The sequence below is a fragment of the Phodopus roborovskii genome, unplaced genomic scaffold (genome assembly GCF_943737965.1).
Source record: "Phodopus roborovskii unplaced genomic scaffold, PHOROB, whole genome shotgun sequence".
Taxonomy (NCBI): Eukaryota; Metazoa; Chordata; class Mammalia; order Rodentia; family Cricetidae; genus Phodopus; species Phodopus roborovskii.
In genome coordinates, this window is record NW_026126602.1 from 2,775,724 (window position 1) to 3,064,081 (window position 288,358).

The 288,358-nt window shown below is 40.8% G+C and overlaps 1 protein-coding gene and 1 non-coding gene across 12 annotated transcripts; one reads left to right on the plus strand and one right to left on the minus strand.

The window, feature by feature from the left end:
- Positions 1-52,460: 52,460 nt before the first annotated feature.
- Positions 52,461-202,402, minus strand: Zeb1 (zinc finger E-box binding homeobox 1). 11 transcript variants are annotated; one of them, XM_051205656.1, is made up of 11 exons: positions 199,916-200,331; positions 173,741-173,947; positions 159,891-160,046; positions 150,969-151,105; positions 102,149-102,349; positions 72,785-72,946; positions 68,479-68,681; positions 66,400-66,505; positions 58,850-60,657; positions 56,420-56,600; positions 52,461-54,904 (listed from the first exon to the last, which is right to left on the minus strand). In XM_051205656.1, exons 5-11 carry the CDS (start codon positions 102,237-102,239, stop codon positions 54,318-54,320), a joined length of 3,138 nt encoding a protein of 1,045 aa, XP_051061613.1. In that variant the 5' UTR covers positions 102,240-102,349; positions 150,969-151,105; positions 159,891-160,046; positions 173,741-173,947; positions 199,916-200,331; the 3' UTR covers positions 52,461-54,317. The 11 variants fall into 11 exon arrangements, with proteins under 11 accessions (XP_051061613.1, XP_051061614.1, XP_051061611.1 ...); XM_051205657.1 differs by lacking the exons at positions 173,741-173,947; positions 199,916-200,331 and adding an exon at positions 201,898-201,979; XM_051205654.1 differs by lacking the exon at positions 173,741-173,947.
- LOC127237468 (U6 spliceosomal RNA) lies at positions 65,554-65,657 on the plus strand. The gene has a single exon (XR_007835852.1). It is a non-coding gene; the product is annotated as a U6 spliceosomal RNA (small nuclear RNA).
- Positions 202,403-288,358: the final 85,956 nt, after the last annotated feature.

Below are 288,358 nucleotides of genomic sequence, written 5' to 3' on the forward strand. Positions count from 1 at the left end.
AGTTTTGGTGAGCAGTGATGGATGGCTGAGGATACAGTGAGGCAGGTCTACATCACCCACGCCTCTCCCTGGCTCCAAAAGTGACCGGTGAGGCCAGCCTGGCTTGGATCATTTGTCTCCAAGTACCAGGGGATTTTCAAACAGCTGCAGAGCCAACTGTTTCCAAACGCCGCATAGTTCTGGCCTGTGGGAAGGCTAGCACACACACATGTGCTCCACAGCCCAGGCCCAAGTTCCTGACGCCGCGGGTGTGATGGCCTTTCCTGCCTGGGTCTGCTGTGTCACTGTCACTGCCTGGGTCTCTTTCCCCACTTCCACCCAAATGGCGACACCATTCAAACCAGCGTGAGACCCGAACTGCAGACACACTTGGGTGCACGACATTTCCCTGCTGTTATGGCTTGAGAAATGTCCCCCACAGGTTTCCGTTTTGAAGGCACAGTCACTGGTTGGGGGTTATTAGCCTGTAGGAGGCCGGCCTGGTTTGTGAAGTGTTAGTTGCAGGGCCTTTGATGCTCCTACTCCCCTCTCTGTGTTTCCAGGTTCCCTGGACAGGAAGAGCCACCTCCTCAGGCTCACGACAGAGACACCAGTCCTTGGAAATGTGAGCTCAAACAAACATGTCCTTCCATAACTTGTTCTTTCAGATGGTGTGGTTTCGACTACACAGAAGAAATGAACACACTTCTCTCTAGCACCGGCAGGGGCTAGGCTACAGGTACTTCAGAACCAGCACCTTTCTCCTTCTGCCCTCCCTCGTCTCACTGTCTCTTCCTTCCCTGTCTTGAGTCTTTCTCTCTCCTGTTCTCCACCAGACAGTCTTTCTCCAGGGAAGGAAGGACTCGGCCTGGAGTACTTAAACCCAGCCCTGGGTAAAGTCCGTGCAGAAAACCCACAGGATTTAGGGGCCAGCCAACACTGCCTGCTCCTTTTCTGCGGCCCAGCGTGGATCTGCTTTGTGTGTTCTGGAATCTGCTGGAAGCCTAGCAGAGCCTGGGGGCTTTGGCATGGTGGGCAGAGTGGGAGACCCTGGGGCAGGCAGCCTTGGGGACAGGAGAGACCTTGAGTAGTCTGGAACTTGGGACACAGCTCTAAGTTGGCCTTGGCTGGGCCTGGGTTCCTAGAGGATATGGTGAGAGTGAGAAAGGCCAAGGGTGGTTGCCCAGAGCACGGTGAGAAAAGAGACAGACTCTCAGGGCTGGAGAGATGGTCAGAGGTTAAAGGCACTGTCTGCCCCTCCAGAGGAGCAGGTACAACCCCAGAATCCACACGGAGGCTCACGGCTGTCTGTAACTCTAGTCCTAGGGGATCCAATGCCCTTTTCTGGTCCCTGCAGACACCAGACATACATGCGGTGCCCAGACACACATGCAGGCAAACACATCCAAACATACATTGAAAGAAAAAAAAGAAAGGAAGGAAAGAAGGAAGGAAGGGGAAGGGAAGGGGATGAAAGGGAAGGAAAGGAGAGGGAAAGGGAGGGAAGGGGATGGAGGGGAAGGGAAGGGGATGGAGGGGAAGGGAAGGGGATGGAGGGGAAGGGAAGGGGATGGAGGGGAAGGGAAGGGGATGGAGGGGAAGGGAAGGGAAGGAAAGAAAAGGAAAGGAGTTGCATGAAAAACAAAAGACCCAGAGACTGCTACTGGGACTCAAGCTTCAAGCTGAAGATCAGAAAGGCGAAGCAGCTGGTCACTAGCTCTCACTCTACCTCAGAAAGAAAGGAGATCCTGGCTCCATGAAACCTCAGACTATTACCTCTCCTCGGTGTGGCTGGAGAACCCTGAGACTTCAATGACTTCCTATCGTCAATGTGGCTGGAGAATGAATCCCTGATACTGACTATTGAAGACCCTGCTCCTATCTTTATACCCCTCTAGTGCCGAGATTAAAGGTGTGATCTCAGGTGCTGAGATCATCTTTGTGTGAGCTGTTCCTCTTTAGGACTGGATCAGTCTTGTGTACGTCTAGGTGACCTTGTACTCACAAAGACCTGTCTACCAAGAAATCCTGAGTCCTAGCATATGCATCATCACCTCCTAGCTTCTGGCTGCTGGGATTAAAGGTTTGTATCACCCTTGATTGACCTCTATGGCATGTGGCTGACTTTGCTTTCTGAATCTTCAGGCAAGCTGTAATAAATCATAAATAATATATCACCACAGGAGGGAAGGGAGGGAGGGATGAAGATGCTTGAGAGGAGAGATTAACTATGAGAACAGAGCATCAGAGGTTGGTACTCCACAGGAGAGCAGCCAAGTGTGGAATATGAGCAGGGAACAAGCATGGGACCAGGCTGGGAGCCACAGAGATGCAGAGGGACAGGAGTGTGGAGGTTGTGAAAGCAGAGTGCTCTCCAGGGCCTCGCTGCCCCACGTGGCCCCAAACTACCTCCAGGTACAAGACAGGCTGGGCTCTGAGCAGGGGCCTAGATACCAGAGCTCCTTTCCCCCTTCCTACCTGCCAAATCAATCTGGAGCAGAGGGAGAAAGGTTTGGCTCACCCAGCTGGCCTCAAAACCACAGGGCTGCCAAAGAGAAGATGCCTCAGAGAGCTTCCTCAGACCCCTGGGCCTCTAGACAGGTGTTCAAGTGAGCAGGGAAGTTCTAGAGCCCAGGGTGGGGGTTCAGCCAACAGGTCAGTATGTTTGTAGTCTGCCTCTCTCAGAAAAGTCCCTTCCTTTGTTGATACCACGGGAACCTGGGGAAATCAGTTCTTCCTTTTGAGAGGTTAGGGTGAGCATCATGAACCCTCATCTGTGTCATCTCAATACTGTAAGAGAATTCCAGCCTGGAGGATGTCAGTCAGTCCCCAAGGATGGCACAAAAGCCAACTTTTGGAAGTGCAGAGCCTTTTGCTGTGACTCCCATCACCTACTCTACTGAGTGCCAGCTTTGCTAACCTGACTCACCCACCGGTGCCCAGCAGTGCAAGGAGGGGACCCAGAGCTTTCGTCTTAATATACATTTGCATGCACGCACACACACACACACACACACACACACACACACACACACACACACACTATAGGAACAGTCACTATGAGAGTGATGACTTCATTATGAACCCTGAGAAGAGGTGAGCCTTTCTTGTGCATGCCCTCAGTAGGCAAGCTCTCCTTCAACACAATTGTTGTTTCAACTTCCAAGAAGTCTCCTCACTTAACCTTATCTTCTGAGAATTTTAGATGAGGTTGTGCAGTTTTCATGTCATGGCATGAATAGTTCTATCTTGTTTGGGGGCATTTAGCTGACTTCTGGGGATTTGTTCCTCTGTATAGTTTTGTAAAGTAGACTTTACCTCTACAAATTTGTCTCTGAGAAAAGAAACTACAAGCATCACAGTTCCTTATTGTGAGGCCACCATAGATGAGCGTCTATGTACATCCCAAGCCACTGGAATGCAAAGGAGAGAGGGCCAGGGTGGGCAGGGTGTTGTGTCCCCCTAACACCATCACTAGGTTAGCAGGGACCTTCCTGGTAAAGGCTGGCTGTCCAATGAAACTGCCTCTGCTGGGGCTGCTGAGGTGGCTTCTGGGGGGTGTGGCAGTTCTAACATCTGTCAGATCCTTCTTTGAGTGGGCCATTTGCTTCCTTCCCTACTGTGTCAGCAGGAAGCAGAGTGACCACGACAAAGATGCAGCCTCCCTTTTGTTCGGTGGGGAGTGGTATTATTCTTTGTCTGCATAGTCCTATGGGATCCCTGGGATATGGCCAGGTTGCTCTCACTGTAATTGAGTCAAAACCAACAAAGAAAAGCAACTCCCAGAAAGCTTTGTAAATGGGGAAAATTTGAAAGGACCCAACAGTCTACCAACCTCAAACACTGTGTTCTAGTGTGCTTTTCCGTTGCTGTGATAAACATTGGCCAAAAACAACTTGGTGGTGGGGGAGGGTTGTTTCTGCTTACAGATTACAGCCCATTGCTGAGGGAAATCAGAGGAGGAGGGAACTCAAGCAGGGCAGAGCTCAGAGCAGAAACTCTGGAACACTGCTTACTGGCTCGCTCTGTTTCTGCTCAGGTAGCATCATTATAGGACACAGTACCACCTATCTGCTCTGAGATGGCAATGGCCCTCAGTGGGCCTGACTGCCCATCGGTTACCAGTCAAAGATACCCAGAGACAAATCCACAGGCCAATCTTACAGAAGCAGTTCCTCACCTGAGGGTTCCTTTTCCTAGTGGCCTCAAGTTGACAACTAAGATTAGCCATCACACAGTTAATTAAAATTATAAGCATGGAAATATTTTGATAGAAAAGAAATGGTATTTGGAATACACACTTGTGGGGAAAGTATGATCTCATTTTTTAAAACTGTTTTGTTTTTCTTGGAAGGCAAAGCCTTGCTCTGTCATCCAGCTTGGACTTGAACTCAAATGATCCTTCTGCCTCAACTTCCCAAGTATTAGGGACTATAGGTGTATGTCACCATATCTGTCTACATGTTTCGATTTTTAAACTGAGAAGAACAGAGAGTATACTTTTATTGTTATTTTTATTGAAAATAGATTTTCTCACACAGCACATCTCAACCAGTTTCTCTTCCCTCCACTCTTCCCAGCTCCCCTGCACCCCCCCCCCATGGCCCTATGGTTCCCCTACTCCCTCTCCATTTCCCTTCAAAAAGGAGCATGCCTCCTAGAGTCAACCCCAACACGACAAAACAAGGTACAATATGACAAGGGCTTTTACAACCCCAACAGGACAAAACAAGACACACTAAGAGAAGGTGAAAGCCCTCAGACTGAGGCTGGACAAGACAGAGGAAAAGAGGGTCAGGTGCAGGCTGAGGCAGGAGCTCACCCACTCCCACAGTGGAGTATAACGGGATCCTAGCCAAAAGGCCAGGAGTGATGACTCCTTTTTAAAATGAAAAATATCACATACACATTTGTAGTGCCTGTAAAACCAAAGAGAAAGATCTACTTGTTAAGAGTTATTTCTGGTTAGTGAATTATGGGCTAGCTTTATTTTCCCCTCAACTATATCTCCCACTTTACACACACATTGCATCATGAAAAAAAAAAGTTCTTCATGGTATAGTAATACCTGCTCTTTCCATCCCATTTCTCCTTGCCAAGTGCACAGGAATGGCCTTTCTTTGGTCATCTCAGCACACAGGCTGAGGACAGCAGTGCCCATGCCCCTTTTCTAGAGCTGGGAAGGCAGCTCAGGAGGTTGTCTTGTCTGCCTGGACCACTTACTGCAGCTAGAGGAGCTGGAGCTAAGCCTGGACTCAGATGTCAGCTTTGGGGCTTTTCCTGGCCGTAGGATTCCTCTGGTGAGACTCTCACAGTCTCAGTCCCCAGGAGCATCCTGGGAATAGCTGCATCTAACTTGAGACAGCAGTTCCCAAGCATCTCCAGTACTGGAAAGTATTAGCCAGCTTTCCATGGCCATGACAAAATACCCGAGATGAATTATTTATAAGGAGGGAAGGTTTGTTTTGGTTCATAGTTTCAAGAGCATTCAGTCTATGGTCAGCTGGCCTTGTTGCTTTTGAGCCTTTGGGAGGCAGAGCATCAAAGTGGGAGTTTGGCAGAGAAGACTGTTAATCTCAGGTAGCTGGGAGGCAAGAAGAGAGACTAGGAGCCAGAATCCTAAAATACCCTTCAAGAGCATGCCCCCTATAACCTGACTTTCATTAGATCCCACATTCTAAAGGGTCCAGAACCTCCCACTAGTGTCACAGGTCAGAGCCCAGGCCTTGAACACATGGCTCTTTGTCGGGGAAGAGTCATCCACATCACATCACCGAGGACTGGATCCACATCACTGCACTGCCTAGAGAATTAGAAGCTTCTGGCCATCCTAGGAAGGGGTGGCCTTCATCTTGAGCATTCCAAGATGGATCTCCTTTGGACATGGGGAATATCCTGAGCATTGTGGCATTTTAGTGGCATCTCTGCTTCTTCATGCTGGATGCTGTTAGATGGAGGCATCTCCAGAAACAGAATTGTTCTTTAATCAACTGCGCCCCGCAGAAGTGGAACTGTGTGCACATGGTGGGGGTGCCTGGGCTTTTATAGGATGGAAAGGGGGGGTCTTTGGGAGTAGACAATTCCTTCTGCAGGTCAGTTCCCCTGTAGCCTGAGTGGACGATGCTACAGAGGTAGGTATGCTAATGGACTTATCAGAATCCCACAGCTGGTATCTGTGAAATCAGCTTTCCAGAGCTTCTGGACCACCTTTTACATCACTAATCCTTCAGCTGCTACTAGCACCCTCCTTCCTTCTATCCCCCCTCCCAGCTGGGTAGCATAGACTAGACTGTTGGGAACCTACTGGGGCCCTGGGCTCTCCACTTTGGCCTTTGGTTATCTCCACCCCTAAGCGGTCACCTCCCACATATCCCAGCATTTTCCTCCTTCGCCTTCATTCTCTTCATGGTGTCTTCTCAGGGCGGGTAAATCTCCCTGACCCCTCGACCCAAGTGCTAAGTCGGAAAGCACCCAGCTTCTTGTGGGTCTCCTCAATAGAGGGTGGACTCGTGAGTTCGGGGACTGTGTGGTTTAAGTCGTTGAGCCCTTTCATGGACTGAGGTGGCAATTAAAAAAAAAAAAAAAAAAAAAGGAAAGAGATGGAAGGGCAAAGGTTCAAAATTTGAGTTTCTCAGACAGACTTAGAACGCATATAGGAGAAAAAAGTCACCAATGTGAATGTGCAGGTGACGAGAGTTCAGGAAATTAAGAAACAATCCAGGTGGTTGCAAACTCGAAGCTCTGATCACAATGGGAGGGGAGTGGGGGCAGTAGGCAATTCAGTTTTCTGGGGTTGATGAACAGGTTCAGAGGGCTGTATCCTGAAGCAAAGCGGGGTGGGGATGGGCGGTGGAAGGTGGGCAGACGACCCTGGGGCTACTCTGCAAAAGGGCAGGGAAGGACTAGCTGGCAACTGGGACCCTTCTGGTGAACCCTCTTTCTTCAGGTAAGTCTTGGGAAGTCACTTTCTGAGCCCCAGCAGAGGGCAGGAGAGAAGGAAAGAGGGAAGGGAGGAGAGGCGTGAACAGAAAATCTGCGCCTTGGTTTAGCAATTCAAGGACCTTGTTAAGGTCTGGCGCTCTGGGTTTGTTTCGGTATTGCCTTGCCACGTCTTTCCTTCTGAACTGAAGAGCCCTGTGAGAGGGGCCACAGCCAAGCTAGTCTTCTGCAACCCAGGGAAACGAAACCCGGGATCATTATGCGCACGCAGCTGCAGCCAAGCAGGGGCAGGAAGCCAGACCTCTACTCTCCAGGCTCCGCCTCTGCGAGCCCAGGTTTCCTAACCTGAAATGTGCACTCTCCCAAGGCTCACCTGGGTGCGGTCTGTGTGATGAACTCAGAACCAATCTGAAGCTCATCAAGCACGGCCCCTGAGCACAGAAAGCGGTTCAGCCCATATTAATTAAAGTCAAAATCTGGTCTCTGGCATTTGTGGGGTCCTGCCCAGCTGCGGAAGAACAGGCAGAGGAAGATATCCCGGTACCCCAAGAAAAGCCTTTTGCTCAGCAGATTTGTCTTGTTACAGCCCTGGCTGGCTAGGTGCCACCTTCAGTCCAGGTTTTCTGGACAGTCCCTACCTTGTCCTTCACTGGTCAATTCTCTGGTTTACCACGGTTCTGCCTCCATCTTGTACTGGGGTGGTTTCTAGTTGACTGAGGCCAGCAGCTACCTCCATGTTGAATTCCACTGCTCTGCAGAACTGATTCTGGCTTCTGTTCTCAGGAAGTGGCAGTAAGGAGAGTGGCCATAAAGGTTAAAGCCCTTTCTGTGCTCTGGGTATCAGCAGTGACCCCTTAGGGCTCCTGGCTCCTGAAGATGCTGCTGCTGTCGGTGCTGGATGGCAGTGTCCAGCTTAGTGTGCAAACATGTCAACAGGAAATATGTTGAATGGAATATTGCAGGGTGTTGCCAGCCAAAAAACAAAACAAAACAAAACAAACAAACAAACAAAAAAAAACCAACCAACCAAAGAAACCACACTTCCAGCATCAGAAAAAAGCCCACCTCCTCTCAACTAAGACTTTAAAAAAAAAAAAAAAAAAAAAAACCCAGCATTTTTATTAATCGAGAGAATTTCATCCCCACTCCTTTCCCTAACTCCTCCCAGATTCACCTCCCCTCCCAACTTCATATCCTGTGTTTTTTGTTGTTGTCATTTTGTTTTTAAATAATCACTGGGTTCAGTTTGTTCAGCCCTTATATACTCATGGCTACAAAGGCACCTACAGGAGTATGGTTTTCATACCAAGGGCTGCACGCTAAAGAAAGGTGACCTTCACTATGAACAGCCCCACCCACCCTTACTGTAACTTTGATTAACTTGACCTTGTGTAGGTCTTGTTCAGGTAACCACAGCTGCTGTGAATTCATGAGGGAGGCCATATTGTTCATGTCCAAAGACATTGTTTTACTTGGGTCCTCCCTGATCTGTCAATAACCTGCTCTTCAAGGATGTTCCTTTAACCTTAAACCAAGGCTTCTTAAACATTTTCTCACCCATGACCCATTTTCACCCAAGAAATTTTTATTTGACACTGACATCCAGGTGCAAAAATAGATATACAAGACAAACATGTATCCATCACCAGTCAAAGAAATGCATGCATTTATTACATTTCCCTCCTCCACGTGTGTGTGCACACCTGAGTGCATTCATGAACACAAGCACTCAAGTATGTTTGTCCACAAGTGCATACAAGCATATGTGCACGAGCACATGTTCATGCATCAGTGCACATTCCATAACATGCATATGGAAGTCAGAGGAAAGTGTGCTGCAATCCATTCTCTCCTTCCGCCATTTTGGTCTTTGGGATCAGTGTCATCAGGCTCAACCTTTACCTGATGAACCATCTTGTTAGCCTAAGAAATTTATTTTAAGACAATCCGTTGGTATACATACTTTTGTTTTTTACCACTTAAAGATGAAAGCATTTTTTTCATACCAATGGGATGGCTATGCTTGTTTATTTTTCCCATGGATAATTAAATTATGGCTGAATATTTCATGTTGCAGGATGTGCATCATTTTCAACATTTTTCAGAGTTGATCAATATTTTGATTTATAATCATCAATGTTGTGAACACTATTTTTTTGTTGTTGTTGTTAATACATAGTATAAAATGTCAAAAGCATGCTTGGGGCCTTGCACAAATAGTTGAAAATTCGATCCTAATCTGAAGCCAAGATTCATTGATGATTTTTTTAAAAAACTCAAGTCACCATCTCAAAAAGCAATTTTAAAAATCAAACTTTTTTTTTTTAACACAAAACAATCCCAAGATTCACAACTGTACACTTATATGCTGAGGAACAACAGTTGAAAAAATACTAAAAGGTTTTGTTCTCTATAAGTAAATCATTATGTTTCTTAAAAAGCAGAGTGAGGACAGTGAGGTCCTGGTGATTGGCAGACAATCATCTGGGCTCTGTTTGTGTTTGTGGGTCATTGATTGTGTGTGGTGTGAGCCAACCCTTCAGTGAGGTGGAACAATGCCACACAGAGACTTGTCACTAGTGACACCCTTGGTCTATACTTACCTGGTCTTGAAATAATTTTTGTGATTTACACACTCAGAAGCCTTTCATGGCTGCCTAAGTGTTTGCAATCCCCAATTCAGTTGAGGTCCCTTATGGAGACCTAGGCTTGTAGTAGACATGACTGTTGCAACTATTTCCCTTACTATTTGGGCTACTTGGTAGTTTAGAGTCTAAACTCTGTCCCTCCTGACTGTGCCATGTGCCATGTATTTATGCAGGGCCATTTCACCATTAGTCAAATGTATAGTTCTCTCCAGTCCTCCAGTACACTTTGTTCTTGTGAGTGAAACTGGCCTGTATGACTGGGAGTCGCTTCTTGTTAATCAACAGGGTAGACAGTGAGTATCTCTCTCCTGTTGTCTTCATGGCATGGCCACAGGCCCCAGGAACCCCAGTGTCACAGACAGGACTGCTCTGTGTGCTCCCTGAGTTCATTAAACCAAGCCTGAAGTTTCTCTTTTCCCTTAGCCCCAAGTGAGTTGGCCTGGTTTTCATAGCTCTTTGTGGGACTCAACACCTGGTGGCAAAAAGGGGCAAAAAGAGCTGTGTCACGCACATGTTAAGACAGATGTTTTCAAAAGTCTTCCCTTCTTCCCTTCTTCTTTCTCCCCTTCTTCCTTTCCTCCTTCTTTCCTTTATCCCTCTTCTTCAGTTCATCCTTTCCTTCCCCCTCTTCTCTCTCTCCTTTCCTCCTCCCTCTTTTCTTCTCTTCCTCGGTATCCCCTCTTCTTTCTTCCCTTTCCCTCCCTTCCTCCCCCCTCTTCCTCTCCCGCCCTCCTTTTTCTCTTTCTCCCTCCCTCCTTTCTCTCCTTCCCTCCTCCCTTGGGTCCCCTCCTCTTCGTGTGTGTGTGTGTGTGTGTGTGTGTGTGTGTGTGTGTGTGTGTGTGACTTAAACAAGTTGTTTAGCTTATGTGAGACTTAGGGTTCTGTTTTATTTTTGTAACTTTTTTTTTTTTTGCCACAAAGAGAAATTTAAAAAGCACCTCCTCAGTTGGGTTGACTTAAATCATTCATAAAAGCACTTAGTATATTGCCTGGCATAGCTGAAGTGCAAAAACAGTTAGCCCTTATTCATTCATCACACATCTGTAACATACTCCAACATTTCAGAGAAAAATTCCCTGTTTAAAAGCAGGCACCGCAGTAATTGAGAACAGAGAAGTACTGGGCTCGCACTGATGACACACAGTGGTTAAGATCCTGGGTAAGGCTAGGGACTGCACTGGGAGCCTGGGGAGGTTCTCTCTCCGCCTGTTTTGTGTTGTTATCTTCCCTTGGCCTCTGAGACCCTCTTTGTCTGGGTTAGGGTTTCCTGCAGGCTATGCTCAGTGTGGTCACTCCTCAGGCCGGAAGTGCATAATCCATTTGTATGTGAGCTACTGCATTGTCCACAGGTCACTATGCAAACTACCTTAAAAGATGGATCTTGGAGTTACATTCCGCCTACTCTTTGTAATGGTGGCCAACTTACTTCTGGTTTCTCTTTCTGCTTCTGTTAACTTGCTGTCCCTTGAGTTGTCAGGGCCTCTAACTCTCCCCAGGCAGGGATTAATCTGTGGCTAGTTTCCTTCCATTCCCCCAAAGTACACGCAGTGCCCATTTGTCAAGATGCCCAAGAACTTGATGAAGCCGACATGCAGCCAGGGCCTTACTGGGGTCTGCTGTGTGCAGTGTAATTACTCTGGATTCTGACTGCCTGAGGTTCCTTGGCTTCCAGGAGCCCGGTCAGCCAGCCTGGCTTTTCTGTAAATGCCTCTCCTTCCCACTGTGTCCTTCTCTGGATTTGAATCCCAGATCAGCATCGACCAAAGTCTTACACTGACTAGAGAACAACTGTTGCTTCAAAGAAGCAGACAGATGACAGACTCAAGCTGCAGCCTGTGGGAGGAGGGTGTGGGCCATTAGGAAGAAGCTTATAGGAGCCACAAACCAAGTCTGCAGAGGAGGATGGGGACTTCCTACGGAAGCAGGAAGGAAGGAAGAAAGACCACCTATCTCAGAGAGATGCTTTCAGGGAACTGAATGTCCCTTTCTGATCAACTGCAATCATGGAGATCTCTCAGAGGTGCACAGGACGACTTCTGCAATGCTTTGCCACCATCTCTCTCTCCGCGTCAATCTTGGCATGCCTTCCCTCAGCACGAAGCCCACCATAATTATCCATTTATTCACTCACTTCAAAGACCTGTGGCTCAGAACACAAAATCACCAGCTCTTCACTGTCCTGCACCTCCTGTGACCGTGCATCCTGGTAAAGTAGTATCCCAGCAACATGGAGGGTGAAAAAGCGATAGGCTGTATTGGCAAGTTTATAAAAAAAAAAAAATCAGCAAGCATCATCACTTGCTTTAGGAATCATCCTGAAATGGTGGCTTTGCATTCAAAGGACATTATCTCATCTAACCAATGGCTGTCAAGAATTTGTTTTACAAGTTATGCTCATTTATTTAGTGTGTATGTGCATAGGTGTGTATGTCACAGTGTGAACATGGAGGTCAGAGGACTGTAGCAGGAATAATAAAAACCCAGGGATAGATATTGGGGTTCAAGTTGAAGATAAGAAAAGCAAAGCAGTCAGCCAATTACCTCTACCAATGTTCAGACCAAAGGGGTGATCCTGTTCTCTGATTGCATCTCAAAACTGCATTGCTCCTTAGTTTGCCTTCTGCCTAGACCACAATGAGTTCTTGTCTCCTCCCACCTCACATTCCTCTCTCTATCCAGCCATATCATCCCTGTCTCCACCTCTCTAGTTCTGGGATTAAAGGTGTGAGCTATGCTTCTTAGACTGATTCCCTCTCATGTAGCCCAGGGTGGTCTTGAACTCACAGAGATCTATTGATCTCTGTCTCCTGAGTGCTAGGGTTAAAGATGTGTACCACCACTCCCTGGCCTCTATGGCTGTGGCTAGCTTTGCACTCTGATCTTCAAGCAAGTTTTATTAGATCATAAACAAAATATCACCACAGAGGACAACCTGTGACAATTGGCTCTCTCCTTCTACCATGTGTCCTGGGAATTGGACTCAGGTCATCTGACTTGGCAATAGGCATCTTTACCAGTTCAGCCATCTCACCTACATGGTTGACAACAATTTTCACAGAAAAAGAAGCACAAAAATTACAGCAGCAACTACAGACCCCTGTGTCAACATGAACTATGTCATCAGGAAATCTGAAACCCAGACTTGAGAACATATGTGACCTCAGAATCATTTTTCTGCTGAGACCCAGGACACTTGGAGTAGTCAGTGTTATAAACCCCAAGAATATCAAGCCAGCAAATTCCAGCTGCCTCACTTGGAATTCAAGTCTTCCAAAATATGGCCACAGCTTTACCTTTTTTAAACAAACAAAATACCATTTGTTTTTATGAGTATTTTTCCTACATGTATGTTGTGTCCCATGTGTGTGTCTGTGAAGGTCAGAAGAGGGTGTTGGGTCTCCTGGGACTAGAGTTACAGACAGCTGTGAACCACTATATGGTCGCTGGGATCTGAACCTGGGTCCTCTGCAAGGGCAGCCAGAGCACCACTGAGCCATCTCTCCAGATTTCCAACATTACATTTTACCAAGAGGGCTACATTAGATACTCTGAGTGCCTAAGCACCTGTGCAATGATGTGTCTCCATTGAACACTGTAACATAAGGATCGTGAAATCTAACTCTTCTAATTTTTCCATAATGCCTTTAAGCAAAACATTTTGGTACCTGTGCCATGCTGATACATTGTAGTGAGATATCCACCCAGCCCGTACCTGTTGCACTGACCATGCCCATTGGGGCATGGGAACAGGTGCTGGCATTATCATGGGGGATTAGGTCTCGGTTCCTGAACCCCAGATCTCTCTCTTGCTTCCTGATTGGCGACAGAGAGCATCCGGAGGCATCCTTGGGATGGGAATCTGTGGGTGGTCATCTGTATCTGGTGTAAGTGACTTCTCCCTGAACAAACATCCATCAGCCTATCATTTTCCAGAGTCGTATTTATCCCCACAATAACACATCACCGCATCACTAAGTGACTGAATGCACAGCATCTCCCTCTGTGCCTCTGAAAACTGGCCCAGGTGCTCATAGGCCCTTAGGCTTCCTTTGTGCCTAGAACCAGTTAATCAATTGCCCTCTAGACTCAATCTCAATCCTCCTACTCTCTGGTTTATAACTCTCTGTTTTCAGTTACAGACTCATACAGCTATCTCTCCCTCCCTAAGAAAGACCCTTCCCAAGTAAGAAAAAAATCAGTGACTATTCTTAGAGTGAGATCTCTGCTCTCCAGCAGATAGTGTTATTCTTGTTACTTAAAAAACACACCATGGTGATACATCAGCTGTTTGTATTTTTCCATATACGTGTGTGTCTCTTGTCTATGTGTACAAGTGTGTATGCTTGTGTATTTGTGTGCCCATGTTTTCCAGGGTTACCTTGTATATTGAGGCAGAATCTCTCAGTTTCACTCAGAGCTCAGATCTGTGCATCATGGCACATATTCAGCTGTACTCACACACACACACACACACACACACACACACACACACACACACCATACACAAGCTCAAAAATGTGCTAAAATACAGTAAAAACAGGGAACTTGAATATTTCATAAAACAGATACCCAACTTACCCCTGTCCCAGTTACTTTTAATTGCCAACTTGATACACCTGGAGTCATCTAAGAGGAACATGTAGCCTGAAGAACTGCCTGGATCAGATTGGCCTATGAGCACATTTATGGGTGATTGTCTCGATCATTAATTGATGCAGGAAGTCCCAGGCCACTGTGAGTAGAACCATTTCCTAGACAGGTGGCCTGGCTTGTATAAGAAAGCTAGCTACTCATGAACCAGTGATGGAGCCAGCTTCAAGTTCCTGTCTTAAGTTCCCTTAGTGATGGAATATGTCCTACATCGGATAAACCCTTCCGCCCCTAAATTGCTTTTGGACAGAGTGTTTTATCACAGCAGAAGAAGGGAAAAACAAATCCGGACACTCTCCCTGATTTCCTTGCTCTTCCCTGTCCCTTCCCACTGCAACCCAGGTCTAAGAGACATCGAGCTAAGTCTTTAAAAACTGTTATTAAAATATTGAAAAACTCACCCGTCAACACCTTAGTTCAGTGGCCTCACTAGGGTGGTCAGCTATGCAGAGCAAGTGGTGAGCTGCCACCGGCCCCAGCTGCAGTTCTATGGGATGAGAAGCCAGCTGGGAAGGCCTGGAGCTTTGGGTCCTGTAAGTGTCTGGTGCAGTGTCGGGTCTGCAGCTGTAGCCTCTTTGGATTGGGGGAAGGACAAGGAAGAAAGCCATCAAGGGAAGTGGGAACTTCCAGAATGAAGGAAGCACCTGCAACAGCAGGTGCTCCATGTAAGCCTCAGGCTCTGGGAAGAGAGAGACCATAGGCAGTGTGACTTAGCAGGCAGACATTATTGTCATAATACATGGCAGTAGAAGTCATTGCAGGTTTCAGAAGTCAATTGAAATCCAAGTGTAGGGCGGCAAGATTGCTTAGCAGGTAAGAGATGTTTAGCCAAGCCTGAGAACCCCAGTTTGATCCCTGGGACCCACTTTGTAGAAGGAGCAAATTGCCTCTTGCATGTTGTCCTTTGACCTCCACACAATGCTGTGGTGTGTGTGTCTACCCATATACATACACACGCACACAAAATGAATAAATGAAAATGTAGTGAAAAAATCAATGTTTTAAAAAAGAACATGGGCCAAGCATTCAAATGCACGAGCCTATGGGGTTGTTCCTATTAAAACCAACACACCTCCAAGGCTCCTGCATTAAAGCTTGACTTCCAGCTGATGGGCTGTTGGGAAGTGATTGAGTCCTGAGATGTCAGACCTAATCAAATGGTTTAGTCCCCTAATAAGAGTCATAATATGCCACAGTATTGGGAGGTGGGGCTTAGTGGGAGGATGTAGGTCACTTGGGGTGGAGTAGTGTCCTGGAAAGATATACCTTGCCCCTTTTTTAACTTTCTCAGTTTCCTGGCTACATAGGAGTGAGTAACCTTGCTCCACCAGGCCCTCAGTCTATGATGCTCTTCCTTCCTATAGGTCCAAAAACACAGAGCCATGTTCCTGTGACTCCAAGCCTCTAAAACTATGAGCCAGAGCAAATCTTTTGTCATCGAAGTTACTGCTCTCAGATATTTTTGTCTCAGTGACAGAGGGTCCACAGGGGCGATTTTCATCAGTGGTAGTTTAGAGGTTCTGTCTCAAAGGCTTATGGGCTTTGGAGGGGGTGCTCATTTTGTTTCCTGCCTTTGGTAAAGTTCAGGCCTCTACCAATCATGAAGAGTAGCCAGGGTTTAGAAGGTTTAGAACTGTATCTTTTGAGATGAGAGGGCAACAGGGTGAGTGAGCAGCTCTGAGAACCAGCCGAGGGCAGAATGCACAACCCTCTTAGCTGGCATTATTGGTGGCAATGTTGGCTAGGATTCAGTACCCTGGGCACAGTAGCAGTCATAGTGAGAGTTGGGCTAAGGTGAAGTTGGAGAATGGGAACAGAGGTGTTCTGAGTGCAAGGGTAAAGGGGCAGAGGTAAAGGAAGGCAGAACTGAGGCAGCCATCCAGGTAGGCCTCCAGGGCTGTGTCTCAGCCATGTCTCCTCAGATGCCAGAGACAAGCCCTGAGGTAGTGTGCTGGCTAGTGTTTTCCCAGTGTGATGCAGCTGGGGTGGAGACTGCTTGTTCCCAGACTGGATTCCCTGAGGTGTTCTGATATAACCAGGGTGCCCTGAGCCAGGAAATCCCAGAAACTGCTCAGAATTTCTAGCCACCCACTTCAGATTTTCTTGGCATAAAAAAAGCTAAGGATCACGGGAGGGGGGGTCATCTTGGCACCCTCCACAGGGCAGCCAATGATGTCTCTTATGAGGTGATGTTCAGTAAGGGACTCATAGGAATGGCTCTCCAGGACAAGCTATAGTTGCCCTGCTTCAGAATCACCCAGCTGGTGGCCTTGATCTTGGTGTGCAGAACCTCAACAATAGCCACAGTAGATGGCGAGGAGGAGAGGAAGGCTGGCGGGAGCTGGGGTAGAATTTTTTTTCCTGCCCCCAGCTGGTGATCAGCTTATACCCTAAAGCAGAAGGATTAATAACTAGGGTAATTTTACCTCAGTCAGAATGTAACTACAGATGTGGGCTTATTGGGTGAAACAGCTAATCCCTTCTGCACTTGGCTCACTTAGGAAATATGATGCCTAGGCTTGTCAAGGCACTATTTCCAAATGGGCCGCTGTAGTACACAGCCCTCCTCTCCAGGGTTAGTGGGCAGCTGTCTGGGATTGTCTGGGACCTTTCCTATGGGGCATGAGGGGGGTGAATTCTCGGAGGATTGAGGATGGAGCAGGAGGAAAGGAGCCTCTGTGTGGTGGTGGTGTGGGGACCCTGAGCTAAGAGGGAGGGCACAGTTGAAGGAAAATGGCAGGTGTTGCAGTGGGTGGCTGCACAGAAAAGCAAGATGGAAAGAGGCTTTGGTATGTCTAAGGTTCGCTGCAGTCTAAGACCCAAAGTCCTTCAGGGACTGGGGTGCAGCAGCAGGAGGGAAGGGGGCAGAGAAAGGGGTGTACCTGGGCATACCAGCAAGCACCCAAGGATTTTCAGTGCTATACTGTGGGAGGCGCCAAAGCCAGGGGACTGCTTTAGCCTCAGCACGACTGCTGTGGGAGCAAAGATGAAAGGCTTTCCAGTCCACACAGGGCTCTGCCAGTAGTTCCCTGGGCAGCCACCCTGGGGCAAGTAACTGGAGCAGCCCAGCTCCTCCAGGCTGAGATCTGGGCAGCAGGAGGGAGCTGCAGGGAGCAGACGAGGGGTGGGGCCTGCTCCGGGAGGGAGAGAGCGGGCGTGGCCTCCTGCAGGCTCTCTTGTCCTTTGTAGCCCTCAGTGTGAGCGACCTGGGATTGGGTGTGGCTGGACATGCAGCTCGACCCTGGGTGGGCCTGTGGGGACGCCAGAGCTTGTTGAAACCCGGTATCCAGCCAGGGCGGGCCGCAGTCGGGGGATACAGAATTCTGTCTGCCTGAGCCCAGAGCTCCCCTACTCCTCCTTGCATAGCAGTCCCCGGCTGGAAAAAGCGGGACTGAGTAAAGCCTAATTCCAGAAACTTCCAGAAATGCCCAGGGTTCTTGGAATACTTTAGAAAAGCGGTGTGGCTGGCACCCCAAGCGCTCCCTAATGGGACTCAGCACCTGATGGGGTGGGGGATGGGGTGCACCATAGTGGATTGGAGCTCATGGTGACTGTGAACTTTAATAAAAGCCCTCTACCCATTTTCTGCCTGCCCTGTACCTCTAACCGTGTGTCCTCATGTACCGACCCCACCGACCCCACCCCTCCCAACCCAGTATCTGGAGTCTAGGAGTCCTCTCTTGCAGGACAAGGTGGTCCACGGTGACAGGGCTTCTAGGCAGGGAAGAATTTGGCTTTCTGGGTCCAGAGGCTCCATTGCCATGGCAACAAGTTCTTCCCGTGGGAATAGGGAAGTCCCGAAAGTGGAGCAAATTGGAAAGGGGCCGCCTGAGTGCCAGCTGGGGCTCTCTGCCCGGCAGGCGGGAGCAGGAGGGAGGTGAGGTCCACCGGGTGGGGGCAGGGGCTGCTGAGTCTGATCACAGCCCTAAGCTGGATGGGGCAGCGTTTTTTAGAGTCAGGTGGAGCTACACATGCTAGGCATGTGACATGAGGCGCTCTCCTTTGGGCCAGTGAGCATATGTGTTTGCTTAGAACAGCGATTGGCAAGCACTGTCCTGGGCTTGGAGGCCTTGCTTCAGTGAGATCCAGCCTCCAGCAGGTGGTGAGGTAGGAGACTAATAGTCCTAGCCCGTTGAGTGATGGTTAAAGTATGGAATTAAGCTCTGTGAGGTTAAGGCCACTGAGTTCTATCGCAAAGCTTTTTAAGTTTTGAAATCATATATTACAGTTTAAAAAAACGATTTGGGAAAATACAAAAAGGTGAAAAAGACCTACAACCACCCATTGATAACTATAATTATGTAGCCCAGGCTGGCCCTCAGTCTCCCAACCCCCTACTTCTGTCTCCTGAGTGCTGGGGCTATAGCATGCATCCCCAGGCAAGCTTTAATCTTTCTGGATTCTGTGTAGAAGAAGATCATGCCGTCCATGTTTGTGACATGAATTTTCTCTCAGCTCGAGAAAGGCATGAGAAGATGAAGACAATCTCTACCATATTCTCTAGTGACATAAGACACACTGCAGTCTATTAACAAAAGATATTGCTGGAAATGTAATTTGCTTCAGAGAGTTTACTTTCCTACTTGGTGATCCTTACCTGCATACATACATTTTTGAGTGCTCAGTCTGTTAGATTTAAGATAAACTTCTAGAAGGAGAATCAGTAGGCTAAAGGACAGAGGCATTTAAACATTTTGATGCACTCTTCTATATTTGGAGCCTGTGGAATTTTTTTTTTTTTTTCAGGCCAGCAGAGTTTAATTGTTCCCACCCATATTGGGAATGTCAGGGAAAGGCCCATTATGCACGGTGTCTTTTTATGGGTAATTCCTCACTTCTAATGCAGCTCAGAAAGCACTCTGAGTAATGAACAGGCCCCTGCTGGGAGCACCTGGGGCTCAGCCCTGCAGGAGGCCCTCAGAGGGGCAGGAGAAGGAGAGCCCCTCACAGTGTCTCACCAGTGACTGCAAGCAACATGCAACAGTCTCCCCACTGTTGGTTGGAAAGTGTGGCAGGTACATTCTCAAGTAGGTCAAGGGGATGTGGCCAGAGCACCTCAGCTGCAAATGAGTTATGACTCTTTCCCCGAACCCATGCCAAGGGGTGAGGTTAACCCAGGACAAAATTGCATAATGGGTTAAGATTTCATTTGGCCCTTCACCTTCCCTCTCTGCTCCCTAACCCTTCTCGGGGTGCCAATTCCATCTGCTAGGATCCCAAACGATTTAACCCTTCAGGGCGTGGTGAGAATGTAGGCCATCCCAGCAGTTAAGATGGTTGGAAATAAGTTGTGCAGCTCTCCCCGGGCCAGCTAAAGGCCTTGTTGACTGGGGGGGGGGGGCGCACATGTGCCTGAGGCCATCCTGCAAGGGGATTATGTCCTCTCTTGGCAGGCAGGTAAAGGATGATAGGATGAAGGTGGAGCAGAGTGGGAAGGAAGAGACCGGTGCCCTTATTCTTAAGCCCCCCCCCAACACAGCCCCAGCCCAGAAAGTGAGGTTGGGAGAAGAAATGAGGCTGAATTTATTGCTGGAGGGAATGGAAAAGGAGTGAGGTGCTCAGCAGAGAGGGAAACATGGGTTGGTAAGTGAGGGGGAACAGGAAGGACATGGGGTGGGCTAAGGGAGACACTGGCCTACAGATTCCTGGTCACAGCTAACATCGGCCCACCCAACCCAGAAGTTGGTGGAGGGTGGAATAGTGGAAGGACTCCTGGGAAAGGTATTCATTTCCTTCAGCCTGTGTACCCTCTGGTTATGCTCACACTGCAAACGAATGTCTCTAGTGAAGTTGTGGGCCGCTTGACAACAACAGCTTCCACCTCCCTGATTACCACATGCAGGGCCTGCCCATCAGATGGACCAAGTTTCTCCACTAATACAGTGATCTTGGAGGCACGAAGAGGGTAAGGCCTCCCTTCTCACAGACAGCTTTATTTCGTGTCTGCATAGCCCCCTCCAGTCAGCCAGTGTTGCCAGTAGCCATCTCCTGGCCAGACCCAACTCTCACTATCTCCCTTGGCATGTCTGTTTTCAGGCCCACCATTTTGAAACTTAATCTTCTCGTGGCCTCCACAGACCCCGTCCTCTGGTGGGTCTGTCCTGTGTGCTGTTCCCTTTCATCTCCTAATCACAGTCCTCCTCCAGCACCCTGCCTTCAAAGCCACATGAGGCAGTGGAAAGAATGCAAGTTCTGGAGCCAGAGCAACTGTGTTTGACTCTGGGCTGCATCACTTATTAGTTGGGTAACCTCTCTGAGCCCCAATTTTCTCCACTGTAAAACGCAGCCCATCATGAGGTAGGGGGCAGACACGAGGTAAATGGAGGCTATGTGGCAGTCCTAGGTATGCGTGGGTGACCCTGCTGCATATTACATAATGGCCCATTTCCTCTCTGCTCACCTCTGGGTGGAATAGAGCCAGCTCCACTCTGACTTCTCTCAACATCTGGTCCTTGTCTCCACATATCTGCTAAGCATTTCTGCTTTTGATGTCTTGCCACGACCCAGCAATGGCCTGCACAAACCAACCTTGTCACCCTTCCCTCTCCAAAGCTCCCTGCCAGGATTTCCATGTTGCAATTTCCCAGATGTTCTGGCTTGAAAAGATTTTCTGGAGTCTTGAATGCAGACATCTTTGTCCTCTGGAGGTGATAATGGCTGCTGATAGAGTGATATCACATGCACTAGAATGATGTCATGTGCATATCTGAGTTAACCCCAGTGGACTTTGAAGTATATGGTCCTACAGATGAAGTCTACAAAGAGAAAGCAGCCAGGCTGAGGAGAGAGTGTGGGCACATCAAGGTGCAGTTCCTGAGCTGATTGTGTTTCTTGGAGATACCTTACATGGAGTTATAGGCTGGTACTACATCCAAGTCAAGGCTGGAGTCCCTCATTCTTCCAAAGCAGCTGGCCAGCCTTTCCCAGTGTTTCCCTTAGTGCCTGGCCTTCCCTCACCTCCCTGCCACCAAGGGGACATGGACCCCCCCCCAACTTGATGCAACCTCTTCTGGCAGTTCCTAGTCATTGTAATTTTGGCTTTCATCCCAGTCCTGGAATAGCTCTCGCCAAGGCCAATAGATGACTCTTCTCAGGCTGGTTTCTTTACTCTTCCACAGTTCTGGGCCCTCTCCACACACAAGCCTCATTTAGTTTCTCTTCTGAATGTCTGTCTCCCTCTTCTGCCTGGGCTATCTGTTCTGTCCTCTCTTGAATATTCATAAGCCTCCAGTTTTGTGACTTTTTTTTCAAGCTTCATATCCTCCTTGGTGACTTCATTCACTCCTGGGGCTTGGAATCTGTTCCAGTATCATACTATATTGGTGATTCCCAAATGTCTGCCTCTTGCCTGCATTCCCAGATAGTATTCATTAAAAATATCTATATCCTCCTGCCCAGAGTTCCCAGCCTATATTCACCACTATTTGTCACTGTCTCTTGTAGTTGGAGTAGCCAGACGTTTGTTGAGACATTATTCTGGGTATGTTTGTTTCTGGGTGGATCTGACACCCACTAATGACAGTGGAGTGAACATTGTCACTCAGCTGTCAAAGGGCCCACTCCAGACTGTCCCACAATTGCTCTTGATGCCAACCATCTCTTAAGTGTTTCTTGAAGCCAGGGGTGGGATGCCGAGGACTTACTGAACCTCTTAGGGCGAAAGAGAGGTGGGATGGGACAGGAAGGGCTCTGCAGGGTGGTGGCCTCAGCTGAAGACATGGCTAGATCCCTGGGAGCTCAAGAGCACCACAGAACCAGTCCTACTCGGAAGCCTTTTTTAGGTTCTCTGTGCCAGAGGTTGTGGGGTGTGACCGCCCCTGTGAGGCAGCGCCCTAAGAACAGATGATTTCAGCAAATAGCACATGAACACTCCAGTTGCCCAAATTAGAAACCCAGGCACCATTTCCATTATCTCCCTTTTCTTTAGCCTTCATTCCATCCAATCTAGTCACTCTCCAGAATTCAAGTGCAATCTCCTAATTATGCTGTTTCCTCTTTTATGCTTTGAAAATTACATTATTTAGTGGGGTGGTGGTGGTTAGGGAACAACCTGCAAGAGTGGGTGCTCTCCTTCCACCACGTAGGTCCTGGGGATTGAACTCAGGTCATCTGGCTTGGCAGCAGGTACCTTTACCTACAGAGAGCCATCTTGCTAGCTCACATTTAATCTTTTCTGTTCTTGTGGTCATTATCTAAGTTGGCATCTCTGCCTTCTACTTTCTATATTACTACAACAGCTCTTGTGTAACTGACTGTCTAGTTTACTATCTGTAGATAATAGATTATAGTCAGGCAAATTTGTCTTTTTATGTCCCTTCCTTTATTAACTCTACCATGACTTCCACGAGGTTTTAGACTTTGTTTGAGATGGGGACTCATGAGCCTGGGCTGATTTTGAATTCCCTAGATGAGGGTCACCTTGGACTTCTGATCTTCGGGCTTCTACCTCCTAAGTAATAGGATTACAGTTCCTCACCAGGCCCAGGGCTTTGTGCATACTAGTCAAGCGCTTTGCCAACAGAGCTACACCCTCAGTGCTGCCTGGTGTTTAAATGACCAAAACAACCATGCACGACCTTGGTTCCACTCATCAGTCCTGGCTCACCTCTCTCTTCTCATCAAGCTACAAGGACCACTTTCAGTTTCTTCCTTGATTCTGTCAACACATACATTCCTCCCCCTCCTGCCCCTTTACCCCTCTCACCATTTGCCTTGCTTTACCTTCATCCTTAAGTACCTTTTAAGCTCTCATGTGCCCTTTAGACACCTGCCTTTCTCCTTGCTCTAGACTCCCATAATTCCTTGCGCCTCCCCATCTTCTCGTTCATCACAAGGCATTAGAAGCATTGCTTTGGTGCCTGTATCCCTCACAACAGTGCTACATTTCCATCATCTATCTATACATTTTTTCCCTCTTCCCTCTCACCATTTCCTGTGTTTTAAAAGATAATTTTTCTTCCGATTCCTCTTTTTTAGTCAGGAGTTCGTTCAATAGCTACTCTTTAAAAGCTAGGGATTAATTAACTGCTGGTCTACCTGAATCACAAGCCTGATGGCTTCAGGAATGGTGCTTGCATTTCTTATCACTATATTACCAGGTCCCGGTGCATGGGTAGAGATGAGTGGAGGTTTCTTTATCTGAGCTAATACATGAATAATAACACCCTAGCTTTTCTACCCTGTTCTGAGTGCTCGTACCTGTGCTTTCCTTATAGTAAGTACTTACTAACATGTATGTTTATACAGATATGTGATGTGGTGTGTATGTATGTGTGTGCATGTGTGTGTGTGTGTGTGTGTGTGTGTGTGTGTATATAGGGCTGGGAATCAAACCCAAAGCCTTACACATGCCAGGCAAGCCTCCAGCCTCAGCCAATAATGAACTTTAGTATCTTTTAGTTTTCTTGTGTCTATCTTCACAACACCTTCTCTGTCAGATTGGGGTCCTCAGCAGTTATCCAGAGTCTTGTAGCAGAGTGTGACTTTAGTGAGTGACAGTCCCCAGAAAGGCTTCCTAGGCTTTCACTTTAATGAACCCAAGGCTCAGAGCAAGCCTAGAGCACAAAGCCGCCCTGCAAGGCTGGGAAGCTTTGGATGGGTGTGGTCCTCTGTTTTATTTGTGGAGGTGCTTCTTGTCTTGTGTTTGTTTCACCTCCTGGCAGTTTAGGAAATTTCTGTTAGAATGTCTGAACACAAAGGATATACATTTCCATACAAAAGGTCACACACAGCCTTTGCAAAACATGCTTGAAAAGTTTCAGAAACACGGGTATAACTACGGCTTTCAATGGGAGGTTACTTCTTGAGTATTATGTTATCATAATCAAATGCTCATTTTGTCACTAACTCACAAGACATATGAAGAGGCAGCAACAAATGCTTTACTCAAACACTGGCTGAGAGAACCTGTGTGCCCTTTCCCAAAGTCAGCTGGGACATGCACCAGATAAAGGCCTTAAAACAGCTGTTACTAATGTGGTTAAAGAGCTAACTGAAAACCTGGACAAAAAACTAAGTCAAGAGAAGAAGAAAATTAACAGTGAGGTGGAAGATTATGAAAAAGGACCAAACAAGTTCTGGAGATGAAGAATACAATTACTAAAATGGAATTTTTTAACAGCAGCAGATCTGAGCAGATGGAGAGAGGAGACATAAGAAATAACAGGACACCACTCTGTGGATCAGCTTAGAGCAGTATGGATTACAGAGGGCAGAGTGAAAGAGTTCAAGAAAAAACACATCTGGACACTGCTCAAGCTTAGGAAGCTACAGCAGTGAAAGGCAGAGAGTAACTATGGACTGTACAGAAAACTCCATATAAAAACATAAGATGAAGATTTGGCATCTAGCAAAACTTATCCCTAAAGAAATACACACCAATCCTGTCTGCACAGCCATACTAATCGTCCTGAAGCTATGCTTTGGTAACAACCTACTTACAATATCCAACAGTCCTTTACTACCTACAAGGTAAAATGTAAATGCTTTGCAATTTATCGTCTGATTTCAGTGACCCTTTCAGCACCACCTCCTACTGCAGCCAGATAACTCTAGGAGACCTCAGTGCTGCTCTCTCTTCTGCTTGGCTGCCTCAGCATTCACACAGCCTCATTGGGCTATCCCAAGCTCTATGCCTTTGAGGATGTTTTCTCTAATGTCCTACTGCTGATAAGTTCTTCCCTTGAACAATACAATTGCTAGTTGCGTCACTTTGGTTAGGTCAGTGCTTCATGGAGTCCAGTTACTCACTCTCACAATCCTGAGCTAGGCTTGGGGAAGGAACCTCTGAAGGCCTTTTTAGCCGATGCTTTGCTCCAGAATCCGATCTAGCAATTTCTCCTTACTGGGCTCTGCCTCTTTTTCCTAAAATGATCCCATCTCCAATGTTACAGAAGTACTTTTGTAGATACTGCTCAAAAACTCATCTAAAGGCAGGATGCCAGAGAAGCCTTAAGGTAGTTGCCATGATGTCTTCCTCCCGGTTTCTATGACCCTGTATGCTCCCTTTCCTTTGGCCATGACTTCCTATAGCTTGAGACTCACTGCTGTCTGCATCGTGAAGGTTCTGGGATGTAACTGGCTTGAATCTGAACTGTTATGTTGATATTTGGGGGGGGATTGTATGTGGCGCTTTTAGAAGGTAAGGCTGGTCTGGCAGAAGCAGGTAATAAGGGGTGGGTCTTTGAAGGGTATACTTACCCCTGGTTCCAGTCCCATGTTCCTACTTGACTGCAGTGTGAGCAGCTGCTGCCCCAGGCTCCCACTACTACAGGTAGAGCGGTGGCCATGCCTTCCCCACCGTGATGGACTGAAGTCAGTGTGAGCCCAACTCCTTCCCTTTCCATTTCAGTCAGGCATTTTGGTTGTGGTGATGCAGAGGTGTCTAATACGATTCCAGGAGGCTATCTCTTCATAGTCCAGTCCTTGAGACTCTCAGAGCTTAGTGGACCCCACAGCATGTTGGAAAGGCTACATGTCACAGAAATGTAAGCATCTGTGGGTCACAAAGGTAGTCCCTAGCCAACATCCAGCAGATAGCTAAGGTTGTCAGTTTTACAGTTACAAAGAAATAAAATCTGTCAACAATCTCCCTCACCTGGAGGAGGTTCTTCTTCAGCTGGCCCTTCAAATGACAAGGCTCAGCTGATACAGTGCTTGCAACCTTGGGATTCTGAAGAGGAGACTTAGGCTCCACAGGCACTGTGAAGTCATAGATACATGCTACTCCACATCCTCAGTTACCCACAGAGGAAACTGAAGCAGATGAGCTCAGGGGGCAGACAGTGGCTGAGGTGGAATGTCCTTAGGAGAGGCTGGATGTGTTAGCCAGCCTTGACCTTGGAACCCAGAGCCTTGAGCAGTTGCTGTAATGGGTTTTGTTCTTTGCTTTCTCATCATGAACTGACCTACTTGAAATCCAAGTGTGGGAACACAAAGACAAGTAAACTGGCTGGTGGGCAAGGCCACAGTGTAGTTGTCTGCAGAATAGGACTTTGGGAAAGTCCAGACCTGGTACCCCCTCTTCATTCCACAAACACACTTGGGCCTAAGTTACAGCCTAAGACCCTTACCCTGCTTTAGCTAGGAGAGAGCAAGAGAAGAAAAGAGGCCAGGCTTACATTAGTGACAAAAGCAAATGACAAGACTTCAAAATAAGTTATTTCTTAACCCTTAGAGTCGATTAAAAGTTCCAAAGGCTAATGAATTATTGTTAGAATTGCTGTTATTAGATGGGTTTACTTTGTGATCCGTATAATTTACATAAAAATATTCTTATCGTGTGTGTGTGTGTGTGTGTGTGTGTGTGTGTGTGTGTATGTGTGTGTGTAGAGGCAGTGTACCAGCACAATGGTGCTTGTATATGGAAATCAGGGAACAACTTTTCAGGAGTCTGTTCTTCCCTTCCACCATCAATTCAGTAACAGAACTCAGGTCTTACCCAAAGGGGTTTGCAACTAGCACAGTAATTACTGATATTCTTGTGGTAGCGTAAACATTTTTTATCCTTTTCCTTCTGTTTGTGGTGATGGAGAGTAATTCAGGGTCTCGTGCATGCTAAGTAAGAGCTCTACCACTGAGCTACATCCAATTTTAGATTTTTTAAAATATAGACTAAACATTAAATTCATCTTCATTATATACTTAGCCAATGTTTTAAACTAGGACACAGGCATGATGTAATTGTAAACAGAACAGCTTCTATCTAAACAATCACAAACAAGTTATATACAAATTACAGAACTTTTATTCTGTGTTCCAAGGGCCTGGACCCTATCTTGCTGTCCAGACACCCTCAATGAACATTTGCTGGTGGTACCAGAAGAGGGAGGAGAGTGAGACTCCATCTTTCCATCCAGTTACCCATCAGCTTTCCTGAGGGGTCAGCTTTGCTTTATCCCTCAGAAGAGGAGTCCTAGAGAGCCCACATGTGGAGATGTCAGCATCATGGCTTGTGGCCTTGCATTCTGAGGCAGAGTGACTATGCACTCTAGGCCTCTGTTTTTCTGCCTCCTGATAATGTCCCTGCTACTGTTACCCCAGAAACGAGAGACCATTCCCGGACCCTCAAATGGTTGCTCTTGAGAAGGAGGCAACTTTTCCATCCCATATTCAAGTCAGTGAGTCTCTCTGAGAGAGGGTCCTGACCCTTGTTTTAACAGAGCTCAACAGCAGCCTGCTAGTTCAAACAGGAGCCCACAGAGCTCTGGCCAGAAAATACAGACCACCTTTTCTTACAGAAAGGCTAAGGCATGGGTTTCTGTGAAGGACTTTCAGCTCTGGCTCAGGGGAGGAAGAGGAAGAATCAGAGAGAAGACACAGACCTAGAAGGGCACTCAGGTCTGGATAGACCCAGTGTGATCAGGGAGAGATGCTCCTTACATGGGTCTTTCCTTGGCCCCACATTCCTGAGGCTCCCATTCCTCCCCTGCAGCAAGACCCAGCTGGGTCTGAAAGCAGCAGGACTCATGAGATGCTGTGCATGCCAGGACCTGGGGTCCCGCATCAGGGCAAGGCTGGTCATACTCCTAGTTAGGTGGCTCTTCCCTTTCCCTTCCTCACCTTCCTCTTCCCTGCCTATTCTTCCCTCTTTCATTCTTAGGGAATATGCCCTATCTCCTGCCTGCAGTTCAAGTTCCCAGATCTCTTCCCATCTACCCCCTGGGTCTAGACCTGCAGCAGAATCTCTAATGATGAAGGAGGAGGCCCATTTTGCTGTTTTTCACATTAAGTGAGATTTATTTGATTTCATGAATAGAGGTCCCAATGACACAGTTCAAACAAGAGCAACATTCCTTTCCTTCTGTGAAAGTCTGGGGCAAGGCACTTTGGGTGAAAGATATCTCTGTACTATCTTTTGATAGGGCTTTCTAGGCCACTTGCTCAGCTGTCTTAACAGACACAGTTCTGAGTCTCATTCAAGGTGAGTATCAGCTGTTAGTTTTGGTGTCTTAAGAACAAGGGGAAGAAGGCAGAGAGGCGATGGGGCCGTGGCCCATATCCTTTTGGTCAGTGAGGTGGTTTGAATAAGAATGGTTCCCTTAGGCCCATATGTGTGACTACTTAGAAATTAGAGAGTGGCACTATTTGGGAAGGATTTGGGGGTGTGGCCTTGTTGGAGGAAATGTGTCACTAGGTGTGGGCTCTGGGGTTTCAAAAGCTCAACCAAGCCAGGCTCAGTGGCTCTCTGTAGATCCACCTCTCAGCTACTTCTCCAACACCATATCTGCTTGCATGCTTCCTTGCTAAATCTCTGAAACAGAAAGCAAGCCCCAATTAAATGCCTTCTTTTGTAAGAGGTTCTATGGTCATGGTGTCTCTTCACAGCGATAGAACACTAAGACAGTCATTCCTTGGCCACAGAGCAGTTGGAAGAATGTGGGAATGGTCTGTCAGATGAGAAGGGTCAGCAAGCAGCTCTGGCCACCCTTTTTCTTCACTTTGTTTGGTTTTTAAGCTTTAAAAAGCTTACAACTCATCAACTAATGCAAAGATATAGCAGGAAAAATACTACATGCTTTGGAGGAAATAAATGTTAATAATTCAGTGTACATTCTTTCACATCTTCCTTGAGCCATTAAAAATGCACATCTACTTCTCTGCCCACTTTGAGTTGTACCCTTAAAGAACGAACTGGGCTGCACACAATATTTTTTCTTTGCAGAACATGATGGACTGTGTATATGTGATCCAGTGCCTCCTATTTTTTCATTTTAATAACTTAATAAAGTACAATTTTTGACACAGGGTTTTAGTCCTCCTGTGTTCTGAGATTATAGGCATGTGCCATCACACCCAAACTATTGGTTTCATGATATCTCCTAATGCAGATTTTATCTTATGGACACACTGTATTTTTTTTCCTACTGTCCCCTAACTAAACAGTTGAATATATCTGCATAGGTTATTTACATTTTGTTTGTCACTTAAACACTGTTGCCTGAGGTGCTTCTGTAAGGTACTAAATTAAGAAGCATGAACAATTTAAATTGCAGTGGAATTTACATGGTAACATGATGAAGGCAAAAGACCTACATCGGTTGCAAATGGCTTTGGAGTTGGCCTACCTCTTTGCTGTTAGAACAGGAGAGAGGTGAGGATGTATGTCCGGGGGCTGCAAAGTTTCCAAGAACACTTTGCCTGGGTCAGTGGAAGGAGCTTCTATCTCCTCCTCTCTGCTCACAGAGATGGAAACCTTGAGGTCACCTCCCCTGGCTGCCTAGAAGCAGATGACATCATGGTGCCTCCAGGCAGGCAGCTATGCCCTGGGGAATGGAGATTAATGTTGGGAGGAGCTTGCACCTTGTGGAGGGACTAGAACTCTCTGCTCCTGTGTGGGAGGGCTGGGGTGGAGACAGCTGTTGCCCCTGCCAGCCAGTAGACAGAACACAGCTGTAGTTTCTATTTCCCTGTCTTGAATGCCTCATGTCCAGCTCTGAGTAGCCTAGACAAAGAACTGAGGCGTAGGCCCTCCCAGCCCCACCCACAGTCAGTGGTGAAGACGGAGGCAGTGTCTAGGGGTAGGGACTTCATTCTCTGTCCCACTGTTGGCTTGGATTGCCCTTTGCTTCTTTCAGGTGGGAGCCTGCTGAAAAACAGGTGGCCACACAGGCTGGCTGCTCATGGCTATGGGAAGAGGCACAGATACCTCTGAGACCAGGGGCAGAGGCCAGGGCTGGCCCACTTCTCCTTTTCCTTGATTCTACTACTCTGGTTGATCCATGCATCTGCATCTGACAGAGGCCCGCAGGACAGGCTTTGGAGACATATGGCCTTTCCACAGCTGGTGGAGGCAGAGTGGGAGCTGGCATGTCCTGAGTAGCTGGGTTTCCTCCTTTCTTCCCAGTGTAGCCCTGCTTACATTGGGATGGAGGCTGAGCTTCCTGCTAGGCAGGGCCCAGTGTGCAACCTCCCCACAGGATTCTCAGCAGGAAAGGGTGTCTTATTGCTGTGATCAAACACGATGACCAAGAGCAACTAGGGGAGGGAAGGGTTTATTTCATCTCAAAACTTATACAGTCCATCATCCAGGGCAGTCAGGGCAGAGATTCAAGCAGGGGGCGGAAACCAGGAGGCAGGGCTGATGCAGAGGCCATGGAGCAATGCTCCTTACTGGTTTGCTCTTCCTGGCTTGCTCAGCCTGCTTTCTTATAGAACCCATGTCCACCATCCCAGGGCTGACACTGTCCACAGTGTGCCCTCCCACATCAATCATCCATCATGAAAATGCACCACAAGCTTGCTCATAGGATAATCAACTGAGGTTTTCCCTTGTAAAATGACTCTAGTTTGTGTCAAATTGACATAAAACTAGCCAGTATATGGTGTAGCCTTAGAGAAGGCAGGACTTAAAGTTTTGATGTCAAAACACTCAGCCTGGGGGTGAGGAACCTGGCATACAAATTTAGATGGCTCAGACAACCATGACCCCTTTGGAATTCATTTCCTGTATCCTGGATTTCTGAGATTCTTCTCCCAAGGCTACCACATGGAAGGATGCCACCACCCCCTCCGATCAGATTGTGTCTGGGACCTACATCAGTAAGTTGAGCACTGTCCAAGCCAGCAAAGGAAAACAAGAGAATGGGGAAAGGAGAGCAGCTTTTCCCATCTCCAGGGTACTGTGCATCTCCTGTCCTGGGTACATAGCTGTGGCCAGGAGCTGAGGATCGGCCCTCATGGAAGGCGCCAGCTTTTCCCTGCTACCCAGCAGAGCCAGGCTGAAGGAATGTCCCCACTCCACCACTCATGTCTTACCTTCTCAGGAATGAGGGCCTCTCCCTTTGCAGAGACACTTCATTCCCATCAACTAAGTTTTGCTACTTATTGTTTTCCCACCCTTGGGGAAGTACTAACTAGCAACCTCTAACCCCCACCCCCATCCCCCATCCTCCAGGTGTATCTAAGATAATTGGTTCAGCCACTCAGAGAAATGTGGCATCCCGAGATACTACTGAATCTCAGAAAGCAGGGCAAGCAATGCATCAGGGTAGCCAGGAGTGTTCCAGGGCAGGAGCAGCCACGGGCTTCTCTCCTTGAGACTGTGGGCTCCACGGAGCAGAAACTGTCTGAGTTCACTTGGAATCCATAGCACCTCTGCAGAGAACGGCTCCTGAGAATTTTCCTAGATAAACATGACTGTACAAATGTAGAGACACCATGGGCCCATAGGCAGGCTGCAGCCAGGAATGACTGTTCTCACAAACACAGTACTTTCAGTTTTTATTTATTGAAGTACCAAAAATAGAACTGCAGGCTCTCTACCACTGAGCTACACCACTGGTCCCTTCCTGTACGGTGCCCCTTGTGTCAAGTCACCCAGGGGTGGCAGGTACCACCAAGGCACAGTGCAGGCAGCAGGGCACTAGGGCATAGTTCAGTGCTCACCCACTGGCTTCCTAGGGCTGAACCATGTCTGATGGGGAAGCTAGGGTTGTACCAAGTGACAGGAAGCCAGCAAGAGCCTTGTGTGCTCTGAGGCTGTGGGCTGGGAGCCCTGAACCCTGGATGCTCTCTGGGTCTCTTTCATTCTTTCATTTCAGCTCTGCTTTAGTGATTTACACCCACAGGCCCTAGCAACAGTTGCCAAGACAAGCAAACAGTAGTGGAAGCCAGAAAGTGTGGGGGAAGGTCCTTAGGGAGACAGGTTAGCCCCAACAGGTTGGCCACCTGGGTGGGTAGAGGGCCTCTGTGGATTTGGATTGCTGCACAGCAGGGACCTCAGCAAGGCCCTTTGTTATGTGTAATTAAATTGAGCTAATTTCATTCTGTGACACAGAGCCAGTGTCTGGGGAAAAAAAGATCTTATCCCATGTTGTGCAAATGTCATCATGGTGCCCCTACGGGGGAAGAATGGACATTTTTGATCTTTCCCTGGTCCCCTAAATGGATTGGAGTCTGATCCCCCAGCCTTACCGCCAATCTGATGCCCAGGCCACTAGGAGCCAACCCACATGAAATGTTACATTTATATAATCAGCCCACAGACAGACAGGAGGTGCTTTTTCTGGATAAATGTAAGAACTAAGGCGGGAGGCTGACCAATCAGAGCTGCGTAGCCTCTGGTGCCCTGGGGCGGCTGCTGAGCCCAACCCAGCTGCAGCCATTCATCTTTCCAGGTCTGCCCCATGGGGAAACGACAGAGATGCAGAGAAAAACTCCAGGCAGCCAAGTTCCCCTTTTAGTCACTGTCCTAGAGTGGTTCTGAGAAAGCAGCAGCCCAATGGGACCTGGGGGTGGGGGCAGAAAACAGAAAAGGATGACCTCGAAATGCTTCTCAAGATAAAGATTTGAGACAAACCAAACACTGGCCTCTGAGAGTTCAAAATCTGGACAAGCTCAGCCAAGTCTTCAGAAGGGTTATGAGGAAAGACTCATGACAAGAGCAAGAGGGAGAGTTTCCTTAGGGAACTAAGAATTTTCTGGGCCTTGCTACCCTCCAAGTCCTTGGCAAGGTTCAGCTTACCTCCTTCCCATGCTTGATGCTGTCCTCAGCGTTGACCCTTCTCAGAACTCTCTCCACCTGAAACAACTTGCTGTTCTGAGTGAGGAAACAGCCACTGAGGACAGGGAGGTCTCCTGCCAGGGCCAGCAATGTTTGCCTGAAGAACATTCTGGTTGGATGGTGGGGGCAGGGCTGATGGTGGGAACTTAGGCCTTCCCCAACAGCCTGGCCACTGCAATGGCCTCCTCACTGCCTCAATGTCTTGGTTTCTCTGCCCTCCAGCTCTATAGCCATGATTCCATTTCCGTTTACTCAGGGCTGGGACTCTGGAAGGGCTCCTTCTTGAGAGCTGATTTCACAGGGCCCCTAGGTCCTTTGCAGCAATGGCTTAGTCACAGCATGCAGGTTTCTGGGCTTGCTACGATCTCTACAAAGATCTACCATAGATTCAGACCTTAGTCAGGACAAAACCCAACTTCCCAAGGTGGTGTCCGGATACAAAGAACACACACACCACTGTTGAGGCATATATTTCAACTAGACAAAGATGTGTTACACTTGTTTATGCTGTGGGATATTACTTTAACTGTGTAAAGGCGTGTTGCATTTGTTTCTGCTGTGTTTGTTAACAATATAAGGATGTGTTACATTTGTTCATGCCGCATTTGTTTAACTCTGAAAAGATGCATTGCATTTGTTTCACCTTGCCTGTCTAAGGCACCTGATTGGTCTAATAAAGAGCTGAATGACCAATAGCAAGGCAGAGAAAGGATAGGCAGGGCTGACAGGCAGAGAGAATAAACAGGAGAAACCTAGAATGAGAGAATGAGAAAGAAACGAGAGGAAGAAGAGACTGAGGAGAAAGAGGAGGACGTGCCTAGGGCAAGAAGCCAGGCAGCTGCCAGCCAGCCAGACACAAGGAGCAGTGAAAGTAAGGTAGACAGGAGGAAAGAAAAGTAAAAAGCCCCTAGGCAAAATGTAGATAAAGAGAAACAGGTTCATTTGAGTTAAAAGAGCTAGCCAGGAAGGAGCCTAAGCTAGACTGAGCATTCATAGCATTCATAACTAATAAGTCTCCATGTCATGATTTGCGAGCTGGTTGGAGGCCCAAAAGAAAAAGGCCGGTACACATATCTTTGGGATGTGCTTGAACTTCTCTGTGCTGTGCAGGCCACATGACCACATAGGCCCCCTCCTTAGCCTTATGCTTGTGTCGCTGGAAAGATGACTCATTCCCAGCTCTTTCCTCTCCAATGCTGCATCAGCCCAGGCCCAACCCACTTACTCTCTGCCAAGTACCACGTCCTATGTCATCCCTCTGAGCCTCGAGTCCACCCAAACACACACTGCTATTGGTCTGGACCAGCAAGGAGAGGAGTTACTTTGTATTGTCTTGCTTTGTGATCACCTCATATACATTTCCTCATTAAGATTGTCATCTACCCACCTGAGTGGTGGTGGTGCATGCCTTTAATCCCAGCACTTGGGAGGCAGACAAAAAGATTGTCACCTACCCTCCTGATACCAGGGACCTGGACACCAAGGTCTGGAATGCTCAAGACACACATTTAAGGTCACAGTGAGTCTTCTTTTTCAGGGATCAAAACCCAGAGGCCCCCTTTCATCCTTTCTGTCCCTGGATTAGCACCAGTTTCTCACACTTGGAAAGTTTCAGGGACCAGGCTCCACCTCAGCCAGCTTTGGCCTTGGCCATCCTTAGATGGGGCTGTAGCAGGTCCAGTACACCTGGAAGCTCCCTGTCCTCAGCAATAGTGCAGGAGGTCCTTCAGAGTATGTCTGGCTAGAGAAGAGGCCTTTGTACAAAGTCCGCTCATTGTAGAGTGGGCTCAACCTTAGATAGACGCTCTAAATTCTTCCTTTGTCATAGGTCACCCATGGCGAGCTGGGGATGTACTGCAGAACTGAGGCCCTGTGGCTCATGACTCAGTAGTGACCTCATTTAAAATCCTGCCAGCTCTTTATGCCAGTATCTGATGGCCCAGATGCCCAGAGCTTCCTGAAAGCCTCACACAGACTCCAGAGGTGAGGTCTGCACCAGGGGCTTCCCCACCAAAGGTTTTATGAACATGAGGTAAAGTGCTCCGGATCATGCTGCCACTCTGAAGAAGTTTCTGGAGGTGTGGGGGTGTCTCTATTGTAGCTACTCTCAAGCTCAAGATGAAAGGAAGTTGCTTCGCCTTCAAGTGAGATCGTGATGGTTGCCACTCCCCGTGACTTGGTGTGTGTTTAGTTCAGTCTGAAGGGGTCATCACACATGCAGTCACTGCTGCCAGGGGGGAGTCTGACCTACTTGTAAAGACTGGTTCATCTGTGGGCATAGATGAAAGACTGGATTTATGCTGCTGAGTTCTGACCCTGATGGGAACTGGCAGTTGGAAGGTGTGTGGCCTTTCCTGAATGGGCATCAGAGTAGGGGCTGGTGGCAGAGAAGAAGTGGATAATGGAGGAGGAGGGAGCCAGGTTTGAGGAAGTGAGGGCATTTCAGCAAAGGAAAGGGCAAGCCAGACAGGACTTGCTGGCTGCAGGCTGCAGAGCTTATGGTGGGAGAAACATGAAGCTAGAAGGAGCTTCTGCCATGCCCTGAGGAGCTATGCTGAAAATGAAGGCCTCCTGGGACCCCTGAGCAGTCCAGCCAGGCAGTGACATGCAAGCCATCTCTTGCTCATTAATGTCCAGTCACTGACACACAGGGCAATGCTGATGGATCCCCAGCACATCTTGCTGAGTAATGTACATTGAATCTAGGAAAGAAAATTTGCTGTCTCTGTCCTAGAGCTGAGGTTCCAGCACAGGGGCACACCACCCAGGACAAGTTGGCATATTGTTCTCCTTCTGGCTAGATGCTGTGGTCTAGAAGACTGGCATTTTCCTGGGAGGTTACTCAGTAATGAGGACTCTAAAACATACTCAGCTCATGTTAGTGTCTTACTATAGCAGGGCTGGGCCCCAGGCTTTTAGGAGTAGACTTGTGCCTGCAGTTTCATGTGCTAGATCTCAGGGGAGGATGTCTTCACTCTCTGGAGGCTTTGCCTCATACAAGAAGAATTTATATGAGGGAACTGGTGGGGGCAGCAGAGAAAGGAGCATGAGACCCCCTCCCATCTCAGCGTGTATGGGCTGGCTGTGTTCAGCTTTCCAGAGTCTCCTGGAGTCAGCAGAGTGGGTGGGGATGGGGATGCTATCTGGGCCCTCTGTAACCTGCTTTGCTGCTTGTCCAGTGTGTTAATTATACTGATTAGTGTTTGCTAACTTGACACAACTAGAGACACCTTCTGTGGAATAATCCTTTTGTACACTGTGAAGATTTGTCGCTGTGATTGGTTTAATAAAGAAGCTAACTGGCCAATAGCTGAACAGGATAAAGTTAGGCTAGAAAGCCAAATTGAGAATGCTGGGAAGGAGAAGGGCGGAGTCTGGAGTCACCAGCCAGATGCAGAGGGAGCAGATGAACCTGCTACATTGATAAAGGTAAACAAGGACTATGGGTTAACTCAAAATGTAAGAGCAAGCTAGTAATATGCCTGAGCTACTGGCCAGGCATTTGTAATTAATATTAAGCCTCAGTAATTATTTGAGAGTGGCTGCGGGACAGGAAAACTTCGCTTACAAAGAGGGAATCTCAATTGCGAAGTTACCTCTATCAGACTGGCCCCTGGGCTTGTCTGTAGGCATTTTCTTGATGGATGATTGATATGGAAAGGTCCAGCTAACAGTGGTGGTGCCTCGGAGTGAGTGGTCCTGGGTTGTATAAGGCAGGCCAGGAAGCCATAAAGAGCAAGCCACTAAGCAGTGTCCCCATGGTCTCTGCTTCAGTAGACTGTAAGCTGTAAGGGCCCCAAGCTGCTTTTGGTCATGGTATTTGTCACAACAATAGAAGGTAAACTAGAACTGAAAGAGGTAGCAGGGTCCTGGGGGGACAGATCTGACCATGTTGTTTTGGGAAGGAGTTTGGGAAATTTGGGGTAGAAAAGCCACTGATTGAGTGTTGAGAGCTTACAGAGCTGTTGTGGGAACTTGGAAGATAAGGAAGTGAGTAGTGTAGATGATGGAGGCCTGGCTGGTGAAGCTTCACAGGGGGATTTTAGAATGTTCTAAAGATTCTATAGGGGCCGTGTGCACGATGTAGCTGGAATTAAGAACCCGTGGTTTCTAGTGAGCTGGAGCTAAGGAATCAGCCGTGATGAACAAGAAACCAGAACAAGAACCAGAAACACCAGAGTGAAGCCTTTGCTTTCCTGGGTTATAATGCTGCTCAGCTGGAGCTGAGAAGTCAGCTGTGATTAAGAAGAGACCAGCACCACCGAGTTGAATCTTCTGGGAAGTGTTTCCTCAGGGTCAGCAGACAGCAGCTAAGGTCCAAAGGGCAGCAAGGCTTCATCTTATGCTACTGGCCAAAGCTGATGATATGTAAGCATCTCCTCCTTGGTTCTGGTTTTGGCTTCACAGAAGCTGCAAAACTGAAGGAGTCATGGAGAAAAAAAAGTTGAGGCTTGGTGCTATGTGGTGCCAAGAGTTGGAGTCTCTGAAGAGACTGGGAAAGGCCATGGCGAAGGTACAGCCCCTCGAGATAGTCGAGGATAGTGGAGATGCCAGTGCCATAGGGTGACCACCAAGAGAGGAACAGAGTGGTGTGGACTAGTAGGTCTCACTCAAATCTGCGATTGCTCTGGTTCTTTACCCTCCCTTTCATTTACGCCGTTTTTCTTGTTGATGACCTCTCTTATCTGCAGCTGAACCTTAATGTCTCTCTTCCACCATGGATGCTGGTTGGGCTGTTTCCAGTTTGGAATAGATGTGCTGGAAATATTTGCAGACCGGGTTTTGAGTAAAAAGATGTTCACTTCTCTTGGGCAGATGCTTATGTGTGAGACTATGAGATTCGGAGGCAAGCATATGTTTAACTCTTTAAGGCACCGCCACCATTTTCTGAGGGCAGGTTATGCAGTCTATGGAGGGGTAAAAGTGGCTGGCTGCACCCTGCTCAGTCAGTCCCTGTCCCCTCCATTCTAACAAGTCCTCAATGGTGTTTATCTGGCTCTGGTTTAACTTGCCATTGTCTTCTTGATTGATGATTCTGAGGGTGTTTTATTTGGTCCATTTGTATCTGTTTTCTTTCTTTGGTGAAACATCTTTGTAAATATATTTCCATTCTTAAAATTGAGTGTTTTGTTTTGTGAATTTTGAGTTTTGAAATATATTCTGTGCACAAGTTTTTTATTAGATATGTTATTTGCAAATATTTTCTTGTGATGTTTAAAAAACTAATGTCTTTTAAAAACTTCTGTGTGTGTGTGCTCCTGTGAGTGTGTGTGTGTGTGTTCCCCTGTAAATATGTATATTTAGAGACCAGGAGTTGATGTTGGGCATCTTCCTCTATGTTCTCCATCTTACCTTTTGAGACAGGGTTGCTCATGTACATGAAGCTCACTGATTGGCAGCCTGACTGGCCAGTGAGCTCTAGGGATCCACTTGTCTCCACCCCTTAGTGCTGGGGTTCTAAGTGTACACCACCACATTTGGCTTTTACATAGGTGCTGGGGATCAAACTCAGGTCCTCACACTGGCACACCAGTAAATTTACCCACTGAGCCATCTCCTCAACCCCTTCATGTTATCTTTTGCAGATCAAATTTTCACATTTTTGATGAAAATCAATTTATAGCCTTCTCCTTTAGCATCATACCTACGAATGTTTGGTGCATGCCATGGTCTCAAAATATTTTGGCTATGTTTTTAAATTTTTTTCTATAAAGTTCATAGTTTTCAGTTTACATGAGGCCTTAGTGATTTTTAAGGTGAGAAATGGTTCACAGTTGTGACTGATTTAAGAACCGGTAGATAAGAGTTCCTCCAGTCTGTTGGTGTCTCTCAGTGACAAGGTTAGTCTCCATTCAGCAAACCTCAAAAGACAAGGCTGTGGTCAGGCAGCAAGCAGAGTGGAGGCTATAAAGCCAGGTGACATGGCTTTATGTTCGAACAGAATGGAGCCTATAAAGCCAGGTAGTATACAGAGCAAACAGCTTGTTAAGATGCCATTAAAAAATGTGACACAATGTTGGTGTGCTGCCTTATACTTGTAATCTCAACACTCAGGAGCCCCAGGCAGGAGGGTTACAGGTTCAAGGCCAGCCCAGGGTTGCAAGGTGAGAAAACATTCTGTAATATTCTTATCGGCACTTTGATGTTCAGCATAGTACTGAGAGGAATGCATTTTCGAAGGCAATGTTTTCTTATAACCTCTGGCGCTGTTAATTTTGTCTATGGTTTCTACTGAATAAGTGTGTGCTTTTAGACACTGTAATATTATCTTTGTTTTCAGATTTCTAATGCCATTTTATGTGCATCTATATTATGTACATTTCTGATTTTATTTCTTCCCAATACTGCTTCTTTTGGTTTTTCCAGACAGGGTTTCTCTGTAACAGTCTTGGCTGTCCTGGAACTCACTTTGTAGACCAGGCTGGCCTCCAGCTCACAGAGATCTGCCTGCCTCTGCCTCCCTCCCCTGTGCTGGGATTAAAGGTGTGCACGACCACACCTGGCTTCAACACTGTTGCTAAGACCTCTTTTCAGTTAATGCTGATCTGTTTTGTAGTCTCTAATGCCGCAGAGTTCAGGAGTATGCATTCCATGCAGCTGGTTTATTCTTATAGTAACAAACACTTGGGTTTCTTTCTGTTCCCCACACTGCAAACAGTGCTGTCAGCAGAAGGGATGTCTGGGAGCTGTGTACCTGTGGGTAGGGCTGCAGGACCAGAAAGAAGGGAACTCCTCATTCCCTACACACTGGCAGCTCCTTGGAGTTTACAATCCCCTTTGTAGTGCTTTTTCTTACATTCTTATCACCCAATTGTATCTAATACTCATATGAGCTTATTTGGTTGAGTTTATCTCTCAATCCCCATTCTCCCTTCCTTTCCCTTTTCCACTGATTGCTCATTGATCAATTTGCAATTTACTCAGGCTGGCTTTGAATTTACTGACTTACTGAGTATCTGAGATTACACATGTGTATTGTGGTACCAAAATTCTTCATTTGTATCGTGTTCATTTTTTTTTTTTTGGAAGCACCTGATCACACCCTTTTCTAAACTCATCTATAGGGCTCCCCAATTCTGTTTCTTTTCTTGCATATTCACTTTCTTGTTTCTGTTTTGTGGTTCAGGAGATTGAACCTAGGACCTTACTCATGCTAGATTAGTATATTTTCCACTGACCTGCACCCTCAGCCCTGAAGCTTCGTTAAGATCTGTTCTGACTCTAACGTCTTTTTGTGATAGCGTCATCTTTCATTCCATGGTGCTAAATACATCATTTTTACCTGATGTTTTATTCTCTCAGGTGCTAGTTAAGATAGCTTTTCCTGCACCTGGGTCACAAAGACTCCCTCCCACGCTTTCTTCCATTGGCCATAATGTTTTTTTCCTACCCAGCTCATTGACTTTCATTTTTTTCACAGCTTCCTGATATGCAGAGGCTGCCTCACCTGCATCCTCATATTTTCCATACCTTATCACCTTTACAAATGCCGGAGGTACTCAGGACAGCTAAGAAAGAGTCAACATCCTCCAATTTTCCACAGTGTGGCTGTATGGTTGCTGTCTTGCACTTTCTTCACAACACACTATCCAAACCCTCAGCTGTAAACCCCCCCCCCCCCCCGTTTTCCCATGGTCGCCCCTTGTAGTACTCTGTTACTTGGATTATTTCCAGGACAGCCTCCCATACAGATAGGCAAGTCTCCCTCTTTCCTCAACACTGGGTTGACTAACTGAGCTGACACACAGGCTTATCTAACCTGTGTATCCCTTGAAGGTGCCCACAGCTACCCGGCTCAGGAACACTCAGTAGCATTCCAGCTGTGCTTGCAGGCTGTCGAGAAGACAGAATCACCGAAACCAGCAGAAAACATGAAGCCAAATAATTGAGAAAATGATGCTTATTTTATATCAATGGTGTTGAAAGCTTGCCAGTGGTCTGGATCATCTTGAGCTGACCAGCCCTGGCTGGGGAGTTACTATTTATTCTGAGCAAGTCTAGGAAAGGCTGCTAACACCTGCAACTATTGATTTTGGTGTAACATTTTAGCAGCAGGTGAATTCATAAGTACAGAATTCACAAGTCAAGAAGGTGACTAAGGGTTTTGGTCCCTTCTGCACCTTTTGCCTGCTTGTGTGTTCCAGTTTTGTGTTCTGCTGGCTTTGATGAAGGTTGCTACACAACAGTATCATCTCTTCCAACACCCCCTACCCATCTTTTTAAACTAGACTTCCCTACTTTGTAGACTTACTTTTCCAAAAATTATTTTGCGGTTTTGAACCTCTGAAAGATGGAGTTCTGTTAGGCATCACATCAAGCTACAGATGAAGAAGGAAGTAGCTGACTTCTTCCAAGTTCTTCATCTATGAATATGGTGTGACTCATCATTTCAGGGGTTTCATTTTATATCAGTTAAAAACATGACATTTTTCTTCTATATTAATGGTTAGGTAAATTTCTAGGAACTTTATAGTTTTTAAAATTATAATTGTCATAAACTGTATCTCGTTTTCTATTGTATTTCTTGGTTGGCTTTTGTAGGCAAAGAACAATACTATCAAATTTTGTGAATTGATAGTTCATCTTGCAATGTTGGTGAACTCTTCTTAGTCACAAATGATTCATGTTTTGTGACTCTTTGTAGCAGTTTTTGGTTTTGCTGTGAGGCCAGGGTGAGCTTCTGGGGTGCTGGCTGAGTGGGGTGGCCTTCCCACTGTGAAACCCCAGGGAACCTTGTACAGTGGCATCATCCCTATTTGGGAAAGAGGTAGGGAGAGTGTGGGAAGAGAGAAACCATCTCTTCTTAGCCTTCTGGCATAGGATTTACTCAGTTCTTCTGTCCATTCAGGTGTCTCAGGAACACTCCAGGTTTGGATTCCTCCCTGGTGCTATTGTCTATGGGGCACTGAGGCCCGGGGCCAATCTGTGTTGCCAGTTTATTCAATTGCTATTATTGTTTTGAGTAAACTAACATTGGTTAAATTAATTAAGAATAAAAGAATGAGTTTAAAATGTTTACACTGACTTTATTCTTTCAACAATTTGTGAATTATATTAGTCTCAAACTTCTGAGCTATATTCATTTTGTCACACACAAAAAAAGAACTCAACTTTCTGTTTTGCAAGGCAAGCTATTTGGCAGCGAACTTCCTCAGTTCTCAAATTTTATTTGTGATACAGATTCTTAGCTGCCTCCCCCTCAGAACTTTAATTATTTTATTCCACCCTTCTCTTTTCATTGGTTTGCTTGGTTCTGAGGAGAGACCAACAATTTCTTTCTTTTCTTGTCCTGGAGGTTGGCTGTCTGCTCCTCAGCTCCTTCCTTCTTTGTCTTTACTATTTTGTGGTTTGAAAATATGTGTACCTGTAGGGATTTTGGTTTTTTATCCTGTTTGGTGTTCTCTGCACTTCCTGGATCTGTGTTTGGATATCTGACATTAATTTGTGGGAAATTCTTAGCTGTTATTGTTTCAAATATTTCCTTCTGCTGTTCACATTTCCACATACACATCTTATGCCTGTTGGTTTTGATCTGGGGCCCCTTTTTAATGGTTCTTTCTAAGGGTTCTAGCTTTCTGCTTACACTAATCTATTCTTTCATACTGAGGTTTTTGTTCATTGAACACCTTTGCATGTACAGGGATTTTAAATCCCCACTCTCGTTAACACTCTTCATTCTGCCTGGTTCTAGGATTTGCCTGTCTCCTCAAACTGACAGTTGCTTCTCTTTCTTATGGGTTTATTGGGTAAAGAGAAGTTATGTAACCTTAGTGCCTATGGTAAAAGTAGATGGGGGAGGGTCTTCATAGTAATAGTATATGTATATGTATTTATGTATATATAGACACACACACACACACACACACACACACCCTACAGTGTAAGCATAGGCTACAAACCCAAGAGGGGAAAAAGTCAAGAAAATAAATGGTGTGATTTGCTGCTTTAGACAGGTTGTTCTGATGTGTGTGTCTTTACAGATCTTACAAAGATGCTTCCCATCACTCTTAGTGTAGAGTAGATGTTAAATGAGCTGTCTCAGATAGAAAACTCAAGATTGGCTGAGCAGTGGTGGCACTCGGGAGGCAGAGACAGAGGCAGGAGGATCTCTGTGAGTTCAAGACCAGCCTGGCCTACAAGAGCTAGTTCCAGTACAACCTCCAAAGACACCGAGAAACCCTGTTCCTGTTTTGAAAAACAAAAACAAAAACAAAACAAACAAACAAACAAAAAGGTTGCTTCACTTGGTTTCAGCACATGGGCTTCTCCTTGCTGAACGTCTGCACGTGAGGGCGCCTTTATAATTGAAACCAATCCCTCTGCCACCATTATGCCATCTTTCCCTAGGTTGGAAACCTGGTGCCACAGGATACTGTGCCTCAAGCAGGGTATAGAACGCAGCCCTTCCTTCCTGGTCTTTCTATCACTTAGAACCACATGGCAACCTTGTAGATCAACAATCTATGGGCTTTCTGCCAGTGTTGTACCTTTCTACCTCTGTCACTCATGACATACTACCTGTCCCCACCCTCGGCAATTCTCCAAGATGTGACAAGATGAGATAAACCATGCTTCTGAAAGCTCTACTGGGCTGGCAAATTTATTTTAACCCAAAGTCCCTGCAAACACCATCCCATGGAGCTAGAGAGAGAACTCAGTGCTTAAGAGCATATACTGTTCTTGTAGAAGACTTGAGTTTGGTTCCTAGCAACCACATCAGGGGATTCACACTGCTTGTAAGTCTAGATCTTGGGGGAATCACCTGGGTACCACACACCTCTGGCATCCTCATGTGCACATACCACAGAGAAACCCATATGCTTAGATATATACATACAACAAAACACACCTGTCCTAAGATTCTAAATGACTGTTTTTTGAAGAGCCATAAATCAGAACAGCCTGGGGCACTGGGAAACTTACTGGAAACTATCTGCAGATTTTTGCTTAGTCCAGCAGTTCCTCACTGAGCTATCTCACCACCAGTTTCCCCTTGATTACACCCACTAACTCTTCAGGGGAAAGTTTTGGAAGCATCTTTCCCTCTACACTGATCTCCCTCTTCCTCATCTTTTTTATTCATCTGTTTACTTCCTAAATAACTGTTGGCCACCTACAAGATGTGTAAAAAAAAAAAAAAAACCAAAACAAACAAACAAAAAACCCTCCAACTTCATCGCTTGAGCTTTGAGATACACTTAAAAGCTAGCTGTGGAACTTGACAGTAACAGAATCCATTATACTTCCTCCCAATGCATCATCAGGGAGGTATCCATGTGGCACAAGAGGGCTCAGGGGAGGGAAGGGATATGTAGATGGGATGACTCAGAAGCAGAGCACAAACTGAGTATGCAAGGGTTCAGTTAGGTGCTAGCTCTGGAGAGGTCCATGGAGCCATCCCGCCACCATGCAAACTTAACTTCAACCGAGGGCAGAAAAGGGCCAGTGACAGAATGGGTCACCAAGAGCTGAAGATGATTCTTAAAGCTGTTGGGAGTCATTGAGGCAAAGCCGGTGTCAGAGCTGTCCCCAGCCTCCTGGGAGCAGCCTGTGGAGAGTGTAGTCTCAGGGTTCATCATGCAAGGCAGTCCCTCCAGGACTGGTGGAGGCCAATTGGGTGGTGGTTGCTGTGAGTTCATTCTGTGGTTCCCTGCCCTGGTGACCATAACTTTGTGGTTTCCCACTGCCAAAGCTTAGGTTTGATAAGTGGCAAGAATAATTCTAGAATGGAAGGAAACACTGTAGGTCTGACTCATCTATTAGAAAGGACACAATTGAGGACCAGGCAAGCCAAAGAGGTCTGCGAAGAGCTTTGCACCTTCTCCTGCACAGACCCTCCAGCATGTGACGTCCTAAAAGACACTCAAACTGTATCTATACATAGTAGTCCCCGTAAGTCTCCAAACACATGTGCACAACACACATGTACCCACACACATGCACACGCAGGCACACATGCATACACACGTGCACATACCTCCAGGACCTGTCTCCTTTCCAATTGCCTAGCATGGTGCCACAGATTCTGTCATGTTTCTCTCAGAGGTTGACTGGATTAAGGGATTTTGTCCTCATTTGTCAGTGAAAGGTAATCACTGACCACAAACTACACTAATTTGCAAGAGCACGGGCAACATCATTTGTTTTCATTGGTAAAATGCTCATTAGAGGTAATAATTCACACAGGATTCTATTTCTAATGATTCTAATTTCTAATAATTTTCTATTGATGACCCTAAATACTTCCTAGTTATTCATTTTAAGGAGCTGGAAAATAGTAGTTTCATTGGGTTGAATAGGACTTCACACTATTGTCACTAAAATGGACTAGTTCTTGAGGGAAGCATTTTGTAACTACCCTGAGTCTAAAATCTTGTCTTTTAGTGCATGGCCATCTCAGTCGCAGAGAAAGTAGGCTGCTCATACCAGGGCAGCCTTGGAACAGCCCTAACGCAGGATTAGAAGCTTAGAATTTAGAGCTGTTCACTCTAGAAGATGGTTGTACTGGCTGGTTTTGTGTCAACTTAACACAAGCCAGTCATCAGAGAAAGGAGCCTCAGCTGAGGAAATGCCTCCTTGAGGTCCAGCTGTAAAGGCATTTTCTCAATTAGTGATCTGTGGGGGAGGGCCCATCCCATTGGTGATGGTGCCATGCCTGGGATGGTGGTCCTGGGTTCTATAAAAAAGCAACAAAGCAGTATTAGCAAGCCATGAAGAGCAGTCCAGTGAGCAGCACTTAGCCATGGCCTCTGCATCAGCTTCTGCCTCCAGGTCCCTGCCCTGTTTGAGTTCCTGTCCTGACCTCCTTCAATGATGAACAGTGCTGTGGAAGTGTAAGCTAAATAAACCCTTTCCTCCCCAGCTTGTTTTTTTGGCTGTGGTGTTTCACCACAGCAGTAGAAACCCTAGCTAAGACAATGGTTCTAGAATTTGGCTGGGCTGGGTTGGGCTGACTGCAGGAGCTGAGCATGAGTCATCTGTCCATGCTGCTCTTTCGTGAGTCTAACAGTCCAGGATCTCTGCATCATCTATGGAGTGGAGACATGACCGAGTTGCCTGCCCACTGTGCAGACTGGAGCTTTGGACTGGGTTTCAGCAACAGGCCAGCATTTTCTGTATACCCAGATGAAAACAAATGTAGTCAGTCTAGAAGACACCTAAATTGGAGATACTGCTTTCTTTTCCTACCTTCTACATCTGAAAGAGAAATCCTACTAGTCTCATGGCAGAAACAGTGTTACCGACCAAAAGCAACCCCAACTCCACCAGCCCCTAGTGCTTCAAGGCCCTGGCCTACCCTGTTCAGATACAAAGTCTGCTTTGGGTCTGTTCCTAATTAACTGAGGGAATGAGGGTTATGCAACACTGGCATTCCCCAAACACAATCTATCTTCCAGTGATTCTGATAGACTGCACTCATTCCTGCAGGTAAAATACTAAGTATTGGTCTTTAGTTACCTTAGCTTAAAACCATCTAATGGCAGGTGGAGAGCTTATTTAAGTCAAAATCAAGCCTCACTGAATTACACCCATAAAGCTTTCAGCAAAGATGTATTTCAAAGGGAAACTGAAATGTGCCATGGCTAAATGAGATAATCATTATGTAAGCCAGTATGAAGTAGAGAATGTTTTTTGCTAAGGATTAATTTTAGTGTAATTGATTTCTTTCCTTTCAGCCCACTGAGAACAGACTGTTTGGAGTGGAACATGCAATGTTGGCTTGCATCCAGGAGTGGCTATGTCTTTTATATGGAGGTGGGGTTTCCCTTGTGTCCGTAGTCTCCCACCTACTTCAGTATTTGCTTTACTGAGCTATTATAATTTGCATATGCTAAAACTCACTCAGTTCAAACTTAAATTTTTCGGGGTTGGGGCAATGTACCACCCTTGTGTAGTTCCTGCATCTTGTTCCGCCAAACCCTCTGCTTCTCATCTTCATCCACACTGTACATTTTACCATGTGGAGTCCATTGCATGGACAGACCTGTCTATTCCATTGCTGGCAGTGGACATTTAGGCCAACTGTGGAAGGCTATCCTGACTGCTATGAGCACTGTAATATAATTCTTCAGGAGGACCTGTGTTTTCCTCTATCTTGGCTGGATGTCAAGGAGTGGGGTTGAACTTGACTAGATGGGTAATTTTCCAGAGGGGTCATGGCATTTTAAATTCCCATCGGCCTCGGGCAAATGGTTTGGCTGCTTTAGACCCTGGCCAACATTTGGTGTTACCAAGTCTTCAAAGGTTTAAACATTTTGTTGGGTTTATAGTGGCAGCATATTGTGGTTAGTCTAACTTTACTTAATTGTTTAAAATATAGTGTACACAATGGAGTACTACTTATCAGAAAAAAAAAAAACCAAACCAAAATGAAACAACAACAACAAAATGGAATCTTGAAATTGGAAGGCAAATGGATGGAACTAGAAGAAACCATCCTGAGTGAGGTAAATCAGTCACAAAAAGACAAACATGGTATGTACTCACATATGGATTTTAGACAAAGAGCAAAGGATCACCAGCCTACAATCCACACCTCCAGAAAAGCCAGGAAACAAGGAGGACCCTAAGAGAGGCCTACATGGTCCCCCAGAGAAGGGGAAAGGGACAAGATCTCCTGAGCAAATTGGGAACAGGGAGAAGGGGAGAGGGAGTCAGGAGAAAGAGAAGGGGAGAAAAGGAGGGAAGAGGAAGACATAAGGGAGCAGGAAGACTGAGTCAGAGAAAGAATAGAGGAGAGCAAGAAAAGATATACCGTAATACAGGGAGCCAGTATAGGTTTAAAGAGAAATATTGCACCAGGGAAATGTTCACAGATCTATAAGGATGATCCCAACTAACAATCTAAGCAATAATGGAGAGTCTACCTTAAATGCCCTTCCCTGATAATGAGACTGATAACTAACTTATATGCCATCCTAGAGCCTTCATCTAGTAGCTGATGGAAACAGAAATAGACACCTACAGCTAAACCCTGAGATGAACTCTTGGAATCCAGTTGCAGAGAGGGAGGAGTGATGAGCAAAGGGGTCAAGAACAGGCTGGAGAAACCCACAGAGACAGCTGACCTGAACAAGGGGGAACTCCTGCCCCCCAGTCTGATAGGACCCACAGACCCCTGAATGTGAGTGAGAATAGGCAGTCTATGGGGGCTCTGGTAATGGATCAGTATTTATCCCTAGTATATGGATGAACTTTGGGAGCCCATCCCACATAGAGGGATACTCTCAGCCTAGACACATAGGGGAGGTCCTAGGCCCTGCCCCAAATGATATGACAGACTTTGAAGATCTCCCATGGAAGGCATTACCCTCCCTGGGGAGCAGAAAGGGGATAAGATAGGGGCTGGGGGTGGGACAAGGGAGGGTGAAGGAACTGGGATTGACAAGTAAAACAAGCTTGTTTAAAATTTAAATGCAAAATATCTTTAAAAAAAAGAAAAAAATGGAATCAACCTGTCTTAAAAAAAAAAAAAAAAGATAGTGTTAGTCTCCCCTGTACTGAGCACACGTACACACACATTTTAGCAGCTTTATTGATACATGCAGCGTAGTGACCCATCTGGAATGTAGTTATATGGGTTAGTACAGAGTTGCCCAAATAGCACCACCGTCTAGAACATTTGTTATTCCACAAGGAAACTTTTACCCACAGGAATTAATCACCGTCTTTCCCTGCTTCCAGTCTGAGGCAGCCAAAGACTCTTCTGTGTATAGATTTCCTTACTTTAGGACAAGGTGTCAGAGTGTGCAGTCTTCTGTGAGTGATGTCATTTAGCACAGGTTCATTCATTTTCAAGGTTCATCCAGCCCATCGTGTGTTACAATCTCATCACTTTTCATGGTCCAATATTTTATTGTATGTAAATAACATAGTTTGTTAACTAGCTGACTCAGTTTTACCCCCAGTTTTTTATTTTTATTTTTAGCTACAGTTCTGTTAACATCCATGTATATGTTATTGTGTAGACATGCTGTGATTTCTTACAAGTATATAGTATATACAAGTATGTTCTGCAAATATTTTATTCCAGTCTTACTTTTCTTAATATCACTTAACGAAAAAAGCTTTAAGTTTTGATAAAGTCCTATCAATGTCTTTATTCTGCTTTTTTTTTTCTTATCTAGGATTAGCTTAATAATTCAAGGTTACCCAGGAATTTTCATTCTTTCACAGGTTTAACCCTTACAATGAGGCATATAACCAGTTTTCATCAGTTTCTGGATGGGCTATGAGGAACATATTCATTTCCTGAGGACTTATTGCCAGTTGTTTTTTTTTTTTTTTTTTTTTTTTTTTTTTTGCCTTTATAATAGCTAGCTATGTAGCCCAAGCTGGCCTCAAAATCATGTTTTTCCTCCTTCAGCCTCCCGGTATTACAGGGATAGACCACACATCTGCAGCCCCAGCATCACATTTTGAACAATATTTCACCACTGCATTGTCCTGGCACCTTTGACAGAATCAGTTCACTGGCTACCAATTCCATTTTCTTCATCTGTGGCTATTTTCATTCTAAGCCCTCCAAATAAGTTCTTTTCTTAGTTCTTTGCTCTTCCACAAAATTCTTCAATATGTAGCTGCTATTTTGATTATAACAGCATCCTGTCAATAGTTAAGTTGGGTAAAACTTTTTCCTCAATACTCTTTCATCTTCCAACTTACGAATGTGGGATTTCATTTTCTTTGTGTTTTTAATTTATTCCATCAGTATTTTGGAAGCTTTGCTTATATTTTCTATTTTAGTTGTTACAGTAATTGTGTCTAGGTATAAATTCCCACACCTAGGACTATTTAGTAGAACGTGACTGAATTTCTCATGGCTTCTTGCCTTGCCTTTCCAAATTCCTTGTTTCCTATGTAAGAGAACTAGGCTGCCTGCAGGCAACAAGCCACTGCGGTCTGTATGTAAGGGACACAACTCTGCTTGAGGGTCAATAAGCATGAGTTTTTGCTCCTTGTAAGAGGAAGGTGTGCATATTTCAGTGAGTGTTTCACTTGTGAAGGTTTTGAAGATGCCAGTTATTACAGAGATCACCTCCTGTTTCTAGACTTCTGGTAATTTCTGACTTGGTGTTAAGTTTTTTTTTTTTCCTGATGTTTTTCCTACCCCTAAGATAATCACACACAGTCCCCAACACTGTGAATGGGAGCGACACTACTTGGCTTGTGGATGCTTTATGAATCTTGAATTTCTAGGGCAAATCCCACCTAATCACAATACATTTCCTTCTGATAAAAGTGTTCAAAGTAACTTTCTAATATTCAGTTAGGTCTTTGCTTTGTCTCTTTTGAAACTAAAGTCTGTAGCTCTTGATTTGAACTCCACTGTTGATGGATCTAAGTTTCACAGACAACTGAGGAAGGAGATGACTTGTGTAGAATTGTTACTGACTTCTTAAATGTATGAAAGAATTCACCAGTGGCACCACCTAGGCTGAATTTCCTTTGTAGGGAGACCTTTATCGATCAGTTTAATTTTTAATATCATTTAGGTGATTTATGAGTGAATTTTGGTAATTAGGGCCTTCTAAGAAATGTTTCTTTCACCTAAGCTGTCAGATATAGAGACACAGAGTTATTACTTCCTTACCTTTCTCTGTAGGGTCTGTAGACTGCTTCATTTCTTTCTCAAGATTGGCAATTTATGTCTCTTCTGTCTTCCTTGGTTTGTATGGCTAGAAATCTATCTTTTCAAAGACTGACTTGATTTACATGACTTTTTATGTCATTGTTTTCTCTTTTTTTTTATTATTGGCTCTGTCCTCCTTCATTCGTGTTTTTTTACTTTTATGGTTTGAGGTGGAAGTCTGGATGAGTGAGCCATTTATTCTTTCCTATTGTCAGTATTTAACACTGCACTTTCTTGCATATTATCACTTTACTTTACGCTACAAATTTTGACATAAGATACCATCATTTGAGAATCATCTTTCCCATTAGGAACAACTTGATATGGCATTGTAATAGTTTGGGAGACCTTGAAATAAATCTATTACTGGCTTATAATTTAAACATTTACAGTGTGTGTGTGTGTGTGTGTGTGTGTGTGTGTGTGTGTATACAGCATACATGTAGTGGTCAGAGGACAACATTAAGAGTTATTTTTTTTCTTCCACTGTGGGTTTTGGGGATGGAACTCAGTTCATCAAGCAAGTGCTTTTTACCCACTGAGTAGTTAGGGGAACCCTCTGTCCCAGTCCTCTCAAACAGAGTTCTGTGATGCTCTATGTTTTTTTTTTTCCTTCTATAAATGGCCCAGGATTTGTTGGGGTAATGTGTTCTAGCTGAGTTTTTCTTTTCTGAGCAGAGGTGCTTCTGTAGGTCTGTTGTTCTGGCAGAGCTAGATTTAATACATGGTCATTCTAATACAGCTTCTCATTGATCTTGGCTGAAATCCATTAGATTTCTCTGACTATTTTCATAGTACTTTCCTATAAGACTGTCTTTTAAGTTTGCATTAAGATTGAGAAATTCCTATGTCTCTACCTTCCACTCTGTACTGCTCTTCAGGGTATTTTCTATTCCTCCTGTTTAGGGTGGGCCCAAGTTTGTGTGTGGCCAGGAGAATCAATCCCAACATGAAATGTGAGGTGGGCCAGGCAGAGGCATGAACCTTGGAGTCAGACAGGCCTGTGTGCAGAGCCTCACTCTACTTACTGTGCATGTGGTCATGGGCATATGGCTTTTCTGTGTATTTTTAAGGCTCAGTGAAAAAGTAGTAATCTTGATGAAGGCAGCAAGCAGATGCATCTGAGGTCATGGCTGCTGCTTTTTCAGGGTGTGACAAAGCAGTGGGAAGAACCACTCCTTGATGATGCCTCATCACAATTTGTTCATTGGCTCTTTGACCACATGGGTGAGGCACTGTCCTCTTTGAGCTTTACCATCATGACTAGTGGACACCCCCTAAGAGTTGCAACTTAGTATTTCATAACCTTTTATAGTGTGTTTGTTTATGTGGTAGGGGTAGAGGAAATCAGGCAGCCTGATGACACAGGACATAGGGGAAGTAGTGCCCTGGCTTAGGAATGTTGGGAGCTCATAGGAATGTACAGTCCTGACACAGGAAATTATTGTCAGAACTGGGTCTATCAAGTTTGAAGTAGTCCCACCCTCAGTTTCCAATACCTGTACCTTGTACCGAGAAACTGAATACCAGAAAGACACCTAGAAATAAGCTCTCTACGCAGCACAACAACAGAGCAGCTGAAAGGGCAGGGATTGTTACATCTCCTATGCTGAATGCCTAACAACTCAAATGAGACCACTGGAAAATTATAAGAATCATTTACCATATGGATTCCCAGACTAGAAGGAAGGCAGCGAGTGCAGTCAGATGCGGCTTCTGTGCTCATTCAATGAATGTCTGTTGTAGCAACTAGTGAGAGGAGATCTGCCTGGCAGTGGGCACTTGAGTGACTGACAGAGGGAAGGGATGTCAGTGACAGTACGGGAGCTGATGAAAAGGGTACAAAGAGTGCAAGCAAAAGGCATCTAAACTCCCCGAAGTACCCTAAGGGTAAGTAAGGGCCCCTGGGCTGTGGGTGGAGGGTTCCGGAAGAAGGGTGACCTCTGTAGAGGGTTTCCCCACAGGAAAAGACAAACTTCACGATAAATGTCTAAAACATTTAGTGTCAACAAACTCAGTTCAAAATGAATGAAGCTCTGGGTTGTAATGACTATCTCATAGACAGCTTTCCAACGAAAATCTTGACAATGATCCAAAGAATGACAGCGGGTCAGGCTTGTTGATGCATTTTATTGTGAGCTGGGGAGTCTGGTAAAAAACTAGAAAATGACCATGGTGTAACAAGGAACTTAAAAGGAAGAGTCGGATCGGTAGCTTACATACATGGATACAGGAACAAATTGGCACAACATGTTAAACATTGTTCCCAACACTGTTTACAGAAGGCAATTCTAATTTGGCTTGCTAAGGGAATGGGTTATGGCTGGGCCAGCTCTTAACAGAAGAACTGCAGAGCATCATGCTATGGGTCACACAGTGAGTCTCAAAGTGAAGAGTTTCTTATTAAAAACTGGGTAAAGGGAGAATGACTTGATTGTAGTTGTAAAACTAATACATTCCCATTTAAACTCTGCTCTACAGCCCAAGGCGAGTATAAATGTTAACAGAACACTGTTAAATCAAATCTCAATGCACGAGAACCAATTGCATCTCTACTTTAAATCTTATCAACTTTCCAAAATTTCATACTAAAATATATTATTGTATTAATACAAACTACAGTATTATACACTACACTGTGTAATAAATAAAGAAATATAAAAATAAGACACATAAATATAAAAGTTTTCTAAAACTAAAAGTACGTGTCAGTAAGAAGGGTATTAATACTGCCAGGCTTGAAGACGTACAGTACAAAAATGTTGCACAGATCTATAAACTAAAAGAAATAAAATAATACTGATAGGTAAAAATCAGCTAATGTTGTTCATCAACTGGGTCCGTAATAACTAACATTTGGAAACGGTTGTAAGCCAAATACCAATGGCTTATCCATGTCTGACACGCAAGTACATGGATTAAGTAGTTTAGAGAATTTCCCTTTTGTTTCTGTAGAGATTTCTGAAAGTCAATCAACATAAAATGAATACTGAGGAACCAAGGTATGAGATGTCCCAGTGCGTCAGTTTCTCTGACAGAGTCAGTGGTTTTGAGTTTTATTTGGGAATTTTGAAACATCAAACAAATCAACAAATGCTAGTTATTGTAGGCCACACACTGAATGAAGGCAGTTAGAGCCTTGAAATACTGAGGACGGCACTTACAGCACACAGGTCTTGCTTAAGGCCAAAGGAGACACAACGCTTCCTATAGATCCTTCATAGTTGCTACCACGTACGCAAACACAATCACGAACACTGATTCTGCCGACTCTGTCGTCCTCGCCACATCAACACTGTTCGTCCCTGCAGTCAGAACTCAACGACAACCTTTGAACTCCATTTAAAATCACATGAGTAAGAAACTTCAGTTCTTCTCTCGGCTGCTTCCTTAAGGCTAGCAATACATGTTAAATGACAACATGGCGTCTAACGTAGAGGTTCTACCTCCTGACTGACTTGGTAACAGGTAGTCAGCACGGTTGGAACTGCTTTCTACTGCTCTGTGAAGGGAATTCTGTAGTGCAGAAGTTCTCACATTTAAAAAAAACATAATAAAATACTGAAGCGGATTTAGCATATGTTTACCAATAAAAAATTATAAAATTTCTCCCATTGTACAGCTTAAGAATGAACCAACGTAAGAGTGATAATACTGATAACCATGCCAGATGCCCATCCAGCTCCCTGTGACCTGCTAGAAACCTGTTTCTCAGTCATTGAAGTTTTCTATTCTGCTTCATGTTACATACATGTTCCTAACTCTGAAAACTGCATGAAAAATTACTAGGTCTGAGGTTCAGGCACACCCGGATATTTTTTTTTTTTTTTTTGTATTTTTTTTCTTTCAGTTCTGACATTACACAGTAGTGAGCAGGAACCACAGCACAGGGCTGTGTTTCCATGAAAAGCGTGGGTAATATAGAGCAAATTTCATTACCAAGTAGAATTTACTTCTAGAAGAACTCCTAGGCTTCATTTGTCTTCTCTTCCGACAGTTGCTCGCTGCTCTCACTTGCCTTCTGCTCCAAGCTGCCTGCCTGCTGGGCAGCCCCATCCTCCACCGCACCATCAGTCTTAGCTGCTGCCTCCTGCTTGGCTTTGTCCATCTCCTCCTCCTCTTCCTCCTCTTCCTCTTCCTCCTCCCCCTGTGCATTTTCACATTCCTTTTCTTCCTGCAATTCTTCCATCTCTTTATCTTCCTCCTCCTCTTCCTCCTTTTCACTGTCTTCATCCTCCTCCCTTGTCAAACTTTCTCTCTCATCCGAGTCAGCCTGTGAGGGAGATGCCCGTGCACCCACATGCTCATTCATCAGGACTTCCAGCCCCGCCTCTTCCTGCTCCTGCTCTGTGCCATCTCTTTCTTCTGCTTCTCTCTTGCAGTAGGAGTAGCGGTGATTCATGTGCTGAGAGTAAGATCCCGAGTGTGAGAAGCGCTTGCCACACTTGTCACATTGATAGGGCTTTTCTCCAGAGTGTAATCGCATGTGTTCAATCAAATGATGTTTGTGTTTAAATGCCTTTTTACAGATTCCACACTCATGAGGTCTTTTACCTGCAAGGTAAGAACACAGGTATGAAACAAAACAGTGGCATTAGGGGACATTCAGGGGATGGTTACAGTTTCATGCTTAGGAAACTAGCAAGTCCTCAACTCTACTTGTATTGCTATGGTTTATCTTTTATATGCAAATATTCAAGGTGACACTCAAGTATTATGAGGCAGTCACCCCTTAAAAATACACAGATTACTTTTGCTAATTCTTTTATCAGCTAGGATGTAATTTTAATTTTGGTATTTGCTAGTATTTAACTCTTTCTAAAGAATAAGGAGATTTTCTAATTCAGTGAAAACAACTAGAGGGTATGGCCCAAGGCCTTGTTAGAGAGACCCAGCTTTTCCTACTACATGCTGCCTTTTAACTCCCACAACTGACAAAGTGTCACCCTGCAATGTGTAGATCAAAAAAGAAAGAACACGTCTCTGTATTTCTTCCCATCAGAGTGAATGAGCTAACACAGCTGATAAGAACATGGAGGCTAAAACAGCTGAGGAGGGCCAGACAAAACAGGCTGTGGATTTTAAGATTAAACATTCCTTCATCTAGCAATCTCTTTGGAGAGAAACGGGTGGCTGTGTAGTTCCTATCAGTTAGGAGTCTGGTACTAGACAATCAGAATTCTGTGAGAAGTCTGAAAGCAGTTCAAGCTTGAAGTCAGTCATGGAGACAGTTCTCAGGCCATGGAGTCTGCATATACTTCCTAACTGGATTTCCCAGGCTGCAGAGACACACGGGCTGAAAGTAACCAATGTGGCTCTAGAGAGGGAATTGAAAATGCCAGGTTGGCAAGAGTCTTCTGTAAAAGCCCTTTAGTGAAGCATCCTGGGACTGGCTGGCCTTTGTACATGCTGTATCCACTCAAACGAATCATTGGCCAGAGCAGAAAAGCAGCCTTGGGCAACAAGCAAATAAGGGTGCAACGGAGAGGAATTAAACATCAGCTAGGATGCCGGATTTTAATTTTTATCTTTTCTCTTTTTCAATCACTGAAAATGAAAAGTCTATTCTTGGCTCATGGGCATTAGAGAGATGAGTGAAGCCCTGTTTGGTATGCCAGACATTATTTGCCAGTCTCTAGGTCAGCCCAAGGCTTTTTTGTATTTTGTAGAGAATTATAGACACTCAGATCTAAAGGGATCTTAAAATCAAGTTCAGTCTTGATTTTAAAAGTTTTTTCTAAGAAAAGCAAAGGCCTTGAATTTTCAGGAGTCAAGCCTTGAGCCAGGTGGCTGGTGCTTCCTGAAGCTGGGTCTTCTTCTCGTCCCTTCAGCCCACTGTCCCCACACTGTTAATACAGCAGAAGCTGAACTAAAGGTAATGAGCATGTGTCAGCATAGGAATGAAGTCATTAGAGGCAAAACATGAGCTCAGGCAGAAGAAGTCGCTTAGACACTACTTCCTGTAGGAAGACTGGACATTGTGAGGACTTCAGATGTTGCTTCAGGGTTCTGGCTGTGCACCAGGCCACGGGCACTTTTAGAACCTTGTGCTTGTGTCTACTGACATACCTGTGTGTTCATATTTGTGTCTCAACAGTGAGCTGCTCTTCTGAAATATCTTGTCACACAGGTCACAGGCATACATTCCATTCTCTGTCTTCCGAGTTTTCTTTTTGGGTGGCGTAGAGTCAGAGTCGTTCTGGTCCTCCACGGTGGAGACCCCTTCCGAGCTAGTGTCTTGCCTTTCATCCTAAGGGGAAAAAGGAAGATTAAACTTCAAGATTAAAAGACACACATGAGATAGGGTCAGTGAGATGGTTCAGCACGTAAAGGCACTTGCCGCCAAGGCTGAAGACCTGATGGGACCCACACAGTGGAAGGAGAACCGGCTCCCACAAGTTGTCCTCTGACTCCATGTGTGAGTGATGGCACATGAAGCCTCCTGCTCCCACTGTCCATAAATAAACAAATGTAGGAAAATCAGACAGCACCGGAGATAAACTTCATGCTGGAAGGTTGCTTCCCTCACTTTGACCACAAGAAGTACACACTACAATGCCACTACACATGGGCTCCCAGGTGCACTAGCTCATGCTACAAACAGAGGCCACCAGAAGGAGAGTTGGAGCGATAGCAGCTACATTTACTTGGTTGTGGCAAATTATGATTTTATAGCAATTTTGCAGAAAGGTTTAATCACTGAGCTTGCTAATTCATCATTCATTTACAACTTCATTTACAACTTCATCATTAACTATATATACTTTTCATAAAAAATTCTGGATTCCACACAGTAAATATTAAGACAGCGTTTAGAAACTATCTTGAAACAGTGTCCTCCCTTCTGGAGGTCTTCACACCAGCTGCCTTGATCTGACAAAGACAGGTTAGCTTTAGTCCATACTTTCTCTGGAATGAGGAGGAGCAGTATGAGAGGGTCTGTGATTTTTAAATAGGAGTAGCTGCCTGTCATAAAGAACTCATCTACAATTCTCATAGAATGAACAAAACATGACACAGAACCTCAGATCGTTTCAGGGAAGTCATTTTAGGAGGAAGGTGCTCTACTCAACAGAATAATCCTGCAGAGGGCCTGTTGCAAATTTAGGTCAGCTAAGATCTTTGGTTTGCCTCTAACCCCACTGATCTCCTGAAAACAGCCATGTGCCTGTCACCGTGGCTGCCAGTGCAGAAGTGACTCCACTTTACACCTCTTTTGACATATAGTCAAACAGTCATTTGAAATTCAAACATGCCAAAAGGGCTGGAAGATGGCTAAGTGGGGAAGATGCTTGCTATGCAAGCGTTAAGGATCTGAGTTCAGATCCCTAGCACACATGTAAAAGCCAGGCATGTGTGACACTCATCTGTAATCCCACCACTGGAGTATATGTGAGTGTGTGTAGACAAGTAGATAGTAGGGACTCACTACCAGCCACTCTAGACAAAATGTATGCTCCAGGTTCAGTGAGAGACCGTGTCTCAAAAACACGGAGAGTGACTGAGGGAGACGGTCATTGTCAGTCTCTGGCCTCTACATGCACACTCATGGGTAGACACACATGTACATACATAAGTATTCATCACACACACACACACACACACACACACACACACACACACACGTGTTTTTATACACCAGAAATCTAATGTCATTGGTCACATGGATGTTTTCTTCAAGAGTTACTGCAGTTCTGGGGAAGCCCATGGGTAGTAGTATTGAAAGGCCACCGAAGGCAGCAGAGCACATCTGAGCAGGATACACAAGTAACTACAGCTGTACTCACAGTAAGATCAAACAGCCACCTCTGGTATTTGATTTAATTTAAAAAATTGATGAAAAAGTGGTAACATCAAGGCTGGTGAAATGGAAAAATTCTGGACAGACTTTGAGAAACATACAGCCACACAGTAGAGTTCTATCCAAAACCCAAACAAAGCAAGCAAAGCAAAAACCCATCTAAAGGTAAATGTACACCTGGACCTACAGCCATACCCCACCGGTAATTATGACTAAATATTCAATTCACAGCCCATGAATGCATGAGCTAAGTTCCCAGCATACTGTTAAACCAAAACCTCTTAACAAACATGTTGGTACACAATGTATTAACGAAGCCTCCCTGGGATTTTATGGTGGATGGTCACACAAATATTTACTAATGATCATAAGCAAACTTACCAATTTGAGATTTCAACTAGAAAACCAGAAACCTAATTAATGAGTATTACAATTTTTCTCTTATGCTCTAATGAGTATTGCAACTTCTCTCTTATGCTCTAAGCTCAAGTGTGTCTCCAGCTGAAGTCTATGTACTCTTTTTCAGAGGAGAATTCCCTTTCAACTGTAGTTGATCAGTAAGCAAAGGAAGACATCCTGCCACATAAGGAAAGCAACTGGCTAAGTTCCTCTTAAACATGACAGCTGTGTCAACCTGGCTGAATCTCCAGTGGATGGAGGGTTCTTCACTAGAAACAGTTAGCTAGTGCTTTACTAACCTGGTTTCCATTTGGCTGGATTACCTTCATCGGTGGCTCTTGCATTGCAGGGCCGACTGTGGTAGAGTATGTATAAGCCACCTGGGGAATCAGAATAGTCTGCTTGTTGGCAGCCAGTGCACGTAAGCAGGGAACACTGTTCTGGTCAGCAATGGCCACGATGGTGGGTAACTGGGCAGTGACTGTAGGAATAGCAATATTTATGGGGTTGGCACTTGGTGGGATTACATTTACAACTGGTTCTGAGTCTGTAACACAGCTGTCCTCCTGTGGCTCCTTTTTTACACAAGACAAGTTCAAGGGCTCTTCCTGGACAGAATAAACACTGTTCTGGTAAACACTGCTGATAGTCGACCTTTCCAGTAGCTCTCCCTGTTGCTTTGGTAGTGAGAGATCAAGAGGTTCTACTTGGGGTTCCTCCTGGGCACCGTCTGCCACACAAAAGTAACCCTGCAGGGTCCTGGCCGAGGAAAGGTTTAGAGGTGATGGGGATGATGTGCAACTTCTGGAACCATTCATGGCTGATCCTACTGGTAAAACTGGGGAGCTGGTGGTCATCTTGAGAGGACTCTGTCCACTTGTGCTGTGTTCCTGGGGCTCACTTACATCTGCAGGTTGAGGCTGTTCATCGCTCTTTGCAGCGATGTTTACTGTGCCTGTTTCTGGAGAAGGTGGCTCAGGAGACTGCCCTGGAATCTGTCCAGCTTGCATCTTTTCAAACCACTTTTTAACTACATCCAGAGGCAGGTTCACAGAATCAGCGATCTTTGAGAGCTCTTCTGAGTTTGGCTGCGCGTTCAGAGCATAGTAGGCTTTTAAGAGCGACAGGAGGTTCTTTACAGGTGGCTGACTGGGAGACAAATCACCATCTCTGGTTGACGAAGCAGAGGCCTCGGGCTTCTCAGCTTCTGGGGCGGGGGCTGGAGGCTGGGCAGGGTGCTCTGGGTCATAGTGCTTTAGTTCTGGAAGTGCATTGAGGTCTCCTGGGCAATCATCATACAGAAGGCAAGTGCTACCATCCACAGCCCCATCAAAGCTTTTGTCCTTCTCTGACTTAACAGTAAGGTCTTGTGGTAACTTCTCACTTTTGCAGCTGTTTGTAGGGGCTGGGTTCTCTATCTTTAAATTCTGAGGGACAACCTGAAGCTGGCTAGGCTGCTCAAGACTATAGTTGATGATGATTTTGGTTGTTCCATCTTGATCAACTAAAGGAAGACTTATGGCAGAGATAACAGAATGGCCACCCTGCTGGATGGATGAAGCACTGACTGCTTCTTGCTCTTTGGATGCAAGACTGGCTTGATTATTCTCCAAAACTTGCCGTATTACGTTACCATCTAGTGCCACTTTAAGTACATTCTGAATGTCACTTAAATTGATACTTATGGGAGATACCAAACCAACTGTTGGCAGAACAACAGCTTGCACCACACCCTGAGGAGAACTGGTTGCCTGCAATTGGCCACCACCGCTAAAAACCCCGTTTTGTAAAGGGGTCGAACAGTTGATTCCTGAAGCAACCACTATGGGTTTGAACTCATAATCCACAGGTTCAGTTTTGATTTGGTTTACAGAAAGCGGTTCTTGAAGGGGTTTATTCTCTATCTTCTGCCGTATCTGTGGGCGTGTGGGACTGCCTGGTGATGCCGAAAGAGATGGTGAGGAACACTGTGATGTCTTGAGTCCTGATCTGGGCCTCCCATTCACAGGCATCAGGCTAATACACTTCTTACTGCTTATGTGTGAGCTATAGGAACCAGAATGGGAAAAACGTTTCTTGCAGTTTGGGCATTCATATGGCTTCTCTCCTAAACAACAACAAAATAGATCCATTGAGTCATTACATTTTCACACTGCTTTACAATATGAAATAGCAATTTTAATAAAGCTAGACTTCCCTGTGTGCCCATGACACTATTTTATTTACAGCATCATTTCAAGTTTAAAAGTTACAGAAATGTTAAAAACATGTAAGTAGAACCTTCCTCTGAACGGTGTGCTAGCTAAGCAGGGATGCTTCAACAACATATGCACAGCATTTTTGCCATGCTCTGTAGCTTCCAATAATGGTCAAATATCAAAAGGAATCGGTCTACTCTTCTGAGTAACTTTTTCTTACCCTATTTCATCAATCTGTGTAATGTTAAAACTCCACTCAAGCATCTGTAGAAGAAACTGATGTTCAAGGAAAGAAAAATAAATGTAATCTCCTTTCAGACTTAACAAGCATGCATGTCCTTGATTGATAAAAATTCCCACATCCTTACAGCTCCATTGGAAAAACCTTTCCCTTATGGGGAGGAAGCCCTCAATAGAAGTATTGTAACCAGTAACTCCCCCTCTCCCCCAGAGACCAGGCTTTCTTGTGGGGACTGGGGACCAAGGCATCAGCTTAATTTCTCATGGCTAGTGGGTATGGTAAAGCTTTGTTTTTATGTTCAAACATTAAATTTGGTTAAATCCAACATTTGTGTGAATTGGCAGGAAAAACAGCATGAAGTCAGAGAAGCCCCTGCTGATGGAGGCCTCCCTTGAAATGCTGCCTAGAATCACCAGGACATAAGGCATTCTTTCTCCTTGGCTATCAGATGCGGTTTAGGAGAAAATTTTGAGAAGTACTGAGATAAAGGCAATATTATCACACAAGCCTAGTTTTAAAATTTTGGTTCCAACTTGGTCACAGCTATTAGCTGTCCAGTAAGGGGACTCTCTGGGTCTTACTAGCCATTGTCTTTTGTGTCTATCAAAGCATGGGTCACATGGCTACTCTTACACCACTAAAGACTCCTAGCTGCTTAGGAATTGTGATCACACTGATCTCTCCAGTGAGTGTCACAGCTGAGTATATTTCTTTCCTTTGAGAAGTCAGTGTAAATGCTGCTGCTGCTGTGGGAGGAAGGCCTGGAGGCTGAGGAAAGGTGAACTCACCTTCTCAGCAATGTGCTTATTTGAAGGACCAGTACTGGCATTTTAAGGGATTAAGAAGCTTCGCCTAGAACTCTTTCCATAGTGCGTATTAGCATATTTGCTTATCAGTCTCTGGTTAAACTGTTTAGCACAAGGCAGGTGACTCCTGCAGGACTCCTGGGGAAGACACCCAGGCTCTTTCTTTCCCACAGAATGGGTTCAGATTCTGGCTCCATCATATACCACTTCCTCCATCTTTCTAAACCTAAGTTCTTTGGCATGTGAGTAGACACATTCTCACTGGGTTGCTACAAAGGTCATGAGGTTATACAACAAAACCTTTATCGTGCTCCCTACAAACTGCTGGTTCTCATGCCCTAGCCTTTCCTTGTTCTCCCTTCTGATACCACACACAGCAAGGCTGATTTTTTTTTTTTTTTTTTTAAATACGTAGACCTTCTAATCCACTACATGCTATCTTCAGCTTCCATGTAGACTGAACAAATCAGGGTCCTTCTCTCAGGCCCCTTATTATCCTACCTCTGGCTGTTTTTCAGTTTATCAAGTTTGCCAGCAGGCTACCTAAAATGAGTCAATGTTCAGAATGCCATCAGATGGAAGTGTAGAGTGACCCTGAGATAAAGGCTGTGTGCCAATTAAGCTGTTTGACAAGGGGTCTGCTCAAGCTCATTGCTGTCCGCTCAAGCTCATTGCTGTCCAACTGTTAATGAGTTGATAACAGCTTTTAGGAGTCAAACCAGTATTTTCCTACTGAAGGACAGGAAGAAGATGTGTAACACTCCACTGGATGAGGCATGGCTTGGAGTTGGGATGCTGCTCAGAGTTCAGGTGTTCATGAACTACCTAAGTGATCTTGGAGAAGTTAGTTAAGTATTATGAGCCTACGTGTCTTTATCAGAAAAGGTGAGGTGTAATAGAATCTACTTTATAAGGTTAGAGACCTATAGAAGTAAGTAAATGTCAACACTTGATACTTCACTTCTGCCAGGAAGAATGTACACACAACACTTATTCTCAACCAAAGTTGCTATGTTGGAAAATTGGTTTCCAACTTCAGTGCTTTATGTTTATGCCATGACCCAGTTTACCTGGGTCATTGTTTGTAGCCAGCTTAGCCTGGAGTTCTATGAGGAAGTAGTACTGTTCAACCGACAATGGAAACTGAGGAGTTTGCAGGCTGAGGAGAGGGCCGATCACATCTTAGGTGAGAACTTGAGGCTTTAATACCGAATTCATGGAAAAATCTGCCAGTACTTTGTGGGGAAATTTGTACCCTGGACAGGTGATGGGAGATGTCATTCTGTATATGTTTCTCATACTGGTTAATGAATAAAGCACTGTTGGCCAATAGGAAAGGAAGATAGGAGGGACTAGGAGATAAGGAGGAAAGAGGAAGTGGTAAGGAGAGCCAAGATGGAGAGACTGGGGAGACCAGACGCCTGCCCCACTCCCCAGTAGGTGAAACAACGTGGAAATACATAGAAATGGGTTAATAATTAAGACAGAGCTAGCCAATAAGAAACAAGAAACAGGCCAACAGAATTATATCAAATACAGAGTCTCTGTGTGTTAATTGGGGCAGGCGCGGCAGCGGGACCAGACCAGGCGGTGCGCTGAAAAACCCTACACCTTACAGGCATGGGCACTTTTCTCTTACCCATGTGGAGAGATGGGGGCCCCCTGGCACAGCTCTGCTCCTAACAGCACATTTATACATTAGTGCACAGGGACCTGCCCGGGGTTCACAGCTAAAGCTTATGGTGAGGAGAACAGACTAACAATCCAGGTCATTTTGGGGAATGTAATTTTGGACTCTGAGCCTCAACTAAAGCTAAAGAATAAATAACTAAGAAAAAATCAGTAGAGATGTTTTATGAAGAGTGTGCAGTCTACTCACTATTAGGCACCTAAATGTAAGTGGTTTTCAAGCCACCAGAGGGAAGAACTTGAGTTTTGGGTCTTTTTTAAAGGGGTTTAAAGTTTTAAACCACTATTGTCTATAATTTTGCAAAATATATAAAGAAAATGGGTCCCCAGTGAGATGATCCAGTGGATATAAGTTCTTCCCACCAAGCCTGATGACTGGAGTTATCACTCTTGATAGAAGGAGACATTCAACTCCTGCAAGCTATGCTCTGGTCTGTACAGGTGTATTGTGGCACACACATCCACACATATGTGCCCCCCCAAGCAATTTTCTAAAAATAAAGAAAATGTCATAGCAACAGCTGGAAAGCAGTTGCTCACATGCATACTCTCAGCTAGTGTGTCACCTCTTTGAGAGCCCAGAACAGGAGGCTGGCAGTGCAGTCCAGGCCTTGGCTGACACTTGGAGAAGCCCTGCTTGAAAGTCTTCCTTTGGCATAAATCAGACTTTCAAAGAGCTGTACACTGGGCTGTATCCAAGTGGCCATTGTGGAGAAACATGTTTTCTAAATCACTCTTGGGTGAAATATCAGTAGCCTCTATTGAATCTGATTTAAAAATAGAAATTATTATCAAGTTTTCTTACAGCATTTCAAAAATAATTCTGATGATGAAATAAATCATGTTTTGTTCTTTTTAAATTTCTTTTTAAGATTTTGTGTGTGTGTGTGTTTGCGCGTGCACGCATGCGCGCGCATTGGTATTCTGCCTGCATGTATGTCTGTGTGAGGGTATAGGATCCCCTGGAACTGGGGTTACAAACAGTTTCAAGCTGCCATGATAGCTCTGGGAATTGAACCTAGGTCCTCTGGAAGAGCAGGCAGTGCTTTGGGCTTCTGAGCCATCTCTCCAGCCCTCATATTTTGTTCTTTATGTTCTTTATGATGCTCTAAGGAACAATTTCCATCAACTGAGTATCAGGAAGTTTTACTCAAACTATTTCTGAATTTTTATTACTTACTGTGTTAAATGTAAGCAAGCCTTATATTAGGGAAGTTGAAGAATAAGACAAATACATGATGAGTAGAGAGTGTCATGCAGGGAGAATTTTGTGCTTTCTGAACTGGCCCCAACTGGTATTAACTTTTAAGCACCAGCACACTGTCTGATCATCAAGTTCTTGACCATATAAACTCATTTTCTCATTTCCTGATTGTGGTAGTTTGAATATAATTAGCCCCTATAATTTCATAGGGCATGACATCATTAGGAGGTATGGCTTTGTTGGAGTGGAGATGGCCCTGTTGGAAGAAGTGTGTCACTGTGGGGGTGGACTCTGAGATTTTCTATGCTCAGAATACTTCCCAGTGTCTCAGTGAACTTCCTGTTGCCTGCGAGTTGTGGCATGTTCAGCCTCCTCTCCAGCACCATGTCTATCTGCATGCCACCCTGCTTAACTACCATGATGACAACAGAGTGAACCTCTGAAACTGTAAGGGAGCCACCCCACCCTTTGTAAGAGTTGCAATAGAAACCCTGACTAAGATACTGATTTTGATGGGGTTTTGATCACCAAGCAGGATTTCACCACTAATTTTAATGTCTTGTTTCTGTATCAGTGATTTGATCTTTGGAATAAACTATGCATCCCAACTTTGTTCCATTAAGAAAGATGATAATTGCTAATGTAAAACTACAGCATACATCTAATTCAAGTATTATCTTAGTTTTGTTTTTTAAACCTAATTTCAACACTTCTAAACCCTCATGTGTTTAGCTGACATTGCAAATCATCTCCAGTAAGAAAGTAGATTATATATTATTGGGGAGTGCTATTCAGTAGCATAGGGGCTAAGGAATAGTACACTGTACCACATTATCATACTGTGCAGGCTGTAAGAGATACCCTAGTGCTTGCTTTGGCAGCACATATACTAAAATTGGAATGATACAGAGATTAGGATGGCCCCTGCACAAGGATTACATGCAAATTCGTGAAGCGTTCCATATTTTAGTTCAGTTATGTCTGTAGTATTAAAGCACAATGATTATGTACGGCATTATAAAAAAAAAGAGATACCTTACATGTTCTAAAAACATAAGTAAATAATATGTACATTTCCTTTTAAGGATCTTGGTTTGACCATTTTCAAGGAATGACCTTGTCATATATATCACTGAAGGTTAATTCCATGATTGATACAGTAAGAGTTCCAAAAATGTAATTGAAAAAGACACAGAACTACTACCACTGACAAAGCTACCTGACAACTGCCTGGGAGATTTGTCAGTGAATTAACCATCATGAGGCTAATAATACTAAACACCATGTTCTCATATTTCTTGGTTGATGGTTGAGTCACTAAAATTACTTAAATCATAAATATATCTGAATTTAGTCAAAAGAACAGATTTTACAGTGTAATATAGGATTGCTACATTTTCTTTATAAGCTTTTGTCATTAAATCTAGAAAGCAGTTTTAAATTCTCATTTATGCTGCAACTCTCTCATGCTGCTTTAGCTCTCTGGGTCCATACCACCTCTCCATCATTTTATTAGGTTCCTTTTTTTTACTTTTCTCATGTAAATGCTATATTTATTTATTTCATATAGGAAAATGGAGTTTGCTGTATTATATACTTTAGAGGTTAGGTACTAACAAAATATCATTCAAATGGAACCTGTTATGACAGGTCTACTTATCAGCACAGATGTCATAATTATACAGGATGCAGGGAGAAAGCACGTACTCACCACTGTGGATTCGTAAGTGCTCTTTCAGGTGGTGTTTGTATTTGAAAGCTTTTCCACACTCAGTGCACTTGAATTTACGATTGCCCCCAGACTGCGTCACATGTCTCTGCAAGAAAGAATTAACGTTTTATGTCTCAATTCCAGGTGAGTTTGATGATTTCATTGCCTGTAGTTGCAGCAGTCACAAACATAGAATATTTACCAAAAATAGAGTAGTCTATGTTTTATTAGGATCTAGGGATGGTCTTGTCTACCCTCTGAAGATAAAGAGGGCAAGCTGTCTATAGAGAACAAGGACCTGACTGGAGTGTCAGGCCCATTTCAGTAGGGTAGGATGGTAATAGCTCTTGAATATTTGATGTTTCCAAAATGTGCCTTAATCCGACGCTTTTGAAAATACTTTTTTTTTTTTTTTTTTAATCAGTTGTGTGTGCTCCTTGCTGTTAGGACTTTGTCCTCTTCCTTCTTGGGTTCTTATTACCTGGAATAGGGTCTGACATAACAGAAACAGAAGCACATACCTTTGTAAGACATGGAAATGCTCATTCCTTAGACAATATGATTTCCAAAGGCCTGAAAGACTAACATTCCCAAAGTTTCAAAAACCTTGCAGCCATCCTGCCTTACACTGGCCCCCAACCCCAACCACACCTTTTAGTTCACACCCTCCAAAAAAATCCTCACAAAAGTGGTCATCATGATCACCGCAGGCTTTAAGAGAGAGCACTTCTTCAGCTTTGCTGTTTGTTTTTTGGCCAAGATGGTGGCAGTTTGAGTGGGTCTACTTCCAAAAGTCACATGGACACCTCTTTTCTTAAGCCTTGTCTACACTGTGGCTGCACCAGGCTCTAAGCCAGAGAGCAATCTATGGAGTTGTCCCTGGTAAGCCTCCTCAGCAAGACCCAGGATCAGATGGTCATCTCCCCAGGAGCTCCTTCCAGGCCAGCTCCTTCCTTTTCTTCCACTGCCTTCCACTTTTTTTTTTCCCCCGAGACAGAGTTTCTTTGTGTAGCTTTGGAGCCTATCCTGGAACTCATTCTGTAGATCAGGCTGGCCTCGAACTCACAGACATCTGCCTGCCTCTGCCTCCTGAGTGCTGTGACTAAAGGACCAACGACTGGCATCACTGCCTTCCACTTCCAGTGGTTCCTCTAAGACTTCACCCTTTGTTACTGCTGCAGACTCTGGTCCTCTTCTGCTTCAGCATCACCCTCCCTTATCGGATTTTGTGAGTAATGCTAAAGTCCTAAGCAAACAGGTTGACTGTTTCTTCTTCTCCTGTTGACTTTTGTAGAGGTTATCTATCAACTTAGCAAAGACATGAAGACTTTCTGTGGGACAAGTATATATATATAAGGCCCCTTCACAGCGTTCCCATAAATCCAGCAGGTGTATGTTCATAATCCTGTGACATAAGGAGCTGGACATGTGCTGAAACCCAGATCTATGCACAGTAGCCTGTTACACTGTTACTTGGTTTGTAATGTTAATGTCAAATGGGTTTTAGCTTGCTTGTTGGTAGCTGACAATTCCAAACCAGGTCATTGTAAAAAAAAAAAAGAACAATTACTAAAGTCCTTCGAATTTAATCTTAAATACAAAGCCAACACTTAAAATGTAATTTATAGTTAAAACATTCAGTTTATATTCCTATAAAAAGTGCATGGTGGCAGAATTAGACTAAGTCATCAGAGTTGAGTCTTCAGACTGGAAATTCTCAAATTTTATAGAGGAGCAGCTCCCTTATTACTGTAGACAACCCGTAGTGCCTTAGTCACACCTCCAGGAAAACTTTGAAGCTTCCCCTCCATCAAGTCAAGTGGTTTAGAGACCAATATTTCTTTTCCTACACATAATATGTTGATAGAATATATCCTGGAGTCTCTCAGAGTTGGAGGATATTGTTATGGTTTATGCAAAACAAGTTTGGATAGCAAGGCTCTTACCTGAAAAGAAAACTACTAACCACCCCTCTTATGTCTGTAAGACTGCACACAAGGCAGCTTCCATGCATGATCTGTAAGTGCCCAAAGCCCTCCAAGTGCAGGAAGGTGGCAGACCCCTGCTTCATTTACTTACTTGCTCTCTTCCTGACTTATGTGATGTCATGTGGCGTTCAAGCTGGGTTCTGTATGCAAAGGTATAACTGCACAGGGAGCAGCTGAAATTGTCTTCATTCTTTTCATGGCGGTACTTAATGTGCTCTTTCAAAGAGGTAAAGCGCTTGTAGCCTCTATCGCAATATGGACAGGTGAGCAATTGGGAAAATGCATCTGGTGCTCCTGTGAAGGGAAGAGACCCTGTAACTTAAAGCATCCAAGGAGTATGACCAGCTACCACTGAATCCCCAGGCCACACACAGCACTAGTGCTGCTCAATTTACATTAGCCCTCAAATGATGGACAGTCACTTCCATTTATTAAAGAAAAAAATGTGACAATAAACACAGGTTAAGTAGCTTAAAAGTTACACAGCAAGCAAATGATTAATTCAGCATTCAACCACAGCTTTCAAATCCCCTGACCTGGAACCATTAAGTCTTCCTTGTGTGTGTGTGTGTGTGTGTGTGTGTGTGTGTGTGTGTGTGTGTGTGGTTAATTGAAGAAACACAAGTAAAATTAGGATTGAGTTACACTGGTAAACACACACACACACACACACACAGTACTAGGAGCTACAGCGCAGAGTCTGCTCATGATAATTCAATTGTTTACTTAGCACTAACTCCTTTTTACTTGAAAATGACACCTAAGTTACTGCCACAAAAAGTAGTGCAGTTTCCAAGGCACCTTGTAGTCAGGTGTGGTCATATGACTGATCTCAGACCATAAAGAGTATGTGAACTCAGAGAAGTAGTGGTGGCATCATGACTGAGAATACTAGATTGGAATACTTTGCTAATTAATATTACTCTGAGTAGTTTCACACACACACACACACACACACACACACACACACACACACACACACACACACACACGAAATTAGTTCATAACAAAAATTTACTGTGAATATACTCAATACTTTAAATTCTTTCAAAATAGGGAACCTAAGGTAGATTGATAAAATTCTTCAGATGTTTCATCATACACACATATTGCTTTTACTGGAGTTCGAGTCCATGTAAACTAAATGTTTTACTTACAGACAAACCTGCAGATGAGAGACTGAAAACCTGAACTCTAAATGACTAGTCAGGTATGTTGAAATACCTACAAATATGTGAGTAAAGATCAAATAACCAGAGCTCCAAAGTTCACACTGGCATCTTTAGCTGCTAGCTAGCAAGGCCACTGGATCCAGAGTTTGCTTAGGGATATTCTAGTACACACCTCTTCTCTGGGAGCAAACCATGTTATAGTTTGCACAGGACAATGGGAAACCAGCATCTTGGGACCTCTCCCTTGCCAGGATGCCCAGTACATCTGACTGAATCTACATAGTGATAATGCCAAAAGGCAAGAGCTACTGTTCTTGGTGTTCGCTGGCATGGCAATGTCCTATGGTTCCATTGACCAAACTACTCTTCCCCCAGTGCCAGAGAGCTATGCATGCCCATTATGTGCTACAGCCTGTCTTCACGGTTACTTTGTACAATGAGTGAGTTAAGAAAATGGCAGGCTTCTCATGATAGTTGAAAAGCAAGCTATTTACATAAATTAGAATATTGGATTCTCTAAAACATGAGGTATGGATTTATTCTTTCTGGTCACTAGCAAAACCAATAAAAATTAAATGTGAATGTGTTTTAAGAATAATAGAACGAAGGAGCTAGGAGAGGTTAATCAAAACTATGGATGTATGAAAGTAAGCCTTGTGGAACCCTACAGCTTTATAAGCTAATTAATAAAAATATAATTTTTAAAAAGGAGCCTGAATGGAGGTAGCCTGCATAGCTGAACAATGCTTCCTCAGAAGATATTAAATGAACCATGGTGCTAGGTGTTGATGCATTATAGGTCAAGAGACCTCAGGACCCCTTTCCCCCCTCTATACAGGTTATTGCCAGTACTCTTGTTGCCCAAAACCCTATTCCTGAAGATACCACACACTTTGGTTTCAGGGCAGAGAAACCAATCTTAAAGTTACTGGGAATCTTACTGCTGGCTAGCTTTTAAAGTGCCTTAGGTGCTTTGTAGGGTCACTAGAGAGAGAAAGCTGTCGTCAACTTTCCCCCTGGTAGAACCTACATATTACAATTCTGAACTGTCAGGAACAATGTGCCCACTGAAGAAATAGTGGCATGACTGCTTTGGGGATAACCAATAGCTTTTTGAGGCCTGCTCCACAGGAAGGACTTCATGCCTAATACTGCTAACCTGGTAAAATTCATGTCTAATACTGCTAACCTGGTTGGGGAGGTCATGGGTACTAGGTGGGAACCCATTGCCACTATCTTGCTAAATGGCCATGCTGTCAAGCTTTCTTTTGCATATTTTCTGGTTATACCACACATTAATGCTGCTTTCAATCTTTGCTGCAGAAGCTGCTTTCTGCTGTGGGAAGCAGTTAATGCAGAGACTCACAACTGGTCAAAGTGCTGGGAAATAGTGACTGGTGCATATGGAGCCCTAAATAGAGCACTGATAGTGATCCCACCAAAGTTCAAGGAATAATGCGGAAAAGAAGGGACGAATGTAATAGGTCCAGGGTAGGAAGGAGCGCTGTGAAATGCTGACTTCTGGTATGACATAGTCATTGTTCTCATGACATCACATTGGCTATGCTTGTTTGTATACATACTCTATAATTCAAATATTTTGCTAATTCAGAGCAGTTTGCCCCTGCTCCCTTTACCAGGTTTACTGTACTGAAGGACAACAACAAGCTTCATAAGGCTGAACATAGTGGGTTGATTTATGGAACAAATTTGTATGTTTGTATTTTTCTTTCATCAAGACTTTTTGAATATATAAAAGTTTTACATACATATTTATATATGTTTAACTTTTTTCCACTTCTCTTTCATTTCTATTATAACCTCCTGCATCTTTGAGTGAAATGAAAACATATTAGAAACAAATAGCCAGGAATTGAAAGTCGAAGCAGTAGAGTCTTCCAGTAATACAATAGTGCTCCAACAGAGCACAAAGCACTAATTAGTCAACTGACTCATGGAGCCCCTTGAGTTGGCATCTACATTCTTCAAATCCACCTGCTTAGCATGCTAGAGGAGTAATCCTTGACTGTCCTACACTTACTTCCTTTATCATAGATATCATTACAGGAAATCCTGTCCATTCTGGACTGATCCATGTTTCTTCTCTTCACCCTTCCCCAAAACAGGATCTTACTAGGAAGCACAAGGTAGCTTTAAACTCATGATCCCCCAGCTCAGCTTCCCTAGTGCTAGAATTATGTGTGTCCTTTCTTAGAGTCGATTCTTGATTTAGCAAAGATACAGTTTACTATTGATTCATCAAAAGATACACAAGTCTACGCTTGCTCGACTACACTATCTTTGTTGTTTTTAGATAAGATCTCATGTGGCTCAGGTGATTGGCCTCCAGCTTACTCTGGTTAAGGATGGCCCTGAGCTTCTGGTCTCCTTGCCTCCATCTCTTAAGTGCAGCAATCCCAGGTGTGTGCCTTCATGCTAAGGATTGAACTCAAGGCTTGGTGCATGCTAGGCGAGGGCTGTACTAACTGTGCCACATCTCAGCTCCATGTTTTCCTTTTTCATGCCATCTTTTCTCAATTTCCTCAAAAAAGTTCAAAGTTTATTGTTTTAATTTTAAGCTAAATCTATCCACTCAATGGAGAACCCCAGAAAACTGAAACTGTATTTAGGAAATTAATACTCAATGAATCCTTGAAAATTTTAAGAACTTTCCTAGTTCTTAGTAGAAATATGGCATCAAATTATCTATAGAAAAACTACATGTGATTTGCATTTGATTATCATTCTTGAAAGGGGAAATTGGAGCCTATTTCTGATTAGGAGTTTTGCACACTTTTTTATTGTGTTTTTTACCCTTCTTTATTAACTGAGAATTTACACTGGAGATGATTAAAGGATACCCAGAAAAACTTTTGTGCCCAAATTTGAATGCTTTCAACCAGACCACCATATTTCACATGCTAAAAGGATACTAAAAAATAATCAAAGGATAGAATGAGTCAAATTCTTCCTCACTTCTCTCAGCAGCTGCTATCTCAATGGGAAGTGATCCAGGCACTGTAGATGTGCCTGGTGTGACAGTGCCCAATGTGTCCAAGAGCAGCCAACAGCTCAATGCTGTACTGACTCTTCTTGAGTACCCACAACATTTTGGTTCTCACATGTGTTCTCTTTAGTAGGTAGAAATATGTTCCCATAATGGAGTAAAAGAAGTAGCAACCCTTTTGACTTGAGAAAGGAAACCACCAGCTAATCTGTACTCACCATTTTCGTCTTGACCGCTGGCTTCTGGCGTGCCCTGCCGCTGGTCCTCCTCGGGCGCCTCAGGGTAAATGATGGCTGTGTCTTGTTGTTGCAGGAACTCTTCCACATTCGGATCATGGTTTTGCTCATTTTCTGCATCTGAGTCGCATTCATCATCTTTTACTGAAAGGAACACACTATCTATAAAAAGCCATTTTACCACCAGTTTTAAAGTTTTTCTAATAATTTATCTTGCTAGGACATATGGTCCTTCTTGAAACTGCAGAGCACATACCTGAAAACTAAAAATGTATTTATTTTTGCAATCTATTAAGTATTTGCTTTAGAAATTCTCAAAGTTCTCTGTAAGCTTCATCTCACTTTACTAATAGTGCACCCAACTTGGAGAAAGGGAGGTTTGAAAGAACTGTTTCCCACGTTCCCACTTAATGACACACCAAGGGAAAATATATCTTAAAGTGTCTAAGTTCATTCCTTAGTTACCTATCAGGACATTTGAAGTCATACTTTGACACTGAGTCATTCCCACACACATCAGCCTTTCAATTTAGTTGTGTGACAGTTGACTTAGTAATCATCTGTAGTGGTGGCACACTCCTTTAATCCCAGCACTTGGGAGGCAGAGGCAGGTGTATCTCTTTGAAACCCTGTCTCAAAAAACCAAACCAAACACCCAACCAACAAAACAAACAACTCAGTTCTTTTATTCTCATCAACAGTAACAGTTTTCCTTTAATTTAACCCTTAGGTGAGACCGAACAGTATTGGTTGTCTAGAATTACAGAACTGTCAACAGAGATTAGAGAGAAGATACTTAACACAAATCTAACAGGGTTATTTAGCCCTCAGGATAAAGTTTTAAAAATTTATTTTCACATATGTCTAATATATTTGTGTTCTGATCAACACACACATTTGCATATACATACATTCCCAAAACAACCTGCTGAATCTATATAACGTTACCTGAGTGTATGTTTTCAGGGCTGACCATTTTCTACTGGACAAGCATATTTCCTTATAGAGAACTATGACAGTTGATCAAAAATACTTTTAAACAGAAAACACATGTTAGCACAAAACCCTATTTGGTATACAGAGGTCAGATATGCTAGAAATTATTTACTTTTAAATATAAAATACAAAATCTGAGATGCTAATTAACATGTTTGAAATGTACACACTATAAAATTTGGATGGCACTTACTCAGGATTGCTGAGGGTTCAATGCTGTGGTATCATGCTTGTTAATTCTGTGCCTGGCACGTGGGAAGTACTGTTACTGTGAGCTAGCTATTTTTGTCAAAGCATCACTCAACAGATGAGCATCCTAACTCTCCAGCTAACACTCTTCTCATAAAAAATTAGGGAAAGTATCCCTGCTAGCACACATGACTTGATATTAGGCGTCTCTATCACGCCCTGGGCTGCTTACACTAAACTGCACCGTGTTCAGGAATTTACCATGTATGGTTTCAGACTGATATGAACAATTCATATTTTATCCATCTATTTTAAGTATTGGGAAGTGCACAGGATGAAAAGGCCAACTATGAAGCAAATCTCTTATAATTATGTATATAACCCTTAGAACAATGGGAAAAAAAAAACAGCATCCAGTGATAATTCAGTTTTCCCTTAGGTGAGACAAAGCAGCACTGGTTACCAGGGTGCAGGAGAAGTATAGGATATCAGCTCAGATGAAAGAGATCAGATATGGAGTTTTCTCCTATGCAGACAGCTTTACCTTCCATTTGTGAACTATTACCTATATAAACGCCAATGGGATGCTTGGAGGAATTCTCAGATGGCGTTTGGGGTGAGTGTCCTACTGTCTGAAGACGAGGCTTGGCCAACAACAATTCTCCTACCGCATCAACAGCTAAAGGACGTCATCTGTAGAAAAGCCCTGGCAGCATTCTGAATGGATGGCAGTGAACTCTGCACAGTGCTTCTGTCAGCAGCAACTCTCTAGTCAAGGATGTAGCAAAAGGAAGGCAAATTCTTAAGTTTCTTTTTGTTCACTGTGTAGCCCTGGCTGGCCCTGAACTGTATACATAGATCTAGCCCTGGGATTAAAGAAGCATGTCTCTAGAGCATTGCCATCCTTCCCTAAGGAGCCACATTCACTAGGACTTATTGTAAGTTTACTTGCTTCTGACTCCCTTTCACGTTCCTGGGAGACCCTGTAGACTAGGTGGAAGGAATAGTGAAGCCCACTCAGGAGCTTCTATGTTAGTGGTTCTCATCTTATGGGTCATGATGCCTTGGGGGTGGGAAGGAGAAATGACCCTATTACAGGGTTCACCTAAGACCTAAGATCAGAAAACACAGAATATTTACATTATGATTCATAACAGAAGAAAAATTACAATTATGAAGTAGCAATGTGCTAATTTTAAGGGTGGGGGTCACCATACCATGAGGAGCTGTAGTAGAGGGTCACAGCATCAGGAAGTTTGAGAACCACTGCTGTAGAGGATGTTTCATTAGGGGAAGAGGCCTGGCATTTTGGTAGCCACTGAGGCTAATACTCTGCTTTCTACACATGGTTTTACGAATGGAGGAAATCTGTGTTAATACTGCAAGTTGGAAGAATTGTTTTTTATAGTGAAGATCAAACAGTGAGATAAAACATTATGAGCCTGGAACTACATGTGTGTTGTTTGATGGTCCTATAACTGGTGATACAATATCTATAAATCATCAAAGTTATCATTAAAGACAACAAACAGCCCTCTTGTGTTCACCAGCATAACTTTTTACTCAAGACAAATACTTTAAATATTTCATATGACATTATTATTTTACTAATACTAAATGTCAAGTTTAATTATCTTATAGCATGTCAAACAAATATTTGATAACAAGCAGATCTGAATACATTATTCATGCAAGTTACACATGGCCAAGGTAAGGGACAAAAAAAAGTAGGCAGATGGCACAACTCATCATGTACTTCATTATTAATTAATTATTTGGAATTCAAAGTTTATTTTCTGTTTGAAGGAAATGATGATGATGTAGTGATACTGCTTATGGAAGAATGACACCTGTTTTGGTCACTTGTAAGCCAGAGATCATTTATAAAATGTCATCGATTGCCCTGAAGACTTTTTTTTGAGACAGGATTTCTGTGTAGCTTTGTAGTTCAGGCTGGCCTGAAAGTCACAGAGATCTGCCTCCTGAGTGCTGGGATTAAAGGCGTGTGCTGCCACCACCCAGCTTTGAAGATGCATTTTAAAGTCAACAAATACATAAAAAAGAGAAAAAACCCCCACACAATTGGAATAACATATTACGAATATCTAACCCAATGCTGAGTTTATATTTCATATACTTATATATATTTATGTATACATGTCCTTAAAGAGTTTGCTGGTGGTTTACACCCTGCCTGGCTTATAGGCCGTAGAAGAATGCTTGATTCAAACACATGCGAGAGATGATTGGAAGTTCCCTCTCTTTTGCTTCTGAGCTTTGGTCTGAATCCATTTTAGTGGGATAGTCTTACATATCAGGAATATGTACTTTTAGTCACCCAGAAGCAAGTTTCCTTGTTTACTATAAATGTATTTCATTTTGGTCATTGCAATCATAGAGTTTACAGGAAAAAAGATGATTCTTGTTTACTGTGATATGTTTACTCCACTCATCAATACTCATAATTATCATCTAGTTTACAGACCCAAGACACTGCTTATTTCATGTCTTCTGCTTTCTGTCCTGTGGATAACTTAAAGCACACTGGCACTAATGACCTGGTTCAAGGGAATCATAAGGTCTGCACTTTTCTAACTTTGGTAAAAACATCATGTTATGTTCAGAGTATCATTTAAACACTTGTAGATTATATTCATTATCTGTAGAGTGTATTCATCAAATATATAGAATGGAAAACATGCATCATTAATAACCTGTAATTTTATATTGTATTTAAATCACATTACATTAACACCCAGGTTTTTCTGTAGTGCCCCATATGCCAAAGTTACTAACCAGTTAAGGAGGGCAAGATAAAAGATGAGGAAATAAGACTAAACTCATGATTCATGAATACAAAAGCCAGTGTCACAAAAGACCTCTATCAAGGAAAGTAATGGGTCTACCTGTGCATCCTGTCCTGCCTCTCCTAACCAGATCTACACTTCTAGCTTCTGAAATAATGAAGAGGGACTGAGTTTAGATTATATTTTACTTGGAATTTTTCTTTTTAAAAATGAGTAGTGTGCTTCTGAAAATACAGCTTTATAAAAAAAAAAACCAGGCAGACTGCTTTGTCATGAAGGTATCACAAAGAAACAAAACCAGTTTTGGATCTAATTCTGGAAATATACTTGTTTTAGAGTTACAAGTTAAGTGCACTTTACCTGGATTACTTTGACCAGACACAATTAAGATGTCAGATTTTTCAATATTGATGAAAATAAATGAGATAGCTTTGGGACAGAAGTGAATCTAACTATTAAATGTGTGTTTCATATATACCTTATATACACACCCTAAGGTATTTTTATACAATATCCTTGAAGCACCACAGCTGGGCTCTGTCTGACCAGTTATGAAATCTGTCATCACACATGAAGTTACAGATTTTAGATTTCTAACATAAGGAATGTACCACATTGGCTGCTTTATTTACAAGTGGAAGAGGACTGCTCAGAAGCAGTAGAGGACCCCGCCCCCATTTCTTCTCCAAATTATACATTCCCAGGCTCCAGGCCCTGCATGAGCAGTTTCACAACTCCTCTATTAATTTCCATAGTGGCCCATTTTTATAAGTTATAAAGCAAAACAGAACTATGCTGGTGAAACCAATGACTTGCCAGACACACAGCCACTTGGGAGTAGAGGTTGGATACAGGTTGGCCTGACTGTCATACCCTGCCCTTCAAACTGGAGGTAACTGTGAGCAGGACTGAACCAAACTTTGCTGTGCCCCAAACACACACACCACACACACACACACACACACACACACACACACACACACACACACACAACTTAAGGGTTCCTTTCACTCTGTTCATTATCATATCAACTAATACATTATCACAAATAGAAATGGAGGTTTGTTGTTCTCACATACCACCTCTGCATTCATAGTGGGCTAATTATAGTATTTGATATGGAGTACATGCATAATAAAAGGTAATAGTAAATGTCTACATTGGTGCAGGAAGAAATTCTGTTTTCTATATTCAGGTACATTTTAATTATCATAATTTAGGAATGTGCTTTCACAAAAGATGAACTTTTTAAATTGGGGAAGAGTACATATTCCAATTATAATCAGAATACTCACAAAATTATATTAACTAGCACACTTATTTGTACCTAATGAAATTCCACTGAAGATGTCAATCAAAAATCCTGACTTTGATTTCTTTTAAGTTTGACTGTTGAGAAACAGAGCACTGATCACACACCTGAGCACCCGTTAGAACATCCATTCTCTAAGCCTGTGGATTACACCGCAGACCAAGACCACAGCATGCCCTCCTCCAAGTCTGGCCTCTCCTCCACACTTCTTTTGCTTTTTGGAGGAAAAGGTCTTACACTATAGCCTAAGCTGGCCTTGCTTCAGTCTCTGAGTTTTGGGATTACATTATAGGTATGTCCCCCAATGCATGGCCAGCAGACTTTATTAGCCTTTACGTTAATACTCAAGGATAATCATTATATTAAAAGCAGTTAAAATACCTCAATAATTTCAAATAAATATAGAAATGCTGACTAAAGTAGTTATGAGAAAGAATTCTTAGTTTGTACTTCCCACTGGCAAAATGACAATTAGGATTTACAGAGTTACATAAGCACCATGTCGGTTATGTATCTGCAAACCTCTAAGCATTCATCCTTCACTCCTTCTTTTATTGTCTTTATTTCATTCTTTCTTTTTAATGTATCTACTTAAAAGATAATGGTAATATGGCAACTGTGTAGTTAAAAGATGGTTATAGTTACTTATTGTGTATATCTTTCATTTTCTTCAACTGAAAAAACGAAAGAGTGACTACTTGCTAACAAAATATGAACACTGATATTAATGGTATAATTAGCTTTTGAATATTACTGGTTTTTCTATTTATAGTTATTATAGCTAATTAAAAATCAATTAGGAAATTTCTTCATTTATTCTCCTTCATTGTTCCTTGCTGTACAATGATCTTTAGATGACCAATTAAAATACTTCAGGATCTATTCCCAGAGTTTTATTATTCATGACTTTATTCTTGACACTTTATTTTTAATAGACAAAGTAGCTCATATATGTGTGTGTGGGTAGAGGCCAGAGGTTATGTTGGGTGTCTTCCTTTTACCCTCATCTTCCTCCCTCCCTCCCTTTGTTGTTTCGTGACAAAACCGTATTTTTTGGGACAGGATCTTTCACAGAACCCGAGCTCCTCATTTAGCTACACTGGCTGTCAGTGAGCAGCAGGGGTGTTCTCCTCTGCCTGCCCAGTGGTGGGATTACAGGTGCATACTGCCACAACTAACTTTTGTATTTTTTCAAACATGGATTCTGGGCATCTGAACTCAGGACCCCGGGCTTGTGGGCAAGCACTTTACTACCTAGGCCATCTACCTAACACAGTAACAGGTGACCTTATGGCACTTTCATACATGCTTACTGTGGTTGTTTCCCACCAAACCCCTTTCTCTACCCACAAACCCTTTATTTTCTCCCATCTTCCTACCCCATGTACTTCATTTTCCATTTCATCTCACATGTGTTCTATTACCTCCTCACACCCCTTCCTTGTTTCCTGACCTCTCCTCATACTCACTCCCACATAATGAACACATACAGAACTTAGGAGCTAGGGTCTGCACATGAGAGAGAACAAATGGATGCTGTGTTTCTGAATAGGGCTTACCCACCTTAATATAGTGTTTTCTACCTATTTTTCTGCAAATTCCATTGTCTTTATGGATGAAATCCCAAAGTAGTTTGAATTTGTATTTCCCTAATGAGTAAGGATAGCAAACACAAGTACGGACTGGCCTTTTGTTTATATTTCTTCTTCTGAGAACTGTCTCTTCATTAGCACTAGCACATTCATTGTGGGCTGTGTTTAATTTTTGTAGCTCTTTATATATTCTAGATATTAATCCCCTCTCACAATTATACCCAGCAAAGATTTCCTCCTGCTGACAGTTTCCTTTGCTTTAAAAGCAGAGGTCTCTACTTTTTCCCTCATTTGGGGTTGAAAACAGCTGATTTAGTGAATAGAGAAACCAGTGTGATGCTGGCTTAAAGCATGTGTGCACTTCATTCGCTGCAGAACACACAGACCCCAGCAAGAATGGCCTTCCTGTTTTTTGCAGGCCTTGCACGAGGGTGGACTCACAGAGGCAGCACTGCAAAGTGTGTGTGCCCGTCTCCTTTCTGGGGAGGGAAGACACATGACATTCTTCCCCTGGGTCTCACTTCTATTCTGGGAATACAAGGGGGAATAAAGCACTAAAATCTATTTGAATATAGAGGTTTTTTTTTTTTTTCTTTCTAGAAGACAACAATGTCCATCCCTTCTGACTGGTTACCTAAATGCAAGTTTATAAAGTGACATGATGGGCTGGAGACTTGGCTCAGACATAGGACACTTTCTTGGCAAATGTTAGGGAGAGGAGAAAAGTGGGACTAAGAGTGTTCCCGAGGCTTTCGTCCAAACTCCAAAATGATTATGTAAACAAGAGAAACTTCTTAAAGACTTCTCATTTCAAGTAATGGCAAATATAGCCTGATAAGTAAGTTTTATGATACTTCTGACCAATTAAAAGGAACAACCTACGATACATACAGTAATCAGATGAATCACTAAGAAATTATGGAAAGTGAAAAAAGCTGATCCAAAAGTTTATACTGCATGAGTTTACTTATATGTCATTCTTGAAATGATGACAAAAATGAACCCATTAATGATTGCCAGAGACTAGTGATGGTATGGAGAGGAGTAAAGGGTGGGGTGGATAGAGACTCGGGAACCTTGAAGTGGAAGCTGTAGAATTCTGTATCTTGATTAAGTGTCAATATTTTGGTTGTGATTTCAACTACAATTCTGCAGGATTGGGGGAAACATATAAAGAGCACATAGAATCTATCTGAATTTTTGTGAATCTACAACTTTGAAATTTCTACAAATATGTAATTACATAAAATTAAAGTTCAATTAAAATAGGTCAAAGAAAAAGAACAGAAACTTAAAGCCAAGCTGGGTAAGTAAAGGCCCAGATCTCTGCTTTGATGACTGACAAGGGGAGTTTCCAGGGAACCACAAGTTCTGGGGAGTTCATGACAATGGAGATGTCAGGAGAGTGAGCTCAACAGATTGTTAGTCAGCTCCTGGATTTATACCCAGACTGTTCATGTATGAATCTGACCAGACATAACACACAAACACAGGCTAGCTTACTACCTGCATTCCAGACTGACTACTGGGTCACACAGGACAGGATATATTGAAATAGCACTGTGATTGATGAGGAAACCAGAGCCTACAGAAAACAGTTCACTGCTTTCAGCCCACACAAAACTGGGTATAGTGCCTGCTTAACCCCAAGTCTCAAATAAATAAATAAATAAATAAATAAATAAATAAATAAATAAATAAATATAAGACCAAGAATCTTATACTACTCAAAAAGCTCAGGATTCAACCAATGATGATCTGGAATGTGGCAAACCAAACAAAGTGTCAACTTGCAAGGAGAAAAATAAAATCCCTAACACAAAGACACAGGCTGGGATTATCACGTAAACATTTTAAGTCACTGAATATGAAAGTGCTTTTAAGAAATAAGGGCAAACACTTTTGTAGAAGATGAACAAAGTCCAGTGTGCAGAAGATTGGAAGCCTTACTCTTTGCGGGGCCTGGGACAGGAGAAGGCTCTTTACCAGGTCCAAGCTGCTGTGCAGGCTGCTTTACCACTCAGACTATAAGATGCAGTAGACCCAATGGTACTAGGTGGAAGATGGTGATTTCCTTTGGAGCCTTTGTCAGGCCCTTATGGGTGGATCACAGAAGAAATCTTTGGGATTTTGGAACAAGGCTCTACCATCATCTATAGACAACTATTCTTTGAAAGACAGCTCCTGGCCTGCTATTGGGCCTTAGTGACAATGGGGAGCCAAGCTACTATGTAACCTGAACTGCTCATCATAGAGTTGGGTGTTATCTGGCCCACCAAGTCATAAAGATAGGAAAAACACAGCAGCAACCTATTAACAAATGGAAGGGGTACATATGTGATCAGACCCAAATAGGTCCTGAAGGCACAATGAGTTACATGAAGAAGTTGCACAAAGGCCTATGGTTTCTACTCCTGTTACAATGCTATCTGCTGCCAATCATGCAACCCATGGGTATTTTTTATGATCAATTGACCAGGAAAGAGAAGAGCCTGGCTTATTGATGGCTCTGCACATTATGTAGGTACCACCCAGAAGGTAACAGCCACAGCATTACAACCCCTTTCTGGGACAACCCTGAAAGACACCAGCAAAAAGAAATCTTCAGTAGGCAGAATTTTGAGCGGTATGCATGGTCAGACAGTTTGTTTGGAAGAATAAATGGCCAGATGTGTAATTATTCACTGCACTGATTCACGGGCTGTAGCCAATGGATTGGCTAGATGGGGTCAGAAACATGGAAAGAGCATGACTGGAAACTTGTCGAGAAAGACATCTGGGGAAGAAATACATTGACAGATCTCTCCAAAAGTATGAAGAATGTGATCTGGGGAAGAAATACATTGACAGATCTCTCCAAAAGTATGAAGAATGTGAAGATACTTTTGTCCCATGTAAATGCTCATCAAAAGGTGACCAGCTGAGGAGGTATTCAGTAATGAAGTAGATAAGATGACCTGTTCTGTGAATAGTCAGCCTCTGCCTAGCCATTTCTGTCATTGCCCAATGGGTCCATGAACAAAAAACTGGCCATGGTGGCAGAGATGGGGGTTATGCATGGGCTCAACAAAATGGACTTCCACTCACCAAGGCTAACCTGGCTACGGTTACTACTGAGTGTCAAATCTACCAACAACAGAAACCAACATTGGTTAACTACATTGAACCATGTCCTCCATAGAAAGGACAAAACTTTGTCCTTAGTGGAGTAGATACTTATTCTTGTTATGGGTTTGCCTTTCTTGCACATAATGCTTCTGCCAAGACCATCACACATGGACTTACAGAATGCCCGATCCACTGATTACCATTATTGTTTCTGACCAGGGAACTCACTTCATACGCAGAAGTGTGACAGTGGGACCATGATCATGGAATCCATTGGTCTTCCCATGCTTTCCACCATTCTGAAGTAGCTGGCCTGATAGAAAGATGGAATGGTTTACTGAAGACAATAACAGTGCCAATTAGGTGGCATCAGCCTGGAGGGCTGACGCAGGGTTCTCCACAAGACAGTGACAAAATATGCATGGTTTCTCCCACAGCCAGGATCCACAGGTCCAGGAATCAAGGGGTGGAATAGGGAATAGTTACAATTATCACCTGTAGTGACCTCGTAGGGAAATTTTTGTTTCCTATTCCTTGTGACCTTAAGTTCTGCTGGCCTAGAAATTTTGGTTCCAGAGCAGGGAGTGCTCCTGCAAGGAGACACAACAAATATTCCATCGAACTGGAAACTCAGACTTTCTCTTGGCCTCTTTGGACTTCTGATGCTCTTAAGCCAATAGGCTAAGAAAGGAATAACAGTGTTAGGAGGGACAACTGCTCCAGATTACCAGGGGAAACTGGATTGCTTCTCCACAATGGAGGTAAGAAAGGCAATGTCTGAAGTACAGGGGATCCTTTAGGGTGATTCTTGGTGCTACCATGTCCTGTGATTCAAGTCAAAGAGAAAAGTACAATAACCCAATCCAGGCAGGGTGATAATGGGCACAGATCCTTCAGGAATGAAGGTATGGGTCATTTCTCCAGGGAAAGAGGTTGAAGAAAATACAGAATGGGTAGTAGAGGAAGGTACTTATAAGTGATTCTGCCTGTACAGATATTTGCATTTTCTTCCCTTAATTTCTTTATCATGTGATGTAACATCATCAATGATTACCATATTTAAGTTTGAGATATTAAAAGAATGTCCATTAAGGGACATTGTTGCCTATTCTAAATTTATAAAGCATTTGTAATTGTATGAGGGATAGTTATATCACATCAGGTGTAATTATGACCTGGGTAAATATACAATGTATTTTTGAGTGTATGTGGGATAGTTATATCATAATTAGGTGATATTATATTCTAATTATTGTTTTCATTTGAAAATTAATTAGGTGATGAGCTACTCTTGGTTGTCAACTTGACAACTGGAATTAAGAAATGAAGGAATTTTGCTTAATTTGAAGTAGAAAGATCCACTTCTAATTTGGATCTTTGAGATAAGAAGACATGTCTTTAATCCAGACCTAAAATGGGACAGGCCTTCTGCTGGAAGTCTATATAAGGACATGAAAGAAGGAAGCTTTTGATTTTTGTATGCATGCCCTCACCTTGCTAGCAAGTCCATTCCTTTACTTGAATTAGAGCCTACTTCTTTGGGATCCCATCATTTACTGAAGAACAACATCCAGATTTGTGAACTGAGTAACTACAACCATTCACAGACTGCCATTGTTAGATTAGCTGGACCACAGCCTGTAAGTCATTCTAATAAATCCCCTTTCTGTACCTATAGACAGACTCATTTTATAAGTGACTCTATAGAACACTGACTAACTCAAGAACCAAAATGAAACTTTAGAACTAAAATCACAGTGACAGATATTGAAACAAAACAGTTACTGGTTAGGCTTATCAGCTAAATTAATATAAATGAGCAAAGATCAGTGAACTTTACAGTGAAAAACAATGAAAAATTATTCAATCTGAACAACAAGTATTAGCAGAAAAAAGGAAAAGAAACCTCCCCAAAATTAAGTAAAAGACAGAAGCAAATAGGTACAAGACATTTACTGATTTTTAGAGGTAAACTGAGAATAATTTGAGGCCAAGCCCATCATAGAAGAATGAAAATTCAAGTTTAATAATACTCATGCAAAGAGCCAGAGAAAATGACATATAAATATCGAAGGACAATGTCTTAAGACTACAGGTTTATCACTAGAAATAACATATTCAATAAGAAAGTAGAACATTTTTGAAATGCTGAAAGAAAAATAAATCTTCAGTCAACTCAAAATTCTATACCCAGTCAAAATATCCTTCAAGAATTTCCCATTAAGAATAAGTTCTAAAGGAAGGATAAAAAAATATACTTCTTGGAAGAAAACTGGTAGAAGAGGATCATCAAGTAGATGGGGAAATAACATTGTAAAAATACTTACAATGCTGGGCCTGGTGGATTATATCTATAATCCCAGTGCTTGGAAGGTGAGAGCTGGAAGTCAGTAGGTTTAATGCTTTGGCTACATTACCATTCTGAAGAAGCTAGCCTGAGCTACACTACAAATAGGGACTGGAAATAGGAATAGGGACTGGAAAGGTAGTATATAGTATAATCAGTAAAGATCCCTAGGATCCATGTAAAGGGCCAGGTCTATAATCCCAGTACCAGAGGGAGCAGGAGCAGAGACTGAGGGATCCCCGGAGCTTCTTACGTAGTTTGTTAGCAAACTGTTGCGCTCCAGATTCCCTCAAGGGTCCAGAGACCCTCAAAGGATGAAGCCTGATAGCAGACCACAGAACCTCTCCATGTGCATGCATGTCCCTTACATAAACATGCATATATCACATTCAATGATACACACCCATTGCATCAGGAAGAAAAACTGTAACATAAACATGGTGACAAGATTTCTTCTTGAAGTAGTAAAAACACTACTAAATAAAACCTAAGCAAGTTGTAAAGAGTTACATTCATCTGTTCTAAAAATCTTACACTTTATTGACTGGGTTAGCCAGAACTCAAAAAATGCATCCATTCTAACATATAAAGTTAATACTAAAATTTATATAGAGATTCAATCAAAACTAAAGTGTAGCATTACGTATACTCAGCTAATCAAAAATAAGGTATGAAAAGTAGAACAAAAAAGTGAAAGAAAATAAAAATAACGGAATGGCAAAAACCTAAGTCCAAACATCAAAATTTGCATTATAATAGATGGTGTAAACAAGCAATTAAGGAACAGACTTTCTCAGCCTAAAGTGGAAACCAACCAACCAACCAAACAGAAGTTCCACTTTATCTGTTAGCTACAAAGATTTTTTAAAATGTAATGATAAAGGCAGTTGAGAAAGTTCAAATGATGGAAAATCATATTACACAAACTCAATCAAAAGAAAGCCGGAATGATTATATTAACATCAGACAAATGTAGTGTGTGGAGGTAAGGACATTACCAAGGTAACAGAGAAACATCACACAATGAAATTCAATCCAGCTGGAGAATGTACCAATGCTGACTTCATATGAAGTAAAATGGACAGAGTGGAGACAATCCCACAGTATCAGAAGGAACTCCTCTCACACTAACAACTGACAACCATGTAGAGGGAAAACCAGAAAGGATGAAGAACTAGGCCATTGTGATGGTGACATGACAACTAGATTCACTTGGCATTTATAGAATTTCCACCCATCCACAACATTCATGAAGACACAAAATATATAAGATGATAAGGAGCTGGGGAATGGCTCCATTGGTAAGTTAACTACCATGCAAACATGAGGATCTGAGTTTGACCTCAGCAACCACACAAAAAGCTGGGCACAGTGGCATGTGACTGTGATCCCAGTATTGAGGAGGTAGATGAGGAGGATCCTGTGGCTTTCAGGTCAGCCAGACTAGCAAATCGTCAAGCTCCAAGTTCAACAAGGAAAGATACCTGATGATAGCCCCTGGGCTGCACGCACACACACACACACACACACACACACACACACACACACACACACACACACACACACACACGCACGCACACAGGAACATGCATACCAAGATGCTCAGGGTGCAAAGTAGTAAGTTTTAAAGACTGAAGTCCTACAAAGCACATCTCTGAGATCACAATGAATTAAACTAGACACCAGCACCAGGTTACTATGAAAATCTGTAGACATGGAGATAAACACACTTTTAAAGAATCCATGAGTTAAGAGTAAAAATTTTGGAATGACATTAAAATGGTGCTTAAAGGACAATTGTAGCATTAAAGGCTAATGTTATAAAATAGCTCCAAGATACCAGGCTTCGTGTTACAGAAATAGAAAAGAAGACGAGGCAGAAACAGGTAAAAGGAAACACTAAAGATTAGAAATAAATACAATTCAAAATATAAAACTGTAGGCCAATAAAACAAAAACCAATTCTTGATAAAGGTCAACACAGTGGACGGACAAGCACAACAGCTAAGGTGCATGTGTGGGCTGCTACAGTCATTCTGGAACAAGTACACACACATGAAAACTTCTGAAATTGAACTGAAACCAGAAACTATTGAAACACCCCAATGAAATCTGTCACCTGAAAATTCCTACAATTATTTTTTAAAAAGTAATTTTTAAATATAGCAAGACCCTGGGCACCACAATTAAATTTTAGAACATTCCCCCAAACAAAACTCCATGCCAAGATTATCCTACTAGCAAACTTTATCAGACATTTAAAGGACAAATACATCAAATCTATCTTTTTTATTTTTTGTAGGAAAATAGGAGTAAAAAACACTTTCTAACACATTATAGGATCTTACTGTTCCTCTGATACCAAAACCATGCAACTGGCCCAAAGGAAACTGCAGACCATTATCCATATTTAAACATAGACAAAAAGATTCCGCAAAATACTGCCAGTCAATTCAGTAACATACAAGATAACAAAGTTGGGCTTTCCAGGGAAATGGGGTTGGCTTAATAAATGAGTACTCATTAAAATATAATCTCCAATATCAATGGGGTAAAGATACAAAACATTATAATTTCAACTAACATGAAATGAACCAAGTAAAAACTTTCATTACTTATGATGCAAACTCTCAGCAAAGTAGGAATTTGGACAGTGAAGACAATTTGGGAAAGAAAGAAAGCACAGAAATGTAGTTCCCAATTTGAGTGCATCCTTTAAACTATAGCAATCAAGCTTAATGCAGTGCTGACAAAGGACACAAAGCCCAACAGAACAGAGTGCAGGAACAGGTCCACCCAAATAAAGGTGATTAAGTACTGATGAAGCCACTCCAACACAAAAAGTTAAGTCTTTCCAACAGTGTTCAAACAACCAGACATCTGTATCAAACAGAAAATGACCTGTACCTGTGACTTCGCATCTTAAAAATCTTAAATAAGCTCTTAGCTATGACACCAAAAGCATAATCTACAAAAGAAAAACCTAGTAATCTAGATTTAACAGTTAAAACTTTTGTTCTGAGAAAGACTAGACTAACAGAATGAGAAGACAAGGTGAGGACTGGGAAAACTATTTTCTAAGGGTTAAAGGTGTTGCTGAGTGGCAGGGTGCCTGTCTAGCATGTGCTCAGACCTGGGTCAGTCCACCCAGGTCAGTCCCAGCACCAGAAAGGCATGTATCTACTATACCTCTAAAGGACTCTCAAATCACTTCAACTTCACTAGCTATTAAGGAAAAGCAAATTAAACCACACTCATCATGACGGCACACCTTTAAAGATGGATAAAACGACTGCAGTGACAGAGCACAGCTAAGCATGTGCAAGACCCTGGGTTTGATCCTCAGCACCAGGAAAGAGCAGCAGCATGGACAACAAAACAAACAGGAAAATGCTTGTGGGGTTGCAGAGAAACTGGAACCCCCAGAACCACTCTGGGGAATAGTCTGGCCATTTCTTACAATATTAAGTATACTTAATATATATGCCACAACAATACTACCTCTAGACATCTCTTCTACTGAACTGAAAGTGTATTCACAACCTCCACAATTCTGTACATCAGAGTTTAGAGGCTTTATCTACATTTCTACAAAGTTGAATCAATTCACGTGCCTTCATATGGAACATGAACAGGGTGCATCTGGCACATCATACGCTGTGATATCATCCATCAACAGAGAGGATCACATATCAGTGCTCAGTGAAAGATTCCCTGATGCAGATGATTTCACACTGGATGGTTCCTTTTTTTACGGCATTTCCCCAAGGAAAGAAACTATAGAAACAAAAGTCTAGACTATGACAGCCAGCATTTGAGTGGGAGGAAGAGATAACTAGAAAAAGCCACACTTGTAAGGTTTGCTGATGAAAAGGTCTTTGTCCTGACTCTCTGTATTAAATGCATGGTACTGTATATAAATAACAAAAAGTAGATTAATTTCTTAGGTCAACATTTACAAAAACTCAGTTTTCTAGTTATAGGTTCTATATCTAATTCTATAACTGAAAATGTGGAATTATAGTGTCTAAAAAAACTATTTTGCTATCTTAGTTTCTTGACACTAACTGATAACTATATTTAGCAGTAGATTTTATTTAACTTAATAAACTAAGTCAAACTGGTTCTTGTGTCATGTGTGGGATCTCAGCACTCTGGAAGACTGAAGCAGCAAGACTGCTACCAAGCTTGAGACCAGCTTGGGATTGGAGATATGTGTGTGTGTGTGTGTGTGTGTGTGTGTGTGTGTGTGTGTGTGTGTGTGTATTTATTAATATTCAGTTCAGGGCAAGTGTGGTATGCATAGTGAGAATCTGTCTCAAAAACATGAAACAATAAACAAATGGTTAAATGAAATTGAACCCAGAAAATTTGAGGGTACATTTAGGACAAGAAATGAGGAGGCCAGAGGTGAAGAACAAAGGCCAGGAAGGAAGAGAAACACTATGTGTCTACAAGACTAGCAATATAGAATCCATATATGTGCAGGTTACTAATTTTCACCTCTAGTCATGGAAAACATTAGAAGTCTCAAGTCATCTGCATAGATCAGTTAATCCTAGTTAACATCTTGGTTCTACTGGGTGCATGAGTCACTTTGGGAAAGAGTTATCAGTTCTTATCTTTGGTTTTAATTGCCATAAAACTAGGTATCAATCACTCCATAGGATTGTCTAAAGACAGAAAGAGAACATCTATGAAGTATTCAGCCTGATGCCCAACTTACAGTCAATTCTGGGTAAGTTATGGCTGCTGTAATGGATCTTAGGAAGACACAGTAATTGTTTAGAGACAATTATTCTCACTATATGTAGGATCTGGAGATTATAGTCTGAAACCCCGTGACCTCAAATTAATTCATTTAATTCTAAGAGCAGGGTCAAGTGGATTGACAGTTTCAGGAAAGACTTAATGAAGTCATCCATTCACCTGCTCATTATTTGAGAGCTGACCATGAACCAGAAATTGTGCTAGGTGCTAGGACATGGCATTGCAAAGACTTTATCATTAACCTCAAAGAGCAACTTAGTGGAGAGATTGTTAAGTGAAAGAGACAGTTACTGTTGAGTGCTGCAACAGGGTGCCATTGGGTTGCATGAGGCAACTTAATTACTTTTCTATTCTTATTTAAGTTGTCCCAGGGGGACTTATTTAACAAGCAGTGGCATCCAATATGACAGTGATGGTAAAATCAGCTAAGTCACATACATTTCCAGACTGTCATGTTCCTTCACTACCTTTCCTTTCACTGAACTAAAAGACTTATAATAGATATCTTGCCTATATACAAACAAGTCATCATTTTTGTAACCACAGATTAGTCAAATGCCAGAAGCCTTGAACCACATGAGTGTCCCATGGCAATGCAGAGGTTAATGGAATAACCTCTAAATTCAGAGCAGCAGGCTTCAAGCCTCTGCTCACACAACAGTGATTCTAGAACAGTGCCAACTTTTGTATCCATTCCTTCATGTACAAAGCAGGAGTGTGATCTGTTTCACTGTATGAAAGTCAAACAATTTAGGACATGGGCACACAGAACACACACATACAAAGTGTACACTAACAACACATTATAATATTAACATCAGGTGGTGATGTGTGGATTGTGGTGAAATTTTTAAACTTAAGTGTGTAGTCCACACAATAATGCCTTCTTGAAGATGTTTACATTGTAATTCTACAACTCCACAAAAATGTTAAGTGTCAAAATAGATGTGCTGATGTGATTAAGGTTATAGACCTTGAGATAGGTAGACTTTCCTGGATTATGTGGAAAGTTGGTTACTCACTGTGGGCTCTTAAGAGAGGAAGAGGGAACAAAAGAGTAGGAGAGTTCAACATGAGAGGTGCTTGCCTTGTTCTGCTGGCTCTAAAGATTCAGAAAAGGGTTGTGATTGTTAATTGACAAATCAACAGAATCCAGGATCACCTGGGAGATCAACTTCTGGGCATGCTCATGGGGTATTATCTTGATTGCTTTAATTGAAGTGGCAAGAGCTGTCCACTGTGGGTGGTACCAGTCCCTGGCTGGGGTCTTGGACTATATAACTGGAGAAAGCAAGCTGAACAGCGGCTGTTTCTGATCCCTGTTTCTGATCATGGATTTGATATGTGCCTCAAGCTCCTGTTATCTCAACTTCCTAGCCTTGATGGGATGTACCTTGATCTTGGAGCCAGAATAAGCCCTTCTCCCTTAAATTGCTGTTGTCAGAGTATGTTATCACAGTACCAGGAAAAGAAATTAGACATGGTTCATAAGCCAAAGGAATGCAAATACCCTCTGGAGGCCAGAAATGGGCCTGAGCCAATAAGGGAATAATGTCCTTTCTCAACTAAAAGGATGGTACTTCTGCTAACATCTGAGGAAGAGATTGTAATGACTGTAAGAAAACCAACGTGTATAGTTTAAACCATCAAACATGTGGTCATTTGCCATGGCAGCATAGAAAACACACAACTGATGAAATACTGTTAGAGTGGCAAGAGGAATGAGCACAGTAGCTATTTTCTGTTAGCCACAGGGAAGACTTGGTCTTGTTTCCATTTTGCTGCTTTAGTTTCTCCAGACACTGAATTTGGAACCCAGTAATTAGTGGTTCTTAGCCTTATTGGAAGCCATGAAAAATACAAAGCAGAGTTTGACATGGCAACTGCTCTTAAGATATTTCTTTACAGATGGGCAATGATGGCATGATCTAACTACCTACCCATTGCTAACTCTCTGTATGAATGGTATATTTAATGTGTATGTATTTTCTGTTGGGTTTAGTAAAAAAAATGAGGATAGGATACTTTGGAACCACACAGACTTGGTTTGATTATTGGTCTTTCATTTAGTTAATGAGTTAACAGCTATCATGCAGACCTGTTGTAAGAACAAAGAGACAATGTACAGAGGAAAGCGATGGATTATTCACCTGTTCATGAACACTCATTACTTTTCAGAGAGAATATATCAGCATTGTAACTAGATGTTTATACCTGACATCCTTCACAGTCCTTCAGTGTTTTAGGTAAATGACAGGTTTCTTAAAATCTAACCGGTCCTGATAAAAAAAAAAAAAAAAGAAATCCCAAAGGAAAAAAAAAAAGCTTGATTTACACTGACCCTGACTTAAAGTTTTTGAGACCACACTGAATGTGGAGGTAATTGGGAAGAGACAGGGCCTCAGGCCTGAGAATGACTCCTCCTCCAACAGTATGTGATTACACAAGCTCAACTGTTAGGCTTCAACATTTTCCTTCTGGTCTATTAAAGGTTCATTTAAAAAGTCAAAACTACAACTTTTCTTAGAGAAACAGAACCCAATAAAAACGTTATATGCTTTATTTTGATTGGGATGTCTAAAGGTCTTTAATTTGAAACTTTTTAAACTTCTAGAGAAGTTATAATATAGGAGTTTTGTCTACTCTATAGTCAGCTCCCCTTATCAGAGCACACATTAACAAGTACTATAGAAAATGAGACATTAGCACGTGGAAAAACGTCACTGAGCAACTGAATTTCTCTAGTTCCTGTAGAAAACCCTGCTTTCCCTTTCTTTTCCCAGCAAAGCACACTGATTAACACTACAGTGAGTTCACACCATTCCCTCTTGAAGTTACGGTGACCTGAGACCCCACTGTAAAGAAATAACACTTGGACAGCAGAATAGGCGGCTCTGATCAAGGGAGAGAACCTGCTAGCCACAATGCTGCTAGCAAGCTCTGCCCAGCAGGGTGGATGCTACTCTCTGAAGAAACCTCATTTTGTGGTGTCTCAAATTCTGTTGATGTTTCAGGACCAGAGAGAATAGATCAATCATATTCAAACTGACAGACCACCATTTCAAATTTCAGTTTTAAGAATTATTTTGAAGAGCCTCCAAATCAATTCAAGGATAGAAATTATATACACCTGAAGGCTCATTACCTAAACTTTATTAGTAACCAAGTGAATGGATGACAAGATGTGCTTAGTCTTTGTGTTTAGAATCAGTGCTCCAAATCATCAGGCAGTGCTCACGGTCTGCCCTGGGTCTTTATCTCCCTGAAGCCTGAATTCTTGAAATGGCAAAGCAGGTGCTGTAAGAAGCACAGTGCTGGCACTGCCTTGGGCCAGGCTTTTAGTGGCTGACACTGACACTGATGTTTCATGTGGGGCCACACTATCTATCAAAGGAACTCGTCATTGCATTTTAGGTCTGTTCTTTTGGCTTTCAGTTGGGCAAGTTTGTCTTAAGCATGGTGGACCATACATAAATCTTTAATTTTTAAAATTAAGCGAGGTGAAGACTTAACATTCTCACTTTACATAGGTTAGAAATAGAGTTTATATATGAAAATTACATGTGTTAACTGGAGAATTTTATTTCTAGGACTTTTAAGTAATTTCCAGTGCTTGAGAAATATTATCAACAACATAATGCATGCTAACAGTGAGTAAGTAATAGCTGTTCAGGATGAATGTGCAACTCTATATATACTGTGACCTGAGTATTAAATTGGCTGTAGGATCATTGTAATATATATTTTTGGGTAGCTTATATACAATGTAAATTAAAAATTATTGATAATATCTTAGCTGGCTTTGCTCATTTCATGTATCCACAATTGTAATATGTTTGCTCAATCTTCATAGATAACTGAAGAAATTGTAGGAAGAGACATGTGACTGCACATCCCTGTCCACCACTCCTTTTCTTGAAGCCATCTTCATCGCCCCTTTATTAGTCAGGGTTCTCATATGGGGATTTAGTAGAGTGGCTTACAGGCTGTGGCCCAGCTAGTGCAGCCATAGCTATCTACTAACAAAAAGTCCAACATAGTTCAGTTCATGAAGCTGGATATCTCAGCTGGTCTTTAGTATATGCCGGAATCTCAAAGAAGTGGGCTCTAACGCCATCGAGAGCAAGGGCAAGCAGGCAAAGGGCAGAAGCTTCCTTCTTCCGTGTCCTTTATATTGGCTCTCACCAGAAAGCACTTTCTAGATTAAAAATGGATCTTCCTACCTCAAAAGTCTATTAAAAGTGGGTCTTTCCACTTCAAATTATTTAATTAAATAATCTTTCTTAGCTGTGCCCAGCTGCTTGCTGTTAGTTAGTTCCAGATGTAGTCAAGGTGACAACCCAGAATGGCCATCACAATCCCCTTCTGTTCAGGCATCTTCTGCCTTCATGTAGGGGAGGTTCTCCTGAGTTTCTCTGGACCCACAGCCCTAGGCTGACAAAGTTCAGCATTGGAGAAGTGAGCTACACCCTGCTGGCCTCCAGAGGGGTTTCTAAGAAGTGGTTGTCATTCAAGCAGGTTTCCCCTATAACCACAGTCTCCTGTGCTTGTCTCTGTCACTTTGTCCATCCTTAGTGTTCACAGGTTTGACTTTGGTGTTTTCTGGCATGCAGTTCTCCAGGCTTATTCTATTCAGGGCACAGTTTTATGTCTTTTGTCAAATATTAGAACACTGCAGATGTTCTAATATTTGAACATTTTTCCAGCCCTGTCCTCTCTTCTCTTTTGCTGCGAGCTGATATCATAATCATCAACTCCAAAAGCAGAGAACCCCCTCTCTCTTCAGGGAGCTACTGACTCCTGCTATTTTTTCTGTTGTTGTTGTTATTGTATTTTTCAGCTATAACTTCATTTAATGCTTCTATTTTCCCTGCTTTGGCTAGGTGGGGCTTTGCTTTTGGTTCCAAGCCACATTCATAATTGTTGATTTTTACTCTGCTGGCTTACATTCCTGGTCATAAAGTCTAATACCAGTGTTACTTAAGTTCTGGTGTCTGCCACTTTTTCTAGTCAAACTGAAATTTCCTCATTCTTGGTAACAAGTATTTTTTGAAAGAAACATGGATGTCTTTATGTATTGCTTAAGACAGACAGTAGCTAAGTAACCAGCAAAGAGAGAGAGGCAGAGGGAAATGCATTCCAGGATATTCTCTCAGCATCTGTTCCCTGATGGGAAAAAAAAAGGGCTTCTTGGAAGAGGCTGATGTTTACTCCTAAGGGGGATGATGGGATGACATCAGGTTTCCCCCACTAGTCCACCTATACCACCACCCTGGATGAGGAAGGCTCCATTCCTGTCTCCACAAGGCTTCTACTGAAAACCTGTTTTGAGTGAATACCTTTTGTAATCTTGACTCTCCAGGAAGTTCCTCTGCCCTGCTCAGCAAGATGATGGGATGCTTTGTTGCCAGTTGCCTAGTCTACCACCACTGTTAGGGGGATGGGATGTTTCTCTTCAGTGAGAATAGAAGACATAGCTTCCTACTGGGGAGCCTGTAGTTTCTTCTATGGTATTTGGCTACAGATAAACAGTTACTATCTGAAAGTTTTCTATCCACATGACTGTTGCTTTCCTGAATTTTGGCCAGAGAGAGCTTGAACTATTGTGTCATGTGTGTAACTGTGGAGGTTTTGGACCAGGCTTCTCCAGCACACAGTTTATATGAGAAAGAGTGAACAGAAAGTCCAAGCACTCCACTGCTATGTGACCATTTGGCTTCTTCAGGTTTCTTTTTACTTTTTAGAGACATTTTAAATGTTCATTTTGTATGAAACACACACACACACACACACACACACACGCTTAGCAGGAAGAACAGAGAAAAATGTCTATTTCATTCTTCCAGAAGCAGAGATTTCTATAGTTTTTTTTTTTTTAAAAAAAAATAGTTGATAAGCGATTGAATGATTATCTTATTTTACTAGTTTTTAAATATTTTAGATCTTGAGCTAAGAAAACTTAATATTTTTAGTGGCTGTATTCTCTGTTCATGTTTCAGGAAGATAAACACTGCAGGGGGTTTTACATAGCTCATATTTTATAAGTGTACTACAAAGGTCAGACAGAATGTCACACAATTAAAGATGAATATAGTAATTTAAACAGTGTACTGTCTAAACAGTGTCAGGTAAGAATGACACAGAACTCTAGCTCTCAAAATGAAAGGCAAAGCAAAGAAGGGAAAACCCGTTTTTCTTGAGATCAATGATGTCAAATTTAAAAGGAGAATGTCTTAAGGTACTCATTGTAGACATCTCTTCAGCATGTAGATGTACTGGGTGTCAGTGGGGAGACAGAGATCTCGCTAACTCACAGTCCCTGCCTTTCAGAAGTTGTTCAGTGGGACAGAGTGATCAATAATCCAATCACAAAGCATCTGTGGATACTGTAGGTGGTGCAGCATCCACTGTGTTAGGGAGTGCAGGTGTAAGAGGGGGTGTCAAAAAGGAAGAGGAGGGTCTGCAAGCAGAGGTGGCAAGACATGGGCAGAGTTAGAGAAAAAAAGAGTAAGGGACAAGAGTGGTAATAAGGTCCCGTTGGGGAGGGATGAGTATAAGGTGCTATCATTCACACTCAAATTCAAATGTAGCCAGGAGCTGCAGGAATGAGTGTGATCTCTTCCAGAAAGTACCAAGTTCAAGATCTGAAGACACCCAAACCCAGGCCACAAGTCTCCACACAAAGCACTTGCCCTCCTGTTCTTGGTTTCAAGCCATGCTCATAGTTAAGGCATTTTTACCATACTAGCTTAAGTTCCTGGTCAGTGTCATTTAATACTGGTGTGTTTGATCACTGAGTGACTGTGATCTTTGAGGAACAGTGAAAACTGATAGATGGGCAAATGCCATCTACTGTGTATTTCCACTTCTGGCCTTCTGCTGTAAACTTCAGATAAAAACATTTAATTTCCAACCAGAGAATTTTTTATGGGATAACTTGAAAGTAATACAAGCAAGTAAACATAGAATAAACATCAAACCACATTAAAAAACAAATCAAAAACGACCCCCCTAAAACCCTAAGCACCAGCTGCCAGATCACTTCACTAATGAATAGAAAAATAAACAAAAACTGGTCTCATATCCATTTTTGATATTATTATATATGGATGGAATGTAACTCTAGAATAACTGGGTATTTAACATGGGTTTCTATTATATTATTTTTGAAGAGAGATTAAAAACTAGTTGAGTGACTGTATTAAAAAGTTGTTGCAGGACTGGGATGGTAGCTCAGTGGTAGATCACTTGCCTCACATGTAGGATGCTGCAGGTTCAATCCCCAGCACTGCTAAACAAAACAACAGCATCGCCTAGGCAACTACTAACTTGAAATAGCTTAACAAAAAGCAGTTTAGAGAAGAAAGCTACAGCTGAGTTCCACCTGTCCTTGGTCCTGTTCAGCAAATACTCCAGAAGACACCAGGGAAGCAGACAGGAAGAATGACAGAATCAGGAAAAAACAAAACTCAAGGGTGGTTAAGACAGTTCTGAGGGCAAACACTGTGTGAGCAGGAACTGAATTCAAACCCTCAGCACCTATGTAAAAGCTGGATGCAGTGGCAGGCCTGAAACCCCAGCACTGATGGGTAAGGAGGAGAGACACAAGGATTCCGAGCTCAGTGTCAGCAGCCCCAGCAACCAGTGAGGTCTACCTTCAGTGAGACTCAAGATAAGGTGGCAAACAATAAAGGAAGACATCAGATCCCATTTCTGTCTTCCACATGTATGCTCCACACCCATATGAGCACCCGCACATATACTGACCATCATGGATGAATACGCACATGAAAAATAAAACAAAACTATGTAACTTTGATGCCAACAAGCTTGAGAGCAATGAATATAGCATTATTCATTTTCTTTCAAATTTTAATAAATAGTGGAGATGGGATCATCTTAAGCTTTTTTCTTTCTCAAAACATCCTTTGAAAACACAATCAGGATTCTATACCTTCTTGCCTTCTTTCTAGCCATTATCCTGACTCAAGCTACTGCTCTTGATCTGCATTTATGCTGCCACCTTCCTTCCTATTTCCAGACTGGTGACACAGCATCTACAGCAAGCAACAGCACTAATCTATCTGTATTCTCCCCGTACCTCCTTCTGCAAAGTACTTCTAATAATTCTAAGATCTTTAGATGTTATGGGATTTCATTACCACTCTGGCTTTATTGCCTTTAATGTCTTTCTGCTTCTTAGCCTCTGGCTGTTCCTGTCACAACAGGTGAGAGATTACAGTGATACCCTGCAGCTATAGTGTATGGCATGAAGTCAAAGAAGGATCCTTCACTATTGTGTTTTTTCCCAAACTCACACCCCTGGTCTAATTATAAGAAAAATCAGACAAACCCAAACTAAGAGATGCTCTACAAGACACCTGACCAGTTCTACTCAACACAGTTAGTCATGGGACACAAAGGATGACTGTGACCCTGTTATACAGCAGAGACGATGAAGGGATACAGCAACTACATGCAAGGTGACACATTAGAAGGAGCCCTGGAACATTAGTAAAATTGAAATAAAGTCAAGAGGTAAGTTAAAACTATTCTGTTCCGTGTTCTTTACTCACTGTGGTGTCCTTTAATATGCTACCACTCAAAGTTTACACTCTCTTCTTGTCATATACACCTAATTTTACTACATAGTTTTTACTGATATATGGAGATAACTTTAAATTCAGTTTACTACTTTGTTTTATAGTACCGGGGGATTACCACAGGTAAGTCCTTTACCACTGAGCTATATCCCCAGCAGTTTATTATTTTGTCTTCAAAAAAAAAAAAAAAAAAAAAAAAAAAAAAAAAAACAGGCAAATTACTTTACTCACTCTAATATCTACTTACCTGTAGATTTATTATGTATTTAGTATGTAACTGTAACTGTATCATTTGTAAATTATATCTTTTCCCATTCATTCACATTCCTACCTCTATTGACTTTCTAGTCTTCTACAGTGAAGAACACCTCAACAAAAGGTTGACAAAGCAATGACAATGGACATCCTTAATTTGTTTCTAGTCACAAAGATATGCTCACTATTCCCAAGGTGTTTACTTTTATGAGATCCACTAAATTTTACTAAACATTTTCCTTTTTGTTGAGACAGTATTTGATTATTCTGAAGTTTATTACAGTGACAATTAAAAACTCCCTCAAAGGTTACCCTGATATAGCATTTCACAATATGTACATGCACATATTTCTTCTCATTTTTGAAAATTTGTAAAATTATTCAAGTTTTTCATGCACATATATTGAGTAGCTAATATTTAGTCTGGGATGTTGGTATCTGTGTTTGGACTCAGTATTTTCTTTTATTTGGTTCTAGATATGACAGTCCATTTAAAGAGGTGGGTGATCAAGTTTCTGAAGAACTTAGGCCTGAGACTACAATGTTTATGTCCTTGGATGTTTAGTAGGACTCACTAATGCCATGTGCATCAATGAGACTAAAGGTTCCAGGCAGGAAACACACACTAATATACAGAACAGCTTACTGCTATTTCTTTTTGTGTTCAGGTCTATACATTTTAACCATAGGCTCATGTAAGGCCTTTTGCAATCAGTTCTATCATTGTCCTAAGTCCCCAGGGCTAGTCAACTGTTACCATACCCTCTCCCAGGTCCTCACAACCAAACATATGTTACTTATTAAAGGGTTTCCATATTAGGGTGTCAAATGCAACCATTGCAGAATGTAACCTTGGAAATGGATTTCCTTCACTCAGAATAATGCTCTGGATTTCTGTCTAACTAGATGCCCATGCCAACCTTTGTTGTATCATAATGTTCCAGGCTGCACAACAGTCTCCTTACTTTCCATCTGTGAAGGAAGGTGGGTTTTTGATATTTAATTTTAGGTGTTATGGTGATTTTCTATGGAAGGCTGGTATGTTGCTACACAGGGTGTGGTGGTTTACACAGATGGCTGATTTTCTACCTAAATGATGGAGTGTTGAAGGCATTTGTGGTTATAATATTGCTGTTTCTTCCTTCAGCTCTATTACTTGCATCAGATACATGTTAACATGTTTTCAAAAAATTTAAATACCTCATTTAGTGAGTATGCACTTGCACATATGCCTCAGTTTGTGTAGAACACAACTTCTGGAGTTGGTCTCTTTTTCCACCACATGGGTCCTGGGGATTGAATTTATGGTCAGGCCATCTCGCTGCCCCTGCTAACATTTTTTGTAAATGTACTCTATCATTAAGTGATGGCTTTCTTTGTCTGTGGTAATAATGCTTAATTTACATTCTATTATTCTCTCTGAATACCATTCTTATGGGGAATTTTTCTATTCTATCTCTTTGAGCCTGTGTCCTCAAAGCTAAAATGACTCTTTTGTGTAATTGGAATAAAAAAAATTCAGTATAATCACCTATAACTTCTGATTAGAGTTCAACTCACTCACACGGAATCACTGATAAAGAACTTTTGACAATGCTGTTTTGTTATCCACTCCTGCTGTTTTGTGGTTCCTTTGTTCTTGTTGTCTGCCTTTGTTGTTGGATGTTGTCATCCCAATCCGGTATTTTGATTTTTTTTGTTTCATGTTATCTTCTGTAAGTTTTTTTTTCTTTTTTTTCTGTATGAGTACCATATTTCTTACAGTGTGTGTTTAGGGAAATTTTTATCTCTTTGTTTCTAAATGATAGCTTTGCTGGGTATAGTATCTTGGTTGACAATGTTTCTCTTGGTTGGCATGGTAGAGTACATTATCCCACTTTTACCTTTAAAAAGAAGTTTCTGCTCAGAAGTGTTATAGCCTTGTGAAGTTCCCCTTTACTGTAGTGAGTAATTTTTCTTTTCGTGCTTTTAACCTCCTCTCTGCATGTGGCTCTCTTTTGACAATTAGGTCTCCTAGAACAGTGCTCTGCTCACTTAGCTCACTGCAGCAGGCGTCCACTGTGCATTCTCTCCCACTTCCTTGTGTGAAGTTGCACTGGCATGACTGAGCTGTGCTTCTACAATCAGACATCATGTCTGTATCAATTCTGAGACGTTCTTGGCATTTACTGCTTCAGATTACTGTTGCTGTTTATCCTCTGCTTTCCTGCAATTTACACATGCCTTAGACTTTGATGTCTGCCAACCTGTTATATGTGTGTTTGATTTTCACTTTGTGTGTAATTTTTCTCTACCTTATTTATTCTCTCTTCGATTCTCTTGACTTGCCATTAAATTCATTTTGTGTTCTTAGCACTTAATTTTTAAAATTTTAGAAATATTATTTTTTTTACCATACTTCATTTACTAAATGTGTTTTTAGATCATTTTGTACACATATGTAATACATATACACCGTTCTTTAATACTCTTTAATCACTCCTACCAGCTCCCTTCCTACCCACGAATACATCTTTCACATATCTGTCTATTCATTCTATTTTGTGGTCACTGAGATCAACTGGGCTATCTGTATGCTCATAGGGTTGGAGCTAATCATTTATTATATCTGCAGCTTTAAACAAATGGAGCATTTCATAATCAGAATAGTTCAGTTAACTTTTGCTTCCTTTGCTTTCTCATGTTCCTGTCTACTTACTAAACTATTGCGAGATCTCTGTAGCACCAGGATGAAGGTGTATGCTTAATGGTCATGGTTGTTTGCACACCTATACTTTAAATTCAAACATGGCCTAAGATATTTTATGTTACCACTCACCAATGTGAATTGGGGCTCAAAACCATGCATAAGAGTTAAGTATGGAACCACTTCTCAGATAATCCTCCACTTCCTAATGCCTAGCCTAGCCAACTTTATTTGCTAACTTTGGCAGGGCACAGACAGTCGGGGTTGTTTTCTGTTCAGGGTTCTACTAAAAACACCCCCTAACACATCTTTGCTTGAGATTTTTGCATACTGCATTATTTTATAACATTAAAATATCATTTATTATTTTATAAATCCAGTGTTAATTTGGGTATCCCAATATGAAATTAAAGGTAGATATAAGCATTTCAACAATATGTGGAAAACTTAGCCCTGGTTAAAAAAAAAATCTACTAAATTCCATATATTTTAGGTAGTGTTCAAACAGTCAAAACAATATCATTCTGATTCAAAATCTACTTTTAAAAGTAGAACACCTAATATTGGCTAGTGTGCAGATAATTTTACTGTTTATTTAAAACTTTTATCCAATTTATCTTTCCATTTACTACGTCTTTAAAAGAGTAAAGAGAAGAGAGTCTTATAAGGAACTACACTCACCGTCATCTTGCCAGCAGTTCTTGGCACCGCCTTCCCTGTCGCTGCCTCCTGCTAACACTGTCTGGTCGGCTGGCAGCTCATCCTCGGGCATGCCACCTTCACAGTCAGCTGCATCTGTGATGCTTTCTTCTTCCACAATGTGGAGTTTGTCTTCATCATCGGAATCTGAATTTGCTTCTACCACAGTGTTATAATTTGTAACTGTAATACAAAGTAACAAATAATCAAAATTGGTATAAAATACAAATTAACTTAAAAATAGACTGCAATTCAATGATGTTTATAAAACCATAATTAGTAGGCAACTTGACAGCACATCTAGATACTAGATGGTCAGTGGCAAGTAATAGTATCTACACTTATTAAAATTCATATAATGCACAAATACTTTGCAAATATTAGTTGTATCAAATTCTTACAATTTTAAAACAAGTGTATGACATAGAGTTCTCCCAGTTACTGCGTATACCCCTGTTCTACACATAAGCAAGCCAGGAGAGAGAACGTACTGTCTCTGGCATGCAGCCAGCAGGTCATAGAGCCAGGATTTGGAACCCAACAGTCTGAGTCCATGTTCTGTGCTCTCAAGTCACGTTATACACACTCTTCATGTGCACTGAGACTACAGTGTACAGCACTACTATATACAATCAGGGACCGACTTTCCTGATAACACATTCTTCATCAGAGTTACTCTAAGAAAAGAACTGCTGTCAGTCACATGCACTGCAATTGCCCTATAGTGACTTTCAATGAATTTAATATCAGAATTATAAAGATAAACAATTGTTTTGAGTGGTTTTCATACTTTTGCAGAGCCTGTGAGATACAGAAGGGAATAACGTATTTCAAACAATCTAGCACAATTGAGGTTTTCCTCTGGAGTGTACAATAATCACTCTGGTGGCATTTAGTATCTAATGGTGTTCACTGAAAGATCTAGTTTCAACTATTTACCACATTGAGAGGAAAGGGGGAAGAGATGTTCAGATCTGTCTAGATAACTAACACAGTTTCTGCCCATTATTCTTCCCCTTGACTCTCAGTCAGCTAGCCATTCTTGAAAGAAAGTAACCGCCCAAATGCTTGACAACAGGCATCCATAGCCCTCTCCCCAAATAAGCGCACCCACATCCCACCCATATCCAACCACCCAGATATAAGCACACCACTGACCACATGAGGAAACACAATGGAAAGTGTAGTTGAGCGTGTAAAAGTGAGAGCAAATAACCAAACCCCAGAATTGCTCATGTAGGCTGTAGCAAGATGCAGTTTGTTCAAAAAGCATACAATGTGCCCACGCAGAGCAGGAAGTTTTCACATTTTGGGTACGAAGAAACCACTGTTAGGTGTATTAGCTTGAATACATTTATCTAGATCTTTTTCTAAGAGAAAATGGTTTTCTCTCATTATAAAATGCATGCTCATCATAAAAAAATTAGAATTAAAACTCTCAAAGTAAGCAAAATAACCATTTTCTCTCAATTTACATTATAAAGATTAAAAACAGCCAAGTCTATTGCTTCAATTCACTAGGCACACGATATTGAACATTGTCACATTCCTTATCCTATTCAACCATAATAAAAACCCGATTTTGTTTGCATGATATCTACTATAAAAGCAACATACAGCATCATGTTCTACATGGAGAACTTTCCTTGTCAATATATATGAAACTCAATTTTTCCCTGGGGTTGGTCCAACAATTTTCTATTATGCAGATATATCCCCCAACCAAGCTTTTGCTAAAATTTACTTTGTTTTTGGTAGTAATCACTAACATCAAAATACTTTTTCTTTGCTGGTATGTTTTGGATTGTTCCCTAAAGGCTTATGTACTGATAGGCTGGGCACTGGGTGGCACTCTTTCAAAGGCTTTGGATATGGTTGAGGGTGGGTCATTCTTGATACCTTCTTGTTGTGCTCTTGGCTTCCTGTATACCATGAAGTGTATACCACTCTGCAGAAAGAAGGTTTGCCTAGATGCACAAGGTCAACCAGTGACTGGATGTTCTGGACTATTGAGTCAAATGTTTTTCATCCTTTGTTTCTGTCAGGAATTTGACCAAAGTGACATGTAAGCACAATATATAATGGCCCTCTCGTAAACAGATCAGACAGTTTGTTGGGTAGAATCGGAGGGAAGGGTGAGGAGTAAGGATTTGCTTAGTAGATAGTGTTCAATTGCCATTCTTCAAAGTGACTTTTTAACCATTCCTGAGATACTACCTGAGAAAGTCTGTTCAATATATCATTAAGGAAAAAAGTTCCTTTTTCTTTTTTAAGTAAAGATGGAAGCATAAAGAGGGGGTTCTTTGTGGCAAGCCATAGCGCATAGCTGGGATGCAACTATACACTATCAATAACACTAGACAGCAGAGTAAAGAGTATGGGAAGGGAGGAAGATGATTCTCATGGTGATGGCTCTCATGATGGGCACCTAAGCAACAACAAGTTGTAGCCATGTATGTGCACACATAGAATGGGGACTTTGTAAATGATAAACCAGGCTATTAACTTTCATCTTGCTTTTCAAGGGTTCCTTATCAGTAACCTTATAAATGATTTGTTTAAGGCATTTGATGGATATGTAAACAAGCTAGCTTTGATTAAGGTTCAGCCAGTTCTCAATTCCAATAATTTCTGGCTATGCTGGGGAGCTGGGCTGACTGCAGAGTTCTCATGAGTACACATGGACAACCGAGCTCCCTGCTCCTTGTTGAAGGGAAGCATGGGTACATTTTAGGGATTCCAAACTGGCTATTGGTTCATGTGGCCTTAGACTTTAATGAAGTAATACTACACTTTAGCATTATCATAATCAAATTTGTTAATTGTAGGTGGCTTGGCCAACTCTAGATTATATATTTAATGTATAACTAGAGTGTTTTAGACTTTAGAAGCTTCCTCTAAATTTGGCTGTAGGGCCTAAGTGCATTATATTTAAGTATCTGCTTATATGTTTTATATTTTCAGACTACCTTTTATGCTAGACTGCAGAGTATTCATTCCAAAGGCTACTTATCATTTTCTAGGACCTTCCTGTTCCACAGGATGATCTGCCATTGTGATATGAAAGATAAGCTGAACAACAAAATACAGGAACAACATAAATGTAAGACTATAGATAATATTTTGTTATGTGGCATAAAACTGGAAAAACACCTGGACTTCCAAACTTTATTGCTTAAGGCAGGAAAAAAAAAAAAAGACCAACAACTGTTTTCCAAGTTTTTTCCCCCTATTTTCTATCTTTTGTTTCAATCATTCAGGAAAGAGAAATCAATCATTCTGATCACAGTTTAGATGATAGTCAACTTCCCCCATTTTCTGGATCTGTCTTTTAAAGGCTTGAGACTTGTTTCTGTAGCTCTGGTTGTCCTGGAACACACTCTGTAGACCAACTGGCCTCAAACTCACAGAGATCTCTTGTCTCTGCCTCCTGAGTGCTGGGAATAAAGGTGTGCGCCACCAGTGCGTGTAAAGCTTGTGGACTTCTACAGAGGATTTTCCTAAAGCATCACTGAAGCCCATAGAATTATGCAGACGCCCAGTCCATCTAGAGACTATTGCGAAAGTCTAGCATTAATCTTTGATTAAAATAAGAATGTTCAGTTGGTGAAAGAGGGGTATTCTTTCATACTTTCCACAACATAACACAGTCATTTGTAGCCTTGCTTCATAAAATGTAATGATATATTATTTATGATTTATTAAAGCTTTCCAGAAGATTCAGAAAGCAAAGTCAGCCAAGCCATAGAAGCCTTTAATCCTAGTAGCCAGAAACTAGGAGGTGGGGGTACACACCTTTAATTCTAGGGCTCAGGATTAAGAGGTAGACACTGATCTCTTGAATTCAAGGCCACCCAGGGATACACGAGATTGAATCAGTCTAAGAGTAACAAATCACACTCCTTTAATCCCCTAACTAGAGGGTTATAAAAGACAATGACAGGGTCTTCAGTATCAGTAAAGCATTCAGTCCCAGCCATGTTGAGGAGAGCTCAAGGGTCAACCCTTTCAGACTGAGGCAGAGGTAAGGATTAGTAGATATGCTTTGCTGTTCTGACCTTCAGCTTAAAGCTTCAATCCCAATATCTGTCTCTGGATCTTTTATTTTTCATGTTAAAATAAACTGTGTGTTAAATGTATGTGGGGTGGAGGGTCTTAAAAGATTTGACAACAATAAAGGGTTCTGAACCCAGAACAACCAAAAACTTATTTTACAATCAAATGCAGAATGAATCTGAGGTGCTCTGGGAAGCGGTCACCAAGCTGTATCACCACCTTCAGCACAGCATTGGTTGCAGACATACAACATGGCATGGCAGCGCACATGCTGCCCTGGAACACCTCAATTCACTAATATGCATTTAAACTACACCGCAGTACTTTAACTGTATCTACAAAGTTTCTTGCTTGTACAGAAACACAATACCATTATCCCTCAGCACATAAGTATCCATTCAGTATTATCTTTGGATTGTGCTGCATTATCTAATTTTTAAAATTGCCATTTGAGTTGCTAATCTGAGTTCACAAAAAATGGTTTTTGGCTTGATATTAGGAGTTTCCAACAGTTTCTGAAAGAGCCATATATGTACTTCTACTATTTTATATGTTTATGTGAAGTAGCATTCATCGAATCAATAATTATAAAGATCAAAATAATGATAAACTCTGAAAAACAGTGAAGATGTTATACATCCTACAATACTAAATTCTCAGATGAGATTTAACTTTCCTGGGGAGTGGGGGGAACAAGAATCTCAAGCTATTAGCAAGTTTTTGTCTTTAATATATAAGAAAACCATATGTATGCCAAAGAATTATTTTAAAATACATCTTTAATGACTTGTTTTCAGCAAATTCTAGATTTTCATTTCTAACGTGGTAGTTTGAGCAAGATGTGCCCCATAGGCTCAGACACTGATTATGTGTTCCTTAGTTGGCGGCTTGGAAAACTTTTGTGGAGGAACAGTCTTGCTGGAGGAAGTGTATTGCTGGGTAGATTGGTGTTGAGAGTTTAAAGCCTCATGCCACTTCCTGTTTGCTCTTTCTGTTCATGCTTGTAATAAGAGATGAGAGGTTTCAGCTTCCTGATCCAGACAAAAGCTGCCATGCCTCCCCACCATTATGGACGCTTATCACTCTGAAACTGTAACTCCAAGTAAATTCCCCCTTCTCTAAGTTGCTTTTGGTGATGGTGTTTTACCATAGCAACAGAAAGGTAACCAACATACCTACTTTCTATAGTAAAGGCTCATGTAAAAACATCCTAGGTTAAAAAAAGGGGGGGGGGTCACGAATGGAAACATTTATGAAGCCTTGGTATGTAGGGTATAATGATTCGATACAAATACACTGTATATGTATGATCAAGTCAGGGCTATTAGCAGGTTCATATCCTCGTCATATCACCTCCCTATTTTGTGAACCTTATAACTCCTCTCTAAGTCATTCTGAGGTAGACTGTTGTAGACTAGAACTGGCTTACTGTGCTACAGGGAGGTACAGTTACTTCCTCTCCTCCAAACATATTTTGGTACCCATAATCACCATTAAGAGAGGTATAGTTTCAGTTACAGGTGATCTTCCTGACTCTGAATTTAGTTAAAATAATGGATATTAAGAAAGCATTCTTTTTATCGCTACATGTGGTTAACAACTACTGACTTGTAGCTAGTTCTTGGTATTATTTAAGGGTCTTGTGTTTGCTGTGGCTGCTCCCACATCCCCCTCCTCTCCAAATCCTTAGTGTAACCCCAAGAAGCAGATACTATTGCATCTCTCTTTAGTCTACACATGACTAGAATAGATTAGAAACTTTCACAAAGCTGCAGAGCTGGACTCCAACGTCAGAGACTGTATTGTGCGGGGCACTTCCTCACTGGAGACTGTTGCATTAGTGACAGACACTCTTAAGTACATTTGCTTCTTCTCTGTCCTAGGGATTCTCAGCTCCACACCGAACAACTTGCTACCGAAACATTTTCAAATGGCAAAATAATTTTAACCACTGAATTTTATGATAATATAACAGTATACTATTGGGTAACATCATTAAAGCCAATAAACCTTTCAAATATGCCCGAATTACTTAGTTTCTTGCACACAGCACTGTAGCACTGTATGAACTACACCAATTAAAATTCTCTACAATCCCCCTTTCCTTAGATGATATGTGATGATAACGAAAATATTCAACAGATCCCATGCATATGGTTTCAGGATGGATCACAGGACCCTCAACCTCAGCCACTGCGCTGTCGCCTCAGTGCTTCATGAAGACTTTCACCACAGTGACTCACTGTGGACAGCGCAGCACTCAACTTGCCCAGAGGAAGCCACTTTGGGAGGCAGGAGAGGAAAGATTAACTTTGGAATCTTCAGTTCTTGTTAGAGGACACATGAGATGAGCTAAGGTCACGTTTCAACATATGCTTTCTTGTGCAAAGGCTTTCCTTTCCAGAGGTTTTTTAATTATGTGAGAACATTAAGATTATCCTACATCTTATCTATTCCCATTTAGCCCCTTAAAATACTCATCTCCAAGTCTTTCCTAGGAAAGTCTTACCAGTGAACCTTACAGACAAAGACTGCATCTAACAGGGCATCTCTGCATTCATCGGGCTAGCGTATGTTCATGGGGTAAAAGACTTAGAAAAGCTTTGAAGTGTTTTCCAGAGCCAACAGGTTCAGTTTTTAGAAGAATTTTTTACATGTGTTAGAATGATGCTGAGGACAACACAAATTTAGGCATTTGTACTATGAAGTAAAAGGCAGTGAAAATAACATTTACACATACATGACATACATTTACGTGTGTGTGTGATGTTTTAAAGACAGTGCCCAGGGTGCTGCCTTCAGTATAGCAGGCACAGACTCATTTGTAGGGTTGAATATGGGGCTATACTTTCTCAATAAAGAAACTAGACAGTGTAAGTAAATGATTTCAGAAAACAGGGTGTTGGGGGATCCTTCTAACAACCAGGCACAGCAAATAACCACACAGGAGAAAAAGGAGAGACCACATAATGGCCCACAGATTAGAGAAACATTCTGCAGATGTTTTGCATGAAAGATATACATACTAACTATATTGGTACATGATGAAAATATGACTTGACCTGGCTTTTTACTTCAATGAAAGACAATATTAACTTATTATCTACATACATTTCACTATATAATGATATAGTAGTATACATACTTAATGTAATACATAGGTAACCTGATAACGTACAAGGTATGTATTATTCAAGTTTAAAAGAAAAACAAAAATGGCATCAAACTAGGTTTAGAGTACTCATGTGCCAAGCACATGTTAGGTTAAATAACAGTAATGGTTTCGTCAGTTTGGTTTTAGTCACTCTGTATGTACTGTCCTTAATCAAGGGTATACATTCAATTAAACAGTAATCATAAAATATTTTTACATATTCAAGGTATCTTTTAAAACCTAACCCAAATGAAAATGAAAGACACTGGTTGTGAACTCTCCCTCAGAGGCCTCGTGGTTTTCACTGCCTTCGTACACAAGCAATTAGAATGAAAACTGATAGGCAAAGGCACAGGGTTGTCTCTCATTACATAAAAATACTAGAAATTCACAGGATTTGTCTTCAGCACTCTCTCAGTTCTTATTCTGGTCTCTTTTCATCCTCCACAAGTCCTCTACCTGAACTTCAAACACCTCCTTAAAGCTCTCACTCACACAAGAGATAATTTCAGCCAGAGTGGACTCAGCTCACAAGCACGAAGATCAAACAGTGAGAGCTGTGTCTCAAGACACTGAACTAACTCAATCCCAGAAACACGGACTGCACGCCACGAAGTGCTTGTGCTGAAATAATTCATACCAGTTTATCAATAACCAGTACTTTCTTCATAGCCAAACTGTCTTAAAAAAGGAATGATTTTAACTTACATGAACTGTGACTTATAGATTAGTATAGCAAACCCAAGAAAAGTATGAGATAGAATTGAAAATCAAACACAGACTTATTGAATAAAAACTGTACAGGCCATGTCCTGACTAATCAATGCAAAATTCCTTTTGTAAGGAGGATATAATGGTATAAGTGAACCACCAGCCTAGTTGATTGTGCAGAAAAACAAAAAACACAAACATTCAATATCAAAACACAGTGGGTATGCACGCATGCACGCGCGCGAGTGCACATACACACACGGATGAAAGAAGCAAGTGAAATTAAAGTAACTGTAATTACAAAGGAATTTAAGGTATTTTATAAATAAATGTTTTCATAAGTCTAAGCAAGTAAATTGATAACTTTTTCTAGGAAAATATAGATGATTATGGTTTTATAAAGGAGACAACACATACAGGCACTCCAGAATAAAACTGGGAAGTTGTCCAAAAGCTAACTAACTGTCCCCCAATTGCCAGTGCCTTCCCTGGAGGCTTTCTTCAAAGGCTAGATAGTTTTGACGCCTTTTGAGAGCACACAGAATGGCATCCCAGCCCTTCTCTGAGGCAGTGTAATTGTCATCTAAGCTCTGAAAATGACATTCAGGAATATCTCCTTCAACTGAAGTGCAGGTTACTTGTCACTAATTTATTAAAAGAATAAAGTAAACACTGCCCAACATCAGGAATAGATGAGACTTTATTAACACAGAAACAGAAAAAACTACTTCTATAAAGTGTGAAAGGCATTTGGAAAAATAATCTATCAACCTTGCTGGTTCAGCACAGGGAACAACACTGGCACTGGGGAGATGGCTGCATAGGTGCTTACTGAAAAAACAGAAGACCTGAGTTTGGATCCCAGGACCTAAGTAAAATGCTGGGCACGGCTGTGATTGCCTGATAGCACTGGGGAGGCAGAGAGAGGACAGAGAATAGGGTTGACTGGCTGTCAGCTTAGCTCTAGGTCCACTGAGAGACATTAACTCACGGGAATAAGGAGAGGACAGAGCAGGGCACTGACAGCCTCCTCTGGCCTGTATATATGTAGAGTTCTTGCATCTGCATGAACATGCATGAACATACTATAGTTATACACACACAAAGACACATACTTTCACACAAAATACAGTAACAAACTGAGCCAGTATCAGTGCATATATTTATGCACTAGAGATATTTATAAGATAAAAACACTGGCTGTCATTATTAACAATGTTCTAAAACAGTAAGTTAATTTTTAAAAAGAATAAATGAGAAATTATACTCAAATGAGAAAGTGAAATTTATTGTTTGTAAGTAGTATATTTCTGAAAATAATCAGAAAAACAGGACTAAATATTAGCATTAAGAAAAGTGGTAAACACTTGTGACTTAAATTGAAAAAATTAATAACCTTCTCATATGTCAACAACAACCAGATGAAGATACAATGGAAGAAAAAATTCCACTAATATGAACCACAAAAAAGACAGTCCATGAAGAAAAAACTTAAGGACAGAAATGTCTCACATTAAGGCCTTCAGCATTCCATTGAAAGCCAAAATAAATGAAAAGGTCCATCTTACTGGATAAGAATGATTTTATAATATAAATACATCTATTCTACCTAAAATATTCTGTAACAGCATAATTCTCTTGAAAACACAAAACCTGGCATATAAACCTGGCATATAGATGAGAAATATAAGTGATCTGGATCCAGAAACTCTAGAGTTCATCTAGAGGGAGAAAGCTCAGTTTCTGATTAGGTTACCTGGTTCAAACCACAGCCTTGCCACACCCTCCACATCACCTTGGAATGTGTCCTGGCCTTTGTACACCCTAGCTCCCTTCACTGTAAAATGGGGATATGTCTCTAGCATGATTACCATAGAGATGGAAACTATTATATACGCAAAACACTTCATAGAGTCCTACACACATAATCTTAAGGAATATTGTTAGTATTATCTAAGAAGATAAAAAATATTCAAAAAAATCAGAAAAAATGGGTGGATGTGGACTTGTCACAAATAGCAAATGTAGGCTTATACTTTTAAAGGCACAGGCAGTCATGGGCTTGACTATAGTCCAATAATACACCCTCACACAAACACAAGTCTAAATCAGTGTAGGGAAGAAGTTTTCAACTAAAATCATGTGGGAAAAGGAAAGCTAGAAACGTGCAGCTCACTATTTCCACCACAGTGAAATCCACATACATCAGAGATTTTACCTTGATGAGCTTCAGAGTAAGAAAGACTGCTTGAAGCAAGGTACAAACCCATCTGCAAACATGAGAGAAAGCCAGTTTCTTAATGATACAGAAAAACCCTAAACACTGACAAGGAAAAAATTAGTCACCCAATAATAATATGCAAAATATACACACAGCAGCACGAATGGTCTCCAAACATGCCAAGATGAGCTGCACTCCTAACAGGACCACACAGGTGGATGCTGACTTCTGCAATCACCTTCACATGTACTTTTCAACTTTCTTGCTCTTCCTGATCTCAAAATTCCCAACTCCATGGCTCTTTCTCTCTTGATTACAATGTTTCTTGGAAAATTTAAAACTGAGTTTCTTCCTGTTTTTAACTGAACACACTCCAGTAATAACCTTGCACTAGCTATTGTCATGACTGTGAAGGACGTCATGCCAATCCAATGACACACTTGATCCACTGCACACTCGTCATATCCCATTGACTCTCTCTCCTTCAGAAAACAATCTCTTCTCTTGGCTGCCTGGGTTCCTCTTAGTTCCCCGGCTGCTGCTTTCTTGGATCTTTCATCTCCTGGACCTCAGTCTGTCCACACCCCCCACCCCAGTGACACTTGATCACCGGTTTTATACCCCAGACCAAAGTTCTGTAAATTCCAGGCTTGCATACAAAATACCAACTGAGCAGCTCCATTTCAGTGGAAACTCGCCATGACCCAAACCCAAGTCTTGCCCTTTCATAGTCATTCCACTCTTCCTGCTGTTTGGGTTTAGTAAGATACAATATTGCTCTGCTCAGGGTATATCCCTTAGGTGTACTTTTGGCTGCTTTTTCTAATTCTCCCTGTTTAATCTGGAGGAAAACACCAAGGATATCACCATTTATTACTGACTCCTTACCATGCCTAACCCAACTACAGCAGCCCTCTTACTCAGAATACCATGTAGCTGGTTCCTAACTCATGTCCTTGCCTGTTCTTTGACCTCCTTATGATCACTCTCATCACCTGAAGAACTCCTAAGCAACAGTGGGGCCTCACTCCTCCTCTGCTCAGACCATCCACTAATGGCTTTCCGTTTCATTCACGACACCCCAAGTTCCTTTAGGAACCCATTTGCTCCTTATCACTCAGACATCATCTACTTCACACTTGGCCCACTGCACACTAGTTACACTGTCTTCTGTGACAAGGCTTTCATGATGTGTCTCTCTACCTAATTTCACTGCTCAGTGGTTTTCTCTGACCACTATTTAAATTTAAAGACCCCATCAACCACAATATTGCATAAACTCTCTCCTGATGAAATCCTCAACTTATCAATGAATTTTATCCGAATGGATCCTTCTTCATTTGAAAACACAAGTTAATCACTCTAGGGATCATAGGCTGAGTAGGAGTTACAGCTCACTGCTGTCTATATTGCAAGACAGCTTCACACCACAAATGGCTAGTCCAGGAGAGAAAACAGGCGCCCTTATAATTTTATTTTTTTTCCTTCGTTGAAATAAAAAGACCAAACCGCGCCGGCGGGAGGAAAAGGATACCTGGGTTTACCCCCAACCACCAGTAACCACCCGGAGGAAGGGAGGAAAGAAAAAAATAAGACAAAAAAAAAAACAACAAAAAAACAAAAAAACCAACCAACCAACCAAATAAACAAACAAAAAACAAAACAACAACAACAAAAACAAACAAAAAACACAAAAAAACAAAAAAAAAAAGAAGACCAAAGCATGGCCCTATGAATTGATATATTTTCATTCCATTGTAAATTTGAAAAGTCCTAAACTGGGCCACTGTAATGCAAAGGTCTCTCTGAGTTTGAGGTCAGACTGGTCTACATACTGAGTTCCAAGATGGCCAGGGATATAAAGAGACTTTGTCTCAAAAAACCAAAAGCCTAAACCAAACCCAAACAAAACACAGTAATTGACTTAGGTATCAAGAGTGGGAGAAATCAAGAAATGGCTCAACAAGGAAGACACTTGCCACTAAGCCTGAAGACTTGGGTTTAGTCCTTCAGCCCTACAGGGTGGAAAGAAGAACCAACTTCTATGGCGTCTTCTGACCATTACACTCATTTGGGGGGAAGTACATGTGTTCATACACACAATAAACATAACAGCAAATTTAAAAAAAAATGAAATGAAATCTTAAAGACAAAGATTCAAATGACATTTAAGAAGGCAATACATGTATACATGTTGTAAATAAGGCATGTCTAAACACTGAAATAAAACCAGCTTTCCTAGCCCCAGAAGGTGCTATTTATGCTGCCAGGGGAGGGAACAATCAATAGTCCTACCCAGCTGTGACACTTATGAACCACAACAATGACCATCACAGCAAGATATTCCTAACAGTACAATAGTGGCACTCATATATGGGCAATAACAGTTCTATAATTGGACTTAAGTCCAGCTTAGCAGGAGGGAAATGATGCCTGGTACTGAAAAACCAGCCAATTTCCCAGGGCTAGTGAAACTGAGGCTCTTAGAGGAGAATCTATCGCCACCACTTTACAGAATTCTACTTATCCTCATACCCACAGGTAAGTATAGGTCTTGCCCTTCATCAACAAAGCCATCAGACAGTGACTCCTACAGACAACCACAACTGGTCAAAAGCTAAGAACAGCTGACCATGGGGGTGTCCAGCCCCAATGAATATCTACAATACAGCTTCTGCACCCAAGGTTTAGGGAAAACTCAGAAAGGAGAACAAAAGAATTGAAGAGCCAGAGGACCAGGATGTCTGCTGTGAGATTGTGTCTCCTAGAAACAACAGGGAAGCTACACCCAGGAAATCTCAACAAGACCTGAACAATGACAACATCAACAGACATCCTAACACAGAAGGGGGAAATCTCACTGGGCCCCACCCCTAGACAAATAACAGGCAACTAATGACTGCCAATGCCAAGAGCAGAAGTGGTTTCCCCAGGGATAAGCCTCCTAATTAGTTATCCGATTCCAAGTAGTCAGTCCTCAAAATATATACATACAGGCAACACTGAGTGGACTCAGTTGGTTGTTTTGATGTATTTATAGGTACGTATGTGCATATATAAAAAATAATAAGAAAAAGAGGTCATGGATTTGAGAGGGAGGAAGGGGAGGATATGGGTGAAGCTGGAGGGAGGAAACAGGATTGGAATGAGGCCTGGGAAGGGGAGAAATTATGTAATTATACTTTAATTTTTTCTTTTTAATTAATAATGTTCTTCCTGTATACAAGGTAGCAATGTATCACAAAGTACATATAACATTCATGTTTTCTGTTTATAGCCACACGAGACATGAAATTGTACAGAACACAAAGAAAGACAATACTTGATCAAAGGCAAGGAGTAGGCTGACTTTCTGCCCCTTCCCATGGTGCACAGGAAGTCGTCCACACCATGCAAGTGCCTTCAGTCCCCAAGAGAAAACTCCACTATAGTTACAGTAGCACCTACCTACCCACACCACAGCAAACTCCAGGTATTTGCATCTTGGCTTTTTTTTTTTTTTTCTCATTTTACAAAAACATTTTCTGCCTTTGATTTTGAGACCTACTGATTAGTAGCTGAAACGATGATGAAAAATGTGAAGGGAACAAAAATCCTATTCTAATTAATTTCATTTGGTTCTCCCTGATGCCTTTAAGCCAGAAATACTAGTTTCTAGTGTAAAATAGCTGGGACGGAAGGGAAATTACAGAAGGGAGAGGAAAGGGTCATGAACTCAAGTACAGATGAACCATCTGACCACTGATTCCCCCACTTGTTTCCAGGAGTGACAACAGTATGTAGCACCCGACTAACACCCAAGCACGGTCCTCATCCCTTCTTGGGAGCTCTTTCAAGGGCCAGTTTCAGGACTGAGGTACCTCAGTCCTGCCTTAGAAACAAAGTACCCTTGGTCAACTGCTGTATGGACTTGGAAGCACAGGTTACAAGGATGAAATCTGAATTAGAACTTAGTCCTCTGTAATTTTTTTTAGCATATATTTGTTTGCTTGTTTACTTGTGTATGAGGTGGTGTACATGAGAAGGACACACACATACAGAGGTCACTTTGGGGGCCTGTTCTCTCCTTCTACCATATGGGCTCCGTGGATCCAACACAGGTTATTCAGCTCAGCAATGCATTCATTGCTCATATTTGCTGAGCCAACTTGCTGGCCCAGGAGCTTCTTTCTGTTTTTGAGACAGGGTTTCATTATATAGCTCTGGTTACCCTGAAACTCAATATATAGAACAGGCTGGCCTGGAATTCACACAGATTTGCCTCTGTCTCCCGAGTGCTGGGATTAAAGGCATGAGCTTTTTAATGAGGCGTAGGAAACAATTTACAGCTAACTAGAGTTTGATTGCACTGAGATCTACTACACAACACAACACTACAAATGAGACCAAATTCCTGAGTTCTTCTAAAATGCCTGAAGGTGTCAGAAAGATGATGTGTTACCAACAATTTCTACTTCTGAAGTACACATGGTTTTAAAAACTAGAGTTACAGATGGAATATTTTGGTAAAACATGTGATAAAGTTAAATACCGAAATAGGGGTGATATAGGGAAGAAAGGTTCTAGGACCCCCAGCCATGCCCAAGCACTCTTTATGCCTTGCTAATATGCCACATAATACAGTTTTCAATACTTTATTTTAATCTGAAATGATCACTGGGAAATTAAGTGGATATGAACTGAAGTATGAAGGAATTATTGACATTTTGTTTTTCTTGAGGTACCTGGAAATCAAAGGGCATTCTACTTCTGGACATAATCTATTCCAGAAACTCAGTGACATCTTAAGATCCTGTGGAGCAGCACACATCACACATTTTCTTACACAGTTTAGCTTATAGAGTAAACAGACAATAAGGCCATATACGGCCACTCTTGGGAAATGCATACCGATAGTGTATAAATACCATGTGCAGAATAAACAACGCAGTCTGCTTCACTTAGAGCATAATTTCTTGAAGATATGTTTATCAGGTGGGCTTGGTGACACAGACCTGTCACCCTAGCTACTCAGGAGGCTGAGGCAGGAGGATCAAGCACAAAACTCCCTGGAGTACAGAAAGACACCTGGACTAGTCTGAGCAGCCCTGTGAGCTCTGTCATCAAATACAAAGTTTAAAAGTCGAGAGACACACCTTCCAAGGTTTATTCTCCACTGTGGGGGAAAGAGATACAGACTCTCAAATTCCTAATACTGCCAAAAGAAAAAGCTTAGTCAATCAATACCCCTTGTGCAGTTTTGTGCCCTATATCAACGGCGACCTCACGTTGACCCAACAATTTGGTAATATTCATGCTTTATATGTACCAAATGAGCAAACCCCTAAGATGCCACTTTTCTAGGTAAGAAGACTAATGCTTTCAACACTCAAGATGGAGACTGGTTAGCAATGCAGCCAGAGACTCCAGCATGGGCCATGAGACGCCAGCAGGGGCCCTGTGACACCAGCACAGGCCTTGCGGCTCTAGCACTACAGCCATAGTCACTAGCACAGGCTACTGCTCTGCAGCCCAGGCTCAGAACCAGGCTAGAGCACAGCCTCAAGAAACAGAAATCAAGTCTGAGAGTGACAGAAAAGACATCTTCAGCAATACAAGAGAAGGGCGAGGCTCTTTTAATTCTTGACTCCAATACATTTTAATTTTATATATCCTTACCATTTTTCTGTCAGAATCAAAGTAGAGGGCATATATAATCACAGACCCTACTTCAGATTAGTTCCCTGATAGAAAAATTTTAACAGCTTTCTACTGCAAATCTCATACACTCCAAACCCCAGCTCATGGCAAGTGAGCCTGTGCTCTCTTTACCTCTCAATACTCACCAGCACACACCAATTCACATACCCCTTTACCTATAGGCATCCTTTCCCCCTTATTCTTTTGTCTAGTGCAAAATTACAACACATTTTTAGAAATCATATCTAATCCATCAACAAACCTCTTGGTTTCCTCACTGTCTCTAAAGCTTTGCTCCTACTTCAAGCTGAGCCCCTCCTCTATACCAGAACCATACCATGAAACAGTCAGGTGACCACCTGAATACATGAAACACTGTGTCTCTGTCTCTTTGAAGCCTTTTGCTTCTCTCTACACTATTGTGGCTTGCACGGCCCTGCATGTGCTCTGGCCTCTTGCACAGTCATATGTTATCACCAGAGGATCTTTGTTCTTTGTGAATACTGAGCCTTTCCTCACCCTTTTAGCCCTTACATGACTGGAATGTTCTCTTTTTCAGTCTTTCTTTCCGTCTGTCTTCAATTCTTTACAGTCACATGTCGTCTTGTTTATGTTCTGCCAGGTAGCCATTACTACCTGTAATTATCATCTTTAGTTATTTGCTCATTTTCTTTTCTCTTTTTTAGTTCCTATATATTATCTTCCTGCTGCTGCTTTAACAAAATGATGATGAAGAACAGAGCTTTGTCAGGGCCTTGGGTTACTCCACTGTCTTAGTCACTGTTCTAATTGCTGTGAAGAGACACCATGACCAAAGCAACTTTTAAAAGAAAGCATTTAACTGAGGATTGCATACAGTTTCAGAGGGCGAGTTCATGCCCATCATGGCTGGCTGGCTGGCAGGCAGGCAGGCAGGCAGGCAGGCAGGCAGGCAGGCAGGCAGGCAGGCAGGGTGTTGGAGCAGTAGCTGAGAACTTATATCTGATCTGCAAGCAGAAGGCAGAGAGAGACAGCCCTGCATGGTTTTTGAAACCTCAAAGCCCACCCCAGTGATACACCCCCTCCAATAAGACCACATCTCCTAATTCTCCCTAACCGGTCTACCAACTGGGGACCAAATACATATGCGCCCATGAGGGCAATCTGCATTCATATCACCACATCCACCACATTCTTTCTTTCTACACCTTCAGAATTTATAAAGTTTAGAAATTTCATTATCTTGAAGCCCTTCCCATCTTCACGGTCAGCAATGGCCACCTGACTATTTCCTTGCATATCTTTCCATAGCAGCCTTCTTTGGCCTCTACCCTCCAGCTCTATGGATCCTTACACTGGGCCTGCCCAGAGAACCCCATCTCTTAGATAGGTTAACCTATCTTTTAGATAGGTTAACATTCTTTGACACCAGGAAAACAAAAATTAAAATTACATGATGTCTCATTTGCCAGTCACACTGTTCAGGTTAGATGATAATGATTATTACTATTATGATTATTGGTCAACTTGACACAAACAAGTCATTTGTGAACTTCAATTAAGAAAATTCCTTTATCAGATAGGCCCACTGGCAACTGTGTGGGGCACTTTTTTTTAATTATTAATAACTTATGTGGGAAGGCCCAGCACACTGTGGGCATTGCTACCCTGGAGTTGTGGCCCTGAGTTATTTCAGGAAGCTGGATGAGCAAGCCACAGGGATGGTCTCTACTTCAGTTTCTGCTGCCTCCAGGTCTGTGCTTGGGTTTCTGTCCTGACCTCCCTCATGACTGAGAGTTCTAAGATTAAATAAACCCTTTCCTCCTCAGTTTGAGTTTGGTCATGGTGTTTATCATATCAACAGGAAACAAATTAAGACAGCAATTACCAAGGAAAACCCAAACAAGAAAATAAATGCTGGTGGAAGGTAGGCTGCTAACAATGTGCTAGGGAAAATCTAAATTAGTACAGCCAACTTAGTATTCTGCATGGAGGAGCCTTAAGCAATTAAAAATTGAATGACCATATGATTCAGTTATACAATTCCTGGCATATTCCCAAAGATCTACATCAGAGAACCATGGAGATGCTTGCACAGTCTATGTTTACTGCTGTGCTATTCACAGTAGCCACAGTAACCAGGAAAGGGAACCAGCCTAGATGCCCATCAACAGATGAATGGATAAAGATGCTGTATATATACACAATGGGGTTTTACTCAGCCATAAAGAATAAATTATGTCATTTGCAGGAAGAGGGATGGAACTGCAGATAATACTAAGTGAAATGCTGCATGTTTGGGGCTGAGGAGATCGCTTAGTCAGCAAAAAGCATGTGGTACAAGAATGAAGATGCATTCATATCTCCAGCACCCACGTAAGCCAGCCGTGAGGATGCAGTCCTATAGCTCAAGCACTTAGGTGGCAGAATTGAGACAGGCTGAGCCCTGGAGTCCCCAGGACAGCTAGTCTTAGCCATTTGGTGAGCTTCAAGTTAAGTGATGACCCTGTTTCAAAAAATAAGGTGGGGAATGATCGAGGAAGACACCAACATTAACATCTGGTCTCCACATGCATGTACACAAACACACACATATATGCATGCATGTTTCTCTCATATGCTCAATTTAAATTTTACTTATATAACATGGAAGTGTAAGATTGACTGTGGAAAGAGAGGAAATAAGAGAGGGTAATAGGGCTAAATAATACACAACATGAAGATGCCATACTCTGAACACTAATTTAAAAAGTTAAAGATAAGTTGATTAGTAAGCATAATTCCTACAATTCCAATATGTCAGGAACCATATTTACAGGCCTTATGGATTAGGACATGGATGCATTTGGGAGGCCACTATTCTACCTGTCATGCTCTGATTAAAAAGTAAGGTGCATGAGGACAAAGGTGCTATTTTTACACCATTGTTCATACCATCATTCTAAGTTCCAAGTTTTACAGGTCCTGAAATACATGTAAAATTTTTTATGGAATTAGTGAACAAGCTAAAATACAATGACTTTGATGATGCTTAGAGGCCTAGGGTTTGGACCCAGACCCTTGTACATGCCAGAGACACACTCTATTGCAGTGCTGCACACTCAGCCCTGATCACTCTTGACTTTCCTAGCTCTTACAGTAGTCTGCAACAGTGCCCACTTCCCACCTTTTCATTATATCCGTAGGTACCTTTAGGTCTTTGGTGAAGTGTGGAACATTCTGATTAACACTGATAAAGTGCTACAAAAACTCATATTGAACCACACTTAAAAACATGAGCTGTCTTGAGGCAGCATGGGCGAGGGGACTTGCACCCTTCATCACACCATGAATGACTGAGCCAGGTGGGAGAGCTGTCCCTGAACCCCACCAGCTGCAACACTCAGGAGAACAGGCTCTGCACCTTGTAGACAACACTATAAAGCCAACCTCGTTGGTGGAGGAGTGAGCCAGTTCTGAAGTTGTAAGTGTGGGAGAACTGCCTCTACTACTCATCTGTCATGTGGTGGTGCAGGAGAGGGAGAGATGCTCCCTCTTACCCCTTGCTCCTTACAGTCTACAACAGTCCAGACAGCTGACATTCCCCCTTACCAGCTGCAGTGGTCCCTGTCCCTCACTGAAGCAGCAAAGCATAGTGGGCAGTGGGCAGAGTTGAGGGTGACCCAGCCTTGATATTGTGAGCAAGGGAGAGCTGTCCTTATTATTCTTTTGACATTTGGCGGCATGAGCAGAAGAGATCCCCATCCCCCATCAATGCCTGAGACAGGTGGAGGAGCTGGTCCTGGAGTCATAAGAGTGGCCGGGTGGTGCCTGCCAACCGCAGCACTTGGTGGCTATTGCAGCTGGCCTAGGTAACACACACAACAGCTCTGGCCCTGATGATATAGTTCTGAGAGAGCTGACACTGAGAGTGTGAAAGCAGGAGAACTAGCCTTTACCTTTGCCCACTGCTGAAAGAGATGAATTAGCTGGGGCAATTCTGGAGAGCTCACCCTAGTGGTAAAGACAGGGAAGAACTGGCCGGCAGACCAACCCTGCAGCTGCCCAGTCCCAGAACCAGGGTTATGACTTGGCCTGCACCAATATCCACCCCATCTATGATCTGCTGGAGCACATAGAGGGACCTGACCAAAACTTTAGGATATCCACAACACAGGTCAACAACAGGGCGTCCAAGAAGAGTCCTAATGAGGGTCCAGCAATGGCAGTGAAACCAGAGGCCTGGAACCAGAGCAATGTCTCTTTGCAATGAACACTTGCAAATAAAGATAATATGGACAAAGGGGTTTATTGCACGGCTCACTGTGTCACACTGCAGCTTCCAAGATTAGATTGTTAAATTTTTTCCTTTTTTCTCTTAAAATTTATTGGGAAGGGGTGTGAAGGGACAGAGGGTGGTTTAAAGGGACAGGGAAATGAATGGGATCAAGATACATGATGTAAAAGACACACAGAATAAATAAAAAGAAAAAAACAAAAACAAACAAAAAACCCAAAAAACCATGAGCTAATGATTTGGTGATGCTTCCCACTGAGTAATTAAGTCATGCTGAGTCAGCGAAGGGTGACTATGTTGTAAAATGCATCAAATTAATGAATTTGAAATCCAGAAACATTATTGAAGATACATCTTAGCTTCATATTTCACGCTTAAGTAAACTGAAAGCCAAAGAAGGTAAATATTTGCTCAATTACACACACACACACACACACACACACACACACACACACACAATGTTAAGACAGGGCCCAAATCCAGGGGCTTTTATATAAAAATCACATTCTGGGTATTATGAGAAGCTGTTGTTACAAAGCCTCTTTAGACAGGCTTGTTGGCATTATCATTATTCTGTTCTACAAGCATTCTTTCACAATTAAAAATAACTTACAGAAAGCACTCAGTAAACATTTGTTGAATCCATGGATGATTAAAAGAAATAACACGATTATACAAATTTAAAATGGCAATTTCTTTCCTACTTTTTAATCAATAAAAAAGAAATGAGACTCATCATTGTATGACATTGATCTCTATCAGTGAGCTCAGTGAGCTTTCTCTAAATGACTCTAAGTCAGTTCCCTTTGCTTTCACCATCCCTACAGAAAGGTCAAACCATTTCTGTAATGGTAACACTATGTTATTTGCATCTGGTGCTCTTACATTTGTACTCACATGGCTTATTTTTCCTTTGTGCTTTACTTACATTCACCTGATGACATCTAAAACCATCAACAGCTTGGCATGAATCAGGGTAGGAAAAATTGAACCCTGCTCTTGCAACCCTTAAAAACAAAACAAGACAAAACAAACAAACAAAAACCCCCAACCAACAAACAAAAGAGCCCAAAACAAACCAACCCAAATCTAGTAGTTTTACTTAATAATATCCTTGATGAAGTAATAAAATTACCCCCATTAGAACCTTGATTGGTGACCCACACCTTTAGTCCCAGCACTCGGGAGGCAGGCAGATCTCTATGAGTGCAAGGCCAGCCTGTTCTACAGAGAGTTCCAGGACAGGCTCCAAAGCAATTCAGAGAAACCCTGTCTCGAAAAACCAAAACAAACAAACAAACAAACAAAAAACCAAAAACAACCAACCAAACAAAAAGAACCTTGACCCCAAAAGGTCTGAAGTCTTTTTTAAAATCTCCTTTTAACACTCTGAAACCAAACATCAGGTACACATGAGCTGCCTACCCTAACTCCACAGTATATGATTGTCTTACAGCAAAGTACCCTGAGATCTCAGCCATTTTCAACCAACTTGCTGCTTTTTTCCAAGTGTATCACTTTAATCTCAGAGAAGAAACAATGGACAAAGAGTAGTTATACAGACTAAGGTACTGCAGACATTTTCTCAAGCTTCACCAAGAAAGCTGTCCACTCTGATAAGAAAACAACCAACTAGTATGTTGCCAAGGCAAAATTTGAGATTTGAGATTAAATCTGAATTATGGAAAACCTGTTAACTGCCATGAAAATTCTACAATCTCCAATATAAAAGACACTTCTGAAGCAACTGTTGCTACTATTGCTGTTTTTTTTTTTAAATACAACAAAATAAAATCTCAACATTTGTAAAGTTTGTACAACTTAGAGAACTGCTCTATTCAAAATTGGTATTTAATGCATGAGGTTACAAATCAAAAAGGACTACTTGAAGTTCCAGATGGGTGGGTGGATCTCAACATACTGTGACAAGCCACAAATTGTGCTTAAAACAAGTTTTAAGAACCCGCCACAACACGTTTTTATAGAACACAGACAATTAGTCAAGGGGGCTAATTTTAATGGTACAGTATCTCTGTGAGCTGTTAATATACTTTAACCAAAGTAACAAACGCGATTCTCTCCTTATCAGCAGTTTTACTTTTCATGGTGCTAATTACCTAGACTTAATGTTTGTCAAAACTATTAAATGTGGTATTGCAGACGTAATGATGCATAAGCTTTAAATCCCATGCTTCTCTGAGCAGTGTGATGAAATCTTGTTCAGCCCCCATTCCACCTGACATGTGAATCCTGATTGTGCAGCAGGTCCACACTGTGTATGCTACCCATCCAACAGCAACACAGTAGGCATTTCCAGCATCATACTGACTAGTGCAGTGCTTTTTCCTAATGCTGGTGTTCAAGTAACTCTTGTTTTACTTAGTTGTCCCTAAGTACAAGAATGGTGATACTGCCATCTCATAAGTGCCATAGACGACAAGCAATAACAAACTGCCATTATGTGAAAGGTTTAAGTTTCCAACATCCTAAGAAAAAAGTTGGAATGTTGTGAGTGGTAAGAGTACAGTTAACAATAAACAGGAGCAAAGATAATCACACACTAGCTGAGCTATCAGGATGTGTGAGGAAAGATGACTTGGCTCACGGTTTTGTTCCATCACTGTGGACAGGGAATAGGGAGAAGAGCAGTGTACCTCATGCTGCAGGAGAGAGACAAATGCCTGTACCACAAAGCTTCCCCCTCTCCCTTTTGCCACAGCTGTTCCCAGACTATGGGATGTGTTTGAGTCATTACTGATTCTTGATGGCACAGGAATGGGTGTGCTTTGCTAACCTCTTGAGGGTGCTTCTCAATTAAGCTTACAAGGATTTACTGCAAGGCATCCCTTTGTAGGGGGGGGGGCTAGGTGTGTATTCCTGGCATTAAAGGGGAATTTACTATATCAGATTGATTAGAGAAACAGATGTGAGAATTATACCATTTCTATTAAGACAGTTTAGAAATCTTTGTACAAACAAAAACAATACTACTATATATTTTAAGTTATTTCTCATAAAATGTTAGTTAAGCTAACATTTAGTGACTTTATTAAGTATAAAATATTTCAAACTTAGTAAGTTTGTATACAGTTGACATTGATCAATAATAACCTACATAATCAAAAGTACTTTGGGTCAATTATTTCTAAAAAAAAAAGGATCCTGAGGTAAGTAAGTTCTGGGAATTGTAGTGTCTCACATATCTATTTAAAGTTAACTCTAGTTGCCTATTCATCCTAGACTTGTTTAAAGTGTTTAAATACGCAGCTAGTAGCTATTGATAAAATAAAGGTCATTTCTGCCACAGATAGTTCTAATGGACAAAGCTGGCCTATCCTCTTTACAGTATAAATACTATGCTTGAGTGCAATGGATTAGGGTCTTACTGAACACCATCCTCAAAATTCTTCAGAACTTTGTCATCATCATACCTATGTTTACTTCCTTCACAGGATATATACTTTTTTAGGGCAGGGATTTTAACACTGAAATCTGTATCTATGTGTATGGGATGATACAGATATGATATATTATGTATATAATAAATCACATAAAGTTTTATATTTACATTCTGAGGCAAAACACCCAAATAATAACCTGCAGAACTGAATATCTACTGATTTAATAAATATTTATTGGGAGTTTTACATAGATCAGGCACTGTATGTTATGTATGTATCTGATCATTTATATGTCAATAGTCCTGTCCAAATATACAAATATTTTTTCTATTAAATTATTATAAGCAACATTATTGGAGCTGGAGAGACCACTCAGTGGTTAAGAATACTTAATGCTTTTGTAGAAATATGAAGTAACATAAACAAGAAGTTGTTGACTGAGGTTGTTTGCTTGTTTTAATGTGTATGAGTGTTTTGCCTGCATGTATGCAATGCCAAGGAGGCAGAAAAGGTCACCAGGTCCCCTACAGGCAATGCCCCCTGGTAAGTGAGCTCCATTTGGGGGAAGAACAGGAGAAATGTGTGATTCTAGTCTGGTGTGGTTTCTAGTCACCAATCAAGACAAGGACCTGAACTAGGAGAGAAAGTAAGTGCTTTTAGACACATTCAGACTCTACCAATTTAGGCTACATATCATCCCTCCCATATTTCTACATATTCTTTCTAGAAAAAGAAAATGTTTTCATCTTAAAAGGAGCACTCAATTAAATGTTTTCTCTTAAAAGTTTCCTTGGTTATGATGTTCTGTCATGGCAGTAGAAGGGTAACTAAGATACAAGTAAAATAACTACCAATTAGTCTAGAAAAGGTATATGAAGCCTAATAATATTAAGCAATCGTCTCATATTTACCCAGAGACTAAGAAAGGATTGAATACAAGTTTCTTTAAAATTGTCCACCACTTATTAGACACGTGTACTTGAACTTCTCATATGGACAGGACTAGGTCTCAAACACACTCAAATACTGTGATACTTAACCTTGGACACCAGCCTGAGTACATTTGGAATCACCTAAGAGGTCAGCTACAGGGCACACGCAACTGTGAGGACTTTTCCACTCAGGTTATTTGAAGTCGGAAGACTCATCCTAACTGTGGGTGGCACCTTCCTGTAGCAGCTAGATGGAAAGAGGTCTGATGGTCATTGCTTTGGTGTCTTGCCGGTGACTCCATCTACCCAGCTGCTGCTATACCTTCTTGCTCATATTATAACCCAGATTCTTTGGGCTTCCAACATGGACTGAAGACTGGTGGATCCCCAGGGATATCCACGCCTTCAAAGTCAGGTTGGTGCAACTATCCGGTCATGGTCTAAGTGGCTACCAGGTTTTCTGCCTCTCCAGTGTGGACAGCCATTGCTGGACTATTCAGACATATCACGAAGGCCAATGTAATCAATCTCCCTTTGGTGTATATTAATTCTATCACTTCTACTCTACAACCATAATGCAAACCCATTAAAATACAGACTGCTACATGATAATTTTTCAGGCTTGCACAAATAAGAAACAGAGGGAAAATATCAACTGACATTTAGATTTAACCCCATTTTAAAATCTTTGTAAAAATGGATGAAATTTGTATAATTCAAATTTTCTTGAAGACTCTGATGCCAGTTGTGACTACAACCTGGAAAAGTGGGTCAAGTGACAACTAATTCAGTAGCAGAAGCTTATCACACTAAATGCTGAAAATGCACTTTACATAGGATTTTTTTGTCTAATTTTGTTAAATTAGACCTATTGTAGAATGTTCATAATAATCTTTATTACTATTTCTCTAAGTTTTTTCTTTCATAAGGCCCAACTTTCCATGCTGTCGTTTTTTTTCAGAAACACAACTTCCTGACTGGTAAAGGAAAGTGAATTTCAGTTTGGTAACCCTTGTGCATACCAAATGTTACCAAAGGCTGAGTGATTTGGCTCCATGAGACACAGCTGTGAAGGCCCTTTAATGAAATTAGTCAGGATTTCTCCCTTCCTAGAGGGTTTTAATTTTAAGTAAAGTGATCTAATAACCAAAAGAGTAAATACATACTTTTTCTTCTTTTGTATTTAGAATTAGAGCTCAATAAAATATCAAGCATGTCTGTTCTTTTGTACACACACACACACACACACACACACACACACACACACACACACGATCCCACATCTCCCCAGTAGTACTAATGATCCTTCCAGAAGAAGAATCATTACCTGCCAAAGAGGATTTTCCCATCAAACAACAAGAACCCCTTGATTATATTTACTTTATTGGAAAGTGACAGAATATGAACACTCAGGACAGGCACTCTTTTCTGACTTTAACACGTCAGTCACCAAGCAGAAAACATTGATTAGTTGACCTGAGATTGTCAGCCCTTTACATTCTGAAATGTCTTCATCCACAAGAGCACCACAAATGTTCTAATGTAAGTTTTGCCAGCCAGGAGCTTTCAGGCCCCAGTAACTCACTATGCACATCTCTTTAACCATATACATTTCTTAAATGCAACAAACAAGCTAATGAATGTTCTTGAACATAATTCTAAGGTACAATATAATTGTGACTTGTTCATGTTTTAATTAAAGCTAACAAAATCATTTATTAACCATGTCAAGTATTTACACAGATTCAGTGACAACTAAATTGCATCACATTAAAACAGTGACGTCAAAGAAATGCCCTCTCCAGTAAGTTTCACTCTTGTTAATAGACTTAGGATTCACTCATGATCTAGTGAATATGATGATCAGTTTGTTGATTAGGCTGAAGTAGCACTATGCTATGATGAAAGGGCAGCCTATAAGGAAAATGTATACTCTTGCTGCTGACACAAGGCTATTAATGACAGCACAGGCCTAATGATCTAACTGCAAGTCTTTAACACAAGTTTGTATAAACACATGTTAGAGAAGAAAATGAAAAGTGTTTTAATGGAGTGGCTGAATATTTTTCAAGGAAAAAGTTAAAATTGACTTCTAAGAGTAGACAGAAATCTAAAACAAGCTGAGCCCGTCCATCCAAAAACAACAAAACAAAACAAAACAAAAAAAAAACACATTGTACAAACACATACAAAACTAAAGCTGAAAGTTTGTCTTTCACAAAGGTAGTTTATAGAAGGTGACTGTCATAGAATCTCTAAGAACATTCTAGGCATTATAGCATCCCCACTACTGACACAAATTCATAACATCCTCTTTTAAGAATCAAAGACTCAAGACTAAGCTTAAAGAACAACTCACACCAAGTAACTACAATCAGGATTCCTTTTATTTGGACATTTTAGATTTTCCAATAAAGATTTATAACTAAAGACTTTTTAGTTAGAATTTTTCTGAATGTACAAACATGCTGCATAGACAACTTTGCCCACGTATCCATTCGTTCCTACAGTCTCAACCACAAACATAAACAGTGCAATTAGGGAAAGAAAGGCCTACATAGTTATTTACACAGATCCCCATGAACTTACACTGTGCAGCAACACTGCCTTTTAGAAGGACATTACTGTGTAAACTGTGGTATTGGAATAATCTGAAAACACAAAGATGCTGGAACAGAAAGCAAAGTTCCCGATCTTTAAACACCGTAGCATGGCCCAGTTTCCACTTATTACATATTTTCTTTTACCTACTCAGAGAGTTGTTTGTTCAAAAACATTTCTAAAAAAATAAAATACTAGTCACCTTTTAGATTCTGTTTTTCCACAAAGTAAAAGTAAAAACTTTTAGTCAGTTGTAGTATTTTGGTATTTTTTAGCATGGTAAGTTTTCAAATAATGGCTGACCATACAGAAATTTACCACATGCCAGAGGAATGGCACCTTCTGAAATATAAGAGTTTTGTACTAACATCAAAACCTGTTCAGTTCAATGGATTTCACAGGGTTTCCTCATTTAAAGCTGATGTCTGGGCAGAAGCCTGCTCTTCCAAAGACACACTGTCTTTAATGCTGCTGTCAACACCAGAAGTCTATGAGGCTCTTCAGGGGAGATGGTAACACACATTCTAGTTCTGAATTGTTTCTGGTGAGTATGAAAGGAAAAGCACTCTCTTTGGTAGTTCAAATGTTTCACTATAGAAATTATTCTGTATCTACAGCCTTACACTTGAATTTGACATGTTAAGATGTGGGGACTCCTGAAGATATCCAAGTTGCTAGGGTGGGAATTCTCACTTGTCTATTTCCTCCCTTCAGAACTTCACCCAAATGTGAATGACTGTCATTACTATCCTTTACTGCTGCTGAATCCCATGTCAAGAACTTAGCTTTTCCCAGACTGTGGGGTGACTTGCAGGCCTTCAAAACAAAAAGGCTTTGTCTCAGATATAATATCTGTTTTGAAGACTGGTCTTATGACTAAAATGTGCTGGTGAATAAGGAAGTAAAAAGCAGAGAAGTCTAGGTCAGAGCAACCCATCTAACTACAGGAAAGATGACAATCATTCTAAATATCTATACATCTATATCAACCCCTCCTTTCTGTATATACATACACACAGTATGTATGTATGTATGTATGTATATATAATACACACTGTATATGTATATATGTGTACACAAACACACACATAAAATAAAGTAAACACAGACTTAAATGAGATCAACACCTATGCCTAAAAGGCTCAGATATGGTCACCTGCAGTTAGACAAGTGGAATGTAGTGGTTGCTATGACACAATGACTGACACATTTCTTTATTCAAACAGTCTATTGAACATCTGTTGTGTCCGAGTTTAATAGTTAAGAAACTGAACATCACTTGAGAGACACCTAAATTCTAGAACATTATGAAAGACACAACAGAGAGGAACGTCTGTAACCACAGTGGAGAACAAAAGGAGAGAGGAAGGATTAAGAATAGACACTGGGGACAGGTTTCTGGAAATGGAAAGGCTTTAGCAAGGAGGAAACATCTAAGCCTATTTCCCTAAGCAGGGCTTTAATGTATCCGATAGAGCAAGTGAAAGGTCATTTTAGAACAAAGAAATCAAAGTGCTTCATCAAGAAAGCCACCAAACTATCTTTTAGCTGTAGAAGAATGGATGCCTTAAGTTAAATGCAAGATACAGGATTTTGCTAGAGTATAGAAGGCTGAATTCAAGTGCAAGTGCCATTTTAAATTTTAAGACAGTATCTGCAATTGGTCAATATGATTTGAAACCATCTACTGCCCCAACTTTGCACAAGCAGCCCCTCCCAATGAAACGTGTGAGTACATCAATACTTTTAAAGCTGTTCTAGTATAATAGCCAATACCTTTTCCTGCCAGTGAGGCTGTATCCCCCAGACTGCACTGGCACTAGCACCTGTTCCCAAATATATGGGAACCCATATGGGAACCCAGCACCCTCACAGTCCCACCAATCACACACAATTTTCTGGATCTTGGGTGGCAGGAGCTATAAATGCTATGCCCTATTAATCTTCATGGTCTGCTTTAACATCTAATGCAGTTTTGTTCATGAAGAGACTGGAGGAAAGGGTGCTGGCTCCTGGTTTCATTTTTAAAGTACACAAATTGGTTCTGAGCCTTCACTGAGCTCAGAGACTTGAAGCAACAGAAAGTGCTCCCTACCTGTCACTGCTGTCCTTGAAGAGAGACCACTCAGAGGACCATGCTGTGAGCTTCAGAGGACAAGAACAATCTCAAAAGCACGGTGAAGTGAATACAGGCAACAACTCAAATCACCTCACAGGAAGGCCCTGAGTTCCACAGAAGGATGCAGCCTGCTGATGCCTTTACTCTAGTGTTAAGCACAGAACCAACCCAAGCAGTGCCTAGACTTCTAACTCACAAAAACTGTGAAATAATACACATGCATTTTTCTGGTCACTAAATGTATTGCAATGTGCTATGAAACATTAGTAGGTTAACCTGTTAAACTGGGACCCAACTTTTTGAAAAGTCAAGGCAAACTGGGATTCAATCTTTAAGTTGCCAGGTCTGACCGCATGTATTATGACTTATGGGTATGAGGGCATAGTTGAAGATAATAAAACAGAAACTTGATAATGTAGTTAGAATAGAAAGGATATAGGAGAAAGATGAATTTAATTGTTAAGAGGGTGTACTGTGGTTTGATAAGATCTTATTCTGAGAGCTGCAGCTTTAGGGTATGCTGAGGTGATCCGAGCCTTTTAGACATGGTCCTAGATCAAGGTAATCAGGTGTTGGAAGCACCACGGCTGGAAGGAACTAATCATGGAGTGAGTTATTGTGAAAGTAGGTTATCATAAAGTGAGACCACCCCACACACATGTCCCTCTTCCGTACACGGCTAGTGGCTTCTCTGCTTCTCTGGTGTGCTGTGATATCCCACCAACAAGTAAGTTTCTTTGTCTGATTTACAAACAATTTGAGCTCTTACAACAGAGACAATGACAGTCATGATTTAGTTAATCGAAATACCTTCTAAGGACCCTGCTATGTGCTAGAATAAAACTTCTACAATAGTCTTTTAACAAGTGTTTCTGTATTTATTCTAGTTGTCCATAAGCCAGAGTAACCTAGTGAGGAAATTCATTTGCATTTCTCTGTCCCAAACCCTTTGATACTTCTGTTTGTTGCTGTTGTTGCACTAGAGTAAAATCCAAAGTTCTTACCTTGGCTCTCTACAAGCTGGGCTCAGCCTCACTCTTCATTTTCATTACCTGCCACTCACTACCTCGGAGCATTTGTGCACGTTATACCCCTCGCTAGGATCGTTGTCTTTGTCTATCACCCTCCTCATCCTTCAGATCTGAACTCAAATATTGACTTAAAAGTCACATCTTCAAAGATCTCTTGACATAAAGGACATCTTATGCATGGCAATAATTACAGAGCTTACAGCTATATCTTAGAAACACTCTTAAATGCCCGCCACCTGCATTATGCCAAGTGCCATCAAGTCACTGATTATATCTATTTTGCTCAGAAAAATATGATTAATACCAAGAAAACAGATATCTAGAAATCTTTCTAACCACCTACTGATTGACAAGTCTGTCAAGTAAATAAAAGTGAAGGTTTAAGATACCATCCAGTTACAAGGAATGAAAGCTATTGCCAGCACAAGTTTGAGCCACGGAGCCCAATCAGCAATATATCCCACTCCAGAGCACAGCAGAGAAGCAAGCCATCAGAATAGCTCTCATCATGCCTGCCTACTTCACATCCTTACTACAAAACAAAACCCCAAGTAGCACCCAAAGCAAAAACAGTTCTGGCTTTATCTTTTAAAAAGTACTGAGATACTTGATAAGATAGTTAACATTTTAAGAAATCTGTTTTAAGAAAACAAAGCTCTTAAAATTATTCATTTAAAGGTCCTTCATGACCTTACTCATTGCTACAATACATCTATGGCTCTGTCCATACCTCTTCCATCCATCTCTTCCAACCAAATGTTAAGAGAATTACTGCTTCCTAATCACTTGGTCCTCTCCTCCCTTCTTCCTTTCTCACTCTGTTATAACACACATGCCTTAAACTTTGTTCATGTCCCTGCTGCCACAGAAACCCTTCTTTGCTCAGGACAACTCAGGTTAACCCCATCTTCTCCATCCCTTGTATTCATCGAGGGTTCAAAAATGTCTGTATGGGAGGTATCAGAGTACATAATGTGGGAGGCATGCCAGGGCTTTGTCTGACAGTAGTGTTTGCACAAGTGATGTAACTTGGTTTCAGGGTTTTATCTAACCCAGAGGAGTCACCTGAAGGAGACACTAACATTTTATAATTCATCCTTCATCTTCACCCTACTTCAATCACAGAAGTTTGTCTAAAGGCTGCAGAATAGACAGGAGCCAAGCCCTGCATTTCTCTCTGCCTTAGAGAACTCGGAGCGTACCAGGGCTGTCTGCTGTCTGCATATTTCTTCCACCAGCCTAGAAGCAGCTGGCACAGTAGGCTGCCATTATGAGGTTGTGGTCACAAATTCTAACAAAATGCTTGGAATAAAATAAATGTTCAATTTTTGGGGGGCTATGTGAATAAAAGGCCTTGTGAAAACCATAGTATAAACAGAACCACACTGGGTTCAAATAGGGAAATGGAGAGAGTATCTGGTTTATACATGTGAAACATTTAAAGTATTTCAAAAAGTCCAACATCAGCAAGCATTAAGTAAAAAAATGTAAAGATTTTTATTTTTTTTTTAAAAAAAGCATCTGTATGTACATCTATTTCAAAGCTACCTTCTACATCACCAGGGAAGCATTCATCATGTTGACATTTATTACCTTGTACATCTCACCGTATGAGGGTATTCGGCATTGCTGGGGACAGTGCACAGTGATGTAGGAGATAGCAGTGATTAGCTGCATGCTGTTTTCCAATGGCACTTTCAGGGATCCCAATGAGAGAATGACCCAGTCCAGAGGTTTCAACTGACTGAAACCATACACTTCACATTTGTTTTTAGAGAGTTAAGTAAGAAGAGGAACATCCCTAAGAGGAAAGACAGTATTAAAGACGAGAGATGACAATAGACATTTGTATGGCCAGAAGAATGTCATGAAGGAGACTCTGAAGGTTAAGCACAGGCAAGCTCTGGAAAACTGAATTCTAGGCTCTTTAGTTTTGACTTGGTAGCCAACTGGAGGCTTTTCCTCACTTAGGAATGGCAAACACAAACACACTACTAATATGTGGCAGATGGCAGGTCCACAAATGCATACTCCACAAACAGATTTGTGATTGGACATACATAATGCAAGATTGAGGCCAACACTACAATGAAAGATGTGACAGGATGGGGGTAGCAGCTCAGCAACAATAGGCTTGCAAACGTCGTGATAGCCAATGTGTTAGCACTGAAGCGGATCTCACTCATCAGACTGTTACAGCACGGTCAAGAGAATGCTAGAGTATTTTATTTGGTAAGAAAATGGCCCATGCTGTTGAGTTTTTGGATTAACTGTAAAATGTGCAACTGACCTCATTCTATTTCCCTCTGGTGCTATGGGAACAAGATTCAAGTTCACTTCTACTCCCTAGTTTATAAACTTTTCCCCCTTCCTTAGGAAATGCTGTTTTTTAAAGCTGGGTGAGCAGGGAGGGAGGTGGTGGTAGATAAGGGGGAGTTAGAAGAGGATGAATATGATCAAAACATACTGCCTACCTGACCCATGTTCTGTATACAATGCAGATGATGGAGGCAAAGGTAAAGGAAACTGTGACTGAGAAGCAGCGAGGAATGCTGGTGAAACTGAATCAGGCCAAATTGATGATCTGGTTCTTGCTAACTTGTTTGGGTGCAGTTGATCACCACATGCTAAGTTTTGGTTCTAATCCTTCATCAGTGTTTAAGCTTTACGAAGTATGAATAATGCTTCCATCAACCTTTGAGATTTGTGTTCCTTATTTAATATACCAGAAGTCTACTTGATAATGCTACTATTTCTAACTAGGTAAAGACTGGTTATCACGAGTTACAAAAGAGAGACAATTAATGATGGATAAAGGTTTCATAGAATTCAGAGGATTAGGATGTCACCATCAGATATGCTACAATAAAGTATTATAGTTAGAACAGTATTCAAAAGTCTCTGAATACCGGCTCACTGATGGAGATACAGAACTAGACATTTATTACTGAAAGTCAGACCAAGTATAGCCAGTCCCACACATGAGCCCACTCACTAAAGCTTAAATTTCATGTGAAGTAGTTATACCACTTCAGACCTTCATGGAATAATGATACTATTTTATTATATATCCAAATTTGTCTTTCAAATAACCAACTATAAAAAGAAAATACACTGACTGCATGAATATAAACTAAAAGTATGGCAAATACAATTAATTTTGTGTACTATTACTTGGAAAGAAACAACATGTGCCATACATAGTAACCAAACATTGGTTCTGAAGTGGCAATAGAAACCTTCAGTGACCTACCTCACAGAACAAACAGCTTGACGCCCAGAGAGACTAAGACATTTGCAAAGGTCCTGTTGAGGACTGAAAGTAGTTCAGGTTTTCACAGGAAGCCTAGAAGACCATCATTTGTCTCTAAGAAAACATTTGGCACATCTGGTGGACTCTGCACAAGCTTTCCTGGGTGTTTCCCAGTTGTCCTTCTCTTTCCTTTTGACAATGGTGTGCATGTAATCCCTTTGCTCAATAGCTTTTACATTATATTTTAATGCCATTACCAGTGGATGTTTATCATCAAATCCTGAGTCCAGTGCTTTCTTACCCTGAATTTGTGATCACACATTTCCTTACTTTTTACTAAAATTAATCAAAAGCAACTTCTCCAATCAACTACATTTCTATCTTCTGCAGAAAATTTCCCTAGGCTAAGGGGTCAAGGATGTGATGTTGTTCGATTAGTCCAAAGGAAATAATGCCTACCACCTAGAGGTGCAAATACATTCATCCCCTTAGCCTGTTCTCTGATCCATGCTTCTTGTTCAGCCATGCTACTGGTCTATGTGGATGACGTTTTAAGTATTTCTGACAAAGGTTACATTTAACTTCTTTCTTACAATCAGTGTCTCATACAACGCCATGCAGAATGATCTAAATGTACAAGCTTTTATAATTTTAAATGAAAAAAAATCAATGAAATAAAACTGTCCATAGTTTAGACTGTCTGCTTCATACACATCCTTACAATCGAGGAAGAGGTGCATATAAGTCCACTAGCAAAGCCAGGCTTCAGCTCTAGGTCACACGTTCAGGACACAAGACTTTCAACACTGTCCTCAGGATGACAGCAATGCTCCTGCTTAAACCTTTAGCCTGCTGGTTCCTGGTATCTCTCTGGAATTCTGTGCAAGCACAGGACAGGTTTTCTAAAAGGTTATGGCATTTTGGACTAAAGCCAGAAGAGACCTAAAACTGAGCCACTGATCCCTTAAAATGTCCTTCCATCTTAAATACAGGCATTTATTAGATTTTAAAGCTGAGATTTCACAAGAAAAGTCATAATAAAAATAACCCTTCTTACCCATTTCTAAAATGTTAGTTCTTTGTGACATGTGTACAGACAGGGACACAGGACACTTTGTAGCCACAAGCCTCTACTACATCTGCCAAGAAACGCCATGGCCAACAATTCCTGTACTCTTTGCTACTCCCTATAGGTAACAGGCATATCCTGCACCAGCAGGGTTCTAACACCATCACTTCTGGCTGTCACTCATACAGCAAAGTTACAGATTCTCAGAAAATAATCTGAATTGCCCCACTCCAGTCTCTTCAGATCCCTGTGGATTCAGGTAACTCTGTACCTCACCCTGTACCAGTTTATTAAAAAAGAAGTAACTAAAGTTAAAGCAAAAGTTTGTTCTATAGTCAGTAAGGACAGGGGGATGCTACCAAGGAAGAAATCTAGAAGAATGAGCCATGGCTACTTAAGGATAATGGTAAGAGTAAATGATTATCAAATAATAAAAGTACTATACTGAAAAGGAAGAATCACTTGTTTGGCACATGTGAGACTCTGGGTTCAAATACCCAGCACTACAGGAGAAAAAAAGAAAGCACTATCCTAGAATAAACAAACATTCAGGAGCACAACTTTGTGGCCACTATCACTTCTCTTCTCAGTTTATATAATTGTGAGATCTGACTCCACAGAATCTCTATATGTGATTACTTTTGATATCATGTAAGAAAATTTTACCAAGTTTCTTCAATTACAGAAAATCTATTATACCTATACAATTACATTGAAATTAGGCCAAATTTTTGATGTCTTTGAGTCGTCATTTGAAAAATAATTCCAAATCTGGTAATATGAAAAGGAACAAGAGTCAAAGAGGAGAAATCTCTGCTTCCTGTCCTCTTGTTATATTTCTACTATAGGCTAGGCCACAGTTTGTAGGACTTTGGGGCCTCTACATAAATCACATTCATGAAGCAGGTCTGTTGTCTTGTGACCTTGACTTATTTGATGGCCTCTCCTGTCAAAGACTCACATCCTCTACAGCCACCCACCTCCTGCCTTTCCAATCTTAATCACCATGTGTCTTACTCCTCTAGTCCTATTTCTACCTCCAGATCAAACAAGTAAATGGAGGAATGCAGTATGAGCAAGATGAAAGGTGGGGCCCACAGCTTAGCACAACACTTCCCAATGCACTACAGTATCCACCCTCCACCCCAGTGCACAGCAAGACTGGGTGCCACAGGAAAGCAAGTGGTAATGCAGAAGGGTTGCCTACCATGTAACAGTGAGGTAAAATCATGTCAACTGGCAGACAAGCCCTTGCTTGTATTCAGAGAATTATATTAAAAATGAGCACAAGGCCATTAAATTGTAACTTTTTCTATTTGTCACAGTGCTGTGTGTAGGCAAGCAAAAAAAAAAAAATGTATAAAACAGAGAACCAGAGCCTGCATTATAAATAAATTAAGGATTTATTTCCATGTATTTACAAGTAGCAGATACATTTATTATTTGACTTTCATTCATTGATGAATTATGGAAATCCCATTACAGAGGTCCCTAGCATGTGAAAAGAAATATTGTTCTCAGCTGTAATAATGTCTTCTCACTTTATTAATTTTTTATACATTTTGATCATGTTTTTCTTTCAGATCCTCCCATCTTTCTACCCACCCAACTTTGTTTTCTCTTTTTCACAAAACAAACCAAAGAACCAAACCAAACCAACCAAACAACAAAACTCCCCAGAAAACAAAAATCAGACAAAAACAAAAAAGCCTACAAAAATACTACTGGCTTCATTTTGTGTTAGCCAATTACTCCTGGGCATCCATCCTGACTGCGTAAAGCGTGGTTGGCACACATAGTGACATTCCATTGGAGACAAGCATTTTCCTTTGCCAGGGAGTATCAGCTGCAGCTAGCTTCTTGATTAGAGCTAAAATGCACTCATTACTTTTGAGGCAAGAGATTCACTGAAGCAAGGCAAATATTAAGAAGAACCAAAAGTTAACAGAATATAGGAAAAGAGCACATGCCAATCAGAGAATCAAAGGTCACACCTTCAGGAGCTAGGAAGGTGGCTCATTTGTTAAAGACAGACATGAGGACTTGGGCTTGACCCCAGAACTCACATGAAAAGGTAGTGTGAGGAACACCCTGGCACTGGACACCCAGTGCAGGGAAGGCAGGGGCAGGCAGAGTCCCTGCTGCTCACTGGCCAGGCACCCTCTAGTCTAATTAGCAAGCCCCAGGTTCTAGTAAGAGATCCTATCTCAAAAGTCAAGGTGGGTAGTAGCATCCTGAAAATGACACCCAAGGTTACCCTGTGACCTCTACACCTACCTATACACACATGTGCAACACACACACACACACACACACACACACACACACACACACAGATATACTCATCAAATCTAAGTATAATCATAAAATTAAATATGCTGTTTCAATTACATTGTTCCTTCTTTTAAAAATCTGACTTAAAATTTTAAATATCCAAAAGGATAATATACTTAATATTTAATATCTTACTAGAATTCAATATATAAGCACTCTGTTTATAGAAAATGCTGTTTTATTTAAAATTACATGAATTTTAAGAAACTTTCTTTTCCTGTTATCTGAATCTATGTAAAAAGATATCAGAAAATATAATTTCTGCAAAGACATGCTAATTTTATTTTTTCATTAGTATTATTAATCTTTTTACATTGAAAACAAATTAGCTATTTTGAAAAATATATAGTCAGCCCTGAAAATATATATACCGTAACATAGCAAATGGAGCAGATTACATTTAGGAATATATGTATATACATAGACATATATGCATGTAACAATTAAAGGAAAGAGGCCATGAATATGGAAGAGGACAGGAAGGGGTACTTCGGAGGGGTTGGAGGGAAGAAAGGGAAGGGAGAAATATTGTAATTAAATTATAATCTCAAAAATGAAGTCAAATTCTTATGGTAATTCTTTGAAAATTTTAAATTTAATAATAGCAAAACTGAATTTGCAATGCAAATAATAAGCTGGAAAACTCTTGAGATCCATACATTTTATTTTGATTGTATATGTACATGTGGATTCCCCATGTACTTATGTGTTCCCATGGAGACCAGATGCATCAGACCCTGGGGCCGGAGTTACAGGTGGTTGTAAGTCACATGATATAAGTGCTGGGAGCTGAACATGGGTGCTTGAGAGCAGGAAGCTCCGGAATGCTGAGTATCTGTTACAGGAAGAAACAAGCGCTTTTTTAAATGGATAAAAAGAGGAGAAGCAGCCTAATTTCACAGTTTTCTCCAAACAAGGGGTAATACTGGTGTTTATTAAAATAAATAAGTTTGTCGCCATTACCTGGGATGAAGTCATTATTGGTTTCTATGGTAAAACCAGGTAACAGAATAACAAAATTATTCAATGTGTGCAGTTCAAACAATTCTGGTTTTTAATGTCCTCATGTGTGTGTTCAGTTACTAGTTAAGTCCAGTCATTCTCAAAACATGTCCTGGATTAATAGTTTCAACAATGCCTTGTGGATTTGATTTTTTTTTTTTTCATATTCAGAGGCCCCATCTCATCAGACCTACAGAACCAGAAAACAATGGCAGAGCCCATGATTGAGCAGCTCTCCAGGTGATTCTGTTGCCTAGAACATTGAAAACCAGTGGCTTAGCAGGTCTTCAAAATGCATCGAGTTTCTTGAATTTTGTATTAACAGTATCTACAGATAGAGCAATCCCACAATTTAACAATTTAAGAGAAACAAGAAATCAATCATACAAATACCCAAAATCTAGTCCTTTCCACAACACCATAAACTATACACAGGAGGAATTATGATAAAATTTAATGTCTTCATCCACAAGTCAATGGGCTAAGAAAACAGAAATGACGAAATGAGCTTGCATAACTATATATTTTATCAATGGGGGAGTAAAAACAACAATGGGGGAGATCACAGAGCACATGGATGGAACACAGGGTGAAGTCTGCTTGCTAGGTAGCACTCAGTCTACCACAGTCTGGCAGTAGCAGCTTCAGCATGATGCAGGTCTAATGCACACCATTTGTCAGAAAGTGTGCGTCTCTGTGTTTTTATTATTCAGGGTATCTATTTTCTCATGAACTTATATAGAAACACTCCTGCTCTTGTCATAAAGTTTACATTCAGTATCCTGCAGTCTTCTGCAGTTCCTTACATCTTTCCCTGTTTGCTTTCCCACTAGTATCTTCCTTGCTTGATGAGCCTCATTCAGCTGTGACAACCACACCAAAGCATCTTCACTCATCCTTCCTTCTTGGTTTTGAAACCACATGTTCCTTGGTCCCTCATTACTTTTACTTCCTTGATGTTTTTGAACAAAGAACTTTCTAGGTCTATTTTAAAACAAAGAAATCAAGCCAAAGATACACATTTACTTTAACTCCCTACATAAATAATTTTTCCATGAGGCTAGGGACCCTCCTATAGCTAAAGATCTGCAGCAGCTTTCCTGACTCCAGAACTGGATGGTAGGAAGTTGCAAAGTGTTGGTATATTGCTAGAACCATTGTAAAATATAACTGATAACTTTAGCTCTGTATTTTCATTCTCATAGGTATTGAACTTTCTATTTTCACTACAGTATTTTATTGCTAAATAACTTAGAGATTTACCAGTAGTTAATAAAAACTCTAAAAACAATGAACTAAGAAAAACTGACCTTAAGTGTATATCAAAGTTTGGTAAAACACCAACCAACCAACCAACCAACCAACCAACCAACACATTGCCTTTGTCCCACATTCTTTTATTTTGTGTGTGTGTGTGTGTGTGTGTGTGTGTGTGTGTGTAATCCTATGCAATCCTTTTTACAATGTCAAAATAGTTCTTCACTTTGAAGGTCATAAAAACCAAGTTGAGAGATGGATTTGGCGCATTTGTCATAATTTGTTGACTTCTGCTTTAAACACTTGTACAAAAGATTGAACACATTGTAGATGAGTCCAATTTTGAATTAAATTTTTTAAATTAAAAACACATTATAGAAAAATGATCTATAATATTTATAACCAAAAAACAAACAAAAACCAACTCCTATTTGAAATGAAATACTGAGTGGTATACAACCTGCCACACAAGACATGCCCATTGGTGCAACGCTGGCACAACTATACTATTCTGGCAGCTGCCAACCACTTCCTGACTGGACTTGAGGCTTACTCCATGAAAGATGTACTGGCTCTGTACTGGTCAAAGATCATGACTAGGAAGAACATGGACCATATAGTAGGATCTACTACTGTTATAACTGCCTTCTAAATACGTAAGCTTATATCTGTAGACTAGTTCAGCTTCCAGTCTTAGTCAATGGGTGACAGGCAAAGTGGAGACTCAACCTGGACAGAGCACCACAACTCAGAAACTGCTGAGTACTCAGCATTAAACAGGGTTTCTATATAATCTACTCTGAGGCACAGAAGACACTGCAGAAGAGGGTGAAAGGGTTGTAAGAGATTGAGGCTGGGGAGGGCTACCCTAAAGTGCTATCTTCTGGACCCGACATGGCCACTGCAATCACCAACACATAGCAGATGTGACAACCTACATCAGGAGGAGACGAGCAGGGAGGAAGAATCACGGGTGGGAGGGGAATACGAAGATAATAAGAGATGGGGAGTGTGAGCACAAAACATGATATGTAACAAGAAATCATCAATGATCACCAACTAAGCCTAAAAATGATTGTATAGAGTGAGTGAGTGGCTCAAAGGTACTTACTATAAGTAAGGCCAGTACAAGAAAGAAAATGTGTGTGTGGAAACCAGAGCTTTATATTTGTTGTTTTCCGTGTGTGTGTGTGTATGTGTATACATATGTGCATATCGATGACCACATGTGAGGATGATGTTAGGAGTCATCTTTGATGGCTCTTTCATTTTGTTTCATTGAAGCAATCAAACCAAGACACGGTATTGTAGCTAGTCTCGCTATTCAGCTTTAGCTCTCTCTGTCTTGTGCTTGAGGATCAATATGTAAACTCTCATCTACTGCTCCATGCCTGCCTACCTGCTGCCATACACCTCATTGTGATGGTGATAAAGTTTAACCCTCTGGAACCATACGCCTCAAATTAAACACTTTCTTTCATTAGTAACTTTGGTAGTGGTATTTTACAACAGAAATTTTTTAAAAAAGTAAGACAACCATGGAATTGATAAAATAATCACTAAAATTACATATGGTTATGAAACCTAATGGATACACTGGACAGAATTATCTCTAAATTACTGTATAACAACTAATGAGAGAGAAACAAATACTCGCTTTTTTATAGATTTATTTATTCTTTATGTGTATGAGTGTATGAATGTCTATATACCATTTGTGTACCAGATGTTCAAGGAAGCCAGAAGAGGGAGTCAGATTCCCTTGGAACTGGAGTTGTAAGACAGTTGTAAACCAACATGTGGGTATAGGAATCGAACCCAGGTCCTCTGGAACAACAGTACTTTTAACCACTAACCCATCTCTCCAGCCCCAAGAAACACCCTTACTCTAGAAGTAGAGAGACAACTTCCATTTAAGAGATCCAGAGTTTGTGACAGCCACCCATGAGTCCCAGGACAGAATGTGAATTTGAATGCACAATAATTTCACCTCTCATTTCATGTGTTTATGAACAGATACACCTACATAATTACCATATGTTGACAAGGTTAGTTATACTTAAAACCAAAAAACAAGATCAAGTGCTGGAGGTGTAGCACAGGGTGTGCTTAGTAGGCAAGGTCCCAACACCAACCTCCAAACCACACCAAAAACAAGGACAGTAATTCTGGCTTTTACTGTATGTCTGGTGGAGGTTTGATTGATTCAAAGCTAACCTGCACAAACCTAATGCAACATTTCCTTTCTCCTCACATAAGCTGTGGTTTCTGAGTCTGGCTAGCTTCTCACTCTTTCTAATGCTAGATGTATTTTTTTCTGTACCCACTGTCCCATGTCTTGGCACTTGTCTTCTCACCATACCTATTCAACTGTACATTTCCACAAAGATTTCAGTTAAATTCTTTTACTTCTGGCCCTATTCTTTTGGACATTATAAGGCATACTTTATTTCCCCAGAATTTACTACTGTTCCATTAGCACAATTGGTTAGTCATATAATAATTTGTATTATTACAATGTCGCTCTATGTTCTAAGTCTCCCATCATCATTATAGGCTTCAGCACTATTACAAACATGATTCATAGTTAAAAAATAATCATTAAATGAATTTATTCAATGGCCTATAAAAACAATGGTTTGGCTGTTAAAGGTAAATCCAAATTAAAGACAAAACTTTGAAAGAAAAATACAATAAACTCGAACATTTAATTTTAAAAAGTGATATGAAAGAACCCAAAGACAGATGAAATCTTATAATTTGCAAAGCATGACCATAATTAATTTGCTGTTGCTCTCCCCCCATCCTATTGTGATGAGGTAATACATTGCTCTGATTTTAGTTCACTTTGTGGTCTAAAGATAGACTTGAACCATTACTGATGGCTATAAACTGTTAAGGTTACTCAGTCGTCCATTCTCCCTAAGGTCCTAGTCTCAGCTCTGTGGGAAAGTTTTCAAAGGTTCAACTGTGCCTGGCAGGTGTGTGGAGCAGACAAGGCTTGCCCCTGCGCCCCGGGGTGAGGGTACACTACTTCCAGCTGCACTTCACAGTTGCACTTTTCTCCTTGGGCACCCTGCCTATGCGTGGGTTCACACTATAACTCTCCATCAAATTCTGAAGAAGATTTATTTCAATCTATTAGAGTCTTCCTGAGCAACTACATTAATCACTTCAGATAAAGGAGGTCACTTCCAGGTGTGGTGATGGTGCTAACTAAAGATGAGAATACGATAAAAATGCAATTGTTAAGAATGAATAATAATGCCCTTCATGCAAAATACATAGGAAATGCTATTGTTGCACATAAATTTAGTGACACCCTGGGAGAGGTGTACTGTACATGTGTACATACATAGGAAACCATTGTGAGACAAGGTCACCCCTAGAAACACTGATCAGAAGTGTCCATGGAGAACAAAGGGGAATACAAGGCAGTTTTCCATATGCTAAAGTAACTTTGTTGACACAGGTGCTAATGAATGTACAGTTACTCACTGACTATGCCATGAACACTGACTTGTGGGAAACAGAATAGCACAATGCTTCATATGTACCCCAAATATCAAAAGTCAAACTTATTATTGTCTTCTATCACTAAAATTCAAGCCACCCACATTCTTAGCCTTGATAGAAGAGACCATCACCAACTTCTGCCCATGTCAGAGCCTATGAGCTACCCATAGGTGTCCCTACACTCTCACTATCTAGTTAATCTTCCCCACAGCTATCTCTATAACATGCCTATTCTCCATCACCATTACCACCATACTAGCTTAAGCCCATTGTCCTTTCTTTGCTTCAATGTGAAGCTTGTCTAGATTATATAACATTCTACAACACAACAATGACTAGCAACTTGCTCAACAACACAGATCTTATAATTTTGTATCTGTCTTCCTTCATTCTAATGAGTCCATCCTGCGTGTTGGTACTTAACTATGACACAGGCACACTATGGATGAATGTGGGACAGGGCTGGTGAGAAGGAGAGAAAAATGAGGACTTTGAGACAACGATGATGCTTACAAGTATGTTCACTTGGGAAGATTCTTGAAGCTCTACACCCCCAGTGTGCTCACTGCTCTACATCTGCAGCAGGCTTTGGTTGAAAGTTTTAGTAAAAATATAAATCTCGTATCCAGTTGCTTCTTTCTGCTCTTAATATGATGGCCAGATGATGAATACCTAATAGACTGGGAAGGCATCATGCCATACACCCTTATTAGCTGTGTCTGAAAGACTTTGGACTTGAGTATATTTTGTTCTCCCTTACCCTTCAGGGCCTTCATATTTGTCATGCCCTCAACCAGATCTCTATTCTGATTCCCATTTTGTTTTACTAATCCCTAATGATGTCTCAGATTCAATTAAAGTTTCATTTCTATAACTGGAAATAAACTATTCTCTGACCTATGTCCTCTGCTTCCCTGTGCAACTCTCCAGCACACTTTTTCCACAGACTGAATTATAAGGGGTAGGAAATGCTTTTATTACCATTCTGTTGTCATAGTTCTCCATGTTGATTAGATAAGCTTGATTATGTCCTATCTAGGAAGGTGGAAGACAGCTATGGCAGAATTTCAAACCCTAAATATTTCAGTAAAAACTGAAATTGTGAAGAGCTTTTGATACATAAAGGTGAAGGAAATAAGAGATAAATGCTAAGTCGCTAATGCAAAGAAAGGCATGCACATGGATGAAGGCAGATGTGTTTAATGCTTCTCACACTTGCCTGCAAGTCCTAGTGCAAACAGCAGCCTCTGTAATACTATCCTTAAAAACATAAATAATTTGTTAAGTCATTATCTGGATGGGGGCCAGATTATTTTTGATGATATGAAAATCAAGGCTTCACTACTGATTCTATGAGTTGAATGAGTAACTTTCAGTTTTTTGAATGAGAGGATAATAATATGCTTACTTAGAGTTATTAAAAAAATTATATATACATATTTGTAATGTTTCTGAATAGATTTTAATGGTGAATACATCAGATAATTGCAAATTATTAAATTCTTTATCCCTCAGTTTCTCTATAAGTAAAATGATCCCATGACACTATATCAGTGGTGGTTTGACAAAAGATGAAACAAACTCTTTGGGAATATGATGAAAATTAAGAATCTGATGCCTAGCAACAAGGAGTACACATAGAAAATGATTAAGTTACTCTCTTGATGGTCACCCAAGGACTCTTGGATTAAACATGGACTGAGACTGAAGTTTTCTTGTAGTTTTAAGTTATAGTTTTAGAAATAACGTTGAAACCTTTAAGCAAAAGAAAACCAAACATGTGAAGAAAAGTGAAAACCCCAAAACAAGTCACTGATGTACCCTTTACTGTTAATACTAGCTAGGAAAGGCCAAACACCTTATTTATATATAGATGCAGGTGTTAATTGAATGAAATAATTCATGACTTAGAAGTCTGAAGTTAGGCAAAACAAGATTCATACATAAATCTAAGATACTTCCATGCACAGAAATGTGTAACACTTTAGCCTTCAACTGACAATAATCCTCTACCCAAGTCCACCACTGCCAATTGGCTTTGATTTCTTTTCAGAGTGAGGAAGGAAAATACACCATGAAGTTCATGATCAGGACCTTCCAACTCATTATTTTAGGAGGAGAGCTAACTTAGAATTTCTTTAAAATAATTACTTTTAAACAAGACTTATCTACAATTCTAGTTCTCTGAAAGATACAGAATTATAAACACACCCTCTCTTAGATACAGTCTCTTATGTGTGAATGCATTTGAAATGTACAATAGCTATGCTCAGAGTGGAAGAAACTGCCACATGGTACCGGCAGCTGGGAGTATCTGCCTATGGCCATGATGCAGGGTGACACCTGCAGACCTTCTCTTTACTGAGGGGTATGGAGTCAGTATAAAAACCTACTGCCCACCCTTAGGGATCATCAGTGATCTTTTTGGCACCTAAGGGGTCAGATCCACATTACTAAAGAGGTTATTAAATATTGAAGAATGTTGAGATTTTTGTTCTTCTGCAAAAGAAGTATAAAGAGAAACGAAGGCGCTGTTAATGGGGTCAGAACCAGCGGTCACCACCAGATACCCTGCTGCAGTCTTCCCCAGTGCTCAGCAATCAATCTTCTGTGCTCATGTCTGCCAGTCTGAGAGTCAAGTGCCAGGTGTGGTGGTAACCAGTGCCAGGAGAGGTTTTTAGAGTAGTCGAGGCCTAGAAACCTCCTCAGATTACTGTCTCAGGGATTGGTTCCTCAGAAAGTATAGGCTCATGGTCTGCACTCAACAGTTTGCATTTTATAAACTCAAGTTACTAATCATACAGTTTCATACCTTAATGTAACGGTGTGTATTGTAGCTGTTTCCCTGTCATGGAAAGCCCCTCTGTCTTACACTTCCCCATGCTCGCTCTGTTTAGGTTCCTGCTTTGGAGACTCATTTCAAGGACAGCCTCTACTATCCCAGCCTTACTAATTTCCAGGGATCACAGTGATCTTTCATTCAAGTTAAACCAGGACAAGATAAAATACAAAATAATCAGCTCACCTTAGATAAATTAAGCAGGAGTAATAATTATGCTAAACAACAGTACATCTGAAATTCAAATTAAATAGGGTATCCTATTTTGATTTTTGCTTTCTGTTAAAACTGGAAACTCAAAACCATGTGGACTATCAAGGTTGCCCAATGACAGATGAAGAGAAAGACGGAGGCTCTACTCATTCTTTGTTTATATCCATCCAATTAAATACAGGAGTTACTAGCCATATGCAGCTACACAGCACTTGTGTGACTAGGCCAATAGAGGCACACATAGTGTAAATATATAACCACATTTTGAATATTTAGTATGAAAATAACATGTCACATTATTTGTACATGTTAGGTTAAATGAAATATAATTACAATTAATTCTGGCTGCTTCAATTTTCCAGTGTATGTATTAGTAACATTAAAATAAACAGAATTATTACTTGTGTAATTTCTACTTGTGACCTGAATCATTACTTTTCAAGCTTTACTAGACACTGATGGTCTATATGCCTCCCCAATGTCTTAAGACTTTCCTTGTTCAAGCACAGAGGGTTGCCTCTTGCCCCCACTTCCTTACCACAGTAGGTCAAAACAAGGAAATTAAGCTTCCATTAGGGACTGTTTTCATAGATTTGCTGGGGTTGCTTTAAAAAGCAAATAAACAAACAAACCAAATGTAAATAATAATGAAGGGGAAATCAGAGACCCAATTTTTAATAAACATTTTTTAAACGATTCAAAAGCAGTAGTACTTCTAAAATTTATATACAAGCTGACAAGAAAACAAGATGCTTAACTTGACTCTAGTTCAATGAAAGAACTGGTATCAGTGAGTCAAGCTGTTATGACTGCATAGAAACACACATACAGGATCTCTAACAGTTCCTATTGGTCCCTATGGGTGTGGTGTACATTATCACTGGCAAGTGTTGCTACAGATCTTACTTTTATTAATACAGAGAAGGCAAGATTAGTGATTCCCATGTTATATACACATACCACATAGCTGATATGAAATTAAACAACAGTTATAAAATGGTGAAAAAATATTTTTAAAATAGGTTGCCTTTTTGAAATGATTTATTTATTTTTATTTTATGTGTATCAGTGTTTTGATTGTAAATTAATGCCCACAAGACATAAGAAGGTATTAGATCTCCTGGAACTAGAGTTACAAATGGTTGTAAGAATTCCTGTGTATGCTAAAGGTTGAAGCCATGTTCTTTGCAAGAACAGCAAGTGCTCTTAACTGCTCAGCTATCTCTCTAGTCCCCAAACACTATTTAAAAAATAGATGTGTACAGGAACTTTTTACATTAACTAAAACTTTACAACAACATTTTCATAATTAAGCCTTAACAATAGGAAATAACCTGTATTAATAAGCGTCACATTAGTTTCAGTAGGTTTATGTATTATTCCCAAATTTCTTCCCAACTGGCTAAAGAGTTATATTCACCCATTCATTCTCTTCCATGCCACTATAAAGGCTCAAAATATTCAGCATGCTCTCAGAAATAAACAAAAGCAATGAAGTGTACACATACATATAATCTTTAAATATAAACACCTAGCTTCTATATTACATAATCTGTGACAGAACTACTTAAGGGATTTTAATATTTAACTTGTCTGCAACAAGACTAGCTCTAACCACTAAACTATTTATATACCAAAGAGTGAAGTGGTTCTCAAGCCTTAATATGGAGGTCTAAATTCTCCCTGTTCTCATTCTAACAACAAGACAAGGGGATATTTTTCCTTCAACACATTTTATTATGCAGATACAGGAAGGACAGTGGTTTGAAAGAGGGTGATGTTAGCCATGTTTTAGCAGTAGGGCTGGCAAACGAAGTCACATCATGTGCAACTTGTCTCCAAGACCAGCAAGAAGAGGTAGGCAAAGGTGGAAGGTGGCAGTCCTCTTCATTCAGCACTACTATTTGCTATTGCTAATGTGACAGGACCCAGGGAACTGTATTAGAATTTAGCTTCTGTTGAAAGTAGAAGTTATCTATCTAGTGCTAACCTACTTCTAACCTAGACAGCATTTTCAAAATAAGCACACATCTTGTCCTTCTTAGAAAGTGAATGACACATAATGACATCTTCATCTAGGATTAGCCATCCTGAGGTGTCAATAAATCAACAAAAGAACCACAAGGATTTCTGCTGTTGAAGTCTGAAAGGAAAGCTGAAGCATTAATTTATGTCTCTGCTCTAAGTTTCTCCTGCTTGGAATCAATGTGTTTTCATCTCTTTTTCCTGAAGAAAATAAGTCCAAGAGAAAAAAGGAGACTTTTCAGCATTTCTTTCTATTAGGACTTGACATAATAATTGATAAACATGTTTCTGAAACATTAAGAAGGCCTTTATTTCTTTATTTTTTGAAGCTTGAATTGAGTGCAAATGATTTTAGAGTTCCTCTGCAGTAATTTAAGTGCAACTTCAGAGAGAACATGAACAACAGCACTTCAAAGTTTGTTTATTAATTTAAACAGTGTCACCAGAGTATCTAAATTCTGTGATTATTTCAAAATTCTTGACTTCAAGTCTCAAGACATTCAAGAGTCTTGTTGAGGAAGTAAACTCAGCAGTTATACACTGTTTTAGGTCCAGACTGAACTGAAAAAATAAGTTCTAGTATAATTGGGTTCGTGTGTGTGTGTGTGTGTGTGTGTGTGTGTGTGTACATAAGGTTGTGTGAGCGTGCATACATGTTAAGTACAGTGACACAGTGACAGCCAAAGGTCAATTCAGAGTTTCTTCTTGGATCACTCTACATTTTGTTTTGGAGACAGGGTCTCTAATCAAATGGTTACGCTGGCTGGACAATGAAGTCCAGGATGTGCCTGCCATTACCTCTCCAGGATTAGACAGAGGCTACCACACCTATGTTTTGTACACTGGGGCTGGGGATATAAATTCTGGTCTTGTGCTTGTGTTTCTGGCACTTTACTGCCAAAGAAGCTATATTCCCAGGCTCTAATTAAAAAATATTAAAACAAAAATTAAAAAAATATTATCTTTGGGGCATATTCCACTTATAAACTGTAAAAATTCTTGATGCACACAATATCTTGGCCACTAGTGGGTGGTCCAGGTCTGATGATCTCAGGCCCTCAATAAAGCATCCCAAAACCAGTCCTGCTTTGGGAGTTTGGGCCCACTTATGTGCACTCACTACCCAGTGCTTACCTTTAGAGAACAAGGTGGCTGACACAAACTGACCAAGCTCTTAGCCCACCTCCAAGAACACTGAAAAAGATCTGCGGATGGTTCTTGGTACGGGAGGGACTGCTACAATCTTCTTGTGGTGGAAGTTTAAGATTATCCTGAAGAAGGAGAGAAGAGTGAGACATTACCCTGAGACCACTCCATAGTGGCCAAGTTTATCTTCTATTATAAAATAAGGCTCTGAAAAAAAATTAGGTCAAATTGTGACAATTCTAAAAGGTCACATTTTCTTCTTTAAAAAGCTATCTTCTGTGTTACACATGTGCAAATATTATGCCTTTCACCAGACCTTGGGGGAATTTAAGCCCTGCCTTATCTCTGGAGAATTAAAAATTGAGAAAAACCTGGGGAAAATCCGTGTTATAAAATAATCACAATCCCATACTGCACTTTAATAAATATGACTAGTGTAGCCCAGAATCGTGTCCGAATCAGCCTGTTCAGAGTATAAGGGCTACATACTCCTTTTTTTTTTTTTTTAAAGATGTGGATTATATAGTCTTGGCATATTTAGTAAGGAATAAACTTTTCACAAATAGAAAGAATATTAACCAACTAGTCAATATTTGTAAAGCCAAAACTTACATACAATGAAAATATGTCCTTTAAAATTAACAATATAAATCTTAGCCACATATTACATGTTAAGAAAATGTTTCAAAATAATCACGAGAAATATCAGAGTTTGTTATTATAACCCACATTTTTGACAAGGAACAGAATAGCACACCTATGTGACAAGCTATGAAGTATGAGAATATTAAGAGATGGAATACAATATGACTATACTTTAGCATTTCTTATGGAGAATTGGACATGAACCCCTGTAGTCTAATTCTGCCTGAGTAAGTTGTGACATTACACTGAAATCAGAAGATGTCATTCAATCAGTATGATTTCATTTTATAGTTTAAAGAATAAGTGTAGTTTGTTCACTTTTTAAAGATGTAAAACTTAATAACAAAGTCTGTTCATTTGTTTTCTATTAACTTACAGAACATGGCTGAACACAAGCGGCCTTCTTAAAGTTCTGTCCAACTATTCAGACTAATTAATTTGGTAGAAATAGAAGAAATGCAGAAGTTACATGATCAGAGCTGTTGATAAGGGACTGTGTTTAATTTAAATAATCAAAGCTGCAAGGACACCAGACTCAAGAAAAGTTATTCACAACTGACACTGTTTGACTGTACACTCTCAAAGTGTGACGCTTTGTCTGCAAGAAAAACTGAAAAGTTAACAGTGCATTTCATTTGAGGACAGAGGCTCCAGAACCACAATGTGGAAATGGCAGGAAATTCAGGACTCATGCTTATTCTGAATTACTGAGTTAATGACAAATTTGGCTTTAACACAGCAGGACAAAGTTTTCCTTAATGTTTATATTCAATTCCCTTGCAAACATCTTGACATTTAAAATGTAATGGCCTCAAAGGACATCTACTTTAACATGTCTGTTTGAGACTCTGTTTATATCAACTTCTATCTAGTAGTTCAATAGGCATGTTAACTCATGATGGTTAGTATATATTTATGTGTGTATATAAATGTAAATATATTCACACACATATACACATTATCAAAGGCATGGTATTCAACTGTTAGTAATGATAAATAGTATGTAAACCATGGTGTGAATATAGCATACAAATTATGTACACACATATAAACCACCAAGATCCCTGTGATCTAAGACTACCAGAACACAGATTTGGCTAATACTAAATTACAACTGGATTTGATACTTCAAATGGTGCCTCCTACTCTTCTCCTTAGACGTAGTGGAAATTGTTTAAACAATTTAGTGAGATCATCTGGTAAGTCAGGAAAGACCACGCACATGTGCATGCACACAAACACACACGTGAGCACACTGTCATATATATTTTATGATAGACATTACTCTGTGTTTTTATTTCCTTTCCCTTAAAAGACTACAGTGTCCTTTTGATTGACACTATCTGAGACCTCAGAACTGCCTTGCAGTGCTCCCTACAGAGGGTTTGTAATGACTACTATTGGTATGTAAAACATGTTTATAAAGATTTAGTACAAAGGTGAAAACATTATTAGAACAAAAGAAATCAATCTAAAAATTATATTTAAGAACTTTTAAATTTCTTTTATGAAAAGTGTTCAACATCTACAGCCATCACAAAAATGCAAATTAAAACCATTTTGAGATGCTGCCTCATCCTAGTCAGACTGGCTAAGGTAAAAAACAATGACAGCAAATTCTGGCAAGAATGTGGGTACACTGTGAGCAGGAGTGCAAGCGGGTATAGACACCATAGAAATCAGTGTAGAGGATTCCTAAAAATGTAAAGATTACCATATAGTCCAGCTCTCACACTCGTGGTATATACCCAGATGACCATGTACCCACACAGACAACTTGCACATCTGTATTTATTGCTGCTTTATCCAGTAAGAGTGAAGCAGCCTAGATGTCCACCAACTGATGAATTATGAAAATGTGATCAAATAAAACAGGCACAACAAACTTTTATTCTGCCATAAAGAAAAATGAAATATTCAGGAAAATAAAGCTGGAAAAATTTATATTAAGTGAAAGAGCTCAGGCTCACAAAGGCAAATACACATCTATTCTCTCTTATACGTAGACTCTAGATTCTAATTTAATTTTCACACACATGTATTTGTCAGAGCAGGAGTATATGTAGAGGTTAGGAAACTAGGAGGGGAAAGGAAAGGAAAAGGAAAGGAAGGGGAAGGAAAGGAAAAAGGAAGGGAATGGAAATAAGAGGAAAGAAAAAGAGGAGAGGAGAGGGGGGAGAGCAGAGAGGAAAGGAGAGGAGAGTAGGGACTTTGAGAGAGAACAGGACAGTAGAATAAATGGAATATTAAAATAGATGGGGATGAGGGTTACAAGGTTTAAGGGGACTTGTGCTGCAGGAGATAACATGGAGAAGATAATGAGAGGAAGGTAAACCAAAATTGTATGAAAAAGCCCAAAGAAAATCTATTTTGTAAGATAATTAGGAAAAACATTAAGTTTGAACAGTGGTTCCCTGCATGGGTAGATAAAGATGCTCCCAGAATCTGTAAGGTTCTTAAATGAAAATCTTGGTACAAGGGATGGGTTGGCCAGAGAGGCCTTTGAAGTCTCTCTCCCAAATGACACAGGCTACTGCCACTACTGTTGATTCCCCACTGTAATTAGCTGGTAGAGATATCACTCACTTTGGGTGTAGGGCATAGAAAGATGAGTCTAGGACCGAGAGAAGCTCCTTCTTTGCTGGATAACTTCACGGAATTAGGTTGACTGTGTGAACTACTGGTGGAGAACTGTCATCAACAGTCATTCTCAACTGTAGACTGTGCCTTATACTACTGATCCGCAAAGCAAACATAGGCCTACTGATTAATAGCATGCTCTCCATCTCAGCCACAGCCCCTACCCGCTCGCCAAGGTTGTTAGGAATGAAGTCACAGGCCTCATCTCTCCTTGACCATCACTGGCAGTTAACTTTGCTGGGGAAAATAGACATTTTGTTCAGCCATAGCCATTGAAGTTGATCAAGCTCTTGTAAATAAATTATCACCATGCCCTATAAGCAATGACAACACACATACACCATCATAGTGTTTGACAAGAGGAAGGGGATAAGCAGGAGTAAAAGAGCACAAGAGAAGGTAATTGGGGTGAATATGATGTAAATACATTATATAAATGTATGAAATGCTATAATCAAGATTATTATATATAACTAATATTCTAATAAAAACATAGAAAAAGAACCACTATACTCAATCTCAGCAAAGAGCCCCCAAGGCTGTAAATCAAAAACAGATGATTCACATTGGGATATTTGGGAAACTCTGAAATAATATATGTAAAAACCAATAATGTATTTTCATTTGACAGCATGAATATAAGACAGAATTCTTTACTAATAAATCTGGAAATTAAAAGCAACTGGTAACTTCACAGCTTTTCATTAATGTAGAAAGTTGGGGATGCCAGTATGTATGTCCAAGACAGAAATATACACATTCTATAAATAACAACAACAACAAAAAAATATTGACAAGTTAGGGAACTAATAATTTCAGAAGACTCATATTCTCTATTTATTCATAACAGGGCAGAAACCAGATCTCTGGAGCTCATGATTCAATCTTAAGATCCTTTAAACGGCCCTGTTCTTTTGAAAAGAGTAATGACATACACAAAAGTAAATCCCCAGTAGATACTTGTTAACAAATTGCATTAGAACTAACAGTGGAGGTAGAGACTGTTATCAAATTATCTTTCACTTAGCATTTTACAATGAAATATTTCTACAATGCAAACCAAAAGATATACTAGATTACAAAACATAAATTTAGGATTATTTTATGTATTAAAAGTTTAGATATATCACTATGTCCTTTTAGGGTTACAGTTGGACCTACTGATGGGTTTTCATGGGGGTATTCAGCACAATCTTTTCATTCACAAACTTACTATAGTTTATCTTTCATGAGGTAAGTAACAGGTGTTTGGTATTCTTTTTTAGATGAGAAGAAGGACCACTCTCATGTGGCTGGGACAGTTAAGAGTCAGGCTAAATACTAAAGTGACCTTAGTCCTAGAGATGCACTTATGAAGGCTGTTTCAGAGTGGCTGCTGACGAACCACAGACTGAGTGGAGGAGATTCTGCCCTCTTCCGCCACAGCAATAATGACAGCAGGTCTTGGTAGTAATTATAATCTGTGTATTAGAGGTGAATTCTTTGGAGTAAATGATAACATACATATCACACAAAGCCATCTATCCTGCAATTATCTCAGGTGGCTTAACTGGTGCAGGGGATTTAGCCCAGAGCTTTGTGCATGCTTGGGAAGCACTCGCCATTAAGCCACTCCCCAACTCAGGTGGATCATTTTTGATAGCAGAATTGTTATCATTATTGTTATTGTTGTGAACAATAACATATGGAATCATGCTAAGCACTTCCCATGTGTGAAATACTATTCCAAGTATTTAATCCATATAAACAATCTAACTTTCTGTATGATGTATACTGTTTCATTTTAGAGAGAAGTTAACAGAAGCACAGGGAACTCTTGAAGAATGTGAACCCACCAAGTGTAGGTGTTAACAAATCCAGCTAGTCTGACCTAGAGACCTACTTCCTAACGACAGCATGGAAGTGCTTATGGAGAAATGCCTGGCATAAATTTATTAGATGACATGTCTAATGTATAATACCCAAGACATTATGTGTTTGTAGCAAATGACACCCTTGACAGGCAGTCCATGCATGTTCTGCCATATTCACTGTAATTAACTTGAAGATCTTCCATATAGAAGTTTCTTGTATTAAATAATATACACATGTAATAAGACTGTTTTGCTTTCTAAGAAATACTTTTAAAGACTTCCTGACTTTTTTTGTAATGCCAAACTGAAACCCATTTCAGGAGGAAGGTGAATTATTAGTTTATTCATTAGTTAAATTACTAACATACAAGAGGGCCAACTCCTGAGGTGCCTTTATGAAAGGTTTTTACAATGCCACGAGTCACTGGGTGGTTTTATCTGTTCAATATCTGTCTTCTGTGTTCAACTCCAACCTAAATATCACACAGTCTTAGCACAGACCCCCAGTGTCCAGTGCAATGTCCAACACACAGCAGGTTGCCATTAAGTAGTCATTTGATGCATAAATAGGATTTGTTATTCTATTAGGTTTATTCTGTAAAGACCTAACATAAGTGGCAATTTAATATATTTGGTAACATCTATCTCACATAAGATTTAGCACATTGACAGTTATTGCCAGGATATTAACTTTTAAAGATAAGACAGAATTTTGAAATGAACCATTGTGGTAGCAAGAGTTTAAACTTCCAGTTCCAAACCATTTTCAGTTGCAACTTATTTCTTCTGACAGTAGTAGCTTCAAAGATCCAGACAGAAGTTATTAAAACATATACTGCATTGCTGCACTATAGATACCCTAAAAGATTCCTAATAGCCTTTGTTTGCTTCAGAAGTCATTAATAAGCATTTCAACAAAAGAGATGCTATGCATCACCTCTATCTATATTATGTATGCAACAATGCTTTTACAAATATGCTAACATATTTAACTGTACAAAGTAAAGGGTTTCATTGTGAAATCTTCGACTAGGCATACACTATATGTTGATCATGTTCACTCATCATCACCCTCTCTTATATCTTTGTGTTTCAAGTTCCTTCATGTAGTAAAACTCTCTACCTGACATCTTAGACCAGTCAAATCTAACTCACAGAATCCAAAGAAGTGGCCAAAGTAAACAGAATGCTATGGACAACTCAAGGCATGCTACACAAGAAGAATGTTTCTCCAAGACATCCCTCCCGAGGCTCTGGACTGTCTTACATCTTTGTACTGATATCCTTAAATCAGAGTACCTAAGAGACACCATGGGGACATCTGAGTATATACAGATACAATCACATAATTTTCAGTAAAATATAAGGTACTTACTTTGGATTTTACTACTTGAAAAATAATGGTCTTTATTTCATGTTTAAATGTTTATGTATTGAGTGGTAAATTAGAGAAAGATCATTAGTTCTAAAAACATGAACTTTTCTGAGTTTAGTTTCATGTGTGGGATGACCAGTTTAAAATAATGCTGCATAGTTTATAAAAGGTCAGAAAAAATACCTTGACTGCAAACATAAAGCAAAGACAAAAGCAAATGTTAATTACTTGAATTTGACAGCTCCATATGAACATACGTGTGGCATGTTCAGTGCCAGTGTAAGTACAATTAACACATGATAAAATTAACACCTAGGCTGTTTTCAAAATATTTATTATCTAACATATGTAAATAACTATTATTTTCAAACATCACTAGTGTCTCCTTTAAATGAGATTGTATCATGACAGACGTGACAATTTCAGACATCCAAATGACCTAATATTATATTTTTCAAAATTTAATAATGCATAAACCTTAAAATAAATGTATTTTTGCTTTTTGTTTGTTTTTGTTTTTTGTTTTTTGAGACAGGGTTTCTCTGTATTGGTTTGGAGCCTGTCCTGGAACTCCCTCTGTAGGCCAGGTTGGCCTCAAACTCACAGAGATCCTCTTGCCTCTGCCTCCCGAGGGCTGAGATTAAAGGTGTGGGCCACTAACGCCCAGCTAAACCTTAAAATAAATGTGTAAGAACATAATTTTTACATTTTAATGGGGATAAAATTTATAAAGAAATCGTATCTTTAAAATGTCTGCATATAACTTTCTATCACTTCAAGCACTCGGAGTTCTCCATGCATAATTTCTGAAATGCTGGATCTAATAGGAACTGTCTCACAGATGAAATTCTCAACTAAGAATATGGCTTTTGTGAGCCTCTGTTGCACAGGCTTAAGAAATTTAAGAAACTATAATAAAAGTATAAAACTGTATCATTTCTTGGTCAGAGATGAATCATTTCAAGATTTTGTTTAAAAGATGTTCAATTAGTATGGTTATAAAATAAAAGTTCAGAAACAGGTTATTGTTTCACTTTTGAAAACCTGCTTTATTTATATCTCAACTTTATTGCTTCTCCATTCACAGCAATATATGATTTTCCATGGGTTTGTCTGAGACTACAATTCTACCTTTGGACTGTGGTAGATGTTGTGATCTAAAGTACTCAGGGCATGTCAACTTCTAATGACTGCATGAGAGGATGCTAAGGGAGGTGCTTATCATTGGGGGAAATTCTGATACATTTGTCATTAAGCTGTGGAAAATGGCTAAAAACATGGCAAGATTCAATTAATATAATTTTCACATTTCTAGTTAAGCAAGAAAAATTATTCAAACTATTTCAGTCTCAAAAAATTTGTTTGATATCAAAACAGTGAACTGAACTACAGTGCAGTATTAATATGATAGTCTTTATCAGTTATTATCTAGTAATCATAAAGCTATAATGTCTATGGAGATAGTAACATAAGCTCTGATAAAAGCTGGCTTTAGATCATAGCTGTCACTCCTATCCAAAGTAAAACCCAAACAACCCTGAGTCCAACAGGACAGAGATGTCCACATGAAGAGATGTGTAGACACCAAATACTTTCTGTTTATGTTCATTTGCAGCATATTAAAATGAAGCACATTGGGGTTCCTGTTTCAGTGCAAACATCAGACAGACAGGGCAGAGACATCTGATTTTATCACCAAAGGTTGGAATTATAAATAGATTGTTTGGCTCATTTTGGTTATAGAAGCAATTTTGTAAAATTAGTATTTGATACAAAGCTATAATAGCAATTTTCAAAGTATAGAAACAGTGTTGGACAGCATGTTATTACTTAGCCCAGGTTGACCTCAAACTCTGGATTCTCCTGCTTCAGTCTCAAGAGTGCTCTACTATAGGTGTGTCTGTTCTACCCATACTTGCCTTCTATAGCAGAAATTTTATCATAAATAGATTTTATTTGTTCTTTATTTATATTATTTTGCTATTAAAGCACAAAAATGCTCTTATTCAACAGACTATAATAAACTTTATGACATACATACTCTAAAGATACCTAGAAATTGTACAGGCAAATTCAGTTTGCTATAAATATGCTTAAAACTTAACTTCATCAGGAAATATTTATAATATATCATTTTCAAGATAATTAGCAACAGCAGAACTACAAAAACTAAACTTGTTAAATGTCACATGAACCATATAAACTAATTTTGAACCATATAAACTAATTTTTGTGCGTTTTTATTAGTTTTCTCAACACTGCATGTATAAAATCTTGTAAGACTGTTAGATAACAGACATGGTCTTATGTCCTACAATAAAACATTCTAAAATTTTATTTTAAATGTATATGCTTTACATATATAAATGCACATATAAGTTAAAAGAAAATTCTTACCGTTGATTTCCTTTTGGTGCTAGTCACTCCATTACTCTTGATGGTGCCTTCCTATGTCAAGTAGACAGTAACCAGGTCACAAAATGGCATTTGGGTTTCTCCCGTCTTCAGATGGGAATTTTCGGTCAATTGTCAGTTGAGAATTTAAACTGGAAACTAAATTACCCAAACTTTATTAAGTTGTTCCCATGTCTACCAGCTGATAATGAGCAATGACATTAAACTGGAAAATTAAAAAAAAAAAAAAAGCATGGTCTACCTCCTTTTAGGCAGTCATATTATATTTGAGAAGAAATACTATTACCCCAAACTGAAACTTGCAATATCAGTTTCAGTCTCTCCACTGAAGGTTCCCACAATCATCCCAAACATATAATAAATATGGTAATTATCTGATGATGCAATAAATTATTAAGTCACAAAGTTAAATGCCACCAAGTATTATTGCCTTCACCTAAGAGCTAATTATAATGTCTGCAAACAGGTTGACTGTAACATTCATTTTTACAAAATACTCACTAAGTCATCAACTACTTGCAGTGCTATGTACCATAGAAGAAATTCAAAGTTATCACAGACTAAGAATTAGCTGAAAATATCATCTTAGTATTGAAAATAACATGGGTACCCATTTACAATTATAGTATAAAAAAGCTTTAGTATGTTTTCCACACCCGTGTCCATTTAATTGGTAGCTATTCTTTGGAGACTCTGCTGATCATGTATGACCTCTGATCATTATTGGTTTTTATTATTATTCGGTTGTACAATCTGCTTTGATGCTTTTCATATTAAAAATGACTGATTTAAAAACTTTCTGAATATAAACTATAGTAGATGCAAAATTAAGTGTACATGTCTGGACTCATAAAAGACCTCAAATTTCAGGTTATATTCACAATCACACAGATGCACATCTATCTATCCATCCAACCTCCTACCCATCTGTCCACCAATTCACTCACCTACACATTCATTCATACATATATCCATACACCCATCCATACATCCATACACCCATCCACATATCCATTCACACACCCATCCATACATCCATCCACACACTCATCTGCACATCCTTCCACCCATCCAATATTCCTATATCAGAACCTGAAATTGCTACAAGAGTACTATGTAAGAGAGGCTATAGGTTGAATGAGCATACAAGCAAACCAAAAGTAACAAACCAGACACAGGGCCTCAACAAAATTAATCATATTTAACGCCAAACAGTTTGCTATACTAAGAACAGCGCATTCCACTCTGTTTGATACTTTTGAGACAACCCCAAAACCTTATTTATGTGCAACATTTACCAACTATTCACAGACTAACAAAGTTCTTTCTCAGGTGTTATGGACCTACAAAGGAAAGGTTCTTTTCTTAAGGGGGTTACAATGTAAAACTTAATGGGGAATGTGTGTGTGAAGTATGTGTGAACAACTGGATATCCAACACAGAAACAAGCACATTGAAACATACACATGTGTGTGAAGTATGGCGCATCAACGACTGGATTTCCAACACACACACACACACACACACACACACACACACACACACACTGCAGCAATTAAATCTTTTGACATATGAAGCCAATTTGAGAACCCTAATTTATATTAAGAACCATCTCTGAAGTAAAAAAATGCCAGCTACTTTTTATTTCATTTAATAAATCCTGCAAAGCAAACAGTGACTGAACACAGAATATGGCTGTGGAAGTATTCATGAACTCAGTCTGGAAGATGAAAGAGAAATTCCTTAGCCAAAACAAATGATAGAGCATGGAACCACCCCTCCACACTCCTACTTTCAGCAGGAAAGAAGCAATTCTAAACATGCTCACTTACCCTAATGATCATAGTCATCATGGCTCTAAGTTCACTTTTAATACAAGACACAAAACTGACAAGTCTCTTAGAGACAAACAAGATGAGGAACATATGATTACTGCTAGCACAACTATACAAGAAGGCTGCTTCATATTTCAGCATGTGAGTCCCATAAGGCCAATTTTCATGTACATGTGTTTGCATGTAATTGAACATTTCTAATACATGTTCAAGAGTTTTATAATTTAACACCACCTTTTCATTTTATAAATAAAACCAGAAACCTGACATCATTAACCCAAAGTCACATAGTTATCAAACTAAGACTCCTAAGAACAATACATCCTACATTTACTTCAACTAAGAAAAAGACACGAGAAGGAATATTACAATAGAAATTTAAACATTTTAACATCCATGCTAATATTACATTTCCAGATAGCCCATAAACCTCAGAAAATAAAAATCATACAATCCATATAATCCATAAAGTTAGAGTCATGAAATGGAATTCCCTAAAATTTCCATGGCTTCCCATCCATTTGTCACTCACTCTTGGTACACTATTTTATCTCGTGTGTGTGTGTGTGTGTGTGTGTGTGTGTGTGTGTGTGTGTGTGTGTGTGTATCTAAATTTTAAGCATGTACAGCATTGGAAAAACAACAATCTCTTTCTAAACTGAGTTGTGACTCCACATAAGGGCAGATAACTGAATGTGAGAGTTATAAAAATTAGCAGCAATATTGGTTTGAAGAGAAAATTGAACCCAAAGAAAGGTCTAGAGACTTAAAAGACTGCCGCCAACTAACAATTTGAGCACCTGTGGAAAGGCTACCATAAATGCCCTTCCCGGATAGTGAGATCAACAACTAACTTATCCATGGAGCCCTCATCTAATACCTGTTAGAAACAGAAGCAAACACCCATACCTAAACACTGAGTCGAACTAGAACCCAGATGCAGATGGAGAGGATAAGACCAGGCTGCAGAAACACATAGAGACAGCTGATCCAAACAAGGAGGAGCTAACGGGCCCCCCAGACTGATAGCTGGGAAGCCAGCATGGGACTGACTCAGGCCCCCTGAATATGGGTCTCAGCCAGATGGTCTGAGCAGTCTAAGGGGCCTCAGACAGTAGAACCAGGATTTATCCCTGGTGCACAAAAGGACCTTGCTAACACATCCCCCATGGAGGGATAACTGCCTTGACCTAGAGACAGGAGAGAAGCCCTAGTCCCTACTTCAAATGACTTGTCAGATCTACATGACCCCAACTGGATGGCATTGCCCTACATGTGGAATTGGGGTGGGGGAATGGGAGGGGAGGGTGCATGTGAGAGGGCAGAGAGGGTAAAAGGGAGGGAGGGAGGGAGGAGAGAAGGGGAAGGGAGAGGGAGAGAAGGAGGGAGGGGGAACTAGGATGGACATGTAAAATAATTTTAAAAAAAAGGTTCTGAATGTGCAACAATCACAAGTTAAATAGAAATCAAACAGTAACAAAGGCAAGGTGTTTCTGGCAGCACTCAGGGTGCTGCATCTCACTGCAGTTCTGGACGTATAGGGTGTGTGCTCACTCATCCATGCTGCATCTCATGATAGCACTGCAGATCTGGACATACAGGACACGCACTTTGCACTGCACATGCCAAGCATACAAGGCCTTCCACACTGATTGAAATGTTTCAGTGCAGACTTCAGACTACACTGCAAACAGTGGTGTTGCTACTGCTCACACAGTTTTCTGCTCTTATAGCTTGATTATTTAACTGTAGAAAACAAAGACTTCTAAATATTTCCCTACTACCATTTCTCAGCATGTATCAAATTCATATATCTTTGAAATGAACTTTGTTAAGAATGTTAATTTTTAAATTACTATTTGTTTTAAGGCTTGAGATTAGAGCAGAATTTCCAGTATTTTTCTGAAGTTCTCTTAAGATTACTTTAGCCATTCTGTGTCAGGTATTGATGTGAATGGCATGCTCAGCATTGATAATTTATAAAATCAAACTATCAATCAACTCTAAAACTCTTTGTCCTGCTGTGTCAAATATTCAACAAGAATTTAATTTTTAGGAAAAAAAAAACAAGTACATCCATCTCATTAGTATGTTCATTTGCTTTCATCTTTAATAAAATAAAAATTACAAGTACATCAAAGAACTGTTGAAAATGTACTCATAAGTATCAGTGCTTGAAATTTTATGTCTATTTAAATGCCTGTAAGCTTGGGGTCACATAAATATTCCTGAGTGAAAAAGAGCTTACATGTGAGGAGCTTAAGATGCCCTGGTTTAGACTTAGTTATACTAAAAAGAGCTGTCTGTTAGTTCAATTACTACTTCCCTGCATTAACTCAGATGTTTTTAGTAAAGTGCAGCATGTTTTCTGTCTCATATGTCTCAAAAGAGCACTCATCATGCAGTATCTAAAATCACCAAAACATCTGTGAACAGAGTAATATTGAACAAATCGGTGCTATCACATATACCATACTCACCACTGTCAGCCTCTATATCATTAAAGGCTACAGACCCTAAGGACATACAACGATTTGGCCATTTATTATTAAAAAAAAAAAGATTATTATATGGCACCAAAACTACATGTGCTTAAGGCATTTTACTTATATTCTATTTTGTCACAAAGGGACAACCTCAGTGTTTCATATGTCTGTGTGTCCACAAATGTATATGCATATGTGTGTACAACTCAAGAGAAATTAGTTCAGTTAAAAAGAACCAGATTTAATACAAAGATCACAGATATATATTCAACACACAGCTTATACCAATATCATCTTAACATCTATAGTAAGAAGCAGCAAAATAGTTTTCTTTCTTAAATCTGGTGGGTTTTGTTGTTTTGAGAAAGGGTTTCAGTCTAGACAAGGCAAGCTGGGAACACTCTATATACCTATACTGGCCTAGAAGTCACTATGATCCTCTTGCCCCAGTCTCCTAGGTGTTGGGATTACAAGCATGAACCACCACCACACCGGGAAAACTGGAGTTTTGAAAGTTCAGTAACAACCTAACTTTCTTCTCCAAAGTACATGCAACCAATCCAGAAGCCTACAGCCATTCTCCAGTGTGCCTACTACTCAGGAGCATATGGAAACAAACATAAGGGGATTCTGAGTTAATGAAGAATTGGAGATACATATTTTATCCCTTCTTGGGTAGAGAATAGAAATACATTTAATGCAAAAACTTCTACAAATAAATAAGTATCAGTGTTTGAGTGCATAGTTATTGTACATTGTAAGCTTTGCTCATTGTTAAGGGAATGGGGCACTTTGTGTCCTCCCAGAATATCAGTGGGAAAACAAGTTCCATGTTTTCACGAAAAGGTCTATGCCAGTTCCATGAGCAGTATGATCCAGGAGAACATGAAAATAGAGAAGAGATTTTAGTTATCGGTATTAACCAAGAAAGATACAGGAAGAACTTTAGTTAGGGACAACAGAAAAGATGTCACCAAGATCACTGGTAGGCCTTAAGATAACAAACAATGTAACAGAAGGAAAATTATTTGAGTTCAAAGAGGACAGTGTGACATGACAGGAAGCAGAAATGTGGAGGAACTGCAGGTACTTCAGATTCATCCACACAGTGGGTGTCTGCCAACCTGAAAGGAAGCTCATTTCACTCTCAGCTCAAAACCCTACAAGTATCTCAGAAAGAGGAAGATTATGTTAGCTTGTGTTTGGATAGTTCACCTCTCATTTGACAGTAGTGAGAGATGGGAATCCAAAGTATCATCAAAACTTATCAACTGATTATAGAGAGAGAATAGGTAACAAAGATGACTTAAACCTTGAAGTTTTTTTTTTTCCTGGCAACTTCCTATTTTGTGCTGTAACATTCAAGAGGAAGGAAATGGGGAAATGGTAGACTGTCAAATGTGGCTTTAATAGTGATTATAGAAAATTCAGAGTTGAGAAAAAACTAAGCTGTGGCATTAAAGGCAGAGAGGAGCTAGAGCAGAGAAACTTGAAAGTGAAGACATGTGATACAGTTCTCAATTTGTCAGTACTCATTTGATGGACAAAGCAGACAGCTCCCAAGTACCTTTTTAATATACATGTTAAAGGCCCTGTTACTGAAGAAAAAAAGGCAAAACATTTTAATAAACATAATACCTAGAAAATAATTGGCAAACTAGTTTAAAGCTATAAATGCCTATATTTACATATATGAAGGCAATCACCAACTAATGGGGGAATACGGAGCCACCTCTTGTCATCAAATGAATCATCCAACACCAGAAATGGATTACATCTAATTGAGTTGTTGGCCAAAAGGGTCGCATGGGAATCCCCAAACAACCCAAGCTGCTCTAAAGACTGTAAAGCTGCTCTCCACAAACTGACAGCAAGACTCCATTGCTGAAGACAAAACCCACACAACTCATTAAACATGCAGAAACTGAGCTAGTGCCTATTTAGAGCCTTCATCCTGTGTCCTAGTGTCTTTGGTAGAGGGAGGTACTCTATACTCTACTAAAAGAAAAACATAAACAACAACCCAACCATAAATCCTTGAAATGGCAATGGTGCCCTTGAAAGACACAAAGCTATGGGAATAACCAATCTGTCTTCTTAAAACCCACTCTACGAGATGGAACCCATTCCAGATACTGCTTGGATGACCAAGGATCTTAGGGTAAAATCAAATATTGTTTGAAAGAAACAAAGAAAGAAAGGAGAAAGAAAGGAAAGAAGGAAGGAAGGAAGAAGGAAGGAAGGAGAAGGAAGGAAACACACAGCAATAAAATGACTCCCAATGACATACTATACTTATAGACCAGTGCCTTGCTCAGCCATTATCAAAGAAGCTTCCTCCTGAAGCACATGGGAACAAATGCAGAGACCCACAGCCAGACATTATGCAGGTGACCAATATACTCAGTTCTAAATGGGATGCCTCCATCAAATCCCTCCCCTGATGTCAGGGATTCCTGCAAAAGAGGAGGCAGAAAGAGTATATGAGCCTGAGGGGATGGAGGACATCAAGCAAACAAAGACCTCCTCAATCAACATAATCAAAACACACGTGATGTCACAGAAACTGAGGCAGCATGCACAGGACCTGCACCAGATCCTTTTCATATATATTATGAAGTGTTTTATGCAATTTCTGAATGTGCCATCTCTTGGGTTCTTTTTCTTCTGTTTGTTTTGTCCAATCCCAATTTTTTACTTTCTGTTTTATCATATTATAAATCTGAATGGGAAGTGAAGTGGGAAGGAACTGGGAGGAGTAGAGGGAGGGGAAAAAACTACATTCAGTAAAAGAAACACGGAGAGAGACAGAGAGAGAGATAGAGACAGAGAGCAAGAGAGAGAGCTCAAATTAATACCTTAATGATGCACCCCAGGATCTTAATAAAAAGCCATTTCAAATGAACAATCTTGAGTTATAACCTTAAACTGTGTACAACAAATGTATTTTGGCAAACAATGTAAAATACACAAAAACAGTCAACAAAAAGTGTTGCTGTATTTAATATTAACACACCTATCAAGTGTTTGTGGTCAAATTTCAATTTAAAATAAAGGTTATCTTTCCAGTAGGAGCAAGAATCCTTGTTTAGTTAGACTGAACACATTTTTAATTACCATATCATCAATCTTTTAAACACAAGGAACTCTTGAATCAAAAATCACATCCATGATTTGAGTCTATTTTGTCCCCAGAAATCTTTGTAGACTTTTTGATCTTATCAACCAATGGTTCATATCACTGAGGTACAGCAGCTATAAATTCAGCATGCTTACTACATGAATTATACATTGGAGATAAATGGGTTAATAAAAGCTATTATAAATTCTGAAAGTATAAACGTTTTTAAGAAACTCAAGTTTTTAATTTTAAATTTCTTAAGTTTAAATTTTACAAACCTTAATACAGACAATCAGACCACTTATAAAGGTTACAGAATTCTAAATGAAATGAGATTCCATTGCACTGTATGAAGTTTTTATTGATCTGACTCTGCTTTTCTTTCTCTCTCTTGAACAAGCTCTAAACCAGTTGTTCTCAACCTTCCTAATGCTGCAATCCTTTCATACTGTTCCTCATGTTGTGGTGATTCCCTACCACAAAATTATTTCATTGCTACTTCATAACTGTAATTTTGCTGTTAGGAATTATAATGTAAAATTTTGTTTTCTGTTGTTGGGTGATGGTGGCTCACACCTTTAATCCCAGCACTCAGTAGACAGAGGCAGGCAGATTTCTGTGACTTCAAGGCCAGTCTGGTCTACAGAGCTAGCTTCAGAACAGCTAACACAGAGTTACAGAGAAACCCTGTCTCGAAAAACTAAACAAAGTCTGTTTTCTGAATGCTTTGGGCAAACCCACAGTTGAGGGAATCAACCCTCTAGATAATAAGACCATTCATTTTACTTGAAGAAAAAGGCTCTACCGTTTAGTGTAAACACTAATTGTACACAAGCTGTGTCTTTAAAGCCATGTTACAGAAGCAGGGCAGGGAACCAGTATGCTGCAAGCCTAGGGGGCTCAATGCAAAGAGCTGAAGAAAAAAGTTAGAGACTGGTGTTCCTAGCCTTTCAAGCAAGTTTCCACATGGTAATTAGCATGGCAGTAGGTAATTTAACAGGTGTGACCTGTATGACAATGATTCTAAAACATCTCAACCCAATCCAGTCATTCACTTGCTTTGTTACCCTTATTTAAGGTGGGACACAGGGAGAAACAGACAGCCACATACACATGCATACACGAAGACTAATTCTGCACATTGTGCAAATACAAGTAAATAGGTTTAGTTAAAAGGGAACCAGATAATGAGGAGTCAGGGCATGGTGAAAAAACTAAGCTGGCAATAAAATACATAAACCACTTGGCTCCATCTGTTTGAAATGTCTTTGTGACCCAGAAACTAAAACATTGATACTCAAAAATCTAAAAACTGAAATATATGTTTAATTGGTTTAAGATATTTCAGTCAAAATGATACAATGTAATGAACATCTTCATAAGAGATTTAATATCTTAAAAATAATGTGGTTCTGCTTTGTAAATGACCCATTATCTGAACTTTGCTTTTATAACTAAGTCATAAGAAATCACACATTATAGGAATTCCATTTTATCAATCATCCATCCATTCCTTTACTGTTGTGCTGGGGGTCTGCCAATTGCTAAAGAGGTGCTCCTCCAGGAGCCAATGTACCTCAGGAGAAGCAGAATGACCCCATATCATAAGAATCTGTATTACATAGCCAAGTACAATAAGCCTCCTGTGCTGGGATCAGTCATATATACCCTGAGCTACAACACCACCACGCATGACCGGAGCAGCTCTGAGGGGCAGAGGGTACTACCATAAAGGAAACAAGGTCAAGTAAATTCAATTTTTCTCACTTTAGATTTAAAAGAGGAAATTATGCAATCCAAAAAATTAGTACTATGTGAGATTCCCCCCCTACCTCCATCCTAGCATTTGTTACCTTTCTAAAATGAGAGCCATTCTACTTGTCTTGAGGTAAGAATATCATTGCAGCTTTAATACTTTACATTTTCCCTAATTCCAAAAGATACTGAACATTTTTCATGTTTACAGGCCACTTTTTGAAAATTATTCATTAGCTCATTTGCTGGTTAGACTGTATTGAGGTTTTTGGTTTCATGTTCTTCTTAGCTCCATGTGTACTCTAGACAGTATCTGTCAGGCACATCCCACTCTTAGATAGTCTCTTCATGTGCTTAGTTTTAAATTTTATGTAGTCCCATTTGTCTTCTCTTGGTATTGCTACCTAACCTACTCGAGTCTCTTAGGTCCTTGTCTGTGCCTCTATCTTGTAATGTTTTCCTGAGCTTCAGAGTTCCAGCTCTTACATTAAGGTCTTTGGTCCATTTTTACACTGATATTACATTGATATTTTACACTGATATTGGTGAGAAATAAGGATCATCTGAATCAAACGATAGCCTATTTACTTAGACCTAAATTGGACCCCTTTGATAATGAGTTTGCTGTTAAGGAACCAACATTGTCAAATTCTGCTTACTTTTAAGAAAATTATAAAATCTATTTTACTTCATTACTATCTTTAAGAATACTATGTTATTTCCTAGGTTTTCAAATTTCCCTACAATGATTGTGTGTTTTAAGTCATTAGGAAGAGAATATTTAAAACACCATACTATCCCCAAGAATTTGACTTCTCTTTGATCAATCATTAGCCAACCACACTATCCCTCTATGACATCAGTATCTTCATGGGCCTACTAGGTACTCAAGATTAATAGCTCTTAAGAGGTTGGTTACTCTGTTCTGATACCAGCTGCATCTTATTTCTGCTATTCTTTTGCTTTAAAAGAGTTTAGAGACTTCATGTTTTCAGATTATGTTATACTTACATCATTTCCTCCTCCAAATACTCCAATGTAACAACTCCTTGATCTCTTTCAAATTCATGGCCTCTGTGTGTGTGTGTTACTAAAAAGTACAACTTTCTCAGTCAATATAATGTTACTTGTATGTTATTTTCAGGGTAAATTGGCATTAGATAATCAATTGGCCTGCTTTTCCTTGGAGAAGACTATTTCTCCCACTCGGCATTCCTTGGTTACCTGTAGATCTTTGTCTAGGGTTGAAGCCTCATGAACTTCCCTCCTTCCACACATTAGCTTGTCTATTAGTGTAGTACTTGTTCAGGTCATGTTTAGGAAGCCATCCTGGTGAAACTTGATGGGTATAGCTTCTGACATTACTAGGAAACATATCTCACAGCAAACTCTGTTTTCCTGGCTCTTATAATATTTCCACCCCCTATTCTATAATTATCCCTGGGCACAAGGTGTGGGAGTTGTGTTGTAGATGTATTGGTTGGGATTGGGCTCCAAAATTCTGCATTTTTATCTGCTGTCATCTTCTATAATGGTCTCTGTTACAAAGAGAAGTTTCTTTGATGAGGGTTGAGGACTACACTTTTATGTGGGTGTGACAATAACTATTTAGAATGTAGGTATGGATTCTGCTGGTGAAGTAAAGTGGCAGTTACAGATTTTCCTCCAAAATTCATGACTTCATTAGCTTTGGGTAGTTGACTAAATTTTGCAGTACCACAGGTTTGTTTTCTTTCCTGTTGATCAGATTCTAAGTCCAAATAGAGAGCTGTTGATCAGGACCATGGTATACATGCCACTATTACACTTTTTTGGGTTACTCTGCCATGATGGTTGTGATGGTTAGCAGGTGTAATAGCTAGGCGGGGCTACTTGTTGCTTCTTCCCTCCTTGGGAAATTTGCATTGTGATTTTTGGTACCCTGCAAGCTAGTCCTAAGTGAGGACGCTTTCAGATCAGACCTAGCTTGGGTCCTCTGACCCTGTGTCTGAAATACACAGTGTCTTCAGCAATAGGGACATATCTTCCTCTCCCAGGAGGCAAACAAGGGCAGCCGCAATTACCTATAATGCTCTGGAAACCTCTTGGAAAACCCTGAATGACAATAGTTCATAAGAGGGCTTCTCATGCATGGTGTTAAGGTTTCTAAGTCTATGGCTCTTTCGGGGAGCACTGTCAACCCATTTTCAAATTTATACACCAACTTACAAATGTTATAGGTATTTTTAGGTAGTTAATAGCAGAATTCCTTAAGATTTTTTTTTTCAGATACCCTTACTGTTATTTTATTCTCCTCCCTCTTCCTTTTGTATTTGTCTTCCTGTTTCCTAATCAGACCCTCCACTTTTCCCACCTCCTTGATGAGATCACTTGTACACTGCTATTCCCCTCTCCATTGCTTCCCCATACCCCTACCACAGCAACGGTCCCATTTTACTTTCCTGGAGTTTAGATTACATACTCACATATGAAGATTTGGAGCTAAGAATCCCAGATAAGAGAGAACATGCGATGCTTGTCTTTCTGGGCCTGGGTTACCTAACTCTTTCCTAGTTTCATCCATTTGCCTGATAATTTATTTTACTTTACAGCTGAATAATACTCCATGGTATATATGTACCACATTCCCATTATTCATTAATCTGTTGAAGGTCATTTAAATTGTAATTCCTAGCTATTATGAATGGAGCTGCAATGAACAAGGCTCAGCAACGGAGCAGAATGTTGTCCTTTGAGCATGTTATGGAGTGCTATAGCTGGGTCACAAGGTAGGTATATTTTTAGCTTGTTGACAGTTTTCCACACTGATTACCAAAGTGGCTCGGCCAGTTGCCATCCCATCAACAGTGAATGAGGGTTCTCTTTCTGCCACATCCTTTCTAGCATTTGTTATTGGTTGTTTTGATTTTTACCATTCTAAGATAAGGTAGAACCTTAAAATTGACTTTCATTTCCCTAATTGCAAGGCATGATGAGCATTTCTGAGACAGTTCTCAGCCACTTTTATTTCTTCTTTTTAGAACTCAGGTCCATTTTTTTTAAACTTTTAAAAAAATTCTTTATGTATTCTGGACATTAATCCTCTGTCAAATATATATATATATATATATATATATATATATATATATATATATATATATATATATATCTGACAAAGATTATCTCTTTACTTTTTTTTCCCTTAAGCTGTGTAGAAGCTTTTTAGTTTTATGAAGTCTCACTTTGAAACTGATGGGCCAAATTTTTGAGCAAACTGAGTCCTATACACAGAGTACTTCATGTAGATAATGTCTAGGTGTTCTAGCAGTTTTGGTGTTTCAGGTTTCACAATTGGGTTTTGATCCATTTGGAGTTAGTTTGCATGCAAGGTGATGGATATAGCTCTAATTTCATTCTTCTGTATGTGAACATCCAATTTTCTATTTGCTGAAGATGCTTTCTTTTTTAGCAGAGGTTTTTGGCATCTTTTAATGGCCAAAGTCATCTGTACTCATGTTTGGGTTTCCAATTTTGTTCTACTGGTCTATGTGTCTTCTTCTGACAGTACTTCACTATTTTAATTACTATGGCTCTGTTTTATATCTTGAGATTTGGAATGGTAATCATTCCAACATTGTTCTTTTTTCCTCAGGATTTCTTTTTCTATCTGTAGTCTTTTGTGATTCCATATGAATTTTATGATAGTTTTTCTATTTCTGTGATGAATGAGATGGGGGAATTTGACTGGCTTTAGACTGATTCTGTAAATGGCTTTTAGTAAAATGGTAATTTTCATAAATATTAATTCTACAAATCCATGAATATGGGACTCCATATCATTCCATTTTCTCATGCCTTAATTTCATTTTTCAGCTGTTTAAAAATTTCATTGTAGGGGCCCTACACCTCCTTTCTAGACTTATTCCCAGATATTTATTTTCTTTGACGCTATTGTGAATTGGAATGTGTTCATGAACTCTTCCTTTACATTTTCTGTTACTGCATAGAAACACTGTTGGTTTGTTGTAATTGGTCTACAAGTTTCCTGGTACAGTTTGGGATCTCTTACAACATTTACATATAGGGATGGATGACTTTTCCTTTCCCTATTTGTACCCTTTAATTTCCTTCTTTTGCCTTACTGCTCCAGCTGGTGCTTTGAGCACAATATTGAAAAGATGTGAGGACAGTGGGCAACCCTGTCTCATTCCTGAGTTCAGTGGGATTGCTTCAAGCTTCTCCATTTAGGTTGATACTGGATGCTCTCCTGCCATTCTTTATTTTTGAGGCAAGGAGAAAACAGATATCATCACTTACCTATCTACATACTACACACTCTCTTTCCTTGAGTTATCAGTTTTGCATTTTCAGTTTCAGATGACGGAACTTGTGAGGCAGACACTTAAAAGCATGAGAACTCTTCTGGTGACTGTGAATAGATTCTTGAACTTTAAGTAAAAATATAACACAAAGCATATTTTATACTTGAAGACAGGCTTTTTTTCCCTTCCTCTTTTCTGTCTTTCAATATTTATAGTTTTCTTTATCTTTAAACTGTCTCTTGAAGTCTTTTATAAGGCAGAAGGGAGGGCCAAGTATTTGCTTAGTACAATGATCAGCAGAGGCTGTTACAGTTGATTACAATTAGCAACTAACCCACATAAAATCTTTATTTCAGGATCCTTCCCAGAATGTTGGCAATGATGAGGCTGAATATGCCACATGGCCACAGTACGGTGGGATAGAATGTCAGATGGCGCCCTCTCCACTTAGGTGAGCACAAACTCTGCTGCAGCCTCATTGGTATTTCCCTAATGGCCGAATGCCACAGTCTAGGCCTTCACTGGATCTGACTTGCTGTACCTGATAAAAACAGACCACAAGAAATATCACTGCTTAAGAAACTACAACAACTCCTAAGAATTCTTGGAACTATCTTTGCAAAATGTTTTCCTTCTCAGTCTCTTAGTTTAGCTAGGAATCTATTTCTAGAACTGATGATCCAAAAGCAAACTCTTACCATAATGGAAAAGTGTTTCTTCATAGAATAGTGTCTGAAACAAAACTGTTTCATTTTCTCTTCTAAGTGTCAAACTGGCAAGAACAGGAAAATCCCAAAAACCCGGCCTCCCATCTTCCTCTACACACACACACACACACACACACACACACACACACACACACACACACACACACACAGACACAGACAGATAGAGAGATGGATGGACAGACATGGGGACACACACACACTAATTCTCTCTCTCTCTCTCTTTCTCTCTCTCTCTCCTCTCTTTCTGATATATTCTAATAGCTACTAATTTTTAGAGTTTCAAAGTTGTTCTTTATGCCTAGTTTCATTCTTTTAATTATCTGTTTTTGTAACAGTAACTTAATTTAGTTTTGCCTTTTGTAGACACTGTTTAAAACTACTTGTCTTCAATATTATTTTTCGTAGTAAATTAGGACACGCATTCTTGCCAAAAGCTATCTACAGATTCAATGCAATCCCCATCAAAATCCCAGCACAATTCTTCACAGACATTTTTATTTACTTTTCTTTAAGGAGGATCAACCAGGTTTCTGTGATTCTGACTTGGTAAATGAAAATTTATACTGGTAGTATTATAGCTTGGAGGAAGACTAGAACAAACAATAGCTGACTCATAAAGAAAACCTTATGAAGTGTAGTCTTTTCTATCTTTATTAAATGTGACACTGAGGTTGAAGGACAGTTCTGATAAGTGCTTGCTGCTTAGAATGTACAAAGTCCTATGTTCCATCTCTATCACCATGGAAATGGGGAGAAAAGGAAAACTGGCCACTAGAAAATTACTATTTTTCATTACTCAGCATCTTAAATTCAAATGGCTAATGATCTGGAAAACAGATCATAAAATAGAACTTCTGGAGCTGATGGGAGTAGGGGGTGGCTGCTGAAGAAAGTCACAAGATTGTTCTGGAAAATGGAAAGTAGAATATAATGTATAATGTAGCACTATGGTGAGAAGAAGAGCCAGTCACATTTTTAAATTACTTTTACCAAATAGCAATCCCCTATGCTTTGCATGGTCTGTATGGTATAGTGTCTAACTAGCTATAGAATTAGTAGATGCCTGAAGACCTGTAAGTAACCTAACTGCTATCAGAATGTCTTGACAAATATTATACATATATCAGTGATAAGTATAAAGGATAAAGACTTGCGATAATCATATGTATTACCAAAATATCAATAAATTAACATATTGTACATGTTCTGAGACCCCCACTGGATGCTTGAAGCACATGCAAGTCACATTATCACTATACATTTACTTTTGTTCATACATTTACTTTGCCATAAAGAGCATATTTCCCTTGATTCAGGCTAGCTACAGAATCTGTGTTAACAAAAAATTGGGCAGAATGAACTCTGGGAAATTTTAGAATCTAGGCTTTGAAAAGTATAGCTTCTCAGATGTGGACACACAGGTCACCTTGCTGAAAGCCTTCACTGGTCCGAACAGTGAAGGCCCCTGGGATCTTTGAGAAGCAGATGGAGGATCAACACTGCAGACCAGGCTTAACAGCCAGGTGTCCTCTGATAAGTGAGATGACTGACAGCACAGTCCACCCTGAGTGTCAGGGCTGCCATTTGTTCAATGAAAGGACAACAAAGTCATCCATCCTTTGGAACACCAACTTAGAATACCAAGTCACGTGGTGGGTCACTGGGGCAGGGAAACTTTGGAGTGTGGCTTTAATTTGCCCTGCACATAGGAGACCAGTGATTCTAGGCTTTTCCCTTGGCACATGGGGTGGGTATGCTGTAATTATTCATGAAACATTTTAGCACAATCATTAGAAATTCAGTGACACAAACAAACAAGGTGCAGCTTCTGCCTTTGTCCCTGGACCACTCTGAGATTCCCGCCATGTGGTGAACAACCCCAGGCACATCCCCTTCCAGCTAGGGAATAAGACACTTGTGGCTGCCCTTCCTAGCATCCCACACTAGAACACAAAGGCAGAAGAATCATGTAGCCACTAGCCCTCAAAATTATAAGAGCGAAGTATTGTTGTTTTGAGTCACTAAACTTCAAGGCTGCTTTCTATGCAGTAGTAAGTGAAAGAAACACTTCTTAAACATGAATTGCAAAAAACACCACCACCAGCATTTAAAGTCCAATAAAACTCCAAAACATTTGGTTTTAGTGACTACTGAAATAGAATTGTGGAAAACCTACAGTAAAGCCTAAGTTTTAAAACCTGTTGATGGTTTCATTTAATTTAAAAAAGAAAGACAATTCAGTATCTAAAATCATCTCTCATAAAATTATTATTTTTAAAGTTAATATTGAAGAGACCATTAAGTACTAAGAAAATAATGGCAGTACTTCAAGTTTGAGAAAAGGGAAAGTAGGTAACAGACCGATTTTGCTTCTATAAAAATACAGCACTTAGTTTAGCTTTGTATCCTACATGTTCTATAATATGTAGCCTACATCATATGAAGAATTTGTATATGGTAGAGCATAGAGTACTGAATGTTCTACCAAACATGCTATTTTATCTTACTTAAAACCTTAAGGACAAACACATTAATGAAGCATGGTGTATTGGAGAGCCAGCATAACTCCCATTCACAAATATTTCCCTTTGATAGAGTTTCAATTACAGTTCATTGACTTTAAATGTCTATTAATAACCTCAACATCTTATACCATGCAAAGTGCTTAATTCATATAAATTTCACTTTCTACTGCTGCTTTGGATATTACATACTTCCAACCAAAGCTAAGGGTGAAGATTATTGATGAAGGATAAACATCATCTCCAACAGTGTTGTCCTCAGCAAATACCCAATTAAGAGGGCAAGGGCCCTATACCAACAAATTACTGAGAGGGTCATGCGCTACAGAGCAGACAAGAGCATATGGCAAAATCCCTGCTTTGTAGTATGATGAAAGCTAGAATTCAATAAGCATTATAAATCTTCAAATGTGTCACAGATTAAAGGATTTTAAAAATGAAAGAAAAATGTAAAATCCCATGTTCTACCAGACATTTAATTTAATGTAGTAAAAGGTTTCTGGGGGAAAAAAAGTAGGAGAAATCTAATGATTTACTCAAGTTTAAAACAATTCTTAAAATAGGTATACTGAAATATTTTTGAAAAGTAAAACTCTATTTGGCTAGAAGTGTTGAGTGTTTTTCTATCATGAGGATTTGAGGTCCTGCAAACTTCAACTAGTGTATTTTCCTCCGTTGCTACTACAGAATACACATTGAGGGCATTCGTCATTCTCTGACATGACCCCCAGACTCAGCTAAGCCTGAGGTTGAAACCATGCCCAAGTCCTTCCATATTCACACAGAGCTGCTCTTGGGCTGTAAAGGGGCCTTTTGAAAGGGAGAAAGTGAATATAATGGGGAGAAAGGAACTGGGGAAGAGAAAAGGCCTCTTTTGTATGGTATGAATTATTTATTCAGTCAAACCATGAACTCACTATTTCTAACACTCTATCAGGGCACTCTCAATAGTGAACCCCAAGAATGAAAAGTTGCAAGATTATCACTCCTTAGCTAACCTGTAATGTTTTTCCCTGCTTAGGAATATATTAACCATATAACAATACCCGAAATTTATAACTTTAATTATACATTTTGTAAAGCAGAGCAAGGTGCCAACTTTTAAGTGACCCAAAATCAGCAAGTAGCTTTCATGACCAGCTTTTAGTCATTAGCAAACTACTCCTCTGTGGTTCTTAATTTAGGAACCCAAGTGTAGACATGCTTATTTACGAGCCTTTATTTGTGCCTGACAGATAACTAAGCATCTTAAACTGGAAACAAATCTCTCTCTACTGCTGATGCTGTTGAGATTTATCTCACTGAAGACTCTAGAATGAAGTCCTGGCTCTTGATCAGCAGAGACAAGGTAGAGTCAGATTCCTCCCTCAACCATTAATAATGTTTGTTTCTCTAAATTATTAATAGAGATTAAGTCTCCTCTGAATAAGGGCAGAGGTAAGGCCCTTGCTTTTCGAAAGAGAAGCAGATCTAGTCTGCACTCCAATGGATAAACAGTCCTAACCTATCCTCTCACAAAACAATTTACTTTAAAAATATGAGCACAGATCCATGAAATGCACAAACATATTTACAACAAAGATGCCAACAGTACACAACTGCGAAAGAATCTCCCTAATGAGTGGTATTGGGAAAACCAAATGTGCCTCTCCATGTAGATGGGGGAAATGAGACTTTGACCTCACACCATGTACAAAAATCAAACTAAATTACAGACCTAAACATTGGACTGCAAATTACATAGACACACCAGAAGAAAACAGGCAAATGTGGCCTGTCACTGGCCTTGGCAATAAATTTGGGGGGGCAAGTCCAAAACACAGGGAGCAACAAATGGGATACAGACTTAAAACACCTTGATGGCAAAGGAAACATCAAGGCTGAAAAGAACCTGCCAGCTGGCAGAAAATACCTGAAAACCATCTATCTGAAGACCTTAACACCTATAACATGGATGGAATCAAGTCTGCAGCAGAAAAACAACTCCAAAAGGTATTAAAATACATTTCTCAGAAAATAACCTAAGAGTGAATGGCAGGGATATATGTTGGCTCAATTATAGCAAAATTGTAGTCCACAAGTACAGATCTATAACTTCTCTGTGGTAAGAAAGAAAGCCATCATGGTCACTATAGTTTTGACAATATAGATGTGAAAATGGATAGGAAGATTAAGCCTTCTCAACATAAGAATTAAGAGGTAATACATTTGTTAGCTTAATCCATTTCATAGTACATTCATAATAAAATCAAGTTGCATGGCATAAATATATATATTTCACTTGAAAATAATCTTAACATTCATCAGTTTGTGAACAAGTGAACTGTACTTACACAGAGTTCTTCTGCAACTTAAAACCTAGAAAGCACCCAACTTCTTTTGAAAAGCTATCCACCCCCAAAGTTATACATCTTTATACTTTATTTGAAACCATGTAAAAAAAAAATCCCCAAGCTCAGTAGCATCTGCCTAATTTTACCTGACCTCGCTCTTGCCCACAAGTTTTCAACCTGGAATCCACATGGTGGAAGGGAAGAATCAACTCTCGCAATCTGTCCTCTGCTCTCCACACTTCAACAGTGACACATGTAAACCCCTCCCCACGAAACAAATAACAAGTTAAAAACATAAAAATTCCCGAAAGGGCCAGCAAGGTAGCTGTGATGTCAGAGCACTTGCCACCAAGCCTTAGGACCTGAGTTTGATCACTTAAAATCCACATGGCCCAAAAAATAAACCCGCACAAGTTGTCCTCTGCTTCCCACATGTGTGTTATGTCATACATACATGCTCACATAAGTAAATGTTTAAAAACAAATGTATTTTTTTAAATCATGTTTTGTGCAACATTCCTAGCACCCTTTCACCTCTGGGTACATTTAATTCTCCTTACTTCTATTTCTTTCCCAATTGAGAACTGGGGCTGATAGACCAGCCAGAACTCATCTATGTGTCATGATGAAGACTGTGAAGCCCACATATGACATGCTGTTACACAGGTACTGACAATGAGTACACAGAACAATGTTTTTGGATACATTTGCTATTCTCTGCTCATGCCCATTAATTCTTTGATAGGACCCTGGATTCCTACCAGAACCTATGAATTAATGTTTTCAAAGCATATTAAGATTATGCACTGTGAAGCATATTCCAACTCTTATCCCAGAACTTTATCATCAGGACAATGTTACAAACTTTCAGTGCATATATTCAGGATGGGGTAGAGCTCAGCAGCAACACATTTGACTGAAAATATTTATGTAAAGTTATTTATTATGATAAAAAGTAGGTCTAACAATAAGGAGAGATGCTACAAACCACCAAACAACTATAATGGATCAATATGAAATGTTTATGAAAGTTTTAGTTAAAAAGGCATTTTCCAATGTTAAGTGCTATCTGTAGATACATCTTTAAAGATATATGCAAACCACACACATTCTTTTACATTTAAATTCACACAGGTAGGGGCAGACTCTTATATTTTAAAAAGGCGCTAATTATATGTGAGAAGAGAAAGATTTACATTGTGTAAACATACATAATTGCTTGTAGATAGGAAAATGGCTTGGTCATTAATGTGCTTGTTGTGCAGTATGATGACCTAAGTTTGAATTTCCCAGGATCCACATAAAAAGTCAGGGTTATTGACCACCTTCCTTCAATACAAAAACAGAAGGGACAAAGAACAAATAACATGAAGGAATAATATATTTACCTAAAGTTATACACAACATGGATAAGTGTGGTGCACACACATACCCTGAATGAAGTCAAGCACCTGTGTTAACAATGTTCCCTACAAGAATCATAGACTAACAAAACCCCCAGTGCCAGGCATGAGAAATATCCTTTTACATGGAGGGACAGGATAGTTCAAGGGACTCTCAAAACAATACACAACTATTGATGTAGCCCTTAATTTCCTCCCAGGGGATGAGAATGGGCTCCTAGGACACAAAACTTGGATGATTCAAACTGGATCTAACCTGAATGCCTCTTTCCTGTGTCTAGCCTTCGTGGTACTAGAAAATATTAGGCAAGCTGCCAAGGAAGGGAAACAGTTTATAGTCCTCCCCAGCTGCAACACAATGGCCAACATGGCCAGATATCCTTAATGTAGCATTCACCTGTGAGTGACAACCAATAGGTAACTGTCTAATTGGATTTAAGGCCCACTCAACAGGAGGGAAATCATGCCTAACTAGCTTTATAGACATAGTGAAGAATGTATGACCACAAGTTTGCTAGAATTCCTTACTACATTATAAATCTTATCCTTATATCCACAGGTATACACAGCTACCACCCCTCAGCAAAAAGGCCTCTTATACAGCAGAGACCATTACAGAAAACCACAACTGGACACAATACAGAGATCAATAGATTGCTTGAAGCCCAGTCCCAAATGGATACATCTATATCACAGCTCCTGCATCTATGACTTGGGGAACACTGCAGGACAGGTGGCAGAAAGGATTAAAAGCCAGAAAACCAGGAAGCGTCTTCTGTGAAATACTTTCTCCTAGAAAATGTCACAAAACCAAGACCATAACAATCGTAGTATCAGTGCACATATTAACACGAAGAGGTCAGGGTCTCACCTTTAGACAAAGAACCATAAACAACTAACAACCACTGTGAGAAAAGTTACCCTCTCCTAGGGATGAGCACCTTCATTAGTTATCCAATGCAGAGTGGTCAACCCTGAAACCAACACACAAAGGGCAAAAGTACACTCAGAAGTGTGTGTGTGTGTGTGCATACACACACACACACATATTTGTGTACAAACACACACGTATACAATAATAATAATACAAAAACGGCTATCAACTGGAGAGCTAAGGGGGCCATAGACAGGATTGGGGGGGAGGATATATGGGAGGGGCTGAAGGGAGAAAAGGGGGGAAAGTTGAAATAATTCTGTCTCAGTTAAAAAGATATTTGAAAAAGAAGACACATAAAGCTAAAATAAACAGCCAAGAGTGTTCCTACTGTGTGCTTAAAATTCCAGCACTGGGGAAGCAGAGACAGGCAAACCCCTAGGACTCACCAGTCAACCAAGCCAGTCTCATCAGTGCATCCCAGATCCAAATTAAAACCATCTAAAAAACTAGAATGACTCTCGAGAATACCCAAGGTGAACATCTGGCCTCCACATGCATACACATGCACACAAACCCTTTTTCTCAGTACTGGCAATGGTACCTAGGGCCCTGTGCATATTACATTAGCGCTATTCCACTTAGTTACATACCCAGCCCCACTGTGATTAAAACAAAACTAGTACTTCAAAATTAATTTTCTTCCCGTCACCTTATGAGACTATAAATAATAAGTACTGTAAGTTTCCTACATCTGAGACAGACTTTAAGTCTGAACTATCACAGCTGAACTGTATTGTACCAGTAGAATAGAAATCTCCACAAGGTGATCTAGGAAAGTGCAGTCCAGGCATGGTGGTGAATGCCTTTAATCTCAGCACCTAGGAGGCAACAGCAGGTGGATCTCCAAATGCAAAGCCATTCTTGTCTATATAGAGTTCAAGGCCAATCAAAGATAACTACTGAGAGTCTGGAGAAAAAGAAATGGGGAGATATTGAGTGTGAGAGATGCTCTCATGCAAAGTGTGACACCTGACTTGTCAAGGGTTAGCTATCCTGAGGTGCTGCAGAGCTCACACCCTAGAAACCTGCAAAGCTCACCTAACTCCCAGGAAAAGGCTGAGTCAACAGAACATATTCTGAGAATGATAACTTATTAAACATGCATGATTATGCTTTTAAGGCTCGAATGGTATGTGTGTAACCTAACAGATTTATTAAGTTCCTTTTTCACTTTAGAAAGAAAATACATTAAAAGGCAGTGAAGAAAGGTTATTTTTATAACAAGTTATTTTTCTACTTTATTTGATATTTCATTGCTCTCTTCAATAAGTGCTCCATTCTTCACTTTCCCAAGACATAATGAGAACATTAAGATGCAAATTTTACTTCAAAAAGAAAAAATAAACTAGACTCTCAAGTTTCACTTATGTATTTATTGTTTGTTAAAAGAAATACTAGGGACTGGTGACATGGCTCAGCAGGTAGAGGGGCTTACTACAGAAGCCTGACACTCCAACTTTGATCCCTGGAGCCTTCATGAAGGTGAAGGAGAGAACCAACACCACAAAGTTGCTTGTTGCCCTCCTCATGTGTGCTGTGGCATGCACACACCCACACAAACACACCATACACACTAGTAATAATAAAGTTTAAAAGTAACTAAAAGAAACATTATTCCCGATGCCATTATGCTTCATACAAACTCTCTCTCTCTCTCTCTCTCTCTCTCTCTCTCTCTCTCTCTCTCTCTCACTCTCTCACTCTCTGTCTCTCTCTCTCTCACTCTCTCTGTCTCTCTCTCTCTGTGTGTGTGTGTGTGAAACATAACATTCAAAATTCATACTTTATATAAGGCTGGCTTATCAGGTAAATTTAAAAACCCATGTATTTAGATTCTAAATACTTTTTAAACTATTACAGCAATTTTATTTATAAGTGAGAATGAGTAATATCAAACTCATTTTATATCAGTTTTTTTTTTTTAGCAAACCAGATCTAACTAACATCAACTTACGGTCAAAAAAGTTAGAACTCACAGACAGAAAATGAGACATACATTTTATGTTCCACTGTTCCTTATCTATACATCTGCAATTAAATAAATTTCTGAGGCTGGATCGTGATGTTCCTCTCTAATCAAATTCTGATTCTATTCTTAGGCATTTCCAGTGTCTATAAGAATACCTTTATAGCACCTATAATAATGGCCTTCTTCTTTCTCCTTTCCCAAGATTTGACTTTTGTCATCACTTCAAACCATCTTACCTCAAAAAGTATAAAGTCCAATATCTTTATCTCATTTCCCTCTTCTGCCTTCATTTCCATGTGATGCAACAGGAAGTTCCAGTCCCTGAGCCCTTTCTTGCCACCCCATGGCTTGGGCTCCTTTCCTAGCTGAACAATTATAAAGTCACTTCCCCTCCTCCTGCCCAGTTCCCACATCTACACAGAGAGCAGCATGCTTCACAGCTGCTCACCCACTTGTCTCTGAGCTTTTCCTGTACTGGGCATAGAAAATACAACAGAAAACAAAACCCCCTTCCAGTTCTCATACATTCTGAGCTCTTCAACTAGGATGGCTGTGTGGATCAAACCAGTTAATGTGTGTACAAATTAAGGCACAGCACATCACATGCACCGCCTGGCTGATCTTACCTAAAGCACTTCAACTTCCACACCTTAGTTTCCTAAACTCAAACGTACTAACCTCAGCCCCAGGCTAGAGTACACCCCCTCCTCCCCCTCCCCTTCCTCCCAAAAGTCTAACATGTCCCATGGAAAGTGTGGCTTCCCAATCAGAGCTGGATCCCTGGGCTGGCAGTGACTACACTTGGCCATTCTGGTCAGTTCTTTCTCTGTCTGTTACTTTTTTGGTAGTATCTACCTGGCCCTAATACACCCCTTTGAGATCCTATCTTCCACCCTCTTCTCTTTAAAATACATGTGCTCCCTGTGTGATCTCAAGGTTTCAAATCTCTTACTAACTGGTTGAGATCTTACAGTTGAATTCCCATTCTGGGACACCCATTTCTATCCTGTACAGTGGCTTCCTTCAGTCAACTGTTGGGCTAGACCTCTATGTCATCTCTGGACACTCACTATCACCTCAAACATGACTTACTCATCTCCTCCTAAACTGATGCTTATTTGTATCTTTTCTCAGGGTGGTTGTCATCAGCACCCATCAATCTCCTCAAGCAGAGAGACAGGAGGTGTCTCACATCAAAGGTTAAATGATTCTGAAAATGTGATCAGCACAAACACAAAAGACATCAGACATGTTTTAAATTTGAAAACTGTAACAAGGTAAGGTATTTTTAAACTTCATAAAAAGAAAAGACATAAGGTAGAAATCATTTAGTTTAGAAAATATAAAAGAAAAATTCCTGTATTATTTAAAATAAAACATCTTGGGGTACCTTTACAACTAGAGAAAAGAATTGTGATCTATTAAGTACAAAGTCAGAATTAGCTAAAGATAATCAAACAAAATGGATTCAATGAGATGCTACCAATTTCTTCATTTAAGTAGTGATCAATTATACTAACTGATGTTCTTATATTCTAGAACGAACCTAACTTGGTTGCTATGGGTTGTTTTCTTATACACTGCTGGATCGAGTATAGCAATATTTATAAACTTTTGTATATATGTTTAGGTTAAGGTTATTCTTCAATTTTCATTTCTCATACTTTTAGTCTAGATTCATAAAGTTAGTTAGGAACTCTTTCTCTTTCCCCAAACTAAGGACTGAGCCTGCAGGATGAGACTCAGTGTTTGCTGGATGTGTTGCAGAACTTGTTAGTAAAACTGTCTAGAGTTAGTATTTCTTTTTGTGAGGATTTTTCTTAGGTGGTTTAAGTCTTCAATTTTCTACTAGTTTACCCAAATCTGTCCTTTTGGCCTAGATATTTATTTATATTAACTTACATTAATCTAATAAGGATCAGTAACTGATCTTTCTTGAAACATCCATAGTCACACCCTATTTTTACCCCAGATCTGATTAATCTTGCTAGCATTCTTTCACCTTTCATAGTTTTTACAGGCAATCTACTACTTTTGCTGCACTGTTTCACTCTCTAAGTTATTTATATTCTCTACTTCATTACTATATACCCCATTTCCATGTGGGCAGGTGCACCCACCTGTTCGCCAAACCATGTGGAGGCCAAAGGTTGACATGTGGTTCCTCCTCTACTGTTTTCCACCTTATTTTTACAAACATGTTCTCTCATTTAATCTAGAGCTGGTCTCATCATGAGACTAGCTGGCCAGTGAGATCTCAGGAGCCTCCTGTCTCTGCCACCCCAGCCCTGGGGCTATGGGACTGTACTGCCATGTTTGTTTGGCTTTTACATGGGTGCTGAAATTTGAACTTGGGTTCTGTATTTGCAAGGTAAGCCATTTACCCACTGAGCTGTCTCCCCAGCCCCTGTTTTACTTCAATTATTAGAATATTACATTATTCCTTTTTATTTCTCAGAGGTACATGGCTATTATTCTTCAGCCTCTAATGCTGCAAATAACTGTTAAAAACCTACAAATTCACAGAAAGGGTTGCTTTGGCTATTCCCAAATTCTAACAGTACTTTTCCTGGTATCAGACATTTTCTAATTTTTCTTGTGTTTCTTTGAATCACATGCTATTCAGAAACAAGCACATCAATTTTGAAGGACACTTGCATCAAAATTAATGGTATTATAAGCACAAAATATTGAATGCTAAAATTTTATGAAAATGGTTGTATTTGACCATGATTACATAATTTTGTATGTTCAAAAAGAATGTTTTGGTTGTGGGGTACAGTGTTTCACGCCTGTCCATTACACCAAGTTTGTAAACTCTCTTATTAAAATCTTCTTGATAATTCTCTGCTGTTCTAGCACCTACTAAGAAGTTTAGTTCAAACAACAAACAATGATAATGGAGTTGTTTTCTTTTGTGGTTCTTTTCTTTTTTTCTTTTCTCTTTCCTTTTTGCTTACTAGATTTTAGAGATATATTAGCTATATATCATTTTAAAAATTGAATTATTCTTGTATCACTTAGTGACTCTTGAAATCAATTTTGTCTCAAAGTCAAGGCTGATTGATATAATGCAGTCCCAGTTTTTGTGTGACTCAGGAACCTGTCACTAATTTTCTATGTGTTCCACAAAGAATGTGACTTGTAACAAGCATCTAACAGGACTTTGCCACTTTATTCTATACAACAGCTAGCCTGGGTATTCTGTCATTGCATATGCACTGAATCAGTGTCTGCAATCATTACTACTAGCTCGAAGCTACTTATCATCATCTTCCTTTCTTCCTCTTCCTCATCTTCTGCTTAGCTTTTTTCATTCTGTGTGTTTATTCTCATCCTATTTTATGTATTCTCGTTATACTATTTCTAGGTCTATAGCTAATCAATATTTTTACCCTGATCCCAAGTTTTATTCAGTATTTGTTTATACCCACCAGCATTTACCTCTCTGTTCTCTCATTCTTTCTGTAACTCCCCCTCAATCTATAACGACTTTCCCTGTCACAGAAACGAGGCAGTAAGAACCTCAGAGAATAGCAGGAAATCATGATCACCACAGTTAAAGCACTGAGGACTTCACACAAAGACTTGTCATTCCCAGGCTCCAGATAGCTCAGGCCAAAACAAAAAGAACAAAATGAGGGTGAATGTGGTGGTGAACCCTGGAAAGGCCAGCACCTAGTTTCCTTTTACCACGTGCTCAATATACTAAAAGGGGCAGATGTGCCAAGGGAGCCTTTCTGCCCCTTACTGATCTAAACTATTTTTGAAGTTGGCACTATAAACCTTTTGCACTTATTAAGAAAATAGAAGTGAGAGAAAGATGATGTTTCCCACTAAAAAAAGCCAGCCCATATCAGGAAAGCTGGGTTATCAGACACTTCTGAAGTACACTCAGTTTCGGTTTCACAGATGCACACAGGACAAACACAGCATGTTAAACACATGACGAACTGAAGCCAAAAGGAGCACAGACAGATAGTGAGGTTAATCAAACAAAACACAAACAAAACCATATAGCACATGGTATATAGTAACACAGAGAACACAAAATATTTAGAGAAACAGATACAAACATAAATAACACACTCATCTTTATGTAAGAAGTATTAAACTCAGAGGCCAAGACATGATAAAAGTGTATTTTCCTAACACCCAACCCTTAAAAAGGCACTAGCTTTAATGTGTCTTGTAGGATGAAATGCACCTTTAAAAGGAGTTTGCTTTGTAAATGTCCTTAAATGGCTTTTTTGTTGTTGTTGTTGTTTGTTTTGTTTTGTTTGTTTAAGACAAAGCCTCACTACATAGCCCAGCTGACTTTAAATTCATGGATCCTCCTGCCTGGCCTGAGTGCCAGGATTAAAGGCAAGTGCCACCACACCCAGCCTGTATTCTTTTGATTGAATAAAAGAATAATATACCAGTCCAAGTTGGAATATATTGAATATGAAACATTAATGTAAATTTTTATTTTATTTGGAACTGGAAGATTTTTAACTGCTTAGATAATTTAATTCAAACAATAAAACAGCTAGATCACTTACTACCATCATTTATCACAGGTAATCAGGCACTGGACCATGACAGTGTAAGAGGACAAGAGCAGGACAGCCACAGTGGTTCATGCCTATATCCCAGCACCTATGAGGATGAGGCAGGAAGATTCCTGGTTTGAACCCAGCCTAGATTACACAGGCACATTTCAAGCTAGACTGGACCATAGCAAAAGCCTGCCTTAACATATATAAAGAGATTGATTAATTAGAAAAGAAAGACAAGAAATACCTAATTGTAGTTTGTCATATATGTAAGAGTCTATAGTATCAAAATAGAGTGACAGGTTTCACATGGTGGAGTTTTATTTGGGAACATTAATAAATTGAAGAGATTAACTGTTTTAGTCTGCTTTCAGCTGCTATGTTAATCCACTCTGACCTGTGGCAACTGGAAAATGAAGCGTCTATGTGGCTTAGAGGCAATTCATTATGGAGGAATGCCAAGACAAGGCCTTACAGGCAGAAACTGCAGCACAAGCCATGGAGGAGTGTTGCTTACTGGCTTGCTCTCTGTGGTTTGTTCAGCCTGATTTCTTAAACAACCTAAGACCACTTGCCCGAGTGGCACTACCCACAGCAGGCTGGGCCCTCCTATACAAATTATTAATTAAAAAGTGCTCTACAGACATGCCCACAGGCCAATGGGTTCCTTTTTCCTGGATGACTCTAGTTTGTCAACTTGAAAAAAACAAAACAAAACAAAACAAAAAACTGAGCAGCACAATAAACAGGCATGATTTAGTAACCAGGAGTACAGAGCAGCGTGTCTTTGGAAAACCATAGTTAATGGTGGTAGGAATATCTCATTCAAGAGGTTTAAAAATCCTAACATGTGTTTGAATTGTAACTTGTCTTGGAAAGAAAAAAGAAAAAAATGAAAGTATGTAATTCCCTATAAGAACACAGAACACAAATTCACTGTCAATTGGAGTAAGCATTTAGCTACCAACACTGACCTAAGTAGCTTCTAACAAAATAATCCTGTCAGGGCATGAGGGTGGCAATTGTGAAAGCAATGGTATGGACATACCATTTCAAAGCAATGGCTATGTTAGTTAATCTGTCAGCATGACTAGACTAGATAAGCACGTCAGGAAAGCTACCACCTTCACAATGTTTTCTTTTAATAATGCAGACCTATGTTAACATTTACTACATAAAGAAACATTACATGATGAAACACACAAATATAACCAAACAATTCCTTGCTTCAAGACCATTGGCACTTCTACATCATTCTCAAGACAAAACTCAAACCCAACTGTCAATATAAACTTTTTCTTCATTTGCTTCCTAACTCTCTAGCTTCACCCTCAGTTAGTCCTGTAGTGAGATATCCATCCCACCCAAACCTGTTTCACTGACCACGCCCATCCGGGTATGATCTGGGCCGGGGGGGGGGGGGGAGGGAGGGAGACCTAGGTCTGGGGTCCTGGATCCCAGCTCTCTCTCTCTTGCTTTCTGCTTGAAGACAGAGAGCATTTGGAGGTATCCTTGGGACGGGAACCTGCTGACAGTCATCTGTTTCTGGTGTAAGTAATTTCTCCCCAAATAAACACCCATCAGCCTATCATTTTCCCAGATTCTTATTTATAAATGCTACATAGCCCTTTCATCCTATATGACTCAAGCACAAATGTCTTTCAAGCCCCAGCATGTAGATGTGTCTCATGCAGCTAGCTGCACAAACCACTCCTCTGCATGGAATAGCATCATGTGCATCATCTCCAGGATAGACATGTACTCTCTTAAGCATCATCTCTAAGTATTATCCTCTCTGCATATGGGATGGGGCCAGTTACTAAACTAAATTCTTCAGTTTAATTCTTGTTTTGTTTCTCCTATACTGTAAGCCCCTTTGGTTTCTGCCTATTGCACAGTAATCTACCATATCAATTTCACAGAAAGCAAATGCAGGCATAAATGAATTATTGTTCCAATTTCATAGGCTAAATAACATCAAATTTAATATTATAACCTAAGACTTCAATCTCTCATTCAATGCTTTTCTATAAATGTACCCATGGACACCAAATCAAAAGGAATTATATGCAGAATGACCACGATAGACACAATTAGAGGAAATATAAAATATGAGACACTTGAAAACAAAACCAAAATGTATGTAAGTGCTAACAGATTTTCAAAGAAAAAATCAATAACAAAATGAAATGGAAAAGCTAGAAATAATAAAATGGGAAGTAAACTAGTGATAGTACATCTTTTAGAAAATGAAGTGTGTGTATATATGTATGTGTTTGTGTAAAGAAATGTACTGGTCCTCATGTCAAATTTTTTTTCTTTAGCTATAACAAAATGAGGAATAAGATACATAACCAAGAATCAGTAACATCAAGGGCTCATGCCAAAGAAAATATGTCCCTCGATGAACTCAAGATGAGTAGCAGGTATAAATCCTGTGTAAAGTTAGGAGGTATGCAATGTAGGACAGTGCTGGGCTCATCAAAACCATGCAGGAAACAAGCCAACGGATAACAATCAAATTCTGCCTACCCAGTGGCCCCACTTGGGCAGCACTCTCAAAGTGGCGCCTTACAAAATCTTGAGCTCATGATGGCACATACTTGCAATTTCAGAGTTAGGGAGGCAAAGACTGAAGGAATACTGGATCTTGCTGGCCAGCCAGCCTACCTAAACCAGAGATTCACGTTCAATGAGAGACCCTATCTCAAAAACACAGTGAGGATCAAGTAGGAGGATACCAATGTTGGCCTTTTCACTCCACAGGTATTCATGCAGACTCATATGCACACAGATACATTACACATAAAGAAATTAGAAAGAAAGGGTTAGAGATTTTTTTTTTGGGGGGGTAGCTTTTTCAAATTACTGAAGGCTAATTTAACTTATACATCAAGATCAAAAGAGAATACAGACAAAGATTAATATGAAATGGATCATAGGCCTGAATGCTAATGATTTAAACCTCTAAATTATTTAGTAAAGTCTTCAGTTTGATCAAGTTACCCAAAAGGATAAAATCATAAACTGATAACAAATTAAAAATTTAAACTTCAAAGATACCATTAAAAATCAGAGGCTATCCCAGGAAAGGTTAAAGTCCTTTAAATACCTATATCTAATAAAGAAACCGAGTCTAGAAAACACAAAGGACTCCTTCAACCCAATCACTGAGAAAAGAAATATTACTAAAAACTGGACATGATTTTTAAAAGCATTTAACAAAAGAAAATAAGTGACAAACATGTCCACATAATTTCATTGCATGCCTTTATTCACCAGTAAAGTCCAAACCAAACCAGCAGAGTGCTGTCACACACCCGTGAGAGTCACTACAATGAAAACACAAGCACACTTCCAGAAAGACATGAGGCAAACAGAACTTAGACATGATGGTGGGAAACACAAAGGTGACAAGCACTTTACATTCTGTAAGTTTCTTATCAAGTTAGACATATGCCTAGTAAATGACCCAGCCATTCTTTTAAATATACAAGAGAAATGTCAGCATATGATCCCATAAACAAACCTGTTTGTGTTTACAGACTTAATTACAGCAAACCCCACATATAATCAAACTTAATAGGTCAACTTTAGAATACAATACAATTTGTATTCTATTCATATAATGGAATACTACTCAGCAATCCAAAAGGATAAACTACAGATGGTATGAATTTCAACAACACTGTGCAAAGCAAAATATGGAATATAAAGGAAAGAGCACGCACTGCCTGGCTGCAGCTCTAGCAAAAAGAAATTCAATCTCTTTTTGATTGAGGAATAAGATACATAACCAAGAATCAGTGAGCAAAAGCAGACAGACCATTGATTTCTTGGGAGCCAGAAGTGAGAAGTACTGGCTGCCATTTGATACAAGGGAATTTCTGGGATGGTAAGAGATACTTCCTATGTAAATTACAGTGGTGGTTATATAAGCATGTAGATATACTAGAGCTCTTCAAAATGTACAATGTATCTGACTGCATATAATAGTATCTCAATAAAGTTTATCAAACCATACTACTGACCCACATACAGTTTTAACTTTTATCTTAGGACTGTTCTGATCTAAACCATAGGAACACAGTAAGATACCTGCATTTTCAAAATATTCCAAGCCAAATAGATATATGAAAACCAGTGGTCTCCATGCATCTTAAACTGCTCAAACTGCTTCCTTGGGCTTTGGCTTTTGTTTTATGCAACAGAGTAACAATGACACATTATTTTTGAATTCCATGCCAACATTTGTACAAAGTGTTTCAGTATCTCTCCATATAATGTACTCCAAGATGATCCTCCTTGAGCTAAAAGACACATCTCAAGCAGCATAAGATGATGCTTCCAGGGGCTGGAGAGAGGTCTCAGGGGGTGAGCATACTTGCTGAACAAGCCTGAGGCCCTGAGTTTGGACCCCAGCCTTCACATGAGCCAAGGTATGTATCTGTAACCCCAATGCTATGGGGAGTCCAAGGGCAAAGACAAGATCTCAAGCTTGCTAGCTGTCAGGTTCAGTGAGAGACCCTGCCACAAATAAACAATGCAGAGAGTGTTAGAGCTTTAAAGACACCTGTTCTCCTCATCTGACATTCACACATGTGCACAGACACCTCCCCCACATACTGATGCTCATGTATAGCGTACACACACACACACACACACACACACACACACACACACACACTGGATGGGCATGAAACTTCAGTGTAAGCTTTCATACAGTAGCTTCATATGAAAGCTTTAGACTCCTGTCAGAACTAGCCAACATTCAAGACCACAGAGAATTGAATGCATTTTCTAGCAACAACCTTTAAGATAGTAGCTACATTAGTTAGAAATGGATAAGAAATAGTCAACAACTGATGCAAGATGTATTTAAAGAAAATACATAAAATTGAATGCACTAGTCTATTGCTCCTGTCAGAACTAGCCAACACTCAAGACTAAAGCCACAGAGCAGTGAGTGCATTTTCTAGCAACATTCTTTCATCTAGTAGTTATATTAATTAGAAATGGATAAGAAATAGTCAACTAGTGAAAGATGTATTTAAAGCAAATACATAAAATTGAAAGTAGCATTTATTGAATGCATAAAACATAATAAATATACTGCTTCACAAACTTTGGCTAAGCATTTCAACTCTGAGATTAGCATTCCAGTGGAAAGCTAAGTCTCTTGGCCAAGTTAAGACAACTAGTAAAATATAGGATTAGCCGCAGCTATTACCTCTGATTATCCTTGAAGAAGAAACACTATATATATCTAACCAAGCATAGTAGATCATGCCTACAGTCTCAGCACTTGGGAGGTAGGAAGATTAGCACAACTTCAGGGGCAGTCAGAACTTCCATATGGACTGTCTCAAAACAATAAATACAACCAAACAAAGCAAACAAACTAAAGGTCCCATTATGTTCAGAAGGGAACTCCAAAGACACAAGAGATCTAAATATGAAAGGTAAGATAATGTAATAGAAAATTTTCTATGAAAGTATTTTCAATCTACATATTAGGAAAGATTTCATACTACCCATAAAGTCAAAACTTTAATAGATGAGTTAAGATTAAAATTAAGGATTTCTGCACCATCATCAAAATCAACAGATGATCAACATATTTGGAACATAATGACTTCACAAAAAATCCTAGGATATCAACAAGTAAGATAGGCAAAGGCAAATCCAATTTGATAGTCAAGGATATGCAGAAATGATCAACTACCTAGTAAAATAAAACCACCTTGACACCGTATTTAACATTTGTCAAAACAGCAAAATTGGTGCTGGAGAGATGGCTCAGTGGTTAAGAGCACTGGCTGTTGTTCTAGGAACCCTGCTTCAGTTCCCACTACCCATAGGGCAGCTCATAATTGTCTACTACCCCAGTCCCAGGGGACCTGCTGACCCCTTCCAGCCTCCACATGCACCAAGCACATAAATGGTGCCCAGACACACAGATAGGCAAAACATTTCTATATATGAAAGAAGAAATTTTAAATTGAAAAGTGTAAAAACCAGGGTATTGCATGATACCATACTCTGGAAAACTCCGAAATAAGATACAGTTATGCATTGTTTCTGAGGATGAAGACTATTTTTGCCATTCTCCAAACAATGTGGCAGGATTTAGTCACTATCCTCAGATAGACTTTTCCTTAGGCCTTCCTAACAAACAAGAATGATGGGATCACTTGGCTCCAAGAGTTGGAGGCAAACTAGGGATCCAACACTGGAGGAATTCATAATAATTAGTACTTTGTTACACAAATTTAATGACTACAGTTGGAAGTAAGCATACAGCACCTAAGGTCGGCACAGGGAAGGGCAGCAAAGATACTGTGACTAGAGTAGAGAACAACATCACCCAAATGAGAGAATTCCTCTAAATAAAGCCAAGCTGAGGGAAGCAGCTAAAGCAACAGCTAAGTTTGTCAGGTGCATGCATATGCAGTAAAAATCCCTTTGTGCCAAGATGACTGAGCATTCTATAAATACACAAGAAATATTGGCATCTACTTGCTTGTTACAAATTCACAAATGAATATAGTTAATAGTCTAGTAATGGGAACATGAACTGGGGCTTAGTCAGATCTAACTAGAAATACAAACATGGCAAAGTCAGTTCACGTTCCTCTGTATTCATATTTGTGCGTGTGTGTGCTCCTGCCCCACCCTCCTCTCCCCTATCTCTCCTTCCCTCCTTCCTAATCTTGCCTCTCTTTCTCCTTCCTATCTCTCACAGGGTCTCACTCTGCATCCCAAGTTAACAGTGTCAAATACACCATCCTCCTGTCTCAGCCTCCTGAATTACAGGACTGCAGGCATGAACACTAGTATTGTTTTCTCTTAAAAAAAAATCTTTTTGATGAATCTCCTAAATCTTTCCATCTCTAAGCATACATTACTTTATTATCTTAAATGCTATTCATATCTTTTATTCTACTTTCTTTGCTCATTCACATAAAAACAAACACCCTCAAGGGTATATAGATAGAGTCAATTTAGAAAAGTGAGCTGACAACAGTGTTCAGTACTACCACCAAGCAGTGGGCACTGAGGGCCATCTTGAAACATACACCAATGGCAGGGAGGAATTAGTATGGCACAGTCCTGTGTCACATAAAAATGTGTTCAATGACAAGTTTCATCTCCAATGGTGGTCCCACAAGACTGTACTGTCCAGTGACACAACAGAATGCTCTCTGTGATGGTCCCCCAATAAAACCACATAGAACACACTTCTAACAATGCACTTACTCCGTGTTGATGGGGAAAAGGAGAAAGTATCAAAGAGATGGTGATTTTCACAGTCTATTCTAGAATTCCCCAGAGAGCAAGGTTAACTTAAGTCCTGGCCCTGACACCTACTCCATGAAGGATTTTACTCATGCTATCCACACATTACTGTATGAGTCTGGAACTGCACTGCAAAGTACATGTTCAAGTCTCTCTGTAGTTTCCATCTAAGCATCTCAAATATCACTTTATCTGCATCAGTTTTCTGAAAAAAAAATGATTCTGAGTGAAACAATCCTTCACATTAAAAAACAGAATTTTGGAATGGGGTGTAGTTCTGTAATCAAGTGGTTGGTCAACAGCCTATGTTCAATCCCAGAAGTTCAAATGAAAGTGTAAAATTTCATTAGAATGATAAATTTTAAACCAAGCTAATTACACTCTGAATATTATCTATTTAACAATAGTAACAAACCCCCACACAATGAGTTCAAATAATAATGGATTCATGAACAGAGAAATCAAATGTATGCCAGTGACCATGAACAGTAATGGAAATATCTGAAGGAGGTACCCATTTTATTCAAAGAAAACTACAATTAGAGTATTTTAAATAACTAAAATGTGAGCTGGGAAGATGATTAATTTGGTTGTACTTGTCTATGACAACCTGAGTTTGGATATTCAACACACGCATAAAAGTCAGGAATACCTGTAATCCAAGTACTAGAGAGGTAGGGATGTAGAGGGCGCCCTAGGACTCCCAGGCCATCCAGACTAATCAATTGGTAAGTCCAGATTCAGCGAGAGATTTCTCTCAAAAAATATGGTAGAGGGGACTGGAGAGAGGACTTGGAGGTTAAGAGCACTTGCTGATCTGGCAACTATAATCCTAGATGCTTAGAGAGCTGAAGCAGGGGAACCACAAGTCCAACACCATCCAGGACAACTTAATGGGCCACTGTCTTTAATTTAAAAACATTAAAAGAGTAGAGATGTAATTCAGTGATAGAGTACTTGCAGAATATGCATGAGACCCCAGGTTTAATCTCCAATAGGATAATAAATACATAGAAACATAAACACTATGATATTATCAGTAACCCACTTTCAGGTTAAGAACAGTATAATTCACCTCTACTAAGTTTAAAACTCAGGCAGACATGCCCTTTCTACACGGGGAATCTTTATGTAGTAAAACAAAAGCCCCAGGACTGCTGCCTTTTGGGGCTATAGAGGTGGCTCAGCAGTTAACAGTGCTCACTATCTCCAGAGGACTCATGTTCAGTCCTGCACCCATATCAGGGGCTCAAAACTGCCAGCAACACCAACTCCAGAGGACCCAATCCCTCTGACCTCCTTGGGCACCTATATACATATGTACATACCTATACAGAGACATGCATAATTTAAAATATTTTTATAAAAAAGATGCTTCCTTTAGAAATGCAATGCTCAAAACACTGTCTCATACAAAGGAAAGATTATTACCCCAGTAGTGTCTACACAAAAATCAGATTTACCTGTTATAAAACTTCACATTCCTCCTCAGAAACTGCTGTACAAAGAGATATATTTGCTGTGTGCTAACTGGGCCACTCCCCTGAAGTCTTAACTACAGTGCACTCAAACTTTTACATATAACACACACAATTTATATTTATAACATGATTATCTTGTAGTATGTACAATGTCTACCTTTTCAAAAGATAATTTTGAAAGTAATTTTATCATATAACCTAATGAGGGTGCTTTTCTAATTTAAACTTTCTGAATTTTCTTTCCATGGGCATTTTTATTTTAGCCTGCATCTCTATGAGACATGAACAACAGATTAACAGTCATGCTGCAAAGCATATTAAACTATTGCAATCTTAAATGTTCTTTCTGTGTTCCTGACACCCTCGCCTCACTGTGCTTCTGCACACTAATTCACATCTTTTAGCATCTGCATGCTTTTCCTTCTTCTATCACTGCAATTCAATATAAGTACTTAAGAGCAGCTAGCAGGATAATTCCACATGATACTGCATCTATGTTTACATCTGACTCTAATCATATGCTTAGAAATGATTTACAAAGGAGAAAGAAAAAGGGGCAAAAAGAAATCACTATGAGAATTACTTGAGAATATTCAGAACATTTTAGAAATATTCCTGATACAGTTTTCTCATATTTCAAAACCACTAAAATTATAAACATAGAGGTATACATGATTTCAAAAAATAAGGCTAGACAAAATAACAAAATAAAAATAATTAGTCCTCATGCTTTTATACCAAGGTCATCTAACCAAGCGACTTATGCTTTCAGTTTACAAGATAATTCTGATGTCTGGCTTCATGCTTGAATTTCATACATTGTAATCTCCACTAAGTTGCTTAATTCATGAAAAAATAAATAAATTATACTCATTCATGGAAATCTCCTAAAGTAAGACAGTACCAAATTAAAGAGATACCTGTCAGAAATTAAAAATAGTGTTTACAGACACAATCCATAGGAAGTTCACAGACTTACCTGACAAGTCAGGTAAATCCTACTTAATTCAAGACAAACAGTGTGACTACTGCATATGGCAGGGCCACAAGTGCATTTCTAGAACTACCATTAAAACAGATGGGGAAAGAAACGCTTCTAACTACTGACCCAAATGCAAGGCTTAAGGATTGCAGTTGTGCTCACATAAATGTATGGACACAAAGCAATAGCATAACTAAATACTTTACATTTCATGCAATTATTTGTAAATCAAAGCCATTGTGTCAGTGTACATGGTTTGCTTAGAGTAGTAATTATCTGAATAGAATAATAAACTAATAAATTATTAATGCCTAAAAAACTTGTATTTCTTAATTTATAACTGGTAAATTCAAAGTTAATATGTTGCCGGATTCTTCACTAAAGGTATGCATGGCATGAGAAGGGGCCGCCATTAATAAGGGGACTTCCAGGACACCGGATAAAATCAAAGCCTACAACCAAACAACAGATAATTAGCATCTACTTTAGTATCCCAATCCATCTACAGTCTTAAGTTTATGCAATCTATGGGAAATTACTACCCAGTGCTATTAATCACTTAGTTGGAACTTCTTTAACCATACACATCTTCTAACCATGGACATCTTTAATATTTGAAAATGTATTATTCAAGACTCCTATTATGAACAACAACAAAAGGTTTAAAAGTATGGTGGTGAATATGCAAAAATAAATATAAGTAGTCATTGCATTTTCTTGCCCAAGTCTAAAACCAAACTTTTTAATTTAAGTGCTTTAATGAATACCAAAAGGCACCTACCTATTTCAAGATTCTGAAGCTTAAATTTGTAAATACATTCACGTGAACACATTCCTATCCTATTCTAGTGTCAGTAAACTAGAAGACATGGAGGCTTGTTTTAAAGACTCAGAAGGACACAGAAGATTCCCCATGAGCATAGAAGACCAACACATTTAGGATGCTGTACCAATAGTCGTTTTTGTTAGCATCCTCTACTGGTGATTTCCAAAGACAGCAAGAAGAAATGGTGCTAATGATAGAAAGGTATGTGCCTGCTATTCCATCTAAGGTGAATTAGTCAGCATGCAGTCACTGGGAGCTACAGCTCATTTGTCAAGAATAAAAAAGAGGAAAAGAAAACATCAAATAGAACTTCAGAAAAGAGAAATATGTTTAAATACAACAAAGCATTAAATTATAAACAATAAAAATCAATTTTAGCAATTCTAATGCCATTCCTTTAGATGGCTATATTGCCATAACATCCCCACAGAAGGTTCGATGATTTAGCCAAGCCTGCTCAATTGCTACACCCTTGTTAAGTTACAGTTTTTGATGCTGTCATCAGTATCCTAGCTTGCAGAGAAATTCTAGGAAGGAAATAAAATGTTTTGCTGCTGGCTTAGCTGTAAAATCTATATACCTTCTTTCAAAAATTGAATACAAATATAATTTATACATAAATAACAAAATATCTTTATCATTATCTCCTCCTGTACACACTACTATTTATTCATTTAAATAAATTTTAAGAGTTAACATCTTTCCAGAGAATTCTCTCCCAAAACATCTGCAACTTAAATATGACTGCATTGCTAAGAAATATCAGTCAGCACCTATCCCCAGGTTTTACAACACAATGCATATAACTTCATTTTAAATTTGCAAAAATAGAAGGCTAAATCAAACAGAATGGCTGCAACGGTCAGCGATGGATGAAAGCATTAGAGAACAAAAAGAAATACAAAGAGAGAGCCAAAAGTGATGAAAATGGAAGATACCTGTGGTAGCACAGCGCTATCTCACACACCTTTTGTTTTCTCGGAGTAATGCATACTGCAGTCAAGACATTTCAGGCTCAAGAGCCCCAAATCTATTTTTCTAATATTAAACACAAAGGAAGAGCACTGACAGCAAGCGTGATATATAAATCCCTCCCCTGAGAAGGAAGGCGGCAAACAGGAGGGGGCTGACATACATGCAGGAGAAAACTAAACACCATCTTTTTTTCTACCTGCACAAGTTGCCATTTGCTGCAGCGATCAAGAATCTCTTTCCTGTTGATTTCAAGCACCTTTCGGGATAGCTTTCCACCCTTAAGTCATCTGTTGATATGCCTTATGTGTGTGATATTAATATCACAGGATCTCTAGGAGAAAAAAATCCATTCTTGCCTGTTCAGGTAAACATGTTTACAGCAGCTGCACAGACGCTGGGTGGTTCAGACTCACATGTCACACACATGTCGTCAGCAACAAGAAAAGCCCCTTTCTCTGGCGATCAACATTTTAAATAAGGTAAGGGCAGCGAACAGCCCTTTCCTAACCAACTTACCTTTCATAAAGCCACATCAGCAATAGCGGCAACAGCTCTATGTAGAACAGACACTATTTGACGCTAGAAGCAGGAAATTACAATTGCGGTAGCCTGTGCTCAGGTCCTTGCCACAACCAGTCACCTCTCCACAATGACGCTACACACCTTTCCCTCTGAACGTACAGGCTTCTCTGAAACCGACGTTTATCTGAACAACTGAAAATCATTCATGGCAGCGGGGATTTTAATGTAGGCTCAGATATATTCAAAATGTGTTTACAACCGAGAGGAACCCTCTTTGGAACAGCCTAAAATCTTCCTATCTGCTTCTAGACAGGAAATCCCACACAAAATCTAAAATTGCCAGGAAAGGTTACAAAACCTGGCGTTTGGCATCCCGGAGGGGAGGGAGCAACACAGACCGGGCGGGGGTGGGGCGGGGGGGGGCGCCAGGGTTGCCACTAAAACAGGATTTCCTAGTTCTCCAGACGCCACATCGATGCCATCAGGGGCGCATATTACCCCCATTCGTTAAAAAAAGAAGAAGGAGGAGGAAAACAAACAAACAAACAAAAAACTCGTCGTTTTATGTCTGGCGGGAGCCCCAAGGAGCCACTGGGTGCGAAAGGCACGAGGAATTCCTTATATAGCAGCGGCCGCAGCAGCACAGGGCTGTGGCCGCCCATCACCACACACAGGTACCCGGGCGGGGGCATCCCCCTGGCCGCCGCCGCAGGGGCTGTCCAGACAATGACCAAGAGCAGACGGCTGTCCGCGCTGCCGCGAGCCGAGAGCACACACTCGCCCAGGAGAGGCACCATCCAGCAACTCTTTCGTCTCCCCACGCTGGGAGAACCCACGATGCACCCACCGATACAGGTCGGGGTGTCGCGCTCTCTCCTCGTACCAGTGGCTTTCCATCTTCCTTAAAAAAAAAAAAACAAAGAAAAAACAAAACAAAAACAAAAAGACCACCACCACTAACAACAAAAAACTCTGCAGCCTGGCCCAGGAGTATTTCCCTGGCACATCCGCACAAATCAATACCCCGCGCAGCAGCTGCACCTCCGGCCTCAGCCCCGTGCGCCCGTCGGGCCGCCCGCCCCCTCCCCCACCCGCCCCACTCGCGACCCCGAGCGCCAGCCCAACTCCATTATCTGCCCTCGGCTCGCGCGTCCGGCCCAGGTAACAACTTCCCCAAACCGAAAGAGTCAAAACAAGACGCAGGCACACAGCCCCGTGCCCGCAGGGACTCAGGCTGCCCGGGCGTCCCGACCAGTCTGTGCTGCTTCCCGGCCGCGAGCAGCAGGCGGCGAGTCCACGCACACGCTCGCCCCACGGCAGCAGCCAGGAGCCGCCCGACCCTGCTCGGCCCCCGACGGTCACCGCACGCGCGGAGTTCCAGCCCCGCGAGCGCCCAGGCTAGCGGCGGCCCCGCGCGTCCCCATCCCCGCCCGCCCGCGAGCGCGCGGGGCGCAACTTTACCGCGGGCGCCCGACCCGGCGCGCAGCGCCCGCTCCCGCGCACACACGCGCACGGCCGACACGCAGCCGACACGCAGCCGGCCCGCGGCCGCCCGTCCTCTCCCGCCCGCGCCCGCCCCGCAGCCCGCGCCCGCCCGCCGCAAGTTTGTTCCCCGCCGCCGCGGCCTGCGCGGAGGGAGGATCGCGCGCGGGGAGACGCCGAGGGGCGGCAAGAGTGGAGAAAGTGCGGAAAGAAGCAACAGCCGCTCCACCCGCGGGCGGAAAAGTGGCCGGGCGCGGCGGCGGGATGCGGCTCGGCTAACGGTCCCCGGCGGCCGCGCGAGCCGCTAGGCGCAGAGGCAGGTAAGACATAACGGTCCAGGACGGCGGCCGCGGCGGCGGCGGCAGCGGGGCGCACTACTTTACTTTCCCACTCCACTCGGCCCGGCCCCGCCGCCGCCCCCGGCCCGCTCGGCCCCGCGCCCCTCGCCCGGCCGCCCGCTGCCCGCCGCCGCGCCGGGCCCCTCCGCCACTCACCGTTATTGCGCCGCGGGTTCGCCTGCTTTCTGCGCTTACACCTGGGGCCATCCGCCATGATCCTCTCGCTTGTGTCTAAATGCTCGAGTCACCTCCTCCCCCTCCTCCCTCCCTCCCTCCCTCCCCTTCCCCCCCACCCGCCGCCTCCACCCCTTCCCCTCCCCACCGCACCTGGTTTACGACACTCGCGGCTTTACGACATCACCTTCCTAACACCTAGCGGCGCTCGCTCTACGGCCGGAACCTTGTTGCTAGGGCCGGGGCGGTTTGCGGCAGCTTCGGACGCTGCGGAGTTTGAATTGGGGAGGCGAGGGAAAAGTTTTGCTCAGGTGTGGTGGGGTGACGGGGGAGGGTGCTGACACCCCGGGGACGGGGCCGGGAGGCGACAGGGTGGCCTCCCGGACCAGGTGGAGCTGGCGGCATGGGCCACACCCGCGCAGACACCGCGCGGACGGGTGCGCACTCCTCGGGTCCCGCGCGCTCCGGCTGTCGGTGCGGCGGCCCGCGCGTGCGCGCCGGGGACGTGGACGGCGTGGACGCGCGGCGAGCTACCTGGCCAGTTCTGTCTGACTCCCTCCCCTCCCACAGACGCGCGGGTTTCCCCAGCCTACCCGGACGGGAAGTGACAGCAGTTGGGTTGAACTTCAGTTGGACAGAGAAGGAGGCGAGAAATTCCGCTCTCAGGAAGGCAGCATGAGTAATCCCCGCACCGTGCCAGGCTCACTTCCTCATCCGCGCCTACCTCACCTGCTGTCACCTTGCCTACCCCGCCCTGCAGGGTCCCAGGGTGGCCAGGCTAGTGGGCGTTGCGACCTACCCTTGAGGCATAAACACCCTAGGAGAGCTCGCCTGAAAACCTGTAATCCGAAAGGCAGAGAGCACAAGGCAGGAGGATGACTAAGAGTTCAAGACTAACCCACCTCAAAGTAACTACAGTTTCACACATATCGGAGCAGTATAATGACTATGAGGCTAAAAGCAAAGTTGAATAGTGTTCGCTGAGGCTGATTTTTACCTAAAGTCCTTGCCTTTGTACAAGACCCAAAATACCTTGATACCCGTCTTCAGTAATTAGGATTTAAATTTATCTTTCTCTCCCCGATTCCCACCCCTTTTAAAGGAGAAAGTGTGTGAGATAACTTTATGAGGTAAATGACCTAAGCCATTATTTCAGATATGTAATTATTAAATGTTAGTATATAAACGTGAGAGTTTAGGATAGAAACAACGGAAACATGCCTTGGCGTATAAGGAATAATACACTAAGCCAGCACAGTGCAGATGTATGAAAGCTACTTGGCAAGTTTCTGCCAACAGATTTTGTCATGCCTGAGGCAGGATATTTTATTGTGTGACTAGGCATGGTGGCAGTCTGTGCTTATGGAGGTGGAGGCAGGAAGGTCACAAGTTTCAGACCAAGTCTTATAGCATAGTGAGACCCTGTCCCCTCCCAAAAAAAGCCCTTGATACCCCAGTGTTAAAAGAGTCATTAAACTGAAGTTAAGTGTATAGCCAAAGTCCACTAATTAAAAAGTGCTGGCCATAGATGAAAACCTTACTACATTTATTGTGTCTGAGTAATGGGACTTCAAATGTTCTTGCACATCAGATCTGTACTGGTTTCTTGGTCCTTGTGCATACAGGTACTGCTTCTTTTCCTCAGTACCATATTAACCGCAACACCTGCGAGTCAGAATGGTACCCTTGGGTCGGTCAGCTTATGGTTGAGCCCTTGAATTTGGGAGTCCCTTCCCTGCCTTAGCATCCTGAGTAGCTGGAATCACCAAAGTGAGCCATGGCCAGGCCTCAGCTGCTCTCTAAATGAGTAGTTTCCAATTTTTTACACTCCCCCCTGTTTCCAGCCAAAAAGAAAAAAGGTCCACTCTACTGCCCATTTTACCTTCTCTTAAACTTGGGAGGTGTGACATCCAGTTCTCTTTAAGGGCTTATAAACCCTCCTGTGTTCTTCAGCTAACAACCATAGGCACATGAAAACTAACCGTACAAGATACTTTGTTTCTTCTATGGTTACTGATGTAGTGGGGAGGGGGCGGGTATTAACTGGAGGACGGTAAACCTTTCTTGGACTTGCTTTTTCCTGTATCCTCAACACTTAGAAAAGTGCCTGCCTAACCACACCTAGTAGTTGTTTAATATTTTTTGAAATAAGTTTTGTCTAAGTTTTCTGAATGACAATGAAGTGAAGGTTGTATGTCTTTATCATGTTCTTAGGAACAGTTGAGGTGAGTGTGAAACACAATAGTTGCCATTCATGTCCATGCTAATCTTGATCTTAATCTCTCCACTATCATTTTCCTTTTCCCTAAATAATTACTTCTGCTCAGTTCTATTTTTAAAATATGCTCAGGAAATATTGGTGAGCCAAATTTAATACAGTTTAACTTTTACAAAAGCCTCTGATAACTTAGAAAGTAAATACTTGACTTCTACTCATAGTTCCACAATGTTATTGAAGATACTAGAAAAAACAGACAGAAATAAGTCTCAGAATATAAAGTACTGCTTTAAACTGATTCTTGTCTATATTTTATATTTTTGGTTGTGTTCCTAGCCTTTAATAGCCGAGCCATCTCTCCAGCCCTCTTGTCTATATTTTAACCAAATAACTGGGAAAAAAATCTTTGGAACCAACTTATGAAGGAAATGCTTATAAAGATTTAGATTAAATCCAGCATTTGGGAGGTAGAGGAAGGAGAATCAGAGGTTCAAGGTCATCCTAGGGTGCATACTGAGTTCCAGACCAACCTGGGCAGCAGGAAACCTTGTCTCAAAATTTACTGGAAAAAAAATGTAAATGGATGGAATATTTTCAATTCTGAATTTTTCCTATAAATGTTTCATACTCTTTGCATGTATTTGCTTTTCATATTAGGTTCGTATATTATTTAAGATAAAGTCTGATGAATTGGTATTTTGAAGTTTGAATCAGGTGCTCTACATCAAGGGCACCTCACTTTCCAAGTGTATTTTAGAAGCATGACTAAATTCTCTAGACCTCATCAAACTTAAATGCCAGGTAGTCTCATGGAAGGCCCCCCTCCATTCAGTGCCTCTTTGCACATTGGACCTTTGAACTGGTGAGGGTGTACTCACTGTCTTAGCTAGGATTTCTACTGCTGTGATAAAACACCATGACATAACTTGGATGATGTCTTAGTTACTGTCCCATTGCTATGAAGACAATTTTTATAAAAGAAAACATTTAACAGAGGGCTTGCTCCCAGTTTCAGATGACTAATCCATGATGATCATGGTGGGAAGTGGGCAAATATGGTTCCTAGAGCAATAGCTGAGAGCTTTACATGCTGATTCACAGGCAGCAGGCAGAGAAGATGAGACACTGGGCCTGGCTTGGCTTTTTAACCTTAAAACACACTTTCAGTGATGTACCTCCTCCAAAAAGCCCACACCTCCTAGTCCTCAAATAGTTCTACTCCCTGGTGATTAAACATTCAAATATATGAGTTTATGGGGGACATTTTTATTCAGACCACCACGGAGAAAAAAGGGTTTATTCAAGCTTACAACTCTCAGATCATATTCTACTGAAGAAAGCCAGGGGCAAGGACCTGGTGGTAGGAACTGTTGCAGAGATCATAGATGGGTGCTGCTTACTGGCTTGCTCATCATGGCTTGCTTAGCCTGCTTTCTTCCAGTACCTAGGAACACCATCCCAGGGGTGACACTGCCCACAGTGGGCTGGGCCTTCTCAAATCAGTCTTCAATCAAGAAAATGCACTACAAGCCACTCCACGGGGTGGGGGAGTTACTTTCTCAGTCAAGCTTCCCTTTTCTCAAATAACTATTTGAGAGTGCCATGTTGACAAAGAACTAACCAGAACACATGTAAAGAATGCCGGGACCCAGCTGCTTCCCTGCAATGGCTCTGCTGACACTGGATTTGCTGTGCACAATGAATCAAAGGATGCTGGTGGTCACCTCACTGCTGCAGTTCAACCAGATTCTGCAGCCAGGCCCCAGGGCAGTGCTTTCCCCCTCAGGACTCACACCTTCTCTAATCAAGCCTACTTGGAGGTGATGAAGGGAAACATGTTTTTCTCATGCCTCCAGGTAATTTTTATTATGTACTGCACCCACAAAATTTTTCTCTGACAAGGCTGCTGCTTTTAGTAGAAGGCAATGAATTGTTAACAGGTAGGGCTGTTAAACATAAGTGGCATTTTTCAAAGCATCAGATACAAAAGCATAAATTTATTTGGGAAGATATTTGCAGAATGTCAGCAATCATCTTTAAAAGCTAATACAATAGTAACTCCTATAGAAGATAATCTTGGTTGATACCATGTGAGAACAAGAATGACATACCGTTACTTCTCAGGTGATTGACACCAGAGAGCCCAGTATGAACAAATGGTTTTGAGTGGAGTGTACTTAGCATAGTATCAGGGGTCTGGCATTTGGTTTGCATTTCTGTCTTTGCCCCTTTGTTTCTGTCTATTTCTTTGTTTGGCATCTTGACTTTTCTGAGCAGCTGACTGATTTTGTTACAGAATGCATCTGTTGTTTGGCTTACACCCCTGGCTTTCTGTAACCCATAGTCTCAGTTACAGACACTGCCAGCATTTACCTCTTGGAGAACATGTTAAAAGCTAAAAAGAAAAATAATAGCCTGTTTTAAATCTTTCATCACCGTGTTCAGGTCACATGAAAAAGTTTGTGATAGAAAAATCCCATGTTCAGTTACATCCACAGCCCCCTGGTCTGACCTTGCTCATCTTTTCACCTACTTGCTTCTGTTCTTTTGCTGTTCTCCTTTATCTTATATAATGAGGCCACACACTGTGCCCCACCCCACTATTTTACTTTTTAATCATTCTCTTCCTCTGTCTTTCTTTGTCCCAGGTCTGACATAGCTCTGTTTGGATCCTTTCCCTTTATCTTTTAGGTCAAGGTTTTTAAAAATTGTTCCAACTCTGAGACATCCTGTTTGTTTGCATGATGAGTACTCTTTCCACTGGTTAAACCCAGTCTCTTGCCTGACCTGCTCTGAGAGGCTGGCCTCTGTGGACTGCATCGTTCGGGCTCCTTCGCCCCCTGAGTCTTTTTTGTTTTGGCCTGTTTGGGAAGCATTGGCATAAGATCAAAGAAAGGAGAGAGTACAGAATATTTACTCCCTCCCTGTGACTGCCGCTTCATCTTCCACTAGGGCCCATGGTTCCTGCCAGATACCTGTGTCTTGTAGCCAAATTCTAGAAACTGCTTATCTCCCTTGTACCTTCAGGCCTAGAGATGTCATGATTAGATTTTCTGTCGTTCTCTGTTCTTTCCCTTTAACGTTGTCTCCACCTTTGTAAGAACTCTCCCCATTAAAATGTCTTCAATTACCCTTTGAAGGCACCATCTGCTTTCTTGCCAAGGACCATGAGTAATATGTAAGTTGGAATTAGAAATTGTGTCCAACCACCTTGTCAACAAAGTACCAGTCCCACAGATTCTACACTAAAATTTGAATGTGAGGTAAGTCTCTTATGTTGTCCTAATGCATGTTCTTCATGCAAAATCTGGTAGACGCTAATTATTCAATAACTGTAGAATGAAAGCTCTATCCTTACCTAAAATCTAGGTGAGACAACTTCAATGTGTTAATGTAAACCAGAGTTTGTGTGTACTTAAGACAAAGTTGTGTTTCATAATGACAGAATACTTTGCAATGAGAGAATTGTCTGTTTTTACCACACGGCCATTTGCAATAATGACTTTGCTTCTTCCCTTCTTGCATGGGCCCAGGTGCCACCATGCTACTCATTGTGACCCAGTGTGATAGAAGTTGAAGTGGTGTGCAGCACCGGGGACAGTCTTCAGAGGAAATGACTCACCATTCTTGCACTTCCCCTTGTTGGTTGAAATCAGACCAGCTATGCCAGGCTCCAAAAGGAAGGCAGAACAGAACTGAAGGAGCAGGGTCCTTGATACTGAAATATCATAATCAGCCCAAGACTTTCATTATATATATAGAGAAACACCATGGATAAGTCATCATCATCAGAAGTTATGGTGATAGTCAGCCAGCATCATTCCTGCTTAGTGTGGGTATATTTGCATTCTCTTGGCTGCTATGAAACCCTGGCCCACCAGTGCATCGAAACCACATTCAGTAGCTTGTCATCCTGGAAGACAGAAGTGCAAAGTTGGTGTCCCAAGGCTAAATTATTCTTTATCAAGGTTTTGGCAGGATTGTGGGCATCAGAAACCTTTAGGGCAGAACATTTCTTTGCCTTGTCCAGCTTTGAAGGCCACTCATAATCCTCAACTGGCAGGCCTCTTTCTGCATCCCCAGATTCACCAACATCTGCAGAGCCTTGCTCCAATGGGCTCCTCACTGGTCCCCTGCTCTGCCCATCTACCCCATAAGATAGATGTTTTTGTGATGAACTTAGACCTGCCTGGATCATTCCAGCTGTCTCCCCACCGGGTGAGTTCAATTCCACCTGTAACGTTATGTCCCCTTTGCCACATGACTAATATATTCACAGTTAACTTTGAGAGGCAGAGTAATATGCTTAAAGTTTTGTGATCAAGAAACAAGTTTTTATTAACTTGTTCATCTTTAACTTTAATTTCTATGCAGCTTTTCCAGTACTGTGCTAATTAGTCATTACTTTTTATGGCACATAGAAATCTTTAATAATTAAATATTAATTACTTTTTTCAATTTCTGTTCCTGAAAGCATTTTATGTGATAGACACAGCATGGATCTATAAATATCTAGCACAGTCCCTGACTTGAAGAAACTTACAGATTGTGGGAGAAGCAGATTTGTCAAAAGCGCTAATACAAAAATGGCAAGGAGGCATGGTTATACATAGGAGACACTGACTAGGGTAGAAGATGTCTGCATTGGAAACAATGGAGTTTGTCAGAAGTCAAGTGGAGCAGAGAGAATTAAAGGTGAAAATCACAGGATATGAAATCTCAGGATGAAAGCATAGCCCTTCTAGATGTAAACCTGTAGAAGTGAGGGTTTGACTATAAGGTATTCCTGGTTCTAGATGAGGCTGTGTAGGTGGGCGAATAGGAAACAGACTGTGAATGATGCTATGAGAATGTGGGACATTATATTAAATTATCCCACCTATCTTTTGCCTCTGGGCTTTTATCCTTCTCTATTCTGTATACCTTTTTTTTTTTTACTTCTCATTCTGTGGCTTGCTGTGTAGTTGTAGGGTGGCCTCTGATGTTCTCCTCTCCTCCTTTTCTTGCTCCTCCATCTTCTCATTCTTTTTCGATTTATTCTCTCTGCCTGGTGGCCCTGCTTATCCCTCTCCTGCCTTGCTATTGGTCATTCAGCTCTTTATTAGACAGTCAGCTGTTTTAGACAGGCAAAGTAACACAGCTTCACAGAGTTAAACAAATAATCACATTAAAAGAAAAAAAAATACATCTATGCATCACTATACAAACATTCCATGGTGGGGGGGAACAAATGTAACAATCTTAAAATAATATTCCACAGCTGTGACCTCTGTAAGGTAGTACAATTGTTGCAGCCACAACCCTTACCATGCACACAAACATTCTTCTTTCTCCTTATGGTGATGGAGATAGAACCTAAGATATGGCAGACAAGCTCTCTACCTTCAAGCTATGGCCCAGCCCCGTTACTACATGTGCTTTTGTATTTTTTTTTTTTTTTCATTTGCATCTGTGATGCTTAAGCTAGCACCTGTGTAATGGAAGAGGTCATTCTCATTGCTGGTAACTCATTGCTCAATAAGCTTTTGTGAAGAACAAGGGGAACAGTATATGTAAATTTGTTTTGGTGTCTAGCACTTTGTAAACTATAAATGGAAGGCCACAACAAAAGCATCAAGTTCACAAAGATTAAATCTCCTCAATGTTAATAAAACACTTAAAGGCATAATCTGATGCGATTTCTACAAAGTGCTTTCTTCCCTGAGGCTAAATGCAAATTCAGTGGCAGGTGGAATGATTACATCTAGATTCAAAGGGACAGCAAGCTAACCTGGTGAGCTTTCACTGGAATGTTTTCTGGAGATGCAGTTGACTTTCAGGTGGTGTGCTGTTTAAGGAACTGCATCTCCACGCAGTAGACTCAACTCTAAGACAAATAGCACAGACTGTAGTGCAGTTAGTGAGGTGGCATGTGGAACTTACTACCCATCTATAAGTTAAAGGTTGTAAGAGAAAGTCTGAATTTTGTTTCTTGGTTTGAATTTCATAGACACCAGTTTCAATGAGCTGACACAAAACAAGTAATTTATAAAGATAAGAGGGGTTTTGTTGTTGTTTTGTAGATCCCAAGTATAGGGATGGAGCTATAGGAACTCCTCCAGGTTCACTGGCTTTGCCTCTGCATCTCTCTGTATCTGTTTCATTGTTCCCCAGCTATTTTGGTGGAGGTGGATAGCCTGAAAAGAGGTACAGAGAGGCAGTGAGATACATACAACCACAGCATCAGTCTACAGTGCTTAGCCCAATTTGTTAGCCCAAATTGTGTGATGAAAGATTGTATTAAATCTTTTCTATGTGGGCAGTTTACATAATTATAATAATATTAATTTGGGAATGTGCATAAACATAGAGCTTTACTACTACACTGCTTTTACTTCCCAGTCAAAATTTTCCTTAGGTCTACATGACCTTTATACTTTTTTTTTTTAGTAGATTATAACATTCCACAATTGATAAATGGACTGTCACATATTTTTCAAAGTTTAAATTACTTGTAATGTTTTGTAAAGAATAAAAACTTCTACCATACAGTTTTTGTTTTGGTTGGGTGATGGGAGATGTCATTCTGTATATGTTTCTTATACTGGTTAATGAATGAAGCACTGTTGGCCAATAGGAAAGGAAGATAGGGACTAGGAGACAAGGAGGAAAGAGGAAGTAGTGAGGAGAGTCAGGATGGAGAGCCTGGAGAGAACAGAACTGCCATTCCTCCGCTCTCGTTAAGACCACATGGAAATACAGAGAAATGGGTTAATAATTAAGACAGAGCTATCTGATAAGAAAATAGCACCTGGCCAATAGGATTATATCAAATACAGAGTCTCTGTGTGTTATTTGGGGCTGGCGCCGCAGCAGGACAAGACCAGGCAGCGGGCAGAAAAACCTTATTCCTTAGTTGGGTTTTGATCATTTTATGGAAAAATATCCTTAATCTTGCAATGAATTAATAAGTGGGAATGAACATGGTTGCCAACCCTTTTGTCAGTATTGCTCTATGATGTAGCTCTGGCTATCCTAGAACTTGATATGTTGATCAGGCTGGTCTTAAACTCACAGAGTGCTTGGATTAAAGGCATAGCCACCATGCCCAGCTTAAAGGGGAAGAGACAGTGTAGGTGCTGGGAAACAAACTCTTATTTGTAATTGTAAGCCTGCCTTTTAATGGATGAGCCATCTCTCCAGTGGGTTGTCTCTTAAAGGTATGGCTTTTAAAAGAAGGATTATGTTCCTGTGTGATGTATATGAGAAAGTCTCACCATGGTTCCTTTTTTTTTCTAAGTTGGAAGCTTATTTACAATAGCTGGAAGCATTTGAATTCCTTGCCATTTTATACAGGATGGTGTTGTAGTTAAATTTTTGTTGCTATGATAAAGCACCATGACCAAGCTAACCTGGAGAGGAAAGGGTTTATTTCAGCTTACACTTGTCAGGTCAATTACGGAGGGCATGAACTCAAGCAGGTCACAGACCAGGAGGTGGGAACTGACTAGGGAGGAGTGTTGCTTGCAGACATGCCCCTGGTTCTACAGAAAATTCAGCCTGTATTCTTATAGTACCCAGGAGCACTAGCCCAGGGGAGACACCACCACTATAGGCTGCCCCCACCACAATCATCAATTGAGAAAATGTGCTATAGACATGCTTACAGGCCTGACCTATGGAGGCATTTTCTTGCTGAAGATTCCTTCTTTCCTGATGCCATACCTTGTGTCAAATTGACATCAAAACTACCCAGCCTAGATAGAAAATATTGAGATGGGACAAGAACCTATGTTAACAGAGTACTCTGTATTAAATTAATTCACACACAGAGGTTTTTGTTATTGTTGCTTATAATACTGGAGAGCAAACTTAGATTCTTTCTATTGTCAGGCAAGTACTCTGCCCATGAACCACCTCCTCTACTCAGATATAATTAGAAATTAACACATTTTTATGAAGGTTTTCACAGAGAACTGGCTTTGGCTTCTGACAATACTTTATTATTTTTATTAAATTTTCTTTTGACAATTTCATACACATATATAATGCATTCTGATTCCTTTCACCTGCCTTCTCTCTCTTGTCTCCCTCTCACCCCACTAGCCCCCTCTTCCTCTTTACAGGGCACTTTTCCATATCCATGTATTTTTGTTTCTTTGTTTTTAGACCCACCTAATCTAGCCACTGCAAGAACTATCTGCTGGGAGTCTGTTGGACTTGCCAATGGGTACACAACTGCAAAAAATGACAGTCTGTTCCACAGCTCCTATCCACAGACAATAGTTCCCCAAGGAGGGGTAAGGCCACATGAACCCCTCTTCCATCCATGGCTGTTGGCAGGGCCAGTATTATATATACACAGTGAAGGCATCTGCAGCTGCTTGAGTTCACGGTTGCAGTAGCTGTGTCTGTGTCCAGAAAGTAGAATTTCCCAGTCTTTCTCCCTATTATCAATCAGACTCTTACATTCTTTCTACCCCCCCCCCTTTCTTGATGTTCTCAGGTCTTGGAGGAGGGTGATATAAATACCCTGTTTAGAGCTAAGCACTCAACTTTGACTTAATCTCAGCACACTGAACAGCCTCAAATGTCTGCACTCACTGCCTTTCACTGCAAAAAGAAGCTTCTCTGGCCAAGGCTGAAATATATGCCCATTTAGCAAACCAGCAGCAGTCAGTTACCCCTTAGGGCCCATGGTCACTCTAGCCATTGAGTTTTGACCCAATTGGCAGTACAGTGAATTTTCTCCTGTAGCATGGGTCTCAAATCCAATCAGCAGTTTGTTATTTGGTCAACAGTCATGGCACTATTACACCAGGGGGCACATCTTGCCTGGCATGTTGGCAGTGTGGCCTATGCAGGGTTCACAGTTGTATAAAGTTGTTGATGACTGCCCTGCCCCACAACAGGCTGCAGTGCACCTTCCAGCACTATGTTTGCTAGTCAGTAGGGTTCCAGTTTGATTTCTGTATATGACCATTTATCTTGTCAATGATCTGCCTAGACTTTGGCCTGATTATTTGTCCTGACTAGTTTATTGTCAATTTGACAAGTCAAGAGTCATTGGGAAAGAGGGACTCTCAATTGAGAAAATGCCTCCATAAGATTTTGTTATAGGAAATAGCCTACAGAACATTTTCTATATTGGTGACTGATGTGGAGGAGCCAGCCCATTGAGTGATACTTCCTCCCCCCTCCCCCCCCCCAACCTCCAAGCCCCCATCCCCGGGAAGACAGCAGCCATGGGATGTGTGGGAAAGCAGGCTTAGCAAGTCAGGAAGCAGAGCTCCTCTGAGGTCTTTGCCTCCAAGTTCCTGCCCTGAGTTCCTGCCCTGGTTTCCTGCAGTGATGGACTAACAAGCTTTAATGAGAAATGAAAGCTTTCTTCCTTGAGTTACTTTTGGTCACTGTGGGTTGGGTTGTTGGTTTTTTTTTTGTTTGTTTGTTTGTTTGTTTGTTTTTTTTTTGTTTTTCATAACAGCAATATAAACCCTAACTAAAACAATATTCTTTTAACTCTTAAATGCAGTTAAATTTGGTCATTTTTTTTCTTTCTAGGATACTTTATATGGTATTCTTATAAATCATGAAAAGTGCCCATAAAGAGCCTTATTTTTAGGTCTTCATTTGATGTTCCACAGAGTTACCGTATGGGTTTGGATAATTGTTTCATCTTCAGGAACCTCATTTTATTCATGATAAAGTCATTTCTGGGTAAGGGTATATTTATCTATTGCAACCTAAAATTTATATTATTTAAATGTAAAAGCCTGTGTAATTAGTCATTTCCTTTGTATTGAGTTAGTAGCTTAAATTACCAATAAATACCTATGCTTTTTTTTTTTCTTAAAATAGGATGTAATATGGAAGTTTTCTGGGAGGTATTTTCATTAGCAAACTTGAAACATTTTTAGAAAGTGCCAAAAAGTAATATTTGAACATATAAAACATCAAATGTTTAGTGTAAACTTTATAAATAACAAAATGCTAGAGAAGAAATTACTCACTGTCACTAAAAATGATTTAAAGCATTGACTACATGAAAAAATATCCTCCTGAACTAATGAAGTGAATTTATTATAGGTATTTAATTTTTCTTTCTATGGGAGACATATTCTTTTGTTATTATAGAAGACATATTACAATTTTAAAGTACATAGCTTTGAATTATTTTTGTTAGTTTTTGTACTGCCTAGTTTATTATAAGTTTGTGTTTCCTTATACTCACTTTCTCTAGACTTTGGGTGTGTTATCAGTACAAATCAATGCCTAAGGCTACATTTTGGAGAAGGTGCTGGCTCACACAGCATGTTCTGATTCCATCTGCTTCTCCCATTGCCGAAGAACAGACTGAAGATAATCATCTAACCTACAAACATTCTGAGTGCAGAGTGTGATGGCCATTAGCTAGAAACATGTTCGCTGAATTCTACTTTCTCATGCTTCCCGTGTCCAGCCTAGGAGCACACAGATCAGCAGTGTAGCAGCAAGAGGTCCCCTGCTGTCAAAAGGAAACAAGGACTAGGAAGACACTTTGGACCTCTTAATTTCCAGGCCACTTGATAGCAGCCACAGTTCATTACCCAGGAAAATTGCTTGATCTCTGGGAAAGGGTGCTGGAGGTGAGGGAAAATGAGTTTGCCACCAACACAGTTCACCTGGCAACTCAGTCATTTGGACCTAACTAGAGAACGATTGGAGCCGTGTTCTCGATGAGCCTGAAAGCTGCTTGGTGCAGTAAGTCGGTGATCATGTGTGTCCTGTGTCTAGAGTGGGGAGTGGGGGATGAGGAAGCAAAGGAAGACCTCTCCCCTCTGCCACTCCTGTCTGCTCTTCATTTCATGGCTGCAGATCCTGTCTTTAATTCTGTTGTAACTTAAACTCAGTGACAGCCAGAATAAGATTCCAAAGCACAATGTATAAATATTAGATAAAAATGGGAACAAAGATATTTTATTGAGTAATGGCTATATGTTTGTTTCCATACATGTTCTCATGACATACAAAACTTTAGGCCTGTGGTGTAACTCAGTGGTAGGTTTCAATCCCACAACACCACCAAATTGTTTTGAATGGGCATTCTTACTTAACTCTTGTCTAGTGGAACAATCTCAGAAATGCAATACATACCCTCTTGTTATAATGATTTTCTTGTGGGGACAATCCTGTAATGCCTCTCCCTTTACCTCTCTTCATCTTCCTTTTATTCTGCTCTCTCATCACTCATCCCAAGTTTGAACACCTGTTTCACAGTTTATTGTTTGATACCTATCTCTCAGGCTACATTATAAATACCTAACTATGTGTAATAGCTCCTTTTGTTGTCATGAGAGCATCTGCCTATAATGAACAGATGCACTATAGCTACCTCACTATGGTGGGTATCAGAAGAGAAACCTGATTGGAGAGTGCAGTAGCAGCTGATCACAGTGTCTGCAAGCACAGACTAACCCAGCATCACAGAAGAGGAAGTGCAAAAGCTTCGAAGGGTCCTTTCCAGATGAGTTGCCCATTACACGTGACTTCCCATTACATTTCAGCACCGTGCACATTGTATACACACGTTACATCCCAGAATTCTGTGAACCAAGGAAGAAAAGATTTGTTTTGTTTTGTTTTCTTTTATGGACAAAATAAGTACCTTTAACATGACCAGATAAAGCAATACAACAACAAAAATGGCAGCTCACTGTTGATATTATACTATTCAAAATAATTCAATTCTCCATTAGATGTAGTAGCCTGGAATGGGAAATAGTCTCTGTTATTCATAGATGTTAGTACTCATGACAGAGTATCTTTGGAATTGTGGAGATACGAAGTGCCACAAATAGGTGTTTCAGAGTGGGTGCCTCCACCTGAGAAGACCAAGAGCAGAGAGAGAAACCCTTACTTATTACTGCTAACAAAGTCTGTTATCAAGTGTCCTGAGACATGACAAATGCTGTTAGTCAAGGGTGGGGTTCAGGCCTGTAAAGCAAGCATGTATGGTGGCTGAGGTTAAGGATAACCTGGGCTATATATATAGTGATAGTCCATCTTTAAAAAAAAAAAAAAAAAAAAAAAAGCCCTGCCAGGTGTTGGAGGTGCACACCTTTAATCCGAGCACTCAAGAAGCAAAGGCAGGTAGATCTCTGTAAGTTCAAGACCAGCCTGGTCTACAAGAGCTAGTTATAGGACAGGTACCAAAGCTACACAGAGAAAACCTGTCTCGAAACACAAAAGTATATATGAAGTCAAGAGGTAAAAATTATAGTTACTCATTTTTGTATCAAAATAAACAACCAACTCTACCACATAATTACTTAGTAGAGCACTCAAAATGTTACTCTCTCATTTGGTTAAAATTCAACATTCAGTTAAATACAAGAGTTAAGAAATGGCAGGAGTAGGGATTAGGGAAGGAAGCGTTGTCTGAGAGACTACAAGATGAGGGGGTTATGAAAAGAAATTTAAGCACCAGAGCAAACTTCCTCAAAAAGATGTATGACAGAACGACCACTAGTCAAAAGACAACAGAGCAGAAAATCTCAGAAGCCCACCCAAAGTAGTTCACAGTAAATTTTTAGATTTTATGATCATTGTATCTGAAAATCAAGGTTTCTATGAGAATAAAAATAGCTTTCACACACACATGCAAACACCCGTAAGATGCATTTGATCAAGAGTGTTAAAAAGAACTAAACATTAACTCAATATCTGAGAAAATAATAACTATGATGTAAGGACCAGTGACTGTGGAATGTGTGGGCACTTATTGGGAAAAACGTTAATATAGGTGAAACTAATGCAGCTTTCCCCCAGAAAGGTACACCAGTAAAGAGAACCTTTTAAAAGCTAACAGAGTGGGGCTGGGGAGATGGGTCCAGGTTAAGAGCACTTGCTGCTCTTCCAGAGGACCTGGGCTTCATCCCCAGCATCTACGAGGTGGCTCACAACTGACCATAGCTCCAGTTCCAGGAGATTTGATACCCTCTTCTGGCCTCTGGAGCACAAGGCATGCATGAGATGCACAGCCATACATATAAAGGCAAAACACCCATACATATAAAATAATAAAGTAATTTAAACAAAAGTTAACAAAGTGCTGGGGAAATTAGACATTCCATCTGCAGGAGTGTGAAATTAGATTTTCAGCTCACAAATAAAAATAAGTAAAAAAAAAAAAAAAAAAGACCTATCCATATTACCTGGAAGTATAAAACCATTAGAAGGACAGATAGAGGAATCACTCCTGAACAGATTTGGACAAACAGGTGTTTTCACATGACTCCCAAACACAGGAGACAAAAGCAAAACTAAATAATGGGATCACAGCAAAGCAAGACCCAGAAAGGAGAGAGACAGCCTGAGGACTGGAGAGTGTGTTTAAAAGTTATGTGTTGCTGCAAATGCACACAGAGCAACTCCATAGCAGGACAACGAGGAGTCTGATTGCGACAGCCAATGGGACTGAACAGACCGAGCTCAAAAGAAGTTACAGATGGACAACAAATATGCGAAAACGTGTTCACCATTATTAACCACCAGGGGAACATAGATGGAAGCTACCTTGAGGTGTCGCCTCGCCCCTGTTAGTGTAGCTGTCACCCAAAGATTAAGGATAATATGTGGAGATGTGGAGGACGGAAACCCTGGCATACACTGGTGGGAATGCACATTGGCTTGGCTATTCTGGAAGTGCAGATGCTCCTGAAAAATTTAAATATAGAGCTCCTACCACTCTGGGTCTATAATCTAAGGACATGAGTAGTGTGTTGCCATTGCATATTTATTTCAGTGTTATTCACAGTATATACATTCACAGTGTGTATAAGCACTCTAAATGTCCAAAGGCTGATGAATTAATTGGTAAAGAAAATTTATGGCATAAACCTGGTGGAATACTACTATTTAACCTTCAAGAAAGAAAGTTCTTCCATTGACAACAATATGACCCCGGAGCACATTATGTTAAATGCAGTAAGCCAGCCAAGGCAGAGAAAGAGAACCGCCACATGTTCTGGCTGATATGTGGAGTTCAAGGACATCATACTCTAAGACACTGAGAACAGAATGGTGGTTTCCAGGGGCAAGTTTTGGGTGAGAAGATGCTGGCCAATGATACAGTGTTAGGTTAGGAAGGGCTTTGGCAAGGAGCTGGGCTGTTTGCTGTGGTGATCATCGATTCTAATAATGCACACATACTTGATATTTGTGGAGGAAGTTAAGTATGTTCACTGCAAAAATTAGCATGTGGGCCTGGTCAAGGGACCTCACAGATGAAAGCCCTATCCTACATACCGATGCCATAGACAAACAACGAATAGCAGATGGACAAGTGAACAATGCTAGAAGATTAGACACCACAGAGAAGAGACAGGAGATGCTGAGGCCTCGTGACTACTCCCTCTAAAATCACAGAAAGTGAAAACCCCAGGGCCCAGCACTGTGCTCGGGAAGGTGCCTGTATACTGAAGAGGGGGCTGGAGGGGCCAGGTTTGGAGGCTCTCCATAAATTGACTGGTGTTTCAGTCCTCAGTGGTTCTTAGGTTCAAAGCGAGGTGTCACAGCAGAAAACAAGGTGTAGATAAGCATAGGTTATTCTGTGTTTAGAGAAATGCAAGTTTTCATGAATTCTGCAATAAACAAAACCTGTGGTGTTGTCTATTGATTGAATCCCTAACACCTGTTCTTTTTTATTCACATTAGTTTTGTTTTCCATTTTGGAAAATACTAATTCACTGCTGCTTTAAAAATGAAATAATTGAACATATGTGCAACTTTAGTTCTAAAACGTTTACATTTCCCCCATCAGATTTAATGAAAATATAATTGTCTATGTTCATATGCTTAAGGAAATGGGGGGTAATTTATGTAACTACCATGGATGAATATGTATGCTCGTCTATTTTGGCAGAGAATGAACACAAGGGAGAAGGCTAGAGACCTGCAGTTTCACCAAGCTTTTGCTTAGCCCTTAATTGCATCCAGCTCTGTTAGTGCTGTAATGGTCCCACCTGGGGTCATTGTTAATAACACTTGTTCAAAACTGTGTGGGAACTTCTGCCTCCTTTTCTAGCTAATGAAAGGGCTTTAGAATTAGGAAACTAACCTATTGTTATTAAACTGCAATAGCAACAGTTGAAAGTGCTTTGTCTCCTTTGCTAATTAAAATCTCACTTGATCTCTATAATAGTACAATGGCTAGAAGATTCCCTGGAAACTGAGGGTCACAGAGGCTACTAAACTAATTTGTCCTCCTAGAGTGGTGGAGATGGGGGCACAGTGTGTTGTTGGGTTGAGGTGAATATGACCTTGGCCTTAACTGGCATCTAAATTATTTTTCCCAAAGTGATTTGGGTTAGTTATGGAGAGTAGAGAAGTATGTAACAGGGCTGACCAAATGCAGGCAAGGTGAGAACTTCTTGTCATTTAGTGGTTGAGTGTCCCTTCTGATTCTCTGCCCAGCTAGCAGTTCACTTCAGCCCTACTTCCCTCCACCCCTCAGGCTGTCGAGACAGAGCTCTATTCAAAACTCCAGTAAGCGAAGCATCCGATTATGCACAAGAGCTTTGGCTGGTTTAAGTTCATTTAGCATATGGACTGGAAGTGTTCTGAAAGGGACACAATAACAATTCACTGTTGTTAAGATTAAAAAGAAACTGGTTGTTACAAAGTATTTTCAATACCAGTTTTTAACTACTTTGTCTACAATTTGAGTCAAGCAAAAACTTTTATAACTCTAGTGTTGTGAAATGTGCTGCCCTTAATGCTCATCAGGAGAGATGCAGAATTGCAAGGCACTTTCTTCTTGTACAGAAGTTAGTATAGGGAACCTTAGCCACTGTAGGATTTGCCTCAGGCCTCTTTCTCACTTGGTCATTAGCTAAACTTACAAAAGAAAAAAATGTTTTGTTTCCTGGAACAGTGACAGAAAAAAAAAAAATGCTAGAAACCTAATGGGCTTTCTTATTTCTGTTCAGAACTTTCTGGATTTTTTTTTCTTGCACTCTACCAGGAGATTAGTAAACAAGTTCGGCTGCATATTAAATAAGGAGAGGTGTGGCCTCATTCCAGACAATTGACAGGAAAAGTAAGAAGACCCTCTACTGTGCTCAGTGCTCAGGAGGTGTGCTGCTGACTTGGGGGTTTTCTGCCTCATTTGCTTCTGGCCTGGACACAAGACAAAGTGAGTTCCTTTGCTTACAGCCTGAATCATACAGTTTCTTCTTCAAGACTTTACCCCTGACACAGCCTCCTTTAACATTCTTATTAGAGAGATCATCAAATAGGCAGGTGGTCCTTAGTTCTCAGTCCTTCTGACATCGAGCATTCATGCTTGATCCTCTATTCTCCTTGAAATACACCCCCACCCTAACCTAGAGGACCTCTTACTTGCATGGCTTCTCTGATGCTCCCAATCCTCTTTGTTCCCTAAACCAGATGCCAGGGTTCCAACCTCTGTCCACAGATGCTTTTTATTCTCTGTTTCAGTTTTGTCACTGATTCTCATCTGTATGATGGAGACTCTTTAATATCTTCCCCTTAATAATTATATCCGGAGTTCTTAAAATGGTCTTCAGCTTTGGTCTGTGACTGGCCCCTCCCAATTCTCTAGTCTTCTGTTTCCCATCCTTCATGCTCTCTTAGCCTCACCACCTTCCATTGTTCCTTGAAAATGCCAGACACATTCCTACCTTGGCATAGAGGCCCATTTCTACATCCAAATTAGAATACTCTCATAAAAAAGTGGTGCCTTAATCAATACTAATTTTTAAATGCTCTTATTAAAGGAATTCATAATGCAATACTTCATTTTTACTTGACTATTTTCTAAAATGTAATGGAAACAATTATGGGATGAAAAGAAAAAAATGACATAATTGAGTTCTGCTATGTCTGATATGTACAGAATACCTAACAATGAGTAATTCAGCCAAGAGTGCCCACACTGCTAACAAACAGTTACCTAGTACATGCTAAGTACTAACATCTACTGCAGCACCATAGGTGATTTCATCCCAGCTTAATAGCATGGGGCTGTATACTCATGGTGCCTGTGTACACACACACACACACACACACACACACACACACACACAAACACAAACGTGTGTGTGTGTGTGTGTTCATGTGTATATTAAAGAAAAACTAAAGGTGACCCAAAGGATTTGCATGAAGGACTAGTGTACTTGTGTCCTTTTTACCTGTGTCCAAGGAAAAAGGTATATTGGTTGCTAAATGAACTTGAGAATATATGTCTTCCTTAGTTTCTTGAATATCAATCAAGAAATCACAACATCACAAAATAAAATTATGGGGAATTTGGAGATAACTTCTCTAGTAAGAGCACTGGCTTTGGAAGCTTGAGGACCCGAGTTCAAGTTCCCATGTGAAAGCCAGTATGGCTGAACATGCCTGTAACCCTAGCCCTGGTAGCAAAGTGGAAGCAGGTAAATCTCCAAGAGCCTAGTGGTCAGCAAGCCTAGCTGAAACAGTGAACCCATCGCTGTTTGTGAGACCCTGCCTCAAGGCAACAAGGCAATGGAGAATACCTGAAGTCCTGCTCTGACCTCTATATGAACACACATAGGGGGTGTACACCCACATACTCACATGCAGACACCACACATATACCACACACACTCATCTTTTAAATATCATATCAATACAGAAGCCACTTTTGATAAAATTCAGCTTTTAGTCATGATTTTTAAAGGGGAACCTTTAAAATTAGAAATAGAAGCAGTCTGACAAGAGGCACCCACAAAAAGAACTTCTGTCAGACATTATATAATGATAGTGACATGATTGAAGCGTTCTAAGATCCAAATAAGATAATTATATATTCAACCAATGTACTAACCAGTGAGATAAGACAAGAAAAGACTTAAAACACACAAGAATCAGTATGTAAGCAAGAAAAGTCATTCATAGATGAGATGATTGGGCCAGAGAAAATCTAAGAGAGTTTTCAGACAGACTTTTTGAATGAGTATGAGTGATTACCAACAATGAGTACACAACACACCAAACAGTTAAGTTTTCTACATTAGCAGTAAACATTGCTTAGAAAAATAAAGATACTATGTAGAAAAGATTTTCAAATCAAATGTCAAGGAAAAAAGCATAAAAAAGATGTGAATAAGCCATAGAAGATCATCAAAAGCATAGCAGAATTTAATGAGTATTCCAAATGTCATTTGATAGAGACACAAGTCCTCCCCTAAATTCAGTAAGCATAATGTACTAAACATATCAACAACCAAATAAGCATCCCAGCGACATTTTATGAGAGACAAGATGAATTTCTCATTTTATGGAAATGCAAACATTCAAGATAAGAATATTGAAGAAAAGGAGCTATGCAGGAACTCATTCATCACCTATAATTTGCTATAAAATAAAGCTATTAAGAATTTTAATAAGGAAGCCAGGCACTTGTGGCACACACCTTTAACCTCAGCACTCAGGAGGCAGAGGCAGGTGGATCTCTATGAGTTTGAGGTCAGCCTGGTCTCAGCAAGTTGCAGGACAGGCTCCAAAGCAATAGAGAAACCTGTCTCAAAAAAATTTAATTGATAAGGGGACTGAAAAGATGGCTCAGCAGCTAAGAGCTCTGCCACAGAAGCATGAAGACCAGAGTTTAAATCCCAGTACCCACACAACTAGACAAGTCTGTCTGTCAGATGCGTGTAACCCCAGCACTGAGTAAGAAGTGGAGGCAGGGGGATTGCTGGAGTTTACTGGTCATCAGCAGAATTTAAGCTCTAAGCTCAGCAAAGAGACCCTGCCTCAAAGAAACAAGGCAAAGAATGGCCAAGGAGAATCCCAATGTTCCCCTTTAGCCTTCTGGCATGCACTTGTGTAAGGGTACCCATACACACTCATATAAATACAAATATAACACACACACACACACACACACACACCTACCTACACACACATGGTCAAGGGGCCACAAAAGAGAGTTCAGAAATTCAAAAATTAACATACATTTATGGACCCTTGGTTTTGATAAATGGTATCTTTTCAATAAATGATATTAAGTCATGTGGTTAAAAATGAAACTTTACTGTATGCAAAAATGCATTATAAGGAAATTGTAGTTATTTCACACACAAATATTAGCCACAAAACGTAATTAAATTTTCTAGTGAATAAAATACTGTCTTCAGGGCCTGTGGGTAGGCAAACATTGCTTGAATATATACAACAACAAAAAGAGCACTTCCAAAGTAGAAAACACAGAGCTGGGAAGAGGGCTTGCTCTGTAAGCACGACTGGAGTTCAATTCCCAGAGCTCTATGTCAAAAGCCAGCATGATGATACTCACTTGTAATCCAGTATTGGGGAGGCAGAGACAGGCAGGTGTTTGAGACTTGTTGGCCAACCAGCCAGCTTATTCAACAATCTCTGCATGCTAGTGAGAGACCTGTCCCAATAACCAGGTGGATGTCTGGGGAACTCTACCCAAGGCTGGCCTATAGCTTCCTTAAGCACATACACACCTCACCCCCCACACACATACACACAATGAGAAAACATATACAATAGATTACATTAAAATTAAAGTATTCTATTTCTCAAGGCATCAAAACATGGCATTTCCGATGTGTCTAACCAGGAAGTCCTATCAAAATACGGAAACTACTACAGATCGGTAAGAGAGAGACAGCAATACAGAAGAGTAGTTGAAAAGACATGGACACTCCACACATATGTGAACATTCAGTAAAGACATAGAAAGGTGACATCATTCTTTTTCAAGGGGATGGAACTTGAATTAAAGAAGAGGCACCTCTTGATACCTACCTGAAAGAATAAGAAGGAGAAGCAGATTGCCCCCAGGAGAGGGTATTATACAAAGCACTCCTGTATTGGTGGTGGCAATTCTAATTGGTGTGGATGTTTAGAGAGTCAGCTTGTATTTCCTACGAAAGCTGACCAGACCTGCAACTTTGAACCAGGAACCCCATGCCTCAGTAGAAGTGGAGACACATGTGCATGTGAACCAAAAGATGAAGCATTTAAAATCAGGCCAAAACAATCCAGGATAACGGGGTGAGGCTTTAGACACTGAGACTAAGGAGCTGGCCAGTGATGACATATTCCTTGAACTGGATTGTGAAGGTGATGGAGTCTCTCACTAGCTCTTTAAAGGAACATGGAGGGAGAAATTGAAGCAGACTGTGGAGGAGCGTTGCCTCCTGTCTCCCCTGGCTTGTTGCTCAGCTATCTTACATAGTCCACACCACTTCCTAGGAATTCATGGCCCACTATGGGCTAAACCTTTACACATCAATTAGCAGTTAAGAAAATGGCCCCACAAGCATAGCTCCAGGTTAATCTGATGGAGTCAGTTCCTCAGGCAAGACTCGCTCTCTCCTCTCAACCTGCCCTCAGTCCTTAGGGTCTCTGCTTCTTGGTGCAGGCCCAGGGTCCCTCTAGTTCTCTCCATGATCCCTCTCAGCCATCCTCTCTGGACTGTCTCCGTTCCATGATGAGGACCTGCAGACCTATGGAACTTGGCTAGGACTCCACAGATGCCACACTTTTATAAGACCCAGATAGGGAAATAGCAACCCCCTCCAAAAAAAAAAAAAAAAAAAAAAAAAAAACAACTGAAAACCCACACTACAAAAAACAAGATATCCACATCAATGTAATACCTTAAACATCTTAACTCTGGATACCAATCCAAACACAAAAACACAAACATAAATAACCAAGACAATATGTCTCTTCCAAAAGCCAGAAACTCTGTTGTATTAGGCCCTAAGGAAAGCAATTTAGTTGAAGCATAAGACAAGGACTTACACAGTTATGTCATAAGATGGATTTATTTTATAAAATATCAACTATAAACATGTTCAAAGGCTTTAAAGAGAATATAAATAAATAACTTAATGAACATCATAAAATCACAAACTGTTAATTGAATTAAATAATAAAAACAATCCAAGACACAGAAGTAGAATTTAACAGTGAAATAGAACCACTTATGGGAAACCCAAACTGAAATAAAACTTGGCATGAAAAACTCAGTATGCCAAACATAAAACTCAGAAGTAAACCTCATAAACAGATTAAAAGACATGAAAGATAGAATTTAGGTCATGAAGGCAAGGCACAGGAAATGGACAACTCAATCAAAGAAAGCATTAAATCTAATCTAAAACATACAGGTACAAAACATCCACAAAATCTGGGACACTATAAGAAGACCAAACCTGTGAATAATAGGTATAGAGGAAAGAGAATGAACTGATGTTAAAATAGAAAATATTTTTAATAAAATTGTAGAAGAAAATTTCCCAATCTAAAGAATGAAATGCCTATCAAGGTGCCAGAAGCATACAGAACTCCAATAGTAACAGAAAAGAACCTCCCTCATTGATTCATAATAATCAAACCACTAAATGTGCAGAGCAAAATTAAAAACTGCATGGGGGAGAAAAAGACCAAGTCATATATACAGGCAGGCCTGTTAGACTATTACCTGACTCTTCAATGGAGACTGTAAAAGTCAAAAGGGCATGGGCAGATGTCCTACAGTCTCTAAGAGACAAAAAACTATTATTATCTCTAAGAGATAAATGACTATTATACTCAGCCCAAAATAATTATCACAGAACAGTAAATAAAAAGGGGGACCCCAACAACAAAATAATGGAAATTAATAACCACTTCTCACTAATAACTCAATGGTCTCAGTTCACCAATAAAAAGACAAATGACTAGAAAACAGGATGCATCTTTTTGTTGTATCCAAGAAACATACCTCACCACCAAGGACAGATGTCATTTAAGGGTAAAAAGATGGGGAAAAAGTATTCTATGCAAATGGAACCAAGAACCAAGCAGGTATAGCTATTTTAATACCTGACAGGACAGACTTCAAACCAAAACTAATCTAGATAGAGAAGGACACTGCATACTCATTAAAGAAAAAAACGCACCAAGAGATTATTATACTTCTAAACATTTACATACCAAACACAAGAACATCTAAGTTTATAAAAGATACACATAGCAAAAAATTACATGTGACACTAACACAGTGTAGGAATGATTTCAATACCTCACTACTACCAATAGATAGGTCATTCAAACAGAAAAATAAACAGAGAAATGCTGAAGTTAAATCATAAATCAATTAGTCCTAACAAACATCTACAGAAAATTCCACCCAAAGACTAATGGATTTACTTCTCAGCAGTCCTTGGCAGTCTTCCTCAAGCCAACCACATATTGATACATAAAACACAACAGATAATAATGAAATATCAACCTGCATCCTTGACTAACATGGATTAAAGCTGCATATTTAAAAAATAAACAGTAGAAATAGAAAAAAAGTATACAAACTCATGAAAGCTGAACAGTTCCCTACTGAAGGAAAATTGGGTCAAGACAGAATTCAAGAAGGAAACCAAAAGCTGTAGAATTGAAAGTGCAAACACAATATCCCCAAAGTATATTGGCATTTCTAAGAGTCAAGTTCATAGCACTGCATGCTATGTCCCATATTAATAACTTAATTACACACTTGAAAGCTCTAGACAAGCAAGTAGAAATAATATGCAAAGAGAATAGATGGGAATAAGTAATCGAATTCAGGGTTGGAATAAGTGAAATAGAAACAAAAATTACAAGAATCAATGAAACAAAGAATTGGCTCTTGGAGGAAAAGCAAGATTGACAAGGCTTTATCAAAGTAACCAAAAGATGGAGAGAGAAGTTCCAAATTAATGTGATTAGAAATAAAAAGGTAGACAACACAACAGACACTGAGGAAATTCAGAGAATCATAAGAAAAAAAATGTGTATTTCTCCAAATTGGGAAACTGAAAAGAAATGGATTAATTTCTTGATATATATGACTTACCAAAGTTAAATCAAGATTAAACAATTTAAACAGATCCACAACCTCTAGTGAAATGGAAGCAATAATTTAAAATCTCCCAGCCAGAAAAAAAGCCCAGGGCCAGATGGATTCAGTGTGGAATTCTACTAGACCTTCAAGGAAGAGTCAATACTCCTCAAATTATTTCACAAAACAGAAACTTCAAAAAACATTTTCTAATTATTTTTACAAACCCATTATGACTCTGACACAAAAAAAATCTCGCAAAAACAAAAAAATAAAATTATAGATGACTATAGCTAAGGATATAGATGCAAGAGATCTCAAAATACATGTAAACCAAATTCAAGGACACATAAAAAGTTATCTGCCATATTAAGTTTGCTCCTTACCAGAGATACGTGGATAGCTTAACATGTAAATAAAAAAATGTAATTCACCACATAAACAGACTAAAGACAAAAACATGTTCATCTTATTATATGCAGAAAAGGCCTTTGGCTAGAACTGACACCCCTTCATGCTAAAGTCCTAAAGAGACTAGGGATACAAGTGATATATGTCAGTGTAATAAAGGCAATTATCAGCAATCTCACAGCCAGCATCAACCTCTACAGAGAAACTCAAAGCATTTCTACTAAAATCAGGAACAAGACAAGGATGTCTGCTCTGTCGATAGCCATTCAGTATGTACTTGAAGAAGTCTTAGCTAGAGCAATAAGACAACTGAAGGAGATCAAGGGGATTCAAATAGAAAAGAAAGATGTCAAAGTATCCTTGTTTGCAGATGACAGAACTTTATAAAAAGACCCTAAAGACTTCACCAGGAAGCTTTTGCAGTTGGAAAATTAGCACACAAAAATCAGTAGCCTTCCTAAATACAAGTGGCAAATAGACTGAGAAATAAACCAGGGAAGCAGTATCTTTTACAATAGCCTCAAAAATATCATGGGATAACTCTAACTAAGCAAGAAAGGTATGGAAGAAGACATCAGAAAATGGAAATATCACCGTGCTCATGGACCAATAGGATTAATATTGTGAAAATGCCTATCCTATCAAAAGTCATCTCCATATTATAAACAATCCCCATTAAAATCCCAACACAGTTTTTCATTGAAGTTGTAAAAACAATATTTAACTTCATATGGAAACACACACACACACACCAAACACACAAACTCCAAATATCTAAAACTACTCCTAGAAATATCTTTATCCCAGATTTCAAGTTGTACGGAAGAGCTAAATTATTATAAATAATAAAATAATAATAATTAAAAACAATATTGGCATCAATACAGATATTAATCAATGGAATCAGATTGAAGGCCAAGACATAATTCCACATGTCTACAGACATCTGATTCTTTTACAAAGAAGTAAAAATAATGTACAAACTATAGAAGAGACAGCATCTTCAGCAAATGGTGCTGTTCAAACTGGATGGCTACATGTAGAAAAGTGAAAATAGTTCCATATATATTACCCTGCACAAAACTCAACTCCAAATGGATAAAAGGCCTCAATCTAAGACAAGATACCCTGAATCTGGTAGAAGAGAAAGTGGGAAATAGGCTTGAACTCATTGGCACAGGAAAGAACTCTTCTCAGTAGGATACCAAAAGCACAGTCATTAAGACGAACAATAAATGAGACCTCCTGAAGCTGAAAAGCTGCTGTGTGGCAAAGGAAACCATCATTTTGGAAAAGCAACAGCCTGCAGAATGGGAAAACATCTTTGCCAATTATATAGCTGATGGAGGATTAGTATTTAGTGTATATAAATAACTAATACAAAATAAAACCCTGAACATCGAGAAAACAACAAGAAAAATGGGGTCCAGACTAAATAGTTTTCAAAAGGTGAAGCACAAATAGCTGAGAAACAAAGGAAGGTTCAACATTCTTAGCCATGAGGGAAATGCAAATTAAAACTAGTTTGAGATTTCATCCCTATACCAGTCTGAATGTTCAAGATCAATAAAACAAATGACAGCATACTCTGGTGAGGATACAGTAAAAGGATAACATTCATTGCTGGTGAAAGTACAAACTAATACAGCCTCTATGTAAACCAGTGCAGAGGTGCCCCAAACAGGTGAAAATTGATCTACCACAAGGCCCAGCTATCCCACTCTTGGGCATATACCTAAAGGACTTTACATCCTTCTACTTGCTCATCCATGTTCATTGTTGCTCAATTCATAATGGCTTCAAATTGGAAACAATCTAGATGTCAATCAACTAATGAATAAACAATGAAAATGTAGTGCATTACACAATTGGATATTATTCAGCTATTAGGAAAAATGAAATTAGGAAATTTTCAGGTAAATATATGGAGCTAGAAACAACCATCCTCTGTGAGGTAACACAGGCAGACCCCAAAGAACAAATACTGTATCTCAAGATTTGGAGCTAGGAGCCTTAAATGAAAGAAAATGTGGCAATTATCTTTCTGAGCCTGAGTTATCTCAATCAAAATAATCTTTTGTAGTTCCATCTATTTACCTGAAATTTTTTTCTACATATGGATAATATTCTATACTATATGTTTACCACATTTTCCTTATCACCCAGAAGTGGAAGGTAAGTGCCTATTGTTTTTAAGACACCACACACTTTAGACACAGGGCCCAGGAGCCTTGTGATGTAATTAATCTGAAAGACTCCTCCCTGAGGACTAGCTTTCACAGTACTAGAAGTCTCATGCAAGCTTCTAAAGGAAGGAAGCAACCAAAATTCTACTCAGCAGTGACACCTCTGAACCACAGCAGTGCCCAAGATAGCACAATCACCCTAAGTGTGCAGTAGTGTACACATCCCTTGGTGGAGCTAAGATCTCTGATTGGATTTAAGACTAACTCCACAAGAGGAACATTATGCCTGGTCCTGGAAAGCTAGCTGACTACCCAGGAATGGCGAAGTCATAGATTTTGGAGGAGGACCTACAATCCAAACTTGGGTAAGCCAGCAGAATTCCTAATTTAAGTATTTGCCCACAGATAAGTGTGGTTCTCACCTCACCATTACCAAGGAAACATCCCTTTGCAACAGAGACCATTATTGAAAAGCATGGCCAATCAAAATGCAGAGTTGTGGAGCACAGTCCCAACAGATACATCTATAAGACACCTCCCAAGACTCAGGGATCATTGTGGAAGAGGTGGAAAGATTGTTAGAGACAGGTGATAAGGGGCTACTGGAAGGTTGTGTCTTCTGGAAATGTTAGAACCCACACCCATAAAGTCTCACCAACATGACTGCCTAAGTACAAGCTGAAAGAGGATGACATTGGACACGCTAGGTGGTTGAGGGAAAGCCCAAGGGTCCTCAGCCCTACATTAAGAACTGCAGGTAACTAAGGGATTCTGAGAGAGAGAGAGAGAGAGAGAGAGAGAGAGAGAGAGAGAGAGAGAGAGAGAGAGAGACAGAAAGAGAGAGAGAGAGAAATAGTCTTCATAAGGGAAGTGTCAATTAGATATCCAATTAGATATCCAATACCAAGTTGTGATCCCTGAAAACACATAAATACAAGTAACCGATAGACTGCAAAGGTTGTATTTATGTATTAGGAATATATATGTATATCTGTGTGTGTGTGTGTGTGTGTGTGTGTGTGTATGTGTGTGTATGTGTGTGGTGTGTCCATGTGCATAACAACAAGTAATGAAAAATGAGGCCATGAATTTGAAAGAGAACAAGGAGGGCATAAGAAAGGGTTTGAAGTGAGAAAAGGGTAAGAGATTTAATTATAATCTCAGAAAATAAAACTATAGCCATGATTGTAATTCAGTATAATTCAGTCACCAATACATAACATCAATAGTCAAGTGGACATTTTATTTTATGTAGATTCCTTGCCATTAGAAGATTCCCATCCCAAGATTATAACACATATTTGAAAACCCATAATTCTTGAGTCATGCTGTTCTAATAACTGAGTTTTTTTATAATGGAAAATTGTTGATCATTTAAGTCTGTACCTACTGCTGATAGTCATTTTTAGTTTAACACCAGGACATGAAGGCATCAAATGCTCTCAGTGATGAAGCAATGGACAGTACATGCACTTATGTTCTCTAAAGAGAGCTGAATTTAGAAAACAAAACAGTCCAGAATTACTTTACAGCCAGTAGATAAGTACTCTGGCTTCTAGCTACTCTCTTACTTGATATATCAGAATAAAATATTTCTGCTGCATAATACAAGCTTACTAACAACAAGAAGAGAGAAGATAAGATGGAAGTCCAGGTAAGTGAATGACTTCTAGCCTGGTTGGTGACAAATATTGTGTGACTCCTTATCATGAGCATGGTACACTCATAAATGTTCCTGAACTCACTCATCATAACACCCTATGATGTGGTTACAAACTAAGTTCCACTTTAGAGACTAGATGTTCAAAGCCTCAGGCAGTGCAGTGACTGGTAAGCAGAGAAGACTGTGCTCATGCAGGACATCTCCCAGCATGCACTCAGGGAGATGTTCTTCCAGAACTCGCCCAGGTGTTCTCCCAGAACTCACCCAGGTGTTCTCCCAGTATTCACTCAGGTGTTCTCCCAGAACTCACCCAGGTGCTCTCCCAGTATGTACCCAGGTGTTCTCCCAGTATGCACCCAGGTGTTCTCCCAGTATTCAACCTGGTGTTCTCCCAGAACTCACCCGGGTTCTCTGTCATTAATTATTTATCTAGGTGCTCTTCCAGTGTGATGGCTGTTTTTGGTTGTCAACTTGACTACATCTGGAATTAAGTAAACCACAAGAACCTGGGTACACCCATGAGGGATTTTTCTTAGTTGAATTATTTGATGTTGGATCTTTCTACATCAAATCCTGATCTTTTGAAGTGGGAAGATCTACCTTAAATCTGGGACATACCGTTTAATGGCAGACTATATAAAGGACATGGAAGAAGGAAGCTTGCTCTCTCCCTGCATTAGAGTCTACTTCTTCAGGATTTGAGCATATACTGAAGAGCAGCTGAGACATCCAGCCTCACAAAATGAAAAACTACCAGATGCTTGGATTTTCTGTAGGGGACAGCTGTTTTTGGAATAGTTGGACCATAATCTATAAGCCATTCTAATAAATTCTACATGAATGTATTCTTACAAATAAATTCTATTTTATGAATCAGTGATTTATAAATCTCTCTGTTCTGCTTCTCTAAAGGCCATGACTAATACATGCAATAATTACCCAGGTGTTTCCCCAGTACTTATCCAGGTGTCCTCCCAGTATTTATCCAGGTATCCTCCTGTTCCCATACAGGTGTCCTCCCACTATTTATGCTGATATTCAGTGTTCTCACAGGTTTTAGCCAACTAATCCTTATGGAATTCTCTCAGTATCCACACAGATGGTCTTCCACTGTTGAACAAGGTGTTCTCCCAGTATGGAAAGAGTTTAGTCCCAGCATCAGCCCAGGGTTTCTTCCAGTCCTCGCACAACTGTTCTCCTACCATGCACCCAGGTGTTCCCCCAGTGTTGAACTAGGCCTTCTCCTAATATTCACCAGGTTTTCTTTCATTATTCCTAAGATACTGTCCCAGTATATGCCTGAGGGTGTTCCTCTCACTTTCCCAGGCTCAGTCTCACTTCTCATGCAGTTTTTCTGGCTAGCCATTTTCTTCTAGTGCTTCACTGTAACTAAAGTTGTCCCACTGTCTCAAGTTAGGGCATTACTATGGCTATGATAAAACACCACCACCCAAAACAACTTAATTAGGAAAGGGTATATTTCATCTCGTAGTTCTACATCACAGTCATGGCAGGAACTCAAACCTGCCAGGAACCTGGGGGCACAAACTGAAGCAGAGGTTATGGAAGGGTGCTACTTGCTGCCTTTTCTGCTTTCTTATATCACCCAGGACCACCAGCCTGGGCTGGCACCACCCACAACAAGATGCCCCTATCAATCATCAGTCAAGAAATGCAAAACATTTTTGCCCTTTAGCCAATCTGGTAGAGATATTTTCTAATTTGAAGTTCCCTCTTCTCAAATGGCTCTAGCTTGTGTCCAGTTGACATAAAACTAGCCAGCACCAATGAGTTCAAGACTATTCCCTAAATTTCTCTTCTATCAGATTCAGTGTATCTGGTCTTAGGTTGAGTTCCTTGATCCACTTGCAGTTAAGTTTTGTGTTTGGTGGTAAGTATGGATCTATCTACATTGTTGTATATGCAATCATCTAGTTTGACCAGCACCATTTGTTGAAGATGCTGTCTTCCCCCTGTTCCCCTCAACCCCAGTGTTTGTTTCTGGCTTCTTTATTTAAAAGTAAAAAACAAAAAACCCAGGTGTGCACAGGTGGATGGAGTTGTCTAGGTTTTCAGCTTGATTTCATTGGTGGTCATGTCTGCTTTTATGTTGGTACCATGCTGTTTATATCACTGTAGCCCTATAGTACAGTTTGAGATCTTTGTGATGATGCCTCCAACAACTCTTTCATTAGTCAGGACTGTTTTAGATATCTTGGGTTTTCCATGTTTCCATATAAAGCTGAAAATTATCATTTCAAGTTCTGTGAATAATTGTGCTAGGGTTTTGGTGGGGATTGTGTTTAATCTATAGATTGTTTTTGGTAGGATAGCCACTTTCACAATATTAATCCTACTGCTCCATGAACATAGGAGATCTTTCCATTTTCTGATGTCTTATTCAATTTCTTTCTTCAGTATTTTAAAGTATTTATTATACAAATCTTTAACTTGTTTGGTTAGAGTTATTCCAAGATATCTTTGGAGGCTATTGTGAGAGGTATTGTTTCCCTAACTTCTTTCTCAGTGTTTGTCGTTCGTATTTAGGAAGGCTACTGATTTTTGTGTGCTAATTTTGTAACCTGCTGCTTTCTTGAAACTGTTTCTAAGGTGTAAATGTTTCTTGGTAGAGTTTTGGGGGTCATTTATGTATATAGGCATTATCATCTGTGGTAGTGATTCATGCCTTTAACCCCAGCACTTGGGAGGCAGAGGCAGCCAGACCTCTGAATTCGAGGCCAGCCTGGTCTACAGAGTCAGCTCCAGGACAGCCAGGATTACACAGAGAAAACCTGTCTGAAAGCAACAACAACAACAACAAACCCATATCATCTGCACATAAAGATACTTTGACTTCTTCCTTTCCTAATTGAATTTGGTCTTCTTTAATTGTCCTACTGCTGTAGCTAAGACTTTAAGTACTGTATTGAATAAATATAAAGAAAGTGGATAGATAACCTTGTATTGTTCCTGAATATAGTGGAATTGCTTTGAATTTCTCTCTGTTTAGGTTGATATTGGCTCTGGGCTTGCTGTGAATTGTTTAGGTATGTCCCTTTCATCCCTAATCTCCCAGTACTTTTTTCATGCAGTGGTACTGGATTTTGTCAAAGGCATCTAATGAGATGATCACGAGCTTTTTTGTCTTTTTGTTCCAATTATATGGTGAGTTACATTTATCTATTTATGGATATTGAACCATCCCCACATCTCTGAGATGAAACCTACTTGATCATGGTGGATGATCCTTTGATGTGTTCTTGGATTTGGTTTGCAAGTATTTTATTGAGAACTTAAACATTTAAGGGAAATGTTCATATGGGAAATTGGTCTGTGAATCTTTTTCTTTGTTGGGTCTTTATGTGGGTTAGGTATCAGAGTAATTGCAGTCTTGTAAAAAGATCTAGGCAATGTTCCTTCTGTTTCTATTTTGAGGAATAATTTTGGAGGTATTTGTGTTTTGTGTTAATTCATCTTTGAAAATTTTGTAGAAATCTGTGCTGAACCCATCTGGCTCTGTGTTTTTTAAAGTTTTTATAATTATTTTTTGGTTGGAAGATTTTAATTACTGCTGTTATTTAACTAGGGGTAATAGGACTATTTAAATTGCTTACCTGTTCTTAATTTAACTTTGGTAGGTTGCATATATCAAGAAATTTATTTCTTTTAGGTTTTCCAACTTGATGGTTCACAGATTTTTAAAATATGGCCTTATAATTCCCTGGATTTCTTGTCTCTAATAGTCTTGAACTGTTGCACACATGAAAAGACTTTCTGAACAGAACACTGATAACACAGGCACTAAGAACAAAAATTAGTAAATGGGACCTCATATAGTGGCTTCTGTCTGGCAAAGGACAACATCATTTGAACAAAGCAGCAACCTAAAGAATGGGAAAAGATCTTTACCAGCTACATCTCTGATAGAAAGCTGATGTCTAAATATATAAAGAACCTTTAAAAATCCCTTGGCATTAAATTATAACTATTAAAAATAGTATACAGATCTAAGTAGTTCTCAAGAGATGATGCACAAAGGGCCCAGAAACACAGGCAAATTCAAATGAAAACTACTTTTGAGATTTCATCTTGCACCAGAGTGGTCAAGATCAATAAAACAAAGGAACACTCATGCTCATGGGGATGTGGGGTAAAGGGGACATTCATTTATTGCTGGTGGAAGTGAAAACTCATACAGCTACTATGGAAATCAGTGTGGTGGTTTCTCAGGAAGCTGAGAATAGACCTACCTCAAGATCCAGCTATACCACTCTTGGGCATCTACCAAAGGACTCTATATCCTGCTACAGAGACATTTGCTCAGCCATGCTCATTGCTGCTTTCTATTCATAATAGCCAGAAACTGGAAGATAAAGAAAATTTCCTACACCCCACCTGAGCAGTATACTAGAGCTGACACTGTGGTATGTATGTGTTGTGTATGTCTGTGTTTTATGTATGTGAACCAGCCCTGCGGTCAGGAGTGCAACAGAGCTGACCCCACCCCTCATCTTGAGTGAAAGATGCCCTCCCCTCTCTCCCCTGCTACCTGCAGTAGGCAAGAGAGATGCACCTGGGGTCATGAGAGTGAGAGCTAGCCCTGCCCCTCACCAGTTACAGCATACAGGAGAGTGGACCCTGCACCCTTCCTGGGTAGCACACTAGAGGTGACCCTGTTCTCAGTTTGAAGGTGAGCCAGCCCTGAGGGTGTGAGATCAAGAGAGCTGGCTCCCTCCTACCCCGTGGTGATATTTTGTTTATTATCCAACAAATAAAGAATGCCTTTTGATTAGAGTGCAAAGCTAGCCACTCTAATTAGACATAGAGGCCAGGCAGTAGGTGTACATACCTTTAATCCCAGCACCTGGGAGGCAGAGGCAGATAGATGGATCTCTGTTAGTTCAAGGCCACCCTAGGCTACATAAAATTGATCAGTCTAAAAGAGAAACAGATCTCACACAAAAGAGATCCCAGTACTTGGAGTGACATACCATTAATCCCAGCACTAAGGAGGTGGAGATAGGAAGGGATTTGGCTGACCAGAGAGAGGAGGAACATGGGGGGGAGGGTGGGGAGGAGACAGGAGCTCAGGGATTCCCCCCCCCATTTATTTTTTCCTATTTGGGATTATTTTTTATTTTACTCTTCTTTCTTTCTTTCTTTCTTTCTTTCTTTCTTATTTTCTTTCTTTCTTTTTTAGATGCCTGTTTTCTTGCCCACTCCTTTTCCATGTTGTTTTAGATGAGGTTCTCCAGAGAGGACCAAAAGAACCTATTTAAATAAACCAAATCTTTCATCAGATTAATGGGATCTTGGATTCCTAGTCATAAATCATGGAGTTTTATTTTTGTTGCATTTTATCACATGTCTGTTCTCTGTTAAGATGAATGTGTTTTCTCCTTTTTATTTAATGAAGTGAATTAGATGAATTGACTTTCAAATGTTAAAAATCTCCACTTGAACATAATAAACGGTTTAGTAACATCTTAATTTTTTTTTTTTTTTACATAACTGTGATCTGCAATTTCATGATTCAGGATTTTAAAATTATTTTCAAGAAAAAAAAAGTGTTTTTCAATTTCCTTGTTGAGTGTTGTTTATTAAAGAGTTGTGATTCTCTTTTATGCGGTGCAGCATTTATTAATGAAAAAGAATCTTGTAGGTTTTAGAAGATTCTGTCAGATTAACCATCTGGAAAAGTTTTCCTGAGCAGATTTCACTCTTGAATATATGTATGGTATGTAAATAAAGGTTTGGCTATAACCTTTATGATAAAAAAATCACATCTGTGTATTAAGATGTTGTATTTATTCTTTGTTGGCTGTGTTGGGTTGTAATTTGGAAGAATCTGGCCATTTCACAGATTTCTACATTTGTAAAATCTGAGTGCTGCCCATGTGCTTGTTATTTCAGTGTTTAAGCCAGAGTGGGCTCTCTTTGTATTTACATGGACCATGTAGGATGTAGGATGGCTGCCCACTGCTTTTCGCTTTTCCCTTCTGTTCAAGCTTGTGTGTGCTCTGCTTTTCCGGTAAGTTTTCCTTGTTCTGTTTAACTAATTTCTATTGTGTACTTTTAAAACCATTTTCATCATTTCACTTTCCTTATGGTTGACGAGCTTTTCTTCCTCTAGCCTTTTAAAATTTTAGTTCAGCGCTTTTCTCTTTTCATAACTAGAATCCAGGTATAATTTCCTACTAAGTAAGGTTTTGGCTATGAACTATGAATTTTGTTATTTCTTCATTATAATTTAGCTCAGAGTATTACTCTATTTCCTTTATACTTTTGCTGTTATTATTTGTTTATCTTTTTTGGTAAAATGTGTTTGTTGGCAAACAGTTGGGTGAGTATTAATTTCTTCCTGTAGTGAGAAACGCAGTAAGTGACTTCATTCTTCAAGCTTTTTTGAGACATTTTTATGAACCCAAATATGGCTGGAATTTGTTGCTGTGCCAAGCAGACTGCTTTTCAGTGTATCTTGGGTCAAGTTTGTTAGTTATGTTGCTTTGATCTGTAGTCCTACTAAGGTTTGACCAGATGGTTCTACCAGTTGCTTAGAAGTGTGTATTAAAATCCCTCCTTGGTTATATTCTGGTAAATCCCTTTCTTTAGCATTATTAATTTCTGATTTATATATGTAAGCCTCTTATTTCCTCTTGGACTGATCTTTGAATTAGCATGAAAAGTCCCTCCTTATCAGTCATTTATGTATCTTGTTTTAAAATCTATTCATTTTTTAGTATAATTAATCATTTCCCTTTTACTTTCAAATTGAGTCCTCATATCTAAGTATATCACATATAAGTAAATTGTTATAGAAATTAATGATTAATGACAGTTTTGTGTTTTGAATATCCCAGCCTTTCATTTGGAATATTTAGTTCATTTGCATTTACTTGTAAATTTTGACATTGTTAGATTAAAATCACTTCTTTTTCTCCTATTTTGCTCATCTGTGAGGGGTGTGTGTATGTGTGTGTTTTAAGACAGGGTTTCTCTGTGGCTTTGTAGACCAGGCTGTCCTTGAACTCACAGAGCTCTGCCTGCCTCTGCCTCATGAGTGCTGGGATTAAAGGTGTGTGCCACCACCGCCCACCCCTGTGTAATACTCTTTCATCTGTTCTCCTTGCTTACTTGCATCAGGCTTTCATTATTTTGTTTCATGGTTAATTTGTTATCCATTCTTTAACTTTTCTCTAATGACTCCTCTGGAGATGGCAGCTCTCATGCTGGACTCTGTGATCTGAAACAAATGAGTACTTTCAATGTTTCCTGGATAATGCTAGGACCTGGTAGCTTTTGCATTCCAGTTCTCTGTAAGGAGTACGGGTTTTTCTGCCTGCCGCCGCCCGGTCTTGTCCTGCTGCTGCGCCAGCCCCAAATAATACACAGAGACTCTGTATTTGATACAATACTGTTGGCCCGGTTACTTGTTACTTATCGGCTAGCTCTGCCTTTAATTATTAACCCATTTCTATGTATCTTCACATGGCCTTCTCTTACCGGGGAGGCGGCTGGCGTCCAGCTCTCTCCAGACTCTCCATCTTGACTCCTCCTTACTACCTCCTATTTCCTCCTTGTCTCCTAGTCCCTCCTATCTTCCTTTCCTATTGGCCAACAGTGCTTTATTATTAACCAGTATGAGAAACATATACAGAATGACATCTCCCATCAGTTCTCCTCTTCTGCTTCTTATTTATATGCATTTTTGTTCTTCATATAGTTTCAACTCTGTGAGACCAATCATCACCACCACCATCATTTGTATACTCAACACTTGTTCTTCAAGACATTTTGATGTTGAACACCCTCATCTTATGGTTTTCTTTATCTCTGGGGAATGTTAATGTTTACCTTATATTACTGGTCTACTGGCAGCAATTTATTTCAGGGTCAGGTCTCATAAATGGTGTTCAAAGCACTTTTAAAAAATACAAGATTCTACTATTTAGTGCAGCCTGGACTTGAACTCATAATCTTCCTTGAGAAAGAGCTGAGATCTTTAGTACAGAGCTAAGATTATAAACATACACCACTTGTCCAGCTATATAATGTTGTTATGGTTTTGAAATACTATTCTATTTTAAAGAGCCTAAATACACACATTTTAAAGTTAGTGTATAAGGCATCAGGTTCCATTATGGCATTTAAAAGAAGAATTTGTTTCTGTTAATCCTCTTTTTCTATCTTTCCCAGCCCACATCCCCCTGTCCTCCCTTTGTGCCCATCCACCCCCAGTAATGTCGTTTCCACTTCCACATCACATATATACCACCTCCTTCCTAAATACCTCTTTTACTCTTATTCCTGCACTCACACCACACAATATAACAGTAAGTCTAGGATATGCAGTTGAAAGAGAACATGCAATATTTATCTTTCTGAACCTGTCTTATCCCACTTAATATACTATTTCCAGTTCCTTCAATTTTCCCACAGATTTCATAATTTTGCTTTTCTTTATGGAGGATCAGGATTCCATTGTGTATCCTACCTTATTTTTATTATCCATTCATCTGTTGATGGGTGTAAAGCTAACAAGACGGATGTAGCAGTACCTCTGTGCTAGGGATATAGAGTTTTTTTTGGGTAGGTGCCTAAGGGGGCTATCTGGATCATATAATAGTTCTATATTTGCCCTTTAAGAAGCCTACCCACTAGTTTCCATAGTAGCTGAACAAGTTTACATACCCACTAGCAAAGTATGAGGGCCACTGTCACCAGAATTTGTTTTCTTTTCTTTCTGGATGATGGCCATTTCTGACTGGACATTGGCATCTCACCCATCTATTGATCATCAGGTTTTGTTTTTTCTTGTTGTTTAAATTTTACAGTTAGTTATATATTGAAATATAGTTGGCAAGGCTTTTCCTATATGCTGTCTGATTTCTGTGCTGCTAGTTTCCATTTCTGTGCAGATTTTTAATTTCATGTAACTCTATTTGTTAATTTTCAGAGATATTTCCTATACTATCTGAGTCCTATGCAGGAAATTCTTGTCTATGCTTATGTCTTGAAATGTTTTCTCTGTTTTTTCCCTAGCTGTTCAATACTTTATGTATTAAGGTCTTTGATCCATTTAGAATTGGCTTTTCTGGAATGTGAGTGATATGGATCTAATTCCATTTTTCTGCAGCTCTATATCCAGTTTTGCAAACACTATTCATTGAACAAGCTACCTTTTATCCACCTTATTTTGATACCTTTGTCAAATATTATCTGACCCTAGATATATGGATTTATTTATGGGTCTTCTATTTCACCAACTACACATCTGTTTTTGTGCCATAACATGCAGAAACATGCTGTCTTTGCCACTGTGGTTCTGTAGTATAATTTGAGGTCAGGGATTGTAGCCCTACCAGCAGTGACCTTTCTATTTGTGGTTTCTGTGTTTGATTTTACATTTTTATATTTTCTAGTTCTGTGAATAAGGTCATTGGAATTTCCACAGGGGTGGCTTTGAATCTATAAATTAATTATTTTTAGTAATATAGAAATTTCATTATATTAATTCTGCTAGCCTAGAAGCATGAGAGGTCTTTCCTTCATCTAGTATCTTCTTCAATTTCTTTTTTCAGTATCAAAATGTTTCCATATATATCTTTCACTTGGCAAGGTTTATTCCTAGGTTACTCATTCGTTCATTAGAGGCATTGTGAATAAGGTACCTTTCCTAATTTCTTGCTCAGAAAAATATGTTATTGGTATAAATGAAAGATATTATTTTGTATCTTGTAACTTTAATGAAAGCATTTATCAGATCTAAAACTTTTCTGGTGGAGTCCACAGAGTCTTTTAAATATATAACATGTTATCTGCAATTAGGGATAATTTTATTTCTTCTTTTACACTTTTATCTCTTTTATATTTTTCTCTTGTCTTATTACTCTAAGACTTCAATAACTGTATTGAATAAAAGTAAAGAAAACCAGGCAGCTCATTTCAGATTTTAAGTAGGAAGAAATACTCAGAGTACTTTGTTTTTCATTTTTTAATCACTTAATATAATGTTAGCAATGGGTTTGTTTTATATAGCTTTATTATTTTGATGTTCTGTGTATTTCAGAGTTCTTCAGGACTTTTATTATGAGGGCATGTTGAACTTTATGAAATACCTTTTCTGCTCTGTTGGAATGGTCTCATGTATCACTTTAATTTTTAAGGGTTTTTGTTGGAGACAGTTATAGATCCACAGCTATTCTCTTTAGCACTTAAGTATTCAATACTTTTTTTTTCTGTGATATTTGTTAAGAAATTATCATTAAATCTAGTGATTCTTTGAAGGTAATTTTCCCCCCTCTGGTTGTTTTTAAGATAGCTTTTTTTTTCCATGTAGTTTTACTCTGTGTTCCAGGAATATTTATTCTTACTTTTGAATTTTTCTTCTTGAGGATTTCAGAGCTTAATGGTCTATATCTTTAAAACATTTCATTATTTGGAAAAGTATCTTAAAATTATTGTTATTTATTCTTGTGTGCATGGTGCATGTATGTGTGTCTGTAAGTATGTATGTGTATATTGGGGGGGTGTGCATGTCAGAGGACAGCTTACAGAAGTTGGTATTCATCTCCCATCATGGGGGTCTCAGGAATCAGAGTCAAGTTAGGGTTGATGGCAGTTGACTTTAGCTAACCTGGGACATCCTGTGGCCCTAAAATCATAACATTTATCTCTTCAAATACTACTGAAGTTTTATTCTCTCTCACCATTTTTTCTGGAAACTCCAAGGATATGTCTCTTGGACATTTCCATTATGTAGTATGTGCACTGAAATATCTTCATCCACATTAGTTTTTCAGATTATTCTACTTTGGAGTTTACACCTTTAAGCTCATATAAAATCTGCTGTTAAATTAATATATTGTGTTCTTAAACTCAAATCTTGACTTTTAAAGTATTTTAGTATACTTTCTTTAATTTCTTCTATTTTATTTACCAGATAATTATAATTATTTCAAAGTCCTTTTCTGTTAATTCCAGCAATTTCACTAACAGTGGTTTTAAAAAAATATATGATCCTTAGAATGTAAGTATTTACCTATTTATCTATTTATTGACTTATTAAGGCCTTGTCATATTTGTAGTCTAGCCTGGCCTTGGCTGCCTTTTCTTTAGCCTCTTGGTACCGAGTATGTATGTCACCATGCGTGGTTTCTGAGTAACATTTTTATTGAATTATGATGTAATGCATTAAAAAAGCATAGAGACTCCAGATCATACTCTTTTCCTAGAAAAATTTCCCCTTTCCTCTTTGGGAGACAATAAAGGCTGCTCACATTAGCTGTATGGCTTGGGACTTACTTGGCTTAGTGCACATTGGATGAGGCTCAGTGCATCTCTCCATAGTGGTGCTCCCCCAGCCACAAGTTCTCATGCAGTAGCCAGGAGAGACCTTAACTCTTCTTATTTTTCTTGCTCAATCAGAAACTCATAGTTTCCTTTTGAGGCATACTCGGTTATATTTCACATTGTCCTTTCCATTGAAGACAGTCTAGAACCAGCATGCTAATGACCCCTGCACTCCCATCACTCAGGAAACAAAGGCTGAGGGATTGCTGCAAATATGAAGCATAGCAAATTTCAGGCCAAATGGGAGGGCTACATAGCAAGATCGTATTTTTTTAAAAAAAGCTCAGCTTTCTATTTTTCTATTTCTACATGCTGTTGAGTGAAGTCACTTAACAATACTAAACTAAATACTTTAAAACTTTATGGCAGACAAATTAATTTGGGAGGAGTCTAGTGATCTTTATTTGAAAGAGAGAATTTTTGAATGTTTGTAATTTAAATATGGCCTTTAAAATGCTTTTGAAGTTACCTATAATATAAGAAAATCTCCATAGGTTGCAGGAAGCAGGTCTTACTTAACATACAGCAAACATGCTGTCTCTTTCTCTACAAAGTGCTTCCTGGGCTCATCCAAGCCTTGGGGACAAAAACACCTGTCTGGCTGCAGAGATGGAAGGGTAGGGAGAGACACTGGTCTGTTGGCTCTGGCTGCATTTCTGGATCTGTGTAGAGAGGCAGTTGAGATCCTGCTGACCTTATTAAATGAGTCCAAGATAAAAGATCCAAAATGAAGAGCAGGTTGGCAGTTAGGTAAACCTCCGGAGGGTAGATGCCAAGTCGGAGTGCAGAGGAAGTAATAACCATCAGAACATGTAAACTTCAAGAAAAATAGAGGGGGTACAGCCAACTCACCAAGTGGGTTATTTTCCCATGAATAATGGAATCCTGTGTCTCATATCATCCCTTATTTAAAGCATTCCCATCTATGGTTGTTCTTTTTAAAATTGTGTATTCTTGCAATGCACAGGGTTGGACTAAGGGATGCATCTGTGTGAAAGTACATACTCTATTACCAAGTTACACCCCACCCTCCACCCACCCCTTGCTCCCACGCATTTATATTTAAAGTCAAGCTTAAGTAAGGCCCTGGAGCACTCCTGCTGGCAGAGAGGAAGGAATTAGAGATTGCTGACTCAACAATTCAGCCTGGCCAGGGAATTCCAGATCCATTTAGGGCTTTGATGCAGGCACAAGCTCCTTAGCCTCTCCTGATCTCAGATCCTCCTTTAACGTTTAGGAGAGCATGCGGAACTAGGAAGATTGAGCCAGGGGAGGAATAGATGAGAGCGAAGAGAGAGAGAGAGAAAGAGAGAGAGAGACCATAAAAGAAGGAGCCATTATAGGTTTGAAGAGAAAACTGGCTCTTGAGAAATTTTCAGAGACCTACAAGACTGACCCCAACTAACAATCTGAGCAACAGTGGAAAGGCTACCATAAATGCCCTTCCCTTGATAATGAGATTGATGACTAACTTATCTGCCATCATAGAGCCCTCATCTAGTAGGTGATGGAAACAGAAGCAGACACCCACAGCTAAACACTGAGCCAAACTGGAATCCAGATGCAGAGGAGGACGACAAGACCAGGCTACAGAAATCCACAGAGACAGCTGACCTGAGCTAATGGGCCCCCAGACTGACAGCTGGGAATCCAGTATTGGACCGACTCAGACCCCCTGAACGTGAGTCTCAGTTAGAAGGTCTGGGCAGTCTAAGGGACCTCTGACAGTGGAACCAGGATGTATCCCTGTTGCACAAAAGGACTTTGGGAGCACATTCCCCATGGAGGACCTAGAGGCAGGTGGGAGGGCCTAGACCCTACTCCAAATGACTTGACAGATTTTGTCATTACCCTTCCTGTGGAGTGGGGTGGGAGGGTGGTGGTGGGGGGCATGGGAGGAAGGGAGGGAGAGGGAACAAAAAAAAACAAAAAAAAAAAAAAAAAAAAAAAAAAACCATTGAGAAGCCTTACACATACATCACACATACTCTGCTTCCCGAGTGCTGGGAATAAAGGTATGAGCCACCCTAGACTATTTTTGACATCACAATTCTGATCTCATTCATAGATCCAACCAGCCATGGATCCAAAGTGCTTAAGGAAAAGTTGTATCTGTACCTAACATGTAGTTTTAAAATGGTCAGGATTCCCTAAACAATGTAGTAGTATGGCTTCTTATAGAGAGACTTTACATAGAGAACATCTAAATGATATTAGTTATTTCAAACTTTTGAGGGCTCACTGTGTGGCCCAGTTTGGACTCAACTTCAAAATCACCCCAAATGTACCATAACCAGTGCTGTTGATGATGTAACATGCACTGGAGATAATACAGGCTCCATGCAAACACTGTGGCAAAAACTCTATTCAGGAGGCTGGACATCCACAGCTCATGGAATCTGCAGAGTAGTTGCTGCAAGCACCCTGCTCTGTGAGCATGCCGTTTTCTCCACACCTCCAGAGTCTTTGCTTACATCATGGATCTCTTCCTGAAAGAGATATGCTTCTCTGGCCCCTCAGCTGGCTTTTCCTATCTCTGTTTATGGTGATCTACTTATTTTTAGTACTCTCTTTCTCCCTTGCCTCACTCTCTGTTAAATATTTCTGGTCCCAGCCAGATGTGACCTTTACACCGATGGAGCACTTGGCTTGTGTCTCTCCTGGGACTTTTAGTATAATCTGTGTTGAAGAAAAGTTGCCTGTGTGCTTGTGTTATACCTCTTATTAGACAGACAGCTTTTTAAGGAAAAGAACTGTGAAATTTTAAAATCCACAGTTGGCCTCACTAAAATCTTGCAAATACTAGTCAGCTAATAAATATTCATTAAATTAAGTGATGGTGACATGTGGCTCCTTTAGGTGGGGTGGCAATCTGCTTTCTCATTGGCCGGCCCCAGCATTGCAATCTCTTCACCTTCCTTTAAACCCTCACATGAAGAAAATATTTTCAAACTCAGAAAGACAGCTGGTGCTGGTGGGAATGTGGGGAAAAGCAAACTCTCATACATAATGTTTATGGGAGTGTGGGTTAGTAAGGTAAAAAGACAAAAACAAAAAACTAGAACTACCATATGCCCCAGCAGTCACACTGCATACATACACACATACATACATATATATGTAAATGCACATGTCTTCAATATGTAACCAAAGGAAATTACATCAGCATAGTGAAGAGACCTCTACATCCCCATGTGTTTTGCAGTGTTATTCACAGTATCCAAGGAATGGAAAGCATGTCAGTGCCCTTCATGCAATGAATAGATAAAGTGTAGAATACATGCATAACCCAAGGAATACTGTTCAGCCATGTGAAATGAAATCTGAACATTCGCACCAATGTGGATGGAACTGGAGACCAGTATGTTAAGTAAAATAAACCAGGCACCAAAAGACAGTACTTCATGGTCTCACTGGCACAGGGAATTCTCAAACAGTTGAGGAGTGGAGAGAATTGAGGTATGTGGAAAGGGAGCTAAATTGTTATGGAGATATAGTTAGGAAGGAACACAGATGTCCAGTTTTCCCTGTCTGTGCTCCCATATTGACTGATTTCCCAATGCCCATTGCAGGGGTTGACACCATTTTTACTTGATCAGGATAAGGCCTCTTGTTAAACCTGGAACTTGCCAATTCTGACTAGTCTAGCTAGCCTGCTTACCCAGAGTACCATGTCTCTGCCTCTTGAATATTGCTATAGGCCTGGCTTTTACATAGGCTCTCGGGATCTTAATTGCAGTCCTCTTGATCATGAAGTTAGAGCCTCTTAGCCATCTTCCTGACCCACATTTTCCTTATTTTATGAAAACCAAACCAAATCAAATAAACAAAAACCCCAAAACAAAAAACCTTATAAACTTTGTTCACCAGCATATTTTCATAAAAGGAAATGGACTTTAACACTTTAATAGGATCTCAGGATTTTGTATTCAAGGCAGGGTTAATAATGACAAGATTTTCTGTAAGCTTTGGCCTACTACTGAGTCGTGAGGACCAAGAAGACAGTGCTTAACGGTATTGTTTAATAAATGTGCTTTTCAATCATTTTATTATTGTGGAAGGGAAATAACCTGAATGGAATTTCCTGTGCGTCCTCTACAACTAATGAGGACCATTGGTTATCTCAGTAAGGACTAATTCCTGGCAAGAATAGGGATTGGTCTTATTTGTATCTCAACCGTATAGATCCCATGCTAAATTTATAGACTTTAATCCAAGCATCTGGATGTGTAAACTGAGGTTGTCTGATGCAGATGTATGTTACAAATAATCTACACAGGTACCTGGGGGAAATGCATTTTCATGTACTTTCTATGTTCCTGTTTATCTTCGATCAAATTCAATTAAAGAAAGTCAGTTAAATTACACATTAACCTTCGTAGTAATTGACCCCCATCAGGGTGTTGGCAGAAAGGAGGTAACGGGCCAGGTGGAGGAAAGCAATGGTAAAGACAGAAGTTGAATGAAGAAAGCCAAGGGTCTTGGGTAGATTCACCTTGCTCTTGCACAGAGGACCTGAGGGAAAAGAACACAGTGAGGCCCACACTGTGCTAGTTCTAGAATTGCTGTGAACTAAGTACTGTCTTTGCTGGGTTCTGTTGCCCTGATAAACACCATGGGCAAAAGTAACTTGGGGTGGACTTATTTCAACTGACAATTTCCCACCATAGCCAAACATGAATAGAAGTCAGGGCAGAACTCAAATGGCAGGAACTTGGAGGCAGGAGCTTTGGCCGTAGGGGAGTACTACTTGGTTTTCTTCCCCTGGCTTGCCCAGCCTGCCTCTTTATAGCACTCAGGACCACCAACCCGGGGTGACACCACCCACAGTGAGCCATGTCCTCCCACATCAGTCATCGTCCAAGTAAATGCACCATTGGCTTTCCCACGGGCCAGTCTGGTAGGGGAATCTTCTCAGTTGAGGTTCCCTCTTCCCAAACGATTCTTGCTTGTGTCAAACTGATATAAAATTAACTTCCCCAATTATCATTAAAAAAATAAAATTTGGAAACTGAAAAAAACCTGTAACGCATGCCAGTATTGGGGTTTTATTTGGTTTCCACAATCTGATGGTAAGCCCCCTATTGCTGAAAATGTCCTATGCTTATGTCACAGAACAAATAGAGCTGCTATTCACTGAAAGCTATACACTGACCATATACAGAGAGATGGAAGGTGCTATATACACCACTGGAAGAGAAAAATAATCTCATCCAGCTAGGAACCCTGCAAGCGACAATAAGATAATAATCTCCTAGCAAGATAATCCTATTAGTACAATAGTGACATAAATGTTATAGGAATAACCAACCACTTTTTAAAATTGGATTTAAGGCCCATGAAATGGAATTCACATCTGACACTGTTAATAAGGCTGAAAACCTGAGATTAAATAGGCCATGGGCCCCACAGCAAAGCTTATTACTTATTCTGCTAAAGAAACATAGCATTAAAATGACTCCTAATGGCATATTGCTATACACATGGATAAAAGCATCAGTCAACCCTCATTAGAGAATCTTCTTCTTGCAGTAAATGGTAATCAACATAGAGACTCACAACTGGTCAATGTTCAGGGAGTAAGAGACCTTGGGACACTCATCTCTAAATGGCATATATATACCACAATCCTCCCCTCAAGGCCTAGCGATCGTGAGAGTGAGAGGTGGTGAGTCACTTCAAGGAAACAGCGTTTTCCAAACAGAATAGGGCCGATGCACATAGGAACCCACAGAGACTGTGACGTACACAAGCTCAAACAAGGTAAAATCCCCAGCACAGAGACGAGATGGGCCCAAGGTCTTATCCCTGGGAATAAACAGTAAATACCTGCACATAGGAAAGCTAGTGCTTTAAAAAGAATTCTTCTTTTCACATAGTTTTAGAGACTTCAGACTTCCTTGCTATAAATATTTAGTGGTATCTGAAGGGACACTTTCACCTCAGCAATCTGCCTGTGACCTGAAGTTTCCACAGAGGGTACAAGCTCTCAGACCACACAGTGCATCAGACAAACAAAACTGAGGCCTAAATATCAAAGAGATCAAAGTATTTGGAAATGTAGGCAGCACTCATAGTTATTAAAATATAGACAAGGGGAGGGAGTAACTTTGTTAGCCTATATTAAATGCACAAAATTAAGTTATTATACTCACGGGAGCCACTATGGCATTTCCATACATAGAGATAACACACCCATGACCATTTCTGTCCCCTTATCCCTGCCTCTCCCTTCCATAATCCTGGTAGTACACCTTTCACTCTCATAACTTCACACACACACACACACACACACACACACACACACACACACACCATTACAAACATGAGAGAAAGCATGCAGTGTCTGTCCTTGTGAGTCTGGCTTATTTCACTTAGCATTATGACTTCCATTTCTACTATTTTCTTTCAGGAGACATCTTTTCATTCTTCTTTATGGCTGAATGAGACTCTATTGCATTTTCTTTATCTGGCCCTCCATTGGATGCCTAGGCTGATTCCACAACTTGGCTACAGTGTAACAATAAACACTGATAAGCTGGTGTCTCTATATTTAACTATATAGAGATTATATACCCAGAATCAGTACAGCTGGATCACATTGTAGGTCTAAAATGAAGAGTATTCATTTAGACTCAGGATCCATTTCTAATTAGACAGAGGACCCTTCTGTGTCCCCAAACAAGACGGCTATCCATCATGTGACCTTTGCTTCTGTCACACTTAGGGGAAAGCTCTTCACTTCTTCAGGAACTGTCCTCCCCCCAAGCTATAATCATTTTGGTTTGTTCTTATGTATGTATTTTCATAGCTTTCTATTCCAAGGCTGCAAGGAGAGAATAAATCTGTTTAGCAGGCAGTTTTAAATCAGGTTATCTGCTGTCCTGCCTTCTGGTTCCTGCTTCCTTTGCTTGTGGAAGTGGAAGGCCTCGGGGTCTGGGGTCAACTGTCTTCCTGTTTGTGGCTGAAGAGACAACCCCCATCTCTCAGTGTGACTGGCCAGCAGGTCAGGAGTTCGGTTATTTTAAGGTTGGCTCTTCTTTTACTCCCCCTCTTTCCTTCTTCCCTCCTTTATGAAGTCTCTCATTCTCTGCTAGTTCTTATTAGTTTGGGGCATTGGGAATAATTTCCTGTATTTGTATGTGTGGTGGGTATTCTGTTTCTGTTTTTTTTTAATTATTTGTTTGTTTGTTTTTGCTAAGAGCAAATTGTAACATTTACCATTAGAATGGATCTAAAAGCAATTCATTACATTTCAACTCTGGTTATGTCACCTAATTAAAATGAGCCTTTTAGAAATAATTATTTTTATTTTTACTGTACAAAGTAATAACACATGACCTGTTAGTACATTTTGCAATCTAAAAACCTGAAGTTCTCTTAATCCTCTAAACTGACTGCCTAGAGGCAGGGATACTCAGCTGCTAGATGTCTCTCTTCATTCCAAGTAATAGTGGTGATCCTGTTTCTTGGTGTGAGTGTTTTAGAGAACACCGGATAGCATGGGTGATAATAGCTCATCCCTCACCCTCCACTTCCTGCTTCCTCTGGAGTGCAGTCAGCCGCCTGCATTGTTTTTACCCATGGGAAGGATTCTGTATCTTACATTGCTCAGTCAGATTATTCCCCCCCTCACTTTGGTACAACTCTTTATTCTTCTAGAATCAGTAATCTCCTTTATAATTTTATTTGCTTAGTTTCTGTGTGTCTGTCTTTGGGTCAATTTTCTTGTGTGGTAACATCAAACAACTAAAAATAACATTTCCAGAAGCTAAACATGGCAAATCAGTTCCTAGAGATTTTCTCTCCTACAACTTTCAGTCCTTTTGCTCATGGGGGAAACTGTTATCTAAGGATGCTGCACAGATGCTGTTCTAGGACCTGCCTTCACTAACTCCTGGGTGTCCGTTGTCTCCCACATCTTGTTTCCTGTATCTCAGGCCTTCCTCCTTCTTCAACAACTTCCTCTTTCCTGTAGAGTTAATTTCCCAGCAGTTTCCTGTGAAAGACCAAGCACAGAGGAAAGGTTTTGAGCATTTGAATATTTTATAAGATGTCAGGATTGATTGACAGCATGCCTGGGTCGAGTAGTTTAGGTATGAAACAATTTCTCGTGAGCATTTTGAAGACATTTCTCAGTTGCCCTCTGGCTTGGGATATCGTCTGTGGGACAGCTGATGCTTCCTAACACCTCTGAGTGCTGGCAGCTTTTCTTGCTTGTCTGTTCTTTTCCAGAAGATTTTAGGGTGGTATGTTACTACAGCTCACCAATGTGACATGGGTCTTTCCATGTTCATTATGTCACAGCCTCCTCCATTAGTTTGGGAATCCTTACACTTTAATTTGGGGACATTAAAAAACAAACCTGTTTATTCCTTCCTCTGTCTACTCTCTCTCCCCTCTTTAGGACTGACAAATAATTTCAGTTTCTAATCATGTATTTATAGGGTTGTTTAGGCCAAACGACTCACTTAAATATGTTTCCTGACTACTTATGGAGAAAGAAGCATGAAGTGATTTATCTTAATCCTCTCTGGCTTTTATAGTGCATTTAAATGAAGACACTCATGCTATGCCCTTGCATGTTAGCTGTACCACTTGAAACTATACCAACCTCAAGGATGCCATGATTATTAGTAACAATGGCTCCCACTGTGTGTTTTTCTGTGCACCAGGGTTTCCCTTGGATGGCACAGAATCTACGTCTTTGTGCTGTGAAGATCACATGAGTCACAACACATGAAGTACTGAGAGCAAACATAATGCTCAGTAGACAGCAGTGTGATGCTTCTATTATTATTCCCACCAAAAAAAAAAAAAAACCACAGGGCTTATATCCTCCTTGTTTATGAGAAAAGGGCAGCGAGGCCCCTAGTGGCTATCTCCTTGTACAGGTGGCATAGTTCATAAGCCAGTTTTTTCTGGCTCCAAAGAACATGCTCTCCATTGGGTTGTAACATATGTCTTCCTTTTCATGTGACTAGTGAGGGGTGGCTCCCCAACCACTGAACTGTGGACCTGAAGACATCCTAAAGTCCATGGAAGAGTCTCTGTTCCATATAAGTTAAATATTTCCTATATTAGAGGCAAGGACTGGAGTGAAGCATTTCTGCCATCGAGCCATGATTAGCTTTATCTGAAATCAAGGCTGCAGTGATTTTCGGGTAGTGGCACATGCGGTTTGTTCAAAAACAAGGAGGAGGTATTTCCTGAGCTAGACAATTTGAACAGATTGTCTCTGTTCTTGTGTGTGTTGTTCCTACATATATGAACAAATGTCCCCGTGTGTGTACATACCTGTGTATTTGTGTATGTGGTTGTCAAACCAGAGGTTGACATCCAGTATCTTCCTTGATAATTTCCACCTTTATAAGCTGAGGAAGGGTCATTCACTTCAACCTAGAGCTTGCTAGACCTAGAGCCTAGTCTAGTTAGCCAGCTTGCTTAGGAGATCCCCTGTCTCTGCAGGCATTTGCGTAGGTTGGAGGGTTCCAGATTCCAGTTTTTACATTTGCACTGCAAGCACTTACCCACTGAGCTATCTCCCCAGATCCTGTCTGTGTTCTGTAGGCATTTTCTCATAAAGAAAGCTTGGCTTGTTTGTTCAAGCTTTAACTGTTTCCCTGCCATTCGCTGCATTCTTTTCTTGTTGCTCAGACAAAAGCAGCTTAAGGAAGGGAGGGGTTCTTTTGGCTCATAATTTGAGGATACAGTCCATCATGGCAGGGACATCCTGGTGACAGAAACTTGAGGCTGCTGGTGGGTTTACATGCCTAGTGTGGAAGCACGGAAGGATGGATACTGGCACCGAGTTCTCCTTTCTCCTTTTTATTCCATCTGGGACCCCAGCACATGGACTAGCACTGTCCACATTTAAGGCTGATCTTCTCACCTCAATTAACCCAATCTAGAGACTCCCTCCCAGGCATGCTCAGACGTTTGTCTCCTAGGTGATTGTAGCTCCTGTCAAGTTGACAAATCAATATTAACCACCATGGTCACAAGAAGCCCAGCCCTTTGTCTCCTGACGCGTTCCCATGTGGTGGCCCAAACCTGAATCCGAACACCTGGCAGAGGCCCAGCGCTGCCCTGATGGAGCCAGCTCCTTCTCTTGCAGAGGGTGAGACTTGCTCAGCAGAGCTGGGGACATAGGTGTTACCTTTCATTCTGGACCTGGGAACCATTCTCCATTGACAACCGTGTGTCCATTGCACTATACACATCTTGAACTAGAAAGGCTAACATATGTTAGCTTGTATAGAGAAGGATCTCCACCTTTCTCACCATTTAAAAAAACTCTCTTTAAATATCTGATAGATATTGGTGAGATACTGAAGGAGGCACCTCTGTGGATCTCATGACCCTGAATATGTGCCATGGAGAGGAAATTGCTCAGATTCAAGACTGTGGAAATACAAGAAGCAAAAACATGCAACAGAATGTTCAACATTGCCGTGGCCTTGCTCCCCCAACAGTAAATATCCCATTCTCCTGGAAAGTCGGGCTCCAGAGAACTTCCTGTATTTGAAAGCAGTGGGAGCTGAGCTGGAGAACAACTAGGCAGAAGGAAAGCACACCACTCCCACCATGCATTCTAACTCCCATTGTTCCTAAGACTCATTTTAACAATAAAGAACTGACCAGATCAGCCAGATGAGAAGCAGATGGAGGAGTTAGATGTGGCCAGCAAGGCTAAAACAGAAGGACTGGAACAAGTTCAATGACAACCTGATATACATAGTGAATTCCAGGGTTACATAGGGAGATCCTGCCTCAAAATCAAAACAACAACAGCCAAGAATCAAGCAAGCATCAGCAATAACAATAACAGATCCAAGGAGGAAGAGAAGGCTCTTTCACGGATTGAGAGCCCATTATGACTCATGAACACATAGACCTTTTCCATGCACCTGCTTTAGATTCTCAGACGTGGTGAGGCAGTCGTTTCTGTTCTTATTTTATCACCAAGGAAGCCAGGTCATTTAAATCATGCATAAAACTATTTAACTTACGGCATGAGCTAGAATTGTATTCTGTCTTGGGTTGACTTTCAAGTCTGTCTTAGCTGAGCATAGTGGCACAAGCCACTATTGCAGCATTTGGCAAACTGAGGCAGTGAGATCTCTAGTCTGAAGCCTTTCTGGGCTACATGAGACACACACCCCCATCTCAGAAAATAAAATTATGCTGTTTTCACTCTGTCACTGTGCACATGTGAGTGTACACATACAACTGCTGTGAACTGATTGACGTGGACAGAGGCTGTATAAGGCATTAAAATGGTAAATTCAGGCTGCACTATTCAAACACTGCCTCTGTAGGTTTCTAGGTATGTGACTATACTTAACAATTTTAACACTGTCTCACCATAAAATGGCATAATACCAGAACCTACTCCATAAAGCTACTATAAGGCAAGTCTTAGCTGAATGCATTCAACATTGGTGGAATTCACCCATGGGGGTGGTATTATAGATGATCCAGGTAGAATCATCTAGAGTCCTGGTTATAACAGTCTCAGTTTTCAGCCAATTCCTTTTTTTAATAAGGCTGGTTACAGTGTATGCTTAGCAATGGGAGAAGACATACATTGCAAATAATGTGCAAACTGGTACATGTGTGTAGAGTCTTGATAGTAAACCCAGCACACAGCTCAGTCCTACCATAGTGGGATTGTGGGGCAAGGCAGGACTCCTGAAATTGGGAGTTTGTAAGGATGGCTGCAGTGGCACTGTGGCCTTCTGTGTGCATTAATTAATATTCTCTTTTCTTGACTTGATACAATCCAGGGTCTCCTGGAAAGAGGTAACCAGTTGAGAAAATGGCTCCATTAGATTGGTCCATACACAGGCAGGTCTGTGAAACATTTTCTAAATGATTGATGTGGGAGGGCACAGCCACCTGGTCCTGGGGGCTATAAGAAGGCGGACTGAACAAGCCAGATGAAGCATGGCTTCTGTTTCAGTTCCTGCTTCCAGATTTCTTCCCCGCCTTCTCCTCATGAAGGACTATAGGCTGTAAGGTGACATAAACCCTTTCCAAATACCAATGTCCATGGTATTCATCACAATCAGAGAAGTTAAACTAAGACACATTCTAACTGGGGAAAAAAACAACTGCATTTGTTTTGTTAAACATTGATTACAGCACATCTAGGCAAATAATTCCGAAGCCAGTAAATGGCTATAATTTGTGTGCATCTTTTTAAAACTAATTCCCTCGTTTATTAACAGCTTTGTACATACACACAATATGTTGTGATTATGTTCACTCCATTATCATCTCTATTCCATCCTCTCCCCTGACTTCTCATAGCTTCTACTTTCATGCCTTTTTTTCTTTGTTTGACCCACTGAGTGTAAATTGGGGTTGCTTGTATTACATGAGCTTGGAGTGGGGGTAATAACTGGAGCATGGACAACTTAACCAGTGGCCATACCATTGAGGAACATGATCCACCCTGCCATGCCCACAAACCCATCAGTTTCAGTGTTGATGTATGCAGGAGTGGGGCATTATGAGCTGCTTCTCAATCCCTGGTGGACCGCTGAAGGGCCTGGTCTTTTGCAGATATTCTGCTGAGAACACTGCAGCTGTGTGTTCATGACCAACATGCAAACTTGTGCAAGAATCACACATTTCTCTGGCCACTCTCTTGCTTGCCTGGGTTGAGGGGGATTGAGGATAAAAAGAAGTGGTTCTGATACAAGGATGACAAGTATGTTAAAGTCCAGAACAAGCTTTCTTGGCAAGCCTGAACCAGGGGACGTAGAAAGTGTCATTCATTTTACTCTCATCCCTGACCCACCCTGCATTTTCGGGGAATAAACCGGAAGTGAGACAGGCCTGAGGATGGACAGCATGTTCTGATCGTCCTGTCTCACACACGAATGTGGACTCGGGTCATGAGAGTTAGATTCCCAGCTCAGCTACTTGCTCTCTGCAACTTCCACGCAAGTCACATGAACCACCGGGGCTTCCAAATATCAGGGCTTTTATATCCAGAGTTCCTTTCATTTCTCACGTCCCACACTTCTGCCCTAGCATTCCTTTGCTCCTTGGGCCTGGAATTAATCCGAGAATCCAAGAAAGCATCTGGTTCTGCAAAGATCAACAGCCGCCGATCACCGCTCCTAATCTGGTTTGTCAGTTCCAGGTGCCTTGAGCTTCAACCAGGACCAGCTGTCCCTTCGAGCAGCTCCAGAGCCACACTGCATGGGAGGCTGGACACACAAATGTTTTCACCTTGATCCCGCTGCTTCTTTCTGGCATGTCTTCATTATCCCCATCACTTCCATTCCCCACTCCATCCCTTCTTCACCTCCCCATGCAAGGGCAAGTAGAATGAAAAGCAAGAGGACGACCCTCAGGCAAGCCCTCGCCATGTGATTTATTGTCTTGCGTGATAATTTTCCAACTGCCATGACCCAAAGTCAGGAAAACTGGCAGAGTCTCTCACAGGATAATGAAATATTAAGACAAAATGCAATCCCAAAAGCAGGCAGGGGGATGAAAAGAACTTTCCATTTTCAATTCTAAATGTCAAACAGCCATTCTAGTTTTTATTGTAGGGCAAATAACCATTATTTGTTGAAATTCTGCTGCAAATAACAGTATGGTAAGGCTTTTAAGGGGAGATCATCGAGGAATGTATTTAACTCACTCAGAATTCACACCAGGATGACTATTTTAAGCACAATGAAATACCATTTTAATAATTTCATATAATATTATCATGATGGATAGCTACTTTAAATTTACATGCCAGCTATGTAAATGGCCATAAAGTGATTTTTCATTATCCTAAATGGTGAGTCATTCGAGATATTGATGTAAGCGCAGCACAGGAACAACATTTACAGTTTAGCAAGCTAAAAGGGTGCTAATCAGTCATTATATTTAAAATGACACCCCACCCACAAGGAAAAGAAACTGATTTGCTGAGATACTTTCTTTCTTTTTTAAAAAGAGCTGGAAAATCAGTAGAGGTGAATGTTGTATTTGACCTCAAGAAATAGCTGTGCCCTTGGTGCTGAGTGGAGCAGTGTCTGTCATGAACAGCAAGGATGCCCAGTAGATGGACCATTGGCTGCTTAGCTCCTCCTATGTCACAAGACAATGGTGCTTTATTGTAGTGTAAACCCTGACCCTTATAGCAGTCAGCTTTCCATTACAATAACAAGATTCTGGAAACGATCAGTTCCTGCACTATGATTGGTTAGCGCCATTGATTTGGTCCCATGACACATGCACAACAGAGCAAACCACTCACCCAATGAGCTAGGAAGCAAAAAGGGGACACGAACTATACAGTCCCCTTCAAGTATTTACCCTCCCAGCGACCTAGAGACACCCCAGGAGGCTTCCTCTTCTCAAAGATCCTACCACTTCCTCAGAGAGCCTCCCAGGGGACCAAGCCTACAACACATGGGCTTTTGGAGAGGCATTCAAGATCCAAGATGGTGCCGCCCTGGAACTCAGATGATGTATTGACATCTGGGTTGTATGCTGTTGCTTGTTTAGGTTTTCACAATAGACTAGCTTTTCTCCAAAGTCTCGCTGTCAGAATGTCATCAGAACAGAAGGGGCTCAGCTGTGCAGGGTTCATTTGTGAGCCAGCATGAAGTCCCGTTGGTATTCTCTGCTATCAACTGTTCTCTCCTGGGTCAATACGCTAATCACAGTGATTAAATGATGAGTTACAGGATTCTTTTAAAGTAATTTCATTTTTCATAAAATGAATGCTTGTAAAGAATATGTGATAAATATACAAAGTATTTTAAGTAACATATTTTGCCATCAAAGAATCAAGTTCACTTCACTGAAGACCAATTTGTACTTTTCAATGTGATTTCCATTAGCTCACATGTAAAATATAAAAATTATTAAATGTATTTTAGTTTTCATAGTCAATTTTAGTTGATTTAGAAGTTGATATTTCTTGGAAAGGAGAATGCATACATTTAATGGGTGTCAAATCTTTTTCAATAGTTAATCCATATTTCATCCTTAATCACATTATTTATGATTCTGTAATACTTAGAGAACTCAAAAAGCAAAGCATCAGTTAGCATGCAAAAGAGTCATCTTCCTAAGTCCTTCCATTTTCTGCACTTTCTACCTAGTGGAGCTTATTTTATTTGATGCTATACACCTATATGTTTAACTACTGGGACAGCTGAAACAGGGGATCACTAGTGCTGAGGAATTCAAGACTAACCAGGGCAACACAATAACACTACATCTGTAGAACTAAGTTGATTATTTTTTTCTCAACACTAGTATTACTAGTAAGAAATTTATTCATGTATTCAGTTTTGGTTCCGGTAATCAGTCACAGAAGTGTAGTCAGTATAAAGCACCAGTCGCATGACATAAGATACAGTCCATGTATCATATAGAATAGATTTGTTAGGTTACATTGTGGCCATAACAAAGCTAACATACAGCCACTCAAATCAGACAGACGTGTTTCCCCTATAGCAAATGCATAGGTGAGCATGTCTAAATTGGTGGGGCTATTCTACCACCCCAAACATGTGCTCTCAAGACTGCTGCCATCATCATGCTCTCAATACAACAGGAAAGAGAAAGGCAAGGCAAAACTTGTCATTAAGGAGGTAACCTGGAAATGCCTTATGCCATTTCTTCCCCACTTTCCCTGGAATGAACACAGTCTCAGAGCCACACTAGGGAATGCGGTCGATTTTACAGGGAAGTCAGTGACCTGATAGAACTTAGGATATTCCAGTAATGGAGAGAAGAGAATCCAGGAACTGAAGAGATCAAAACACCAATATATGCCTGGTGTTTCAGTAACTGCAGCACTGGAGAGAGCAGAGAGATAGGAAGATCCTGGGGGCTGGCTAGACAGCCAGTCTAGCCAAAACAGTGGGCTCCAGGTTCAGTGAGAGACCTTGTTACAAAAATAAGACAGTGATAGAGGGGGATACCCAATGTCAACATCTCTGTCTCCCCATGCTCAAGTATGGATGGATGCACCCCCATACATGTGCACACATATGTACCTCATACATGTGCACACATATGCACCCCCATACATGTGCACACATATGCAACACTCTACCTGTGCACACATGCACCCCCATACATGTGCACACATGTGCAACACTCTACCTGTGCACACATGCACCCCCATACATGTGCACACATATGCAACACTCTACCTGTGCACACATGCACCCCCATACATGTGCACACATATGCAACACTCTACCTGTGCACACATGCACCCCCATACATGTGCACACATATGCAACACTCTACCTGTGCACACATGCACCCCCATATATGTGTACACATATGCATAAGCTCCCTCCTCCCACTGCCCCCATGTATTATTAAAGAGAAAAACAAAGGTACATACTAATAGGAACAATGCAGTTGTTTTTGCATAAATAATTTCTGGCTGAATATTTAACACTACAGGATATAGAACATTTCATTACTTTTTAGAGGTGAGTGAAAGTTTGGTTTTCCAGTCATCAATGCCAAGAACACTGCTCCCATCCCCCACCCCCACCCCCCCCCAAAAAAAAAAACACTACAAAATGACAAATAATGCTTACAAAATTGTTGGGAATTCTAACCTAATTCCAGACCAAATTCTTTTAATGAGTTTTAAAGTATAGTTTAATTTATTGTTTAGAAATTTCATGCAAGTATGCAATGTGTTTTGATCAAATCTCTCCCCTTCAAACATTTAGTCATTTTTTTTGAATGACACTCACATAAGCAACTCAAACAGCAGTTTTCCCTTTAAAGTCAACATTCTCACACAATATAACCCAAAGATATATTAATTTGAGACTTACATGCTGAGGGATGACAGTAGGAAAATGTTAAGTCCTTGTTTTTTGTAATTAAACCATTATGTTTCTGTAAGAGTAGAGAGTTCTGCATGTACACTAGAACACTGCATTTAAAAACATATAGTAGAGCTAAGGTATTTGTTGGTGTCACATGATGTGGTATGGTAACACAAGGCAATGGGTATGTGTTGTGTGTTCAAAACCAAGGCTGCAGTCACTTGGTGTGACAAAGGCAAGGGTTACCAGCAACACTCAGCTTCATTACCTCTTGGATTTTGAATTATGTTTTGTTATTTTGTGCAGTCAGAAACCTTTCACCAGTGCCAATTTTTGTGTGTGTGTGACTTCTATAGGAGTCATGACCCTCACAGTTTAAGAAACTGTGGTGTCGCAGCTCGGGGGAGTCAGTGTCCTGTGGATTCATCAGCTATCAAGAGGCCAAGGGAGCAACCTGAGCAGAAAAGCTCTAGCTCTGACTGTGTACACTATCACCAGCATCCTTCTAGTCCCGGCTGGTTAACAGAGTGTACCCAATCACCAACATCCTTCTAGTCCTGACTGGTTAACAGAGTGTACCCTACCACCAGCATCCTTCTAGCCCTGACTGGTTAACACAGTGTACCAGATCACCAGAATCCTCCAGGCATCCTTATTGCTTTGATTGAGGTACATAGAATTTCAAGGAATTTAAGGGAAAAAAAAGCACAGATCTTACAAATCTTGAATCTAAAAGCCAGCATTGCTTTATTTTTATATGGTTACATTTCATGAATAAATAATAGCAAGGGCATCTTACTCAGCCTTGGAGCTCAGGAGTTTGACCAAGGAGTAACATAATAAAAGAGTTGTCTCATTCCATCACACCCTCCTTTTGAGTGTTGCTTAGAAGGCTATCTTGCAGCAGATCCAGAGATCTAGATTCTTTTCTCTACTGGATCAACTGCCTCCTGAGCCTATGGGGTCCTTTGGGATCTTGGAACCATTTGTTCGATCATCAGCAGCTAGGCAGCAAAGACATGGAGACCAAGCAACTCTTGGGATCACAGGGGCCAGTCTTAAAAAATAGTATATATGATGCTGTGGCCATCCCCTAGAGAACTGCATGAGCCCATCAGAGGATGCTGAGGCCATAGTGAGTGCCAAACCCTGTATAGCTATCAGTTGTTTTCTATAAGCATATGTCAGATAAAGTTCACTTTATAAATCGGGCACAGTAAGAGATTAACAGCAATAGTTGGTAATAAAATGGGACAATTATGATTTACAGAAATAAAGGTTACATAATGTGGTCTCTGCCTTGACTTAAGACAAGATCCTGGTCAACTATGGGTAATATGAATTCTAGAGTGCAAAGATAAAGGAAGATGATGTACTCACATTCCAGTGGACAAAGTGAGTCACATGGCCCCACCTAGAAGCACAGCTGTGCATGCAGTGTTATTATGAGCCTAGAGCAACGGGAAATAATGAGTGTGTGGCTGTGTGCCTGCCACAGTAAAAAAAAATTATTGAAAAGTTATTTTCTATTTCAGTCTGGAAACAGCTGTTAGGAATGGATTCATCTCATCTCTTAGGGACTTCGACTGTCTCATTTTGGAGCTTGGGCTTACACCTAAGACATGATACATGCTTCCATTGTCCAGAATTTCCTCAGTTCAAAATTTCATTGTGTAGCCCGGACTGACCTGATTTGAGATGCTCTGGCCTTAGTTTTCTGAGTGCTATGCAGGCCTGTGCTACCACCCTCAGAACACTTTCACACTGTGTGTGTGTGTTACAAGCTTAAGTTTTTATACTTCTTTTTCACCTATATTCCTATGTATTTCTTTCATTCAATAGTTCAACTCCTAATTTCCCCAAACACTAGTTGGATAAATATATAACACTTTCTATGTCTCATGTATTCAATCCATAAGATGATGACAAAAATGATGCCTACTAAACGAGCTGCCATGGAGGTTAGGACTCAGCCACACAAGAGTCTGGCACACAAGCTTAGCTACAGCCTCTTATGAGTGTACTAAGTCACTGAAGGTGCAGTTTAATACTTAGGCTGGCTCATTAACACTTAAAATGTTTTAAATAATTAGTTGAACACTTCATAAATATATTTTGATCATATTCATCTGCAACACCTCCTGGATCCCCCTCTACTCATGAGCGTTTCTTCATCATAATCATGTTGATTCATCCCAGATCCACCCGCCACCTCCCTAAACCCCAAACTCATGTCCTTTTAAACCCCAAAACCCCCTCCTTTTAAAAAATAATCCATCACCCCAATTTGTGTTGCCTATATGCTCTAGGATATAGGGCCATTTCCTGGAGCATGTTAGACCTTCCAAGAGCCATAGTTTTTTAAAGAAAACAAACAACAAAAAACCTGACTCTCTCAGAAGCCATCAGTTGTCCCCACTCAATCCTAGGAGATCATGAGCCACTCCCTGCTCTATGCTAGAATAGCTGCTGTGAGTTCACAGGGAAGGTGAGCTCATGTCCAGAAATCTGTTTTACTCCAGTCCTCTCCAACCTTTGGTTCTTACCACCTTTTCCATCCTCTCTTTTGCAATGGTCTCTGATTCCTGCTGAGAGGTTTGTTATGGAGTGCCCATAACCTGACAGATACATTACTTGTGCTTCATTTATGAGCTTCTCATTAACTATCCACTGCACAAAGGAACTTCTGTGACAAAGTCTGAGAGCTACACTAAACTACAAATGGGAAGAAACAGGGTCTGAGAGCTACCCTAATCCACTAGTGGAGAGAAACAGATTTTCATGCCAGTTTGATACAATTTGATACTAGGTTGATGTCCATATATCAGAATCGCGGAGTAGGTTCAGCTTTGGGGGGTTCATGAATCCCCCCAACCATGGGTTCTTGGCCAGATTTACAGTATCAGATATATGTTTCCTCTTGTGTAGTGAGCCTTAAATCCAACCCGAAAGCAGTTGGTTGCCCGCATAACATTTGTGACACTATAGAACCCATGGGCAAATTTTGTCACTCTGGTCATTATTTCAGTTCACAAGGTTAAGATTCTCCCTCCAGCAGGCTGTACAGCACCTTTTAGCACCATGAAAGCAGGGCATCAGGGAGGAAGTTTTCAGGGCCATTATCAGCTTGATTTCTCCATGTTCTGCGACCAATGTGTCTTAACATCAAGTTCTAGTGACCAACATCTGGCAGTGGGCTTTTTATGTGACAACCTATGACTTCTGGGATGAATACAATGCCTGTGTAGAGAAACTCCAATTATATGAAGCTTATAAAATAGTGGGTTTCTGTAACATTTTTGTTGTTTTTAAAATAATTTCTGTTTAGAATAGTTTGGATACAGAGGTTTTCTATGACTTCCCCCCCACACACACACATTTTCACAGCATTATCTTTATCAACATCCATACCAGATGTGGGCAACATCCATACCAGATGTGGGCATTCTCTTCCACTGATGGTCCTCCATTGACCTAAGGTTATCCAGTCTTCTTTTAATACATGAATGCAATTCTCTTTGAGATGGCTTATTCTTCAATGTGAGACATACATGCAAATGTGTTCTAGTTTCACTTCCCTGGAAAGTTCAGGTCACAACTAAAGGGCTTTATCTAATCAGGGACACCATGGGAGTCAAGAAGAATGAGGCAGAGAGACAATAGAAAATGGTGTAGTGTACTTGGTTGCAGGTCTGTGCAATGGGTAGTTCTACCCCACAAGATGTTCTCTGAGGTTTTGTGTAAATACCTCCATAAGCTGACTAGCTGAATCAGGGAGCAGAAGTGAGATTTTACTGATTGGCTCTCCTCTTACGTTGGTTAAAGAATCACCCTGCTAGGAGTTCATGCTACACTCTTGGGAGTAGAAGATGACTCAGTGCTCAGTGTGCCCTGTGGTGTGTCACAGCCAATTCAGGGTAACCAGGGGAGTTAGACCTGGAGCAAGGTGAGCCTGGGCTCATCCCACAAGATTCTCAGGGCCAAATTTTTACCTTTATATTAAACAGGTTTATTTTCCCCCATGGTGTTTCTTTAGGATCCATGGCAAGAGATCTTGGGAATTAGAAGGTCAGTTATCAACCTTTGGCCTGTTCCAATTCTCTCTCCTTCTAGGCCTTTCCCATTCTCAGATACTTAAATACTTAACTAAATAACCTTCCAGTTCCTTCCTTGGCTTCAATAATTATTATTTGAAATCGTGAATTGAGGATGGTGTGTGATGGAGTTCTTGCAAACTGCATACTCTTCTCTTGTCCTGTTCACTCCCTTAAACTCAAACTCTCCTAGTCCAGAAGCAGCATCCTGGGTACCACCAAAATGCCTCCTGTGAGAGAGAAAGGGAAATTGACCTGTCTTTTCAAGTGCTTTCTAATGGAGCCAGGTGGAAATTTCCAGTCTGAGTTCTACACAGGAAGCCTAATATGTGCAGCCACAGGTACCAGCTACTTGTCATGGTGATTATTCTGGGATGTTCTGAGCTTCTGGCTGGTTGCGGTCTACCCATGGAATTGCCACACAGCCATGGGGGTATCTTGTTTTTCTACTTCATGTCCATATGCACTTGTGTGATTATATGATACCAGAATTCTCCAAGAAATATAATTGCAAGAGGCTATCTGTTTATGTACACCAATGTTATTTACCGTACTTAATCTGTCTGGTAGTATTTAGTGACCTTCCCGGTTCAGCATTCTTGGCATGAGTTTTCCCCTTGGCCACAGGGGAAACTTGCATTTCTCTGGATCCTTCCAAGAGAGGGGAATGCAACCACAGCAGCTGTGAAATATGAAAATAACCAGGAACAAAATAGATAGCAAGCTCAGAAAAGCTTGAGATCGACTTCTCATGGAGGACATTCACTTCTGACACGAAACATTTTGTAGAATTTTAACCCAAAGGAAAGCAGAGGCAAATAAACATGTAATTTTATATTTTAAACACAGATTAACATAATTCTGCCTTCACTTTACTCTCAGATTCACATGTGGTAATCCATATCATGCTCTGAAATACATGAATATATGAAGACTAGACCAGCCTTATGATATCGTTCCCCTCATAATGAGACAGGAATAAACTTCTGGGACTTTACATTAAAAAAAAAATAGAAAAAGAAAAAAAGAAAAGAAAAAGAAAAAGAAAAGAAAAGAATAGTGGGTGGATGAGGTCAGGGCCCAGATTTCTGTTAATTTCAGAAATGTACTTCTTTCATACTTGAAAAAAAAGTTTTATGGATTTTAAGACCAAAGCTCACTGGGATCCACAATGCCTTTGAGTGAGCCTTCCCAAAACATGAATGGTCCCATCTGGCATGGGCGGTTCTTTGTTCAGAGTTCCCAGTCAACATAACCTTAGTCATGTGTTCTATTACCCATGAGACTCCCAAGAAGTCCCACTCCAAAGCATCCAGGTTTCTAACTTACCACAACAGCAGGCCCCATGAATAGCATTCAAAGTAGAACAGAGGATCTGCACTAGAGTGGGTAGCAGTGGCCCCTCCCCCATTACAGGCACTCGTGCACCACTGCATTGGCATCTGAGTCCTCCAGAGAGAACATAAGCTGCCAAAGTGAAGAAAGCCTCGGCACAGTGTATGGAAGCTTCCGGAATCTTTGTTTTTTTTTTTTTTTTTCTTTCTTTCTTTTTATCCTAAGGGATTTTTATGGACTCTCAAGCTGTTTTTGAGACCTGGGAGAAATATTTAAAAATTTGTGCAGTTTATGATTCAGAGACTTATTTATAAGATTTGATTTTGGGACACCCGGCTCTTGCATTAAAGCTGCCGGAGTGAGTCATGTTTGTGGGAGGTAATTACTACCAGAAAGCACAACTAACTTGTAAGCTCCTCTTTAAAATGTCCACTCACAATCTGCAATTACGGCAAATAACAGGCTACCAGGGCTTTTGCAATGTTTCATGGCTGTATATATTTATTATGAGTGCATTAAGCAATACCCAAACATACTTTTGTCACAGAGGGGTTCTTGTAGGAGAAATGAGTACCTCTATTAGCATCGGTATAGATTTCTGAGGCTGTAGGATTGAAAATATATAGCTTCAAGGTATCCCTTCCATTATAGAGAACAAAGCTCCAAGAACAGCTGGCTCAAAAGAATAATAATGGATTTCATTTGCTGGAAAATAGATATGTATATATGGATTGGATTGAATTAGATATCTATGCCAACTCACTGAAACCAAGGCAGGCACTTGTTTCTTAATACCTCAATATCTCTCTCAGGCTGAGTTTGCACTCCCCTGAGTCTCTGAATAGTAATTGATGAATCCCACACCCTCTAACTACTATGAGAAGTGGGCAGCTTCTTGTGGACTACAGCACAGTAATCTTTGAGAACATCCTGTGGCTCAAATGCCCATGACGACTCCTGCACTGTTTAGCTCCTAAGACTCCTCATATTTATAGCTAGCTGGTGGTACAGGAAGGAGGAAGTGGATGCAGGGATTTGGTGCTTGGAGCCAGCACAAATAAAGGACTGAATGGCAGAAGTTGAGAAAGCAACAGAAATGAAAAACTAGAATTGCAAGCCTGCACCCTGGATATTTGATGGTTTCATGCTGCCTTTGACTTGCTCTTGCATCTCTCTGCTGTGATGCTAAGGCCCCTCTCTCTTCCCTATGGTTCTCCTACCTGCTGGGCCAATATAGAGCTTCCTCATTAGACTGCTAGGATCTCTCTGGTATCTCCAACCTGTCACCACTCCTTTTCTTGATCAGTAAGAAATTTGAGTATCCATGGGAAACCTGTGTGCTAAGTGCTATTATCATATCTGTCAGTATTTCCCAGTCCTTCTTTGAGAACCTGTGACCGTTCATCTTGATAATAATTTTTAGTGGGCAGAAAAGCATGGTGAGGCGTCTCTAGAGAAGCTTAGTGTGGTAGTTTGAATGTAATTGGCCCCCATAATTTCTCAAGGGGGTGGAAATATTAGGAGGTGTGGCTTTGTTGTAGGAAGTGTGTCACTGTAGGGGCGGGCTTTGACATTTCCTGTGCTCAAGATACAGGTACTTCAGTCAACTTCCTGTTGCTTGCTGCTTGCAAGATGTAGGACTCTCAGATCCTCCAGCATATCTGCCTGCATGCCACCCAGCTGCCCACCTTGATGATAATGGACTGAACCTCTGAAATTGTAAACAAGGCCCCTCAATGAAATGTTATTCTTGTAAGAGTTGCCATGGTCACAGTGTCTCTTCATAGCAATAAAAGTCCTAACAAAGACAATTAGTGAAGGAGGTAAAACTTACCATGAGTATGGGTGAAACCATCTTGGGATGATCTAAGAAAAAGCCGGCTAGCACAGGTTATTTCTGCTTCTTGGATGCCACAGTTAATGCTGATTGAAACCTCTGAAATCGAGCCAGATTAAATCATTCCCCTTTAAGGTCATTTCTATTGTACATTTACCACATTGACCAAACAGCTTAACACAGGACCATATTACCAGGTCGGGAAGACAATGAAAAAGTACAACTTGGGAAAGTGTGTAATAAACACTATATAGAGGGGAATGGGGACTGTGGAGAAACAAAGGAAAGCATTAGCACCGACTCTGGGGAGCAGAAATCAGTTCTCAGCAGGGCCTGTTTTTAAACAAGGACCTGAAGAAAAATTAGGAGATAGTCAGGACACCAAAGGAATACAGACAAGGAAATAAGAGAAAATATTCCATAAGAAAGGAGCACACCAAATTCTGTGACAACTGTGAAGATTTAATTCAGGAACATATAATTACTTCACAATGACTATATTATTGCTGGCTGTACAGTAACTCAACAATGGGGAGAATAGACAAAAAGAGACCAGAATGTGAGGCCTCATTTGCTATGTGAGGGAGTCAGGATGTAATTTTAATCTCACTCACCTTGTGTCTATTGAGGCAGCCTACAGGATGCTGGATACGCTGGTGTCTGAACATCCAGGCTTAGTCCTGAATGTGTTTGTACACCTCCAGCCATTTGGCTAGCTTGACTCTCTGATCTTTTCAAGCTTATTTATGCTGAGGAGGGGAACAAATGCCTGGTTCTGTGCTCTGACTCATCACATTTCCCAGGTTGTGCTATGGTCTTTAGCGGCACACCAGCATCACCCTCTTTGTGGCCCAGCTAGGTGACAAGCTGTCCATAACCCTTTTATTTTACATATTTTCGTGTGTCTTTCTTGCTCAATTTCAGTTGAGCAAAAGTTAATTAATTTTGGAAAAAAATAAAAATACATGAGTTATTATTTATTCAACAAATATTTAAGGCACTGCTGCATGCTGGGAAATATCCCAGGCAATACAATAATGATCATTAGACAAAGCTTTTTTCCTAATGGCAACATTTTAGAGGAAGTAGACAAAGAACTTACCAGGTGATGATGATGTTCCTGTAGGAAACTGTTATGATTGTTATGTGGAAAAATTAAGTAAGAGCTTTGGATGGTGTGTGTGAGTGTGTGTGTGTTTGTGTGTGTGTTTGTGTGTGTTTGTGAATGTGTGTGTTTTTGTGAATTGTGAGTGTGTTTGTGTGTGAGAGTGTGTGTGAGTGTGTGTTTGTGAATGTGTGTTTTTGTGAATGTGTATGTGAGTGTGTTTGTGTTTGTGTGTGTGTGTGTGTGTGTGTGTGGTACTGTTTTAATGCAGGATTGTTGGATTATGGGGTGGAGAGCAGGCTCAGCTTTCATGAGTAGTTGAAATTCTTCCAGAGGACCATTGTTTAATTCCCAGCAATCATGTGGTGTGGCTTACAACCATACACAACTCCTGCTCCTGGGGATATGACTCTCTCTTCTAGCCTTTGTAGACACTCACACACATGTAGCAATATACAAACATATGTCTACACTTGTAATATCCATAAATAAAGTTTAAATTCTAAAACACAGGATTTCTTTAACTATGAAGCTGAATAACATCAAGGATAAAGAGACAAATACTAAAGTTATCAGAAATAGAAGCAGATTTAATGTGCAGAGCACTCAGATGCAGGCAAGTAGACTTGTCATTACTGATATATGTGTTCATGAGACAGAGAAAATTTTCATATAAAGTTTAGTATTCAACAAAGCTGCTAAGATACATAAAGATGTTTCATAATTACAAAGACCAAGACAACTAACCAATCACAGACTTTCATTATACAACACACACAATATGACATATACAATATAATAATTGCTGTAGTATATATAATCTATAGCTATATTATATAATTACACATTTATATATCCATATATTATATTTTAAATATACAATATTATTATAGTTACATTATGTATGTATAATAACCCAGGGGGCCGGAGGGGTGGTTCAGTGAGTGAAGGAACTTGCTACTGAATCTGGCACTCTGAGTGAAGTCCCCAGGATCTTCATGGCGACAGAAGAGAACTGACCCCTGCAGGCTAACCTCCAACTTCCACACCCACACTGTGGCATGCTGACTCACACCTACTTACAAAGGAACAATAAATAAAAAATGTAATTTAAAAACCCATAAATTTGAGCTCTTTGTAATAAGCTGACATGTTCAATGGGAAGAGGTTAAGATGCTGAACAACGTCAGACTTTGTCTAAAATGTTATAGGAAGGAATGTCTTAAAATTTCAATGGTAGTCAGGATAAGAATAGAATTTATAAGGACAGTGGACAAGCCAGGTGCCCTAATCCTAAATATAAACATTTTAGGCATTTTAGATCACATAGTTTCTGAATATCTTTAAGAATGTAAAGATACTTTAATATGTGAGCCATACAAAAGTGGGTTTCATGGCAGGTTTGGCCTATAGGGGTAGTTAGTCAACAACTTCTGGATTAACCTTCACAAATGAAAAAATTCTCTCTCTCTCTCTCTCTCTCTCTCTCTCTCTCTCTCTCTCTCTCTCTCTCTCTCTCTCTCACACACACACACACACACGTGCAATTCAGCTTGTACTTTTTTCCTTAAGCTGGTGATGCACTCTTCACAGGAGAGGGCCCTAAAACCTACGTACAAATTACTTTCCGGGGCAAGGAAACAATACATTATGACTATGTTGATCCCTTAGAATGCTAGTTGTCTGGTATGGGTTTCCCCAAATCAGACCTGGGAGATGACACCAAAGTCAGATGGTTTATTTGGGAAACAATTCCAGAAACCAACAGAAAGTAGGTACGATGGGGGCAAATGAAGGAAGACAAGCTGTGTTACCATTGTGGGCACCTGGCTTTTAGGCCCATAGAGAGACAGAGAGCATGCTTCCAAGATACTCATCTGAGGGGCAAGGGTCCACAGCTTCCTGAGCAAGCTGGCTGCTGAGGGCCAAGTGTATAAACACAGGTGCCTGGGAACCTATTAGATGACTCCCCAATGCTGACAATAGTACAACAGAAGGGGCCCTTGCAACTGAGTGTGAGCCAGCCAGCCAGTGTCCAGTGATAAAGCCGGAGCCAAATAAAGTTGGTCTAACAGTAGTCTCTGTTAACTTTAGGTATAGAGAGAGTCAAACTATGCCCTTTAGGCTAGCTTTAAATTCATAATCCTCCTGCCTCCATATCTTTGCTCTAGGATTACAGATGTGTTCCACCATGCCCAAACAATCTAGCAATTTCATATAGAAGGCTATGCCCACAATGATATAAATACTTATTTTTTTCAATAATCAGAATAGTTCCAAATATTGGTTATAAACTAAGCAATAAAAGAAAACTAAGTATATTTTCAGGAATTACTAATATATAGGAAATTTCTTTGAATAAAATGGTATTTATTTAAAACTAATAATGGTGGAGGAAAGTAGAAAGTAAAGAAAACAGGTATTATATGTGTGGTTTAGTGAGGCAGGGGGTGGGAGCAGGTATGGGAGGGAGAGCTGTTGTTACAATGTAAAATGAAGTGAAAAAATAAAAATAAATAAAAAAGATTGTTCCTGAGCCCATCTCTAACATCTTCAGTAGATGTTCTGTGGACATGGGTTTGATAACACATTGGTTTGAACCTTGTAGATATTTTCAGGATGGCTCCTACACAGGGACTCCAAACAGGAGAAATAGGATAAGTGTGTGATACTACCCATGCCCTATCACATGAAGTCACCAGGAGACAAGATGAACGGTGTTTCCTTCTCTTCAGTCACAGTGTGGTAGGGGTGTAGGAGTCAGAGAAAGTTCTTTTCATAAGCTCCATGCTGGAGCATTCTCAAGAAGAAAACCATCAGAATATTCAATAGCCAAGAAGATATAGTTTCCTGAATATCATCTGCATAGCTAAGGGTGTGTGTGTGTGTGTGTGTGTGTGTGTGTGTGTGTGTGTGTGTTTGTGTGACAGAGATACACACGAGAGAACTGAGACAGAAGGTTGGAGGCAGTGACAGACCTATCATGCCAGGAGAAGGGTGGGGAATCCCTGAGGGAAGTGTCTGCTTTGTGGGTAGCCACTTCTTTGCCATCCAGGGCCACTTATCTCCTGGAACACTCTGGTGTCTACAGGTCTAGTGACTCACTGGGTAGTTCCAGGGGCTCTGGATTTCAGGTGACTAAGCATTGAGTGTGCTTATTATGAACCAAACTGACATCAGCCAGGAAAATACAAAGCTGGGGACCCACGGGGTCAGCCTAGAAATCTGGGAAACAGCAGAGCACAGGTTGGAAAGCTTGAGTTGGTTCTGAGTCACAGAAGGAAGCACTGAGCTCTGACACCTGGCAGTTGCAGTAAGGGAGCAGTGGGCTTTGAGACCTTGCCAGGGGTGGGCATCCCGGTTCTGCTGGAAGGTGTTCTTGTCACTTGCCCAGCCCTTCCCTACCTTCACATGCACTGTGATGTCTAGAGGGTCTCAGAGTGCCTACCGAGTCCCCAGACCTGTAGCCAGCTGAGTGTCCCTGGAGATAAGAGGCCCTAGACAGAAGAAGTGGCCTCAGACAGTGCAGGGCATTTCCCCCAAGGATTCCCCACCCTTCTTCTGGCATGATAGATCTGTCTTTGTTTCTACAAGTCATCCCTCTGTATCTCTGCCTCGCACACCCTGCTGTGTGCTCAGAACAACCTGCTTTCTATCCCGCCCCTGCTTGTTTTCTAAACCCCTCAAGATTGGTGGCTCAGCTTGGGAGTCTGAAGCTACAAAGTTCCATGCCAACCACAGGCAGCTGTGAATTAGCCTGGCTAGGCCCTTAGTCTATGTCCTGCCAGCCTCTCCAGGCATCTAGTTATTGTTTTGTTTTTAGTTCTTAATTGGTTGGCTTGGTTTCTCATGACAAAATACCCATTTGTAGCCCAGGCTGACCCTTCAAATCATGATCCTCCCACCTCATTTCCCCACTACCACCAAGTGCCATGAAATACAGGCGTGACCCAGCAGGCCTGGTCTGCACCTACCACTACAGATGGAGAATACAGAAGACACTTTAATTAACAGCTCTTGCTAGGTGCCAGACTCTGCATAGGGGCCTGTAATATTTGCCACTTAATGCAATTTCTTCTTTGCAATTTACTTTTAAGGCAGATTAAGTAAATGGGGATTCAGCTTTTGTATCTAGGTGGAGCATGTGGATGCCTATGGTTGCTCTGGCTTTATTCTCCTTGATCCTACATTCAGGAAATATGTTGTTAGAATAATAATAATATATTCAGGATTGTATCAAAGACTAAATTAAATTTTTGATATGAAAATGCCTAGCACGAGGTAGATAGTTAACAAATCACAGTTTCTTTATTTCATCCATGATTTTCTGATCCTTGCTTAGAAGTCCTGGCTCCCCAGACAATTTGAGTTTGGTATTTATCTAGAAAAATAAGATTACATACAATAGGCTAGAGTCAGTTTCTGATTTTGGAGCACCTAAAGAGGGTCTCTGGGGGACTGGGGAGATGCCTCAACGGTTAAGGCGTTGGCCTCACAACCCTAAGGACTTGAGTTTGAATCTCTGGCACCCAAGTAAAGACTGGGTGTGGCAGTGCACATCTGCAATTCTACCTCTTATGAGGGCCACAGATAGACTCTGGGGCTTGCTAGCCAGCTAGTCTAGCTGTATCCATGAGCCCCAGGTTCAGTGAGAGACAATGTCTCAAAAAAAAAAAAAAAAAAAAGAAAGAAAGAAAGAAAGAAAGAAAGAAAGAAAGAAGAAAAGAAAGAAGAGAGTAGAGAGTGATTATAGGAGACACCTGATGTCTCTCTCTTTCACACACACACACACACACATACTTAAAAGCATGCAGACACAATCTTTTCTCCTTCAATGTGAAGCTCTCAGCTGTCTACTCTCCTCTTTGGATCTGTGACTTGACCATCAGGTCTGTATCTGGGGTACTACTTTTCACCCTCAGCAGAATCTCTTCCACTCATCCTCACTGTCTACATGCTCCTCCATGACCACTGTGTCCAGCCAGTGTGTCCCATGCTTTCCTAGCCTGCCTGTAGTTTGCTTTCAAAGCTACAATCTTGGTCTTAGAGTGTTGAACAGGAGAGGCATACTTGGCTTATTGGGTGGTCCTGAAGGGCTAAGCTTTCTTGGGAGACAGGGGAGGGAGGTGACAGTCTATTGCAGTGTGGTGAGCTCCAGGCTGAGCAAGGCCACCTGCTGCCTCAGCAAATTCCCAAATAATTAAGCAATCCACTGAGAGCCTGGATTTCAGAATAATAGGGAAAAGGTTTGGCTGGAAGTCCAAGTCAGAAGTCTACACTGGCTTTCCCCCAAGCCAGCAGTTCCATTAAGGACATTCATTTTAGTGCTCTGGATGGATGAAGATTTCATTTCAATCATGGACAACTCCAGTCATTACTCAGCTCTCAGTCAGCAGACTCAAAGGAAGCTAAGACAGAAAACCTAGGGTCCTGGGCTGTCTGTATGCCATGGCACAGATGTAGGTCCACGAAACAGAGGATGCTTGGGTTGCTGCACATGTTATGCTGAGCATCTGTGAGAGATTAGAATGATGCCCAATACTCAAGGTAAAGCTGCCTCTAGATGTTGATCCACTCCCAAATTAAGGCCCTTAGGAAAAAGAGGGGTCTAGAAAACAAGGTTCTTGGAATACAGAATGCTGGGTGGCCTTAAATCATGTGCTCCTAAAGTCCTCTCGTACCATGGTGGACCATTTGGTGAATACATGGAAACTGAGTTCTGTCCCCAGCTCTTATGGTCAACTTCATTTCTGTCCAGGGAGCGTGAAAATGCCAGTAGGCACCAGCTGCCTCTGTCATTCCTCTGGCTCAGTGCTCCTGAATCTGAGAAGGGATAGTGTTGACCTCACTTACCTTGTGACTCAGAAGTTCTACATTTGCCTCCCTGCCTTATTCTTGGATATCTGAGCTCCTCCTGTCCTGTCTTCAGGACCAAAATCTTGCCTTGCTTCAAGACCAAATTTGCAGAACTCTAGTCTTTGTTGGTTGTTGAAAGTGGATTTAGCCCAGTCTTGACCCTTCTAGGGCAATTTGCTCTCATGTGTTGTGTTCCAGTTTTGTATCTTATTTCCGATAACCAGATTTTCCAGATGTGACATTTGACCACACCTTCATTTTGAGTGAATAGAGTTGCATGGATTAACCTGTTCATAGTCAACATTCCCATCTGCATGTAGAGTCGTGGGGCTTGAGTGGGAGCTGCTAGGAAGCAGCCAAGCCAGAAGCCAGATGTCACTTCAGGTGAAAGAGATTCCCATCTTTGCTTCTGACAGACTTCTACCACTCATTCCCAGAAGCCAGCCACTGGTGCCACACTCATTCATTCACAACATCCTTCCAAACACTCAGAACTGCACCATATGCCTTCATTTCGAAGAACTACCCAATTAAGAGTCATAAACTGCCGTGAAGCAATAAAAATTTCCCTAAACAGTAACTATGCAGAGGATCACTTCCAAGACAGAAATTTTGTTATTTCATTTCAGGCTTTTTAAATTAAGCCCCAGAGAAACATTTTTATTGCTAATAAATAATCGCTTGTTGTAATATGCATTATTGCTGAGATAATAGGCTACATCAATATCTGTTCATGCTATTGTAACTGGGAAATAAGACCTGAGAATCCCTGTCCCAGGATTGAGGGAAAAAAACAAATGTTAATTTTCATACTGTCCTGTTTGGCTTAAATTATCTATTCTAAAATACAGACATGTATTCACTTCCACTATAATGAATCCATTTGTTACTCAGTCACATTTGATTTTTATCAATTTTCTTCCTAAAACAATTTTATGTGGCAGGGCACAGATGAACAAATCAGTCCCTAACTTAGCAGTTGATAAATAGCACACTGACATTCACTAAACAAGAGTGTCAGAAAACTCTCTTTTTTTTCAGACCTTTAAAAGACATTTGTATTAGTGGCTTTTCTCATCTGCCCTGTGATAAAAGAAGCTTAAAGAGGCAACTTGAGAAAGAAAGGACTTATCATTTAAAGGAATTCAATCCATCATGGCAGGGAAGGCGGTCAGTGGAGGGCTCCATGTGGAGGGGTTGGGGGTAGGGGGCTCATGGTATAGATGGGATTCATTGCCTCCTCCCTCATGTCTCAGAACAGGAAACAGACACAGGAAAGGAGTGGGAAAAGATCTGAAAATGTCAAGCCCCGCCCCCCAGTGACCCACTTCCTCCAGCAAGAATCAATTCCCAAAGGTTCCATAACCTCTTAGAACAGAGCCACTAGCTGGAGACAAAGTGTCCAGTACGTGAGCAGGACACTTTATGGCAGGACACTTTACATGCAAACCCACACAACGTTTTTAAAGGAGTGTTTTATAGTATACTTTATGCTTTATATCCTGGAGAATGAAAAGATAATAGTTCAGATTCCTAAGTATAAACCTTCCCCACTGAGCCAAGTCTCAGAATGTACTGGTGGCTGCAAGACAGAATGACACACATGATTGAACCCACCAGCTAGAGACTCACCATGTCTGACTGCTTCCAAGGTCTGATTTGAGTTTTTCACCCATGGGTGTGAGTACTGGAAAAATGAACTAGTTTTCTTCTGCTTTTAAAGCTTAAATTTTAAAAGTCAGTTTTCCTAAATAAAATGTATTAAGACAATGGCAATGGCTCTGGTAGACTCCAAAGCCTTCGGTGGTGTTTGCTTCAGGATTTTCAACCTAGCACCTCTCAAGCTGTGTGATGGAGGAATAGTTAACTGGCTTTCCATAGGTGCTGGAGTCTGAACCCAGGTCTTCCTATGCTTGCATAGCAAGCACTTTACTACCTGAAGCATGAATCCAGCCCTCAGGATGGAACTTCTGATAGTCTCAAAAATAAATAAAAATAAATAAATCAGTAGCCCTACTTTATTCAGACGACAAAGAGGCTGAGAAAGAAATCAGAGAAACATCACCCTTTACAATAGCCACAAACAACATAAAGTAGCTTGGGGTAATGCTTACCAAACAAGTAAAACACCTATATAATAAGAACTTTGTGACTTTAAAGAGAGAAATTAAAGAAGATACCAGAAAATGGAAAGATCTCCCATGTTCTTGGATAGGTAGGATAAATATAGTAAAAATGGCAATCTTGCCAAAAGCAATCTACAGATTCAATGCAATCCCCATTAAAATCCCAGTACAATTCTTCACTGACCTTGAAAGGGATAATAATCAACTTTATATGAAAAAACAAAAGACCCAGGATAGCCAAAACAATCCTGTACAATAAAGGAATTTCAGGAGGCATCACCATCCCTGACTTTAAGCTCAGTACAGGCTATAGTTCTGAAAACAGCCTGGTATTGGCACAAAAATAGACAGGTAGACCAATGGAATCGAATCGAAAATCCTGATATAAACCCACACACCTATGAACACCTAATTTTTGACAAAACAGCTAAAAGAATACAATGGGAAGAGGAAGGCATCTTCAACTAATGGTGCTGGCACAATTGGATGATGGTGTGTAGAAGACACAAGGAGGAGCTAACAGCCTGGGACTGACTCAGACCCCCTGAATATGGGTCTCAGCTAGAAGGACAGAGCAGTCTAAGGGACCTCAGACAGTGGAACCAGGTTATATTTTTGGTGCACAAAAGGACCTTGTGGACACATGCCCCATGGAGGGATAACTGCCTTAACCTAGAGACAGAAGAGAAGTCCTAGTCCCTACTTCAAATGACTTGACAGATTTATATGACCCCACCTGGATGGCATTGCCCTACATGTGGAATAGGGATGGGGGGAGGGGAGGGGAGGGTGGTCAGGGTACGTGTGAGGGGGGAGAGGGTAAGATGGAGAAAGGGAGGGAGGGAAGGGGGAACTGGGATCGACATGTAAAATAAAAAAAAGTAACAAAATAGATGAATATTATTGTGAAATTTACCATGCAGTTAAATTATATAAATTAAAATACAGCCCTGAATTTGAGTGTCTATTTCAATAGAACATATGAAGACATTATTCCCACATTCAACATTATAAATTGACTATAAAGCACATGATAGAGTCAAATGGAATTAAACAAAAAATAAATAATGTGAATAAATTTGTTTCAATAATAATAATAATAAAATAATAGATGGTCTAATAAAGGAAAAATACCCCAAATTTTAGAATTTTTAAATTCTAATAACTGCTATTTAGGGACTAGATTCACTATTTTCCAAAGTACTATACACATGAAAACTATGGAAAATTATGCAAATATCTATAATGTATAAAATGTGTTAAATACATAATAAATAATATTTAAATTAACTACGATGAATATGAATAAATAAATAAAAATAAAACAAAGAAAAAAAAAGAAAAAATTGTGTGTATGTGTGTGTGCGTGCATGTGTGTGTGTGTGTATGTGTGTGTGTGTTTATAGCATGCTGATAAAAACATAAATCATTTTGTATGTAATATTTAAGAGGCCATTTAAAAACAGAAACTCTTGAGTGTGTGTGTGGAAGTTGTCCCCATGTTTTCAACCTATAGTATGAATTTAGAAAGGTCTAGAATTTTAATTCTGAAATTTGGTGTCTGAAAACTAGTCTTAAGGGGGGAAGAATTGGAGAGTCTAACAAAGCTTTATACATTTTAATAAATAGCAATGTTTAAAATGAGAGCAAATGAGCTGGCTCGTGTAGAAGCCACATTCACACAATAGGCAAGGATTTCTCAGGTGTTCACAGAGTCAAACACTGTCCAGGCACTGGTGAGAAATAAATAGTAAAGGAGTAGACTAACCTTAAGTCTTCATTGATGATGAAGGAAAGTGTTCAGTACCAAGAGCAATAGTCTTCTTAGTCTTCTTATTTTAAGTGTGTGTGTGTGTTGTGTGTGTGTGCATGTGCGTGTGCACGCGCACGCATGTGTGCACGCATAGCATACACATTTGTAGTATGGCACACATATGGCATACATATGAAGGTCAGAGGAAAACCTTGGGGTTCAGTCCTTGTCTTCCACTTCATATGAGGCAGGATCTCTCACTGGGCATCACTGCGTATAGCCACACTAGCTAAACTCCAGCTTCTGGGGATTGTTCTGTTTTTGCCTCTCTGCTCACTGTGGGAGTGCTGGGGTGACAGATGCCTGCTCCCACATATGGATTTATGATGTGAGATATTCTGATGGCACTCTGACACTCCCCCGAGATTGACAATAAAATTTACTGTGAATCAGGGAGTGGAGTTAGATCTAGTTGGCTCAAATTAGCCATAGAGGGTTTTGGTGGACCAAGAACATAGAGAGAAACACAGGAAATAGTAGGGAGGGATTTAGAAAGACTCTCAGCCCTTTTGGATCAAGGAAGGAGAGAGGAGGCCACTCCCTCTCCCTGCTTTGCTGATTGACCGGATTCTTACCCTGATGTCTGACTCTCGAGTTTTTACTGATAAAGAATAATTAGCTTTACATATTTTCTGGGGGTTTGAACTCTGCTCCTCATGCTTTCATCACAACTGCTTCATCTCCCGTACCATCTCTGCAGCTCGAGAAATCTGTTATAAATTTAGTTGTGCAAAACACTATATGAAGGGAGGAGAAATACACAAACTTCTACAACTGGTTTTCCTCACAGCAAAAGGGGTGGTTTGCCTTCCTCCCGAATCTCATTGTTTCAGCTTTCCTACCACGGTCATTACATTAACGGTGTGTGTGTGTGTGTGTGTGTGTGTGTGTGTGTGTGTGTGTGTGTGTACTTACAGGATGTCATGAGGGCTAAGGGCTAAATGAAATAAAGCATAAGAGCTTGGCAAAGAGTCGATTGCCAGCACTTGTCTGTTTTCCTTCCTTCATAGTCTCAGGATTGATCTTGGCACTTGTAGCTCTCCATCTTCACTGTGGATGGTTTGGTCAGTTGCCACTATTTTTTTTTTTTTTTTACATTTCTTTGTACAAAGTACATTATAACTTTTAATCAAATTTACTATGCTTCTTATTAAATGTGTTGCCTGTTACATTAGTGAATCCCCATGGTTCTGAGTAGTTCATAACTGTAGCAGATCTCAGGCAGAAGTACTTGCTACAGGAGGTCAAATCATTCTCTAGAAGGTGACTGCTTGCCAGCAGAATTGATCAATGCTGTGTTTCTATGGTTACTAATCTTTCTTTATTAACACACACACACACACACACACACACACACACACACACCTTCAAATTTAGCTTCCTAAATAAAAACAAGGGGATGCACTGATCTCTGGCATCTTGAGTTTTCTATCTGTTACTAAAAGGCCACTGTTCTTCCAGAATGACACAGAAACCCTAATTTTCTAGGTGTCAGTGTGCAAACACACTCCTGTATGTCTGGTAGAAATTTGCAACCTATGACAGCCTACTCTAAAGCTATTAGATTGCTTAGACCATTGCCTTTACATACCCTGCACATAGACAGCAAAAGAGATGTATTGTTCCTGTCAATCTTTTGTTGTTGTTGTTCCCTTTCAATCTTAACCAGTCCCTAGAGTCTTTTGCTTGTCACAAGCCACTGGGGATATGGCCTGGAAAGTCTTGATTCATGTTAAGTTCCTTCGATTTTTCCTTGATAACATCCTAGTAACCTGGATGTCATGGTGAAAACTGACAGGGATCTTTGAAGAAATAGATAGGTATCTGAGGGGTAATGATTGCTTTATGTGGTGGTTTTGGAGTTGGAACATAGAGCACAGTGGAAGAGGGGTGATAGACAAGTGTGAAATGTGACAACAGAAAACAGATCACAACCTATCTTGGCATAGAGAACTTACAAAACGAGCAGGCAAAATGGCTAAAAGTTAGTTTGGAAAGGAATCTCTAGCACTAACATGGGCATTAAAAGCTACCCAACTAACTTCCACTGAGCACAATGCCCAGGCAGTATGTTAGGCATTTTACACATTCCTCTAAGTCCACAAAACCCAGTCATTCCAAATCTATCTTTTATTGAGTCAGCTTTTGTAGGCTATCACAGAGTCGGTGTTCTCAAGACTGGAGTTTAGTGTTGTTCATCTTGTTGAGGTCTACCTATGGACAGGCAAGCTGGACTTTGAGAGAGACCCCATGGGGGAAACTATTTAACCAGGTGTGACTTGATAACACACAGAAGAGATTTTACCAATCTGTGGATATTCTGTTAATTCCTTGGCCTCTTTCTGCTCTTAATCAACAGGCTCACCAACAACACGTGTGTGTGTGTGTGTGTGTGTGTGTGTGTGTGTGTGTGTGTGTGGTTTTGCACATTGAAATTCAAGACAGTTCTAAAGTCGAATTCACATTTTTGTTGTGGCATGTGCTGTTATTCTAAGGAATTAGGCATACTTTTTACCTGTGCCCAGCTCACCAGGACAAGAAACACACAGGGGCACAATTAACTGTTGTCAAAAATCTGAAAGGGGACAAAAACCATGGGACAAATGTAGTAAGGTGTGATATTAAGGGTTGGAACTTTTCTGGACAGGGAGTCAATACGCTGTTGTGAGGCTAGTGCTTGGTTTACATTTTAATTTTTATTATTTTTTCCATGGAGAAAATGCTCACAATATGTCCTAGAGACATATTACACGAAACATTTAAAAGAGAGAAAAGGAAATGCCCCCTTGGTAGCAGCCTATTATCCATAACATCGAAAACTGGGATGTAACTCAAGCACCCATCAACAGGGCAGAGAAATAAATTATGACATACTTACAGGGCAATGTGAGCCCCTTAGAGATGTTCCAAAAGCGTGAGCCATTGTCAGCTGTGACAATGTGAATAACTCTCACATGATGGGTGGAAAGGAACAAAGCACCACGTATGCAACATCTTTGATAAGAAGTCTAGGAAAGCCAGTCTACTGGTGGAAATCAGATGGGGGAGGCGTCCTTTCCCCAATAACCACTGTTGGGACCCCTGAGTTAGGTTTACTTCTGAGCCCTCTGTGTGTGAGCTGCCCTTTCCTGCTTATATTTTGGTTTTCTTTGGTTTAAATGTAATTTCTTTTAAACTATCCAATGGCTGGGGAGATAGCTCAGTAGGCAAAGAGGTCCTTGCCCAACCCACAGTTTTAAGAGCTGACCACAGTGGTGTGAGCCTGTAATAGCAGTGTCAGGGAAGTGGAGACAGAAGGGTGCCTGGGGCTCCCTGGGCAGCCAGTCTAAATGAAGTGGTGAGCCCAGGCTACGGAGATTGTTGCAAGCAGAGAGATTAAAGCAACTTACTTGAGGAGAGGATTTATTTGGCTTACACTTCCAGATCATATTCCATCATTGAAGGAAACCAGGGCAGGAACTCAAGCAGAAACCATGGAGGAACATGTTTATTTTCTCATTTTCAGGTTCCTGATTATTTAGCTTTCTTATATAGCTCAGGACTACCTGCCTACCAATGGTGCTACCCACATGGGCCTTGTACTACCATATTAATTAATAATCAAGACAGTCACCCACAGACATTCCACAGATCAATCTCATAGGAGACGTTCCTCAATTAAGACTCCCTTCTCAAGTGATTCTAGGCTGTTTTAAGTTGACAAAGCTAACTAGGACAAAGACCTTTTCTCAAAAGTTAACATGCGGGGCATCTGCCAAAGGATACCCTGGGTAGACCTTTGACCTCCACACACCCATGCACACACCCACATAAACACATACATACACCACACAAACGGGCACATAGTATTCCCATTCTCACCCTACCACCCGTTCTGGTTGGAATTCATTAGGTTTATTTACTGCATCTAAGTATTAAGGTGTTCTGATATCTCTTAAAAGTGTGTCCTTTAATGGTGCCTCTTCCCCATTCTCTGTATTGCATTGCACTGTGGCTCAGATTGGCATATGTGAAGCCTTCTTGCTTCATGCCTCTGCCTCAGCACATGGTTCCTATTCTTTTTTCTTCGGGTTTTATTTCATCCATCTCTATGGACTTTCCTTTCTTCCAGTCATTTTCTCTTATCAGCTGCATCTAATTTGGTTTAAAGGCAAGTCAGTTTCCATCATTATGTTCAGCTTCTGGTGCGTTTTTTTTGTTGTTTGTTTGTTTGTTTTTGTTTTGTCTTGTTTTGACAGGGTCCCATGTAGCTCAGCCTTGCTTCAGATTTGCTATATGGCTGAGGCTGACTTTCAACCCCTAATCATCCTACTTTCCATCCCAGTGCTGGGATCCTGATGTCTATCGTCACCCTTAGCACTGTTATCTTCCCTTTGAACGGTAAACAAACTCTTCCATGCCTGAATACCTGCCATGGGTGTGTATTTCTAATATTTCTGATAAATTTCACTCATGATGTGTTCTTTTATTGAGTATTTGGGAATTTTCATGGATTGTTCTGGAAAGTTGCGTGTGTGAGAATGTTTTGAGTAGGAGTTGAGCTCGTCCCTGGGGACTTGCTCTTGCTTACGTCTCAGTGGAACCAAGCTGCAGCCACAGCCACTTCCAGCCCAGCTTTCTGTGTCACACAGGCAGGGTGGTTTAGATTCGTGCTTCCATATTCCTGGAGTAGAGGGGTTTACTTCCCCATCCCCAATTCAGAGCCGACGCAGGCTTCTTCCCTTCCTGTGCTTTTCTGTATCTCATTTGTCTTGGCTGTAGAACTCTAGCCCTCCAGGGGCTGTCTTTTTAGATTCCCCCAGGAACATACCTAAGCTTCATCTTCTGTCCTCAGAACTCCGTACAAAAACAGAACCAAAACTTCCCCTTCCCAGAGTCCACTCACACTGTCTGGGCAAAAGTGGGATTTGGTGTCCATTTATCGTCCAGAACTCCCATTTCACTGCCTACAGGATGCTATGCATCCCTTACCTTAAGGCCAGCTCTGTAATGAGTGCATTTCAGTGAGTGATGGTGGTTTCTTCAGTGTTAATTGAGTATGTTCAGGTTCAGTTTGAGTCACAGGATCTTGCCACCCATGCTTCTCTAGAAAGGGATCCCCAAGCTCCCGATGTACCGTTGTCTTCCATAAAGCCTGAAGTTTCTATAGTGGTCTGACTTAAGAATTGGGTGGAAAAAATGATTCCATTTTCACACACCATCAGAGCTGGCTTAAGCAGGTAACAGACTCCTTGGAGGGGGTGTCTGAGTAATAGAAGGGCTTCAAGTTTAAATCAGTCCAAATGTTCTTCACTATTTCCATTGCTGGAACAGTAGGAAGCATGGAGTGGGTTTTATAATGCAATTATTCTTCCAAATGCATAACGTGGCACCAGTCCGAGCACTTGTCACTGCTTCCAGTAGGAACAGAATGAGGCCAAGCTCCCTTGCAGCAGCCCAGCCTGCAGGACATGATTTGTTGATGTATAGGGATGTATGAAGACCGTTAAAGTTATTGTTGTATTTAGTTCTGTAAATTATCTTTTCATCCCCTCCCACCCCATCCCCTGTCTCCCACTTCTTTCCACATTTCTATAAAATACCACATTTCTATAAAACTCCCTGTTCTGAAAAATCCACTTAGTGATCAATAATAGCATTCCTAAGCAAAGCAAGGCAAAGCAAGGCATCAAAGCAGGCTGCTTTCCAGAACTGGGCTTTTTTTTTTTTTCTAGAATGAGTCCATTTCTTAACAGTTAGTTATTCTGTAGTTATTCTGGTAGGCAATCACATCAGAAAAAAATAAAAAATATTAAAATGTATATTTCAGCAAATTGCTCTTTGCAAAATTCATAGGATATAATTATGGGAGTATTCTTTAAAGTATTTTTTCCTTGTTTGCTCTTCTGGACACCTATGCACACACCACCAACCCATTGCATGTATTCTGGCTCTACCAGTGAGTTATGCTACAATGGGTTGCCTTCTGCACTCTGTGGACAGTGTTTGCTGGATTCATGGTAACCCTCCAAGCACTCCAGGCTCATTGAAACTTCCACAGTGGAAGAGACAGGTGTTGTATAAGCCTCTTGTTCATGGCACCCCTGAAGCTGGACTTCTCTCCTGATAAGCATTTTGTACAAGGTAAATTATAACTTAGACCCTGATCTGGACGGGGTAGTAAAGTTAGCTTTTCTCATTGTGTCTGACCACACAGCTCTTCTGGATGCCAAATGTCTTCTTAGCTTTTGTCATTAGACTACACTTCACTTCAAAGACTAGGAAATCCCTAGTCTTTGGATTAATGTTTGCAGAGCCCAAAATGTTTATCATTCTACTTCATTTATTATGTGTTGTATACATGTGTCACATTGCCATTGCTGGGCTGGATGGTCAGTTTAAAGAGGCTACAGCTTGGTTTAGAAGCAAGCAAAAGCAAGCCCCCATGGAGGAGCTTAGCTTCAACTCAAGGAATTCTCACACAGATAACTTTCCAGAACAATCCATGAAAATTCCCAAAACCCTCAGAAAAGAGTGAAGTTCATCAGAAATGTGCACCTATGTCACAGTACCCCTTCAGCAGGGAATATTCCACGTTTGCCTAACTCACCAGTAGGAACTGACTGGGAAGAGTGAGGACCCTATGGAGTATAAGCATCTATTATTTATTTACCTCTTTGAATCTTCACAACATCCACAGGAGGCAATCCTATCTTATGAAGGAGAGCCGAAGCAGGGGGACATCCAAGATGGGCTGCTTGGGTTCTTGATGGCGGTTCTTGGGTTCTCTGAAGGAACTCGGTGTCCTCAGAGAGATGCTTCTCTGAGTGCTGCTGGAGACATAGGGACTGAAGCTTTCATGTTTAGGCCATCTTGCCGGGATAGCACTGCTGGGGCATGCTGCTGTGGATAGGGTTTCAGGTCCCAGCAGCTCAGTACACAAACAAGTCTGCTTCCCTACCCCCGCCCCAGATGCCACACCCAAAGATAGTATTGACCAGTTTACCAGCTGAATTTTTCTCTATTCTTCTTTCAACTAGGTACCAAGCTCTGAGGCTTAAACATGAGCAGAAGAACACACCTTTAATTCCAGCACTTGGGAGGATTGAGAGTTGGAAATCAAAGCCGGCTTAGTCCACACAGCAAGAGCTTGTCTCAAAAAGAGAGGCATGCGGAGTGGAAGTTACAGACCTGTGAACACCCTCACCTGCGCGCTCATCTCGTCTGTGGGGGTACGGGAGGGGTGCGTCTCAGGCGCTGTCATCCAGTTCCCACAGACATGCTGCAACATTCAACATTCAGGGCTGAGCACTGAACACATTCACTTCAGGCTAGCTATGGCAGAGAAGAAAGTGAAACCGCTGGCTAAAACGTTAATAAGCTCCCCATGCCTGTTTCTCTTTGACAAGTCACCTCCATGGTGGCTAAGATTTCTGCAGCACCTGGCAGTGAGGACCACATCACATTGACACACAGACCTTGTATATCTTAAGGCGTGGAACACTTTGAATATGTCAGTTTTACTACTGTGGGTATGGTGTGCTGGTTCTCTCTGGAATATAAACCGGAAGCTGTGATTCTGGGAATGTTCTCTCCCCTCTGACTAGACAGTGCAGCTGAGAGGCGCTAATGAGAGGCCTCACAACACGGCTGCCAGGACCAGACTCCTGGGTTTCTTCCAGTTTGTCTGCCCAGACACTATCCTCAATGACAACACTATCTTCCATCTAGAGAATGATTTTCTTTGGGGATCATCTAATTTATGCTTTGTCTAAGATAACCATGCAAGGGTTTCCCATAAGTGCTAGTTAAGGAATGATTGATAAAATGTTTTCGCTAATTAAATATTCTGGCAAATAAGCTTGACATCATCATCACCATCTCAACTGATGTTCAAAGCACTGGGGTTCAGGACATATTACAAAATCATGCTGTCATTTGTGGACATAGAAAGGCTACAAGAGCTGGAGAGGAGACTAGGTGGATAAAGTTCTTGCCACACACAAGTGTAAAGACCAGAGTTCAGATCCCCGGGACCCAAGACGATGATGATCAGGTGGGGCAGCGTGTTTGTAACCTCAGCACACGGGGGGGAGGGGGGAGGGAATGTGGGGGGCAGGATATGGGGGGAGGCAGGGAATAGCTAGAGCCAGCTGCTAGTTAGACTGTCAAATCTGGGTGCTCTGGGTTCTAATGGGAGATCCCACCTCAATATATAAAGTGGAGAGCAATCAAGGAAGATACAGAAGATACCCGATGTCAACTTCAGGCCTCAGTACACAGGAACACACATATACATGCATACCCATATAAATACACCCAGGCTTGGGGTGAGAAGGGATATGTTTGAGAAGTTGCCATAAAAAACATATGAGGAAGGAGGCAATGCAGTGAGGGAGGGGGGTTGATAGGTCAGGAATTGCTGATGGCCATCAATGGATTATTATTTGATGAGGGAGGAATTTTGGGAAGCGTAGGGAAAGATCAGTCATATTAGATTTTATGACAGCAGAAGACAGAATGTGGCATGAAAAGGAATACACGGAAGCTAGACATAGATCTTCATCAAGGCCTGCCTATTAAAGGCTTGGCCTCCAGTTTGATGTTATTAGGTGGAGGTAGAAAGGTTTGGGCATGAGGCCTAGAAGGAGGTATTGAGGTCACTGGGGGTATGCCCTCAAAGGGACTGTGCAGCCCTGGTCTCTTCTGCATTCTCTTTTGCTTTTGGGTCATGGAGTGAGCAGTTTTCCTCTGCCTGGTGTTCCCACCATGACCTGTGACCTCACTTTTGGCTCTAAAGCAACAGTGCCAACAGATCATGGGCCCAAACCACAAAATCTGTGAGCCAAGAAAAACTTTTCTCTTAAACTCTCTACTTAATGAAGTAAAACCGGCACACAAGCCAACCCTGGGAGAAGGCATGGAGCTAGAGCCTGGGAACTGACCATCGGCAAGAGGGCAGGGATGCCAGGACTTCCCAAGGAAAGGCTTGAGAAGTCACAGAACAGTCAGGACCTCACAGGCCATCCTGTAGGGGAGTTTTGAGATTTGGCGGTGACATGCTATACTCTGGTTCTCTTGGACAAAGTGGGACCCATCCATGATCCTGGTTCAAGATCCCAAGGACAGGGATGATGGGACCCCTCAATTCCTGATGAGCAGTGACTCATGTGCTAGCTGTAGGATAGAGGTGCAGGTATCAGGCCAAGTAGGGAAGGAGTGTCATTAGCAGAGGGGCACTGCCCTGATTGACACAGAGGGCTAGAGCATAAGTGTGTTCTGAACAAGATGCCCAGCAGAAGCAGGAACGTGGACACCTGTGAACAGTTGACTTCCAGGACTCTTCCCAGACAACTGCTGCTTGGATTTCATCCAGTAGGGTTATAGGTCTTTGTTTGGGTGGGAACAATGAGCTTTGAGTACTGAGGAAAGCCCACAGAAGAGGAGGCAGAAAGGCAAACTGTTATACGGGACAACACCAACTGGGACAACTGGCTTGGAGGTCTGCAAGGAAGGCGTGAGTGAGCACATGGATGGCCAGGAGCAAATAGGCTGCTCCAAGACAAGACCTTTTTCAGAAGGGGGGGTAGGTGGAAGTGCTAATAAAAGTCCTGGAGAGTGTATCGTGTGCCCTGGAATTACAGGCAGTTGTGAGCCACCTGACTTGTGTACTGGGAACTGAATTCCAGTGCTCTGCAAGAGCAGCAAGGGTTCTCAACTGCTGAGCCCATCTCTCTAGCCCCCCAAATTCTTGAAATAAAATCAATTCTCTCATGAACTGGGGCCAAACTCATCCTGTGGAGTTAAGTTCAGTTTGTCATAGTCAGCGGACCCAAGACTTAGGAAAAGAGGATCCAACGACTGGAGACAATGATGGCAGACCCCAAGACCAGAGGCTCTGAAAGAAGCAGAGGAGAGGGCCACAAGCAAGAATTCATAACATAAGCAGAAATGCACCCCTATGGGAATGCATGGGAGAGGTGCCCGAGAGATGTGCATGCAGAGGGACAGCTCCCCTGATTCTCTTGAGCAAGCAGAGACAATGCAACAAAAGGGAGCTGACCAAGTGAGTGCACAAAGGGTGACATGGCCATGCAGACGTCTGTGTGAGGGACAAAGAGGCTGAAGGCAAGAGAGGCTTTTAAAGTTCACAAGAGCAAGCCGAAACAAGGGACAGCTCTTTTCATGTGGCAGTGGTGATGTCATCTGAAGACACAAGAAACAGGCAGAAACAAACGCAGCAATCTCTATTCTCCTTCCTTCTGTGTGTTCAGAATATTCCTCACTCCTGGCAAGGAGAAATAGAGCCCCACATAAGCAAGACAAAGCCTAGAATATGTAAGGACCAGGCTAGACTCTGTGAGCAATTATCTTTGCCCAAGAGCACCAGAGCCACTGTGTAGTGAGCTCTGTATCCCACCCAAAGATTCCATCCAGCCACACACCGAGCTTTGTCTGAGAACGGGCTCACACCACAGCCACATCTCAGAACCCTTTCTGTAGCTCTCCAATCTCAGGGCCACTCCCTTCCAAACCCATTTGCAGCCTCTTCCTAGCAATTCACTTGTTCAGTAGCCTCAAGTACTAGACCTTACTTAGACTTACAGGCTCCATGGCCCATTGGAGGAACTGTGCAAGGTTCAGTGTGCCCACAGCTTCCTTCCCCTGGCTGCTTGGGAAGGGAGCTTACAAAAACTACCCTGCCACCCACACATGGGGGCCTGAGTCTTTGGGGGTCTGCAGGGCAGCCTGTGGCTGCCAGTCAGTGAACACACTCTGGTCCATATTTACCATTCACT

What these genes read in the sequence shown, in the direction of transcription:
- Zeb1 (XM_051205651.1), bottom strand. Translation starts at nt 201,955, where the DNA reads ATGGCGGATGGCCCCAGGTGTAAGCGCAGAAAGCAGGCGAACCCGCGG. An exon ending in GAACCCGCGGCGCAATAACG is followed by an intron (nt 102,350 to 201,897) that starts GTGAGTGGCGGA and finishes TTTGTATTACAG; the next exon opens with TTACAAATTATAACACTGTG. An exon ending in GCACTTACGAATCCACAGTG is followed by an intron (nt 60,658 to 66,399) that starts GTGAGTACGTGC and finishes GTTGTTGTTTAG; the next exon opens with GAGAGAAGCCATATGAATGC.